The sequence below is a fragment of the Rhinatrema bivittatum genome, chromosome 1, assembly GCF_901001135.1.
Source record: "Rhinatrema bivittatum chromosome 1, aRhiBiv1.1, whole genome shotgun sequence".
Classification (NCBI taxonomy): Eukaryota; Metazoa; Chordata; class Amphibia; order Gymnophiona; family Rhinatrematidae; genus Rhinatrema; species Rhinatrema bivittatum.
Genome location: NC_042615.1, coordinates 778,282,902 through 778,509,709, shown reverse-complemented (window position 1 = coordinate 778,509,709; position 226,808 = coordinate 778,282,902). Strand labels below are relative to the sequence as shown.

At 42.7% G+C, this 226,808-nt stretch overlaps 1 protein-coding gene and 1 long non-coding RNA gene across 5 annotated transcripts; one reads left to right on the top strand and one right to left on the bottom strand.

Annotated features, from left to right (window-relative positions):
* Positions 1-17,580: 17,580 nt before the first annotated feature.
* LOC115077700 lies at positions 17,581-27,059 on the bottom strand. 4 transcript variants are annotated; one of them, XR_003852978.1, is made up of 5 exons: positions 26,662-27,059; positions 25,532-25,569; positions 18,398-18,605; positions 18,193-18,272; positions 17,581-18,108 (listed from the first exon to the last, which is right to left on the bottom strand). It is a non-coding gene; the product is annotated as an uncharacterized LOC115077700 (long non-coding RNA). The 4 variants fall into 4 exon arrangements; XR_003852980.1 differs by having other exon boundaries at positions 26,924-27,059; XR_003852979.1 differs by having other exon boundaries at positions 26,928-27,059.
* Positions 27,060-27,156: 97 nt separating this feature from the next.
* Positions 27,157-208,054, top strand: SMAD4 (SMAD family member 4). Its single transcript, XM_029579983.1, has 12 exons — positions 27,157-27,452; positions 90,967-91,342; positions 96,835-97,009; positions 103,235-103,264; positions 114,461-114,676; positions 122,222-122,341; positions 122,641-122,754; positions 144,657-144,707; positions 148,501-148,684; positions 182,795-182,963; positions 186,604-186,742; positions 203,614-208,054. Exons 2-12 carry the CDS (start codon positions 91,103-91,105, stop codon positions 203,823-203,825), a joined length of 1,650 nt encoding a protein of 549 aa, XP_029435843.1. The 5' UTR covers positions 27,157-27,452; positions 90,967-91,102; the 3' UTR covers positions 203,826-208,054.
* Positions 208,055-226,808: the final 18,754 nt, after the last annotated feature.

The window sequence follows — 226,808 nt, the reverse complement described above, 5'->3', positions numbered from 1 at the left end:
AAACAGTCCTGTGAATCCTGTCCCTTGCCTTCTCTCATTTCAAATCATTAAAAGGGCAAGACATGTTCCCTCTTCCCTGCTCAGCATAGACATGTTTCCCCTCCTCTTCTCCGCCCCCAGCTCAGCAAAGTACAAGCGGGAGCTCCCCCTACCCCACCCAGCTTTCTTGGTGATTTGAAATGTCCTATGAAATCCTTCCCTTAAAAAGCTGGGGATCTCTGGTCTAAAGAGCCATTAGGCTTGATTTTCAGAACCTCCACAGCAAACACTCATGAGAGTTGTTTACATGTATTTGGTGAAAACTGTAATTGCATGTTTTGGCAACACTGAAACTTGATCTGCTGGGGTACTCTGACTGAATTTGACAATCAGTGGCCTAGAATCAAGTGAATTTTTTCCTAGGTCTGTTTTGTATTGCACTTTTCTTGTGCTTAAAACTTCTATTGATATAGGAGCCTCTAAGAAGTGATGGTCCTTGGCAAACCTGATTTATAGCTACTAAGTTTAGGTAGCTGCAGCACAGCATTCAAAATTAATTGCTGCTGTACACATCATTTTTAATCTGTTGTGTTAAAACAGCTACAACTGTTTTCATTGAAAGCCTTCTTAAAAAAAAAAAAAAAAAAAAAACCCCAAAAAACAGAACTAATTGTGAACTGAATATATAATCAACCAAAACTACACAAAAAAACTGTTCAAAACTGCATAGCAAGTTAGCTGATATCAAGTACAGACTTTACACTATAACATTTTAAAATGTTAAACGCCAGGTAAAGAATTTGGCACGATGCTGCCTGCTAGGCAACCTTCCTGCTGGTCGAGGTCCTCACAGAGCCACACTCTCACATGCTCTTGCCACCATCTCGTTGATCCCATGACACACAGCATGGCCAGCCCTATTTAGTGCAGCCTCTCCTAATACTCTGTGCCTCTTCATCGAGACACCTTGACTTGGCCATCTTGCCTTGCCTTGCTTTGTGGTCTTCTCAGCCTATCTGCCCTGTCCTGTTGCCTTCTTGGCCTTCCAGCCCTGCCTTGGGGCCTTCACGCTTGTTAATGTGCTTTGCCCTACGTTGTGGCCTGCTTAGGCCTCCTAGTCTGTGTTCCTTGTTATATGTCTTGGTGGTCCTAGCTCTGCTCTGTGGTTCAGTCCTTGACCTATCCTGTCCACTCCTTATTGCCCAGGCCCTGTCTCCAGTCCACCCTGCCTCCAGCTCCCACCTGGTGCCATGATCCAGTTAAGTCTTACTGGCCACAGGAATCCAAGCTCTCAAGCTGCAGGGGAGGTGGCTGGTATAGGCAGAAGACCCAATCTGGCCTTGCCCCAGAGTCTGGCTGAACTCCTGCTAGGGGAAATCCCAGCCCAGCCTGTCTGACCTGTGACAATCTGAAAGTTTAAAAAACACATTTTAAGATTACTTTAAATAATCACTTTAATTGAAATATTTCTTTGGAATTCTGACTTTAGTTTGGAACTCTTTTTAGGTGCTTATTTTAGGACTCAGTGAGTGACTTTTTGATTAAAAAAAAAAATCTATTTTTATATTGAGGTTTGTTCTGTTGCTGCACAATATTTAGCTGGACTTAAGCAAAATCATTAGTCTTACTTTTGCTTTGCCTAGTGATAGTTATGGTTATGACTGGGTTAGAAATTGGTTGAGTGTGAGATGACAAAGAGTAGTAGTAGTAACGAGTTCACTCCAAGGCGAGGGGCTTTACTAGCAATACTGGTTCTTAGATTGATTCTTTTCAATAATTTTGTGAATGACATTGTGGAATGATTAACAGGAAAGGTTTATCTTTTTGCCAATGATACCAAACTCTGCAACAGAATAAGATAGCCATGAAGGTGTCAAAAATATGAGGTATCTAGCAAAGCTCAAGGAAAGGTCTGACAGCTAAAATGTAATGCTAAAAAAAGGCATAGTTATGCATTTAGGATGCAAATACACAAGAGAGAGGTACAGTATTGGGGATGTTTCACATAACACCTCAGTACTAACTGCTTAGGGTTAACCTGGTAGCCACTTGGAAGTGCCCCTACACTGGCAACCTCTCAACCTCCAACTGGGTTCCCTACCTGCAAGTGTAAATAGGGGTATATTAAAAATATATAATAAAAAATTGACTACCTGAGTCTCCTAGGGACAAAGGTTGATGGAGGAATGGCAGTGAGGAGGTCGGGCCCTGGCAGGGCAGTTGGGCAAAAGCAGTCACAATGGCGCCTGGTGACCAGTTGTGTAGGCCCAAGGAGGATGGACCTCAAGGAGAGCCGTGAAGCATGTTGGGAGCCTGACGTTGCTGCCTGGGGTTCTGGGCTGAAATGGTGCTGCTACCAATGAAAGGGGCTGCTGGCTAGGTGACAGAGCTGGTATAGGCCTAAGGGTGGTGGGGGCGGTTTGGAGCACCAGCTGGAAGAAGGCTGCAGCTGTACACGGGAGGGGAAGAGGCTTTTCACGGCCATGGAGACTATGTTTGCAGCACCAAGGCTGCGGGATGAAGCTCCAGGGGCACTGCAGAAAGCCACAAATCGCTCCTTAGTGGCGGGGCTGGAGTGAACAGCTGAGTGAAGGGCTGCTGTCACAGCTGGCCCACCTGTGGCTAACCGGCCCATGGTAGTGAGTGTGCTGGGTAAGTACTGCTGCAGTTTGGTTTAAAAAATAGTGCAATTAGGGTCTGGGTCCCCCAGGGGAACCCCTGGTTCTGGGAAAAGCTGCAGGTCGTGTTGGTGATATCATCGATGATATCAGCGGCAACAGCAATCCTGGCTCTGGAAGGATTTAAAAGTTAAAAAAAAAAAAAAGAGAAATGAAATAAAACTGAAATAAAATGAGCATAGGGTGCAGATGGGCAAGCCTTAGTGACCTGGGAAATGCCCAATGTTGCCTCAAAAGTGTATTTTTAAAACAAAAATAGCCCCATTTGTTCCCAGGTGATTTTTGGGGGTAAACCCCCTTAAAACTTATTAAATAAATGAATTCTTGTTGAGGACACCAAGGAGGACCTTCATTTGGGAGTCATTGGAATTGAAAATATTGTAGATTTTAAAGGGTAGACGTAAGCGCCAGCAGGTGACTTATGGGTTTTCTGGGTACTGGTGTCTCCAAAAGATGAAGTTGGACATAGTTGGACATGTTTTGGCCACTCAAGTAACATGACTTGAACAATTTTAGAACTTAAAAATAAAGTTAGTCATCAAACAAGATCCATGCCATTGAGTTTTCAGCAGTCCAGTCTGGATTTTCCCCCAAAGAACAAATCCTCTTTTATCAGCACCTCTGCAATTCCAAAACAGTCTCCTAGGAGATAGAGGCTTGGCCTGTAAGCAGCTTAGGGGTGGGGTGAAAGGGAAGACCATGCAAACAGGTGTTACCCCCAGTTTTTCCTGGTTGTCTAGGAATATCTAAAGGGATTTTGAAGCTACCAAAATTACACTGACTAGACACAATGTAGCAAAAAAGAAAACCAAACATTTGAGTGAATGTTGTTAGAATCCCAGCCCATGCTAGGATTATTTCTTCCTATGATGTTAGCAGAGCAGGGATCTGGAAGACCAGAAGATTAGGGGACAGTTGTTTTTTTTTTTTTGAATGTTGCAGCAGAGCAATGCTGGGATTTCTCCTGAGTTAGGAGTGCTTTATCTGGACTCTGCTCAAAGGTCCAGAAAAAAAAAAAGTTTAAAAAAACACTTGGGAAAGGAAGAACAGTGGGACACTCATAGAGAAAAAAAGTGTGTTGTGTGAATGAATTTATTTTAGCTATTGAATTCCAGTCAAGATAAGAAGTGTTCAGGATCGCATAAAGATACAATTGTGCTTTGCTGTGGATATTTACACAGCTTTGCCAGATAACTGTGCAAGCCTGAAAGCACTGACTGGAGACATTGTTGGGGCTTAAGGGGGTCTAATTCTGCTGGGAATAATCTGACACACCCAGAGAGAGAGAGACCACCCCTCATATATTGAAAAGTAAGGTCAATAACTTGTTTGATAACTTTTGCTATGACTTGAGATGGACTCTTGCTCTCCAAAGTGTCGCAAGAACTACAAATAAAAATAATGGCGTTAAAGTGGTTTGCATTAGAGAGGAATCAAAGTTCATGAAATGTTTTCAAACAGCATTAATGGGAAAAGTGGACCTAGATCAAAATCGGTGAAAAAAAAAAAAGACAAAGGGGTAGATTTTTTAAAAATATGCGCACGCTACCCGGCACGCACACCTGGATGCACGATTTTATAACATGTGTGCACGTGTTACAAAATCGAGGGCGGTGCACGCAAGGGAGGGGGTCCATTTTTGCTATATTCGTGGGGTGACGCATCAGGGCCTTCCCCAGTTCCCTCCCAGTCCGCTCCAATTTAGGAGCGGACTGGGAGGGATCTTTCCTACCCCCTACCCTAACCTCCCTTCCCCTCTCCTCCCCACCCTCTAAAAACCCATTTTAAATCTTTTTACCTTTTTTTTTCTTTTCCAGTTACTACAGGGCCTGACCTGAAGTAACTTGCGTGCACCGGCAGCTGACCGGCATGCGAGGCTCCAGGACAGCAAATAATGGCGCTGTCCCAGCCCGCCTCCCGCCCCTTCCAAGAGGCCCAGCACTTGAGTGCGTCCCGGCCTTTACGCGCATGGCCGGGCCTCTTGGAAAATTCTCCCGGCGCACGTAAGGCCCCGCCATGCGCGTAAAGGCCGGGATTTATGCGCGCAGGGCTTTAAAAATCTGCCCTAAAATGTATTGTGTGAGTGTGGTAATGGAGTTTGAGAGTATGAAAAAGAGAATCTTTATGCGTGATTCAGGGGTCACTGCTCTTCTTCCGCCTAGAGTAGGGTTCCCTTGATTGTTCCTTTATTTGTTTAGTTAGAATGACAAGTTTATTTATGTGTACTTTTTTATATACTATATATATATATATATATATATACTATATTTTGGGCTCTTTCCAATAAAGGCTGTTTTGCACCGATCACCTCTTTGTTTCTTCGCTCATCGGCAATTTGGATCGGCTTCCGCTTTGTTTTTTGGGTCCTTTTTTATATACCGACATTATATCAGTGATGTCACATCAGTTTACAGAAGAACAGAACTGAAATAAGAGGGAGGGGGGGGGGTTCTTATTTTTTTACAGAGAACGTTCATCAAGCCATCAAGGACACCTCACCCATGTGTTGCGGTTCAAGAAACGCTAAAGCTTAAGGCCTCTGAACACCCAGCTGAGACTAGAATTTTCTAACACCGGCAAGGCTAGTTCTTTTTCTGAAGGGCTAAATCAGGACACAAAGTATTAACAATAGTTTTCTCTCCATTGGCCTTCTGACTGGTAATGGTTTTCTGGCCAATGGCACTGCAGGATGTTTCAATCTTTCAATTCCTGAGGGATGCTGGGATATGCATGCCGTTCAAGCTTCCTGCTGAATCAAGGCAGCATCTAAATCATCTTCTTGAACTACTGTGCGGAGGTCAAACACTAACTGCAGGCCAGCACAAAGAAAATGAACTCTCTGGGGGAAAGGTGTCAGAGGACAGAACCACAAAGCATGCAAAACCTCTGTTTTGCCACAAGGTAAAATTCTTCTAAACATGTCAGAAGAGTGGGATCTGGGGGAAACTGTATCTAATGATTTTAAGGTGGCCAAACGTGGATAAAGCGACGGCAAATGCCAGAAAGATGTTTGGCTGCATAGGTGAGGAATAGAAAAAAAGAGAGGTAATAGTGCCTTTATATTGGTCCCTAATGAGACTTCATTTTGAATACTATGTACAATCCTGAAGACCATACCTTCAAAGGGATATAAACCAATTGGAGTTGGTCCAGACGGTGGCTACTAAACTGGTCAGTGATCTTCATTCTAAAACATATGGGAACAGACTAAACGATCTAAACAAGTATACCCCAGAGGAAAGGTGAGATATGATAGAGACATTTGAATACCTCTAAGGTTTCCATGCACAGGAGGGGAGTCTCTTTCAACAGAAATGAGGCACTAGAACAAGGGTCATGGGATGAGAGTGAAAAGGGGTGGACGCGGGAGTAATCTTAGCAAATATTTCTTTACTAGTAGGGTAGTGAATGCATGGAACAGCATCCTAGTGGAGGTGGTGGAGAGAAAACTGAATTCAAGGAAGCATGGGATAAACAGGAAATCTCTGAGGGAGTGATGAGAATTGTAAAGCTAAATTAGTTGGGCAGACTAGATAGGACATAGTCTTTTTCTGCTATCCCACTTCTATATTAGTGTAAGCTTTTCTTCAATCAGTTTAACAAAACAGTTTATGATTACTTTATGGGGTACTCTCAGTTAAAACTTCAACCTGTAATCCCTTAGGTTTTAATCCTGCACTTTGGAGTAATTATTTAATAAGTGAGTGTTGTAGAGAGAAATCCTATATGCTTGGACTTATAGCCTGGCCCTTAAATATCTGCATAAAGGGCTGGATTTTTAAAAAGTTACGCGTGCCGGGTCTATTTTAAAAAGGCCCGGAACTTTACTAAAGGGCTGCTGTCGAAGGATTGCGTGCCAGCGCGTGCAACTTGCGCCTGCCCAGAGGCAGGCGCAAAAGGTAAAATAAAACTTTTTCGGGGTGGTTAGAGTAGGGCTAGGGGGAGGAAAGGTTAGGGGAAGGGAACGGGGAAAGGCAGCGCGGCTTGGCGCACTGACCCCTAATTTTATAACTTGCACAAGTTATAAAATCGGGTGTACATGTGCATGTGCCGGGTAGCACGTGCACATGTACGCCCACCCGCACCTTTTTTAAATCTACCCCAAAATGTTTAATGGATGTCTAGCAACATTTTCTCTGAAGACCAGCAACTCGAGTCACGTGTGGGTTGCATGACCCATGACACCAGAAGAACATATTTCTATATTTTTCAGGAGAGAGCAAAAGCCCTTTAATGCCCTGTATGGCAGGTTCTGCTTTGCAATGGTTGAATGTTGCACTTTCATTCATTTTTGTCTGCCTAGAATGGTTGCACTCTTCTGCCTAAATCTCCAAATCAAGAGGCCTTCAACCTCTTTGACTGCTCAATCCACAGAAAGGCCCAGGAGATAGATCTTATTCCCTCTGTTCGAAAAAGAGCTGTCAGTACCCATCTACTGTATGAGCAGAGGCATTGAAGAACATAAGAACATAAGAAATTGCCATGCTGGGTCAGACCAAGGGTCCATCAAGCCCAGTATCCTGTTTCCAACAGAGGCCAAAACCAAGCCACAAGAACCTGGCAATTACCCAAACACCAAGAAGATCCAATGCTACTGATGCAATTAATAGCAGTGGATATTACCTAAGTAAAATTGATTAATAGCCATTAATGGACTTCTCCTCCAAGAACTTATCCAAACCTTTTTTGAACCCAGCTACACTAACTGCACTAACCACATCCTCTGGCAACAAATTCCAGAGCTTTATTGTGCGTTGAGTGAAAAAGAATTTTCTCTGATTAGTCTTAAATGTGCTACTTGCTAACTTCATGGAATGCCCCCTAGTCCTTCTATTATTCGAAAGTGAAAATAACCGAGTCACATGTACTCGTTCAAGACCTCTCATGATCTTAAAGACCTCTATCATATCCCCCCTCAGCCGTCTCGTCTCCAAGCTGAACAGCCCTAATCTCTTCAACCTTTCCTCATAGGGAAGCTGTTCCATCCCCTTTATCATTTTGACCTGCTAAAGAAGCACAACTGATCACTAGTGCCTGCTCTTTAGTGCAGCACATCATTACCAGTCTGCATTGCATGCCCAGGAGAGGTGGATGGAGGCACATTAGGAAAACGGGCACTCACTATGAGCACCTGTTTTCTACCTGCTTTTATTGCATTGGCCCGTGATGTCTGCACAAACCATCAGGACGGGTTTGTGTCTGCTCAGGACATGCTGCCTGCTGTCCAGCTCAGAACCACTTGCAAGCCACCGGGAGGACAAGTCCCCAGGTATGGGAACTTATACAAATGTATGTAAATAGAGGGGCAGTCCAGGAGTGTCTAGTCCTGGTCTCCGGAAAAGTTGGCAATCCTACTCGCATGGCATTTATATCATTCCAAAATCAGGATACCAAAAAAGTAAAAGAAAAAAAAAAAAAGTGTAATCATATTGGACCTCAGGGGATAGAAAATTCAACTTTAAGAAGTTCCTAAAAGACAACAGCAAATTCGCAACAGATCCGAGACCCGTTTAAATGCAACACACAGCAGATTTATTGGGGGTTCACGTGTCCCCTCCTCCTCTAATCTCCTCTAGGCTTAACATGTCTCTCTTTTTGACATGCTCTGACAGCCAGGAACCGGCAGAATGTTCAACATCATACAAAACAACCTCAACTGGAATTGAACACTGCCTCCCAGGTTCAGACAATACTGTGCTGATCTCCAGTTACTTTTGACAAAGATATCCCGAGAACCATGGAGAATGCTCACTCTGTGAGGCTGATCCCTGTGTTTTCATTGGCACTCTTTGAGCCAGAATTATGTAGAAGATTGACTGAATAGGTCACGCAACAGGCTAGATCTGTTGAGCATCTTGACTCACCTGTGTGTGATACATAAGTCTTCTTTTGCTGCCTCCCATTTGGTGTTAATGCAGGTCAAGTAATGCAGTTCAAGTAATGCAGGTCAATTGTAATTTTGCATTTTAATGTTGAGATGTAATTTTTTTCTCATGTTAAATTTCCATGTGTTTATACCTGTTCTCTGTAAACCGATGTGATGTGCAAATGAACGTCGGTATAAAAAAAGCTATAAAATAAATAAATAAGTTCCCTGAGTCTGTCTTGGTGCCATCTGCACTATGGGGTAGATTTTCAAAGGGTTACGTGCGTAACCCCCGAAAACCTACCCCAACCCCCACCCCCGCGCGCATGCCGAGCCTATGTTGCATAGGCTGCTGGTGCGCGCAAAGTCCCTGGACGCGTAAGTCCCGGGGCTTTCCTGGGGGGGGGGGGGCACATCGGGGGTGCTCCGGGGGGCGGGGCTGCGGCCTCCGGACCAGAACATGGCGCGCCGGCAGCCGGGCAGGCGTAACCTTTGCAACAAAGGTAGGGGGGGTTTAAATAGGGCTGGGGAGGGTGGGTTAGGGAGGGGAAGGAAAGTTCCCTCTGAGGCAGGCTGTGCGGCTCGGCGCACGCAGGCTGCCGATTTTGGACAGCCTTGTGTGCGCCGACTCTGGATTTTAACAGATATGCGCGGCTACGTGCGTATCTATTGAAATCCGGTGTACTTTTGTTTGCGCCTGGTTCGCGAACAAAAGTATGCGCGCACATAGTTTTATAAAATCTGCCCCTATATATTTATTAAATTTGTAACTTGCCTGTCAAATATTCCTAGGCAATATACAATAATACAGTAAAGCTGACATTGAATGGATTTGGAATGGGAAGCTTCTCCTGCCTCTAGATCTTGCTCAGTCCCAAAGCCCAAACAGCCCAGTTATTGATTACATGGGTTCTTGGGTTGACGCAATCCCACATATCCATTTGATCAAAGTATTCTGAATAATAGTGCGAGGAGTCCTGAGCCCTGGATAGTAACATAGTAAGTAATGGCAGAAAAAGACGAAAATGGCCCATCCAGTTTGTCAAGCAAGGCATGTAGCATTGCAACTGCCGATCCATGCAAGTTACCCATATTCCTTCTATTTAGAGTTGTAATTGCTGCTATGTGCAGATAACCCCCATGCAGAAAAGTTATCAGAGATTGCCCTGATGCTTCATTTCTGCCTTCTTGCTACTAGGGATCTTCTGTTTAACCCATCTTGCCATTTTTATCTTCACCATCACTTTCTCTGGGAGGGCAATACAGACATTTAAAACCCTTTTTGTGGAAAAAAAAATCTGGGTGGTGTTTGTCCATCCCTCTAGCACTTCATATTATGCTCCCTAGTTCTACAGCTTCCTTTCTATTGGAAAATGTTTCTTGTGCATTTTTAATACCTTTTAGGATTTAAATTCTGTATCGTATCCCACCCAACTCTCCTCTAGGGTATATCTATTTACTATTTCTAATTACTTATATAGCACTACCTGACTTATCAGCACTATATAAAGACATAAGACAGTCCCTGCTCACTAGACTTACAAATCCTCAAGTCTTATCCCATATGGCTTTTGTTACAGACCTCAAACCATTTTGATTGCCTTTCTCTGGATTATTACTGTCCTTTTTAAGATGTGGCATCCAGAACTTAATACAGCACTCCACATGAGGCCTCAACAGTAGCTTGTGCGGGGGCATTATTGCTTTTTCTTGTTGGTTATACCTCTTTGCAGCCCAGCATCCCTCTGGCCCTAGTCACTGCCTTGCTATCTTCAGATCATCAGATGCTATCACCCCAATGTCTACATTCCCTTTCACATTCAGCTTCTTTGGATTTCTACATCCCAAGTGCATGACTGTGCACTTTCCTGGCATTGAATCTTCACTGACAAGCATTCATCCACTCTTTAAGCTTTCTAAGATTGCTGCTCCCTCCTTCAGGTACACATACTCTATTAGAGGTCTTTTTGTTCAGGATACTCTTCTTTCTAACCCTGTCACAATATTGCTCACAAAAATATTAAAGAGACCTGGCCCCAGAACCGATCCCTAAGGCTTTCCACTAATTATTTCCCTCCCATCTGTGACTTCCATTTATCACTATCAGTTATCCAATTTCTAATCCCTTCCTCCACTTTGTGATCCACTTTCAGGCTGCTCATTTTATTCAAGAGCCTCTTATGCGAGACTGTATCAAAAACTTTGCAATAATCCAAGTATACCACAATCAGTACCCACCCTTGACCCACTTCTCTAGTCACCCAGTCAAAAAATTGATCAGGTTCATTTGATACAATCTCCCTCTGGTACAACCATGCTACCTCAGCTCTTAGATATTTCACTATCCTTTCCTTTAGCAGAATCTCCATTAAATTTTCCCACCACTGATGAGACTTTCTGGTCGATAGTTTCCATTCTCACAGGACAAGCAGGATGGTAGTCCTCACAAATGGGTGACATCGAGGATGGAGCCCTGTACGGAAAACTTTTCTGTCAAAGTTTCAACAAGCTTTGACTGACACTGGCACACTGGGTGCACTGAGCATGCCCAGCCTGCAATTATCCCTGTGAGCCACAGGTGTCTCCCTCAGTCTTCTTTTTTCCGCTCTGCAGTCAGCATAGCGGTTGGAGCTCTGTGAGGATTTTTTAACTAATTACCTCATGGAAACACTTAACTTTTCACTTCAAAAAACACTTTTCCCTGCACAGGTCCCCCTCCGCGTACGTTTTTACGACGCTCGGTGAGTACTAATTCTTATTTTTCGGTCGGTTCCTGTCACTATCTTAAGGCTGTTAACTGACTGAAGCCTTCCCTTCCCCCATTTTTCAGTTAGCTTTAAACAGCTTGCGAGTATCTCTGTGACACTCTGCTTGCTTATGCTAGTGGGGTAGGGATTTTTTCCTTAACTTTAGGACTTCTGTAGCTTCAAGTCCTTCGTTCCCTGGTACCCTCACGCAGTCGATACCCTATCGCTACACCGGGACCCTCCTAAACCGCCCTGGGCTTTTATATGTCATCAGCGCCCCTCCCCCCACGGTGCCCTGATGCCTTTATCCATGTTTTTTGCTTTTCAGTGCTACCAGGCTTTTTCCTCCTATGCACTGTTTTTTTCCTTGGGCTTCCTCGGTGCCGTCCCTACCCGGATGCATGCCATTGACGCACATGCTGTTAGTCACTGCCATGCATACTCGGGTCGCCGCCACCGCTGCCCGAGACACTTTTTAACGATCCCAGGGTCACTTCATCGATGCCACCCCCCCTTTTGGGGATGCCATCGATGCCCCATCCTCCCCACCGATGTCCAGCCCTTTTCCATCGGTGGGCATCGGTGCCACATCGATTCGTCGGTGGGCATCGATGCCGGATGGTCCCCATCGGTGCCGGATGGTCCCCATCGATGGACATCGGTGCCGGATGGCTTGTCCGTCGATGGCATTGGTGCCGGATGGCCGTCCGTCGATGGCATCGGTGCCGGGTCCTTTTGCATCGATGGACACCGATGCCCAGGTGTTTCATCCATGGGCATCTGTTAGAATGCATCCATCGAGGGCAGTCGATGCCAGACTGCTCCCATCGGTGAAATTCGATGCCCAGGTGGGTCCCATCGGTGGGTATCCATGCCGGCTCGATTCCGTGGATGGGCGTTGATGCCAATGCCAGCCTTATGGCTGGCATCGATGCCCATGCCGATTCCAGGACTGGCGTTGATGCCGGGATGGAATTCATCAACTGGGAGATCCATGCCATCGATTCCATACGTGTCCATATCGATGCCACCGACACACGTGTCTGGGGCACCGATGCCATGTACACTTGGAAATCTGAGTCTGTCCAAATCGATACCGTCAACGTCTGTGGCCCTATAGTTGATGCCCGTGGCCATGCCACAAACGGCATAAATGCCCGCCTCCATGCATCGATGCCCTCGACACCTCCGTTTTCCTTCGGTGTCCTTGACGCCCTATTGATTCGACTTCGACTCAGTCGATGCCGGTATCTTTTTCAATAACGGCAATGTTTTTCGATTATTCGATTCCACATCGTTTCAAAGATACCTATGCCACTGCTGTCAGTGCCCGTCACTGTCATCATTCTCCTGGCCAGTCATCGACGATTTTTCATACCCATTTTGATGATATCCTCGAAGCCCCTTAGGTTGCCTTCAATATCGTCAATACCGACATAGCACCGCCACATAATACCCTCGCCTCCTCACATTGCTCCACGCTTTGGGTTCTTTTTTAAGCCCCGTATTAGCTTAAGACACTCCATTGTGTCAGGAGCAGAGCAGGCGTGCTGACAGTTCGTCATCGATCGCCTTCCAGGACGACGAGGGCTTCCATCTCGGCGCTGGGGAAAGACCGGGCCGAGCACCGTGGCACCCATCATCGCCGACATCGTGATCGTCCGCCACTGACGCCATCCAGCACATCGGTGCCATCCTTCTCCAGGCTGGACAACGCTCGGGCAGAGCGACATCACCACTGCCATCAGCACTGTTCCTACAGTTTTGGCAGTCCTTGGTGATCCAGAACTTCCGGATCCAGGTCCGACAGCTTCTGCATTGGCGTCACGACACATCGAGCCGCTGTGACGAGGGAAGGGAACATGAGTTCCGTTAGGGCTCCTCTGTTCCTGGCGTGCCCCACCGTCAAGTGGTGTGGGACTATGGCCATCTGTTACACTTAGCAGTCTAAACGCCACTCACGCCTGGCCTGTCTCGCTCTGTACCTGTGCCACCATACCGGGTTTCAGAGCGAGATGGACGTTTACGTCCCCGGCCTTACCCTCGAGGACTCCGGAGACAGTCGGGGTCAACAATCTTCACCGGCTCGTCTTGCGGCGATCCACGTCGGATGGTAAGTACCCGCTTCGGCGGCATTCCCATAGAGTTGTGTTCTCCCATTCGGACCGTGGTTCGAAAAGTTCTGGGTCATGTGCCTTTTAGAACTGTATTAGTGTCACATATCACTATGTTAGCTATGTTAGCCACAATATCAGGAGAACCCCTCTATCTTCTTGGGATTGCAGCAGGGCTTCTTCTCTTGTCAGTAACAAGTCCCTGTGCCGACCAATGCTCTGACTCTTGGTTCCCTCCCAACCAAGGTCCAGCTGCATTGGCTGATCTGCTAAACATGAGATTCAGCAACCATTGCCCCATGTACAAGTCCACCTTGAGGCCTGGCCACAGGTCTCAGTGTCTCCTTGTACAGCATACAGAAATGCGGGTACCACTTACCGCTCACACACCTGCAGGAGCCTACATGATATCCTCCATTGGGACACCTCCTGGTCTCCCATCTGGTCAGATATCAGAGCGGCCACCCCACCTTGTACCAAAGTCCCGGTACACTCCCCCAGGCGCTACGAAGTGCAGAGGGGAGAAGGGAGGGGGGTTGGGGAGTTTTAATTGCACTATTCTTTCTTTTAACAGAAAATAGTTACTCTCCGCACATCCTGGACCTAAGAAAATCCAACTTTCTTTAGACGTCACAGGTACAATGGTATCTTTGGTTACCATCACTCCATACTGCAGTAAGTACATTATTTTAATGTTTCTATGTGCTTTATGGTGAGTCAACATTACAACCCCAAGCTCTGCCGCCAGCACCAGCTTCGGTAAGTGAACTGTCTCTTGCATCACTGTTGGTGAATGCTGTTTTCTCTGCGGAGTGTAACATCATTCACTTTCCTTGCATAGACTACTGCTAACCACTTTCAGTACATGCAAGGAGCTCTCACTTTTTTCAGGACTCACTATACATTTACTAACTGGGATTACTGTCACTGCCATAAATCCCTTCTGTAACACTTCTGGACACCACAGTCTTAAGACCCTCTTGTCCAGCATGCGCACAGACATTCTGATACATTGTTATATGTCCCTGCGCATATTTTCCATAACCTCAACCTTTCAACTTTTCATGGTTGGGCTATGGGGTTTCTTCCCACTATGCATTTTTCTCATAATTCAAAACTGCTATGGGTTATATTCAGTGACATTCTATACTCAATGGACCTAAGTGGTTTCATTGCTTTCGTCCCTGATTCTTATCCCAGTTCGAACTAGGACCTAGTCTCCTTCGACTCATGCTCGCAATTCCTTAGGGTTATAAAGTTTCTCCTGAAAGCTGTCAACCCATTATGCATCTATTGCACTCCAGCATAGTTTCTCATAAACTTCCTGGACGTTGCACCCATGAGTTATGCCCTTATGCCTTCCAATACTGCTTTTGCAACAATTCTTTGTGCATACAGACAGACAGCATAGGGACAATGTGCTTTCCAACTCATAAGCACGCACAACCTCTTAGCTGCTCTGCTAGACAGCTGCGCAGCTCTACCCTTGGCCCTTGTTCACTTCATGCGTCCTTGGGCCACATATCTAAGAGATTTAATGAACGCTCTATCTGACCTTCTCCACGTAGGTTCTATCCTCTCGAATGGTCTCAATTACATGTGTACAGGGCAAATCTTTTAACGCTGAGTTTAACTAAACTTTCCTCTGCGTCTGCATCATTCCATACGATGCACAGGTTCTGCTCCCTACACGTTTCCTATGCGTTCCCTTAGATGCCTTTTCTTCCATCAAAGGCCTCTTCAATATATCTCTTCTGCTGCCTCTCGTAGCCAGCATTCTTCTAATGTTGAACTGGGATGGGGTTCAGTATTCTTTTCCCCACTCCCTGACTGAGATCAGTATGCTTCCCATACTTCTCAATCCATCATATCAGTAACCTTTTATTCCCTCACCAGTCAGTCCCAAATCATAGACTTACTGATGTTCTTAGGTTCTGGTAGCGTCACAAAACCTTCTAAACATAAATCTTGCCGTTTAATATGGCAGGCTTTACCTCCTGACGCTAAAAAAAAAAAAAAAAAAAAAAAAGAGGTATTACCCCTTTTACTTTTCCACCATTTTTTCTTACTCCCTCGGATTCTGTTCTCCAGACATCCTCCACATAGATACACCTTTCTCTTAGGAGGTGTATCGTTTTGGGAGTTGGGTTCCCGTTTTCGGTAATCCTCTCTGAGTCGGCTTACCATGGATTATCCACTGATCAAGCCGCCTCTATTTCTCTAATCACGGAATGAACATATATATTCTCCTTATAAGTCTCATACATTCTACGTTTGAGCCTTTCCATTCCTCTCTTCCACAGTTTGGCAAGGGAACTTCTTTCCCTCTTAATGTCATTCCTGCCAGCAAGGTCCGTGAGTTATGCACTCTTTCCATACTCACCTGACTCCGTTCCTCTGCCACTGAGTAGTTCTACGCATTCAACTTTCTATCCTTTTCAGGTAGATGTTGTATCTCCTTTCCTCAGGAAATACTCTATTAATTTTTCCTAACCTCTCTCTCTCGCCCTAGGGAGAGACTGGGTTTTCCACATTCCTGGACAGTAATGCTGCGCTTACATTCTATCTACATTGCACTGCATTCCATGTGAATTCCACTTGACTCTTTCCTTCATGCAAGGGTCAAGCTGCTACTTCCAGTGGCCACACAGACCTAATCCTTCTGATTAAGTGGTCTATATTTCCTTTCCTACCAACAAGCAGACATTTCACTACAACACTGTGGGTATCCACATACTGTTGTGTCCGTCTTAGCCTTAACAGCTTCCCTTTGGTTACTGCTGCTTGTACTTTATTATCAGGTTGCAGCCTGGAGTCCTCTCCATACCTTCGCAGCCTATTATTGCTTACATTTGACTAGCCGGCATGCTCCATGTTTGGCCAGTCCGCCTACTCTTACTTTTTTCAATTCACTACCCAACATCCTTCCACGAACCCATTATGGTGTTGCGGATGCCCTCCGTTCCCATTTCCACCTCAGTCGTTACGCCTTTGCGCATCTGCGGTGTATCTGGTGCATTCCCGGGCATCCTCAGCTCGGTACTCACCCATTTGTGAGGACTACCATCCTGCTTGTCCTGTGAGAAAGCAAATGTTGCTTACCTGATGTAACAGGTGTTCTCACAGGACAGCAGGATGTTAGTCCTCACGAAACCCGCCCGCCACCCCGCGGAGTTGGGTCTGTATACTTTTATTTTAGTTTCGCTTGTGCTTTTTAGCTATAAGACGAGACTGAGGGAGACACCTCAGGGATAATTGCAGGCTGGGCATGCTCAGTGCACCCAGTGTGCCAGTGTCAGTCAAAGCTTGTTGAAACTTTGACAGAAAAGTTTTCCGTACAGGGCTCCATCCTCGATGTCACCCATTTGTGAGGACTAACATCCTGCTGTCCTGTGAGAACACCTGTTACATCAGGTAAGCAACATTTGCTATCTCCCCTCTACTACCACTTTTATGAAGCAAGCCCACAACCGCCCTTCTCCATTCCTGTGGCCCCCACTTCTGTATGATCTATTAAACAGAACCTCTCTGAGCTCCTTTGTACCCTAGGATCTATATCAGCCAGTCCCATGGCTTTGTCCACTTTGTTTTGCCAGTTCCACATAAACATTCTGCTTCATAAATAGTGTGGTATGTACGCTTGCCAACCAGCAGTGGCCATTCTCCAAAGTAGTCTTCCATGAACATGGAACAGAAGTATGTTTAGCATTTCTGCTTTTCCCTTGTCTCTCTCCACACATTATTCCATGTCACCTTTAAATATTAAATTTCTCCTAGTCTTCCTACTGTCTGATATATTTGAAAAAAAGTTTTCACACCTTGCTTTACCACTTTAGTTAGTTTTAATTTCACTTCCACTTTTGTCAACCTGTTTTTTTTTGGTCTCTTTCAGCTTTACCAGATACATTAGAACATAAGATATGCCATTTTGAGTCAGAACAAGGTTCATCGAGCCCCGCATCCTGTCTCTGATAGTTGCCAGTCTGGGTCACAACTAGACAGCAGACTGCCAGAAGTATATTTACTTGTTACTTACTCCCAAGAACAGCATTAGTTGATTGATTATTACTCTATTTTAAAAAGATGTTAAGGCCCAAAATATCAACTGTCTGCTTAGACCTTCAGTTATAAAATCAATATCGAGAGAATGATTATGCTACAATATACTTCAACTTATCTTTTTTTTAATAAAAAAAGTTAATTAAAATTTTCATAGATTTGCACAGTCTCAAAATAAATATGGATAAATATACACTCTTCAAATGTCATTAAATGTGATCAACATACATAAACATGTTTTTAGTTATGACATAAAAAATAAAAAAAACATACAAACTGTCGTCAATCACTCTCACCAGTCATATTACGATCCCATATATCCTTCTCATTAATATAATAGTACATATGTAAATATATAACAATTCAAGTGATAATTTCATGCAATGTTACTACAGTAATATACTAGTAACAAAGTTCACCAAGATGTCAAAAACAGATAACATTTTAAAGCGTGCTTCGCATATTTGAATTGTATTCCTCTTCATAAATTATACTTTTTGCCAGAAGGTGAAAACATGCCGCTTCTTCAAAAGATTCTCACTTGTAGCTATCTTCTGCCAACTATAGCAAACGTGTGACAATGATCAAGCTTTAAAAATTGTAATTCCTGACAACGCTGTCTTCATTTCACTTTAAAAAAGGCTTCATTGGGGAATAACTAAGAACTATAACATATATAAAATATGGTTATAAAAATATTCCCTCTAAAAAAAAAAGTAATAAATATAATAATTATAAAAATGCAGTACCTTATATTGTCCAAGTTTTTTTTATGTGTATGATCGGTTTATCTCCAATGCGACTGTCTTTGCATATTATCACAAATCACCTCGAACAAAATTAAAAAATATAAACACACACTAAATTTACATCATATAAAAAATTTAATTTGACATATAAATATTAATACAATTTCAAAATGAATATAGTGTACCTGCTAACAACCGTGCCTACCTTTGTATCTTGTTCTCGTCAGAAAGACACTTCAAACATCAACAGTTCAACATGCGTACCATGGCGTGTTATGCCTTTAAATAGTGCGGGAATGTTAAGATGTCAATCTTAATAAACCTTAGTCACCTCAAATACCTAGATTTTGGAAAAGAATTGGTGATAGTGCCATTCCACCCTCTTCCACTTGTGTGGTTGATTATCCTGCTGTCTACAGAAAAAAAAAAAATTCTTTAAGATGTGTGACCTACATTTTTTCTAATTTTATTTTTAGCAGTTTTGAATATTTACAAATTAGGATATGAATACAGTAAATGCAAATTACATCAATAAAACAAAGAATCATTACTGTACAGAGACCACTATTGAAAGAAGAGATGAAAAAAAGAAAAAGATATAAAAAGCAAAGGAGTAACCACTAACTGAGAAGTCAAATAGAAAAAGTAAAACGTCCATTCGTCTTCCACAGATGACAATGAATCCTCCAATTTCATCTCAGATACCTAGTGGTGACCGTCAATAAAAACCTCCAGTTGTTCTGGATCAAGAAACGCATGTCAATTTTAGTTAAAGGTATTTATTTTCTACTTATAGCAATACAGCAGTGCTAAGTTGATTATAAAAATACATAAAACAATACACTTACAAGCTAAAACAAGTCATCAAACAACACAATACATATCCAGAAATCACAAGCAAAGAGCACACAACTGCTTTAACTCAGATTAGAGGCAAATTGGTATTTTTTTTTTTTTTGGGGGGGGGGGGGGAGCATATGTGATATACCAATCACAAATCACTGAAGAAATAACAGGGTGGCTTTAACCACAGAGACGGATAACAGGGCTACAGCCAAATCTTCAGATCCAGGTTCAATATTCAAATTTTTCATCCCAAAGGTTTCCATTATTCCATGCCCTGTCAATTCCCTTTTTATTAGGTAAATAAAATGCTTTAGTAATTGATGGTAGAACTGTTTTCAGAAACCTCAAGAATTTATTATAAATAATTATTAAACATATCTTTAGCAGAAATATTAGATAATGTCCCTTCAAAAGAATTTCATCTTTATACTCTATAAAGGTTCTTGCACTTGTATATGTAGGCAATCATATACCATTTACAAAGACCTGGATGTGTTTTTGGAAGTCTGCGATTGCTGTGACGGGCAGAAGGCACATTAATTTCAATTAATAGAAGCTTTGATGACTGACACTATTGGCACAAGTTTAAAACTTGTCCACCTGGCTAAGATGGTGAGACGGACAGTGAAATGCTAAGAGAAATTAGGGAAGCTAACCATATTGGTAGTGCAGTAATAATATGAGATTTCAATTACCCCAATATTGACTGGGTAAATGTAACATCTGGACATGATAGAGAGATAAAGTTCCTGGATGGAATAAATGACAGTTTCATGGAGCAATTGGTTCAGGAACTGATGAGAGAGGGAGAAAATTTAGATCTAATTCTCAGTGGAGCACAGGATTTGGTGAGAGGTAACAGAGGTGGAGCCGCTTGGCAATAGTGATCATAATATGATCAAATTTGAATTAATGACAGGAAGGGCACAGTAAGTAAATCTATGGCTCTAGTGCTAACTTTCAAAAGGGAAACTTTGATAAAATGAGAAAAATAGAAAAAACTGAAAGGAGCAGCTACAAAGGTAAAACGTCTGCAAGAGGCATGGACATTGTTTAAAAAAACAAACAAAACCATCCTAGAAGCACAGTCCAGATGTATTCCACACATTAATAAAGGTGGAAGGAAGGCAAAATGATTACTGGCATGGTTAAAAGGTGAGGTGAAAGAGGCTATATTAGCCAAAAGATCTTCATTAAAAAATTGGAAGAAGGATCCAACAGAAGAAAATAGGAGAAAGCATAAGCGCTTGCAAGTTAAATGTAAGACATTGATAAGACAGGCTAAGAGAGAATTTGAAAAGAAGTTGGTCGCAGAGGCAAAAACTCACAATAAAAACTTTAAAAAATATATCCGAAGCAAAAAGCCTGCGAGGGAGTCAGTTGAACTGTTAGATGATCGAGGGGTTAAAGGGGCACTTAGAGAAGATAAGGCCATCATTGAAAGATTAAACAATTTCTTTATTTCGGTGTTTAGTGAAGAGGATGTTGGGGAGATATCCATTCCAGAGAAGGTTTTCATGGGTAGTGATTCAGATGAACTGAACCAAATCACAGTGAACCTAGAAGATGTGGTAGGCCTGATTGACAAACTGAAGAGCAGTAAAATCACCTGGACCAGATGGTATACACCTCAGGGTTCTGAAGGAACTAAGAAATTAAATTTCAGGTCTGTTAGTTAAAATTTGAAACCTATCATTAAAATCATCCATTGTACCTGAAGACTGGAGGGTGGCTAATGCAACCCCAATATTTAAAAAGGGTTCCAGGGCAATCCAGGAAACTACAGACCAGTTAGCCTGACTTCAGTGCCAGGAAAAATAGTGGAAAGTGTTCTAAAGATCAAAATCACAGAACATATAGAAAGACATGGTTTAATGGAACAAATTCAGCATGGCTTTACACAAACAAAGTCTTGCCTCACAAATCTGCTTCATTTTTTTGAAGGGGTTAATAAACATATGAACTGGTGGATGTAGTGCATTTGGATTTTCAAAAAGCATTTGACAAAGTTCCTCTTGAATGGCTTCTAAGAAAAGTAAAAAATCATGGGAAGCAAACAGAATGTTAGGAATTATTAGGAAGGGAATGGTGAATAAAACCGATGATGTAATAATGCCTCTGTATTGCTCCATGGTAAGACCTCACCTTGAATACTGTGTACAATTCTGGTCACCGCATCTCAAGAAAGATATAGTTGCAATGGAGAAGGTACAGAAAAGGGTGACCAAAATGATAAAAGGGGATGGAACAGCTCCCTTATGAGGAAGACTAAAGAGGTTAGGGCTGTTCAGCTTGGAGAAGAGACAGATATGATAGAGGTCTTTAAAATCATTAGAGGTCTAGAGCGGGTAAATGTGAATTTACCCGTTCTCCATGAAGTTAGCATGTGGCACATTTAAAACTAAATCGGAGAAAATTCTTTTTCACTCAGCACACAATTAAACTCTGGAATTTGTTGCCAGGGGATGTGGTTAGTGCAGTTACTGTAGCTGGATTTAAAAAAGGTTTGGATAAGTTCTTGGAGGAGAAGTCTATTACCTGCTATTAATCAAATTGACTTAGTAATAGCAGTGGCTGTTTTCTAGCATCAGTAATGTGGTATATACTTAGTTTTTGGGTACTTGCCAGGTACTTGTAGCCTGGATTGGCCACTGTGGAAACAGGATGCTGGGCTTGATGGACCCTTTGTCTGATCCAGTATGGCATCTTCTTATGTTCTTGACATGTATCTGATGCCACAAGTGGATAAACTGATTGAGCGTCTGGGATCAGTCTAGTTCATCTCTACCTGCCGGAAGTGAAGGCAGACAAAGTCACTATTTAACTTGTGCTGTGAACAGAATGCCCTGAAGCAGCAGTTTAAGTTGCAAAACATGGCCATGTCGCCATTGTTTGTCCATCAAGAGCCTTGAAAAGATAATTATTGGTGTCTAAGTGTCATGGGATTGTATAAAACATTTCTATAAGTGTAATGGGATCATTAAATAAAATAAGAACTGTGTGCAATGAACTGGTATTAGAATAAGAATAATTTTGGACCAGAAAAAAAGAAACATTCCTTTGTGCAATGCACTGATAGTAGATGTTGAAGACAAATTTTGAATAAGAGAAAGAAACGTTTTGTGTCAAAGGAGGATAAGCGCAAGCACTTTATGACCGTCTAGGCTTTATGGAACAGTACAATACAAAATTAAGTAGCCTTGTTAAATGTGAAGATGGCTAGAGAATGGATAATTGACACTGAGTGCACAAAAACGGCCACGTACGTGATTAAGTGGGCTGAGTGGGAGCTATACAAATTTTAAATGGCCAGAAACAATAGGCAGCAAAGGACTTTGTTACAACTCCTTGTTAGCGGCAGGAGTCTGGAGAGAGAAAGAATGTCAGCACCCATTTTCAGTGCGCGTCTTATTGCATCTGCCCCTAAGAGTTACACTACTCAGTCAGTAGGAATCTGACAGATATTATAAATGTGTGAGAGCCATCAGAATTGTTGCTAATTACAAGAAACATTTTTAAAAAGCTAAATTAGCTCTCTGTCGCATTTACATGTCTAAATTCACCATCATGTTGAAAGTAATTTATTCGAGCCACAAAATGATGGCAGTTGTACTCCTATTCTCATGTGAGGAGCACGGCTCAGCGTCCCTTCCTGTCAACATGGCCAGATTTTAAATGGGATTTGTATTCTAAAATAAGATAACTGTAGCCCAAAACCAGCTCAAGTAACGTGGGGAAAGGGAAGTCCCTAGCCCCAAAGTATCCCAATCTTCAGGAGGATCAAATAAAGTTATTATAAATGGTATTTTTAATAATTATTTTATTTCTGATGAATTAAAGCACACAACCTTATAGTGTATTTACAATTATGTCAACAGTTGGATATGCAAAACTGCATAAATACAATAAATACTGAAACAAACCCCTCCCTCATCACTTGGTAATGTCAGAATGCCTGTGCATGCTTAGTCCAATTGGGAATGAATAGTTCTGACTTTGAAAGGTTATTTGCCAAACCTGATTCATCTACATCCCCCTTCTGCAATTAAATTGTTTCCCAAAGGTTTTAGAAAGGTGGGTGGGGGGAGAGATAGGGAAGAAGGGTGAAAGAAATCAATAAAAAAGCAACAAGAGACTTACATCTCCAATATAGCTACTTTACCAATATCCCTCCCCAGTCTTCTTTCTTTCTGTACAATGTGCCCAAAAGCCTCTCCATCTCTCCCACCCCCCACCATTTCCAGATCTCAGCACTATTGAGTGTGCATATTGTATAATTACACAGGTTGGCACACCTGAAGTGGGGGCAGCGGTCTGCAGAGTTGGCAATGGCCTGGTACGGGGCCTACATGCCCTGGATGGTACTTTCAGTCGGGCAGGTCCAATCACAGTGATGTCAGCACGGGAACATCAAGAGGGTGTTGGGCTGTGGCACCTGAACTTGATGTCATCTTCTGAAGAGAAGCACCGAGTGACAGGCCCTGAGCATGAAGCCCAACAGACTTAAGCCACTACCACATCAGTGGAGCAAACACGGACCCTGTCGGCATTATTTTTTCCTTGTTCCATGCCGCTGATGATGTGCCACCCCTGCACAGCCAATTGCGAGGTTGAGAGCAGCAGGGGCAGCGATGCTGCATCAGCAAGATGACTTGAGTTCCTCCAGTGGCAAGGTTCAAGGGGGAGCAAGGGGCAGCCGAGGCAAAGTCTGGCTACTTGGTACTACTGGTGTCTCTTTTCTGCTAGTGTATGGCTCCTGTGGTGTCCAGTTGATTACATGTTGTTCTTGCAGGACCTACGTCCAGGACCAGAGGAACCATACATTAGGTGGGTCACACTTCTCACTGCTATGGAAATCTAGAAGCAGAACCAGGAGAGGCAGCACCCAAATAGGAGGCAGTGTACCTATAGTGCATGTGTGAATGTGCATGTGAATGAGAGACAGTGTATGTATGTGTGAGTGAGAGCATATATTTGAATGCAAGAGTGTGTATATGCGATAGAGGGAAAGAGTGTATATGTGCAGGCCTGGATTTAGGTATACGCAACTGCCTCTGGTGCCAAATTTTGATAGGTGCTGGAGCATTGCCACTGCTGCTATGTCTTGATCTGGGCCTGCATCGCAGCTGCCTATTTCAATTGGCACTCTCCTGATCCTGCAAAGCAGCAGCTGCAGCAATCTAAAAGAAATTCAACACAAGGCCTGCAGCCCGCAGCCACACTTTCAAAGCCCTGCCTCGTGCACAGGTTTCCAGAGTAAAAGGAAACCCATATGGGAGGAGGGGGTAGGGTCTTGAGTGTGCGGCTGCAGTTTCCATGCTGAATTTCTTTTGGATTGCTGATGTTGCTGCTTCACAGGATCAGGAGAGCACAGATTTAAATAAGTGGCTGGGAATTGAACCCCCCCCCCCCCCCCCATATCTCAGGAAAGAAGGCGGGTAATCCCCCTGCCCATGGGTGTTGGCAATACAAATCCGGCCCTGTATATGTGAAATAATGGGAGTGTGTATATGAGAGCACATGAATGAGGGAGAGAGAATGAGCAATCTTGTGAGAGTGCATGACTGAGGGAAGGAGAAGGAGAAAACATGTGAGATTTGTTGAGAAGAGTAGTAGACGTACCCTCTCTAATACATACCCTGTTTCCCCGAAAATAAGACATCCCCCGAAAATAAGACCTAGTAGAGGTTTTGCTGAATTGCTAAATATAAGACCTCCCCCGAAAGTAAGACCTAGCAAAGTTTTTATTTGGGAGCATGCCCATCGCACAGAACACCAGAGCATGCAGCTGTGATTTTTTTACCCTGCAGGATTCAGTTAGTTGTCATCACAAACCAGCATAACCAGACAACTATTCAGAATATGATAAATGTTCATTTTTTTGTTCAACAATATATGTGAATTCTTCTTCATGGAAAAATAAGACATCCCCTGAAAATAAGGCCTAGTGCATCTTTGGTAGCAAAAATTAATATAAGACACTGTCTTATTTTCGGGGAAACACGGTACATATTCATTCACTCACTCACATGCTCACAAACACCCTCCCTCTCTCACAGACACACTCCCTTTCTCTCATTCACACACATGCTCTCTCACTCTCTCTAATTTTAATAAAATGTAATATATGAGAGGAGAAAGTTCGTCCTATTTTGCAACAGTTTCTGGGACAGATGTACTGACTTAAGTCAGTTCTCTGACAGAAGAGCCAGAGTGGAATCACCTAGACTATCCACTCTGAGTTGTAACAGCCTCTATTTAGAGAAGAGAAAAAACCTTTATGACCCCACATCCAATGGGGACACAGTTAAAAAGCAACCCTGTTGCAAACTAAAATGTCCTGTAGATGTTCTAGGACATCAGGATATCCATGGCTTTGTAGTATCCAGCCTCAGCATCGTTGAGGAGACCTAAACCTTAAGGGGCAACAAAAAATAAAAGGTGGTGTGTGTCTGGGTAACATACAAAGATTTCATAACATCTGATTCCTCACCTTTTTTCATTTTTTCTCTTTTAGTTCACTAATTTGATCTGTGGAGGAAGAGATTTTGCTTCAATTTAGTTACAGGAGGTTTCCTTTGTTTTTAGTTTGTCAGGAACGTCCTCATTTGAGTATGTAGTACTTTAGGTAGTGCATATGACCTAAACATTACTATGTCTATCCTCTTAACTAGAATTAAGAAACAAACAAACCACTAGATGACAATAAATAGCTAATTTGTTCTAGATTTTTGGGAAAAAAAAAAGGAGTGAACAAGCAGGCACGCTGGATCATATTTATTCTCTTTATTACCATTAAGGAAGAGGTTTGACTCCTTTGATGTTTATGTGGAGGTCACCTCAGGAGGCTAGAAGAAAGTTTGTGCACCTCCCTTTCCTCCAATCATGGGTTGGGGCACTGTCAATTTTTTTTAAATATATTTAAGAATTTTTACAATAGCTTTGCAAATGCAATGAAAGAAAAGTCAGCTTAATTCAAAAATATAAAAAATAAATAGGAATACAAAAAAAAACAAACCAAAACAACCCACAGAAAAATTATTATTCTCATGTAAGGCTCTAAAGGGGGTTTCTAGTTGACATAGCAATACAAGGAAAACAGTACAATATAGACAACTAATATCCAATAAACCCAGGTAGTTTTTAAAGTTTAGATTGCTAGAAGGAGCTGGGCTTATTTTTACGGACCGGGACAGAGATTGAATGAATTCGGGGTGGGGTGGGTGAAGCACAAGAATTGTTCATACAGGGCACAAAAAAACTAACACTGGTCCTACTCCTCTCTCTGCCGCAAATACTCTCTTTTCCTCTACTTCCTTACCAGCTCATTGCCCCTCACCCCATCCCCTCTGCCCCTCACATCCTCACTCCCCTCTTGCCGCCACCTTTCGCTACTTATTCTACCTTTGACAGTGCACCAATATCGCCACGCTCGACCTTCTCTATCTTTGCCCTCTTTTCATGGTGTTCAACATCCTTTCTTTTTCCTCCAACCCCCTTTCTAGCCCTCTCTTCTACTCCATTTGTACTATAGTGCTACTTTCTTCCCCCCAGAGAGCGAATCCTTAAGCAAGCAAACAAACAAACAAAAAAAAGACTTCTTCCCTTGACCTCGCCTCTTACCTCTGTCTCCTGTTCCCAAGCAGCAGCTGGGTTAGGAGGCTTCAAGAGGGTAAAGGGGGGACGTTAGCTGCCTTGGGTTCAGTGGCGAACCCAGCAGCGAAAGCTCGGGTTTCTCAGAAGCTGCAGGGAGCACGGCGAGGTAAAAGCGGAGGCAATATGCTGGAAGTGCGCTCCCTCTCTGCCACTGCTTCTTCCTTTCCTTCCCTCCCCCCTTTTATTATTATTTTTTTTAAATAACAATTGTCTTTCTTCTATAATGCACCTACGCCATGGGCTCCTCTGGGCGCTGCAGGCTGCCGTTTTGGCTCGCCCCAGCTGCCTTCCCCCCTTGGTCTCCTTTTCCTTTTTCTCATGCTCTTTAACACGCTTCAGTTAGCCGTGCCAGGCCTTTGCGTACAGTGAGTCACTTCTGCACCTGCCCCGCCGTTCCTGTCTCCTCTGATTGGCTGCTGCTGCCGATGAGTCATCACTCTGCGACTGCTGGCTGGCCTGCGTCAGACGCAGCAAAAAGGCGCCAGCAACATAGAGTACTGTTGTTAGCGCTCAGCTGGCCAGTCCCAAACTAGCCATACCCGCATACAATTATTTTCCCCGCACCCCGGGAAAAAAAGTTGCCTAGTTGGGAAGGAAGTAGCCCACTCTGGTAACATTGGGTCACGTAGCTTGTCGGTGTGTACTGTACGATTGGCTGCTGACTCTCCCCATCCCTGTGTGTTCTGCTGCCCCAGCTGTGTTTGTTCTTTATGAGTCGGAGTGGAGTGGCGGGGTCCAGACTCAGCAGTGAATCAGTGGTGAGTAGGCGGGTGGGCTTGTGTGGTAACTCCTATTTCAACTTGAGGACGCGAGCAGGGGTGGGGGATGCATGCAGCATGGTGCATGTTTATTAGCCTCTTGGAGCCCCGCACAGAGAAAGGAGACTAGAGATTTAGACTCAATGAAGAAAAGGAGTCCCCACTGTGCTGACAGCACACCAAACGGTGGGGGATAGATGGGGTTAAGGGGTCGACTTCCAGCAGTGGGTGAGGGCTAAGAATTACTTTGCTTTCCTGGTGAAATGCTTGGTTGGGGGAGGGGGCTGCATTGTTTTGCTTTCCTGGTGAAATGCTTGGGGGAGGGGGCTGGATTGTTTTGCTTTCCTGGTGAAATGCTTGGGGGAGGGGGCTGGATTGTTTAGCTTTCCTGGTGAAATGCGTGGAGAGGGGGCTGGATTGTTTTGTTTTCCTTGTGAAATGCTTGGAGAGGGGGCTGGATTGTTTTGTTTTCCTGGTGAAATGCTTGGAGAGGGGGCTGGATTGTTTTGCTTTCCTGGTGAAATGCTTGGGGGGGAGGGGGCTGGATTGTTTTGTTTTCCTGGTGAAATGCTTGGGGGGAGGGGCCTGGATTGTTCTGCTTTCCTGGTGAAATGCTTAGGGGAGGGGGCTGGATTGTTTTGCTTTCCTGGTGAAATGCTTGGGGGGGGGGGGGGGGGCTGGATTGTTTTGCTTTCCTGGTGAAATGCTTGGGGGGGAGGGGGCTGGATTGTTTTGCTTTCCTGGTGAAATGCTTGGGGGGGGGGGGGGGGGCTGGATTGTTTTGCTTTCCTGGTGAAATGCTTGGGGGGGAGAGGGGGCTGGATTGTTTTGCTTTCCTGGTGAAATTCTTGGGGGGGAGGGGGCTGGATTGTTTTGCTTTCCTGGTGGAGTGCTTTACGATGGGGAGGGGGCTGGATTGCTTTGCTTTCCTGTTAAAATGTTTGTGAGGAGGAAGGGTTACTGAATTGCTTTGTTTCCTGGTGATGGGGGCTGAACTGCTTTGTTTCTTGGTGAAGGATGGAGTTTGTATTACTGTTGGTATCCACCTCTTTTGAGAGATGGCATTAGGTGTGATCAAGATGATATCACTTCTAGTGTCAAATAACCAGGTAGACTGTATTTTCTAAGATAACACTTTTGAAAGATAGCACTCCTAACAGACTGGGACTAAAACTATTGTCCATCATACATAGGGACCTTCAGTTTTGGTTTTTAAATTATTTTATTTTGGCTAGGAATTTATCAGGGTTTATTTTGACAAGAATGAAAATGGGAGAGAATCAATGGAAAAGAAAATTACTTACTACTTTTCCTGGTGAATATCAGAGTTTTTAGTATGGTGGATAGAAATGAGGACAGGAATACAAATTAAACAGATTATTTTAAAAAAACAGAATTTACCGTTTGCCTGCTGTAGAAATAAAAGCCACCTCCAAATAGTTATGTCACCATGGATTAATAAATCCTCAAAAGATAACCTTTTTTGTTGAATCAACAGTTTACTTTTGAATACAATCCTGAGCATATAAACATTTGCATTGAATGAATAGGTCAAATAATTGTACTGGGCCACCACAGGCATGGCCTGGCAATATCTATGTCCTGAAGATGCAGATATATTTACACAGGTGTGCAGTGGATACAGTTTTCTTTACATCTCAATCTCTTTTAGCAAGGATACGGTGGAACCTTTCCAATAAGAAGAGCTTTCCACCTGCAGTTGTAATTCCTGTTGACAGGATGGATGCAGCTTCACTTCCACTTAACTTTTACTTTGAATGATTTTTTTTTTTATTAGGCATGTGCAAATGTTCAAAATCAGAAGATGGGTGTTCGAGAAACCTGTATATGGAACCGTGCTTGTATCATCCTTAGTGCAAGGCAGCCTTTTGCATTCAATGAATGCATATTCTTATAATCATTTACCAGATGTGTAGGCAAATCTTTTTCATATTTTAAATTTTTTTTTCTTTATGCAATTAAAATAATATAATGGCAGCTCACATGCTTTTTCAATAGGTCCCAAACTGTCTTTCAATCTTCAACTCTTAAAATTATCATGTCCCCATGCATAAAGGGTAGTACTGTTGATAAAGAGACTAAAACTTTGAGTACTTAGCTTTTAGCATTACTTTACTTTCCTGCCCAACTCGATTGTGTGGGAGCTCTTTAAAGAAGATCATGGGGAGTCCAGCCTGACACCGTTTAGTGTTTCGACATCCTTCGTGTCTGCTTTAGGGACCAATCTTGTAAAAGTTGGAGGTAATTTGCAGTTTTAGGACAGTGCAATATGACTACCATGGAACCTCTTGGTATTTGTAGATAATACTAAGTATGTGCAAATGACTGCAAGTACATTTAGCCTCTGTAAACTCTGACTTGAAGTCGAAGGAGACTTCCCTAAAAAAAACTGTTCACTGAGATATCACAGTCCACCATAGTGTGACTTCGAGAACTACAAATACTGTCTACAAATGTAAATATAATTCCAACCAAAGCGATATCCTAAATTAGTGCTGCTGAACAGAACTTATTTGTTGTGAAAGCTTTGACTATAAGCTGTAAGTGTAAAGCTTGCTTGTAGTAATATGTTTTTACACTTAGTAAAAACATTTAAAAAAAAAGTTCATTGACTGTTCAGAACAATAATACCACTTTGGCTGGGACTATATTAACATGCATCTAATGCATAAATCTTCATCTTTTGGTTCAGTTTGATTTTTGTTAGATAAGGAAGTGTTGCTCCTTTTTTTGGAGTTTATCTATGTGTCCTTGCAGACATTTGGGGGACATCAGTGAAATTTCCAAAAGTCCTGTGAAGCATAGGCTCGCAGCAATGTTTTTTTAAAGTGTCTTTTCCGAGGTTTGTTCTTCTGCAGTCTTGGATGTAGCCAGATTTAGAGAACACAGTCTCCAAATCAGCTGAGCCAGGTGGGACACAGAGGATGCATGAAGCAGCACGGCTCAATGTTGGAAAGTCGGTGCGGTGGATTTTCCAGAATTCAAGAGGAGTTGATGGTTTTGCTGTCCAGAACAGGCATTGCCATGTGTACATGGAATTCATTTACCCATTTATCACATCTATCATTTGAAGCATAGCATGAAAATAGTCTTGAAATGTATCCGTTGAGGCCACACTTTTGTGATGAGGGACAAACTGCACAATTATTTTCCAGAGTGATGCATCGCTGGGAAAAGCTTCAGGGGACAGTAGCTTCCCACTTCTTTGATAACTGTTCATGAAAACTTTGAAAACAATTGGTGAGTGTGTCCTGCTCATCAACTGGTATCATGGACATGAAAAGATTTTTTTTCCCTGGAATCGCTCCATATGTGCTTTTGTGAGAAAGTTCTGCAGTGATATTGTTAGCCACAATGTCATACACTTCTGTATTAGAAGAGAAAGCAGGTTGCTCAGAACAGGATTCCAGTTTCTTCTGCGTTTCATACAGTGGTTGAAGTGTTTCAATCAGAAATTCAAGCCTTGTATGAAGGTTTTGCCTAGCTTCTTGTGTAGTTGCTTACATTTTCGTTTTTTTTGGTTTTTCCACTGTTGAACTCTTTTTTTATGGTCTGAAAGACGCATTAAGACCTGTCATGCTTTTTGAGCACACTGTGCGGCCAAAAACAAACTGAACCAGGAATAGTAACGCTGCATTCAAACATTATCTCTTTACAGATATCAAAAGAGGATTTTTGTTGTATTGGAATGCTTGAGAACTACAGCAAATCAATTATGAACCTCTTTAAATCGCCCCTTTTTGGAGTAGACATTGCATGAGAGACAGCAACATGTAGTAGTAGGTGGGCAGAGCAAGACAAACAAAGCAATTCAGATTTTTCATTTGGCTTTACATCTTATTTATTTATTGAAATGTTTTATATACCATCATTCCATGTGAGAATCATTAGATCATAACGGTTTATGGGTAAAACATTCATAATTACAGTGAGTGTTACAAGGTGGACAAACATTCGTAATAAGCGGAAGTATTATAATGGTAGACATATATCCTGAAAACATAACTAGGTTATAGGGGTTTGCTGGGGGTGGGGATTTATTGTATGAACTTTGAGCAGTTGGATGCTGAGTTGCAATTCACTGCTGCCACTTTCTTCCAGGAAAGATCATATGAATTAAGTTTTACTGACACAAGATGCTACTGTTTGGCTGTTTGCTGACATTACATATTGCAGATTTGCTTCTCCATAAGAAAAAAATTAAAAAATGAAAACAAGATCACTATGGTGGTGAACATCTAGTGCTTCATCAAAAATCAAAGAATTAATCACATTTCCAGTCAACTTCCTTTTAATTTAGTTGGTAAGGGCAAGATCATTCTCTTCCAAATACTTCTTGATCAGGTTGATTGAATTTCATAAGCATTTTGCAGCTGGACAGAAGTTTTAAAAACATTTCTCCAAAGGACCCATCAGCAAGGCCTAGAGCTGCCCTGAAAACACATAACACACATTACATTACGCTGATCTCTCTCTTTCTGCCATGAATGAAATTCCAGTTTTTATTTTCCCCATCTAATTTTAAATGTCGTTTGCTCTTAAATGTTTTTTCATTCGGACACGCCAGGTAGAAATGTTGATGCCATACCATTTGCAGCATAAACATTCCATTTCCCTTCCTCCTCCTATTTTGGGTTTCTTTAAAACTTTCAAAACCCTCATTCTGTTCCGAGATATATCGTGCTACAGGTACTCATTTTCTTCCCATTTTAGTGTGGATCTTCAGCGCTGCCCCAGCAAATCCATGCAGGCCTATGCAGTGCGGACGCGCTAAAACTGTGCATCCAAACTGGGTGCCCGCCTTCCTAACACGGGCCCATCGACATCTCCTGGGCCTGCGATGCAAAGGGCAAATGAGCTGCTGCGTTAAAAAGGAGGCGCTAAGGGAAATTGTGCATCCCTAGCGCCTCACTGGCATCGAGTGTCCAAGAGAAGTGGCTGTGCGCGGGTTAGGGAAATGAGCGCCCGTTTTCCTAACCTGACCGCCGGCAAGACTTTAAAAAAAAAAAAAAATTATATTTACCTGACTCCCTTTCTTTGGTTCCTCCATCCTAATATTGCCACGATATTAAGTCAGAGGAACTCCTGCTCCGGGCAGGTGTTCATTTTGAGAGTAAAAATTTGCGTGTTGGGCGTACATTTATTTTTTACATAAGTGGGTTACAGCTAATATTAGCCTCAGCAACATGAATTTTCATATGATGAGCATTATTAGCAACATGACACTGTTAATCTCTTAGTAACATGACTCTTTGTCCCTTTTAATCTCCCGCTCTCTGGAAGAGCCTATTATTATTTGTTCTGTTGATCCCAGTTCTTGTATCCCTTGTTTGATATAGTGCATTCTTACATGCTTGTTCTCATTTTACTGTAAACCGAAGTGATATGCAATTTTTTACATGAATATCGGCATATAAAAGTGCTAAATAAATAAATATTAGCTGCACGCTGGTTTGGATGCAAGTTTTGGATGCACTAATCCCCTTAAGGCTGGATTTTAAATACTCCCCGTGTGTAAAAAAACGGGGGTTACTGGTGTGGCCGGGCCTTGCATGCGCTGCACGCATTTTAGAAGAGGCCCAGCCGTGTGCATAACCCCTGTTATGCGCACAAGAGCCAGGTCTCTGTGAAGGGGCGGACTGGGGAGCGGAGCGGAGCTGGGTGGCCGGCTGTCGGCGTGCGCAAGTTACTTCACGTCGGGCCTAGAAATAACTTGCAAAATAAAAGGTAAATAAATTTAAAAATGGGTTTTAGAGGGTGGGAAGGGAGGTTAGGGTAGGGGGTAGGAAAATTCCCTCCCAGTCCGCTCCTAAATTGGAGCGGACTGGGAGGAAACCGGGGAAGGCCCAGATGCGTTGCCGTGCGAATGTTGCCAAAATCGACCCCCACTTGCATGCGCCACCCCCAATTTTATAATATGCGCACATGGATGCGCGTGTGTATTTTAAAAAAAATCTAGCCCTTATTGCATAAGGGGTTATGGACGCACATCCCAAATGCGTTGCCAAACACTCGTTAACCTGTGTGCTAGGCTCGGCACTTGATATTGCTTCGGCCTGAAAGAGTAGTAGGCTGGAAAAATGAAGGATAGACTTGGTTGGATGGTGGACATGAGATTCATCAACTGTTCCCTGTCAACATCATACCTTCTCTCCCTATTGCCATTCTCTTGCTTACCTCACTCTGATCCTAGGTTCTTCATCTAATCTATCCTACTAAAATCCTATAGAAACACAGAAACATGATGGCAGAAGAAGACTGTATGGTTCTTCTGGTCTGCCTGTCTGCCCAAGTAATTTAGTTTTATAAAATCCCATCCTTCCCTTAGAAATCCCCTGTATTTTTCTCATGCTTTCTTGAATTCTGATACTGTTTTTGTCTCCACCACCTCCACTGGGATTCTCTTCCATGCATCCACTACCCTTTCTGAAAATAAATATTTCCTAAGATTACTTCTGAGTCTACTCCCTTTTACCCTTATCCCATGATCCCTCCATTCTAGAGCTTCCTTTCCTGTGCATGGAGAACTTTGAGATATTTAAATGTCTCTATCATTTCCCTTTCTCACCTTTATTCTAGTGTGTACGTGTTTAGATATTTACATGTGTCCTCGTATGCTTTAGAACAAAGACCACTGACCATTTTAGTAGCCATCCTCTGGACCAACTCCATCCTGTTTTATATGGTTTTGATGGTGCGGTCTACAGAACTGTGCACAGTATTTCAAATCTGGACTCACCAGTGACCTATACAGGGGCAATATCACCTCCCTTTTTCTGCTGACCATTCCTCTCCCTATGCAGCCAAGCATCTTTCTGGCTTTTGCGGTTGCTTTAGTCACCTGATTGACCACCTTAAGAATATTAGATACAACCCCCTTCCCCCAGATCTCACTCTTTTGTGCTTAGAAGAATTTCACCTCCAATGCTGTCCCTCTCCCTTGGGTTTTTGCATTCTAAATGCATTACTCTGCATTTTTTTGTAGCATTAAATCTTAGTTGCCAGAACCTAGGCCATTCCTTGAGCTTCCCTAATTTCCCTCCTTATGTTTTCCACACCTTCCTGACTGACCACCTTGTTTCAGGCATTGATATCATCAGCAAAATGACAAACCGTTTCCGACAATCCTTCTGCTATGTGGCTCACTAAAATTTGAAAAGAACCGGTCCAAGGACCAATCCCTGAGACACACCCAGCTCCTAAGAGAAAACAATTTATTTACCTTTTGTTGCCTGACACTCGGCCGGTTTCTAACCCAGTCAGTCGCTCTAGGTCCCATACCAAGGGTGTTCAATTTATTTATAAGTCTCCAGTGTCAAAGGCCTTATTGATATCCAAGTACAAACATCTAAAGCTCTCCCTTCTTCCGATTCTCTGGTCACCCAATGAAAGAACTTGATCAGATTCGTCTGACAAGATTTACCTCTGGTAAAACCAAGCTGCCTTTAATCTTCCAATCCATTGGATTCCAAAAACTGCACTTTCCTCTGTTTTAGCAGCGATTCCATTAATTTGCTCACCACAGAAGTCAGACTAACTGGCCTATAATTCCCAGTCTCTTCCTTACTTCCACTTTTATGAATAGGAACCACATCTGCACACCTTCAGTCCAGGACATTTCAAAGTTCCTTTAGAGCTTTCAGGGGTATCTCAGCTGGCCCCATGCCTTACCTACTTTGTTGAGTTAGCTCCTCACAAACACACTGTTCTGAAAATCGACTGAGATTTACCTCATTTCCAGTCTTATTTATGTTCATTTTATGTGGGCCTGCTCCAGGCTCTTCCACAGTGAACACTGACCAGAAATATTTAGAAATGTTTTTCCCCTCAGCCTCTACATATTCCTCCTTTTCACCTTGGAGTCTCACAATGCCATTATCTAAAAAAAAAAAAAAAAGTCTTGTCCTTCCGTTTTACCGTAGTTTCTATATTTTTAAGCTCTTGGAGCTATTAATCAAGTTTACTGATTAATTGCATCAGTAGCATGGGATCTTCTTAGTGTTTGGGTAATTGCCAGGTACCTGTAACCTGGATTGGCCACTGTTGGAAACAGGACGCTGGGCTTGACGGACCCTTGGTCTGACCCAGTATGGCAATTTCTTATATTCTTATATTCTTCTATTTGAATTTTTGCATTCCTGACCTCTTTCTCAGCTTCTCTTAACTTTTCCAAATATTATCACTGCCTTTCCCTTTCTGGAATCTCTTATGAATGTAACCTTTCCTCCCTTACTTTTTCAGCTCCTTCTTTAGTGGCCTCTATCTCTTTCCTTTATTTACTTTCCTAGAAAAAAGATTAGTTACTCTTATAATATCTTCTTTTAATTTTGCCCACTGCTCTTCTGCTTCCCCTAGATTTTCCCATCCAGCTAACAATTCCTTCAGGTACTCCCGCATTTTAAGAAAGTTCATTTTCCTGAAGTCTAGAAATGTTTTACTTACCTTAGGATTTTGTTCACCCATCCCTGATGATAAAGCCCTCCTCAAATTTACTTTTGCTTCTCTTTTCCCTGGACCTACAATCTCCACTCCACCACTGTGAAATCTTTTTATCGCTATTGATGCAAATCTTTTCCAAGCCCAGCATCGCAGTCATCCTCATGAGGATTGTGACTCTGCAACGTGATTGCCTCACCCCACTGCTAGCAGGAAGAAAGTGGCACTTGTCTGCCGCTTCCATGCTACTGGGGCTGTAGCCGGAGCCAGCCCTTCCATCCCTCCTGCGCTTTGGCAAAACAAAAGTGAGATCTGGCAGGGGTAGGTTTGGGATCCCGAAGATCCAGTAGTATAGTGGTCAGAGCAATGGACTGAGAACCAGGGAAGCCAGGATTCAAATCCTATTCATGCTGATTGTGACCTTGGGAAAGTCACTTTACCCTCCATTGCCTCACTTCACGTACAAACCTAGATGGCAAGCTCTTCAGGGACATTAAAAATACCTACTGTACCTGGATGTATCTTGCTTTGAGCTACCTGTAAGGAATTGTAAGAGTAGCCTGTGGGTTACAGCCCCCTCTCTCTCTCTCTGAGAAGTGACAGTGCTACTGAAGATTACCATTTATGTACCTTTTATATGCGATCCAAGAAGCCCAGGAAAGGATGTCTGTTTATATCAGAACTGGACCTTTTAATTCTCAGACATTTCAGATTTGCTACTTATGCTGGGTAAGAAACTTATTACAATCCTTAACTCAACATATACTTATAATTATAAAAGCTTAGTATATTGTAGGTGAACTCAGAGCCATACATATCAGAATAACCTTGACTTGCTTAGGAAGTTATTAATAAGCTAACTGTCCCCATAACTTTAGAAGAGTGGAGGAGTAGCCTAGTGGTTAGCGCAGCAGGCTACGACCCCGGGAAACCAGGGTTTATATCCTGCTGACACTCCTTGTGACTTTGGGCAAGTCACTTTAACTTCCAATGTAGATTTTTTACAATCTACAAAATTAGATTGTAAGCCCTGTAGGGATAAGGAAATACCTATAGTACCTGAATGTAATCCGCTTTGACGAACACTTTGAAGTGCTGAAAAGCGGAAATCTAAATAAATACCATCAGTTTCTCCACTGGAGATGTCTGTGTTGCTAGTCTTGAGAGAGCTGGAGTTCATGGAGGCTGTCTTTTTGATGGAAGCACACGTCAGTGGCTCTGTTGCTAGGAGGACTTATTTGAAAAGACATGTTCAACTTGAGCTGCTAGGCAGCAGGCAGGAGACTCTTTTACATACAGTGACCCCAGTATGCTGAAGCTTGTTTGCTGGGCTGTAGGGAGGGCCAGAGAGCGATGGCTCAGGTGTCGTCTTCTGGTGGTGTTAATGGACCATCTTTATCACCACCCACTCAAGCCCTCTCTCATGCTGTTTTTAAAAGCGGGAGCGTGCACTTCAGGTAGTAAGACATTACTCCCCTGGCTGGTGCACTTCAGGTAGTAAGACATTACTCCCCTGGCTGGTGCACTTCAGGTAGTAAGACATTACTCCCCTGGCTGGTGGAAAACGTCAAGAGCAAACATTTGTAGTTTTGACACAGTGTTTGTTTCTTAAAATTCTTACAGCAACCTATGATTATTCAAGCCCAGAGTTGCAAGGGCTTGACACTATAAGCCATTATACTACTGAGGCTATGTATGACGGTTGCAAAGTAAGTTTACATTGAGTTCTTTACATAGCTGGATCCTTTTGTATTTTGACAGTTTCTGATTTTTAGCTATCCTGAGTTGTTTAAAAATACTATTGTTTTTAAAAGCCAGCATACGCATATTCAAGAGCTCGTATATAGTCAAACAGGAACACGAAATGGGGTCTCTTCACATCGAACTGCTGAACTGTCCCCCAGCTGAGACCCCTTTTCTTGGAGGGGTCATCTATCCAGTGCGTGATAGCTCCTGGCTAGGCCGCATGACATAGTTGACCAGTGCTACCGACCTAGTTGATGAGGTCTCATTTCTGGATTGGATGATCCAGTTTCTAGGCTGAGCTCTGCTGAAGGTTATATCTACTCTCTCTTACACACACACACCTGGCTTGTATTGTCTTGGGTCAATTCTGTTTCTGGAGAGTTCTTATTCTTTCAGAGAGGCCTAGTTAAATAGTGCATGCTAGCAGATCAGATAACTCAGTCACTTATTGCTATTTCTGCTGAAATACAGGTGAAGCATCCATTTTGTGAAGTCAGAATTCATATTTTGCTGCATGCAATAGAATAAAAACTTTAGATATTCCTCTTATATACCCAGCAATAAAAATGTGAGGTTTTTACAGAAACATAATACAAAATCCAAATATCTAGTTAAATAAATAAAATCCTAACACAAAAAAACTTATACTACAAAGCTTAAATTGTTTAGAAGAGGAGCAAACATAGAAGGAAAAACTCAGTAGAAAACAGTTTTTTCATGTAGGATTGTCCCTCTTCTAAACAATTTAAGTTTTAAAAATTGTAATGCTAGTTTTTTATTTTTGTTTTTTTATGATTCAGATTTTTAGAGAAAACCAGGGCTAGATCCAAATTTCAATGACAGGATTGACTGTGCATGATCAAGCACAGCTGCTTTGGAGGAGCAAATCTAAAAAAGCAGCTAATTATTTGTAGGGAGGTTATAGCGAGTTCTCCCACTTTCCCATTCCTGCCCAACCCGCCTATGTGATCTCTCCATAAATGATTCTACAGATGATCCATATCCCTTTCCCCCTCTCTCCAGCATTTCCCCTCTTTCTCTACATATCCTTCTGTTCTTTCACTATCTGCCTTTGTTCCAAAAATCTCCTTCCCACGGTTTCCTCCAAGAATCCCCCAAAACTCCTCTCCCTCAATAATTTCCCCCAGAAATACCTTGTCCCTGCAAGAATCCCCTATCCCCTTCAAAGAATCACCCATATCACTTTGCTTGTTTGGGCCTTCTTGTTTGGTTACACTTGTTAATCCCCTAAGTTCCATGTAAACTGGCCTGATGTGAATTCCATTCGTGAAGTCCGGTATAGAAATATATATTAAATAAATAAATAAATAAATATATCTCTCCCCAACTCTTTCCTTCCCGACCCCCCAGAAACCCCTCTCTTCCAAGAGTATTTGTCCTTCCCAGCTTTGGTAGCTCCAGGCTACTCTTCTGTCTTTTTTCGGCAGCATGCTAATGTTCCCGTGCTCTGCAGTGTGCAGCCCTGCGCTGCATGTCAGAGTTTGCGCTGAGCCGGAGAGGCACGAATCCTGCTAGGTAGTGCTTCTGATGGTGGTGGGTGACTATGAAGCCATGGTCTGGCCAATGTGATGATGCTTTTGTGCCAGCCCTCCCCCAGAGCTGAACCAGTGGCCTGACCCTTCTCCTGATGGTGGCCAAGTTCTTCTACAGGAGTCATGCAGGCTGCGTGTGCATGACCTCATCTCCATGTGCCAGCTGGGCTTTCACCTAAGCAATGGCTTCCTGGCTGTGAGAGATGAGGTCATCAGAATTGAGCCTGCAAGGCACCTCCTGGCTCCTGTAGGAGAGTGTGGCTTGCGTTGGGAGAAGGTCTGAGGCACATTTCCACCATTTGGGGGAGAGTGGGGCTTGAAATACAGCAGGCTCTTCTGCCGGCACTGGCTTCGGGGAGCTTCAGAAATGCTGCCTCCACAGGTGTCTTAGATAGATAAACTTCGGGTGAAAATTGGTTTAATCAAATTTCACCTTTAGAAAAGACTTGAAATTTACAGGTGAAAACAATGGTCCTTAAACATACAGCATACTTAATTTAGGTTTTACAGAAATGGCTTGACCTCTGCATCATTTGTGCCTCTTCACAAGCTGCTGAAATTTGACAGCAACATGACTGATGGCTAAAAGCACCTGCTGCATTTTGCATCTATATATTCAAAGTTTATTTTATTTATTTATTTATTTACTTAAAGGCTTTTATATACCGATGTTCATGTACTAGTACATACCGCGTCGGTTTACATAGAACCAAAGTTGGAAATTACATCAAACAAGTGGGTACAAATAACAGGGCTAACTTCGTAAGAACTTAGAACTTATAGATAAAGCAGAGAACAAGAATTAAATTATTATAAATCATTATAAATAAATACCCATAATTGCAAATAATTACAAATAACAGTCAACAAAAAGTTAGGTTTACATCAGACTTAATAAGCATGAGTACAGCATAACGTACATCTAACAGGTGGAATCATGAGGCAAAGTTATAAGATGAAATAGTTACGGCATCAGACATCTAGTGTAAGGGATTATGAAATGCGAGAATAAGTCTAGCCCTGAGTCATGGCTCGGGGAGAGATCTTTAAGTGAAGACTTTTGTGAAAAGCCAAGTTTTGAGCTTCTTTTTGAACGTTCGACTACAAGTTTCAAGACGAAGGTCAGTGGGGAGGGCATTCCAGTGAAAGGGGCTGGCAGTCGAGAATGCACGTTTCTTGAGCAATGACTTGGCTGGAGGTGCATATAAGGTGGCTAAGTAGCTGGTTCTGATTGGTCTTGATGATACGTGAGGACGAAGTGGGCAGCTTAGATCTAGCGAAGTTTGGGAATGAATGGTCTTGTGGGTTATGGTTAGTACTTTGAATATGATTCTGGATTTGATAGGGAGCCAGTGTAGGTTTTTTAGTATAGGTGTGATGTGTTCTCCTCTACTAGTGTTGGTTAGAATCCTGGCAGCCGAGTTCTGCAACATTTGTAGTGGTTTGGTGGTAATAGTTGGAAAACCAATTAGCAGAGAGCTGCAGTAATCAATTTTTGAAAATAGAATTGTTTGGAGGACTGTTCTAAAGTCCTGAAAATGGAGGAGAGGTTTCAACTTTTTCAATATGTGCAGTTTGTGAAAGCATTCTTTCGTTGTGTTCTTGACAAATTTTTTGAGATTCAGCCTATTGTCGATAGTAATGCCAAGGTCTCTTGCGTGTGTGGGGTGATCATTAGCGGTGGGATTAGGTTGTTGTTAGCCTGAAAGTTGTCATCCAGAGTGATCAGCATAAGTTCCGTTTTTGACGTATTGAGTACTAAGTTAAGGCTAGTGAGGAGGGAGTTTATGGACTGTAGACAATTGTTCCCGAAGTTAATGGTGTTTGAGATGGAGTCGGTGATTAGCAGCAAAATCTGGACATCGTCGGCGTATATGAAGTGTGTGACCTTAAGACTTGAGAGCAGATGACATAGGGGGAGAAGATAGATGTTAAAAAGGGTAGGGGAAGAGGGAGGATCCTTGAGGGACTCCGAGAGTGGACTTGACCGGGTGAGAATCCTTGTTGCTTATTCTGACCTTGTATGTCCTATTGTTAAGGAATGATCTGAACCATTCAAGGGCTGATCCTGAGATGCCTATGTCTGAGAGCCGGTTGATTAGGATAGTATGTTTTACGGTGTCAAATGCTGCAGATATGTCGAAGTGCCAGGAGGTAGGGAGTCTTTTTCTCCAGCCCAGTGAGGACGCTATCTGTCAGTGAGATTAAGAGGGATTCGGTACTGAGGGATTTGCGGATTCCGAATTGGGCTGTTGTCTTCTAGGTATTCCGACAACTGTTTAACTATTCTCTCCATAAGTTTGGCGACAAACGGTAGGTTAGCAATGGGGCGAAAATTGGCCGGGTCTGCAGGGTTCAGGTTGGGTTTCTTGAGGAGAGGTTTGAGGGTGGCTAGTTTCAGCATGTCTGGTACTAATCCTTGGGTTAGCGAGCGATTGATGATCTCTGCTAAGGGCTTCGCAATGATGTTTGGGATAGTGAGTAGTAATTTAGATGGAATGGAATCTATTGGATGAGTGGAGGGTTTCATCTTATTGAGAATCGATTCAATTTCGAGTGCGGAAGTGGGTTCAAATGATTCTAGGTTTGCTTTCTGGCTGAAGGGGGGAGCGTAGAGAGAAGGAGGTTCTATATTATACGTTGCCAGAGGAGCTATTAGATTAAGGATTTTGTTTTTGAAAAATTGTGCGACCTCTGTGCATCTGGATTGTGCTTGATCATCAGGGATAACTGGTGAGGTGGGTTTTGTGAGCTCTGAGACATATGAGAACAGCGCTTTGGCATTGAAGGAAAAATTGTGAATTTTGTGGCATAAAAATCTCTCTTTGTGCGAAGGATGTTGTTTCTGTAACTGTGCATGAGGGTTTTGTACTCAGTTAGTGTAACGTTAGATGGTCTCTTTCGCCATGCGTGTTCTTTTTTTCTCAATTCTAGTTTGATGTTTTTTAGTTCTTGTGTGAACCATGGTTTTTTGTTTTTACAGGATGGGTCTAGCTCTTTAGTTTTTAGGGGGCATAGTTTTTCTGCCACCTTGTTTGTGATGCTATGCCATGTCGAGATGGCTGCTACAGCGTCGGAAAGGTCGAGGTTAGTGAGTTCCGAAGACAGATGTGAGGTAAGGTCTTCCATGGAGCAGGAGTTCCTGTAGTGAATTGTGGTTGGTGACACAGGGTTGTCCTTGATACAGAGATCCGTTGTGATCATTAGATGGTCTGACCATGGGATAAGGGAGCATTGAGGCGGGGAAGATTGCATAAGGCCTGAATTTATGAATATTAGGTCCAGTGTGTGCCCCGCTTTGTGCATGGGGCTTTTAACAATTTGTGAGAAGCCCATAGCCTTGAAGGAGGATAATAGCATTTCGCAGTTGGCGGATAGTGGGATCACATCAGTGTGAAGGATAAAGTCTCCCAAGATGACTGCTGGGGTGTAATTTTTGATGTGTTTGGGTCTAGGTATTGAATAGATGTCGTAGAGGTGAAGGGGTAGTTGATTGATTAGAGCTAGGTCTGTGGGTTTCAACCAGGTTTCTGTGATTGCACATATATCCGGTTGTGAGTCCAGGAGATAGTCGTTTATTAAATGTGTTTTTTTCGAAATTGATTGAGCGTTAAAGAGTGTTGGTGAGAATAAGGAAAGCCCAAGGAATTGAGTGAGAGGGGTTGTCATTATTGGTATCAGACGCTTATGTTGGAGGACTGTAGGGTCAGCGCGTTTTTTTCGGTTATTGTAGAGGTTTTTGATGATAGGGATAGGGAACAAGAGCATGATTGAAGCCCCAAATAATATTGAAGATGAAGGTTAGATAAGACTTGTCGCTGTGGAAAAGTGTTAGCTGAGTGGGATGGAGCCCTTAGGGGCTGCACGAAGGGGCGCACAGTGGTCGTCGCGTGGGCGGGAGGTCCGCGGTCCGCCAGTCGGATGAAAGCAGGATAAGTGCGGGACATAGATGTATGAAAGCTGGATGAGTGCTGGACGTGGATGGAAGAAGGCTGTGAACACCTCAAGCATTTTGACTGTTTCTTCTCTCACTTTTATGTCTTCGGTATTTTTACTTCCTTTATCAGTTATCTGTTTATTTCTTATATTTTAAAGTAATTTTGGAATAAGAGGCAAAACCTATATCCTGGCCGAGCCCTTTTTTTTTTTTTTTTTTTTTAAATCTCCTTTCCAGAGTCAGCAGTTCATGGTCTCTGAGAGTCTGAGCCGTGCAAGTCTCATAAGAGGTTTAGGCATCGCATGGCTCAAACTCAAGGAGAAGTCATGTGGTGTCGGACTGAGTGCCGTGGAAATCTGGCACCCATCAAGATCTGATTTACAGTATGGCAACATAACCGGATAAACAGGTAGAGATATACAACTTAATCAAGCAAAAATGAAAAAAACCAACAACTTTGTAATCCAAAAAGATACAGCCAAGTTGATGTTTTCAAATGCTATTTTAAGCAGTTGTACAAGTAGAAACACTTAGTAGCAAAGACTTCGAAGAGTTTAGTATTCAAAGGAACACATGTGTCAAATAATTATACTATAGAATTCAAGCAATAAGATTACATCCAATTAGCTGAGAGAGAAGGAATGTGCTTTCCTTTTCAACAACACAAAAATGCTTTTCTTAGCAGCATTACTAGCCCGATTCCCTGTAAGATCATTTTGGGTTTGTTTTTTTTGCGCAGTAATACTTTTTGTGTGGCTTTTTTAAAAAAAAAAACCATTTCGCCCAAATAATAATGATCCCTGTGAGCCTTTTCAGAGCAAAATATAGAGAAAATCACATATATTTCTGCAGGTGGTTAGTTTTTTTTTTTATCTTGCAGAAACATAAAATATTTTATTTTTGCTAACACTACATGGTATGTGCTGAAATATACAAGTACAGCTCAGAAACAAATTTTGTTTCCTTATCCACCTGCTAGACCAGCTAGTACTTTAGGGATATCCCCTCTGCACAGCCAATGAAGACATAGGACACTCCTCTCTTTCTTTCTTCATGACGTAATGTCCACCTATAAAAGAGTTGTGGTTCTAGGCAATTGCCAGTAGTCTCTGTCTCCAGCAGGGGTGCAGACTAACAAGGACGAGTCATAGTTAAAATGACAATTGAAGCGATTCCTTGTCCACCCCAGTCAAGGTCTTGCTCACACCTTCTAATTTATTGTTAACATGCTTAGCTTTAGTTGAACTGAACAAGTTATTTCCATATTTATCTGCCAACACTGTAATCTCCTGTTAACATGTTTTGCTTATCTACAGTTATCGCCATCTTTATCTGTAAATTGAGGAAACAGTAACGTTTCCAGCACCGTTCCATTTATGTTACTTGCAGTACATTACTTGTTATTTGCATTATATTTCTCTTTGCTCTGTCTCCGGCTACTTCTCGGCCTCCTTCGGTTCTTTGCCCCTCCCCAGCACCTGTTTTATGTACTTTCCATCTTTTAGTTCGGATGTATACCGGTATGATGTTTCCCCACTAATGTCTGTATATAAAAGCTTTAAATCAATAAATAAATGTAAACCGATGTGATATGTCTAATCGAATGTCGGTATATAAAAATAAATAAATAAGATAGCTAGCTCCCAAGGCCCTGGTTAGATCTAGGCTTGGTTGAGACCCTCGGCTTCTGGGGCAACTGTCTTTTTGGGCTACATCTGCCAGTAGCAGCCTTGCTTATGAGGGAAAAGGCTTGTGGTGTCTTTAGGCTTCTTCTTGGCTGAGCTGCCTCAGGCTTGCTCCCAGTTCTGTGTGGGGCCTGGTGGAGCTGCCCTAAGGGGATCTGGGAACTGGGAAACCTGTCTAGGGTAAGGTGATCCTCCCTTCCCTTGGCGCCACCCCCCCCCCCCCTTCCTCTTTTCCTTTCCTTTCCCGTCTCTCCCTGCCGGTGCCAATAAAGTTAAAAAAAAAAAAAAAAAGAGAGAAAAGGAGGGAGTAATGAAGGAGCGAGGACAGTGGCATATAGCCTACCGGGCTAAGAAGCACGGAGCAACAGCTGCTTGCAGGGGTGAGTCCTTTCCAAGGGTTTGGGAATTAGGAAGAGGGGGAGAAAGATGCATTCTAAACCTGAACAGCAGTAGCAGACAGAAGCTAGTGGGGGTTTGGTGTCATTTGTTCAGTAGTCCCAGAAGCAGCTAGAGAGTAGCTGCACACAAGGGGCATCTAATGTGTTTGTTGGAAGCCGGGTGAGGAACAGTCCATGTCCTCTCCTCCTCCTTGCAGCCTAAAAACGACCCATGAGGCTGAGAGATGATGAACAGGAGCTGTAGGTGCCCAGTGTGTGAGACAAAGGGGCTCCCTTTGCCCCAAATGTGATAGGGACATGGAGCAACAGGACCAAGGGGGGCAAAAAATATGCCCCCACCCTAGGAGGAGCAAGGTGATATCATGGCTCCCCTGCAGGTAGAGATGGTAAGAACATAAGAACCTGCCATACTGGGTCAGACCAAGGGTCCATCAAACCCAGCATCCTGTTTCCAACAGTGGCCAATCCAGGCCATAAGAACCTGGCAAGTACCCCAAAACTAAGTCAACTTAATTAATAGCAGGTAATGGACTTCTCCAAGAACTTATCCAATCCTTTTTTAAACACCGCTATACTAACTGCACTAACCACATTTTCTGGCAACAAATTCTAGAGTTTAATTGTGCGTTGCTTGAAAAAGAACTTTCTCCGATTAGTTTTAAATGTGCCACACGCTAACTTCATGGAGTGACCCCTAGTCCTTTTATTAACCGAAAGAGTAAAAAAACGATTCACATCTACCCGTTCTAGACCTCTCATGTTTTTAAACACCTCTATCATATCCCCCCTCAGCCGTCTCTTCTCCAAGCTGAAAAGTCCTAACCTCTTTAGTCTTTCCTCATAGGGGAGCTGTTCCATTCCCCTTATCATTTTGGTAGCCCTTCTCTGCCTTCTCCATCACAATTATATCTTTTTTGAGATGCGGTGACCAGAATTGTACACATTATTCAAGGTGCGGTCTCACCATGGAACGATACAGAGGCATTATGACATTTTCCGTTTTATTCACCATTCCCTTTCTAATAATTCCCAACATACTGTTTGCTTTTTTTGACTGCCGCAGCACACTGAATCGACTATTTCAATGTGTTATCCACTGTGAAGCCTAGATCTCTTTCTTGGGTTGTAGCACTTAATATGGAACCTAACATTGTGTAACTATAGCATGGGTTATTTTTCCCTATATGCATCACCTTGCACTTGTCCACATTAAATTTCATCTGCCATTTTGATGCCCAATTTTCCAGCCTCACAAGGTCTTCCTGCAATTTATCACAATCTGCTTGTGATTTAACTACTCTGAACAATTTTGTGTCATCTGCAAATTTGATTTCCTCACTTGTCGTATTTCTTTCCAGATCATTTATAAATATATTGAAAAGTAAGGGTCCCAATACAGATTCCTGAGGCACTCCACTGCCCACTCCCTTCCACTGAGAAAATTGTCCATTTAATCCTACTCTCTGTTTCCTGTCTTTTAGCCAGTTTGTAATCCACGAAAGGACATCGCCACCTAACCCATGACTTTTTATTTTTCCTAGAAGCCTCTCATGAGGAACTTTGTCAAATGCCTTCTGAAAATCCAAGTACACTACATCTATCGGTTCACTTTTATCCACATGCTTATTAACTCCTTCAAAAAGTGAAGCAGATTTGTGAGGCAAGACTTGCCTTGGGTAAAGCCATGCTGACTTTGTTCCATTAAACCTGGTCTTTCTATATGTTCTGTGATTTTGATGTTTAAACACTTTCCACTATTTTTACTGGCACTGAAGTCAGGCTAACCGGTCTGTAGTTTCCCGGATTGCCTCTGGAGCCCTTTTTAAATACGGGGGTTACATTAGCTATCCTCCAGTCTTCAGGTACAATGGATGATTTTAATGATAAGTTACAAATTTTTACTAATAGGTCTGAAATTTCATTTTTTAGTTCCTTCAGAACTCTGGGGTGTATACCATCCGGTCCAGGTGATTTACTACTCTTTAGTTTGTCAGTCAGGTCTACCACATCGTCTAGGTTCACCGTGATTTGGTTCAGTCCATCTGAATCATTACCCATGAAAACCTTCTCCAGTACGGTTACCTCCCCACCCATGGCCCAATCAGTCAGTCCTAGCACCAGAGTGATCTTACTAGAGGCTTCTAATGCTCAGGCCCATCCTCCAAACCTTGTCAGAAGGAAAGCAGAGGAATGTCAAGGCAGGTGAAGCATCATTCCTCCAGGCCTTTACTACAGGGTCCCTTCAGGATCAATCTGGGGCTTCTTGACTGAGTTTGTCCTCCTTATGCACCAAGCATTTTCTGCCATGCAGAGACCAGGGGTGGCACCTATTCCAGCCCAGCTCGGCTTCTCACATCACCTTGGGAATAGGGAGCCCCCATATAAGAGGCCCAGGACAACCCCAGGAGATTCAGGGTCCTCAATAGGACCCTTACCCAGGGCTCTAGGGGAGATTCCCCATCAGCATGGAGTTGAATCCTTCCACCCATACAGACTCTCAGGAAGGAGGCGAATGCTCCCCGGAGGAGGAATCCGGAGAGTTCTGTCTGTTCTGCAGGAAGGAACTGCCTGCTCTAATTGTGAACATACTGGCAGCGCTCAAGATTTCATACCCTCTGGAAGAGGTCAGACTGGAAGGGTTTACTATTCTCCAAGGGATCCGTAAGCCATAAGGTCTTCCCCCCTACACTTGACCCTAAAGGACATGATGATGTCAGAGTAGGATGCTCCCAGGGGGAATTTGAAGGGGAGTAGGCTCATGGGGAAGCTATAATCCCTATCTATTGAAGGAAAATAATTTGATGTTTAGGGTCCCCAAGGTGAGCACTCTGTTTTTGGTGGTTACCCACAAAATAAGAGGACTCCAGGATAGGAAAATCAAGGCCATCTTGAAAAAGACCTTTCCAACTAATGTGGCTGCTCTTCAGACATCCATCTGTGTCAGGGCTATGTACCACGGGATGTGGTGCTGATATGGGAAGTACATCTTATTCCTGGTACCCCTTAGGGGCAAGGACTTGAGAAAGTTGAAGACAGGACAGAAAATTATTGGGGGAGGGGAAAATGACAGCTCCTGGCAATATGAATTGAACTGCAGGGCAGGAAGTAAGTGACTGGAAAGGAACTCAGGTTCTGACCTGATTAAGGAGGAGGAGGAACCACAGGGGGAAAGAAAGCTTTGAAACCAGAAAGAAAGAGGACATGAGAAGAGAGGGTGTTTGAACAGACACAACCCAGATATCCAGGATATCCTTATGGCCGTTGGGAATAAGGTTTGTCGAGGGAGGTGCAGGGTCAGCTTGCCACAAACCAGAGGAATTTGTGGGAAGCTGACAACTTGTGTATCCTGCTAGAGGGTGGTGGCAGTCTGCCCCCAGCTACATAGCAGTACTGGGTGGGTGGGGGAACTTCAGGATGCCCAGGACTGAGTTTAAACCCTGAATTAAAAAAAGCATTGATTGGGCTGCCTTTGGAAAAACAGTTGTGCTGGGAGAAGCCAAATGGTACTGAGCTCTGTTTTAGAGTATTGGCTGTTACTCACTGCTCTGTGGGACCAGGTACAGCCTGATTGAACTGCCTTTGGAGAAGCAGTTGTGCTGGGAAAAGCAGAGCTTGACTGAACTGTATTTTAGAGCCTTATCCTTTCACGTGCTAGCTTGGGATAAGCCGCAGCTGAAGGACTGAGGGTGAGGCCTCATAGCAGAGAATTACCCATGACCTCTGGGTCTATTGAACTCTGTGTTGGGTTGGCGTGCTGGCATCATTGTACTTCTTCCAAGGGTCTTGCAGAGGGAATTGGGCTTGAGAGTCTCTAACAATGGAGTGGAGCAAAGTGGACAGCGTTGGGAAATGCTTAATGGCTGACCGGCGGAGACTGTGAAATGGAATGCCTTACAGATGTGTTGGGGACAGTAGTTACCAAACACTGAAGACATGGCTAGGATAGATCTGGGGTGACCTTCCGGTACCCTATATGATCTTATTAGGATAGCCTCCTAGGCTATAGCCTTAGGAGTGGCGGCAAAGAGGCTATGGTTGCTCTGAAATTGGGCGGTGTATGGTGCCTCCAAAGCCTGCTTATGTAAATTGCCTTTAAAAGGGGTGGGGGGCTTTTATTTGGTGAGGAATTAGAGAAACTTCTCAAGGAATTAGGGGAGGCCAAACCTCAGACTGCCAGAAGATAGGCCACAATCAAGCTCACGGGGTGCAAGACACCAACGTGTCAGGGAATAATGCAAATTCAAAACTGGCAGATATATACCACAGTAGTCTAGAAGTACGAAGCCCTGCCCTTTCAAGGTACTAGAAAATCTAGAGGCGAGTCCACAGGGCTGTAGGCCCTACCCACCCACCACAGTGATACGCAGCGGGCCCCTTTGGTGGTGACGCCAGTAGGCAGGGGCTGGCACATCTGTTAGACGAACTTAGGCCTATGGCACCGACCAGTAGGGGGCAGCAACCTGCTCGTGGCCCTGAGAAGCACACAGTTGATGGCACGAGACCAGGGGGAGCAGTACAAGGCAGAAGGATCACCTAGGGTGCCTAAATAACCATGCACCAGTCCTGCCAGTAGGTGGACACCTATGACAGTTTTTGCATAGTGAGCCCTCATCACAATGGATCAATGGGTACTGGATGTCATACTCAGGGAGTATGCCCCCAGAAAGGGTCGCCCCCATCTTACAGTCCTTTATAATCTTCCCATACTCCTCTCCAAGCAAAAGGAAAGTGATAGAGGCCACATTGAACAAATTACAGAACCTACAGTCCATCGTTCCAAGTCCTACACAGGAACAGGCCAAGGGGGGCATACTCCATTTACTCTGTGGTCCCCGAGAAGGACAAGTTCTTCCGTCCAGAGTTAGATCTCAGGAGACTCAACAAATACCTGAGAGTCCTGTATTTCCATATGGAATCTTTAGTTCGTAATCGCATCAGGTAAGAAAGGAAAGGGGAGTTTCTGACCCCCCCCCCTCTTGACCTGGCGGAGGCATATTTTTACATCCCCATATGGAAAGCTTACCAGAAACCTGTACACTTCTGCATGCTAGGCAAGCACTTCCAGTTTCAATCACTTCCCTTTGGCATCGCCACTGCCTCAAGAACCTTCACCAAGATAATGGTGGTAGTGGTGATGGCATTGTCCTCCCATATCTAGATTTGGCTTATGAGAGCCATATCTTTTCAGGAGAGTGAACAGGCCTCAGCAACACTAGTCCAGTTGATGGAACAACTGGGTTGTGTAGTAAATTGCACAAAGAGCAATCTCAAGCCAACCCTGTCTTTGGATTTCCTCGGGGCGCTGTTTTGTACAGCGCCTGGCCTGGTGTATCTCACACCGAAAAGGATAGGAAAGCTCATATTCCAGGTACAAGCCTTCCAGAGACAGCTTACAAAGATTGGGACTACCTGCACCTGCTAGGGCTGATGACATCTCCCCTAGATTTGGTCCCATGGGCCAGAGGTCAAGGAACTACAATCTCTGGTTACCCTTACAATATTTGGTGGACTCAGCCCACCAAAATCATGAAGGAATGGACTTAAACCCACCTTCGTAGATTACAGTAACCACAGATGCCAGCAACTTTGGCTGGGGTGCCCACAGCTGAAGGACAGTGGGGAGAGAATGAAAGAACCTGGTCAGCAAACAGGTTGGAGTTAAGAGCCATTGGGCAGGCCCTAGTAGCCTTCCTTCCCCAATACAGGGAAAATCAGTCAGAGTTCTATCAGAAAATGTCATGGCAGTAGCATACGTGAACAGACAGGGAGGCACTTGCAGTTGACCACTAATGAGCCAAGCTGTTTTGATCTGTGAATAGGCAGAGCAAAATCTCTATCTGTTTTCCTACATTGCAGGGGTATACAATACCCAAGCAGATTTACTAAGTGGGAACAGGCTAGAACCCAGAGAGTGGGAACTCAGCAAAGAGGCATTCCTCATGATCACGAGCAAGTGGGGGCAACCATCGATAGACCTGATGGTATCCGAAGCCAATGTTAAGATGAACAGATTTTTTAGTCATTTGGAGGGCACAGGATCCAGTGGGACAGATAAGTTGATATGGGCCTTGGCTGGTCGAGGGCCTCCTGTACATCTTTCCACTCTGACCACTAATAGGCAGGGCACTGAAGAGGCTAGAGAATCACCCTTCACAGACAATCTTGGTAGCGCCGGACTAGCCAAGGTGGCCATGGTTCGCAGAATTGATGAGGCTGCTGGTAGGGCCCTGCTACACCTCCTGAGAGAACAGGGACTGTTATTACAAGGCCCCATCCTGTTGGAAGACCACATCCATTTTGTTTTATGGCTTGGCCTTTGAGAGGGCACAGGTGTGAAAGAAGGTGTACTTCCCCTTATTTATCACAACCATGTTTTAGGCAAGCAAGCCATATACCTCACTGGCCTATGTCCGAGTTGGCGCCTATTTGAAAACTTCTAACATACGTACAAAGTATGCCCAAGGAAGGCAGATATAGCATGCATATTAGAATTTATGCAACAAGGGCTGGATAAAGGGCTGTATTGCTCTATGGTGAAGCTGTACCTAAAGTACTTTGTGCAGTTCTGGTCACCGCATCTCAAAAAAGATATAATTGCATTGGTAAAGCTACACAGAAAGGTGACCAAAATGGTAAAGGGGATGGAAAGGCTAAAGAGTTAGGGCTGTTCAGCTTGGGGAAGATGGTTGAGAGAGGATATAATAGAGGTCTATAAAATCACGAGTGGAATAGAACAGGTACATGGAAATTGGTTATTTACTCTGTCAAAAAATACAGACTAGGGTTTACTCCTTGAAGTTAGCAAATAGCACATTTAAAACTGGCGAAAATTATTTTTCACTGAATGCGCAATTAAGCTCTGGAATTCATTGTTGGAGATGTGGTTAAGGAGGTTAGTGTAGATGGGTTAAAAAAAAATAAATGACAGGTTTCTGGACGAGAAGTCAAACTGTTATTAAGTAGACTTAAGAAATAGCCACTATTTATCACTGCGTGATAGAAGCATGGGATCTGTTTACTGTTTGAGATCATACCGGGTACTTGTGACCTGGATTGGCCACTGTTAGAAACAGGATACAAGGCTTGAAGGACCCTCGGTCTGACCCAGCATGGCAAATTCTTATATTCTTAGGGCTAGCTCTAAGCTCCTTGAGAGTGCTGATAGCTGAAATTTCATGTTACCGGGGCCTAGTCAGGGTTCAGCTAGTGATGCTTTCTTAAAGGGGTGAAGTGCATTAAATTGCCCTTTTGTCCCCTGGTTCCCCAGTGTGGTCTCAACCTAGTCCCAAGGGCCATGACAAACCCCCTCTTCAAACCATTAAATCGGGCATCCCTGAAAGACCTTTCTCTGAAGAAGGCCTTCCAAGTAACCATCTGTTTGGCCAGAAGAATTTCAGAGCTAGAAGCCCTGTCCGGTAGTGATCCAAATCTGACATTTTCCGGGGACACGTTCGTCCTCCGTCCAATCCCTTCTTTCTTGTCTAAGATAATTTTATTCTTCCTTATTCAATTAGAGATTCACATATTCATGCTGTCTACATACAGTCTACATACATATACTCATGCGGACTTACATATCTCCATGTTATTTATTGATTTATTAACCGCATGTTTATTAACGGTTTAATAGTATTTACTATTTGCTTACTTCTATTAATTTGTTTCAAAGTAAAAACTTGTTTACTTCGTTTGTTTCAATGTTAAAACTTGTTTACGTCTTTTGCTCAATGTAAAACTTCGTTGTTTAATCCTGTTCTATGTAAACCGCTAAATGTAGCAATTGTTACTGTTCTATGTAAACCGGGGTGATATGTATATTATACAGGAACCTCCGGTATATAAATTATTTAAATTTAAATAATGTCTCCATTCCATGTAAATCAGGCAATCACCTTACCAGACTTTAGGAACAACAAGACATATATTTTAGTGTAAAGCCTGTTGCTTTTGTTAGTTCTCTCACGTGTTTCTTGTAAAGCCCGTTGCTGCATTATGTTCTATTGTAAACCGAGGTGATGTTCGAAACATGCCTCGGTATATAAAAACTCCTAAATAAATAAATATAAGGAATATTCAGGGTTTCGCTGCCTTGATATCGGATGCGTTCTATAGAAGAATCTCAAGGTCACAAATTCTTTCAGGAAAGTGGACAGACTGTTCATGTTGCACAATGGCCCTCAGAAAGGGGAAGCAGCCTGCAAACCAACACTAGCCCAGTGGATTAAAGAAGCTCTCAGCTCAGCATATATCCTTGGCAGGGAAGAAGTGCTGCCTAGCCTGTGAGCACATTGCACCAGGGCCCAGGCGGCATACTGGGAAAAGTTTTCTAGGGTTTGGTACTTCCTTAAAGTATTGACTGGCCTAGCAGGAGGACAAGGAAGGTGATCTTACCTGATAGTTTTCTTTCCTGGACTCTTGTAGACCAGTCCAGTTCCCGCCCAGGAAGCTCTTTCTGCCAGTAATGTGTCCGCCCCCAATCTACTGGGGGATGGGCAGAGCCTCGGATCCCTTCCCTTGTGTTCTGGGGTGGTGGGGGCTATGGCATTCAGAAAAATAAAACGAATAAATAAAATAACAAGGGGAGCACGGCTTTCATGTAAAGTAAGAGATTAATTGTACGTTTAAGGCAATAAAGAGAGAAAGGTTAGAGACAACATACAGGAAAAACGTACATTTCTTTTTTTTTTTTTTAAATGGGCATGGTCAGGAGAGAGAATCAGGATTTCAATCATTTGCACAATAATTTATTTTTTGTTAGTAATTTCATTTATATAGCGGTAGTCCGGCCTTTTCCACCTTGGGCAGAAGGCTACTGGCAATTACTTAGAGCCACACCTCCTTTTATAGAAGGTCGTGATGTCACGAGGAAAAAAAAGGGAGGCACGCCCTATGTTTCCATTGGCTGTGCAGAGGGGAAATCCCTAAAGTACTGACTGCTATAGCTGGAGTCTAGCAAAGAAAATTAGCAGGTAAGAGATAATTTCACCTTTTTCTTTTTTTGCCTGGTTCAGGGATTTAAACCATTGGAAGTTCTTCTTGATTAAAGGACTTTTTGCGTCCAGCGATTATAATCCTGTAGTCTTAAAACAGAGCAATATTATAGATGAAACCTGAGAAAAGAACTGTGCATTTGGAAATGTGGCTGCTGGTTTGATTTTCCAGTGCTTTTTAAAATTGCTTTTTAAACATGATGACAGAAAAAGACCGTATGGCCCATCCAGTCTGCCCATTCATCCAGTTAATTTAGCATTATAATTCCCATGCTTTCTTGAATTCAGATACTGTTTTTGTTTCCACCACCTCCACTGGGAAGGCTGTACTACACATCCACTACCCTCTGTAAAGAAATATTTCCTCAGATTACTCCTGAGACTATTCCCTTTCAACCTCATTGCAAGACCCCCTAATTCTACAGCCTCCGTTCCATTGAAAGAGGCTCATTTCCTGTGCATGAAAACCTTTGGGATATTTGAATGTCTCTATCATATCTCTCCTATCTCGCCTTTCCTCCAGGGTGTACATGTTTAGATCTTTGTCTATCCCCAGAAGCTTTAGAGCGAAAACCACTGACCATTTTAGTAGCCACCCTCTGGATCGACTCCATCCTGTTTATATCTTTTTTGAAGTGCGATCTCCAGAATTGTGCACAGTATTCCAAGTGAGGTCTCACCAGGGACATATACAGGGGCAATATCACCTCCCTTTTTCTGCTGGCTATTCCTCTCCTATGCAGTCAAGCATCTTTCTGGCTTTTATCGTCTCTTTGTCCACCTGTTTGACCACCTTAAGATCATCAGATACAATCACCCCCAGATCCCACTCTTCCTTTGTGCTTAGAAGAATTTCACCTCTAATATTGTACTTTTCCCCTTGGGTTTTGCATCTTAAATGAATTACGCTGTACTTTTTAGCATTAAATCTTAGTTGTCAGACTTTAGACCATTCCTCGAGCTTCACTAGATCCCTCCTCATGTTTTCCACACTTTCCTGGCTATCCACACTGTTACAGATTTTGGTATCAGTGGCAAAATGACAAACCTTTCCCAACAATCCTTCTGTTATATAGTTTATAAAAACGTTGAAAAAAACTGGTCCAAGGTTAATCCCTGAGGCACACTGCTAGTAACCCCCCCTCCTCCTCAGAGAGAGCTCAATTTACCACTACCCTTTGTTGCCTCACAGTCAGCCAGTTTCTAATCTATTCCAAGGGCACACAATTTATTTATGTCATCTGTGCAGAACCGTGTCAAAGGCCTTACTGAAATCCAAGTACACTACGTCTACGTCTTCTTTGATCCAACTCCCTGGTCATCCAATCAAGAAGTTGATCAGATTCGTCTGACAAGATTTACCTCTGGTAAAACCATGCTGCCTCAGATCTTGCAAGCCATTGGATTCCAAAAATTGCACTATCTTCTGTTTTAGCAGCGATTTCATTAGTTTGCTCACCACAGAGGTCAGATCAACCGGTCTGTAATTCCCAGTTTCCTCCTTACTTTCATTTTTTTGAATAGGAACCACATCCACGCTTATGAAAGCCCTTAGTAATTAAACGGGCACAGAAATAGAAGAAATTGATGCACTAGGGCAGGGGTCGGGAACCCATGGCTCGCGAGCCAGATATGGCTCTTTTGAGGGCTGCATCTGGCTCGCAGACAAGTGTCGCCATACTTCGCGGTTCCCCGCTGACCCAGCTGCTCCCCGGTCCTCCGCCGCCCGGGCTTAAAATGCTGTCAGCCCGGGCGGAACGCGGCAGGACAGCTGGAGTCAGCGGCACCGGCGTGCTCTCTTCTCCCCCCCCCCCCGCGGCCCGGAAGAGGAAGTGGAGAGCATCGGGTGCCTGCGCGGGAAGAAGAGACCACACTAGCGTGGTCTCTTCTTCCGCGCAGGCACCCGATGCTCACCACTTCCTCTTCCGGGCCGCGGGGGGGAGGAGAAGAGAGCATGCCGACTGGAGTCATCCGGGGTGCCTGCGCGGAAGTCATCGGGTGTCAGCCGGGTGCCAGCGCTGGAGTCATCGGGTGCCTGCGCGGGTCTTCCCGCGCAGGCACCCGATGCTCTCCACTTCCTCTTCCGGGCCGCGGGAAGAAGAGAGCACGCCGGTGCTCTCTTCTTCCCGCGGCCCGGAAGAGGAAGTGGAGAGCATCGGGTGCCTGCGCGGGAAGACCCGCGCAGGCACGCTAGTGTCCGACGGGAAGAAGACTGCAGCGCGGCTCGGAGGAAAATGAAAATCTTCAACCGCGGCCGATGGGACTCCGCCTTCGCCTCCGCGAGGGCTGAAAATGAAGGAGGTTAGCGTTGGGAGGTGGCTGCTGCTGCCGCGAGTTCCCGGGGGGGGGGGGGGAAGGGGGAGAGAGAGAGTGAATGAATGAGCGAGCAAGCATGTGTGTTTGAGATCCTGTGTGTGTGAGTGAGGGATTGCATGTATGTGAATGATTGGGAGCCTGTATATGTGAAAGAGAGTATGTCTGTGATTGAGATCCTGCCTGTGAGAGAGAGAGCATGAATGTAAGTTTACCATTGGGAACCTGTATGTGTAAGTTTGTAATTGAAAACCTGTTTGTTTGAAAGAGTATGTGTGTATGATTGAGATCCTTTGTGTGTGAGAGAGATCATGTGTATGTATGATTAAGAGCCTGTGTGTATAAGTAAGAGAGAGATCATGTGTGTCTGTGTCTGATTGACAGCTGGTTTAGGTGATGGAGCATGTGAGTATATGATTGAGAGCCTGTGTTTAAATGAGAGAGAGAGACTATGTGTGTCTGTGTGATTGAGAGCTGATTTAGGTGAGGGAGCATGTGAGTATGTGATTGAGAGCCTGTGTTTAAATGAGAGAGAGAGCCCATGTGTGTATGTGTGTGATTGAGAGCTGATTTAGGTGAGGGAGCATGTGAGTATGTGATTGAGAGCCTGTGTGTAAATGAGAGAAAGAGAGGACATGTTTGTAAGCATGTGAATGAGAGTCTGTGTGTGAGAGAAAAAGACAGCATGTATTTATGTGATTGAAAGCCTGTGTGTGTGTAAGCGTGAAAAGATAGACAGCATGTGTGTAAATGTGTAATTAAGAGCCTATATAAGTGAGAGAGAAAAAACATTTGTATATGTGAGTGACTGAGAGCATGTGTGTATAGGTGTGTCATTGAGAGCCAGTGTGAGAGAGAGCGCTGGTATGTGACTGAGAGAGGAGAAAGTTCCAAGCAAACCACCCCACCTCCTGCTAATTCAGAACAATCTCAGGACACCTGGATATCAAACGTTCCCAGGTATGCAGAGCAAAAAATTTTTGTATCCTTATTATTTTTCATTACTGGATCTTTGTGTCTGCTATTTTGAAATATTTTGTTGGTATCTGGAAATGTTTTATATGAGTTTTTAATTATTGGATATTCCACTCATCAGCTGTTTCGAAATATGTTCTTTTTGTTAGTACAGTTTTACTGCTGATGATTTTATATTTCTTGATTTGTTTTATAAGGATGTGTGATGTTTCTTTTTTCCTTTGTTACACTGCATACAGAGACTCTGGCTTGTTGCAGTTTCCAATTCAGTTTTTGTCTGCATGCTTCTTGTTATGCGTTTTGGTCTCTTTATTCTATGTTAGGTGAGGGACAGCACGTGATTCAGGTGAGGTTTTCTGCTGGCGTGTAGTTTCTGTGTAGGACTCTATAGCAGCCTGACTTGGTCCGTTTTCCTAATAGGAGATGTATTGGTGTCTTAAGGCCTGGTGTAATATTTTCAGAGACTTATTGTACTTTAAAAGTGTGATCTTACATAAAATGCACACATTTACTTGTATTTAGTTTTAAACATATTGTATGGCTCTCATGGAATTACATTTTAAAATATGTGGCGTTTATGGCTCTCTCATCCAAAAAGGTTCCTGACCCCTGCACTAGGGGATACAAGACTACCTACCATTGCAAAAAAAAAAAAAAAAAATCAGCAGAACCAGGGGTTACAATTTAAAATTCCTGGGAGGAAGACTCAGAACCAATGTTAGGAAGTATTTCTTCATGGAGAGGGTAGTGGATGCCTGGAACGCCCTTCCGGAGGAAGTGGTGAAGACCAAAACTGTGAAGGAGTTCAAAGAGGTGTGGGATAAACACTGTGGATCCATAAAGTCTAGAGGATGTAAATGAAGAGAGGGTGGCTTGCGGGAATGACGGCTACTACCTGGAGATTAATATCCTAATTCAATAAACATACACAAGGTTAATGTGACTCTAACATTACTCTATGCTTCAACGGCAAGAGGAAATGTGAAAAAAAGGATTTGCATCTACAAAAAAGCAGGGAAGTAGCTTGCTTGATACGGCGGTTACTACCCCAAACCAAATAAGCCTGATACTTCACTTTCAATGATATCCAGCATAGCTCTCTGCTTCAACAGCAGGGGAAATGATGAAAAGATCTCTGCATCAACTGCAAGGGGAATGATGAAAAGATGATTTATATTCGGACAACAACCAACAAGGACCAAGTTGCACAGGCTGGATAAACATTCGTGGGAGTAGCTTGCTATGACGGCGGTTACTTCCCCTAAATAATTAGCTAGATACTTCACTTAGATGCACCTCCTGCACTGATACCCCTAACCAATTAGCTAGATACTTCACTTAGATGCAGCTCCAGCACTGCTAACTACATTGATGGCGGGGGTGGAAGGGAAATAGATCGATGGCGGGGGTGGAAGGGAAATAGATCGATGGCGGGGGTGGAAGGAAAATAGAACAAAAATGTCACTTACAAGGGACAAGAGTAACAGATAAGTATGAGGGGGAAAAAAAGTGAAAGCTTGCTGGGCAGACTGGATGGATCGTTTGGCTGTCTTCTGCCGTCATTTCTATGTTTCTACCATTTGTAATATTTTTGTAGTACAGCATTTTATATTGGATCTATCAAAACTGGAATTTATGTAACAGCATTGAAAGCTGATATTCGCCAATCTGTTATCTACCTCATGAAGTGTCTTATGTAAAACAAATAGAAACACGATGGCACATCGTGTTTCTATTTGTTTTACATAAGACACATAGCCCATCTAGTCTAACCATCCACACATGGAAGGCAATTTTCAAAGGCATTTCTGTGAGTGAAACACTGTTTTATCTGCAGAAATGACATTTTACAAAATTGCCTGCCTGATATTCAGGTCAACTTACCGTATATGCATAAGTTTACCCAGAAAGACTACAAGGGTTCCTGAGCTGGAATTGGGGAAGGGGCTTGGACTTGCATGCACACTTGTGCATATTTTGTGCACACAATAGATGTAATAGCACCTTAGGCGGGTGGATTTGGTGAGATAATTGTCAGTGGAATTATGTGCATATTAAGTCCACTGTAAAAATGAGTGTAACTTAGCATGTTTTTGTCATCTAATTTAGGTAGACTATTATACAGTTCCCCAAAGGGGAGATTTGAGGGTGGTTGGGGCTTCTCATTCCATATATAAAATGCATGAGATCCACACTCCGTTAGACTTAAATTTAAAATGCAGATGAACCATAACTTTTCCCTTGCTCTTGTCCAGATTTTAGTGAATGACCGAGTTCACTAGCGTGATCCTTTGGTTTCCCACTTTTACTCCAGAAACTATTGTGATAGGAAGTATGTTTCTCCTATGGACATCTCCTGAATTAATCTGGTTACAGGAGGACAGGCAGGGCAGGCATTGGAGAGCTAAATCTTTTTTACATAAACAAGATAAAATTCAGGTGTGCAAAAATATTTAGAAAACCAGGCACAGTCCAAAATTTTTTAGGGGCCAGAGAAATTTTATTTTCTTTTTATTTTCTTTTTAAATTTTCTTTTTTTCTTATTTTGCACTTTCTTAGCATTTTTGTTTTGTCTAATTTCTCTCCCCTTTCATCTCCTTCTTCTCTAAGCAGTAATCCCAACCCTTCCAGCTTCTTCTCCTGCCCTTGCAGCCCTTCCCCCCACGCTACCTCCCTCCCTTCTAGTTTCTTGGCATTGTTCTGTCCTCCCTCCCTTCCAACAACTTCTCATCCTTCCAGTCTCTCTCCAGTGTGGTCCAGTATCAGGGGGCAGCCCTGGGCTCTGCTGCTGCTGGCAACCTCTGTGACTCTGCCTAGGCTCTGGCAGCAGCCACCACCAGCACATCTCTTCCCAGACTGGTGCCAGGGGCTGAATTCTAGGCACCTTGGCATCCCACATGTTTCCAGCCTTTAGGTTACTTTTGCCAAAGGAAGAAACATCTGAAGCATTTGAAAGTTCTTCCTTATTAGCCATGCCCACCATTATGAATTATATTTCTTGGAGTTCTGCTATGCTTGATCCTCATCAGGACCTCTTGGAGGCATCGCATTGACAGATGTGCATTATGGATTCAGAATAAACAGCTGATAAGATTTGAACTGAATGAGAGGTTTTGTTTTTTTTAAATGGGTTGTGTGCATAATAAAAGATGGATACCTTTTTTTTTTTGTGGAAATATGTTTATTAACCGTGTAACCATGACAACATTACAATGTAAATGAACATTACTTGGGTAGCAGAATGAGGATGATTATAAGCCTGGAACATATGATAATCGGAGCAGGTGGCACATCTTTTGCAAACACTGGGTACACTGTATAGCCTATCCGGGAACAGAAGCATTTAATTATACCAGTTAGTATTTTATATTTTACGCATCAAAATCACCCCCCCCCCCCCTATTCATCTTGTCCGGGAACGAAACAAAGGACGACAGGATACTTGACACATTCACATAACTCACATTATGCATAATATACATGAGTCACTGAAGGTGCTAGAGTTGCAAGAGTTTCAGAGAGTCCCCAAAAAGGAGGATTCTAGTTGAGAATTGTTGTGGGTTGGATGGAGTGGCGTAATGAAGGTAATTTAAGTCAGCTTGTGCCCCTTCAATCAAGGACATATTGTTTACTTATTGAGGACATCGGCTAATCCAGAATCGCAAGGTAGTCTAGTGACTCTTTAGGAAGCAGCTGCACATAGTCCGCCCATATGCGTATAGTCTGTTGTCTATATTTGATGGATCTTTGCCTTGCCATCTGATATTCCATGTAAAGTAGTTTCTGAAACTTTTGCTTCCATATGGGTCTATATTGTGGGTTTGGTATCGTCCATTGGGCTAAGATGGAGTCCTTCGCCACCAACGACATTTTTGGAGAAGTTGCACTTGATACCGATCAAGTGTGTAACTAGTATCATTTACCAGTCCGAAAAGCTAGAGCCTGGGATCCAGGGATATAGAGAGACCCCACATGGACAGCACTAGCGCCTGCAGGTGACTCCAGAGACCCATCACGCCGGGGCACAACCAAAACCCATGGTAAGAGTCTGGGTTAGCATCTGAGCACCTTTTACAATATTTATTCTGTACCACTCCCATGTGAAAAGCTATTCTCTGGGAATAGTATGCCTGGTAGTAAAATTGGAACATTTTGTCCCGCAAAACTACATTTTCTACAATGCTGGGAATAGTCTGGAGGCACTTGAGAAATTCTCGCTGCATGATTTTCATGGGAGCCATCTGTTCCACTTTTGCACCACAGTTGCGAATTCTGTCGGATGGATTATAGTTAGAAGTGCTGAGTAATATTGGGAACATTAGAGTGTTTACCATCCTGCCCCTGCAGCAGATTCGGAAGTTTCTGTGAAAGGGGGAATATCGGGTTTACAAGCAGCTTGTCTAAGATAAAATGTCTCAATTGTAAATAGCAGTAGAAATCTGCTTGCGGTAGGTAGTACTTCTCCTGTAGCTCCTGGAAACTGAGAATTATCATCAGCTTTGTGGTCATGTGGAGTATTTGAGAAATGTAAACTAATCCTTGCCATGCCCATCTCTTGAAAGGTGGTTGTTGCATGCCTGGGATAAATAAAGGGCATCCCTGTATAGGTAAACATACCGTAGACTCCGGATCCACGGAAAGCAACTGACTCATTCGTTTCCATACCATTCGGAAAGGACGTACAGTCACACTGGAAGTAATGGATGGAGGCAGGAATGCAGTCTGCATCTGCAGCACTGCACTAGGAGTAAGGGGCAATAACCAATTGTCATAATGCGCTATAGGGGAACAATATCCCGTGTTGTAAATCCAATTTCGAATATGCCTCATCAAACTTGCTTAATTATATGCTAGTAAATCTGGGCATCCTAATCCACCTTCAATTTTAGATCTCATAAGGACTGGTAAAGGGATCCGTGCCCGTTTACCTCACCATAAATACTTATTCAGTGCAGTGTGGATATCGACTACATCCCGTTTCTTCAACCATACTGGGAGCGTAGCAAATAGGTATAGCCATTTGGAGATTTCCATCATTTTCACTAGGAGGATCTTTCCAGATAGAGAGAGCGGTAAGTTCCTCCAGGCCTGCAATTTGGTGAGTAATTTTTGTTTTAAAGGTGTAACATTTAAGGAGTACAACTTCTCTAGATCCGCAGGAATAGAGATTCCCAAGTATTTAAGTGAATTTGTAACCCATTTTAAGGGGAAAATCCCCGGCCATGTTGTGTTAAGGGTGCCTAGGATGTCTAAGGCCTCAGATTTTTCTACATTTATTTTTAGTCCTGCAAATTTACCAAACTCCCGTTGTATACGGAGGACATGAGGTAATGCCTAAACCGGGTTTCTCAGAATCACCAACATGTCTTCCGCAAATGCTGCGACCCTGAACTCTTCCCCTTTGAACGCCACCCCCTGTAATTCTGGAGAAGAGATTAGTTTTCTCAAGAGGGGATCTAAAGAAATGATGTATAAAATGGGAGATAAAGGGCAACCTTGACGTTGCTCTTTATCAAGTTCATATCCAACCTCATTGGATATGAACTTCGCCTGAAATAGTATCATTCGCTGAGATATGAGAGACAGGATTTTTGTATAGGATAGCAATTGCCTTGATGATTTGACTCAGGATGCCAAAATGTGACATAGCTGAGAACATATATTCCCATGATACCCTGTCAAAGGCTTTCTCCGAGTCAAAGCCCACTGCCATTACCTGCATTTGTTGACGATGAGATGTCTCAATGGCTGTAAGTAATCTAAGATCATGGGCTCCAGCATTTCGTCCCCCTACAAAGCCCACTTGAGAGGGTGATATTATAGAGGGTAAGACTGCGCCTAGTCTGAGAGCTAGAATCCATGCATAGAGCTTTAAATCATAATTTAAAAAGGAGATATGTCTTTATGACGTGGCTTGGAGTAGATCCTTGTCCGCCTTGGATAGAACAGTGATATACGCTTTGTTAAAGGCCGGTGGGAAGCCCCCTTCCTGCCAGGTGTGATTAAAGAAAGCTATCAGCGGTTGGACAATCTGGGACTGAAGTATCTTATAACACTTGGCCGGAAAGCCATCTGGGCCCGGTGATTTGTGGCTTTTGCTGGTTTTTATTATCTCTATCAATTCCTTTTCTGTAATAGATTTTATTAACGACTCTTTTTGGGTAACGGATAATTGGGGTAATTGAATATCTTGGAAGAACAAATCTTCCTCTAGCGTGCCTCCATCTCTATCTTCTCTATAAAGTCCTTTGTAAAATTTTCGGAGCGTTTCTCTCGAAGATCTTCGAAGATTTTGTAATATGTTGGCTTGACTCAGTTTTTAAGTCACTGATATGTTTTTTTTTGTTTGATTGCAACTAATCTCACTAGGAGCTTGCTAGATTTATTGCCATACCTAAAAAAATGATGGTCTGAGGCTTGGATGGATTTTTGGGCCTGTAGATGGAGATTCGCATTAAGGCAGGCCCTGTACGTCGCTTGATGCTTAGGAGAAGGGCTAGCCGCCAAGTCATTTTTTGCTGTCTGGGGTTGAGATTCTAAGGTCAGAATAGTTGAATTAAGTTGTTTATTTTTTTGTATCGTATAAGCTATTATTTCACCTCGTAATACTACTTTATTGGCCTCCCAGTATAACAAAGGATTGTCCGAGTGCCTGTTATGCTCAGCATAGTCTTCCCATTTTGCTTTAAGAAATTGGTAGAAATCTGTCCTTATATAGGTGCCCTGGTAGCCTCCATGTTTTCTGATTGTTTCGCTCAGTAGTAAACCATACATCCACCCATATAGGAGCGTGGTCTGCTATAGCAATGGTCCCTATGTCTGCCGTCGCCACTTTAGCAAACATACGATCCGCCAGTAGAATGTAATCGATTCTGGATAAAGTATTATACGCCCTAGAGACATGGGTATAGTCTCGTACTTCCGAATGCAAGATACGCCAGGGATCTAGTAGCCTCAACCGTTTACATAATTGCCCTACTCCCGAGCCCTGTTTCATATGGAATCCCTTTGGTATCTGGGATTTGTCTAATTGGGCATCCAGGACGCTATTCATGTCTCCAGCTAACAGTAAATCTCCCTGGGTATTTGGTAATAGTACATTAATTAAATTGCTAAAGAAGGACGGGTCCGGAGCATTGGGCGCATAAACGTTACAAAGGGTGAATATCTTGCCTGCAATAGACCCACTATAAAATGTACCTCCCTTCGCAGTCACGTAATTCTTTGGTAACTGTGAGTGGCGTGTTTTTGTTAACTAAGATTTCCACGCCCCCTTTTTTGCCATTAGCCGGAGAAAAGTAGCTATCTGAGACCCATTCCCTGTGCAGTTTGGCACTCTCGGTATCTGTTAAATGCGTTTCCTGTAAGCAAGCGATACTGACTTTTAAACGGCACACGTGTTGGAGGATTTTCTTCCGTTTAATTGGTAACCCCAGTCCATCAATTTTCCATGAGATTAATCTGTACTTAGGTTAGGCTGGGAACCTGCCTCCACCTCACGTTATCTATATTTCACCTTTTACTTTATTGCAGATTTGAAGGGATATGGGGGCTAAGCCAAAGGAAAGAAAGAGCTAGGGAGGACTGAACCAGAGGGAGAATGAGAGGGGAAATTCTGCTTCTTCCACTTCTACCTTTTTCTATGAATTAATTATTACTTAAAGGCAGCGATTATATTGCCCTAATACAAATGGAATCCTCTTTGCTTTCCCTGAAGATCTTTTAATCAAGAGGCGTGCTCGGGTTCTTGTTCTTTGGGCTGGGAGAGATGAGGAAATGCCAGCACATAAGAGCAGTTATTAGAAACCCCGGAGAGGAAGCACCAGGCTCTGTCAGGAGGACATCCTCACCTACCAGTCCCGGGTGATCACTAATACACGATTCCTTCATTAGGCAAATCTCTACGATCAAGGACACTAAACAAGTGAGAGGAGAGGCCCTGGATTGTGCATTAAATAGCCAAGCTAGAGTCACCGAGAGTGAGGTGAGACGAGAGATCTGTAACCAGTTAACCAATTCCAAACTTCAGATTCTATTTAAGGCTATTCATAAGTATTCTATTTAAGGCTATTCATAACCCCAACTTTAACAAAGAAAGAGGAAGAATTTTCAATTCAAAACATGCAAATATTCGGCAAGGTCATTTGGGTTCCTATACGACGCACTACCAAGATAGGACAGGAAACTACTTTTGCATTGTGCTGATTACACTTGAAAATACCATTTGGCATTAGGCTAAACAAACTGCAAGAATATTTTGAAAAAGTATGCAAGGTTTTTATTTTATCTACAATAAAACACATCCTGTCCCAGTCAAACAATAAACTTAACCAATAATCAAAGTATTTGTAAGAGCTCTCATGCTGAATAGTTATAGCAGCACTAGCCAAAATACTTTTATTTTAGAAAAAAAACAGCATTAAAAAAAAACACCTCACTATGGTTAATTTTCTTTCAGATTCATATTTTTTGTCTAAAAATAAATGTTAAGGTCTTTGAAAATCGCCCACACCTTCCAGATTTAGGTGAATTGGAGCACTGCTGATAAGTTTTTAAGGGAACATGCCCTGTCCAGTAATGACTGAAAACGGGACACTCCGAAGCCACAGTCAGAGGCAGTAAGGCAAGAAAATGCATGGCTTATTGCCTAGCAGCAAAATCCCAGTGCAGTGCTAACTTTAGCTTCAAAGAAAGAGCTTCAGTCCACTCTGTCATCTAAGACCAGATCTCATAACAGCAGCTGCCCAGAGCCAGGGAATGCAGATGTAGTCACTCTCGCTTTTACAAAGGGATGGAAAAGAGGATGAGTAAAATGATTAGCATAGTTCCAAGTTCTCTAAAGCATTAGTACCTTCCATCACACTGCTGAAAAGTTCAACTTGTCTGGTTTTTAACTCTATTGTTTTTTACTTCAGTCTTCATCTCAGATTTCCTCCTCTATTTTGAATTTAAAAAGGTATCCATCTGAGGTCTATCTGTGATGTGGATAGACTGAGCAGGACGTGTTTAGCTCGGCTCTGGTCCCCACGCTTCCTAAATCGGTCATATAATACAGCTTAAACCCGCAGATTCGACTGAGTGAATTATATGCACAAAACTCCTCCATCAAAGCCGATTCGGGGGAGTCGGAAGGAGAGAGAAAAAAAACAGGCAGTGGATGACAAGATGGCGATCGAGACCCTTACGAATAAAGAAATATAGCCACAGGAGCAGTTGCAAAATGAACAGCTTATCGGCAAAATAAAGGGTATTATTCATGCGGCTCTTGACGAAATGTTAGCAGGCGTAGGCTCCCAGCTTGAGGAGATGAAAATGGCAATCATAGACCTGGCTCCACGAGTAGACCAAGCAGAGGGGCGCATATCAATGCTGGAAGACAATGTTAACAGACAAACTGCCCAACTACAAGCTTTAGAAAAAACTGTTATGGAGCAAGCAATTAAGATCGACGATCTTGAGAACCGCACCCGCCGCTCGAACTTACATTTTATTGGGTTCCCCAAAACGATAGAAGAAGCTCAGCTTGGAAGCATGCTGGAAAAATGGCTGCCGGAGGCCTTGCTCCTTCCAGATCTCAAAGGCACCATATCTATTGAACGGGCACACCACTTGGGCCCGAAACGGCTAACAGATGAGATGCCAAGGATCGTCATAGCTAAACTTCGCTCATAAGGCAAAAATTACCTAGGCGGCAAGAAAACACCCAGAGCTGCTTTATCAAACACATAAAATTTGAATTCTACAGGATTATTCCATCAAGGTAGCGGCACTACAGAAAGCTTTTTCCTCAACCTGCTCCACTTTCTATCAGAAAATGATAAAGTTTGCGTTGGGATTTCCAGCGAAACTCCGAATATGGCATGAAGGGCAGATTAAAATGTTTGAGGAGCCCAAAGCTGCACAGGACTTTATTGAGGCACATTATGGCCGCTGACAACCTCATAGTCAGGCTGCAACGATAATTCTTTTGGTTCTGACGGACTCTCTCTACCACATGATCAACCCTTAACCATACCGCCGTCCAGAGGTGAGTGGGTCCCTTCAAATGGCTAGTTACCCGCTGGAGCGACTGAATGCAGTTATTCTGCCCGCGTTTTGCTGCGGCCACGTTGGGAAACTAGGCATGGCAAGGGTTAGGTTGTACTGTGTGACCTGCTTTCTGAGCCTTGGGCTGACGCACTTTCAAAGCAGAGGCACAGTGTCCCTATTCTTCGGTAAACAACGTTAAACTAGTACTAGCAGTGAAAAGAGAAGAAAACATTTTTTTTCTACTTATGGATGTTACTGAGACGTTATACAATTTCATCACTCTCTATAATCCAGTCACATACCAGTGGTCAGGCAGCCGCCCTAGAATAGCGCACAGACATGAAATCAGCTACCCTTCATTGACTATGTCTCTGTTCACCCAATTGTGCAGTTTCTATGGTTAACTTTTACACTTTATGTGCTTTGGTTGGGCCTGGCATCTTGGGGGGACCTCCGACTACAGCAGGTGGTTTGGTTGCAGGGGGAGAGAGTACAAGTGATCTCTTTTCATGTTTTTACTCCTATTTTTGTTTTTGCTTTGGCAGCTATTCTTACTTATATATTTGCTCGCAGTAGGTTTACATTCAAGTTTCAGGCAGGTGGCGTGGCATCCACCCATATAATACACGTGACCCGAATTCCCCAAGTGGGAATCATACTCAGTGGGAACCAGAGGTAAGGGCTTATGGGTGGGAGATTACAAGGGGGTGGGGGGGGGGAAGGGAGGGAGGGTAAAAATATGACACATTTAGACTTTCAGGGACTGGAACGGGGATTGGGCGAAATGTCACAAGGACCATACGGCTATTCACGACAGGGGTTTTGACGTGGTTTTGGCAATGCATATGGGTTTAGGTGGTGTGAAGGGAACCACAGGGGATTTCATGTGGGATATACAGATACGGGGATTAGGTTAGGTTAGGCTGGGAGCCTGCCCCCACCTCACGTTATCTATATTTCACCTTTCACTTTATTGCAGATTTGAAGGGATATGGGGGGTAAGTGGAAGTGGAAGAAGCAGAATTTCCCCTCTCATTCTCACTCTGGCTCAGTCCTCCCTAGCTCTTTCTTTCCTTTGGCTTACCCCCCATATCCCTTCAAATCTGCAATAAAGTGAAAGGTGAAATATAGATAACGTGAGGTGGGGGCAGGCTCCCAGCCCTAACCTAAGTACAGATTAATCTCTTGGAACATTGATGGATTGGGGTTACCAAGTAAACGGAAGAAAATCCTCCAACTCGTATGCCGTTTAAAAGTCAGTATCGCTCTCCCCCAGCTTGATCTCTTCCACTCACCTGCCTCCTCGCCAGGCTCAACTCTTCCCAGCTCTCTTCCTCTTTTGGTTTTGAAGCCCTTCTCAAATTTTATCTGCCTCTGATCCACCTCCTGAGCTCTTTCTCTGCTCCCTCGGATCTTTCTCTCTCCTGCCCCTGAGCTCCTCTCTAGTTCTTTCTCAAGCTCTGCTCCCACTATTCCCTTTTCTGTGTCGGCCGTGCTGGCATTCCCCCCCACTGCTGCCACTTTTTCTCTTTGGGTCTGTGAAGGCCAGCAGCTGCAGCTCCACCTCTCCTGGCCTGTGTGTGCTCATGCAGATGCCTTCTCCTTCCGGTCCGCGCCACTGGCTCCTGGTCCCCGCACCGAATCCTGCGAGGCAAATACAATGTTGTGCAGAATTCCCCCCAAGCAAGGGTGACCCTCTGAGAAATGGGAAAATGAGCAACATTTGGAAACCTGTGTATACTAGTGCTCAATAATATGGGAAATAAAGTCCCAGAGCAAGAAGCATTCGTGGAGGAGACGAACGTGGATATAGTGGTAGAGACAGTGATACACAGAGGCTGATGAGTGGGGTGTAGTTATACTGGGCTGTAATCTAATCAGAAAGGGTAGGGTAGGAAGAAAGGGTGCTATCTAAATATGCTGTCTACCCTTCTGCAGATTAGGAAGCAGTCACAAAAAAATCAAATCTTTCCCAATTACTCCTTCCACACAATATTGCTTAGAAAAATTGGTGAAAAGAGGGGAAGACCCAAGATGGCTGCCACACCGTGAGCACGGAAGCGACTGAGCTCCGAGTCTCTTTCTGCTGAAACTTGCCTAAATTTCCCTCTGGAAGTTTTTTCCTCTCTATTTTTTCATGCTGCACACCAAATGAAAGGCAAGGATCCGGGAGGTTTCGACCTCAATGCCTGAAATGCCTTATCTCCAAACGCGGATCGAGGAAGCGTTTCATGGTGTGCAGATTGTGCCGGAGAGTGTGGCCGCTGGCGCAGATGGCGGAGAGCGGATGCCACACGCCTTGGCCGATGAAATATCTTTAAGTCCCGGTGAGCTGACAACTCCCTCCTTCCCCTACAAACCCTCGATGGAAGGCGGGGACTGAACAGCAGCTAGAGGAATCGCTGAGCCAGCTTCCAGGAAAATCGGTGGACCCCCAGAGAAGAGGTATGGAATCTGTGCCTACTTCGGAGAGCCTTGAAAACTCAGGCTCCAGGGGAGGAGAGGCTGGAACACGGCTAGATGAGCGAGGTAAGGAAGGCCTTCCAGATAAAGGAGGTGAGAAAAAAGGAATACACGTAGTATTGAATTACCCATTAAGAGTACCTGAGAAAATAATGTCTGAAGAGATTTGGAAGGCACTGACCACAATGAACATGACTATAATTGATTTAACAAATGTAGTGAAGCAGAATATGGAAAAATCTAATTCCTTGGAGATTAAAGTCCAAACGATTGAAAAATCTTTAGAAACGGTGGACAAAGAAATTAAAAATATAAAAGAGGTACAAGTTAATCTCATAAAATCAGAATCCTATGCTACTGGGAAGATTGATTTTCTGGAAAATCAGCTATGGAAAAATAACTTAAGAATTTTGAACTTTCCAAAAACAAATGGATGTCATTAAAAGACTTAATCAAAAGTTATTTCATAAATATTTTGACCTACACAGAAATAACAATACCAATAATGTCGAGATTTTATTATATACCTGAAAGACCAAGAAAAGAGAAAGTGCAGCAAGAAGAGTTGTTGGATAAAAATACCTCCACAGATAATTTAACAGATTTCTTAGAGAAATCGTTTGAAGCAAAAATTGAAGAAAGGGCAACAGTCCTAGTGACTTTTCTGCAAATATCTGACAGGGATGAAGTCTTAAAGAGATCGTTTAAAAAGCAGTCTGATCTATTCTATGGCTTTCAAATTAGAGTCTTTCCGGACTTTACTAAGAGAATTCAAGAGAAAAGAAAAGCCTTCCTGTCTATGAGAAATGAAATTGTGGCCAGAGGAGCCAAATTTTATTTGAGATACCCTTGCCGTTGTATTCTGGTTTACCATGATGATAAATATGTATTTACAGAAATAGAGCAACTATGTCTATACCTGGACTCTCACTCCAGATAGGATCTGGAAGTGAAGGCTAATTTAAATGTTAATCTGCATAACACGGTGTGCCAGTTTTTTTTTGTTCTTTGAGAATTATGATTTTTCTTAATTGTACCATTTATACTTTAGGGTCTCCCCATCTTTACTTATAATATGGAAGAAATGTTACATTATTTTGACTATTTTCCTGGAAAACAATGTAAAAAATTGTGCTTCTTATTCTTCTTCCTGTTTTCTGTGAAATTGTGGTTTCAATGTATTTGAAATTATGAAAATTCAATAAATATAAAATTAAAAAAAAATAAATTGGTGAAAAAAACAGGACCAAGTTCCTCTCCCTGTGAGTCGCTGCTAGTAATGCCCTTCCCCAGTGAACACCTAACGGAATTATTTGGTAAGCAATTCCTCTTTTCCCTTGTCAGCCTCTACATATCCCTTCACCTTTGTGTCTTACAATACAACTTTTGCACTCTGTCCTGTCGCTAATATATCTTTAAAAAAAAAAAAAAAAAAGTTTTGTTAGGTGAGCTCAGTCTGCCAGGTAGTGACTGTGGGACATCCTGGCTACCGTGTCTTCTGGAAGCAGGGAGCTCCTGGACCCGGTGCTTGCCAGTTGTAGTGGATGATCAGCTGGGATCCACCGATCACTGGATGGCATGGCGCAGTAGCAGAGTGCAGTTGGCAATGGTTCATATTTTAAGGCGAAGGGTCCTAGCCTACAGGAGAGCTAACTTAAGGGCCGATACAGTAAAGTCCGCGGGAGAGCGGGCACACAGGCCACTCTCCTGTGCGCGCGATTCAGTATGCAAATTAGGCCCGGCGGTAAAAACAGGTAAAAGGAGGCACTAGGAACACTAGCGTGTCCCTAGCACCTCCTTTTGGACCGGAGCGACGGCTGTCAGCGGGTTTGACAGCCGACGCTCAATTTTGCCAGCATCGGTTCTCGAGCCCGCTGACAGCCACGGGTTCGGAAACCGGACGCCGGCAAAATTGAGCGTCCGGTTTTCAAGCGGCGGGCCAACTTCAATTATTTATTTATTTACTTTTGGTAACTTTTGGGACCTTCGACTTAATATCGCCATGATATTAAGTTGGAGGGTGCACAGAAAAGCTTTTCTGTGCACGATGAAATTAGCGCCTACCTTTGGGTAGGCGCTAATTTCTGAAAAGTAAAATGTGTGGCTTGGCTGCACATTTTGCTTTCTGAATCGCGCGGGAATACCTAAAAGGGCCATCAACATGCATTTGCATGTTGCGGGCGCTATTAGGTTCGGGGGGGTTGGACCGCATTTTCAGCCCCTTACTGAATAAGGGGGTAACGCTAGCGCGTCGAAAACACGCGTCCAATCGAGGGTTAACAGTGCACTCTGTTGGAGCGCACTGTACTGTATCGGCCCGTTTGTTATTATGGGGGGGGGGGGGGGGGGCGTATGTACATCAAGGAGTCGTCAGCTGGATGAGAAAATGTAAAATGAAGTGGAAGAGAAACGGGCAGAATCAAAAGGAGATATTCTAAAGGTAGCAAGGGTTTTTCTTAGGAAAGTAAGAAAGGTAAGAGGAAAAAGAAGCCACTATGGTTTTCTAAAGAAATCGCAGAAAAAGGTAATGAAAAAATGGTTAGCTTTCCTAGCATGTAGCAGATGGACTCAGGACCAATGGGTATATTGTGTACTCCTGATAGCAGTTGGAGACGGATCAGATTTCAATCTGACGTCTGCCCTAGTACATATACCCCTGCAGGAAGTGCAGCTCTTCAGTATTTTCCGTCTCCATAGCAGTTAGGGACTATCTGCACGCTCTCACAGCATTAGAGCAAAATCAACGGAGAAAAAATCCTAAAATCGGAAGAAAACGTACCTCTACAGACAAGCCCCGCTCTCCTGCGGTGATATCCTCGGGTCCCTCCCCCAGTTGAGAATTCCCAAGGTGATTTCCGTGGTCCCTCGGAGGTAAGCCTCGGTCTGGCGGCCGACCCTCGGTGGGGACCTAGCCCCCGACTTCGGGCGCGGCTGAGAAGCAGCGGGTGCATCCTCGAGTGCGGCGGTGAAGGTATTTGCCCTCTCCCCCCGCAGCCGGAGACCACCCGGAACGAAACCAGGAAGCACCGAAGACAAGGTAAGGTAGAAATCTTCTTCTAAGACTCCGGTCTCAGAGGTTCAAGGAGTCGCACATGTTGCCGGCCGGGACCAGTGCCGCCGGGTTGATCCTCCCTAGCAGGGCTAGGCCCCGGTTAGATTCAAGGGTCCCCCTCACGTGGAGACCCTCCGAAGTGGTCGCCATATTGCCCGCGTGGTCACCATCGCCATTTTGGCCCTATTCGCCTCTCGGCCCGCTGCTTCGACCCGGGTGCACAAGGCTCGCTAGGCGCACAAAAATTACATGTGCGCATAAGATACACGCACAAGAGCTGTGCGCATAAAGTTACACACACAAGTGCCATGTGCATAAGATACGCACGCAGCACATGCTTACTGGGCCTGGTGCATAACTGCGGCTTAGGCGCACACCTGCGCGCACACAACCCGCACGCACATCTTCGACGCACTAGGGGGCGGATTTTAAGAGCCCTGCTCGCGTAAATCTGCCCGGATTTACGCGAGCAGGGCCCTGCGCGCCGGTGCGCCTATTTTACATAGGCCTACCGGCGCGCGCAGAGCCCCGGGACTCGCGAAAGTCCCGGGGTTCTCCGAGGGGGGCGTGTCGGGGGCGGTCCCGGTCGTCGCGGCGTTCTCGGGGCGTGTCGGCAGCGTTTTGGGGGCGGGTATGGGGGCGTGGCTACGGCCTGGGGCGGTCCGGGGGCGTGGCCGCACCCTTCGTACCCGCCCCCAGGCCCGGCGTGCAAGAGGCCCGCTGGCGCGCAGGGATTTACGCCTCCCAGAGGGAGGCGTAAATCCCCCGACAAAGGTAAGGTGGGGGCTTAGACAGGGCCGGGTGGGTGGGTTAGGTAGGGGAAGGGAGGGGAAGGTGAGGGGAGGGCAAAAGGAAGTTCCCTCCGAGGCTGCTCCGATTTCGGAGCGGCCTCGGAGGGAATGGGGGTAGGCTGCGCAGCTCGGCGCGCGCCGGCTATACAAAATCGATAGCCTTGCGCGCGCCGATCCAGGTTTTTAGCAGATACGCGCGGAGCCGCGCGTATCTACTAAAATCCAGCGTACTTTTGTTTGCGCCTGGAGCGCAAACAAAAGTAGGCCTATTCGCGGAGTATGAAAATCCGCCCCTAAGCGCATAACGATTTACGTGCCTATACCCATTGCACCACCGGAAACGGAGATCAAGGCTCAAGGCCTCTGCCCAGCAGGCCATATCAGAGCCGCACAAAATGAAGAGGCCAACGCCCTGTGCGTCCAGTGCGAGGAGGCCCTGGAAGATCCAGCCCAGGGCCAGTCCCACCCAGGGCCAATATTAGCTCTTCAATGAGTACCCCGGACCTAGCAAATTCCAGCGGGACTCCCCCCTACAAAAGATCACTGAAAAGGGAAGACAGACAACAGTATCTGGTGACGCTAAGATTAGCTGGGAAAGTCAGCAGGAGAGTGAAAATGCAAAAGGAAGTGATAGGAATTATAATGCTAAATTAATTGGACGGATGGGCAGACTTTATGGACCATACAGTCTTTTTCTGCTGTCATGTTTCTAAATAAAAATAAATACAATAAAATGGAAAGGGGGAGAAACGACTTTTTTTTTAAGATATGTTATTGATAGCAGCAATGCAATTTTTGCATTCTGAAACTCAGAGGTGGAAGTGGAGGAATATCTAAAGGCTGATGAGGAAAAAGTGGAATTGCTTAACACGTATTACTGCTCGGTGTTAACTGAAGAAAAGCCAGGTGTAGGACTGCAAAAAATGAACACGCTCAAGGCTGGGAGTGTTGTAAACTTAAACCAATTTTCAGAAGACCGTGTTCATGAAGCACTGACTAAACTAGAAGTAGATAAAGTGATAGGGCTGGCTGGGATCTGTTGAAGGGAATTCGGAGAAGTTCTTGCAGCTCTGCTGGGTGACCTTCCTTAGAGTCAGAAGTAGTTCCAAAGAACTGGAGGCAGGCAGATGTGTTTCCTCTTCACAAAAGTGGAAGAAAGGAAGAATCTTAGAATTAGAAGCCAGTTAGTTTGACCTCAGTGGTGAGTAAATTAGTGGAATCACTGCAAAAAGAAAACAAAACCAAAACCCTGCCACGGTACCAGAAGGCTGGAAGGTGGTCAATGTTATAGCCAATTTTTGAAAAGGACTCCAGGGGTGATCTGGGAAACTATAGACCGGTGAGCCCAACTTCTGTGCCAGGCAAAATGGTAGAAGATATTCTTGAAAACAAAATAACTGACCACATAAATAGATATAGTTTAATGGAGGAGAGTCAACATGGTTTTTGCAAAGGGAAATTGTAAATAAACATGCGGGTAAAGGTGAGCCGGTTGATATAGTGTATTTGGATTTTCAGAAGACATTTGACAAAGTCCCTCATGAGGGACTCCTCAGGAAATTTGGAGATCATGGCATCAGAGGCAGTGTCCTATTGTGCATTGGTAACTGAATAAAAGAAGAGAAACTGTTTTTTGAATGAAGAAAAGTCAATAGTGGAGTGCCCCAGGGGTCTGTATTGGGACCTGTGCTAATTAGCATATTCATGAATGATCTGCAGAAAGGAACAATGAGTGGAGTGACCAAATTTCCAGGTGACACAATTGTTTCTTCACAAGAACTGCAGAGGGACCTTGTGAGATTAGAAGGCTGGGCTTCTAATTGGCAGATGCAGTTTAATGTGCAAACGTGCAAAGAGATGCACGTAGGGAAAATTAATCCCTGCTTACAAAGGATCACTTCAAGTACCTCCAGCCAAGACTACCAGACACATCACGCTTAGAGATCGTGCATTCTCCACAGCCGGTCCAACATTATGGAACTCCATTCCCCCGGATCTTAGAATGGAACCCAACATCTCAACATTCAAGAAAAGACTCAAAACGTGGCTGTTCACGCAGGCCTTTCCTAACTCCAACTCCATCTAACTCCCTTCATTCAACACGCTCCACTAGTATTAGCGTTAATAGCCACCTCTTACAATGTTATTTATACATATATATAACTATCTGATCTTCATTTCCCTTCTCTTTCCAAGTTATTGTTTTCCTTGTTATATGTAACTGCTTTTCTGCACTATTGTTTAAATGGTAAAGTTTATTATAATTGCACCCCTGTTTCTTGTGAACCAGCATGATGGGACCACCGTCTTGAATGTTGGTATATAAAAAAGTTAAATAAATAAATAAATAAAATGATGCTGGGTTCAGTGTTTGGAGTCACCATGCAGGAAAACGTTCCTTGCAATCCCTTGAAATCATCGTCTCAGTGTGCAGTAGCAGTAGCAGTTAGAAATTATTTGGAAAAGAATAGAGAAAACTGAGAATATCATTATACCTTTTGTATAGATCCATGGTGAGACTGCCCTTTTGTGTTCAGTTCTGCTTGCCCCTCCTTAAAGATATAGTGGACAAAGAAAAGATACAGTGAAGAGTGACAAAATTGATGAAGGGGATAGAAAAGCTCTCTTATGGAGAAAGGATAAACAGATTAGGTCTATTTAGTTTGGGGAAAAAAATGACTGAGAGGGTATATGATTGAAATTTATAAAATCATGAGTGGAGTGGAATGGGTAAATAGGGAACGGTTATTTACACTTTCTCCTAAGGGACACTGCATGAAACTAGCAACTGGCAGATTTAAAACAAATTGTAGGAAGTATTTTTTTCATTCTGTGCACAGTCAAGCTATGGAATCTGTTGCTGGAGGACATGATCAAGACAACTAATACAGTAGGGTTCAAAAGAGGGTTGGACAAATTAGTGAAGGAAAAATCCCTAAACAGTTATTAGCCAGACACACTTGGGAAAATCTGTGCTTTTCCCTGGAAGTGAGATATAAGAAATAGATAAACTATTGGGGACCTGTCGGATACTTGTGACCCAAACTGGCCCCTGTCAGAGACAGAATGCTGTGTTTGATGCACCTTGATCTGGCCCAGTATGAGACGTCTTATGTTAAAACAGAAGGTAGTGCAGTTTCTAACATTTAATGAATTGCAGGATGCGAGACAGCATGGTTTCACCGGAGGTAGGTCTTGTCAAATGAATCTGATCAATTTCTTTCACTATGTGACCGGAGAGTTTGATTAGGGGAAAGCAGTAAATAAAATATGCTTTGATTTCAGTGAGGCTTTTGACATGGTTCTGCATAGGTGACTTATAAACAAAGGGGTAGATTTTCAAAGGGGTTACGCGCGTAAACCCCGAAAACCTACCCCTGCATGCGCCAAGCCTATTTTGCATAGGCTTGGCAGCGCGTGCAAGCCCCGGGACGTGCGTATGTCCCGGGGCTTTCAAAAATGGGCAGTCCGGGGGCGGGGCAGCGGCCAGGGGGCGGACCCGGGGCGGTCCCGAGTCCTCCGACACAGTGGCTTGTGCCGGGAGATGGCATGCCGGCAGCTGGCCGGCACGCACGAGTTACGCCTGCCTTGGACAGGCACAAGTTCGGCAACAAAGGTGGGGGAGGATTTAGTTAGGGCTGGGGGGTGGGTTAGATAGGGGAAGGGAGGAGAAGGTGGGGGGGGGGAGCGGTAGAAAAGTTCCCTCTGAGGCCGCTCCGATTTCGGAACGGCCTTGCAGGGAATGGGGAAAGCCATCTGAGCTCCCCTTGGGCTCGGCGCGCGCAAGGTGCACAAGTGTGCACCTCCTAGCGCGCTCTGACCCTGGATTTTATAACGTGCACGGCAGCGCACGCATGTTATAAAATTGGGTGTACATTTGTGCGCGCTGGGTAGCACACACAAATGTACCCCGCGCACTCCTTTAAAAATCTGGTCCAAACTGAACACCCTAGGAATGGGCCCTAAAGTGATTGACTGATTGGAAACTGGTTGACTGGGAGACGACAAAGGGTAGTGGTAAATGTAGTTTGCTCAGAGGAAAGGGGGAGGCGTTGCTTACCAGTGATATGCCAACAGGGTTCACTTCTCTGTTCAGTCCCATTCAACATGTATGTTAGTGATATTATGGAAGGGCTATCGGGGAAACATTTGCTTTTTGCAGAGGATACTAAATTCTGCAACAGGGTAGAACCCTGGAAAGTGTGGGAAAACATAAGGAAAGATCTAGAGACTGGAAGCTAAGATTTAATGCTAAAAAAATTCAGGGTCATGCATTTAGATTGCAAAAATCCAAGGATGTAGTACAGTATAGGGGATGAAGTTTTTCTGTCCACAAAACAAGAGGGGAATCTGGGTTTGATCATTTGTAATGATCTTATGCTAGTCAAACACATAAGGCAATGGCAAAAGACAGAAGGCTCCTTGGGTCATAGGAAGAAAAATAGCCTGGAGCAAAAGGTGATATTGCTGCTATGTAGTTGTCTGGTGAAACCTCCTTTGGAATACTATGTACAGTTCGAGACCCCACCTTCAAAAGGATATAAACCAAATAGTCAAACCAGAATGCAGCTACTAAAATGGTCAACAGTCTTCATGATAAAGGATATAGGGACAGACTTAAATATCTAAACATGTATACCCTGGAGGAAAGGAGGGGAAGGTTAGGTATGATAGGTGTAAATTCCTCCAAGGAATAAATCCACAAGAGGCAGGCCTCTTTCAGTGGAAAGGAGGCTCTGGTCTTGGGATAAGGGTGAAAGGGGGTAGACTCAGGTGTAATCTAAGGAAATATTGCTTTACAGAAAAGGTGGTGAATGCATGGAACAGCCTCCCTGTGCAGGTGGTTGAACAAGGAGAGTATCAAGATTCAAGAGTATGTATTTATTTAAAATATTTATAGCCCGCTTATAGTAACCAAGTTATTCTAGATGGATTATAACTTTCAACATAAACATAATATAAAATATTAAAATTACAAACTTCACATACAAACATACTTTTTAATGTATGAATCATATCATCACCTATATAAAAAATGTAAGCGGAAGCAATAGGGAATGCTTCCTGGAATAAAAAAAACCTTTAAGTTCTTTAGAAATAATTGAAAATCTGTCAAGATTTTGAGCTCTTCTGAAAAATGCTTCCACAAAACAGGACCAATTATAGATAGAGCACGATTTTGATCTCTTGCAGGCGAGCAGCCTTCACACTTGGGACTTCTAGAAAATGTTGATCAGCTTGAACATAATGAGCGGGGAGGAATATATGCTCTAACTGGTAACTAATGAAGACATTGCAATTGTGGAGTAACATGTTCCTGTGAGGGAGTTCTCATAAGCAATTGGGCAGCTGAATTGTGTAAGAGTTGTACATTCATAGATGGGCTTCTGGGAGTCTAATTACAGTAGTTATTAGAATAAAGGCTTGCCAATTGTGCAAAAATCGGACTGACTCAACAACTGCCTTAAATGACAAAGCTGCTTCAATTTAAAATAGCCAGTTGACTAAATAGATCTTAATTGGTAATTATAGTTCAAACAAAGTTCAAATTGGAACCCTGAATTACGAAGATATTCCACAAAAGCAATATTCGCCCAAAAAGCGCCTCAATTTTAGCACATTTAAAACTGCTAGTAAACAAATTGATATTAGTTGTATTACAGCCAAAATAGTTGATACAGGAAAATACAGCTGGATGTCATCTGCATAACATTTAAAATACATTTTAAATGAATCCAAGATACACATAAAAGTTGTAAATAATATGTTAAAAATCCCAGAAGATAAAACAGATCCCTGAGGGATTCCTACTCCTGTGGAAAACCAATTAGAGCATGAAGCACCAATGCTAACTTATTGCTAATGAGTGGCTAAGTAGGAATTAAACCATTGAAATAACTTTCCATCAATTTCCAGTTCTGTATCTAGTGAATAAAACTGAATGATTAACGGAGTCAAAAGCAAATGTTACATCCGGGTATATAGCGATTGTGGCTGCTACATGACAGTGCCAGCTGCCTTCCCACCTTGCTTGTGAGCCTAAGTCAGGAAAAGACAACGTATACTCTCCTCAGAAATATAGTTTTTTGGGCAGGGGCACTGTATGAAGTAAACCACATTCTTAGATAAACACTTTTTTTATTATTGGCATCTATAGCTATAGTACATGCTGATATAGCTATAGATGCCAATAATAAAAAAAAGTGTTCAGGGAAATCACAGCAAATGTGATAAATGTGATATGTGTAAATTAACTATAGAGGGATCGGAATGGGAAGACCCGGTAACTGGATATAGGATCAAAAGAAGAGGAGAGACAAACTGTTTATCTAAGAATGTGGTTTACATCATACAGTGCCCATGTCCAAAAAACTATATAGGTTGGACAGCAAGGACAGTGAGAACAAGGTTGATCGAACATAGGTCACTTTAAATACAAAGATGACGGAAGCCCCGATAGTCGAGCACTGTATAGAGAAAAAACATAGTTTTGAGGATCTCCGATGGACAGTGATGGACCGCGTCGAAGAAAGTAATCATGGAGGGGATGTGAAAAAAGTCTTGAACTTTCATAAACAAAGTTGGATTTTTAAGTTAAAGACCACTTTCAAAGGGGGTCTAAATGAAAACATAGAGTGGGCTTCATTACTTTGAAATTCTTCGCACCTGTTTCTCAGTAGTAACACAAAGAGGTATCAAGAGCTGAGCCAAGTCATTGGACATACACGGATTTATGTAAGATACGTGGCTCTCCATTGGTAAAATTTGGATCAGATGATCGGTTCAAAAGGATAAAAAGTGACAAAGAGGTAAACCAGCAAAAGACGCCGTCTGTGTGGAGAAGAGGGACCCGACAGTGAGGAGAAGGAACAGAGAATCCCCTGTTAAAGAAAATTAGTTTTGTCGAAACATGGCCATGTCGGGAGGAAGGATTAAGTTAAGTTGATCGGGAACTCATTATAAAATCAGAGTTATACATTGAGATATAAAAGAGGTGTTTGGAGTGCCTGCAGCGGCGGTTGAAAAAAAACACGGATAGCGTTGAATTTTAAATGTAGTAATGAAAGTTGAGCTGTACAGCCGTTTTTAAATAAGCACAAGACACAAACATTTTTTTTCTTTTCACAAAATGTTTATCTCACATAAAATGCTTAAAAAAAAAAAAAAAATCAAAGGTAGGAAGGAGGTTGGTTCATGATTACAATCCATAACATTCTGTGTACAAGGCCGTGGAGGCATGTTGCAGAAGATGTATGAAACCTTCTTCATCCTATAGTATTTATTTTATATATAAGTGGTGTATAGGGAGATGTTTTGGTATATATAATTGACCTCACTAACAGCGGGGATTGATTGTATATTGTCACTCTACGCATTTGAGCAGGCACCTCATCTCTCCTGTCTCCGGGCCATACACAGTCTTCTCCCTTCTCGATAGCAGGGAGTGCTTGTCTGTTTCTGACCCCGCCCTTTCGCTTTCAAGGATGCTCTCCGGATTCTCTCCCTCTGGTTCTGCTTTAAGGGTTTGTGCTCCTTCCTCTTTGGTTTCAGGGTCACCCTCTCCAGGGGGTACATTGCTCCCTCTCCTTTCTTTGCCCCTCTGTCTTATTCTTCCCAGCTGATGAATAATCTCATGCATAACCACGTGGTAGGTGGAGGGTCTTTTGCCACATTGCAGAGCTTCTTCCTCCCATCCCATTACTTCGGGGGGGGGGGGGGGGGGCGCGCGAGATCCTGCTACTTTGCAGGTCTTCTTCCCCCTCCCCATTTCTTCGGGGGGAGAACTGCCATGTCTGTATGCCAAACTGTCTGCCAGTGTCAGCATTTTTCTCCGTCTCAGACTGCCGGGGGTGGGGGTGGGGGGGGTCTTTCTGACCTATGGCCTCATCTTAGCTCATCCCTGACACTTTCTTAGGAGCTTAAGTGGTTATCTGCTTTGCTCCTGTTGTTACAGATGCATGCAAACAGGCAGATCTGATAAGGTATCCTTCAGTGTAACAAGACAAAAGTTCTTCATTATCCACTGAGGCAGTGCAGTTTTAAAGTTCACCCAGGTAAAAATCTTTTTCTTGCTTTGACAGTGCTTGGGGCCTGTCAGTTTCTTGGCTATTATGATTTATATTTGATGATTCAGTGGTAAACATGAGATATCTCCCTTACATTTCCCCCTTCTTAAGCGGGATGAGCCAGCATTGAAGCGTATCTCGCTTAAGCCTAACTACCGGCTAGTATGCAGGCCTCGACTGTATGACATGTATTACCACCAATGACCACAGTAGTAGGTAGTATAGCGCTGGTTATGTTCATGGAACCTTGTCTTACAGAGCTCAAATCGAAGAAACTTAACAAAGAATTAATTTTAACATATTCATTGTTTATTCACAGTTGCTTGAAGAGAACAGATTTTTGGTCCCTGCAGGGGTCATGAATTTGCCTTTTTTGGAAGCACTCGTTAGCGGCCCCAGTACTTTGTATTTAATCTGGAAAACAATTATCTTCAGGAGACGCTTCTGCACTCCCTATTAACTGTTATAAGCTCATCTGATTCCTCTGCAGGGTTCTTCTACATGTTCATCACTCCTACATAACTGGCCTTGCCGCTTATCCTTTGGGCTCCTGTCCCTCCCGACACAGTCCATGTGGCGAAACACGGTCCGTGTCGAGGGACTAAAAATCTGTTCTCTTCAAGCAACTGTGAATAAATAATTAATATGTTAAAATTAATTCTTTAAGTTTCTTCGATTGAACTCTGTAAGACAAGGTTCCATGAACATAACCAGCGCTATACTACCTACTACTGTGATCTGTACCTATTACTGTATAACGCTCATCGTCTCCACTAATTAGCTTTTACCACCAACGATGACACCAACATGAGTTGGGAATAATGCAACAATAAGGAATCATAATAGTAATAATAAATTGGGAGTTATGTAATAGGGTAATAGTGAATAAAATCACATTATAATAAGCAAAGGCAAAAAGTATACTGAAGAAAAATAAATGGAGAATAGTAACAGGAATATATATATATATATATGTGATAAGAGTCTTTATAGACTAAACGATATACCAGGTTTTCATCAAAGTTGATCTCATGGCCCTGAAACATGTTCTAACACATCTAACATTTCTCCCTCTGTGGGAACCGGGTCTGGTTCTAGGTAGTATAAGGACATACCCTCTACAATAATTGAATTCTTAGGTACTGTGACAAAAGGAACGTTTCTGGTTAAGGGAACCTTCCTGGTAACACCATGCTTGTTAGAAATACAGTGGACCCTCGAGTTACAACCGGCTTGACTTACAAACAACTTGGGTCACAACCAAAATTTTAGTTTTGAGTTACAACCTGAATGCTGGCCAAGGCCATGTGTATTCGCTCGTGTGTGCGGTTGCTTCTAATTGGGCAGTTTTTCCTGTCAATCGCGTTTTTTGGGCTTGGTGTGTGGGACTTCTGCTCTGCTGTTGCAGTGATTGGCTGCTGCTGCTGCTGATGAGGCCTGTCCATCTCAGGCGCACCCAGAGCTGCAAATGTTCACAGGAGCACATAGACAGACCCGGCACGGCATTGCAGCAAGCAACAGCATCACTGGTGACCAAGGAAGCTTCTGTGCAGCAGCAGAAAGGGAGTGTAGCACTCAGCTGGCCACAGCAAGGTATCAGGAGGGGAGGAATGAGTATGCTGGGAGGGGGAAATGAGTGTTTGGGGGCCAGAGATGTGCTCTGAGGGGGTGGAGAGGGGGGCATCCTCCCCTTCCTCCCTTCCTGCAAGCCAAAGTTGTCAACTTGAATGGTGAGTACAGTATGAAATTGTTTCTGGTAGGCAAGGCACATTTTATAACTTTTTGGTGAGTAGACTAGGAAAATTATAGGTGTTTATGATAATTACGTACATTATACAACCCTTTTTTATTATGAAAATGTTAGGTAAGAGGTGCTTTGGGAGGTTCGGAACACATTATGGGTATTTCCATTATCTTGACTTACAACCAACTTGAGTTACAACCAGCCCTCTGGAACAAATTGAGTTCGTAAGTCAAAGGTCCACTGTAGCAAGTTCTTTCAGAGTGGTGCTAACTAGCCAAACCATATTTACAACAGCAACCTTGGTTTTGGAGAATTCAACATACTTTGTCATGGTAATCTTACATTTTTCTCGGACATTGTCCAAGGACAAACCACACAGAGCTTCTGTAGTATCCTTAAGGAAAGGCTTACTGGGTCACAACCAAAGTTTCTTTAGTTTGTTAGCATAGACCTAAATTAGGAGCTAAATACTGCTGTGGGTTGTCGCGCTGATAGGCTAGAAGGGTAGGGATGTGTACCGCAGGTATATATTGTTTGTCCAAGTACCTATATTAATTATTTGTTTCAATTAGTAAACATTCTCAGGTAAAATGAAAGGCAAATTTAAAACATACGCAACCTCCATATTCTCAATGTCCACATACAAAGGTATAGCATTACCCATATGATATGCAATCTGGACCTGGACAGGCTCAATGTTACTTCGAGTAATTTTGGCGAAGGCATCTGTAATGACATCTGGAAAGACTAAATAGGTTGGAATTTGTCCTTTCATTAAGTTACTCATGCGGTTGTCCAGTTCTCTAAACAAGACATCGGTGAGTGCTTTAATGGGCTGGATAAAATTATGGTCTTGGCTCAGCATGGTTTTAATGGTGGTGATATCCTCTTGGTTATGTTTAATTGCTTGAGAATGTAGGTTAACGAAGGTGACAGTATTACTTAGTGTTTTACCTTGAGAAGTTAACTGTTCTTGTTGGTGTTGTATCTGTTTAGAGATACTTTTCATATCGCCCTGCAGTTCTTTAACAGTGTTCTGCAAATTTTTCACAGAAATGGCATTGGCAATGAACTTGGATGCACCAAAGAGGGAACCCAGGGCAGAAAAGATAATGGATCCAGCAATTAGTTCAATAAACCTTTTGGGTCAGTCTAAGTCTTTTCTAACAGGCTGGATCATAATTTTGTCCAATTGGCTAAGAATGTTCTGGACATTCTGGTAGCATATTTCAGGTGATCCTTGAACCAAGCTTTGGTTGCATGCATGTTAGTGAGGCTAAAATGTTTCTGGATTACATGTTGGGAGTCCAGTGACCCACAGACTTTCTGGGTGACAATCTAGGACTGTGTAATGAGAAAGCCAGGGGTGTCTTGTATCACAATGAAGGAGGAAAGACCAGGCTTGACCAGCTTGGTAGCTTCTGCTTCTATCACCAGCAGCACTAAGATGATTGCCCTCAGGGATTGGCTCTTCATCTGACAAACAGTAGAGAACTACTCTTCTACTTTATTGTTAATGTCCGTGTCACTGGGCACAGCATTTTGATCCACAAATTTGAGAGTGAGAAGGTCTGAGCTGGTTAATGTGGACCCATTTAAGGACATCTTCACCATCAGGATTTGTCTTAATTCGATTGATATGCGATCGGTGAGACTTTATCCACAATTTCAAAATGTCCTTTCCAGCTGTTTTCACCACGTTGAATAATTTCATGTCATCTGCTCACTCATTTTTTCCCTTTTCCAGATCATTTAGGTGTATGTTAAACAGCACAGGTGCCAGTACGGAGTCCTGGGGTACACCACTAATAACCTTTCTCCAACTGGAAAATTGACCATTTAATCCTACCCTCTGCTTCCTCTCTCTTAACCAGTTACCATTCCACATTAGTAAACTACCTCTTATCTCAAGAATTTTCAGTTCCCTGAGGGATCTCTCATGAGGATACTTTTATCACATGCCTTCTGGAAATCCAAATATATCAACCAGCCCATTTATTTATTTAATTAACACATTTATATTCCGCTGATCTACAATTCTCAGCAGATTACTTCTATCTACATGTTTTGTTTATGCCTTCAAAATATCTAATAGATTTGTAAGGCAAGACTTCCCTTTGCTAAAACCATGTTGACTCTTCCTCATTAAACTATGACTGTCTGTATGGCTAGGAACTTTGATTTTAAGAACAGCTTTTACAGTTTTGATGGGCAGTAACACGAGGTTCATTGGTTTATTATATTTTCTCAGATCACCCTTGAAGCTCTTTTTAAAAAATCTGCCCTACATCAGCCGTCCTCCAGTCTTCAGGTATTGTGGTTATTTAAAATGATAATTTGCTGATTACTAGTACATGGTTTACTTTCAGGACTCTGGGGTGAATACTTTCTGGTCCTGGTGATTTGTTATTCTTTCGTTTGTTAGATCCCCGTTATTACAGAGATTTGATTTTTTTTGCTCGGCATAATTGCTATCAAAGAATGTTTCTTGTGTGGTTATGTTCCCAATTCCTCTTTAGTAAAGACTAAGGAAATTAACTGAATTCAGTCTTTCTACTATTTCCTTCTCCTCCCTGAGCACTCCTTTTATCCCTTAGTCATCTAGTGGCACAAATGACTGCCTCAAAGGCTTTTTGCTTAGAATGTATTTGAAAAAGATTTTATTAATTCTTGCCTCTATGGCAAACCTTTTCTCAAATTCTCTTTTGGCCTGTCTTGCTGATTTTTTTTTTCTCTCTCTTGCCAGTACTTATGCTCTTGCCTATTTTCTTGATTTGTATTTGCTTTCCATTTTTTTCCATTTGGCTTTAATTGCCTCTTTCACCTTGTTTATGGTTTAATTGGTTTTTATAAACCGTCACATCAGTAATAAAACCATCACAACGGTGTACAATTGGTAAGAAATAGAAATACAATAGCATAATAAAATACAAATAGTAATACCTCTATTTTAGTAGATATTGACTATCTTAAATGGGCCTAAAATAGCTCTAAAACAATAATAAAGATACAAATATTAAATAAATAAGATAAAATGAAATTAAAATAATATAATAAAACCAAAGTCAGAGAAAGTTTAGAATTAAAATTCAGAGTTTAGAACTTGCTGAATTGGTTAGCATGACTCCGCCTAGGCGCACATAAATAGCCATGTCTTGAGATTGCTTTTGAACTTCTTTATGTCTGTTTGCAATCGTAAATGAGTTGGCAAGGTATTTCAAAGCTTGGGGCCTGCGATGGAGCTTGCCCTCTCACGGACCTCACTAAGTCTTGCTGATTTAATTGTTGGAATTGAAAGGAGACCCTTATTACTAGAGCGAAGATTTCTTTGTGGTATATGTAGCCGTATGGCATAATTTAGCCATTCTGTTTTATTTCCATGTATTATTTTGTGGAGGATACACGCTACTTTGTATTGCACCCAAAAAATTATGGGCAGCCAGTGTAATGAAATTTAAAATGGGAGTGATATGATCACATTTTTTTTGTCCCAGATAATACTCTTGCTGCCGCATTCTGTAAAACTTGCAATGGTCTTATGGTGGTGAGGGGAACACCAAGCAATAATGCGTTGCAGTAGTCTGTTAGAAAAAATCAAGGCTTGGAGAACTGTTCTGAACTCTTTTACATCCAGAAGGGGTTTCAGTTTCTCAGAGTGAGAAGCTTAAAATAGCCATCTCTTATTTTTTGTGCAACGTGTTTTTTTTTAACCCTAGTTCCGTGTCCAGCGTAATACCTAAATCCCTAACGGCTAGGCATGGCTTTATCTTAGTAATAATTCTAAGACAAAGTGGTGGAATGTCATGATCCATACATGTGCGTTCCAGTAGTATCCCGTATACTCTTTAAAACCCTTACTATTACACACAAAGCCATATTCACACACAACTCAGACTGGCTTGACGAGCCACTCTGTCTCACATGCCCTAATTGGCCTGCCAGAACCTCCAACAAAGGGACCCTCCATGTGCCCTCCCTAAAGAAGGCACACCTATCATTCACGAGAGATCGGGCCTTCTCCATTGCCGGGCCTACGCACTGGAATGCACTCCCGACCAACCTCAGGCTAGAGTCATGCCCCTTGAAATTTAGATCCCAACTAAAGACTTGGTTATTCAAACAAGCCTACCCTCAGAACCATTAAGAGTCCCCCCTCCTAATCGCTCCCCTATTCCTCCAGACATTACCCAATCCTTGTACATAGTTATGTTATAATTGCAATGCATTTGTTTCCAAGTTGCTTTTTGCGTTTGTTTTGCTCTTTCCATGCTACTCCTATCAGTTCTTTGTACCCCCTCCCCTTTTCCCTGTTCATTGTATTTTCCATCCTTTAGTTCCACTGTAAACCGATATGATGTTTCGACTAATACCGGTATAAAAAATTCTTAAATAAATAAAATCTCCATTTTATTTGTATTAAGGATGAGCTTCCGTGGTATAAGTAGTTGATTGATTGCATTTAAATACATAGCTGTAGTTTTAAGAGATTGTTCAATAGATACATCAATGTGGACAAGGAATTGTATCTGCATAAATATAAAAATTAAGACCGAGCCCTGAGAAAAAGTGACAAATAGGTAAAAGATAAACATTAAAAAGTGTTGCGGAGAGTGTGGAGTCCTGGGGTACTCCAGTTTCTAAAGGTAAGTTATTGGAGTATGTATTTCTTATCTTTACGTGGAAAAGCCAATTGTTTAAAAATGACCTGAACCAATTTAAAACAGTATTTTGAATTCCAATCTCTTTAAGACGGGATAGTAAGATACAATGGTCCACCGTATCGAAGGCTGCAGAAAGATCCAATAAAATTAAAAAATAACTGGCCGTAATCAAAACCTCTGAGAATTGTGTCAGATAAAGAGATTAAAAGGGATTCAGTGTTAAAATTCTTTCTAAAACCGAATTGATTCGGAAATAAAATATTGTTGGATTCTAGGTATGTATGTAATTGTCGTTCTACAACTTTTTCCAGTAATTTTGCGATAAAAGAAAGATTAGATATCAGTCTGTAATTAATCACTTGTATTGCGTCCAGTTTAGGATTTTTCAGAATAGGTTTAATTAGGGCATTTTTTTATATATCGGGATAAGTACCTTCTGTTAGTGTTAAATTAATAATCGTAGCGATTGGTGTAGCAATGTTATTAGCAACTGTTTTTAAGGTAGAAATTGGAATTGAGTCTAGGGGGTGTTTGGCAGTGTTTAATGTATTAATCAGGACTTCAATTTCCAGGGTTGAGGTTGTATCAAAAGTATCCCAAGTCATATCTAATTTCGGTGTCATCTTGACCTCTTGTTTGGATGTAGAGGGGAAGGGTTTTGATCTATAAGTCTATTTTATTTTTGAAAAACTGAGCTATCTCATTTGTTGTATTCTCAGCTAGGGGTTCAGTGATTTGAGTATTATCTTTAGTTAAGTTTTTAACTATTGAAAAGAGTATCCTGGGGTTTGGTAGAATTGTTCAATCTTACTTTTGTAGTATTCTTTTTTTGCTATGTCTCTGTTTTTTTTTTTATAGTGGCTAAGGGCTATTCTGAAATTACCTAATGTCAAAGAATTTTTGTAACGTCTCCATATAGAGATCGGTATAAATTTAAGTTTAAATTAATCTTTATTAATTTTTAACAAGTATATCAAGATAATTCTCTTGACAATAAATCAAATGCATGCATTTGTAACTTATCACAAATAAAAATAAAAAGAAATTTCAGCAACTTATGTAAGCATTTCAAGTCTACAATGTGGGATCCAAGTGGTCATCTTAAATCATAATCATATATTAAATTTTTAAACTTGGCAACGGCAGGAGCTTATCTAAATAATATGAGGTGGGACTAACTCAGACATTATCAAGGCATTGAAGCTAAGTCATGAGGGTTCAAACACCCCATGTTTCAGCTAATTAATCCAGCTAACTTAAGAAACCCATGGTTTTCTAATTTCAATTTATTAGTACACCATAGGTTTCTTAAATTAGCTAGATTATTTTTTTGGTTCTTATGGGGCATAATTTATCAGCAATAATTGATGTGTTGTTCAGCCATGTAGTTGTGGCTTCAGTGCAGTTTTGATTTTTCAACTTATTGTTTATACTATCCAATTCCTTTGTTAACTCTTCAGGTTTTGGTTGTGATTGGTAAGATATATGGACAGGTTCATTGGCCGTTTGTGAAATAGGTTGCATATACTCAGTTTTTACATGTAAAAGAGAATGATCTGACCAAGGTACCTGTGTTATAGAGATATTTGTTCTGTGATCGAAGTATGTGTTGGTGAATATCAGATCCAATGCATGTCCTGCTTTATGAGTAGGTTTATTGGATCGGAAATGATATCCTAAAGCTTCTAAAGATTCAAGCAGAATAGTGCATGCGTTATCTAAAGGAGTAATGTCTATATGTAAGTTAAAGTTACCTAAGACTATGGATGGTTTGTTGGGATTTAAGGAAAATGGTAAGTAATTCAATAAGTGGAGAGATATTGTGATCAAGTAATTTTGGAGGACAATATTCCACACAAATTTGTAAAAATTCAGATTCTAATAACATTACTTCATATGGTTGACATATAGAGATTGGTATAAATTTAAGTTTAAATTGTTTCTTGGCTATTAACATTACACCTCCTCTACGGTATTGTAGTCGTGGGGCTGAGAAAACATCATAATTTACATCTGCTATTTGATTGATTAACACATCTGTAGATTTCAACCATGTTTCTGTTATGGCAAAAAAGTCTGTTTTTTTGTCATGGATCAGGTCCGATATTAAAGCTGCTTTTTAGAAATGGCTTGAATATTAATGAGAAAGAAGGTCAGGAAGAGACAATTGGATATTAAAGGTTTATAATTATACTTAATATTAATTAAATTCCTATGCAATATTATTCGATTTCTCTTTGTCTTCATGTTGTCTTGATATTTCACCAAGCGTTGTTTCTTGTTAATCCCATTGTATATACAGATTGGGATGGTTTGTGATGCCATGTCTGACTGAAATAACAATAATTGGATTACATTCCAATTTGGGTACTTGCCAGGTTCTTATGTCCTGGATTGGCCACTGTTGGAAACAGGATGCTGGGCTTGATGGACCCTTGGTCTGACCCAGTATGGCATTTTCTTATGTTCTTATGTTCAGTTAAGTAGTACATTCATGGTAGTTTTTATTTATTTTATTTTTTTAGTAGTTACAGTTATTAAGATTGTAAGATTGAAGTTCAATTTTCACAGTATTCTCTAAAAACTATAACTTTGTAGTAATTACAGGGTATCATTTCTGATTTATAACTAACTTTTTTGTTCACTTTTTTCAGATATTGCTGCAGTTTGCCACACTGTGGCAGGACAATTTGAGCAGAATTTCGCAACAACACCTGTGGCTCGTGCGTCAGAACTGAAGAGCAGCACAGAGATTTTATCTTCAAGAAAAAGCTGGATCCAGCTGACAGTATGTCTATTACCAACACACCGACAAGTAATGATGCTTGTCTGAGCATTGTGCACAGTCTGATGTGTCACCGACAAGGTGGAGAGAGTGAAACCTTTGCGAAACGAGCAATTGAAAGCTTAGTAAAGAAACTGAAGGAAAAGAAAGATGAACTGGATTCTCTGATTACAGCTATAACCACTAACGGAGCTCATCCTAGCAAGTGTGTGACCATCCAGAGAACCCTGGATGGAAGGCTTCAGGTCAGTATAAACACAGTGAAATTACCTTATAGATAATAATCAGTGTTGATAAGAGGTTTGCATAGAAGTCATCATGGACAAATCAGTACTAATACTGTATATGTTTTAATGTTTTGTTTTATTACGTATGTCTTAATCTGTTATGTGAATGTGTGTTTGAATAGAAAATGTGAATGTGAATGTGTGTCTGAATAGAAAATAGAACATATGTATGTCTCTCTCTGAATAGAAAATAGAACAAGGAAGAACACTAATGCAAAGATCTTCAGTATTGACAAAAACATTACAATTTTTATTTACTTAAATCAGCCTAAAACAAGGTTGAATATTGCACAAGCACTTTCATACAAAAACCCCCCAAAACCTATTATTTTCTAGTCTATAATAAAACCATCTGGTGTACAAGCAATCTTAGCAGCTAATGCCAGCTTAATTTCCTAGACATGTTGTAAGTCTTAACAGAGATACTAGATTGTTGAAGCAAAATGATGCCAAATGAGTTGTAGGAAAGTCTCACTACTTCAATGTCTTGAAAGCAATATTTAGACAATCGGACACTCAAGCCAAGTAAGATGCAAAAATAAATGCCTCATTCCCCAATAAAAGGCCCATGGTTTCACCAATGATAGCTTCTTCAGCGGGAGATCACAAGCAAATCGAGGACTCAAAATGCTACAAATGAAAAATAATATGTAATTGCCTGTACTGATTAAAATCACATTTGCTAGCAGGGATGACAATGTAAAAAATACAGATAACTTACAAACATTCACAAATGTATTTTTTGTCTGGCAACAACTGTTTACTGCTTTGTAGCTTTCTTAGGGAAATACAGTCTTCAAACATGAAACATTTTATAATTGTATTTACTATCTATGCCTTTAATGAAATTAAGCTCTTGACATTGCATCTGGCACATCTTCTAGTTCAAAATACATTGAAAACATTTTATCTTTTATTGTTGAGATCGTGTAAACCTCTTGTGATGGATAAGAAAAAGAATTGAAAAGTTAATAATATATTTTTTTCTCAGCATATTGTGATACTTTTTATTTTTATTTATTTATGTTTAACAAGTATATCAAGATAATTTTCTTGACAATAAATCAAATGCATACATTTGTAACTTATCACAAAGGAAAATAAAAAGAAATTTCAACAACTTATGTAAGCATTTCAAATCCACAATGGTCATCTTAAATCATAATCATATATTACATTTTTAAACTTAGCAACGGCAGGAGCTTATCTAAATAATATGAGGTGGGACTAACTCAGACATTAATAAGGCATTGAGGCTAAGTCATGAGTGCTCAAAAACCCCGTGTTTCAGAATTATCACACAAAAACTGTGTTAATTGGGATGGCAAGAAAAAGAAGAATGATTTATCTTTAAACTTAATTAAGCATCTGCAAGGAAATCTTAACGTGAAAGTTGCTCCCATCTGTAAAACCTGGGGCCTTAATATCAAAAACTGCTTCCTCCTTTTCTGCTTGGATTTAGACACGTCTGGAAATATCCTGACTTGCATCCCCATACATTTTTCGGAGCGATGTTTAAAAAATAACTTCAAAATCCATTCCTTGTCCATTTCCAAAGCAAAATTAACTATCAAGGTAGCTGGTTCGGCATGGGTTTGATCTGATGATTTCAAAAAGTCCGTAAGGTTCAAACCTACAGCTCCATTCTTTTCTTTACCTGGTTCCTTCGTAGGTCCAGGAGTCTCACCAGACGCCTTTCCTAAATCATTTCTCACATGACTCTCATGACTATTGATGATTTTCACCGTATTTTCTAAAGATTTAATTCGAGCTTCATGGTCATCAATTTTAAATTTAAGTGGCTCAATCTGTTTTATCATCAGGTTCCCAAGCTCAACCATAGTTTCCCATAGTGATTCTAGAGTTATTTGTCCCGGTCTTTGTGGACAATAAGAAGAAATTTTTAAATTTAACTGCTGAAGCATGGATGTGCTCCTCGGTTGACTCAGCTCCAATTCGCCTCTGTCTGGACTTCCATGGTTAGCTTCATGCCCTCCTGGCTGTTCTTCCACGCTGCTTTCTCCCGACGGCAAACTCCCTGGCCAGCTCTTCCCGCTAACGCTTTCAGCCTGCAGGGCTTCCGGGTCCCCATCCGGGTCTTGCAGCGTCGCTGGGTTCCTTGGCACCTCCCTCAACATCGGGGATAGTGTGATCTCTGAGTTTGGCAGGGAACTCAACTCCTCTCCTTCTGTTCCCTGCTCCCGCGTCTCCACTCCCGATGGTACTGCTCCTCGGAGAACGTGGGCGTCCATCGGGCCCGTACTTAGTGTCTCAGAGGTAGCCCCAGGGAAGGTTTTCTCCCGAGCTCACCTTTTCCTGGCCGAATGGGGCATTACAAAAGGAAATTTTATCAAGAAATTCACAAGGTAAAAGCACCACACTCACGATGCTAGTGCTCCGTCGCCATCTTGGGATACCTTTTATTTTTTTTATTTTTTTTTTTTCACTGGTTTATATTTAGGGACCTTTGTTTTAAGCAGGCTGAATTAGCCATGACATAGGGTGATGTCATCCAGCATCACTGAACCAAATTTTCTCTTCTAACTTGTAAGTATGTGCAGGAATTTCCGCGTGAGTGTCCTCAGTCATTTTTTGTTCGAGCACAGCACAAACATGTACTTTGAAGATATTTGAAAAAATTATCTAAGTTTTCATTCTTTCTCTTTAGTTCTTAGTTGTTTTCAGTTGCCTCACTGCCCCCTGCAGCACCCACAGCAGCACTTTTCAGTGCTACAAAAGAAAAAGTACTTTTTATTCAGTTTTGCCTCCTCAAGATCTTCATCAAGTTGAAAAATATAGTGAGCGATTTTAAGCGGTAAGGTTATGTCCCTCTCTGATGGGTGTGAATTGTTCTACTGCTGCTTTGGTCCAGACCACAGCCAAGCAAAGTGCTGTGCCTGTGGATGGACGTCCCCTCGCACTCAACGTTCAAGTGCTTATAAAATGAAGGAGCTGTGGTAAGGCCCTCAGAGGCTGCAATTGTTTCTCTACCCACGGTGCAGCATAGTTTGCCTCACTGGGAATAGTTGAGCAGGAGTTCCTCAAAAACTTCTCCATTGGCACACCATTCTGAAGCCTTTGGGTCGAGAAAGAAGCAGCATCATTCTGCAGAGTAAACTACACTGAAGAAACATAAGTGTATGCATGGTGCATTGGTGCCGATTAAACATACCTCGATAAATGGTACACCAGCTGCTTTGATGCACAGTGCATTGATACGGTCACCTCTTGACACATTGACACATGGTGCAGAACCCCCATCAGCACCCAGTGCATCAGCACTGACAATGCATGACCTATCAATGCATAGCAAACAGACATTATTTATTTCTTTATTTATTTATAACTTTTTTATACCGAAGTTCAATTAACAGAGTTAATTATCAATCTGGTTTACATTACAACCAAAACATTGACAGTAACAGAGATTGTCTTACATAGACTTACATATACATATCTTATATGTATATGTATATATATATACATATGTATATGTAAGACATATACATATGTCTTACATATACATATGGCTGTAGTGTCTCTTTAATACAACTGGACCTGTGGCTGTTGACGCAATCTCATTTGGTACTGACTTAATTGATGTGTTTGATGCAAAGCCACTTGGTGCATTCAAAACACTAGCCTTTATAGAAGGCATTGTGATTACTACCCTCAACCGATAGCCTTGATGCTTTTAATGTAACTGCAAATTCACTCTCTGCTTCAACGGCGGGGGAGGGGAGAAGGGGGAATTGGATACAGACAACAACGAACATGAGCCCTGACTTGGGCCGGTTTGGGGTATTGACACAGACATAAGGGAAAAAGCACAGGACAGCTTCTACGGCCAAGACGCAAAGCAAAAACCACAAGCAGCATTGTCTGAATTATCAAGAAGGCTCCTATCCCAGTAAAAATGTTGCTAGCAGTAATTTGTTATGGGTTTAAAAGTTGCTTGGTTTTGATTGTAAATATTACTACCCTTATCATAAGGCTTGGGGGTTATTGCACGGAGTTAATACCCTTAAAAAGAACCATGGGGGTATCCTGCAAGGAGCGGCAGATACTACCATAATAAGCTTGATGGGCAGACTAGATGAACCATCTGTTCCTTTTCTGCCGTCATTGCTATGTTGTTATGTATGTTACTTCAAGTCCTTGATATACTTGCTGCAGTTGAAACGTAAGTCTCCTGCACCAACTACATCAACACCGCATTGAGCCCCGGATCATGGGCAACTTGATGGCATACTCACACAACTATATGCTGAGTGACCAAGACCATGTGCAGAAGGGGATTTTACTTCTGCCCAGCAAATTCATGTTAGCTCAGGACTCTTTCCTGCTCAGCTGGAACATTGATCTCATATATGCTTTTCCACTGATACCAGTGATCACCAAAACTGCGCAGAAAGGGGCAGATTTTTAAAAAGTACGTGAGCGCGTACTTTTGTTCGCGCACCCGGCACAAACAAGAGTACACAGGATTTTAATAGATACGCGCGTATCTTTTAAAATCCGGGGTCGGCGCGCGCAAGGCTACGCAAAATCGGCAGCCTGCGCGTGCCGAGCCACGCAGCCTGCCTCCTTTCCCTCCACCTCCCCTCACCTTCCCCTCCCTTTCCCTACCTAACCCACCCCCCAGCCCTATCTAAACCCCCCTACCTTTATTATTAAAGTTACGCCTGCTGGCCCGGGAGCAGTTTCGGAGGCCTCGGCCACGTCCCCGAAATGCCCTCGGGCCGGAACCACGCCCATGGCACCGCCCCCGGAATGCCCCCCGATGATGTGCTGCAGCGACAAGCCCCCCGATACACCCCCCCCAGGAAAGCCCTGGGACTTACGCGCGTCCCGGGGCTTGTGCGCGCCGCCGAGCCTATGCAACATAGGCTCGGCACGTGCAGGGGGTGGAATGGGCAGCTTTTCGGGGGTTATGCGCGTACCCCTTTGAAAATCTGCCCCAAAGTGCTTCAGGACTGAGCGTGGCTTATCATAGTTCCAGTGTGGCCCAGACAAATGTGGTTTCCTTTTGTGCTTCAGCCTTCACCTCTTTAATCTGGAGAGTGAAAAGATGGAACAAGCTGATGTCTTTGCTCATCAGCTTTAGCAGAGCAAAATGGAAGTGCAGACAGATGTTTGGTGTGCAGGTTTCAAAGTAAATTAATACTGAAAAATTTCAAATTCAGCACCCTATCACATCCACTTGACAGCATGAATATTGTTGTTGAAGTATTTTTGCTTACTTTATCATTCTGGTGTCTAGACTGCAATTTGTTCTTTCATTTACAGGGGAAACAGTAGGAACAATACTGTGCTACACCAGAATTATTCTTTGCTGTGGTGCTGGAGATTGGTGTTCAGAATTTTCTGGTTTAAACTTAGCTAAATTGGTTAATTGATTTTGTTTTTTCCTCACCATTCTTACCTGTTCCCCTTTCTATTTGTTGCAGGTGGCTGGGCGGAAAGGTTTTCCACATGTGATCTATGCTCGACTCTGGAGGTGGCCTGATCTTCACAAAAATGAGCTGAAGCATGTTAAATATTGTCAGTTTGCTTTTGATCTAAAGTGTGACAGCGTGTGTGTAAATCCATATCACTATGAGCGTGTGGTATCTCCTGGCATTGGTAAGCATGTGGGCCACCAACAGAGAACTAGAAATCATTAAAATGTAATTTAAAATGTATGTAAGGGTAACTCATTTACATTTCTGTGTTTGTCATCAGTTTCTAATATTATTTTCTCTAGGTGTAGCACTTTACTTGCATGTCTGTGGATAGATTTTTTAAATAGTCTCTTCCCCATTTTTCGTCGATAAGTAGGCTGAATTAGCCGTTACATGTGGGTGACGTCACCTGGCAGTTCTTAATGGACTCATCTCTCTTAGCCGGTAGAGCTTTGAGCTCTACTGAGTATGTGCAGGAGCTCCCTGCTGAGCCTCATTGGCCATTTTTTGTCAGATGACAAGCAGGGACTTCTACTCAGTCTGTCCTCATAATTTTTCTGTAAAGTCTTGAATGTAATAATTCTACTTCAGTACTTTCATTTTCTAATTGCCTCGCTGCCTCTGCAGCACCTACAACAGCACTTTACAGTGCTATTATTTTTTTTTTATTTTTATTTTCATATTTGCTCAAGCTCTAAGTGACATACACTCATAAAAGATGCATAAAAGCAAGACAGAAAAAAAGGAAAAAAAAATAGAAAATATATTTTTATCCAGAGGCCTTTCCATCTCAACATGTTAAGCTAGAAGAAAAAGTCTACAGTGAGTGGATTCTAAACTTGCATCTGAGGCAAGTTCATTTCCAAACATAAGAAACCCTGGTACAATGATGAACTAAGAAGCATGGAATAGAACCTTAGGAAACTAGAGTAACAATGGTGGAAATGTTGTTCGACTGAATCCCTAGAAAAATATAAATCTTGCCTCACAAAATACCAAACACTAACCAATAAAACAAAAAAAGATTATTATGCCAAACAGATTCACGGGGCTATTTTTAATTCTAAACTTCTCTTTGAGACAGTTAAACATCTAATTAAAGACCCAACATCTTATATATCAAGAAGCTACAATTTCACAAAGGCCTCTTGCAATGAGTATGCCACCGTACTTTTAGACAAAATCAACAAGTTGAAAAAACAATTCACTATCTGTTCCCCAACAAAAGCAACTGAAGGCTCAAAGGACACAGTGAAATGGTTCACATTTGACAGAGTATCGAAGTTGAAAATTTGTCGAATCATTAATAAAATAAAACCAACTACTCATCCACGTGACTCAATACCGACTAGTTCATTAAAAAAGTGCACCAAGTTATCACTCCTACGATCACATCCCTGATTAACCATTCACTATCAGAAGGAATCATACCTCAAGGTTTAAAACAAGCAGTGATAAAACCAATCCTAAAAAATAAGTCTGGTCAAACAGACTGGGACAACTATCGCCCAATATCTAACCTGACGTTTCTTGCCAAAGTATTTGAGAAAGCAGTGTTATCCCAACTTGAATATCATTTGGAAGATCATAATATTCTATACCCAAATCAATTTGGATTTAGGAAACATCACTCAACAGAGACATTACTCTTCTCATTAATGGACTCATTCATCCGAGGACTCGACACAGATGAATCTTATTGCTTAGTGCTAATAGACTTAACAGCAGTCTTTGACACTGTCGATCATAATCTATTATGCCATCAGCTGAGAAACATTGGGATCAACGGTACAGTTAGCAAATGGTTCTCATCATTTCTCTCTAACAGAACATTTCAAGTCAAACTGGGCAACCAGATATGACACCTTCTTGTGTGATATAGGTGTCCCTCAAGGCTCAGCCTTCTCAGCAACACTATTCAATATTTACATGCTCCCACTATGTAAACTATTGACAAATCTGGAAATAAACTTCTTGTATGCAGACGACCTACAGTTCTACATACCACTCTCCAGATCATTTGAAAATACAGCAGCAATAATATCTACATACATGAAAGCAATGCAACAAGAACTTTCGCAAATTAAACCCTAAAAAGACTGAAATAATCTGGCTGAGTTAGAAGCTCATTGATAGTTAAACCACCTGCCTTAGACCTAGGCAGCTTTCAAATTAATCCCTCAGATCAAGTATGGGATTTAGGTGTACAGCTAGATGAGAACCTCACAATGAAAATGCACATCAAGAAATTGATTGACAGGCTACGCTAAGCTACGTATACTACAAAGACTGAAAACACTTAACTTTTGTGGTCTTTTGTACGGTATAACAAACTCTAATACTCTAAAACCTTGACCACTGTAACTCCTTACTTCTAGGACTACCAGCAAGTCACTTAAAACCACTACAACTACTACAAAACGTTGCAGCAAGACTATTAATAGGATTTATTTTTATTTTATTTTTAAAAGTTTTTATATACCGCGAAATGGTCAGGATTTGGTCGTCTAGGCGGTTTACAGTAAAACATACATAATTTAAAAAATTAAAACAAATGGTATACATTCTATATAAAATGATAAAATTAATAAAATTTTAACAACTATTAAAATTGTAACAAGAATATAGTATAAGACAAATTTAACATCAGTATTGTAATAGAATATTTACGATCAGAAATATTTAACATATGGTTATCGATAAAAACAAAAGCGGTATTGACAATTAATATAAGATATTAATTGGGGTTATGTAAACAGAGTTAATTCATTTAGCTGGGGTTGTAAGCACACTTAAATAGATATGTTTTTAATTGTTTTCTAAATTCTCCTGTATTTTGAATTAATCTAATATTTTCTGGTATAGAGTTCCAGAGACGAGGGCCTGCAACTGAAAAGGCCCTTTCTCGAGTCATGTCCAGTCTTGCATTTTTTTACCAAGGGTACTTCTAAAATGCACTTATCCATGGATCTAAGAAATATCACATTACACCCTCACTGATGGCACTGCATTGATTACCTGTACAATCCAAATCTACTATAAAGTAATAACAATAATATTCAACATCAGTCATTCCAATAACATCAGACTGTTAGGAGTGACACTACAGCCATATAACCCTCAACTAACACTAAGATCTCAAAATAAAGTACTACTGAATATTCCCACAATACGGAGCATACACCTGACACAAATAAAAGATAGAGTATTCTCCATAGCGGGTCCAAAGCTCTGGAATTCTCTACCGGAGTCATTACATATCTTACCAGATAGAAATTAAAAGAGAATTAAAACATGGCTATTCATAAACACATATAACTTAACTTAAAAACTCAGAATATACGAACCACAAACACAAGAAGGACAAAAGATAATTGTATCATGAAGAATAAATCAACTGAAAGAATGCAAGATTCTCAAAATACCCAAAGACTAAGTTGTGAAAATGACCTTTTTTTTTTCTGAAATTACCCATACACCGTGCCTTTTGTACTAATTTAATGCCTAATGTCCCAGAAACCGCCTTTATATAGATAGAAATCAATACCTACAGATGATTAATATCATTGTAACTGGTCTTTTTGTTTCTGATTGTTTGCTGAATTTATAACTGTGACTGTCACCTGTAAACCATTGTGATCTATACATGGAACGACGGTATATTTATTTTATTTTATTTATTTAAAGTTTTTCTATACTGGCATTCGCGATAAATATCGCATCATGTCGGTTTACAATTAACAAGTAGATAGGGAACAAAAGGCAATAAATAACATTGATCTAAGTAATAATAATAATAAAATAATAGTAATAGTAGTAAAAAACGTTAAACAAGAGAAGGCTAAGGAATGCAGTTACAATAAAACAAGGGAGTAATATAACTTGGATCAGAGAAAAGAAGCAGGGGTTTAAATATATATAACATATATGCCAGTCAATGTGCTTATAGCGTTGAAGAATTGCCCTTATGAGGTAGGGATATTAATTACTATGATTAAGGCAAAGTCTGAGCGAATAGGTAATAATGGAATAGGTTTAGTTTAGTTCAGGAAAGGCTTTCGTGAATAGCCACGTTTTAAGTCTATAAAAAAGGTATATAAAATTTCTAAATAAAATAAATAAATAAATAAATAAATAAAAGGTTTGTAGCATGTCAAGCCCTCCATTACATAAACTACCGTTCCATGGGTCTTAAATGAAGTCCTGAGAAAACCTGTGTTTTGAGCTGGAGTTACCTCCACTTTAATTCTTGACATGGAAAGTAGTATTCCGTGTTGCAGTCACCTCTGCTAGAAGAGTCAGCGAACTCCAAGCTCCAGTACACTATGTACTCCATGTATGCAATTCTTTCACAACAGGGTAGTCCTCCGTACTGTCTGAAATTTCTAGTGAAGGTTGTCTTAGCATGCCATATCAATAAATCTGCTTACCTTCTTTCTGAGACCTCATGTGCATGAAGGAGAGAAAAACCTTCATAGCTTGGACTACAAAAGAGCCTTAGTCTATTACAAGAAACAAACGCAGCCACATCGCCAAACTTCTCAATAGTTTGTGTCATATGTCCCTAACAGGCTAGATATGGCAGATACCAAAAGGACATTTGTCTAACTGGATCGCTGAATGCATTCAACACTGTTACACTGCTACACTTTAGCAGGATTGCAAGTCACACTCTATACAAGCTCATCAAGTGAGAGCTATGGCTTCTTCTATTATTCATTTTCAAGAAGTGCCTATTGAAGACATCTGAAAAGCTGCAACTTGGTCATCAGTTCACACTTTTATGTTACATTACTATCTGAACAGCCTCTCAAGGACTGACAGTAAATTCAGACAAGCAGTTTTGCGAAACCTGTTCTCACAGTAGTCTACACTCCATGGTGGGGTCCAGGTGCTTACTCAGTAAACGCTATGCTGAAATCCTCAGCTTGGGACTGACCACATATAATGGCTAATTCAGCCTGCTTATTGACAGAAAAAGCAAGTTTGCTTAACGTTAATGGTGTTCCATAGATATCAGGATGAATTAGCCATGGAATACCTGCCTACCTCTTTGGAGAGTCGACTACATTTTATTTATTTATTTATTTATTTAAATACTTTTACTATACCGATACTCAAGACGAAGGTCTTATCGTACCGGTTTACAATGGAACAGGGGGGAAACCAAATCAACAATTTAAGAAGAAGGTAAAGTTACATTAAACAGGGAGCGAAAACCTGGAAGATGGAAGACAGGAAAGATTTCAAAAGATAACAACTGGAGGGTGATAAAATAATCAACGAGGAACAGTAGAGTAGTGAGATAGCAACATAGATAGTAGTGAGATAGCAACATAGATAGAACATAGATAGTAGTGAGATAGCAACATAGATATACACTGAGGAGGCTCGCAAGGCAACAGTCTATTAGCTAAGAAAGTATTAGCTACCTACAAAAAACATCATTTATGGTAAGCAAACTTGCTTTACTTTTTTCACACATGCTTCACTGAAATGATAGTTCAGGGAACTTTTCTAAAGGTTTATTTGGCTGGAATCAGGAGTTATCCAAATTTAACTTATTAAACCACTGTTGAACATATTCTCTTTTAGTGGCTAAATTTAATCCCCTAAATACCAAGGTGCATAAACTTGTTTGGTCAAAAAAACAGGGAATGGTTAGGTTGCGAGAAAAGTTAGCTGGTTAGTGTGGATTTTCTGTGCTAACTAGCTAACATATATTTATTTATTTATTTATTTATTTATTTATTTATAACTTTTATATACCGACATTCTTGCATTAAATGCAAATCATGCCGGTATATAACAACTAGGCAAATGAATTGCGGGCTTAAATCTATTTGGCCAAATTTTCATGCACAAACTTTGATGGTTAGGTTTGGAAGAAAATATACCTAAAGATAAAAGTTAACTGGTTATCCTTGCCACTCAGCAGCTCTATTAATGTTGACCCCTAAGTGATTAAGAATTGAGTGCCAGATAATTGTTTGAAATTATATTTGCTGCTTTTTGTATGAAAGGCACACCACTGGTAGGTTCTGAAGAGTGTAGACTTAACTCTGCTCGAATATCTGGTGGAGCTGAGGAAGAGATATAATAATAGTCTGACACCTTGCTTTCATGTTGGAGGATTCTCCTGAAATTTTAGACATCGCGCTTGCTGAATCTGAAGGAAATGTATGTGGTTAAGTTTGCCTTTTAAAGAGTTCATCATGAAATCATTGAGCAATACTGCTTTACTGATTGCTTGGTTTACTTAATTTGCCATTATTCTGATAAATAAGTGTAAATCAGTCAATGATTTTGGATTGATTCTAATACATTAGATTACTACGGATCTATCTTGTAAATAATTAACTGGACACCGTTGTGTTGTGAAAATAACTATTTCTTGTTTCTTTAGATCTTTCTGGATTGACGCTGCAGAGTTCTGGTAGGTTCTTTCTGTTTACATTAAGGGTGTTGATTTGTCAATGTAATGTAAAGTGGTCTGTAAAAGGGAAGGAAGATCAAGAGGAATAGCATTGTAAATAAAATGTACATACTGACTCTTCACTGTTGCAAATTTAGAGGAAGAACATGTGTTTGTGGAAGGATGAAATAGTAGCTGCCTCATTCTGTTCAACATGTTTTGGAAGATGCTTGAATTTCCACATTCCAAGCTCTGCTAAATCTGTGGCTTCCTACCATTTTCTATTGGTTCACCCCTCACACCCCACAAAACTCTGAGAAATCTCATGTAACTTTCCCACAGCTTGTAATAACATCGCAACACACATCAGATATTCAAATAACATACCTCAGCTTTATTTATTTTTAAACCCTATTGTTTTGGGAATTTAAAACGAAAACTTGTGTACCATTCCTCGCCAGCTTCCTTAGCACCATTGGCTTTCTGGTTGCCCAAGTAGAATTTCATGAGCTAGTTGATCATGCTTGCCCTTTAAGAGAGTAATTTTGAAATGTTTTTACACATTTTCAAATTTAGAAATCATCAGTAGCCTGAGCAGGACTGTCCTGTGTTGTATTCTTCATTTTCCTAATAAGGTTAAATCAAATATAGCAAACAGATGTTGGGATTACAAAGTCAACAAATAACTTAAATTATATAATATTAACTTTTTCTTTTTATTATTTTATTTTCTGTTTTGGTTTGTATATTTAATCCTATTTTTAAAGGGAGATATGGTATCAGAGGAAAAGGTGCATAGATTTTAATCCACTGTCTCTTGCCCCAATGGGCTTCAGGCTGTATCCTATTAAGGCACCAAAAGCTCAAATCATGTACCATAGCTCTCCATATCACTGTATCGGAAAACCCTTTAATTTGTTATCAAAATAGTTTTATAAAACCAAAACCCAAAATTCCATTAATCTAAAAAAATTGAAAAAATCTCAAAACCTATCAATACATTTTATGTCTCTCACAGATGGCTGCCAAAAATATTTGTACCTTTTTCTCTGATACCATATCTCCCTTTAAATGTAGGGTTAAATATAAAAACCAAAACAGAAAATTATATAACATTAACCTCCTTTCTTTTTATTATTTTATTTGTTGACTTTGTAGTCCCTACATCTTTTTGTTTGCTGTATTTGACTTAAGCTTTGGGAGGTGTTGCTCTTTTGTATTGTCGTGTTGAGACCCACTTAAAAAAACCAACCCACCTGTATTTGCTTTTGGGTCTTAACTATAGACAAAGAAGAACTACACTAGAGAGAGCACCATGCCTAAAGTACTGGACACTGATTGTGATTTCAAGGAATTCAGAGCCATGGAGCACAGTTTTCCACATTGTTGATGGCTTAGCCCTGCATTAGGAGTAAACCCATCATATTTAAATCTTTGTTATAGACAAAAATATACCATAAATGTACTTTAGTTGTGCTTTTGTTCCATATTTCACTGGTCCCTTAAATTTGGGGGAAGCATACTTAAAAAAAAAAGTTTTCAAACAAAAGGCTTAGGGGTAAATTTTAAAAGGGGCACATGGGCGTCCTTGTGCGCACAGTTCCCGGCGTGCGCACATGGACAGGCTGGTTTTATAACATGCATGCGTCACTGCGCCCATGTTATAAAATCTGATATCCGCGCGCAGATGTGCATCCAATTTTATATCTGTGCACGCATGTGCGGGTGAGTGCTGATTCGTGTGTGCAAGGGGGGGGGGGGGGATTTTAGAAGCGCACGGCGATGCGATCGGGCCTTCCCCATTTCCCTCCCAGTCTGCTCCAATAAAGGAGTAGACTGGGAGGGAACTTCCTTAACCCCCTAGCTAACCTTCCTCCCTTTTCCCTTCTCCGCCCTGAGCCCTAAACCACTCCCTAAATAACCCAAGGAGACGGTTTGGATTTATGAGCCTTCCACCCAGGGGGGTTTTTGGGACCTAGTGGGTCCCTTCCCTGTCTGGGGGTTGGTGACCCTTTTGTACACTTGCTCCTTTCTTCCGTGGGGTGTAAATCTGGTGATCCAGATCCCTCCCCTTCACGAGGCTGCTGAGGCAGCTACAGGCTCAGGGCGGCTATTTTCTTTTAGTCGGTCCCTTTTTTATTTTGGCTAATTTTTTTTTCTGCCAGCAGCTCTGTGTTCCATTCTAGGAAGTAGGTATTGTGAAGTTTGGTAAATTTTTCAAGAAAAAAAGTCTGTTTTATTTTCTGATCTGTCATGTGGCCTGTACTCCTGTAACCTGAATCTCTGCACCAAAGGAAAGTATTGGTTTCTATGTATCTTGATTTGTTCTCAGAGAGTTAAAAAAAAAAAAAAAAGAGAACAAGGAACTAGATAGAGGAATCTGTGCTCGGGGAGCTCAGTGATGGGGTTTTTCAGCAGCTGCTCTGCCTGCGGAGGAGACTGAGTGTTGGCTCCGTGGCACTGAGGGGACTGTTCCTTCTTGCCGGTGAGGTGCTGGTGGTGGCGCGGTTGCGGGAAGAAACAGCATGTGCATACAGCAAAAGCATTTAGGGGTTTGTCAAGCATGGCCGCACTGGTAGAACAAGCCTCACGGATGATGGGGATCTACACTGAGGCTTTCCCCATCAGCGTGGAAACGGAGGCCATTTTCGATATCCAAGCAGCATTGGCGGGGGAGGCAGGGGAATCCCCTCCTCAACTATCGCCGGCAGGTCCCTGTCCCGCAGAGGTACAGAGAGGCACTTGCACTGAAGAGGAGTAGAGGTCTTCTGCTGGCTTTAATTTGCTTATTGCCAAGGCGTTTTTAGCGAGAACCTGGCTCTTGGCCCTAGTCTCCATGGATTCTCGACCAGTCAAGAGGCCTGAGCTGTTGAGAAGCTCTTCAGGCTGATGGTTTTCAGTGATGGATGTTAAATGGATCCAGGCCTAAATGCGCTGAAGGTGTAGGTAGGCTTTACTTAGCCGTGTGGAAGGCTACTGCAGCGGTTCTTTTCTCGCGTGCATAAGCGTGTAAATTCATTCTTACCGTGTGGCAGTTGCATGTACTAGGACCTGTATTTGCGCTGGTACTTGTGCGCATAAGACTGCAACCTAAACTTGAGCGTGTATTTGCATGCATCCTGGAGGAGTATGCGTGTATGCCCAGGAGGCATTGATGTGCGCACAAGAGGCCGCCTAGAGCTGAAGTTCAGGAGAGCTAGGCACCAGGGACGACCAGGTCCAAGTGCCTTGCTATCTGTGAGGTTTGCTGTCTGATAGCAATTCAGTCCTCACTCTTTCTCCGTTTGTGTCAGTGCTGTTTAGATGCTCAAAGTGATTTGTCTACTACAACTTTTGCCTATGTTGGGACATCCCCTTGGCCTATGGAGTCTTTGGAGGGAGAGTGGAGTGGGAGGCAAAGCAATGGTCAGTTCTCCCTTGTTCCCGAGGGCAGAACCTTTCCCGAGAGAGGATGGAGAGAGCAAGGTTGGACCTATGGACTCTGGTATAGATCCATCCTCCTCCTCCTGGGTGAAATGTTCCAGGGCATGCAGACCTTTCTGCAGGGGTGCCCAGCGAAGGCGAAGCAACCTACTATGTAGGGATCATGTACTTGGGCCTCCCATTTGTCAGTCACGGCTGGCAAATCCACAGGGAGGCTGTCCCTGGTAACGTTCAAGGAGGTCTGGATCATGAGACATCGGAGGATTCCTATGGGAAATGGCTTTTTCACCTAGAAAAGGGAGACATTGCATATGATTGAGAGCCTCTTTGGACTCTGCTCAGATTTTTCTTTTTTTCACAGAGATGTCTTGCTGAGTTTGTTGGCTCAGACCCTGAACACACTCAGCATGGCCCGAGTCTATTGGATCAGGCCCTGAACATGCTTAGTATGGCCAGAAGTCAATTTTAAGTTATGCATCCTGTTTCTTCCCCCCCCCCCCCCGTATCCAGTTCAAGAGATATTGGATTTAAAGAATGTAAATGCAGCTCTCAAGGTTTCTCGGTTCCACATGGAAACTCTGCGATCCGTCATAGAAGTAGTACACAAGGGAGAGTTCTGGCATCTCTCGCCTTGATAGAGGCATATCTGCACATAGCCATCAGGCCTGAGCACCAGAGATTCCTGAAGTTCATGGTTCTAAGGGAACATTTTCAGTTTCGAGCCCTTCCCTTCAGCTGGTGACATCTCCACATACCTTCACCAAGGTGATGATAGTGGAGGCAGCCACATTACAAAAGGAGGGTGTGTTGGTGAATCTGGATGACTGGCTTATTCATGCAAAATCAAATGACCTCTGTCGTCAATTAGTACAAAAGGTACCGATGCGCTTGAAATCTCTAGGATGGGTGGTGAACCTAGCAATGAGCCATTTAGTCCTCTTACAAACTCTGGAGTATCTGGGAGCTCAGTTCAACACACTAGAGGAGAGCGTGTTTCTCATGGAGAGAGATTGCTGAAATTGCAGAGTCAGTTTAGGCTTCTGCGAGAGCTTTTAATGCCCAGATTCTGGGACTATTTACAGTTCTGGGTTCTATGGCATCGACATTGGAGTTAATGCTTTGGGCGTTCGCACATATGCGGCCTGTGCAGGGGGCTTTTCTCCTGCTGGAATCAGTTATTGGAAGAATTTCATCTTCCTCTTCCATTAGAGGGGGAAGCTGGGGCAGTCTTTCGTGGTGCTTACTTGTATCAATCTCGAGCGTAGTGCAGAATTGGAGATTCTGAATTGGATAATAGTCATCACCGATGCAAGCCTCTCTGGATGGGGGAGGGTATGTGGTAAGATCAGTCGGCGCAGGGCCAGTGGTTGAAACAGGAGGCCTCATGGCCTAATAATTGGTTAGAGATGAGAATGGTGCTTTTTGTGTTGTTTGCCTGGCTACCAAAGTTATGCGGCCTTCTGGTACGGATCCTATCAGATAATTCGACCATGGTGGATTACATCAACCGTCAAGGTGGAACCAAGAATCAGGCAGCAAACTCGAGAGGCTCGGGAGTTGATTCTCTGGGCAGAACAGCACTTGGATTGGCTGGCAGTGTCTCACATCACTGGATTTTATCAGTTGGAGAAAGTTAGACCCCAGGGGATGGGTGCTGTCGGAGGCAGCTATGTCTCATTTATGGAAAATGGGGATATCCCAACCAAAGAGAACACCAAGGCATCACAGTTTTAAGCCGCTGAACAGAACATGGTACAAAAGAATTGGAGTGCTGGTGCTACCGTGGTTGCCCTCCCATGGTCTCTGTTTGACAAGGGATTGTGGTGGATAAAACATCCAGGCAACGTGACCCTGGTAGCTCCAAAATGGCCACATCGACCAATGTTCCCAGATCTGATCAACATGGCCATAGATGGGCCTCTGAGGGTCAGACATTGGTCGACTGTTTTCCACCAGGGCCCAATATTTTTGGGTTAGGCAGCTCACTTCTGTCTCACGGCTTCGCTTCTGAGAGGAGACAACTGAGATGGAGGGGATATTCCAAAGTGGTTATTTCTACCTTCTACATCCTTGATGTATGTGCGAATTTGGAGGATCTTTGAGTTCTGCTCTGCTGTTAATGGAGTGTAGCCTTAGTCTATTTAGGTTATGGTGTTGCATATTTTGACTTTTCTACAGAAAGGTTCTGGTCAAGGCACTGGCCTTTAACTCTTTGAGTGTCCAGGTAGCGACACTGGGTTGTCTCCAGGGTAAGGTGCAAAGGTATCCTCTATCTGCTGCACATCCGGATGTTCTGTGGTTCCTTCAGGAAGCTAAGAACTTATGTCCTCAGGTACAGAACATTTGTTCATCTTGGAATCTGAATCTAGTCATTAGAGGATTGTGTGAGGCTCTGTTTGAACCACTAAAGAGAGCTATGGTTAAAGACTTGACTCTTAAAATGGTTTTCTTGGTTGCTATTTGTTCAGCCAGGAGAATTTCAGAGCTGCAGGTGCTGTCATGTTGAGAACCCTTTCTACAGATGTCTGACTCAGGGGTATCTTTATAGCTGGTGCCTTCTTTTCTGCCTGAGGTAGTCTCTGCATTCTATCTTAGACAGTAGAGCTTCCAGCTTTTATGGATTTGGATTCCTCTACGCCTCATGCGGCGGAGCTTAGGCTCTTAGATTGGAGGCATGCATTATTGAGGTATCTAAAGGTCACTTATGATTTCCATAGATCGCATCTCCTCTCTGTAGATTGTTTCACCTCTTTGTACTGTGGAGTGGTCCAGAGAAGGGAAATAAGTTGTCTAAGCCTACAATTGTGTGGTGGCTGAAGGAAGCGATCGCGTCAACTTACATTTCTAAAGGGTGCCCTCTGCTGATGGGTTTAGAGGTGAACGTGACACTTTTTCAGGTGACTTCCTGTGCTGAGTCATATCAGGTGTCTCCGCGTGAAATTTGCCCACTTTTGCTAGGCATTATCACTTGGATGTTGGGGTTCCGACTTCCATGTGCTTTAGTGAGAGTGTTCTACGAGTGGAACTCTCCATGTCCTACCCAAGTTAAGGGGAGGTTAGGTATATCCCAGGAGTCTGGACTGATCTGGGTACGTACAGCAAAAAGAAAATTGGTTCTTACCTGCTAATTTTCGTTCCTGTAGTACCACAGATCAGTCCAAAGACCCACCCATTTACTGGGGGGGGGGGGGGGGGGGGGGGGAGAGAAGAGTCTGCTGCTTGTACTGTTGCATTGTATATAGTGCGGAGTTGTTGGAGGTTTTCAATGCTGATCGCTTATGTTAAATTTGGGAAACGAGTTTTCCGTTGTCATTTTGGGCAACTTCACCTTCTTCCGGCTTGTTGGAGGGGAGCGAGTTTACTTAGAAGCTTACTTAGAAATTTATGGTTGTTGCTGTCATCTTGGCTTGGGTACAGGTCAGTACTGAGGGACTGCAGGTGGCACACTGGGTTATATACAGTGCCTGCAAAACTTTGTCTACATCTGCTGGAAGGGAGGCAAAATCCAGGAGTCTGGACTGATCTGAGGTACTACAGGAACGAAAATTAGCAGGTAAGAACCAATTTTCTTAGCAGCAGCAGCAGATTTTATTGAAGAAAGCTAGGTTTCAGATCAAGTAAAACACTAGTTTATTTGTGAGAAAAAGATTCAGCATCATTATAGATTACTTGGAAACAGAATGATAGTTCTAAAGAGTAGCAAGGAATGAGGGTACAAGAAGTGACTTAACTGAGACACAGGAGGGAATGAGAGTAGAAAGTTTACATGTCTGACATGAGTGGTCTTGGAAAGTGAGAAGAAGAAATAAAGGTAGGTATAGAGAAAGAACCAGGGTCAGCGAGAAGACGTGATGCCGGTTCAATACAGTGGATTTAAAGGAAGACAAATGAACAAAGAAGATGTTGAGAAAAAGATCAGAGCAGAAAAATAAATGGAGGAATGAGGAGATGACATATCAAAGTATTCCAGATCCATGATGTCTGGAATACTTACCAACAAAGGTGTGGTAGAAATCACTATTATGACAGAATTCAAACTTGGTTGGGACAGAGGACGGTGGTAGAAACAGGGTTGGGAGATTACAGTATTGCAAACAACCCTTCCTTATTGAGAGAGAGAGAGAGCAGAGATAAGAGGAGGTGGTAAGGAGAAAACAATGTACATAAAGGAAGCATGACATACAATAGGCTATGAGGTACCAGGCTATGAGGTAACTAGGTTGGAACTAGCAGGCTACTGCAATCTCCCGGAAACCAACTGGGTTGATGGTTGCCAGGTACTGTCTAAAACATCCTGAGGCGAGGGATGAGATGGGGCTCTTCCTCACCCCACAAGGCACAGCACAGGTTAAGTCAGCAAGAGGGGCAATGGGTAGTGTCTCTTTTTAATCTGGTCCTTTTGGTAATTTCAACTGCTGTGGAAGGGGGTCAGAGTTCTCAGAGGAATGGCAGGGTGTCAGTGATAATATTTCTAGAAAGCCGGCAACCCTGCCACACTCACGAACCCTAAGGCCTGCCTCCCATCTTCTCCAAACATTTTCCCCTGGAGAAGTAGGAGATAGGTGATTGGTGGAGGTCTTTGTGTGGCACACACTCTCCGGGCCAATGTAAGGGCATTAGGCACCATAAGTGAACTTTTACAGCCTTGTGCCGTGCCCATGCCTGCCCCTGCCCTCACCACACACACAATTAAAAATTCTGCATTTATAATAACCAGTTTTACATGAAAAAGGATGTTGAAAGTATAGTCTTATCAAGTAAAAAGATCACAACCCTGCAATAAATACAGTTGGAATGCATATGGTATTAGGCCTATTGTAATGCATATTGCATGTGGGCTTTGCCCTCAGAAAGCCCAGAATAAAATGAACTACAATTACAATTTAGTAACCTCCCATGCTAAAAGAGAACTAAGTGCCAGCACTCAAATGGTAAAAATCTTAACTATGAAAAGGCAATGCTGCAAATATTACACAGGCCCTGAATACCAATATACAGTACTTCCTATTAGGAAATCAGAACAAGTTAGGCTACTGTAGATCCCTACACTGAAACTACATGTTAGCAGAATATCTCACCTCGCAAATACAGAACACAAACAGATCATCACCTAATGCAGAATATAGAGACCATAAATTATAAACAGAAACATATAGACAAAAACTGAACTGGAAACCATTACAAGCCAGACTGTATGTGGTGCAAAAATGGAAACATAGAAATACCATTCCTCAAAACAATAAAATAAGGAATATAAAACATTAATAATAATAATAATAGTAAAAACCTATTAATAAAAAGAATAAATATTTCAAAACAGCTGATAAATAGAATAACAGCAATAATTAAAAACACACAAAAATTATAAAACATTTCCCAAATATCAATAAAATATTTAAAAATAGCAAACATCAAATAACACCTAAATAACATCAAATAACACCCAATGTCACCAACACCTTGCCACTTAATTTTCATACCGTACTTGCTTATTCGCAATTCTAACAGTCATTATTCACCTTTATATAACCGTCTACTGCAGACCATATTCGCTACTAAAGTTCTTTGTAAAAAAGGTTAAATCTGTTAAATGCTATTGTTACATCCTATGTTACTTGTAATAATGTTCAATGGTTTATTGTTATTGTTCCATGTTCTATGTAAAAAACCCAGGTCTAACTTCCCAGACCAGGGCAACCTCTTTCGTTACTTGTAAACCGGACTGATTTGTATTGCATACAGGAATTCCGGTATATAAAAATTTAAAATAAATAAATAAATAAATCAAAACATAAAGATTTTTAAAAATCCCTTCTTTCCATACTTAGGAACATTTGATTATCAGTCACCCTGAGATTGCCGTGGATTAGTGTGGGGTGGGCAGAGAAGGGGGATCTTTCTCCTCTTATATATACAAACACACAATTGTTCATTTTCATTCTCTCTCTCTCTCTCTCTTGCACACACGTACTCTCACACACAGATGTTCACACATGCTCTTTTTCGGACATACATAGTCACGTGCTCTTTCAGAAACATACATGTATGCTCTCATATATCTATACTCTCACACACATGAATGCTCTCACATAACGCTTTTTCACTTACACTTCCACACACATGCTTTTACCCGCACATACTCTTTTATACACATGCACATGCTCTCTCATTCGTACATACATACATATACATATGCTCTCTTTCAAACACACACACACACACACACACACACACACACACACACTCTCTCTCTCTCTCTCTCTCACTCACTTTGACTGTGGGCATGATAATCTCAACAGGCTACCAGCGGCCCTATTTTCGTCTGCTGCCGGCAGCCGCTGGGCGTCCTTCATTCTTCAGCTGCTGCTAGGTTGGGCTCTGCCGGTAGCCTGCTGGGCCTCCTCACTTCGGCTGTCAGCAGAGCCTTTTCTGGTTTATATTCTTGTAGGTACATCATTTTCCTGTGTGGCTGCAAGTCTCTTCTTCTGGCCCTAGGGGGTGGGAACCCCGTGGGCACATTCTCTTTATGTGCCACCGCACGGCTCCTGTCCAGCCCCTGATATTAATCAGTCTGATGACAGGGTGAGGCGGCTGCCGGAGGAGTGACTTGAGGGGGGCACCTTTTGCTGCCCCAAACGTTTACTGCCTGAGTCAGCTGCCTCATCCCATCTGATTGAGGTGATAAGAGGAAAACAAGGGGCAGATAAAGGAAGCATGTTGTAGTGATACCACTAGCTATGGGGTAGCTGGGCTGGTATGAGTAGGATAAAACTCCCAGAAACCAACTGGTTTGATGCCAACAGATTTGGTGGTGGCTGGGTACTGTCCAACTTGGCCAGAGGGGGCTGAGGGTTTGTCAACACTCTTACTAGTTTTGGAGGCTGTTCAGATTATTACAAAGCTTTGAATGGCAGAGTGGGGACAAGAGGGGGAGTGAACTGGTTGGGAGCTTGTTTGTTAAGTCAGCCAGTATAATAATAATTTGGAATTTGAGTCGGCCTTTCCAAATAATGCACAAGGTAGCTCGCCTTTTGTGCTGTATTATGGAAAAGTGGGATATAAGCACAATAAACAACAATTAACAAGTCAGTTGTAAGAAGCCTCGTCTCCAAAGAGCTTAAGTGGGTACCTGAGACAATGAGTGATAGTGACTTGACTCCAAGTCACAAGGAATGGCAGTAGAGGAAGTAGGATTTGACCCCTGGTTTCCCCTGGTTCTCAGGCCAGTGTCCTAATCATGAGGCTACCTCTCCTTTAGTAGATACCCAAAGAGGAGGGTGGCACAAACTGATGTGGGAAAGGAGCAATATCTTTGAGAACTGTCTTCTATGGCTGGTAGCTGAGAGTATATCCTAATAACTGGGCACACTGGATTGGCAAATTGGTCTTTTTCTCCTGTCCTCTACTATATTACTGTTATTATGTAACTAATATGTAGCTGGTCCTGTGATAACTTTTATTTAAGTAAAAGCATCTGCTGGGATCACATAGCATTCATTTTGTCCTAAAGATCTGTTTTTAGTAAAATAAATAAATAAATAAATAAAACACATTAATATAATCGGGGATATACTAAAAAAAAAAGTGGTTCTTGCTGGTTGGCTTTTTAAAAACTAGATATGAAAGTGCATTTCTGAAATGCTGAATAACCATCTTAACTTGGATACCTATTCATTTTCCCACTTGTGTATAGTAGATACATTCGAGTCCTTTTTTAGTGAAGAAAATCACTGTTACATCAGTATTCATAATTTCCTTTTTAATATTTAAACTTTTTATTTTTCTTTCACTTAGCTCCATCGAACATGTTGGTGAAGGATGAATATGTCCATGACTATGTGGAAGGACAGCAGTCATTATCTACTGCTGATGGACATTCAATTCAGACAGTTCCGCACCCTCCGAGTAACAGGACATCTGAGACCTACAGTAACCAAGCCTTGTTAGCTCCAGCCGAGCCAAGTACTCCCAGCACCACTAATTTTCCCAACATTCCTGTGGCTTCCACAAGTAAGCAACCGGATGCGGAGAATGGAGGTGTAAGGAGCAGAAAGATTGGTGGATGGGAAAGGGGTTGATCACTGACTTTTGCAGAAGGGTTGGGGGTCTTTATTTTTTTCTTGTTTTTATTAGTTAGTTGGGTTTTGGGGTTTTTTTCCCATTGGTTTTCATTCCATTCAAAACCTGCCACTAATGAGGCAGAGATGGATGATTTAAACCTCAAGTGTTACGGACCTGCTTTAGTGTTGATTGACTTTTTTTTTCTTTGCTTTTAATGCCATTGCAATAGCAGCCCTCTAATTGAGGAGCATGGACTATGGTTCTCCCTAGAACCTATTACATGTATATCCTTAAACTGGCCACTAGGTGTTACTGTTGAGCAATTGTTGGGCTATGAATTGGAATTACAGATGCACTGAGGAGCAGGAACCAGCATTGGAAGTCTAGCCTGGGTTTCACACACTGAAGCATGAAATGCTGCTTTTGAGCCATTCGGTTGTCCCGACTGCAGGTTTTCAAAAGAGAATTATGTTGGACTGTGTCTGGCCTCCACCCTGTGTGAGGCCTCCTTAGTCCTTTGTCCATAGGTCTGATTGAGCCTGTTTTTCCCATTCTTTTTTTTGTGGGAAGTCTAAGTTTGTGTTTTTCATGTATGCTGCACCTTGCAGGTTTTTTCCCTTACCCTGGTGGCCTATTCAACAACCTCTGTCAGCATTTTTCTCGGCCTCATGCTGACAAAGGTAAATAAGCCTTGAAATAATTTGGATTTCAAGAGGGGCATTGCCTTCTACTTGAAATGGACCAGGGCCCTTAAAAAGTCCAGCCAACTTTTTTTTAATTTAACTCAAGCAGGCCTGAATGTGCCAAAACACTATGCACCATTTCTAATTATATAGCAGATTGCATCTCCTTTTGTTATTCACAAGCAGGTCTAATTGTGGTGGATGGACATATGAGGGATGTCAGAGCCATGGGATGTGTAGGTGGCATATGAGGGATGTCAGAGCCATGGGATGTGTGGGTGGCATATGAGGAATGTTAGAGCCATGGGATGTGTAGGTGGCATATGAGGGATGTCAGAGCCATGGGATGTGTAGGTGGCATATGAGGGATGTCAGAGCCATGGGATGTGTGGGTGGCATATGAGGAATGTTAGAGCCATGGGATGTGTAGGTGGCATATGAGGGATGTCAGAGCCATGGGATGTGTGGGTGGCATACATATGAGGGATGTTAGAGCCACGGGATGTGTGGGTGGCATACATATGAGGGATGTTAGAGCCACGGGATGTGTGGGTGGCATATGAGGGATGTTAGCGCCACGGGATGTGTGGGTGGCATATGAGGGATGCTAGAGCCACGGGATGTGTGGGTGGCATATGAGGGATGTTAGAGCCACGGGTTGTGTGGGTGGCATATGAGGGATGTCAGAGCCACGGGTTGTGTGGGTGGCATATGAGGGATGTTAGAGCCACGGGATGTGTGGGTGGCATATGAGGGATGTTAGAGCCACGGGATGTGTGGGTGGCATATGAGGGATGTTAGAGCCACGGGATGTGTGGGTGGCATACATATGAGGGATGTTAGAGCCACGGGATGTGTGGGTGGCATATGAGGGATATTAGAGCCACGGGATGTGTGGGTGGCATATGAGGGATGTTAGAGCCACGGGATGTGTGGGTGGCATACATATGAGGGATGTTAGAGCCACGGGATGTGTGGGTGGCATATGAGGGATGTTAGAGCCACGGGATGTGTGGGTGGCATATGAGGGATGTTAGAGCCACGGGATGTGTGGGTGGCATATGAGGGATGCTAGAGCCACGGGTTGTGTGGGTGGCATATGAGGGATGTTAGAGCCACGGGATGTGTGGGTGGCATATGAGGGATATTAGAGCCACGGGATGTGTGGGTGGCATATGAAGGATGTTAGAGCCATGGGATGTGTGGGTGGCATACATATGAGGGATGTTAGAGCCACGGGATGTGTGGGTGGCATATGAGGGATGTTAGAGCCACGGGATGTGTGGGTGGCATATGAGGGATGTTAGAGCCACGGATTGTGTGGGTGGCATATGAGGGATGTCAGAGCCACGGATTGTGTGGGTGGCATATGAGGGATGTCAGAGCCACGGGATGTGTGGGTGGCATATGAGGGATGTCAGAGCCACGGGATGTGTGGGTGGCATATGAGGGATGTCAGAGCCTCGGGATGTGTGGGTGGCATATGAGGGATGTTAGAGCCATGGAATGTGTGGGTGGCATATGAGGGATGTCAGAGCCACGGGATGTGTGGGTGGCATATGAGGGATGTCAGAGCCACGGGATGTGTGGGTGGCATATGAGGGATGTCAGAGCCTCGGGATGTGTGGGTGGCATATGAGGGATGTTAGAGCCATGGAATGTGTGGGTGGCATATGAGGGATGTTAGAGCCATGGTTGCATTGGTTTCCCTTCTAAGGTCAGCTTCTGTTGAAGAGATTTGCAAAGCTGCAACATGTCTTTCCCATTATTGTTTAGGCTCTGACTCCAGCAGTAAGTTTAGTCAGTCTCTTTGAGGGGCAGAATCATACTATGTCCCACTTATGGCCCATTTTTATTGTTTTTGTCACGTAACACCTTAGTGTGTTACCTCTAACGCCCACTCAGGTTTAACCTTGTGGACACTCGGAAGGTCCTACCAAGCACTTCCCAGACCTCCCTGTACCTGCGCATGTACCCCTACACTGGTAATCTCTCACGCACAAAGTGGGTTCCCTTGTGCCTCTGGGCAGGTAGGTCCTTGTCCACAATCTGTCCCCTGGTGGTTTCTAGGGACACTGAAATCCCACACAGCCTAGAGGAGGCACAGTTTAGCAAAATGCACCCACAGACCAAATACAGAAAATGCTGGGGTCTTGAATCGTTCCAGGACAGAGCTAACAAACTGAAGAGCTTATTAACCAAAAGGTGGAACAGTGAATGGAAAAAAAGATTCAGTTTGCAAAGAATAACATAAACTATCAGGGACTTAAACTGCCAAAACTGTCTATAGAATCTTAAATTGGGAAGTCCAAGCCCAGCATTTTCTTTAGTATTAGTCAACATCTCAAAACGTATTGGAACTCGCTTTCCTCTCCAAATAACCTGGATAAACAGGGAACGGAGACAAGGAAGATCATTTTTATGTCAGCCAACAGGGCAGCATATGCAGCGCTTACAAAATCTTGGGAAGTACCATAATTTTTAAAAGGACACATCAACCCATACAGGAAACAGGCAACTCCTGCCATATATGCAGTTGTATTTGTCCCCCACAATAATCTCTAGATAATTTGCCTGGTATAGTAAAGAAAGGTCTCTGGGGATTCAGACACCCAGGTACTTCAATTTATCGGTAACCCATTTGAATGGGAAGGGACCCCCTCCAATTTACCTGCAAGTCTTCGCACAAAGATAGTGCCTCTGACTTCTTAAAATTAATATTCAATCCAGCAAATGACTGGAATTACAAAAATATGTTTTGAATAATTGGTATACCCGCATCTGCATCCCCCCAGAAAAGAAGAATATTGTCTGCAAGAAAGGAATTTTTTAGTATTTCAGTCCCTACAGCAATGCATTGTAGATCTAAGCTTCTCCTCACGTTAATCACTAAAATTGTACAGCCAGCACAAACAGAAGCAGTGAGAGCGGGCACTCTTGTCGGACACCCTGCGTAGCCGAAAAATATCAGAAAAGCCCCATTAATAAGGAGTCTAGCACTAGGGTTCTTGTGTAAGATTTTCAGCCATTGTAAAATGTCCCCATTAAACCCAAAACACTCCAGTGCCCAAAACATATAGTCCCATAAAATGGAGTCAAAGACTTTTTCCACATCCAGACTTAAAATGAAAGCTTTTTTAGTGGGATTCTCAAGATCCTTACCTCATGTCTCCCTTGACAAAACCTGTTTGATCAGAAGCTATCAGTGCCAGAAGGGCAGAGTTTAGCCAGTTGGCTAAAACAGTTGCTAGTATTTTTAAATCTACGTTTGTTAGAGAAATTGTCTAATATGATCGTAATTCATAAGAATCTTTATTCTTTTTTGGGAGAACTGCTATGAGATTGATTACGTTGCCATATAATAAAATATCATTGTATAATCTCATCAGGGCGGGCAAGATCTGAAATTTTAGTATCTTATAAAATTTGGATCCTAAACAGTCTAATCCAGCTGCTTTACCCAGCTTTCATTTCTGTATGACACTATAAATTTCCGAATCCCTAATAGGGAGATTAAGCCTCACAAGATGCTTATCAGAAAGAGTGGAATACCTAACATATGTAAAAACAAAAAAATATATATTCTTAACCTCATCATTCTTGGCTCTCTTATCATATAAAGTCTGATAGTATGAAAAAAAACAGCTTTCAGTCTATTTTGCTGTATTATGAATATCACCCTTATCCCTCACCCCAGCTCAGTTCATGTTGTCATATTTATAGAGGACATAAAAGCTTTAGCCTCTTATTTTATCGCGGGAAAAATCGCACAGTTCCATTGTACTGGATCCACAGTTTGGTTAAAGCAAAGCAAAGGGCATCCCTTTTTCATGCAGATCCACACAGATCAGCACCATGTGCTTTCTGAGGGGCGGCCACATGCACCGAATAATCTTGGAATAAAAGTAGTTTATGGCCAGTGATTTTTAGTATTTTTATCTCGTGGGACCAATTTAAAATTCTGGCCACTCTAGGTCTTGGCCTACTGTTCCTCTCCCTCACTGCGCTAACTAGATGTGCCCACTCACGGCACTTTTTATCCTTGTCCACATTGATGCCTAATTCCTCCGGAAGCCATTTCTCCACAATCTGGCACAGTTTTGCCTCTTTCACAGACTGTGGCAGCCCAAGAATGCACAGACTGTTCCTGAAGTTCCTGTTCTCTTGGTCATCAAGACGTTTAATAAACGAGCATTGCTCATTTGCAAGGCTGCAGTTTGGGCCTCTGACCTCTGCAGCCTATCTTCCAGGCTTTCTTTGATTTCTTCCATGGAGGTATGTTGTTTTATGAGTCTCTCATCTAGCACAAGGGACATACTAGCAGTATCTGCTTTATAATATATATTCTGATCCAAGCAATACTGTGGTGTCCCGGCACCTCCGCAGCCGCTATGTTAGACTCACCAACCTTCACTCTGTCGCTTATGCTGTGAGGGGTTTTTTTGCTCATAGAAAATGTTCGAAAGGTGCCCCACGTATATTTCAGCTCCAGGTAAGATCATCTTGTAGTATAATTTAGTGATAATGTGCCTCGAGATCTTTTAAAATAGGTGCCCTATGGGAGATGATGCTGGAGCCTCTACTCCCCTGCTTCCGATCAGCAGCATAACCAGAAATCTGAGAATAAGAAAAATTGTAATTAATATCCCCTTTTCTCCTACTGGTTTCAGAGTAATACAGTAGATGGGAAGCAATAGAGTAGGTCATTTGGTTCTTAACCCAGTCCTTGCGACACCCCTATCCAGGTTTCTAGGATAAGCACAATGAATATGTATGAGAGAGCTTTGCATATAGTGGAGGCAGTGCATGCTACAAATCTTTTCCAAGGATTGGGTTGAGAACCCCTGGTTTAGTGGACCTTAAGAGTGATTTGATACTCGGAAATTTTCTCTATAGAGTGATCACGTTCTCTAAATCGTAATTGAAAATCATCATTGGCCATTTTTAACAACCAGCCAAATTTGCAAGATATTTATATTAGTTTAGTTTTGACATTCAAAAAAAATGGAAGACAAGTGCTTATAAAGGCCATTTTACTTTTTACCGAGAATATTTCATAATATGACATCCATTTTTTTATTTATCCATTCGTTGATATATTTCAGAGCTATTTGGGTTATACACATGAAATTGTTTAACAAGGTTAGCAAATCATTTCTCAGTTTTCAATAGGTTTTAGTTTGATACCTTTTAGTATCAGTTAGACCAGGCCTATGAAACATTTAATATCAGGAGTGTCCTCCTTCAGTTCTGCCAGAATACCTGTGTATCACATATGCATAGTTAGATACCATTTAGTATCAGTCAGACCAGGCCTATGAAACATTTAATATCAGGAGTGTCCTCCTTCAGTTCTGCCAGAATACCTGTGTATCACATATGCATAGTTAAATACCGTTTAGTGTCCGTTAGACCAGGCCTATGAAACATTTAATATCAGGAGTGTCCTCCTTCAGTTCTGCCAGAATACCTGTATATCACATATGCATAGTCATCTAGCTTTGAAATGCACATCAGAAAATGTTTGTTAATCAACACATGTGGCTAGGTATTGGAAGATTATCAGTAGCTATATGGTAAATAGCTACCACAAAATACAGTAAGCTTCTGAGAGATTTCAACCACCAATTCAGCGGCCAGCGATAACCAGAAAATTGGAGTCTGCCATTAGCTTTTATTATCTGCATGAAGCGGCAGTTACAACCTTAAACACCTTACTGGATGGACCATTTTGGCCCTGATCTGCCCTCATTTACTATGTTATTACATGAGTAGGTGATCAGGGGCTAGGGTGACCAACTGCCCAGTTTTATTGATTGATTGATTTATTTATTTATTTATTTATTTATTATTTTATTATACCGAGTTTCATGATATGAATCACATCAACCCGGTTTACAATTAACAATGTGAATAACTGCAGAGAGTAACATGGTAGAAACATTTCCCAATTCGACATCAAATATAATAAGAAACTTAACAAATAAAAACATTGTAACAATATTTAGGATGTGAGGAAGTTACAAAAAACAAGGAAAAATAACTAGGATCTGAAAGGGGGGGAAATTAAAGAAAGAATATTAACATTTTAGCCAACTGTATCAATTAATAAATATGTATAAAATTATAAAATATAGATGGGGGTAGGAAAGATTGACCAAATATGAATTGTAGTGAAGTATAATAATATGTTGTTGTCACTGCGTGTGAAGTTAGTGGGTTTTTGTTACAGTTCACTAACTTTTGTGTTTATGCTGATGGGTGGAGAATTTAATCCAGATCTGGGAATGCTTTTTTAAAAAGCCAAGTTTTTGGACCGGACAGCCTGGCTTTCCAGCCTGTTGTACAATGTCCGGTTACAAGGGTAACTGGACACTAGTGAAACCTGGTCAGGCAAGGCCAGGACCAATCAGTGGTGGCAGCCTGGCAGCGCTGCAATCGCCTGCCTGTTTTCAGGGCTCAGTTTGACTCTCCTCCTCCTCCTCTGCCTCTCCCACAGCTGTGCCGCCCTTGTGGCTGCTTCATGCTGTCCTCCTGGGAGGTCGCAGAGGAAGAGGAGAGTTGACCCCAAGCTCCAAAGACAGACGGGCAGAATCTGCCTAGGGAAACATCAATGCTCTATTTGAAAGGTAAAAAGGGGGGGGGGGGGGGGGCAGCTGTGGGCGGAGCCCCCCCCCAAGTGTCTGGTCCTGCTCCATGGAAAAGTTGGCAACCCTATCACGTACCCATTGAGTGGTTAGTGCATATTCTTCGTACAAAAGTTGTTTGCTGTCCTATCTGGCATCTTTAATATCATTGGCTTCTTTGTTAGGTCAGCCCACCAATATATTGGCAGGAAGCCACAATGATGGACTTCTTCAGATTGCACCAGGGCCCCAGCAAGCAGCACAGCAGAATGGGTTCACAGCTCAGCTAGCGACCTATCATCACAGTAAGTGTGCATGGCACAACAGATGTGAAACTTTTACAATCTGACAATTTAATTCTTTTTGTTTCGATTACTAATGTTTTTGTTCAATTTTTTGACTTTGTCATTTTATGTTTAATTTTATGTCACTGTTATTTGTTGATTATTATGCACGTTTTTATGTAAATTGCTTAGAGCTTTTGCTAAGACTGAAGCAAATAAAACTTTGCTTCAGTCTTAGCAAAGCGAGAATGCTAGAACTAGAGTGGAAAGTTAATATCTGAGCAGATTAGTGCAATGACATTATTCTGTTGCTCTTCTAGACAGTACTCCACCCTGGACTGGAAGTAGAACAGCGGCATTTACATCTAATCTATCCCACCACCAGAATGGACATCTTCAGCATCACCCCCCCATGCCTCATACCGGACATTACTGTAAGTTCTGGCTCTTTTCTTTATTGTTTTGGACAAAGATCAGATTGCCGAGTTGTCATTCTATTTTGTATTTATTTTATTTCTTTGTGGCATCCATCATACACCAGCATTACATTGGGGTGACAGCTGTATGAAAGTATTTGTAGCAACATTCCCTTGAATTTTATTCTAAGAATCAGCAGGATCTGCGTATATATCCTCCCCACCTATCGAGCTTTTGGTTTAAAAATTGCCTGCATGTAAGCCAAGCAAAAGTTTGATTTGGTCTTATATTAGTTAGGTCTCCAGAATTTATTATTTCATTTATTCTAAGCCTTTTCCAGAACAGTTTACCAAATTGTGGCCAACACTAAGATCCCTTGAAATCTGAAGAAGCCCAAAGCATTTTTTTTTTAAAAGAATATGCATCGTCGTCACTTAAGAAGCTCTCATAGATGTTATCAAGTTTGCATAAGAACATAAGAAATTGCCATGCTGGATCAGACCAAGGCTCCATCAAGCCCAGCATCCTGTTCCCAACAGAGGCCAAACCAGGCATTGCTAATTATTTTGTACGGTCTAGCAATTAATTTCCGTTAGAAATCATTTTTATGTACATCATTTTTAGCAACTGGGTGACAAAAATATTATCTCATTTACCATCTAGAGTTGAGAATTTTATAGCAAGTCAACTAGTGCAGTGTTTCTCAGCTCGTGTGCTGGGGCATACAAGTGTACCATGGGGAATCTCCTTCTGCTCCTAGGAGCCAACGCTTGAAAAGAATTGGGCAGGCTGAACTCAACACAAATTACAGCGTCCCCAGAAAAAAAAGAACCCAGTGGGTCAGGAGTGTGACTGACCAGTCTGCATTTAAATGTCCAGAGGAGCAAGTAATTGGGAAGACTCATGTGGCCAAAGCAAACACTAGGAAAGTCTCATGTCCCATCAGTCCTTCTTCTCCCCAGTCCAGCTCACCCTCACCAATCTCCTTCTCTCCTGCTCCATTCCTCTCCAACAGCCCATCCACCTCCCCCATCCTCACTTGTCACCACCTCTCTCTCAACCCCCCTTTTTCTCTCATTCTCTGCCTCCTCTTCTCGCCATCTTTTCCTCCTCCCCTCCTTACTCCCTCTGAAGTCTTACTTTGCCCCCCCTCCCCTTCATGGGCGTATTTTGAATTTTATGTTTGGAGAGGGGGGGTGGGGGTTTAATATCCTCTTCCAGCTGCATTCCCTACATCCCCTTAGCCTGCTCTGCACCCCATTTCCCATTCACCTGCCCTTCTCTGTTCCCTCCCAGTTCCTCCTCCCATCCCTTCGCTCTCAGCACGTCCCTCCTAACTCCTCCTTTGCAGCCTTGGTTCGACCGTCCCTTCACTGATTCCCACGCCTCACCAGCCTTCAGTGGCAGGCTCCGCTCACTGTTCAGTTTGTGATTTCCTGCCGCGCCTTGAGCCCAGCTACACTTTTATTTTTTTTCTGGAATTGTTCCTGCCTCCCCACCTCCTGCAGCCAGTCCCATGCCGGCAGAGTCCAAATAAGCCCTTCCACCATCTGCACGTCATGAGCCCTAGCAGCTCAGCAGTCAGTATCTCCCCAGCTCCAGGGCCACAGCCGCATGTGGTGGTTCTTGCTCTCAGCTTGGAAATCCCGGAGGTATCTGCTTTCTCCTGTGGGATATAATATGGAAATGTTTTATTTTTTATGAGTAAAAGGAACAATGTTCACCTCGTTTCCCCTGCAATTCAAGCCCTGACCGCAGCCCCTCTCAATACTGGAGCTCTCAATTTTTGAGAGATTTTGAGCCTATGATGTCACATGCCACCACAACTTCCTCCCCCACCCTTCCAGTAGAATATCTTATTTACCCTGGTGATTGTAGGGTTGGAAGAAACAGGCAAATACCACCTGCCCACCTCTTCCCAACCTTGACCCTGCCCAGCAAGCCCAGAAAATTTCACCAAACTTTGAATAAACAATTTTCCAGCCTTGGTGTCTGTAGTTTGAAACCATCCTCTGTCTTTGCTTGCCCTTGGGTTTTTCTGTTTCCTCTCTGCCTCCTCAATCCTTTTTCTTTGAAAGCTTATTTGTTGGCCTTCCTCTCATTTCTTTATCATTTGTTATTTGTCCTCCATGTGCTTATCTTTTTCTATCCACTGCTGTCTCTTGATAGCTCATTATCTTATTTCACCTCCTCCTAGTCTCACTCCTCCTGGGAACTTGCCAGGTTCTTATGGCCTGGATTGGCCACTGTTGGGCTTGATGGACCCTTGGTCTGACCCAATATGGCAATTTCTTATGTTCTTACTTCCATCTCTCTCCTCACCTCTTTTTGCCTCTTTCTTCCACCATGATTACCTCTCTTCTCACAGCCCTTCTATTGGGTTACCTCCCTATCATCCCCCCTTCACACAAGTCCTTTCCCAGTCCTCTTTACCTTTCTCTTCCTCTTAAGTTCCTTTCACCTAATCCCTCACCCCAGCTTCTCCTCTTATTACAGGCCGTGTCCTCTTTCCCAGCTTGTAAACCTCACAGCCTGTATCTACTCCTCTCCCTCTCCCAGGCTCATCTCCCACTCACTGTTCCTCACTTCTTCTTCTCCCAGCCAGAATTCTTTATTTCAAACCCTCCCAGCAGTATTTATTCTCTCTCTGCCGGCCAGTATTATTTATTTATTTATTTATTTAAGTTTTTTATATACCAACATTCAAGACAATAGTCCCATCATGCTGGTTCACATGAAACAGGTGTGCAAAATAAACTTAAACTTGAACAATAGTACGGAAAAAGCAGCAGTTACATGTAACAAGGAAAAATAGAACTTGGAGTAATAAGGAAAAAAGGAAAAGAAGAACCAGCTAATTACATATAATTACATTTTAAGAGGTGGCTAATAGTGATATTCAATGTGAGGTGTGTTGATTGTTGGGAGGTAATTAATATTGGAGTTAGGAAAGGCCTGCATGAACAGCCAGGTCTTGAGTCTTTTCTTGAAGGTTGAGAGGCTGGGTTCCATTCTAAGATCAGGGGGGATGGAGTTCCATAAGGTAGGACCGGCTGTGGAGAAGGCCCGATCTCTTAGCGTAATGTGTCTGGTAGTTTTGGCTGGGGGTACTTGAAGTGATCCTTTGTAAGCATCTCTTGTCGGTCTTGTTGAGGTGTGTAATCGGAAGGGGAAATGAAGGTCAATTGGGGCTAGTTGATGGATGTTTTTGTATATGGTGAGAATGGCCTTGTAGATTATTCTGAAGTGGATGGGTAGCCAGTGGAGGTCCATTAGGATAGGGGTTATGTGGTCTCTTCTCCTGGTGTTAGTGAGTATACGGGCAGAGGCATTTTGAACCATTTGTAGTGGTTTGGTGTGAGAAGAGGGGAGACCAAGCAAGATGGTGTTACAATAGTCCAGCTTTGCGAAGATGATTGATTGTAGAATCGTTCTAAAGTCATGAGTGTGGAACAGAGGTCTTATTCTTTTCAGCACTTGGAGTTTATAAAAGCAGTCTTTGGTGGTTTTGTTGATTGTAGCTTTCATTTTCAAGCGATTGTCAATTAGAACTCCTAGGTCTCTCACTTGTGTAGTTTTTGGTATGTCTGGCTGAGTGGGGGTGAAGGAGCTGTTCTCTGGTGTGATGAGTAGTAGTTCCGTTTTGGATGAATTTAGTACCAAGTTGAGGCTTGTGAGAAGCTGTTTGATATTTTGGAGGCATGTTTCCCAATGAGACAGTGTTTTCGCGAGGGACTCTTTGATGGGGATCAGGACCTGGATATCATCAGAGTAGAGAAAATGTTTGAGATTGAGGTCAGTGAGAAGTTGGCATAAGGGTAACAGGTATATGTTAAATAAGGTAGGAGATAGGGAAGAGCCCTGAGGGACTCCTACTGACGCGGGGTACAGTGAGGATTCTTTGTTATGAATCTTAACCTTGTATCCTCTATTGCTGAGGAAGGTTCTAAACCACAAGAGGGCAGTGCCTGAGATACCTATAGCTATTAGTTGGTTGATGAGAAGGGAGTGATTAACAGTGTCAAATGCTGACGAAAGGTCCAGTAGGATCAGTAGGAAGGCTTGTCCTTTGTCGAGGCCTAGGATGATGTGGTCAGTCATGGAGATGAGGAGGACTTCCGTACTTAAGGTTTTGCGGAATCCGTATTGTGATGGGAATAGGAGGTTGTTGTCTTCAATGTAGTTTGAGAGTCGTGAGTTTACCAATTTTTCCATAATCTTGGCTATGAAGGGGAGGTTAGCGATCGGTCGATAGTTGTTGGGATCGTTGGGGTCGAGATTTGGTTTTTTGAGGAGGGGTTTGAGTGAGGCCAGTTTGAGGTAGTCTGGGTAGAATCCTTGAGTGATGGAGCAGTTTATGATGTCTGCCAGGATTTTGGAGATAGAATCTGGAATTGATAATAGAAGTTTAGCTGGGATGTGATCCGAAGGGTGCGAGGAAGGTTTCATTTTCCTTAGAATTCCTAGGATCTCAATGGATGAAGTTGTGTCAAGTTCTTCTTAACGAGTATTGTTGGTTGGGGATTGAGGAGTGGTTAATGGTGGAGTGGCGTTAGTAGGGAGCTGAGATAAAAGACTGCTGATTTTGTTGCTGAAGAATAGTGCTAATTCTTTGGCTTTCGATTGAGCTAGCTTGGTCATGTGCAATCTCTGTCTGGTTTAATTGAGTGAGGTTGGCTACATTCCCTTTTGCAACCAAGCTTCCCATCATCCAGCCTGCATTGCCTCTTCTCCTCACTCCCATCTCCCAGCAGGTTCTCTTGGCCCCTCTTTCCCTTTCCCTGTCCCTCTGACAGCAGCCATTTCCATCTCCTGTGCACCTCGGGTAGCCGGTCTGGCCTACACTGCTGCTGCTCTCTCCCATTGGTCAGACATTCTACAGCCAGCCAATAGGCTGCCCCCCAGGGAGGGGGGGGAGGGGTAAGGCTGGAGCAGACACCGCAGAGCAAAAAAAAGAGCCCCTGCTCTCCTGCTCCAGCTTCTTTCTCTTAATTTAATTTAATTGCGTATTTATATCCTGCCTCTTACTAGTAAAAAGCAGAATATAAAAATAGCCAACATTTTACCCCATGATAAAAGGGCAGCATAAGGGGGCACGGGAAAAGAGAGCGAGGGGATCTCTTCTTTGACCTGCTGTATCAGTTCCAGCCCTTCCTCTGCTTTCCATTTAGGGACAAGAGGAGGCAGGAGGACTGGAGCAGAAACAGCTTCAGGCTGCATTTGTGATTGGTGGGAAGGGAGAGGATAGGATTGGTGAAAGTGGAATGAGAAGGTGGGGGGTGAATGCCTTGGGGTACTTGGCGAGAGGGACAAAGGTTGGGGGAGGGGTGCAGAGGAAGTGAATGCTTGGGGGGGGGGGGGACATTATTGGGGTGAATGCTGGAGAGAGATGAAGAGGGGGGTTGAATGGCTCCCTGAAGCCAGCAATGCTGCTTGACAACTTTCTCCACCCCAAGGTCCATGCTGCCATGGGTTTTGCAGCAGGGTTGAGAAGTCTAAGCTAGGTGAGGGTAGGAAATAGAAGTGGTGAATAAAAACCATGTGGTGGGTGGGAGGGGAGAGGGATTTGTGTATGAAAAAGTATTGCAGGGATGTGCAAAGGGTCAAGAGTTGGAGAGGAGATGTGTGAGAGCTGTAGAAGCATTGCAAGATAACCAGGGAGTGTGAGAGAACTGGAGAATATGGTGTGGGTCAAAGAAAGCCAGAGGTTGTGATGAGACCATGGGGGGGTGATGGGCAGGGATGTGAAAGAGAACGAAAGGTGGTGTAAGGTAGACGTGGTGATGGAGGGAGTTATGTGAGAGCCAGAGGTGGTGGAGGGCGGAAAGGATTGAGAGAGAGAGACACACACACAGTGGGGGATGGGTGTGTGAGATCCAGAAGGGGTAAGGTGGGAGCCAGAGAAGGATATTTGGAGAGAAGGGGAAAGGGGTATTATTCAAGGGAATGACTGGAGATCATAGAGAATCAGAGAGAGAGAGATTGGAGGACCATGAGAGGGGTGAGTGAAATTGAATGGTTGGGGGATAGTATGTCAGTGTGAGGGCAATGGGGAGTGGTGAGAGCACCAGAGATAGGGTCACTATTGGGGAAAAGGGAGCCAGATTGTAAGAGATGGAGAGCAATCCAATGAGAGGGAAAAAGAGGTCTGAAAGGGGCAGGTGTTGGAACAGGGAGAACTCCTCCACCCTCCTCTTCCCTCCTTCCTTCTAGCAGGAGAAGAGCAGTGCTTAACACCTGATGTCTGAATGTGTGGGGCTCTGTAGTTGTGCAGGACTTGGTGGCCGTGCACGTTCAGACATCAGAATGAGGTGCACAGAAGTAAAAAGTGCTACTCTCCTCCTGCTGGTGGAAGCAGCTTTAGGGTGCGTGACCAGTGCCACTGCTTCAGGGGAACTGCTGACCCCAGCATCCTCAGTGAACTTCAAAGGGATACCATCACCTGCAGTACTCCAGGGGGACAAAGTGTGCTGCCTGCTACCTCACTCTGGGAATGAGGCCCCCACCCCCAACAGCACTAAAGCTGGTCCTGCCTGGCGGTGGGAGGGAGGGAGAGGGGTGAGGATCACGCAAAACTTGTTTCAGAGTGTCACGAGGATTGAAGAAATTCACATGTGCCACAAAATAAAATACAATGAAAATAAAGCTGAGAAGCTCTGATCTAGACAGCAATTTTCAAAGCCATTTGTGCAGATAAAAGTGCTTTACTCACAGAAATAGGGTCTCTGGAAATCCAGCCTATGTGTGGGTAAAAAGTGAAGTGCACTACACGCATAATTGTACCTGAGGTGAAAGGAGAGCATTCCTATGGGCAGGGGCTTGCAAGTATTCAAATAAGTTTACCATTTTCAAAGGTTTGTATGCAATGAGAGGGCAGTTTGAAAATTGCCTTTGTATTGAAATTGTTTATTTATTGTTGCGTCTTTGGTGTATGCGCTACATGATAATTCATGTGGGACACATTCCTCCTTCCCCCAAAGAGTCCGCAGTCTGACATTGAGCACAGGGAGGTTATGATAATTTGTGTGTGTATTTTGGTGGCCTTGCAGAATCAGTTTTGTGCTTTTCAAAGCACTGCATTATAACGTCCATATATTATAATCAACAGAGGTAAACAGAGTTTGGTGAGCTCAGCTGACTCCTTGAAGTGCAAATACATCATGTGCTTTGGAATTAATTAGGTTCATTTATCCTAAAGTTGAGAAATTTAAAAGGGTAACTGTTGGATGAAGTCTGCACCACTGATCATGGAGCATTTCAAAGGAAGAAACATACTTCACATCCCATTTTATTAAAAACAAAATAAAAAAACTCTTGCTCATGACTTGCTCTTCTGTCATCAGATTTGTTTAGTCCCCTGGTGTTCTGGGTTCAGACCGTGCATACTGGCCTTCTGCCCAGAGGCTCTGACCTGGGGGGGAGGGACTGGGGGGCTAATCGCACTGAGGTCTACACCGGAGGTTACCTGAGGAGCTTATTGCCTGCATGCACATAGGACTAGCTCAGGGACTTACCCAATATAAACACACACAATTACTGGGATTATACCTAGGGGCTTGAACCCAGGAGCTTATTCCCTACACAAACTTTGATTACATAACGGTTCCAGGTACTTAGGGAAGTAAGTTTATTTGAGTAATAGGAGGATAGAACAAATAAAATCAGATCATACAGAACATAAGAACATAAGAAATTGCCATGCTGGGTCAGACCAAGAGTCCATCAAGCCCAGCATCCTGTTTCCAACAGAGGCCAAAACCAGGCCACAAGAACCTGGCAATTACTCAAACACTAAGAAGAAGTATAAAAAGCTTATATGCTTACAGCCTGTGCTATCACGTCTGGAGCGTGCTCTTCCTCTCTCTCTTGCTATTATTACTCCTTACACTAAATGCTTGGGAAAGCAGCGATGTTCCCTCCCTCTGAGTTCTTATCAATTTCAGGCGCAGCTGTGTTTCCTTCATTCTCTCTCAGGCTTTAGTATAAGTTAATTGCTTGCTTTTCTCATTATAGACCTACTGGAATAACTAAATAAACAGGCTCTTGCCTGTTCATAAACATTTCACAGTGCAAAACAGTAATTAGGAGTTCACTCAGAGGTTGGCCTGTGGCCTTCAAACTAGTCTTTGTCTGGGTGAGAACTCTGAATCCATACGGCCTACTCTCTATATACTTTCTCAGCAAAAGTAACAAAAAATGATTCCAACATAATCCACCTCTGGATTCAGAGAATTCACACTGACACCTGCTGGATGAAAAGTTTCCTAATCTATAATTATATTCAGAACAATGACTATTGCTTGTTGGATATATACATGCATTAAACACTGGTCCCCTTAGGACTAGCAAATATAAAAGACCAGGGCTACTATCATATTTGCAAGAAAAGCTAAATCCATTAACTTATTGCTCCCTCTGTGCAGTTGGTCAGAATACCTTTACCAAGAATACCTAAGCCCCATCTAAGCTTCATGGCCCTTGGAGTTTAACTGACCCAGAGGTCTGCCCAATTTGATGCATTAGCAAGGATACCTCTGGTCTGCCAGGAGTGTCCACAGCAATCGGTCTCAGTATCTTCTGTTATCCATTGCGATCTCCATGCTGGCTGTTGTGTATGGTTGGCTTCTCTGACTTCTGGGGGGACACCCAGCTCATCAGGATATACAGGCCACCTTTCATTGATTTTCCAGTATCAGGCCTACTGAGCTCAGTGTAGCCCGCGTACACATGTGCAGTTTCTTGGGTCCCTCTTCATCCTTTCTTCGATGAAGTATTGTCTCAGATCTTTGCTCAATGGCCTCTCCCACTGGCAGCGTACAGCCTGCTAATCTCCTTATCTTTTAGGTATCTGGAACAGTTAAACTCAGGTGTAGCACATACTCCCCCACCCACCAGTGGTTCAAAAAAACAAAAACAACAATTCCAGTTTTAAAAATCTATTTTAGTTCTTTTTACAAAAAAAAAATTACCATCTGGGTGTCAGATTGACATTTATTTATTTATTTATTTATTTATTTATTTATTTATTTATTTAGGGTTTTTATATACCGATTTTCTTGATACAGATCAAATCAACTCGGTTTACATAGAACGATAGTACATTAACAATAACAAGTCAAACCTCAAAAGAGGAGACAGATTGGTAGCAGAAGGTAAAAAGTTACATTATAACAAGGGTGAATAACTTGGAATTGGAAATGAAGAGAAGGATAACCAAAGTAGAGAGATATAACAGAGAGAAGGGGCTTGGAGCCAACCTCAGGAGAATAACTCTAGCATTATAACATGATTATATGACACTCTGCTAGTTAATGAAGTAATATGAGATGATTGAAGCACAGCTGATTGGATAATATCTTAGGAGAATATAGTCGGAGACCGGAAAGGCTCGACCGAACAGCCAAGTCTTAAGTTTCTTTTTAAAATTTATGAGGCAGGTTTCCTGTCGGAGGTCTGGGGGTAGCAAATTCTACTGAACCATTAACACAGAGAACAGCAACTATAGAGCAATAAAAATGCATCAATTCAGACCATATCATTAATGTGAGAATCAAAATAGTAGCATCTGCAAGTAATAATATGACTAGGTATTAGCTAAGTGTATCATAAAATATTTCATCATGATAATCATTTATTACATTTCAAAGAGATATAGATATACATATTGCTTAAAAACTGTGTCTAAGTGAGTCCACCCCCATGGAATAAGGAACTTCTGAGCACTTCAGTCCATAAAATGAAGGATTCAAGATGTCTTCTGTGGCAAAGGGTGGGATGATTTCAAGTTATGAGGTCAATGACCAAATGATGTGTACAAATCTCGCAGCACAGGAATCTGGAAGCTGTCCTGGAAGTACAGCCTCTGCGCTCTCATCACTAATTCAGATGTTTGTGTTTATGGATCAATACCTGATGTGAGATGAATAAAAACTGAAATTAAGTAAATAAGAAACTCTTGAATAAACATCAATAATGTCTTGTATGTAATAATTCCTATATACACTATTCATATAGATATCCAATATTGTTTTGTCATAGTTCAAAGAAGCAGCTATTTAATGTCCAATCCCTTCTTTGTTTCCCTGCTTTTCTATAAGATAACACACACTATTCAGACAAAAGCAACTTAGGTGCTTATTCATTCATTCAAACTGTACATATAAAATCATGACATAATGTAAACCCCAAAAAGTGGAAAGAGGAAAAGGGGAAAAAAATTCACAAGTACTTTAAAAAACAAAACAAAACCCAGTTGCAAAAAAATAAAAAACAACCCCCACAATACATCCTTGCCTACAGGTTCATGGATTGTGACTGAATTTAAACAAAAATTAACAGGGAGAAAGAAAAAAAATCAGTTATGATCCCTTAGCCTATTAAACTCTAGAACATATTGTTTAAAACATTTTGCCCAAAAAAACTTCAGCACAGTGTCTGTTTCACTTAAATGATTTCAGAAGCTATTGTTCTATACGCAGTAAACTCGGTCTTCATCTATATACAATGTAACATGTGGAATACACAAACAGAACACTTAATGACAGTGAACCAAAAACAGTAAACAATTATTGAACATTAGAGCTCAATAAGTAGGCTTTTTAAAAGCAAAAAAAAAAAAAAATTCTTTGGATCCAGAATTAAGCAAAAAAGTAGAAATTTTAAAACAGATCTGTTCAAACAAAAAAAACCCAAACAAAACAAAATCTAGGAAAGAGAAAAAAACTCAGGTTTTACACTTTATCCAGCAGAGCAGACGTCATTTTTGTCAATGTGTAAAAAGAAAATCTCACATCTGAAGTGAGGTTAATTTAATCTTTTATTTATTTATTTTTTTTGTAATATATTTTTATTGATGCTCACAGTTAAACAGTACAATAAGTGTGACTGAGTAAACATACAGATGCAACCTCATGTGAGATAACTACCCACCACACGTCAAATGCAATAACAAGTGGAACACAGAATGTGCATTATTAACAATAAAAGGTATATGAAATCACACTGAACAAAAAAGCTGGGTCCAAGCAGAGCAAATTCTTTTAGTCAATTCCCTACTTCCCCCCTCCCCCCCTATCCCGCCCTGTTATGCAAAAGCCCCAGAAACGATAAATAATAATAAACGAACTTCCCCCCCCCCTCCCATCTTGTGTCATTATGTTGATGCAACAATTTCAGGTTTTAGATAGTTGAGCATAGGATACCAAGTCTTCTCCATCTCTATCTGACGTTTGGAGGACCCTCCCTGTCTACACCGGAATTCCAACGTGAACATGTGAACGAGACTCCTAAACCAGTGTTCACCATTAGGGATGACATCAGAGACCCAATGAGACAGTATGACCTTTTTTCCTGCGAGACTGGCTTTTTGTAGAAACCTTAGAGTGTGCGCCGAAATCCCCTCATGGGAGTCAGGAACCACCCCAAAGAGCCATAGCATAGGCTCAGCTGGAATAGAGCTCCCTAGCAGTGCTTCACACTTCTCCTTGATGTCCACCCAAAAAGTGTTAATCGTATGGCATTCCCAAAAGTAATGTTCGAACGTGCCCACAGCACTCCCACATTTCAGGCATGTAGAGGAATCGCTAATTCCCATCTGGTTCGCCCTATCCCGCGCTATATAAAAACGTCTCAGGAACTTGTATTGTAGTTCTCTAAATGTCACAGATTCCGACCAATGAGAGATTTGGGTAAAGCAATTAGAATATTCTTGTTTCGTAAGTGAGAAGGCCGCCCAGGACTCCCACTTTTGAAAGGTCGGGGTTATGACATCACATGTGAAGCACGCTTGTAGCGTTTTGCGATACTGCGCTAGCCTAGGGCGTTGAGTTGATGCCGGAAATACCAAGTCCTGGAGTTTCCAGAAATTAAGGGAAACCTCTATCTCACCCCTCCGGGCGGATAAAAAACTACTGAGTTGTAAGTATGCATAGGCATCCAACGGTGTGAGTATGAATTCTGACTGGACGGTCGAGAAGGACTTCAGACCTCCAGTGTCCCTATGGTAGCATTGGTATACCCACAGCAATCCCTTCTGTCGCCACCTATGAAACACCGAGGCGACAGTGGCCGGGAGAAACAACCCATTATCACAGATAGGCAGGAAAGCTGTTAACCTAGATGGTAGACCCCCTCTAACACACAACCAAGCCCAAGCTTTCCTGCATGCTTGAAGTATAATCTGAGAGTGTGCGGCTAGTGGAGTTTTAGCCCATGCTACTTGGAGAAGGGGATTTAATGAGGGAACCCCCTACCAGGACACAAGAGAGCCGTATGGTATATAGTGAGAGGAACCAGCCAGAAAGTCCCTCACAAACCGTAACAGACTAGCGAGATTGTATAAGCGGATATTAGGGCACCCAAGACCCCCCTTATCCGTTGGTTGTAGCAAGGCAGAGAAAGCAACACGTGCTCTCTTGCCCCGCCATATAAATTTACTAAACAGTTGGTTCACTTTCTTACAGTCTTTAGCCGTAAGCCATAAGGGCGCCATCTGTAGGACATAGAGCCATTTGGGCAAAATCATCATTTTTATGAGCTGTATCCTACCAGACAAGGAGAGTGGTAGACCCTGCCATTTGGCCAGCAAAAGTGAAGTAGTTTGTAATAATGGGTCAATATTGGCTTTGTAAAAGTCAGATAAGTCTGGGGGTATCTTAATGCCCAAGTAAGTCATAACCTTATCTACCCATTTTAATGGGAAAAGTCCCCGCCACTGGGGTTGCAGTCTGCTCCCAACGTCTAAAGCCTCTGATTTGTCACGGTTGATCCGTAAGCCAGCAAAGCGGCCATATTGAGATTGAATTTCAAGCAAGGTGTCTAATGAGTCCTGTGGGTTCGTGAGGAAGATTAGAATATCATCCGCAAAAGCGGCGATTTTAAACGAGCACGATTCCCCTCCGAAACCTGCAATTGTGGGTGTAGAGGCTATTTTCCGTAACAATGGGTCAATAGCGAGTATGTACAGGAGAGGCGACAGGGGACAACCCTGCCGAACCCCCCTCCTGATTGGAACAGCCTCGGACTTAGTCCCATTGGCCACAATATAAGAAATGGGGTTATCATACAGTAAAGAGAGGTAAGTTAAAAAATTACCGTGCAACCCATATCTCTGTAAAACTGAAAATAGATAGGGCCAAGCTACCCTGTCAAAGGCCTTTTCAGAATCAAAGCCTATGGCCAGGGCTTGCAAGTTCAAAGTTATCGAAGAGGACATAGCCGACAGTAGTCGGACGATATGTCCGCAGGCTGGTCTATTTTTAACGAAGCCCACCTGATGTTCAGAAATTAACTGGGGAAGTAAGTGGCTAAGCCTTTCTGCCAAAATCTTAGCCAACAGCTTCAAATCACAATTTAGTAAAGATATTGGTCTGTAGGAGCCTGGTAATAAAGGATCCTTTCCCGGCTTTGGCAAAACCGTAATGTGTGCTGTGTTAAAATGATTGGGTAGCTTATTTGCAATAACCACTTCATTAAAAAAAGTAGTTAATGGGTTAACTAGGCGATATTGCAGCATTTTGTAAAAATCAAATGAGAAGCCATCGGGCCCTGGAGCCTTCCCCGCCTTACTAGTAGATATGGCACCCAAAACTTCTATGGCCAAGAGGGGACGGTTTAAGAACTCCAATTGTGCAGCTGAAAGCGAGGGGAGCTGAAGACCTTGGAAAAAGGACTCTTCCTCTCTGGCCCCACCCGTTGTGTCATCTGTATATAAAGTTTCATAGAATCGCTGGAAAACTGCACAAATATCCTTCCTTGATGTTACTAGTTGCCCAGTAGCAGTTTTCATGGCTGGAATAAAAGTTTTCCCCCTATGTGTGCGAACTAAGTTCGCCAAATGTTTGCCTGCCTTATTGCCATAGCGAAAAAAATATCTCTCCGCTACCTGAAAAGCCGTCTGCGCCCTCTGGTGTAATAAACTGTTGAGTTCACTTAAAGTTCTAAAATATGTTTTCCTCATTTCTAGTGTTGGTCTTGGCAACAGAGCTCTCTTAAGAGCAGTCAATTTAGTTTCTAAGTGTAAGATCCTAGAATTCAATTTTTTCCGTCTGGATGCTACGTACGATATAACTTCCCCCCTCAAAACTGCCTTGGCAGTTTCCCAGTACAAGCAGGGGTCCTCCAAATGCTGGCTATTAAAAGCGTGGAAGTCATCTCATTTTTGAAAGAAAAATTGTTTAAATGCCCCATCCGCTCCTAAAAAACCTGGGAATCGCCAAAATTTCTCACTGGGCTCCCTTGGACTTAACTGCAGATCTATCCATATAAGGGCATGATCAGACAGTGCCTGAGGGCCGATAACTGCCGCTGTAAGAGCATGAAAGCCATCCCTAGGCACTAATATATAATCAATGCGGGAGAGCGTCAGATGCGCTCTGGATATATGGGTATAATCGCGTTCCGTTGGGTGTAACGTTCGCCAGGAATCCAACAGCGCAAATTCAGAGCATAAAAAAGGAACTCCCCTGCTGTCCTGATTCCGGGAAGGTATGCCCTCAGGTGTGGGATCAGCTGTGTAGTTAAAATCCCCCGCTACTATGACAAAACCCTTGGCATGCTCCACTAATTGGGACAATACAAAAGTATAAAAGGTATGAGAGTAGGCATTTGGAGCGTATAGACAACAGATGGTAACATCCGTACCTTGCAAATTACCCGTAAGCAGCACCATCCTGCCGTCTGGATCCGAGACCAAATTATAGAACTTAAAATCCACATTTTTATGGAGTAAGATAGCTACCCCTCCCTTCTTCTGTTGCGCAGGAGTATAATAGCAGGAGCCCACCCAATTTCGCTGCAGCTTCTGACTCTCTAAGTCTGATAAATGGGTTTCTTGTAGGCAAGCGATGGTGGGGCTGGTTTTTTTTAGCTGCTGTAGGATTTTATATCTCTTAATGGGGCTACCAAGGCCGTTAACATTCCACGAAATTATTCTGGTTTTATCCCCCATTGTAAGTTAGTAAGGCAGAGAGTACATCGGGCCAGAGACACTGAAATTGAAAGGGCATGTTCCCACAGTAATCAAAGGCCCTCCGAGCCCAAAAAGGTCCAAGGAAACGTGCCAGCGGAGAACATGATTCCCCTAAGACACCATAAATCCAAAACCACAGGTCTTTCTTGCATCTTAAGCACTGTAATGCCACAACTCCCCCTAGCTCCCCCCTCCCCCATCCCCCCAATCCTCCCCCCCCTTCCACCCTTTCCCCCCCTCCCTTACAACTAAACCAGAACATACTCATTACCCCAAACCAAACACACAAAACCATTAAACCATTAACAAGCAATCCCACTAAAAGTGGTAAGAGATCACGTTCTATGTGGTCGGGTGCCACAATCACTTTGGTCAATAAGAGCCGATTCAGAATCTGTGTGAATTAGGATATTCGTCACCACAGTCCCACATGCTGGGTATGAACGACCCCCAGGAGTCCGTGCAGTTAAGTATACGACCTGGTGGGCTAGACACCCGAAATATCTTCGCCAGATCAGAAAGTATGCCACTGCTACTCCAATCAGGACTCATAGCCTCTGGGGCAAAAAGGCAAACGCTGCACTTAAGAGAGGCGTCCCGTGTGTATAGAAGGTAGTTCCCTCCATAGTCCAGATGGCCTTCAGTCCGCCGTCCAGTATTGCCTGGTAGAGTGGCCGTTCGATTGGATTGCCGCTCATTGAAACGTCCATCGTTGAACGCCGTCAGGCTCGTTATGGGGCACGCTGATCTGGTTAAACACCGGGAAGGAGTCTGTTCACCAGCAAAAAGTTGCGTAGTTCTTCAAAAAGAATAGCCAGGTGTCGACAGTCTTGGTAGTCCTTGACAGAGCCAACAACATAACGTCCCCGTTAGGGAGTAATTGAGTAGTTGACATGCCTGGAACTCACAGTCCCAGAAAAGAAAAGTTCCTCAGGCGCCAGAACAGAAACCATATGCTATAGCAACCGCTGCACAAAATGGCCGCCCCTCCTCGTTTGTGTTACTTCAGGTGCGTAGTGAAAAAGGACTGTGCTTCTTCCGGCGTTTCATAAAAAATGGTTTGGTTATTGTGCCAGATTTTCAATCTTGCAGGATATTGTAATGCAAATTTCACTTGTTTGTCGTATAGCTTAGAGCATATGGGTGAGAAACCTCTCCGTTGGCCCGACACCTGCGCCGAATAGTCTTGAAATATTCGAATCTTCCGGGAGTCATAGCAGAGATCCGGGGTCTTCCGAAAAGCCTGTAGTATTATTTGCTTATGAGCGAAATTTAGAATTTTCGCAATTACAAGTCTCGGTCTGCTATCTCCCTCTTTTCTCTGCCCTAATCTGTGCGCTCGTTCTATGCGGAAAGAGGGGGGCAAGCTCTGGAACATGGAGCGCCTCCGGTAGCCAGGATTCCAAAAAAGAGCCCAGATTCCCTTCTATCAATGTTTCAGGAAGGCCCAAGAGTCTAATATTGGATCTACGGGCTCTATTTTCAAGATCATCCAGCTTGGACGATTGGGCTGCCACTTGTTTTTCGAGGGCCATAATTTTCGTTGTCAGGGCCAGATTGTCGTCCTCCAGTAGGCTTACCCGTCCCTCCACACGTTCGAACCGTGGATTAATTTCCGCCAGGTCAGCATGCACCTCCGAAATTTGGGTGGAGATCCCCGCCAGTTTTAAGTCTAGCGCTTCCATAAGCATGGATTTGAGTTGTTCCGACGCCGCAGGAGAGAAATCGGAGTGGCCAGCAGACCCCGGTGTCAGCGCCATTTTTGGTTCCGCCGGTTTTGGCTTGTCTCTCTTCCCGGCTCTAACGGGCATTCCCGGAGAGGCTCTCTGCATGTACATAGTTATGGACATTAACCTGAGGATCCACTACTGTGCTGAGGAAAGTATCAAAGCTCAGATTTTTGTCGCGGTTTTCTTTTCCCAGATTGTAGCACCCGGAGCCCTCCTGCACACGTCCTCCTCCGCTCACCACATCACGTGATCTCCAATTTAATCTTTTAAATAACATTACAAGTTAAAAAAAAATAGCTATAGGCAACTGAGTTACACAATTAAAGTAAAAAAACCACTACTTTGATTAACTTATACAATAAAAAAAAAAAAAACAAACAAGAAATCTCACTTTTTTTTTCTAACTATGATTTTGATTGATTAAGCACAAGAACCTGAACAGTTTACATTCCTTTCATGCGAGAAGGAAGGAAGGAGAGAAAAAAAAAAGCTTGCGAGACAGATTACTACCCATCTCGCCTCTTCCTGCTTTATGAAACTTTTTGCAAAAACAATAGCTGCACAATTAAAATAATGCAAACTTTAAATTAGGTATTAGCACATACAAAAAGCATACACATCTGCTTTGCTAGCAACCTAAACCAGAAAAAGATGAAGCTAATTTCCTGGAAAGGAAAAAATATGCACGAAGAGAAACAGAAACTTTTAAAATATTTCATTTTGGTCTAGCCCTGTATCCTGCTGGTTTCACAAAAATCAAGGAAGAGTTTAGGTTATCAGCTGAGGCCAGTCACCCCACTGTTTAAGTAAGTATCGGGTGTGCCACATAGAGAGTAGAAGGAATGGGGTCAGCCAACCCCAACTTAATCCACAGGCCTGCTGGGAGAAGGAGGTACATACTGAATGTGAAATCCAGGGTTTGTAACAATTTTTAGCTGTATGTCCTTTTCTCCTACATCAAAACCAAATACCACGAAACTTCACTCACTGAGAAGCTAGTTCATGCCTCTGATTAAGTGCAGGACTACAGGTTAAAGTCCTGTCACGGAGGGGGCATACAGCGATTACATCCTCTCTCTCTCTCTTCTGGATCATTTGCTCCTCTCTCCCCAGAGGTCTTTATATCATCATCTTTTTCCTTCTCATAATTAGAGGGAGATTCGAGTTGACAATGTTCCCAAAGAATTTCTAATTCTTCATCTTTATCAAGTAACTGTGGTGGGGCCGCTTGGCAGTAGTGATCATAATATGATCAGATTTGAATTAATGACTGGAAGGGGGACAGTAAGAAATCCACGGCTCTCGTGCTAAACTTTCAAAAGGGAAACTTTGATAAAATGAGAAAAATTGTTAGAAAAAAACTGAAAGGAGCAGCTACAAAGGTAAAAAGTGTGCAAGAGGCGTGGTCATTGTTAAAAAAATACCATTCTAGAAGCACAGTCCAGATGTATTCCACACATTAAAAAAGGTGGAAAGAAGGCAAAACAATTACCTGCATGGTTAAAAGGGGAGGTGAAAGAGGCTATTTAGCCAAAAGATCTTCATTCAAAAATTGGAAGAAGGATCTAACAGAAGAAAATAGGATAATGCATAAGCGTTGGCAAGTTAAATATAAGACATTGATAAGACAGGCTAAGAGAAAATTTGAAAAGAAGTTGGCCGTAGAGGCAAAAACTCACAGTAAAAACTTTAAAAAAATATATCCGAAGCAGTAAGCCTGTGAGGGAGTCAGTTGGACCGTTAGATGATCGAGGGGTTAAAGGGGCACTCAGATAAGATAAGGCCATCGCGGAAAGATTAAATTATTTCTTTGCTTCGGTGTTTACTAAAGAGAATGTTGGGGAGATACCCGTTCCGGAGAAGGTTTTCATGGGTAATGATTCAGATGGACTGAACCAAATCATGGTGAACCTAAAAGATGTGTAGGCCTGATTGATAAACTGAAGAGTATTAAATCACCTGGACCGGATGGTATACACGTCAGGGTTTTGAAGGAACTAAGAAATTAAATTTCAGACCTATTAGTAAAAATTTGTAACCTATCATTAAAATCATCCATTATACCTAAAGACTGGAGGATAGCTAATGTAAGCCCAATATTTAAAAAGGGCTCCAGGGCGATCCGGGAAACTACAGACTGGTTAGCCTGACTTCAGTGCCAGGAAAAATAGTGGAAAGTGTTCTAAGCATCAAAATCACAGAACATATAGAAAGACAGGGTTTAATGGAACAAAGTTAGAATGGCTTTACCCAAGGCAAGTCTTGCCTCACAAATCTGCTTCAGTTTTTGAAGGAGTTAATAAACATGTGGATAAAGGTGAACCAGTAGATGTAGTGTACTTGGATTTTCAGAAGGCGTTTCATAAAGTTCCTCATGAGAGGCTTCTAGGAAAAGTAAAAAGTCATGGGATAGGTGGCGATGTCCTTTCATGGATTACAAACTGGCTAAAAGACAGGAAACAGAGAGTAGGATTAAATGGACAATTTTCTCAGTGGAAGGGAGTGGGCAGTGGAGTGCCTCAGGGATCTGAATTGGGACCCTTACTTTTCAATATATTTATAAATGATCTGGAAAGAAATACGACGAGTGAGGTAATCAAATTTGCAGATGATACAAAATTGTTCAGAGTAGTTAAATCACAAGGAGATTGTGATAAATTGCAGGAAGACCTTCTGAGACTGGAAATTTGGGCATCGAAATGGCAGATAAAATTTAATGCGGATAAGTGCAAGGTGATGCATATAGGGAAAAATAACCCATGCTATAGTTACACAATGTTAGGTTCTATATTAGGTGCTACCACCCAAGAAAGAGATCTAGGCGTCATAGTGGATAACACATTTAAATCGTCGGTTCAGTGTGCTGCGGCAGTCAAAAAAGCAAACAGAATGTTGGGAATTATTAGAAAGGGAATGGTGAATAAAACGGAAAATGTCATAATGCCTCTGTATCGCTCCATGGTGAGACCACACCTTGAATACTGTGTATAATTCTGGTCGCCACATCTCAAAAAAGATAAAATTGCGATCGAGAAGGTACAGAGAAGGGCGACCAAAATGATAAGGGGAATGGAACAGCTCCCCTATGAGGAAAGACTAAAGAGGTTAGGACTTTTCAGCTTGGAGAAGAGATGGCTGAGGGGGGATATGATAGAGGTGTTTAAAATCATGAGAGGTCTAGAACGGGTAGATGTGAATCGGTTATTTATTCTTTCAGATAATAGACTAGGGGGCACTCCATGAAGTTAGCATGTGGTACATTTAAAACTAATCAGATAATGTTCCTCTTCACTCAACGCACAATTAAACTCTGGAATTTGTTGCCAGAGGATGTGGTTAGTGCAGTTAGTATAGCTGTGTTTAAAAAAGGATTGGATAAGTTCTTGGAGGAGAAGTCCATTACCTGCTATTAATTAAGTTGACTTAGAAAATAGCCACTGCTATTACTAGCAACGGTAACATGAAATAGACTTAGGTTTTGGGTACTTGCCAGGTTCTTATGGCCTGGATTGACCACTGTTGGAAACAGGATGCTGGGCTTAATGGACCCTTTGTCTGATCCAGTATGGCATGTTCTTATGTTCGTTCTCAATTTCAGACTTTAAAGCTTCATTCTGGGTACTAGCAATTTTTAGCTTTTTAATTAAATCAGCCTCACTTTGCTCATAGTGTTATCTGTCTTCTGCCAATTGGGCAAAACATAACTTCTCCCTCATTAATTTATTACAGTTTTCTTGTTTCAATTTATCTGTAATATCTAACAGTAGCCATATTAAGGCTGTGCCCTGTTTATTCTTATTTTTGGGCATTGTGGCAGTGATATACTCAGAAATCTTATTTTCTACATAATCAAAAGAATTTGTCTGCTGCGATATTAGGACCCCATGGGTTCATTCTTCATGCTGCTGCAATCTCCAAAAGGTACTTTCTCTTCATTTCTGCTTTTAAATCTACCTTACTGTCCTTTTGATTATTAACAAATGAAACCTTTTGTCATCACATGATGCTAAAATTAAATACACACAATATTCTGTACTCACTAGGTTTTCTTATGCTCTATCCTGCTTTCTGCAAATTACAAGAAAAGTTCTTAACACAAACTAGATGGTCCCAAAATAAACAAATCTGCCCTTCACACTAAAAGACCAAGAAGTACACAGGCACATAAATTAAAGATTCATATAAACCTTTCACCTGAAATCCAACATCCTCATCACCAATTTTGTTCTTGGTTTGTTTATGTACTGATGAAGAGATGTCACAGTCTCTTCATCAGTATATAAACTTCTATTGATCTGTGACCAGCAATGAAGTTCAAAAGAGAGAATCGAGAAAAAAACCTCAAACATAAATGACTTAAGAAAACTGTTGCTGTTAAAAATATCCCAGGATGCCTTTCCCCCTTTATTTTAGAGGAAAGGTAAATGCCTTCATGGGAAGAGATGCTTTGAACTACACATTGAGCAGAGTTCTGTGTGCTCAGGACTGTGATTTGGGAAAGGTGCTGAGCTGGATAGAGAAGTCTCTTCTATGCAAACTTGTAAAATACCCCCCTCTCCTTCTCCTCACATACTCTCTCAGCTGGTAGAATGTGACCAGAGATTTTATTTTCCAGTTCTCTCTCAGCAGAGTTTCTTAAGGCTAACTAGTTTGCTTTCTGGCTGGAACTCCATGCCAAGCTCCCACATTTGTTTTGAGTTTGAGCATCTCTTGGTTGAATTCCTGACTCTTGAACTACCTGTGTTTCTTTAACTTTGTTATTCACATTTTGAATATTGGTGCAGTTCTTGGGGGCTAAATTGTTAACATGGAAGTTGATTTTTCAAAGCCGTTTATGCAGGTACATTTGCTATCTGAAAATTCCCCTCCTGCACGGCTGAGAGAATGTGCATATGTTTAGCTTCATTTGGGGAAGGCAGTTTGGGGCAGAATCAGAAAATAATGTGCATAGATGATGATTTCAAGTTTGTGTGTTATTTTCAGTAGAAAATCCACCTATACAAAAAGCCAGTGCAAACCCATGGCACTTTTCAAAGCTAAAATATGCGAATATTTTATCCTTGAAACTGGTGCAAAATCTGGGGTTAAAATATACCCACAGACTTTGTTCCAATGTGGACAGTTGGAAAATTACCCCATAGGGTAAAACCAAAATAAAACTCCTCAGAATTCTGCTTATTGCTGTTTGGTCATTTGCATTTTTTTTTTTTTTAAATTATAGGGCCAGGTCATAATGAACTTGCATTCCAGCCTCCTATCTCCAATCATCCTGGTAAGTAGATCTTTTTTGGGTTAGCCAAATTCTTTGTGCATAGTCACTTTTCTTGTAAGTATCTGGTCATCTAGCTTTTTGATAACAAGCCCTTATGATGTTTAACTTGTGTATATCTAGTAGGGGTGTGCATTTGTTTTTGAAGTATTGGCAATCCGCAACGTATATGTCCCTATTCATTGTATTCGTGGGGTCACAAAACATATGGCGAACCCCTACGAATACAACGTATCTAACGAATAAACCCCCCACCCTCCTGACCCCCTCCAAGACTTACCAAAATCCCTGGTGGTCCAGCAGGGGTCCTGGCGCGATCTCCTGCACTCGGGCTGTATTCAAAATGGCACCGATAGCCTTTGCCCTCACTATGTCACAGGGGCTACCAGTGCCATTGATCGGCCCCTGTCACATGGTAGGAGCAATGGACAGCCCTTGATCCATCAAGATAATCAACTAGCTTCTTGTCCATTTGGCTTATAAGCTTATGAGACAGTAAACTCTCTCATGGCTGCAGACATGTAATCTTCTTAAAGACATTTATTCATTTTAGATTTTTATATTCCGCTTTTCATGGAATACATTCAGATACTGTAGGTATTTCCCTATCCCCAGAGGGCTTACAATCTAAGTTTGTACCTGAGGCAATGGAAGGTAAAATGACTTGCCCAAGGAGTGACAGTGGGACTTGAACCTGGTGTCCTGGTTCATAGCCCACTGCTGTAACCACTAGGTTACTCCTCCACTCCACTGGAAAGTCTAGTTGACATGCCTTGTCAAAAATAAAGCCAAAGAGGCTGTGGAATTTCTCAAAGATCACCATTGTCTTGGATTTTTCATCCAGCAGTTTCCTTCTGTTTCTTTGTGCCTCCATCTCATTGGTACCACTGCTGGAGAAGCTCAATGTGCTCATCGGTGCATTACCAACCCAGCTGGCATTGGTTCCCAGGACAGCATCGGTGCCGGTGGGGCACCAAAGCCTCCCACTACTAATACGGTGGTCGTTGCCAATTCTTCTGAGAAGGAAGCTCCACCTAGGCCGGCAGAGATGCCTGGGCCTGTAGTCCCCTGTCCAGTTTTACCAGTGCCTGCAACTCTGGATGAAGACCGAATAACTAGGGGTCCCATCCCCTGAAGCTTACATGAGGATGAGGGCTCCTATGATCCTCGGAGTTCTCCTCTAAGGGCTCTGAAGGTCTCCTATCAAACCTTTCTCCTCCAGAGGAGTGAAGGAAGTTTCTGCATGAGGATTTAACCTTCGCAGGGTTTGTGAGGGTGATGGCAGAAGCCATCCACTTTGGTTATTAATGGAGGAGAATGTCAGGCATAAAATACTTGAGATCCTCTGTTACCAAGAGTACTGTTGTTGTTGTGTCTGTTGGCATCTTGTTAGGTGTCTGTTGGTCTCCTTTTCTGTTGGGGAGCAGCCTGTAGCTAGGGATTTACCCATATGTGAGGACTACCATCCTGCTTTTCCTCAGAGAAAGCAGAGTTGCTTACCTGTAACAGGTGTTCTCTGCGGACAGCAGGATGTTAGTCCTCACGAAACCCACCTGCCACCCCGCAGAGCTGGGTTTTTCCTATTTTTTTGGTTTATGTATAATTCAATGTTTCAAGACTGGAGACGTGGTATAGGGCATGCTCAGTTGCCTAGTCAAAGTTCTAGAAACTTTGACATAAGTTTTCTGCATTAGGACGCCGTGACGTCACGCACGCCTGTTCATGTGCTTTCGCTGGCTTGAGCGCCCGTGCGTGCGTCCATCTTCGCCGGCGGGGGCCGCTGGAAGCCGCTTTCGCCGCCGGCTGCCCCCGGGAGGCAGGGGAGCTGCAGTGCGTGCCTCCGGAATAGGGCAGAGAGGGCTGGAAGAAAGAAAAAGTAAGTTTACTTTGGTTACACTTATTCACAATACTTTACATGTCGAGTCGCTTTTCGCCCTGCGCCTTGCTTCGGGAGGAGGGGATTTTAGGTTTTTAGGTTTTCTTTGGGTTAAAGTTGCTTCGGGAGGAGGGGAGAGAGGACTGGGGCTGCCCCGGAGACCGGCACCCATGGATGCGGCCAGGGCAGGTGAGCGGGAGCTGGGGGAAAGTTTGCCGCCTACCTTACCCCTGCCTCTAACGCAGGGGTAAGGGTAGGCGGTAAATTAGCAGGTTAAACGCGCGGCAAAACTGCAGGTTTAAAAAGCGATAATCGGGGCGCGCGTTACTGTATGGGAGGGAATAGCTAATCCGATCGTTTACATCTCATATACATGCCGCGGGCGGAAAGGGTTACCCGGTGATTTAAGAAGCGGTAAGGATGGGTTAAAAGGGATAGTGAATCGCAGGTTGGACTAACGCGGCCAAATTGTGAGTAGAAAGTGGGTTAGAAGCAGGGTAACCGCGGCCGCACTTTACTGTATTGGACTGTTACTAATTTCCCTGCCCCCTCCCCCCGACACATAATGGGAGAAAAGACTTAGTAAATCTGGCCCTTAGTTTTACTAATTTTTGTTTCAGATTAGGTGGTTGCTGGAAGACTATTACTGGAAATATTTCTTTCAGTGAAGGCAACAGTGATAAGACAGGGCGGGTGAGACTGAGCAGTGAGATGGCACAGGAGTAAGCCTAATGAGATCCTCATATCAGCCAGCAGTAAGGAGTGGGAGAAGTTAATAAGACTAGAAGAGGAGAGCACTTCTGGTGGTGCTGAACCGTACTATAAAATCACCCGGGATGATAAGAGGGGCTTAGAATATCAGTGCTCAGGAAAGAGAGAGCAGGGCCTGGAAGGTGGTAAATCATAGTCGCTAGTAAAGAGGAATGAATAAAAAGGTAGAATGTGTGACTTGTTTGAGCTTTTATTTCTGGTAGGAAGGGAAGCATGTAATAATGATTCTCAAAGAATATGAGGAAAAAAAACAAAAAACGTGGGAGAAGAGGGAGAGCTAGAGACTAGAAAAACATTTAGACAAAGTTGGACCCCAAATGTCCCGCATTTACTGTTACTCGTTTTACTGACTTTTAAATTCTGATTTGTGGAACAGAAAACTGAAAAAATCAGCCATGGACAGAGAGAAATTAGGATGTTTAAACAGTGTTAATTTTTGTAACGGTGTGTTTCTATTTGTTAATACAGAACGTTCTAATTAAATGACAGTTTTTTAAATTGTCCTGCCTAGTACTGCTTGAGCATTCGTAATGAATCATTCTGTCCTGCCTCTCGTAGCCAAGATGTTAGTAAAAGGTCAGATGACCTGGAAGGGTCTTATAATTCTCATAACCCACACAGATCTAATGGGGTATCCATTACCGATGAGGCTAAGGTTTGTTTATATGATTGTTTTAGTCTTTTTTTTTTTAATGTATCTATTCTATTGTAAGCCACCTAGAATTGTGCTATAGGTGGCATATAAATATTTTAAATAAATAAATGCATGCATCGGGTTAAGACTCTCTCTACAAGCCAGGTGATTCAGAACTAAGGTGTTTTCTTCTGTCCCAAGATTCAGTCCTTCTCCCTCATGGCCTGGGTGCTGAATGATCAGTAGATGGAAAGCTTTATAGATATTCTGACAATACTTGTGTGACCCATGTGTGTGACTTCACTGAGCTCCTGTTACCAGAACAAACATAAGCAAGCATTGTCACTTTACTACTATTTTCCTGTGACAGAGCCACAGCACATGCAGTGTGGGAGTGCTGATACAAATCAGTGAAGCTGACGGAGTTTCAGCTGGCAGTCCGTATGACATGCTGTGTGTCTGCTAGTCAGCCTTTGGCATGTATTTTTATTTGTTCCACATGTTCCCTCCTGTAGCTCCTGAGTACTGGTGTTCAATCGCTTACTTTGAAATGGATGTGCAGGTGGGAGAGACCTTTAAAGTGCCTTCGACTTGCCCCATTGTTACTGTTGATGGCTACGTGGACCCTTCTGGAGGAGACCGCTTTTGCCTTGGCCAGCTCTCCAATGTTCACAGAACGGAAGCCATTGAACGAGCAAGGTACTTAACGGGTTTGTTTCATTGGTAACTGATGATTTTAGTGGCATATGCTTGTGTAGGTGCATGAGACGTTCAGAAGCTGTAAGACTGCATGCATTAATAAGGTTTGCACTATATCATCGTTCTGTGGCAGGATTGCACTTTACAGCTGGCTTTCCATTTTGGGCTCTCAGTATTTCCATTACTCTGCATTAGAAATTACTAGTACATAAAGTGAAACTGTAGACATGGCCACAGTGTGTTAAGATATTCTGCTGTACCGTTCCTTTCGAACCCTGGCCTCATTAATGTCTTACCTGCAGTGAATATGCAAAAATCAAAATGTGTATTTGTTACTTACAGAATTCTCCATTTACCCTGAGTCATCTTGGAATTTAATAACGTATTAGATCAGATGAATACTGTCTGTGTGATTTTTTTCTTAGATGCAGGACCATCCTTGGAGAGAGAGGGTGGGTGGGGTGAATCAGAGTGACTGTCTGCTCAGGGCTCTGCCACCTGCTACGTGTCGCAGAACCTATGAAAAGGTAGCACTGCAAATATTATACTGGTCCTTAAAACACTTCATACTGGAAAAACAAATAAGGTGGACTGCTAAGGATCGATACATAGAAACTCCATGCCAGCAGAATACCTCACCTCACCTCACTCATACATGCAGAACCAACACAGATGTCATTAAACACAGAATAAGTGACCACAAATTAGAAGTAGAAATATGCAAACAAAATATGAACTGGAAACCCAAGAAGCCAGACTCTGCATGCTATGCAACACTGAAGAAATAGAAACAGAAATGCATTTCCTCCTGTGCTGTGCAACATACAAAGATATTAGAGACGCACGTTCTCATTCCAAAAGCTGGCATATTAGATTACTAAACTATAAATAAAATAGTTTTTTTGTACTTTTGTTGTCTGGACATTCTGATCTTGTAACAGAGCACCCTCCCATTCACAAGAACTCTAGGATTTGATGATCCCAAAGTAACACCTCCCCCCTCATGAACAGTGAGAGCTTGGTGGCCTCATCATAATCACACTTCCTGTTTCTCTACTTTCTGCTCAGCACCAGTATCTCCCCCTCTCCGACCTCCTCTCTCTTTCCTCCAAGTCCAGCAATTCCCTCTCTTATCTTCTCCCTTCTCTGTCCATGCTGCTGCAGCATCCTACTCTCTCTCCCCTCTCCTCCCAGCAGGCGGCCACGGGCTGATCCTCATCTCTTTATCCCCAAGACTTGGCATTCCTTCTCTTCTCTCCCCCTTTCCATACCCTGCCCAGGCAACAGCAGCATCCCCCCCCCCTCTGTGTATCTCCTCACCACTTTCTCTTAAGTGCCACCTCCTCCCACAGCCCAGTGACTCCAGTTCAGGTTGCTTGATCCACCCACGGGTGGGAGAACCCTGCAGCAGCGGTGGCAGTGGAGACCACTTGCAGACAGAGCTCCGCCTCCTGAAGCGCAGGCCCCCTTTGTTCTGCTGGGGCCGGCGTGGATTGGTGGCGCCGCAGCTCGCATCTCCCGTGTGCCCTCCAAGGAGCAGGTGTGCAATTGCCTGCAGCTGTAGCCCAGATGTGATGAGACATGGGGGGAGAAGGACAATCACGCCTGCAAGTTAACGTTTGGCTCCCAAGCAAAACTTTCAGAGAAGACCTATCCCAGCGCGGAAAACGCCGGAGGTGGAGAAGGTTTCTACGCTTCCCAGGCCCTGCTCCACTACGGCCCTTTCAGAGTTTTCCTCTAGCCCTCCCCTCATCTGGCCGGTCGCACGTGAGAGAACAAAGAGGGCCTGACCGGTCCTCTGCCCCTTAGTCGTGCACCAGGACCGGTTGCACCACGGTCATCTTTTTACCAGCAGTCATAAAAGGAAACGGACAGTGTGTGGGCCTGTGAACCTGCGCGCGCTTTCAGAGGCTGGTCACAGCCCCACCCTATCCTCCTGCATGGGCTTCCTGTTTCCTTGGAAACCGTGCGGGGGGGGGGAGGGGGGGCAGGCCTTGCACTGGAATTTTCTATCTTAACTACCATTGAAAGGTGATTGCGGGGTGCCGCTCTTGACTGGCAGCTCTGGAGCAGAGAGGACCATTGGGGCCCCTCTTCGCGACTGGGCAAAGTTTACAGTAGTGGTGTGCGGGCCAGGGATGGTAGGCAATGTGATTAGGTAGCTGCAGAAAGGTGCCAGATTAAAGTAACAGGGTGTATCATTAGAAAAAAAAAACAAGTTCTGAATATACTTCATGTTAAATCATTTTGACATCACATTGATTTGAAGATGATAGTATAGGAAATAGCTGAGGGCTTTGATTAAAGGGCAACAATGAAAGATGCAATTCTGCAATTTAAAGAAGCACTTTGGGTTAAAGTACCCCTTTCAAGGCACACATTGATTGGAAAGCTTTTACCAAGTTATTACTATGTGTTTGAGTGCTGCCTGGTGCAACAACTTTCAGACTCTGCTGAAAGTTTTGCTTTTTTTTTTTTTTTTTTTACTTGAAAGGCATGATGAGCATGGCTTCAGCTAAGATGACTCTCTCTTACCATGGTTGGATCCCTTTGTAAGAGTCGTATTCCTGTACCCTTTCTTTCTAGTGCCAATAAGGCAGCACAGAGGAAAGGAAGACATAGGTTCAAGGTGTTTAATGCCAAGGACCAGACATGGCTCTAATTGACATCTAGCTGTTGTGCAAAACACTTGTCAGAAATTTACCGAAATGGTGACACTGGTGCACCCATTACATAATAGTAATTGAGAAATGTGCTAAGTTGATTGATTGGGAGTACTTCTACATAAAAATAGTTACACTTAAATTTAGCTTTTCACTTCCGATTCTCAGCTAGTAGAATGACAAATAAGACTTGCAGATACAGATTAATTTATTTGAAACAGATTTGAACAGTATATATATATAGGGTAATACAGTATTTCCATCTCCAAGTTTTGATGATATTTTATACCATTCTAATTTCATTTTCCTCCAGAGCCTTTTCTTGTAAGTACCTCAACTGTTATTCTCCAGTTACTATATGCTGCATGCTATAAAACATCTGCTATGCCATGCAGTTATTGAGATATTGGTTATTACGCATCAACATTTGACTTTTTGAGTTTAGAATATGGAGGCGTGCTTTTCTCTTTAAACTACGGGTGGATGGCTCATGTCTTATGTATTAGATGTCTTCACAGTCCCCGGGAATCTTGTCCAGCACTAGTGGTCATGTTGTGCAAGGAATAACACTTTGAAGTAACTTGTAATGGAGGCATATCCTAATCTTAGCCAGGGAAGTTCCTGGCATAAGTATGAGATGAGAACTAAGAGAAATGCTAAAGGCTCTGTTCTGAAAAGGATAAACTGAAAGAAAAATAGGGCAACCTCATTTGTGATTGATTCAGAGGACTAGCAGAGTCTTTGTAGGTTGTGATAGCTTTTAAAGGACCAACAAGAAAGATTGTAGTACTTGATCTTTTGAGACCTCACAGGCTACTTCTTGATATAATTATAGAACTGGAGAAGGAAGTTCTTATATGTAGAGAATGTTGTGGAGTGGGAACGCCCACAATGGGGATCATAGGGAGGTATCTATGGAAAAGTGGCTTAGTCTATATAGGGGTTAGAATTTTTATGACCAGAGCGTTGAGGTAATATATCAAGACTAAGAGCATCTCACAAACCCATAGAAGTCCATGGATCATTCATCTGCAAATCAAGCAGTGTAGTTCACCTCATCCAGTGCAAGGGTTGTCCCAACTAACAATATCTGGGAGATACCAGGCCCTTCGAACCAGGATGAGCCATAATCGCTTAACTAGATCTGACCCTAACACCAGCACAACTGTGGGACAGTGCTTCTTTCAACCAGGATACTCAAGCTCTGCTTATCTGTTGTAGTCCTTAATGACATTTTTAAAATCCTGCAGGAAATAGGGATATGGGAACTGAAATAAATTCATTATAAGAATAAAAAAAAGGAGAGGGCTGAATCAAGGCCTATTGGATTCATTAGTTCCTGTGGAAGAAAAATGTCACTGGTGTTCAAACCTAATGAGGTATCCCTTCAACATTGTCCACAAAAATTCTAACTCCTACAGTAACCTATATTCTCTGAAGATAAACAGCTCAGCATAATCACATTGTAATGGTGTCAAATGAAATGTGATTTTCAGAGCTGCTTGGGAATTTTTGGACTACTTGTGAGTATGCACAGTAGTTTCCAGCATCCGCAATCATACAGCATGCCTCAGTTCTTCATTTTCTGCAGTGAACATCTGATGTGTTTTTTCATTGCCAGCCTAAGTTAGCTGAGTTTTTTCCTCACTTGAAAGTGATTTTTCTCTCTTTCTGCATTTATTTTTCTTCTAATATGCCTTAGTACATTTTGTCCTGTCCCCTAAGAAGCGGTTATGGTTTTACATAAAAACTAATCACGTTAAAACAACAGAGTCCAAAAAATTAGAATGCAACTACAACACACACAATTCAAAAGAGCACTTTAACAAACATTATCACTTTTATGCAGCATGAATATGAAAACTGAGGACCTTATACCACCTTATAGTTGCAGGCAATTAGCTTTTCAGTCATTTCAGCCTTATATTGCTGCTAGATGAGGCTTGTATAATCATGGGTCCCAGTTACATTGCCTATTTAAATATTTTTTTTAAAATGCATAGGATTACTTCCCTTTTATGTTCCAAAAAACAGCTGCCCAATGTGTATCACATTTAATGGAACAATCACTGCTTCAGGGGCTCAAATTCTCTGCTCCAAAGACGCAATATTTCAAACATTGCCATCCATATAACTCTGGGCTTGTGCCTCCATCTTGTTCAGCAGCACTGCGACAATAAATACAATTCATGGCATTGTACACATCATTTTCTGTGCGATATTTATTTATTTATTTATTTATAAACTTTTATATACCGACATTCGTGGGAACATCACGCCAGTTTACAAGCAACTATAAAGAAAGGAAAATTACAATGAACGGGGGGGGGGGGGGGCAGGGGAGCAGGCAAAAGAGAGAGGGTCACAGAGGCAGTGAGAAAATAAAGAAATAGAGAACTAGATGGGAATCGTGCTATGTCTCAAAAACATCAAAGGCTATGTACAAGAAAATCGGGTGGTAAAAACCCTAGTAAAACATTTACAATCTTACAAAGATACAATGCTGTACAATTTTGATGGAAGGATAGCGGGGCAGAAGGCTGTACAGGGGGGGGGGGGGGGGGGGTATGGGAACAGGGAAGAAAGGGGACTAGGGGACAGCAAAGGAGCAAAAAATTGGACAACTGGCTAGGTTTGGTTGGTATCAGGGTAAGCCTGTTTGAAAAGCCCATGTCTTGATTCCTTTTTTGAAGTTGCGTAAGGATGGCTCTAGACTGAGTTCAGTAGGTAAGGAGTTCCAGAGGGCTGGGCCAGCGATGGAGAAGGCTCTTTCTCTGGTAAGAGCGTGGTGTGCGGTTTTAAGGGAAGGAGTGTGGAGGGTGCCTGCAGGGGAAGATCTGGTGGGATGGTTGGAAAAACGGAAACGTGGCATCTCCTCGAGCCAGGAGTGGTTATGTTTGTACAGCGTGTCGTGCAGGATGGTAAGTGTTTTGTATTGAATGCGGAAAGGAATGGGCAACCAGTGTAGGTCCTTTAGAATGGGGGTGATGTGGTCCCCTTTTCGGGTATTGGTTATGATCCTGGCCATGGCATTTTGCAAGATTTGCAGGGGTTTAATAGTTGAGGATGGGAGGCCCAGGAGCAGATGTCGAGTTTTGATAAGAATAGTCGTCTGTAGTACTATACGGAAATCCTGAGCGTGGAGGAGGGGTTTGAGTTTTTTTAAGGATGTGGAGTTTGAAGAAACCCCGCTTTAGTAGAGTGTTAATGTGGGGTTTGAAATTTAAATGTTGATCTAGTGCGACACCTAAGTCTCTTACGGAGTGCAGTGGAGCGGATGCTAAGGTAGGGTTATGAGGGATGGATTGGGATATACGGTCAGGTTGATTGGAGATCAAGAGGATTTCTGTTTTCGATGCATTTAGGGCAAGGTGGAGGTTGGCTAGTAGGGAGTTGATAGAAGTAAGACATGAATCCCAGAGTTGCAGGGATTTGGTGAGGGATTCTTGAATAGGGATGAGGATTTGCACATCATCTGTTAAGTCCTTTAGGGTGCACTGTTTGCAAACAGAAAATTCACTCCTGTTCACGCTGATGCACTACTTATCTCTTGCCCTCTCGCCAATGCAATTGAATCTGCTCCAATAAGTCCATCTAATATTAGATTTCCATTTTCTTTCCATTAAAATGCAACTTTTAGGTTCTGTGAGCTTTGTTTAACTGTCCACTTAGTTTTCCTTGTATAATATATGTGGAGATGACTTAGTCACCTTACAGGTGTAAAATAGTAATCAAATATCATACACTTCCATGTTTGTTATATGTTTGATTATATATATATATCCCTGTAAATTATATAGGGAAAACCAAGCGGACAGTTAAAACAAAGTTCACAGAACATAAAAGTTGCGTTTCAATGAAAAAAATGGGAAGTTTCATTAGTGGAAGATTTTATTCACTATAGTCATGATTTTTCTGATATTAGATGGACTGCATGGGAGCAGAGTCAGTTGCATTGAAAGAAGCTCTTTTGGCTATAATAGCCTCATTCACCCCACCTTTTAACCATGCTGGCAATCATTTGGCTTTCCTTTCCCCGCCCAGTTTTACACTCTCCCTGTTGAAATGTATTTTCCAAGCTTTTCAGTTAATATGTGAACCGGTATGATGTCCCCACTAATACCGGTATATAAAAGTTTCTAAATAAATAAATAAATTTTGAAATGTCTGCATGCAAATGCGAAAAGTCTAAAAGGGGATGCGGAAAACTCCAAAGAGAGTTAGCCTCCTGCTGATTTTTCAGCCCTGCTGTCTTTGAGGAGGAGTTTTGGAGGCAAATGGCAGAGGCAATAACTCATTACATGAAGAGTGCCAAATGGACAGCATTAACCAGCTCAGCTTCACTTGTCGTCATGATCTGCTTACTGCTGCCTTCCTTAATGACTTGGCACCATCGCTGAGCCTCAAACATTGGCATTGGCTTTGTGTGTGTCTAGTCTGAACCAAACAGCTTTAAAGAAAGAAGCTCCTCTAGTTTTAGAATTATATCTGAAGGCCCAAAAGTTGACCTTTAGCACTAAAAGGTGGTCAGTTCAAGGATAGGTGCAGTTTTGGATGTCACTCCCTCTTTATATAGAGTGTGACTCTAAATGCTCTTGGAAGTCCACATATAGATAAGAGGAGCTTGATTCCAATGATGAATATCCTCCTGGTCCCCTCTTGGTCTCTTCTCCTCCACAGACAAGGAGCAGTTCCCCCACCGGAGGACCTCTACATTTCAGAGATTGTTTAAATAATGCCCAGGGCCATTTCAATAGAATTGCAAGTCATAGGAGAGCCCAGGGTTCCTCTATTTGGCCTTCTCAAGCTCTTAGATGTGGCAAAAGAGTTAATGGCTATGCCCATCTACTCTCTTTACCAGGACATACCTAAGCAGATGTGCGAAAATTCATGTGCTGTACTCCCTGTTGACAAGATGGCAGAAATGAAGTATTGTGTCCTGGTGGCTGCGGATTCAACCAGTCCCAATAGCTACACCAATTTTTGGTGGTCAAAATTACCCTGAAATAAACCAAAAAGTTTCAAGTGCATGCCTGGGTATGCCCAATGAGTGGCAAGACCTTGACCTGTTTTGAGAGAAGGCAATACCAGAATGCTGCATAGCATCTTACCAGACTTGCATGGTTCAATACTTGCATACCATTTTGGAAAAGGTGCAGTGCTTTGCTGAACCCTCTCTCAAGGGCTACAGATTCAGTTTATTGGCTTTATCTCTAAATTGCTCACCACACAGAGTTTTTGACTTTGAGATTAGAAATTGTCTTCCTCTTGGAGGCCAGAGCAGGTGATATTGTTCCACCAAAAGGAGAGGGTGGGGATTATTTTTCATGGTACTTCTGGTCCCCAAGAAGACTAAAGGATCCTGCCCCATCATATGTTATGTAATATAATAGTTTACTTACGCCTTTTTGTAGGCAAAGCCCACACTCAAAATATTTCACAGTGGACCTAATAATCAATATAGCAATACACATCAAAATACGTCATAAAAATACAGAAGTTGAAAGCCTCCCCTCCAACCTCACCAAGGAGCTGAGAAGACTACCCTACAATTAGAACAGTAAGTCAAAGGTATACATTCCATCCATAGTTTACACATAACCAAGATCAAAATAATAAAATATAAATCCCTACTACAATCTGACCTTTCCCTACCTTCACTAAGAGGCTGGAACAACCTGCATTGCATACTTAAACAACATTATCAAAATTATACTCCCACTTACACATCATAAACTAAACATGTTCCCTTCCTAGAATCCACCACAGCTAACATCAGTTTTTGTGTAGAAAATTTTTTATTGGCAAACAAGGCTACAAAACAGTAGAAAAACAGAACACAATTGGTGAACAGGCATCAAAGCCCGATTAATAATGAAATCACAGTTTTCCACGCACATGTAAACAAAACCCAAGTTACCAGTTTTATACAATGTATAAGTATATCCCAATCCCAATACCCACCCCCCACCCTCCCACACACACAGTGGAACACAGGGTTATAAATTGGTAAAAGAGCGAAAAGAGAAGTAGAAGGGGTAGTGAAGATCAAGGGAATTAGTACAGCGGGTAGAGGACAGGGCCCCCAGCAGATCCAGTATGGAGTAGCCCATACTAAATGAGCACAAAGTTGCAAAATGACAGACACGGAAATGCAAGAGGCCAGGAAACACCACTAAACACCATGATGCCACAATGACGTTCAAGGGCGAGGAGCAGGGGAAGATGGAGATGCCTGAGAGTCGAGCCACTGAACATAATGGACCCAAATTTTTTCAAAAATACCCATGCGATCTCGGAGCACAGCAGTAAGTCTACTGAGTTGGTAATACGTGTATAACCTATGTTGTATTTGAGCTAAGCTCGGTATGGTGGTACCCTTCCAATGGAGTGCTAGTTCAGATCGAGCTGCAATAAAAACATGTGTCAAAAACCTCTGAATGTGTTTATTGTGTCCAGGGACTGGAAGGCCTAAAAGCACATGCCAGGGCTCAGCCTCTATCGACTCCGGGATAAACGTGGATAACCAAGCAAACACTTCTCGCCAGAGGATAACAACCTCCTGGCATTCCCACCAAAGATGATAATAGGTACCTGTGCTCCCACACCCCCTCCATCAACGGTCCGATAGGGCTGGACGATATTTATGTAACTGGACCGGAGTATAATGCCACCTATAAATAAGTTTGTAGCAGTTTTCCTGTAAACCCACCGACACTGAGCATTTATGAGCAAGTGTATAGATAGCGTCCCAGTCCTGGTCATCCAACTGACACTGAAAGTCCCGATCCCACAGACCACAATGTCGGGGGGGATCCTTTGCCACCCCATTAAGAATGCTATACACCTTAGAGATAACGCCCCGTATGGTGGACGCATTCTTGCAATATGTTTCAAAGAGGGTACCTTTTAATTTTAAGTCATTCCCACGAAGACCCCTTTGAACAAAATAGTACAGCTTAGCATAATGTAAAAAATCTATCGCAGGCAAAGTATATGTAGAGCAAAGCTGACTGCGGGTCATAAGCAACCCTTGTTGTTGGACATGTCCCAAACGAACAATGCCCGCAGAGGTCCACTGGGTCACCGTCGGGGAGTGATCCTGAACAGAGTATACCGTGTTAGAACACATGTGAGTCATGATAGTGAATTTCTCAGGACCCACAAGCGTAGGCTTCCAAGAGTGCCAAACACGAAGGGTTGTGCGGAGAGCAAACGGAAGATACAAGAGTGGTCCCCACGTTACTTTAGGTTGCCAGGGCAGCGCAGAAATGGGAAAATCCCCTAGAAGCGACTGTTCTAAGTGCACCCACTGCGGTATATCGGTAGTGCGATGGAAAGCAACCAAAGCTCGTAATTGTGCAGCTGAGTAATACCAAAATAAATTCGGTAGGTTAACTCCCCCCCGGATTTTTGGCCTAAATAACGTGGTCCTCGCCACCCTTGGAGGACGTCTGCGCCAAATATAGCTACATAAAATTCGTTGCCACTGTTTGAGTACACTGTTGGGTAAATAGATGGGAAGGGTCGTAAAAAAATATAAAAATCTGGGGAGAATGTTCATCTTAAGGACAGCCAGGCGGCCCAACCAGGAATGCATTTGGTTCTGCCAGCCATGTAAATCTTTTAGAATGGTTTTTACGAGAGGATCATAATTCAGGGAGAATAACTGACTGGTAGAGGAACCCAAACGAACCCCCAAGTATTTCAACGCAGTCGTAGTTCACCTTCATGCCGGAGACAGCTGTGAACCGACCCAACTCTGCCATAACACCCCGAAGTGAGTTCACCGGGTCAGTAAGGGTGAACATCACATCATCTGCAAAAAGGGAGATTTTGAAATGGTGAGCACCCCTCTGCACTCCCACAATGTCCTCGGATTCCCGAACTGTTGTAGTAAAAGGCTCCAAGAATAGAGCAAATAAGAGAGGGGACAGTGGGCACCCCTGTCTAGTTCCCCGTTGAATGGAAAAAGAGTCCCCATATCCCCCGTTGGCCTTAACCCGAGCAAAAGGATGATCGTACAGTTTCGCCAGCCAAGACATAAAGGAGGAGCCAAATGCCATGCGCTGCAATGTTTTAAATAAGAATGGCCAGTGAACCAAATCAAAAGCCTTCTCGGCATCGAGGGAAAGGAGGACCGCCGGCTGTCGATGAGTGTGCACCAAGTCAATGATGTCCACAATCCTCCTAACATTATCCGCCGCCAGGCGGCCTGGCACGAATCCTACTTGGTCGTTATGCACCAAGCCAGGCAAGACCCCATTAAGTCGTACTGCCAGAACTCTGGCCAATAATTTGAGATCTATGTTAATTAGCGAAATAGGTCTGTAAGAGCTGCATTTTGTGGGATCGCGGCCCGGCTTGGGAAGCACGGTTATACCCGCCGTATTGGAGTCACTACCAAGGGTGGCACCTTGCAGGAGAGAGTTAAAGGCGTCCGTTAAGGGACCAACCAATATATGCGCAAATTTGCGATAATAAATACCCGTGAATCCGTCGAGGCCTGGAGCCTTGCCTGGCTTTAAATGTTTAATAGCTTGAAGGACCTCATCCTGGTCAATGGGCTTGTCTAAATATTCCCTCTGGGAGTTCGTGAGAGTGGGTAAACTGACCGAAAGTAGGTAGCTATCAATATCAGCATCTGTCACCGTACCATCAGGGGCATACAACTGAGCATAAAAGTTAGTAAAAGCCTGCCTAATACCCTCCGAGGTTGTAGTGGGCGGCTCAGTCCCTAAATCTATTTTCTCAATGGTCGTCTGGGCCCGAACTGCGCGCAGTCTATGGGCAAGGTAGCGCCCCGCCTTGTTACCCCCTTCAAAAAACTGTTGCTTTAATAAAAGGAGACTATGACTGATAGCCTCGTCATCCAAAGAGCAAATTTGACTCTTAATTTGCAAAATGCGGTGGTAAAATTTTTGAGAGGAGGTGGCAATGTGTTGTTTTGTCAAGGCTTCCAGGTCAGCCATTAAAGTGAGCCTAGTAAGTGCCCTAGTTTTATTACAATAGGCCGCCTGGGACAAAAAGTGGCCCCTCATAACAGCCTTAGAACACTCCCAGAGAAGCAGTGGACTAGTACCCCCAGTAGCATTCTCCTGAAAGTAATGTTTCAGAAGGGATTCCAGTTTAGCAAGAAACCCCTGGTCCTTAAGAAGACTCTCGTTAAGTCGCCAGGGTCTGTACCCAGGGTCTAAATCTTGAAGGGCTACCTCAATCCATATGGGAGCATGATCAGACCAGGTGATGGGGTCTATCCCCGTCTGGTACACTCGAGCCTGAGCTTGCACAGAGACAAATAAATAGTCAATTCTCGTATAGCTGCCATGGGGGTGAGAATAAAAGGTGTAGGACCGGGAATGAGGATAGCGCTGCCTCCAAAGATCAACAACGCACCACTTACTCAAAAAGCGGCACCACCTAGTTCGAAATCTAGTGGCTGGCCCCACCCCAGTACTATGGTCCAACTTAGGAAATAATGTAGCGTTAAAGTCGCCTCCCAGGACAAGGTCCCCATCCAAGTGTTGCTGTAATAGACGATCAAGTTTGCTTAAAAACGCTACTTGACCAGTGCTAGGAAAGTAAACGTTAAGGAGAGAAATAACACTGGTACCCACTCTAATCCTTAGAAAAACATACCGGCCCTGAGGATCAATAACAGTAAGCAGGACTTCATGCACACATGTACTAGAAATCAGTATCCCCACACCCACATACTTGTGGTCCTTAGAGCTCGCCGCCCAGCAGGCAGTGGAGAAGCCAGGAAACCTCAGCAGCCTTTCATGATGCTTGCGCACATGAGTCTCCTGCAGGAAGGCTATGCCAACCTTCTGGCGCTTAAGCTCCCTAGTAAGTAAAGAGCGCTTTCGAGGAGTGTTGAGCCCTTTCACATTAAGGGAAAGAATCTTAGTAGCCATCAATCAGAGAGAAACAGTGAACCAGTGAAAATACTGAGACCTCCCCAACCCGCTGCACACACCAAAGAAAAAGATGACACCCCTACCCATTCCATCACCACCCAGAATAGAAGAGAAAGACCAAGTGCCCCTGTGTGTGACCCCGTAGTTATACCGTATCCCGTCATCCACCCCAGGGATACACAGGAAATGGGAGCCATGGCCACCCGATATACAGCAGTCACCAACCCCCAGACCCCCCCTCCCCCCCAACCCGCCTCCTAATGCTAGCAAAATACAGAAACCTAAACAGCAAACCCGCACGCATACCAAAAATATAGTACGCTAACTGATACCACACTCTCAACGCAGCATGGCAAAAAAGTCTACAGAGGAAAGGCAGTCCATGAACAGAACCAAGTCCACACATCTATGGAAATGCAGCAACCTGAAAATTAGTCCTGCAAGCGGAGAAGAAACTGGTCCAAAGGAGAGATCACCCTTGATCCTTCTGTGGAGAGCGACGAACATCCGACTGCCTCCTCAGCCTTTTGCCCCCCTTATCCGCACGTTGCCAGCGCGGGGTGGCCCCCAGCTTACTTAGAGGCGCCGCCATCTTGGGGACCTGGAATGATGCTGGGATTTGCGCTTTCTGAAAGGCCTCCGCCGCATCTGCCAGAGTTTTAACTTTATAAGTCACTCCTTGAGCTTGAAAAAGTAGCCCAAAAGGGAATGTCCAGCGATACTTTATATCCTTGGACCGCAATGCGGCTGTGACCTCCCGCAAGGCATACCTCTTCTGAAGCGTGAGGGGCGCAAGATCTTGAAAGACGGATATGGGCATATTTTTCCACTGAATTTCCTTATGAGAGCGCGACGCAGCATACACCCTCTCCTTGATCAAAAAGCTATGGAAGCAGATGACTAAGTCTCGGGGTTTCTGATCCCTGCGCTGGCCTAACGCACGATGTGCACGCTCCAAGCGCACCTCTGGTGGTGCGGCCTGTGAAGTAGTCGTGTCATCCAGACCTCCCAGAAGCAAATGCTGGCAAATTTGCGTAGCTACAAGCGTTGCATCAGAAAATTCAGGAGATTCAGGCACACCCCGGATACGAAGATTAGCCCTCCTGTTTCTATTCTCGAGGTCTTTAATTTTCTCCTGCAGCTCCAAAATATCAGATTGACAGTGCGTACCCTGGCTTTGAAGGGAGGTGAGGGCCTCACTATGAAAATCAACCCGGTTCTCCACGTCATCTACCCGGGTCCCCAGGGCCGCCAAATCCTCTTTTAGATCCGCTACTGAGGTCATTATGTCATTTTTATGTTGCCTCATATCTCTTCTGAGGTCCATAAACCATTGCCGTACCTCTGTGCGCGTTAGAAAATCATCCTTCGGTGCAGAGGCCCCGCCAGGCGTCGTCGCGCGCTTTTCCTCAGCCCCCTCACTCTCCCCCGCGCTGAAATCGCCGTCAGAGGCGCCATCTTGCTCCGGATCCGGCGGCAGCTTAGAATATGAAAATTGCCGAAGATCAGCCGGTTTTCGTTTGGACGCCATAAAAAATATATTGAAAAGGAGGACAAAGCTCCCGGGTAGCTGTATCAAGAAAAAAATATCCGTTTCGCTGCGTTTTTAGCGGGCGGCGGCTCGTGGGGGAGCGGAGCTCAAGAGCTATGCGGCTGCTTCCATCGGCTGCGTTAGCCACGCCCCAGCTAACATCAGTTTTAATCAGCCACAGTGGCATTCATGAAAAAGTAGCCAGTACTAAAAAAAAACAAAAACCAAAACAAACAAACCCCTGAACCAAAACAATTGCAGTATGGTTAGAGCAACTTGTCTCCTGCTGAGAAGGATGGCACAGAGCTCCAGTCCCTCTGAAAGAGGCAGAGATCCCCTTTGGTTTCTACCCTTTGGGGGCAAACTGACCCTAGACTTAAGGGCCTTGAAAGGACCAGCTCAGTGGCTCAGGTGGCAAGTGATGTGGACGGCCATGCAGAAGGTCCCCAAGTTGGATCTTCCACTCCCCAGGTCGGCTGGGGTTGCTGCGGAAGCAGTGTTCACAGCACCCAGAAGGAACAGTCATGGTCATTGTTAAGGGTGACACCTAGTGATCAAATTCAGGTCCTTTGATTGCAAAGTTCTGGAAGGATCCCTAGTGTACAGCCCCTGGCCCAGGACAGTCACTGTAATGACCAGACTAGATATGGTGGGGGCAGAAGGATATCATTTATTGGGAAAATCTGCAGTTAGTAGAAAATGAAGGCTCATAGCTCAAGATCCTAGCCCTGGTTCTGATTGAGCCAGAAGTGCAAAGGAAGAGGAGGAAACTGCTGGGTAAAAAAATAGGGGGGTGAGTAGGTTCTTATTCAAAATTTTTTGTTTGGGATTTAGCAGGCTAAACCAGGGGATTAAATATTTCCTCCTTCTTGCCAGCTAAGTTTTAGCTGGATAAGTCATTATCCGGCTAAAACATACCTAGATAAAAAAAGAGGTACCACGGACACGTTCCAGGGTGGTAATAAATGCCTTCTCTCAAAACAGGTCAAGGTCTTGCCACTCATTGGGCATACCCAGGCATGCACTTGAAACCTTTTGGTTTATTTCAGGGTAATTTTGACCACCAAAAATGATCATAAATGTTAGTGTTGAGAAGGAGACAAGCTGCTGAATTTTGTAATAGTTGGAGTGAACGGATGGTTGTTTGGGGAAGACTTAGGAACAAAGAGTTGCAAAAGTCTATGCCAGAGAGAATTAACGATTGGATTAAGGTATGAAAGTGAGCCAGATCTAGTAAAGGTTTGATGTGTTTTAATAATCTGATTTTAAAAAAAGAATTTTCCATAAGGGTTTTTAATGTGGGATTTTAAATCTAATTTTGGATCTAGTACGACTCCTAGGTTACGAACATGTTTTACTATATTGAAGATGGAGCTGTCATATTGAATTGTGATGGGGATGTTGTCAAAACGAGGATTTCTTAATATGAGTATTTGTTTTTAATAAATGTTAAGCTTGCTCCATAGATAGAGAGTGCCTATCTACAAGGCCCTCATAGTAGTTAAGTATTTATATCTCTATAGGAGGGCCACCTGATAGGTCAAGGTGAGGTGTTAGTGGTGGTTTAGGGGCCAGTTTCACATGTAGAGTGAGACATACGAACAGCATAGTACAATTTGGTGAAGATTTGACATCATTTGGAGTGAGGAGAGTCTCACAAAGATGAAATTTCAATCAGGCTCTTATCTAAATCATACTATTGCACCAGCCCTTATTCAAAGTTTAATCATCCCCTTGTAGGACACTAGCTGATTAATTAGTAAATTCATCTGTAAATTTAAAGTACTCTAATTCCAGCTCCCTTAGTATCTGTTGTGTTTGAGGCATTGTGGACCCTTGGTCGCAATGGAGATGACTCCTCCCGTGGGGAGGAGCCCCGTGGGGAACCACTGCGATTGGCTGTCATAGATAGCAGATACAGATGGATAGAATTTTTATTGTACTGCTGTAAATAGATGGTGAAGTAGGAAGGTAAGGCACAGATCCACGAGGTGCCAATACGCTCAACAGGCTCAGAAGTATAGTCTCACCCAGATGTTCATGATAGGCAGGAGCCAGCAGTGCGGGTAAGGCCTCGGCTGCTGGGTGGAGTTGGAGCACCGGATCGTAGAGGTACTCACAGAGTGAAGGCGTCTTCCTGATGGTAGAATGGTGGGACCGAAGGTCCGAAATGCAGGATATGAAGTAGATAGGCCCTCGAGGAGCGAGTACCCAGTGGTCCAATATCCTGGAAATGAATAGAGAGAAAAGACCCCCCGAGCAACGTTTGTCTTGGTTAGTGAGGACTCCGAAGAGAGTTGGAAGCGAGAGACCCCTGAGGAGCGGGTGTCTAGAGCTTCTGCTGGAGTGAGGCCCTTAGCGTGAAAGTGGCGTCTAAGGGTACAGCTTAGAGCAGGCAGAGTAGCAAAGTGAAGTCTTTGCTAACTCAAATTGGTAGCGGAAGCGGAGGCTAGATATACCCAGAGGTACTGACGTCATGTGGTGGGGCCGCCCCCGAGTTTCCCGCCAGGACATGTATTTGAGCGTTTGAGATGTGCGCGCTTGCGCCCTAGGAGGCTTGGCGGATGGGGATGCCCATGCTGGACTGGAAACGCCGAGGCCCTCGGCACTGGAGATAGCCATCCTGCCCAAAGAGAGAGAAAGGGGAGAAAAAGAGGTAAGGCAACAGTATCCTAAGCTTAATTAGCAGATTAATTAGTAAATACACCTGTAAATTTAAAGTACTATAATTCCAACCCCATTAGTATCTTAAACTTAACTAGGAACTAAAACAAATTAAGATGAAGGCAGCAGTCCAGCAGCAAGAGGGGGGCTTTCAGTTTTTTGCATTGAGTGTCTCATGTATGAAATTTACCCGCCGGTGAAAGATTGTATGTGTGCATTCGGTGCAAAGAGCTCCTGGCTCTCAGGGAATGAATCCAATCTCTGGAGGCTAGAGTGGCAGACTTGGAGGAGCTGAGGCAGACAGAGAGGTACATTGATGAGACCTTCAGGGACATAGTAGCGAAGTTCCAAATCCAGTCTGGCAGCCCCAGTGCTGCCTTGGCTCAGAAAGGTCTCCCAGTTGGAGAACATCACCCTGGTGTAGCAGGAAGGGATCCTGTAGCAAGGACTTGCTCTCCAGGTGATATATTGTCCTCTCCCAGGGCTACTGTCCAGGAGGGAAGGGTTAGGTCGACCATCATAGTTGGTGGTTCAATTATTACACATGTAGATAGCAGGGTAGCTGGTAGATTTATTTATTTATTTATTTGTTTGAAACTTTTATATACCGACATTAGTATGCAACATCATGCCGGTTTATATTAGCAACTGATAGATGGAAAATACATTGAACAGGGGTGGGGGAAACAGGAGTGATAATGCAAACGACAGAAAGGGTGTAAGAGAAAATAGCTCAACTTTGCAAAAAATTTAGGCAAAATACCAAGGGGGCTTGGTGGTAACGTATATACAAGGGGAGTACAGGGTAAAGGGATGAGTATTAACATATGCGCTGTGGGAAAAATTCCAAGGGGTAGAAAGAAGGAGGTGTAAGGGTATGCAAGTAGAGAAAAATTGTCAGGCAGATGATGAAATGCTAAGAAAAATCAGGTAGAGGTGAAGACTGCCTGGTAACTTGCCTGCCTGGTGCGAAGGTGGCAGACCTCTCGCATCACCTAGATAGGATTATAGACAGTGCTGGGGAGGAGCCGGCTGTTGTGGTTCATGTGGGCACCAACGACAGGAAAATGTGGGAGAGAGGTTCTGGAAACCAAATTTAGGATTTTAGGTAGAAATTTGAAATCCAGAAACTCCAGGCTGGCTTTCTCTGAAATGCTTCCTGTTCCACGTGCAGGTCCCCAGAGGCAGGCAGAGCTCCGGAGTTTCAATGCATGGATGAGATGATGGTGCAAGGAAGAGGGATTCAGTTTTGTAAGGAACTGGGGAAACTTTTGGGGAAGGGGGAGACTTTTTTCTGAAAGGATGGGTACCATCTTAACTAGAGTGGAACCAAGCTGCTGGCACTAACTTTCAAAAAGGAGATAGAGCAGCTTTTAAACTAGAACAAGGGGGAAAGCCGACAGTCACTCAGCAGTGCATGGTTCGGAGGAATGTATCCTTGAAGAATACTAATGAAACAGGAGAGTTAGGGCATCCCAACAGAAAGGTTCCAATAAAAGCAAATGTAGTCCTTGTGCCTATATGTAAAAAAATCACCTGAGCTAAAGATTTCCAAATTATCCATATTAACTAAAAAGCAGGATGTTAATAAAAACAAAAAACACACTTTGAAATGTCTGTATGCCAATGCCAGATATCTAAGAAGTAAGATGAGAGAGTTAGAGTGTATAGCAGCAAATGATGAGATTGACATAATTGGCATCACAGAGACTTGGTGGAAGGAGGATAATCAATGGGACAGTGCTATATCGGGGTACAAATTATATCACAATGATAGGAAGGACCAACTTGGTGGGGGTGTGGCACTTTATGTCCGGGAGGGTATAGAGTCCAAAAGGATAAAGATCATACAAGAGACTAAATGCTCAATAGAATCTATATGGGTAGAAATCCCATGTATGTTGGGTAAGAGTATAGTCAGGGGCAGATTAGCCTATCGGGGGATCGAGCATCCCCCGGTGGGCCGGTTGCGCTAGTCACGTGGTCTGCCGTCAGCAGCCGTGACAGAGCCATGCTCGGCAGACCACATTGTATCTCCTGGGCGGCGAATCCCCGGGCCGGTCAACATCGGGAATCCGCTGCTGAGTATAGTGGTAGGAGTATACTACCGTCCACCTGGACAAAATTGTCAGGTAGATGATGAAATGCTAAGAGAAATCAGGGACGTTAACAAATTTGGCAGTGCAGTAATAATGGGAGATTTCAGTTACCCCAATATTGACTGGGTAAATGTGACATCAGGACATGCTAGAGACATAAAGTTCCTGGATGTAATAAATGAATGCTTCATGGAGCAATTGTTTCAGGAACCAACGAGAGAAGGAGCTATTTTAGATTTAATTCTTAGTGGAACGCAGGATTTTGTGAGAGAGGTAACGGTAGTGAGGACTCTTGGCAATAGTGATCATAACATTATCAAATTTAAACTAATAACTGGAAGGGGGACAATAAGTAAATCTACAGCTCTAACACTAAATTTTCAAATGGGAAACTTTGATAAAATGAGGAAAATATTTAGAAAAAAACTGAAAGGTGCAGCTGCAAAGGTTAAAAGTGTTCAACAGGCATGGACATTGTTTAAAAATACAATCTTAGACACACAATCCAAAAATATTCCACACATTAAGAAAGGTGGAAGGAAGGCAAAACGATTACTGGCATGGTTAAAAGGTGAGTTGAAAGAGGCTATTTTAGCCAAAAAAAAATCCTTCAAAAATTGGAAGAAGGATCCCTTTGAAGAAAATAGGAAAAAGCATAAGCATTTTCAAGTTAAGTGTAAAACATTGATAAGGCAGGCGAAGAGAGAATTTGAAATGAAGTTGGCCGTAGAGGCAAAAACTCATAATAAAAACTTTTTAAAATATATCCGAAGCAAGAAACCTGTGAGGGAGTCAGTTGGACCGTTAGATGACCAAGGGGTTAAAGGGGCTCTTAGGTAAGGTAAGGCCATTGCAGAAAGACTAAATGAATTCTTTGCTTCCGTGTTTACTAATGATGATGTTGGGGAGATACCAATTCCGGGAATGGTTTTCAAGGGTGATGAGTTAGATGAACTGAACCAAATCACTGTGAACCTGGACGATGTAGTAGGCCAGATTGACAAACTAAAGAGTAGCAAATCATCTGGACTGGGTTCTGAAGGAACTCAAAAATGAAATTTTAGATCTATTAGTTAAAATTTGTAATCTATCATTAAAATCATCCATTGTACCCGAAGACTGGAGGGTAGCCAATATAACCCCAATATTTCAAAAGGGCTCCAGGGGCAATCCGGGAAACTATAGACCAGTGAGCCTGACTTCAGTGCCGGGAAAAATAGTGGAAACTATTCTAAAGATGAAAATCACGGCGCATATAGAAAGACATGGTTTAATGGAACACAGTCAACATGGATTTACCCAAGGGAAGTTTTGCCTCACAAATTTGCTTCATTTTTTTGAAGGGATTAATAAACAAGTGGATAAAGGTGAACTGGTAGATGAAGTATATTTGGATTTTCAGAAGGCGTTTGACAAAGTCCCTCATGAGAGGCTTCTAAGAAAACTAAAAAGTAGTGGGATAAGAGGTGATGTCCTTTCGTGGATTACAAACTGGTTAAAAGACAGGAAACAGAGAGTAGGATTAAATGGTCAATTTTCTCAGTGGAAAAGGGTAAACAGTGGAGTGCCTCAGGGATCTGTATTTGCACCGGTGCTTTTCAATATATTTGTGAATGATCTGAAAAGGAATAAGATGAGTGAGGTTATCAAATTTGAAGATGATACAAAATTATTCAGAGTATTTAAATCATAAGCGGATTGTGATACATTACAGGAGGACCATGCGAGACTGGAAGATGAAATTTAATGTGGACAAGTGCAAGGTGTTGCATATAGGGAAAAATAACCCTTGCTGTAGTTACACAATGCTAGGTTCTATACCTAGCTACCACCCAGGAAAAAGATCTAGGCATCATACTTTGAAATCGTCGGCTCAGTGTGCTGCAGCAGTCAAAAAAGCAAACAGAATGTTAGGAATTATTAGGAAGGGAATGGTTAATAAAGCAGAAAATGTATAATGCCTCTGTATTGCTCTTTGGTGAGACCACACCTTGAGTACTGTGTACAATTCCGGTTGCCGCATCTCAAATAAGAGATAGTAGCAATGGAGAAGGTACAGAGAAGGGCGACCAAAATGATAAAGGGGATGGAACTGCTCCCCTATGAAGAAAGGCTGAAGAGATTAGGGCTGTTCAGCTTGGAGAAGAGACAGCTGAGGGGGGGATATGATAGAGGTGTTTAAAATCATGAGAGGTCTTGAACAGGTAGATATGAGTCGGTTATTTACACTTTTAGATAATAGAACGGCTAGGGGGCACTCAATGAAGTTAGCAAGTAGCACATTTAAGGCTAATCGGAGAAAATTCTTTTTCGCTCAATGCACAATTAAGCTCTGGAATTTGTTGCCAGAGAATGTGGTTAGTGCAGTTAGTGTAGCTGGGTTTAAAAAAAGTTTGGATAAGTTCTTGGAGGAGAAGTCCATTAACTGCTATTAAGAAAGTTGACTTAGGGAATGGCCTCTGCTATTACTGGCATCAGTAGCATGGGATGATCTTAGTGTTTGGGTAATTGCCAGGTTCTTGTGGCCTAGATTTCCTCTGTTGGAAACAGGATGCTGGGCTTGAAGGACCCTTGGTCTGACCCAGCATGGCAATTTCTTATGTTCTTTCACCCTAACTTGATGGACTCTATAATTAGGTTACCATGAAGCTAGGGTGAAAGAACATAGTACAAATTTCATCTTTGTGAGACTTTCTTCACTCCAAATGATGTCAAATCTTCACCGTGCTATTTGTACGTCTCACTCTACATGTTTAACTGGCCCCTAAACCACCACTAACACCTCACGTCGACCTCGACCTTCCTGTAGAGATATAAATAGGTGCACACAGTGAGGCTTTCCCAAGAGGCGCTCGCTCTCTCTCCCTCCTCCACTCCACTCTCCCTCTCCCTCCCCTTCCCAAGCCCAGAAATGGCCAAAATGCAATTCCAAAAATTTATCGCGAATTGTGTTATTGCCATTTCGGACATATCGAACAGCTTAACGCCAGGTGAAAAGCTGTAGTTATTTCCAGCGTTAAAACCGTGTGATAGCATGCATTATGCTGTCGCACGGTGCTATATGGCCCCTAATTTAACTAAAACCCGCCCAAACTCCTCCCCCGATCCCACCCATCTCAAAAATTAGCATTCGCGCCATGCGCTACTATACTTTTCGCATGCATTAATGCGAAAAGTATAGCATTAGTTAACAGATCACTGACAGTTGGACTCCACACGAAATTTTCCTATGCTTTTATTTATTGAGTTCCTTTCTATTTTATTCTTTTGGTACTATGTTTAACTTAATTAATTATTCTTATTGTTTTATTAATTTTATTGTATTTCATGTTTCTTACTTGTTTTTAGCCATATTGTAAACCGTAAAGATAGAATCATGTGTTCTGACTCACGGTATATAATAAATGCATAAAATAAATAAATAAATAAATAAATAATGTGTGTGATAATATGTTAACACACTGTTAACGCCATAACGCATTTTGAGAAATAATCCTTTGAGCTTATTGTAAGTTAACCAATTTTTGATAGATGGGAGGCATAATTCTAGGAATTTGAGTTTCTGACCAGGTATGTTAAGTGGGGAAGAAAAATTGTATATCATCTGTGTATATTCTGTACTAGAGACCAAGTGTGGAAAGTAATTGACGGATTGGGGTTAGATATATGTTAAAGCAGCTGAGAGGGCAGATCTTGCCGCCCCCTCCCCCCAAGATATTAATATTAAAGTTCAAAATCCTGGCTGCATGACCCCTCTTGGACACCACCCTCTTCAAATGCTGGCAATTCCTAACCTCATCCTCCCAACCCCTCAAACCCCAGACATGTGTTGGGAGCCCAGTACAGCCTCACCGTTCTCTTGAAATGCCAGGAGAGAGTTTGGCTTCAGACACAAAATACTTTGAATAAATGTTTATAAAATGCCAGTATTAAATTGTATCATGGAGAATTGATGTGAACTAAAATAGATTTCTTCATAAACACTTTAATACAGCTGAAAATAGACTTTCTCAGTTATTTAGTTTGAGTGCAATTTTCAGACAAGATTAATAAATATGGCAGAAAAATGCTGATTTTCTGCTTATTTATTTGCTCAGGCATTTGAATAAAAAATTAGGAAGATACAGGAAGATTAACTATAGATGGGGGACTTAGAGCATGAGGAAGGGGCAGAGGTTGTCAGTACTTTTCCCGCTTTTATCAAGCAACACTTCTAAATTTAAAAAAATTATTACAGTAGGTGTATCAAAAGTTTTGGATTTTATGAACCTTGCTTCATTGTTATTGGATCTTATGCCATCAAAATTAATTAAAATGTAGAATTGGGCTTAATTACATATTTGTCTGATTTTTGTAAATACTGGGTTGCATGAGCATCATCATGTTCCCAAAGTCTTGAAGAAAGCAGTAGTTGTTTAAAGAAAAAAAAAATATATATATATGTTCTTTAGATATCAGAATTATCAATCATTTCAGAACAGTGTCAGATTTAGCATTTATGTCTAAAATATTGGAGAAAGTAGCAGTTATTCAATAGTTCAGCTTTTTAGACAGCACTTTGACATTTCATTCCAGACAGTCTGGATTTTGTTGCAGTTAACAGTACTGAGTCTGGGAAGAGATGCACTCGTAATCTTTTTGGATAGGAGTACTGCATTTGACACCATTAATCATAAGCTTTTACCTCATGGATTGATTGATCTTATTTTCAGCACTAAGGTCCTTGAAAGGTTTTCATCATTCCTAAATGATTAGCTTTTCAAGTTACTGTAGTCGTGTGGTGAACTTTCACAAGCTTATGAGCAGAAATGGTGTGTACCGCAAGGGTCAGTGTCATCCCCTTTTTTATTTAATTTTTATCTTTGGCCCTTTGGTGATATTGATTCAAGGCCACGGTATTAGCTTATATGCAGATCACGTTCAGCTCATTGTATATGTGGATTCTGAGAGCTAAAAGGAGTTACTGAAATTTTAACAAATGTCTTGATAAAATAGCAGTTTGGCTGCTTTCTCATAGACTTAAAAGTAAGCCCATTCTCCCACAAATGGTTGGAACTCAAATTTCTTTGAAAGATGTGGTCACTCTTCTTGGATTCGTGGTCCACTCTAAAAACTTTCCTTTTCAAATAAAATCTCTACCTTGGAAAATAAATCTATCTTTTATTTGGGATATGGTTGTCGTCTTCGGTCATATTTGAGTCAGACTTATAGGGGGTTTCATCATTCCGAGATGTTTACGGCAGAATGATGGGCAGCGGGGGCGACAGTGTGCACCCGGCCGCATAGCAGCAGCGTGGCATACACACTGTCGCTCCAATAGCGCCACCGTAAAAGGTGGTGTGATTTCCGGCGTTACTGCCGGTGATAATGTCTAAAACGTTATCGCCCGCAGCAGTACCGGAAAAAACATTTCCTTAACCCCGCCCTAACCCCTCCCCTTTCCCTCATTTAAATTTTACTGCCGCAATGCGGTAGTTATCACATACAGTAGGGCGTTATCCCGTGCAATAATGCTCTAATGCACGTGATAACCACACATTGCGTTTTGATAAATGACCCTATTAGGTTGTAAGCTATCTGGGGATAGGGAACATGCCCCACAGTACCTGAGTGTAATCTGCTTTGAAGTCCCAAAAAGCAGAATATAAATTCATTAAATAAATGAAAACATGATCTCTAGACTCTGATTCATGCTCTTGTTTTGAGCCATCTAGACTATTGTAATGCGGTCTTTCAAGGTCTACCTTTGTATTTATTTAAATGACTACTTTTACAGCGGTATTATGTAATCTATGAGAAAAAAAAATCAATTTGGTTAGTAGGGGCGTGCATTCGTTTGCAACGTATTGGCAATCCGCAACGTATATGCCATATTTGTTGTATTAGTAGGGGTCACGAAACGTATGGCGAACCCCCACGAAAACAACGTATCACTAACGAATAAACCCCCACCCTCCTGACCCTCCCAAGACTTGCCAAAAGTCCCTGGTGGTCCAGCGGGGTTCCTGGAGCGATCTCCTTCACTCGGGCTGTCGGCTGCCGGTATTCAAAATGGTGCCAATAGCCTTTGCCCTTACTATGTCACAGGGGGCTATCGGCGCCATTTTGAATACCGGCAGCCGACGACCCGAGTGCAGGAGACCGCTGGACCATCAGGGACTTTTGGTAAGTCTTGGGGGGGGGGGGGGAGGTTGTAGTAAATTAAATTTAAAGGGTTGGGATGGGGTTTTATTTGGGAAACGAATACATATGTAACTAATGAACAGATCGGGGTCCCCAGAGAATGGATGCAATGGATTTGGGTCCTGACAAATACGAATACCGAATGGGACGAATCCGTCCCTGCTGCACATCCCTATTGTTTAGTCCTTTTTTATGGGATTTACATTGGTTACCTATTTTGTATCAGATGAAATTAAAATTTTATGACTTGCTTTTAAAGCAATGCACTCAAGTTATCTGTCATATTTAGCTAACTAATTGATTCTATAGCACCTTTGCCGTTTATTGCGTTCTTCACAACCTGAATTGTTAAGATTACGTTCTCTGGTGGAAATTAGATTGGAATTGACACCACCGACTTGCTTATCAGGCCTTACCATTTGACATATGTCATGAAGTAGGTTATCAGAAATTTTGGAAGGCACTAAAAACTTTTCCATTAGGCAATTGATTTTATGAATCTGTTTATACCTAATTATCTTGTTGCTTGAAATTTTAAGGGATAAAGTGCCGATAGATTTGGTTGGAGTTCTCTGCTTGATTTTATTTACTTTAATTTTAGATAATTTAATGTTTTGTTTTTTTATGTATTTTATGTTATGTGTGTTTTTATGTTGTTAACCACTTTGATTTATTATAGGAAGGGCAGTTAATCAAAAGAAATCTAAACTAAACTTGGGGTTTGGGTGTTTCCAATTGGTTTGGGAGGGTGGAGGTAGGAAATGCCATTATATGGGAAGGGTGAGGTGGTGGCCAGCACAAGACCTGGAGCCAGGATTTTATTTTAGTATCTTTGGGGGAGGGGAGTGGGATCAGGTGTGATACCACCACATTTTACAGTTATTTTAGGGGATGGGGCGTCGGGCTGCTGCTGGCCTCGGAGGTGATATATTTTTTCGATTTAACCAGCTATATTCCACATACAGTATAGCCAGTTAAATTTGAAGTTATTCGGATGAAGTTATCTAGGTAATGTTAGCTGAGTATATTCAGTGGGAGGCTTGTCCCACTGCATATTTATGACAAGTTATAGTTGTGATCATAAGTTTGCATACCCCTGGCAGAATTTGTAAGATGTGTAGCAATGTAAGAAAACATGAGTGATCAATCAAAATACATCTGTTACTTTTAATGTGTTTCAAATTAAACTATTATGCATCACAGAATAGCACAATCATTAAACAAAGCAACTTACACATATAGAATTGAATTTTATGGGTGAAAGTTGTATTTATTAGTATTAAATCAAATTTTTGTACATAAACTGCCAAATATAAATTGAACTAATGCACATCCCAAGTCAACATCGTATAATCAAATTTAAAAAAAAAAGTAAGAAAATAAGAGGCATTCATGCTTATAACTTACTGAAACAAATGGGACTTTGCAAAAGACAAGCAAAATGAAAATGACTATATCTTGGGCTGTATACCCCTAATATTTAACTTTTTATGGCTGTGCCTAATAATCTACATGAACAAGAAGGGAGGTGCAAAGAATATACACAGTCCAAACTTATTATAAAAGAATAAAGTAATAGCTCTCTTTAATTTTTCAATACTTCAAAACGGCTCATCCGAAGCTCATTGTAATGTAATACAGTCCTCAATAAGGTCTCCCGACACGGACCCGTGTTTTGCATGAAGCTGCGTCGGGAGGGACTAATACAGTGTGTATGTCTAACCACTTTGTTGATAGTCCATATATGAAACCAGGGAGAGCCTGATAATGTGCCTAATAATCTACCATTTTGAGCCTTCCATCTGGGTGGTTCAGGGAACAGTGAGCATAGAAGTACCTAGATTTGTTGAAGTCAATGATTGTGAGAATAGCTAAGTAGGAGGAGTTTCCTAAAACTTCAAGTGCTTATAAAAATTGGAAATAAAGGGCTGGTCCCCAGTGGCGGAAGATCTGGTTCTGCTCTGTGGGCTAGTGTTCACAGACCCCTGGAATAGTGCTGCTCAACCAGTTTGCCTTTGGAAAGGTTTTCCTGTGCCATAGTGCTGGCAGCTGTTAAAAGTGGTAACCTCTGACTAATTAACTCAATGAATAACAGCTTCAAATAGTTTAAAAGGTTTATTAATGGAGGAAAGCGTTAGTTCCTCCATGGAGAAGCAACACAAAACAAGTGGAAAATATTTCTAAGTTTGCTCAAAGATCTGACGTGCGTGCTCAGCCTTATAAGGGTTTGGGTCCGCCAAAACCAGATATCTGCATAATCCACGCCCATCACCTTTAATAGCCAATCAATAAATTTTAGCATGTGTGTGCATGCTCTTTCTATGGGCAGGAACCTCTTGTTATCAGTTGTAGAGAATAAGAACAAGTTAGTTTCGTTTTCTCAGGAATGATGTCATCTGGCTGGCTAATTCTCTGGTAAGTTTAGTTATCATAGTGTTTCATAGTGCTATCAATCCACTAGGTGTAATTCAGCGCTGGGTATTCTTACACAGCCCAGCATTAATCTCCATCCTGGGTTCATGCTCTGACTCTGAGACAGTGCCCCCAAATATTCTGCTTGCTGCCCTAGCTCCTCCCTCCTGACTCTGTGGCAGCTGGATAGCCCTGCGGAAGACTGGAATGAAGGCGAAGAAGCAGGGAGCCCGCACAACAGCAGTGTGAGAAAAGCCTCTGCTCCTTAGTCCAGCCCATGTCCTCCTGTCCACTCTCCACCCCCACCTACTGCCTGGAGTACAGGGCTCTTCTCTGTACTGTGTTTGCTTGGAGAGTCATGGCCTTAAGCCTTATATGTCTTTGCTGCAGGGACTTGGTACTCATCTGATGGCTGAGAAGAAGAGGGAGTCACCTGGAGCTCCAGTCAGATGACAGGGGTGGGTTGTGTGTGAATGATGAAAGGGGATAAGGGGAGGATATGAGTGCTTGCTTGGGGGGGGTGGGGGTAGGAAGGCAGTGCAAAAGGTGATGAATGTTGGGGAAGAGGGCACAGGACAGTGACATGCTATTATGCGTCACTTCTATCGGCCAGGAGTGGGGTGAGGATCAGGATAAGTCGGGTTATACCGGGGCAGGCAGAAGAGGGAGCAGCATAAATGCTAGAGCCTACGAGGGATGTGGGAAAAGAAGACCAAACCTAGGACAAGAGCAAGGAAGGAGAGAGAGAGAGAGGATCAGATATGAGGGAGAAGTGATGGTGGAAGGGGGGAAACTGAGAGGACCAGGGCATGAGGAAGAAAGGAACCTGGATAAAAGGGACAGGATGATGAAGGAACTAGGACCCAGAATAGAGAGAGAGGACAATGTATGGGGAAGTTTGAGAGGGAGAAATGACTCGGGAATAGGGAAAGAGAAGGCAGCACTGGAGCCTGGGAGAGAGGACCAGGAATTGGGAGGATAGAGGGAGAAAGGACCTGTGTTGAGGATGAAAAAAAGAGGACTAGAAAAGGAGAGAGCTGGTGATGGGTGTAGCGGAATCCTGGGAGATAATGAAGGGGAGAGAGAGGAGGAGGAGGAATGAGAGAAGAGAACAGAAAGATTGAAGGAAGAGAAAGTATTAAATATCCATTGTGAAGGAAAGAAGACAGCAGAGTAAAAGGAAAAGAGGGAAGACTAGAAAATGAGAGAGAGATACATGCTGAACCAGAAAAGCAAGACACAGATGCCAGAAGTTGAAAAACTTGTATGTCCAGGCCTTATATAATATTACTAACTCATCAACATAAAGTATCCTGGAACCCAAAGGTCTCTGACCTGGACATGTTTGCCACATAGAATTTACATGTTGGGAATAGTTGAGTTTGTTTTTTTTGACTAATTTTGTCTTTTTCTGGCATATAATTCTCTTTATGCAGGGCATACACACCAGACCAGAGGCTTTTGTATTTTGTAGTAACAAAATGTAAATAATGTGCTTTTAGGTATATTTTTAGAGTAGATTACAATTTTCCATGGGGACTGTCCCTAGACTCCCCATGCTAAAATGAACTGCTCACCCACTGCAGCCGCTACAGAGACCCAAGTCTAGCAGATTCCCCTACCATAACTCTGGTACTCTCTCCCTCCTTCCCACTGGCAAGAGAGCAGTGCTTGTTACCTTGGGTGCGCCTCCTCTGCCAGCTTCAATCTGATATTTGAATGTATGGGGCCCAGTAATCTCGCAAGATCCACTGGCCCCGCACATTCAGATGTCAGACTGAAACCTGAAGAATGAGGCGTGCACAGGTAATAAAAAGGTGCTTCTCCTGCAGAGCTGGGATAGGGTTTGAGAATCATGCAAAATTTGCTTTGGTATGCGAGGACTGAGCAAACTTGAAAGTCTGTCACAAAATTTAAAAAAAAAAGTTGAGAAGCACCTCCCTAGAGGTTAGGATACCTAATACCCTTCCCTATCAGTGGGTTCTGGGCTGGGGGTGGGCGTGTCAGTTTTTAAACTATAGATTGCACGATGGAGCTGGGCCCAGGACAGACACTGAATGAATCGGGGGGGGGGGGGGGGGGGGGGGGGGCAGCAGCACAGCAATTTTTCACACAGGACAGCAAAAAAGCTAGCACCAGCCCTGCCACTAAAAGTTAATATAAAGGTTTACTATGGTTAGATGCAAGTGTTATATACACATAATACTGCAGAAAGTTCTGAATGAAAAATAATTGCAAAATCCTCTGTTAGAGAACTTGTGAATATGTATTCAGTATGCATGAGCTGAATACTTATTTTTGGTTTTTATTATCTCTATTTTTTATGATGAAGCTATTTATTTTATTATTTGAATTTGTCTGTTAATTTTTTGTTGATTATCATGATTACCGTATGTATGTTTTGTTGTTCATCGCCTAGGCCTTTTGTGTTAGGCGATTCATAAATTTTAATAAATGTAAATGTAAAATCTTTTCTGCATGACTAACAGTATATTTGTAACAGCATCCATAACTCTGTGCTAACATCACAAGGATGCCAGACCTTCACTTTTGCGATTCTTTCACATAAGGTTTGTCCTGGAATTTACAAGATGGTCACTGGTTCACATTTTAATATCTTAATGTGGCCGGGCTTTAGTAGATGGCTCAAGGTCAAACAGGACAAACCTGGTTTTGTCCTGCTGGCTGTTCAGCTTGGAGAAGAGATGGCTGAGGGGGGATATGATAGAGGTCTTTAAGATAATGAGAGGTCTTGAACGAGTAGATGTGACTCGGTTATTTTCACTTTCGAATAATAGAAGGACTAGGAGGCATTCCGTGAAGTTAGCAAGTAGCACATTTAAGACTAATCGGAGAAAATTCTTTTTAACTCAATGCACAATAAAGCTCTGGAATTTGTTGCCAGAGGATGTGGTTAGTGCAGTTAGTGTAGCTGGGTTCAAAAAAGATTTGGATAAGTGCTTTGAGGAGAAGTCCATTAACGGCTATTAATCAAGTTTACTTAGGGGTAGATTTTCAGACGAGCGCGAATAGCCTACTTTTGTTTGCGCTCCAGGCGCAAACAAAAGTACGCTGGATTTTAGTAGATACGCGCGTAGTCGCGCGTATCGGCTAAAATCCTGGATCGGCGCGCGCAAGGCTATCGATTTCGTATAGCCTGCGCGCGCCGAGCCGCGCAGCCTACCCCCGTTCCCTCCTAGGCCGCTCCGAAATCGGAGCGGCCTCGGAGGGAACTTTCCTTTGCCCTCCCCTCACCTTCCCCTCCCTTCCCCTACCTAACCCACCCGCCCGGCCCTGTCTAAACCCCCCCCTTACCTTTGTCGGGGGATTTACGCCTCCCGGAGGGAGGCGTAAATCCCCGCGCGCAAGCGGGCCTCCTGCGCGCCGGGCCGCGACCTGGGGGTGGGTACGGAGGGCGCGGCCACGCCCCCGGGCCGTAGCCACGCCCCCGTACCCGTCCCCAAAACGCTGCCGACACGCCCCCGAAACGCCGCGACGACCGGGCCCGCCCCCGACACGCCCCCCTCCGAGAACCCCGGGACTTACGCGAGTCCCGGGGCTCTGCGCGCGCCGGGAGGCCTATGTAAAATAGGCTTCCCGGCGCGCAGGGCCCTGCTCGCGTAAATCCGCCCGGTTTTGGGCGGATTTATGCGAGCAGGGCTCTGAAAATCCGCCCCTTAGGGAATAGCCACTGCTATTAATTGCATCCATAGCATGGGATCTTTTTAGTGTTTGAGTAATTGCCAGGTTCTTGTGGCCTGGGTTTGGCCTCTGTTGGAAACAGGATGCTGGGCTTGATGGACCCTTGGTCTGACCCAACATGGCAATTTATTATGTTCTTATGTTCTTGCTTTCTGGAATGTAGGAACATTAAAAAGTTTTGATTTTCTTAAGACTAGCAGGCGTGGCAGTTAATAGGTAAGGGATGCAAATTGGCTCAGCCTTTACTATATTCTTGGAGTCCCCTGATAGCTTTGCCCTGTGTCTTTTACAGGGCATGCTCAGAAAGGGAATGAAATATAAAGGATTGTTCAAAATCCTCATGTGACTTTACTGGGTGGGGAGCTTTGGTGGAGGTGAGGTGGGTGCTAGGGTAAATTGCTCTTAATTTTATTTATTTACTAAAAATTTAGGGGCAGATTTTAAAATCTGTGCACAGGCGCAGATTTGTGCGTGCAACCTGGCGCGAACAAATCTATGCCCGATTTTATAACATGCACGCGCAGCCACGCGCATGTTATAAAATCCAGGGTTGGCGTGCACAAGGGGGTGCACGGTTGTGCAACTTGCACGCGCCGAGCCGCGCAGCCTGCCTCCGTTCCCTCCGCCCCTCTGCACCTTCCCCTCCCTTCCCCTACATAACCCGCCCCCCAGCCCTACCTAGAACCCCCCTTACTTTTGTTGAAGAAGTTACGCCTGCCTTCTGTCAGGCGTAACTTACGCGCGCTGGCCGACGATCCCGGGCACAGCGGCAAATGGGTGCTGTCCCTGGAGGCTCAGACCCCGCCCCCGGACTGCCCCACCCCACCCACGCCCCACCCCTTTTTGCAAGCCCCGGGACATACGCATGTCCTGGGGCTTGCGTGCGCCGCCGAGCCTATGCAAGATAGGCTCGGCGCGCGCAGGGGGAAGCAGGGGTAGGTTTTCGGGGGTTGCGCACGTATGTTACACGCACAACCTTTTGAAAATCTACCCCTTATTGTCCGCCTTTCCAAGGGTCATGGCAATTTACAATAAAACATTCATAACATAATCTGCATGCTAAAATTATAAGATAAATGAAAATAAAAAAAATTAAAACTACAAAATTTAATATGACATAAAACCAAAACAGTCAAAAAATAAAATACAATATACAATAAAAGCTAGTGATAAGACAGGCTAAGAGAGAGTTTGAAAAGAAGTTGGCCAGAGAGGCATAAACTCATAATAAAATTTTTTTAAAATATATATGAAGCAAGAAGCCTGCAAGGGAGTCGGTTGGACTATTAGATGATGGAGGGGTTAAAGGGGCACTTAGGGAAGATAAGGCCATCATGGAAAGACTAAATTAATTCTTTGCTTCAGTGTTTACTGATGAGGATTTTGGGGTGATATCTGTTCCAGAGACAGTTTTCAAGTTTTCAGATGAACTGAACCAATTCACGGTGAACCTGGAAGATGTAGTAGGCCACATTGATAAACTGAAGAGTAGTAAATCACCTGGACCATATGGTATTCACTCCAGGGTTCTGAAAGAACTAAAACATGGAACTTCAGGCCTATTGCAAGTAATTTGTAACCTGTCATTAAAATCATCTGTTGTAGGTGGCCAATGTAACCCCGATATTTAAAAAGGGATCCAGAGGTGATCCGGGAAACTATAGACCAGTGAATCTGACTTCAGTGCTGGGAAAAATCATGGAAACTATTATAAAGAATAAAATCACAGAAAATATAGATATGGTTTAATGGGACACAACCAGCATGGATTTACCCAAGGGAAGTCTTGTCTCACAATCTGCTACATTTTTTGGAAGGGGTGAATAAACATGAGCATAAAGGTGAACCAGTACATGTGTTTTATTTGGATATTCAGAAGGCATTTGACAAAAGTCCCTCATAAAAGGCTTCTAAGAAAACTAATGACCTTTTGTGGATTGCAAACTGGTTAAAAGACAGGAAACAGAATAGGATTAAATTGAAATGAAATGGCAAATAACATGATGGATGTTATAATGCCTCTGTATCACTCCCTGGTGAGACCGCACCTTGAATAAGATGTGCATTTCTGGTCGCCACATCTCAAAAAATATATAGCTGCACTGGAGAAAGGGTCTGTGAGGAAAGGCTAAAGAAGTTAGGGTTCTTCAGCTTGGAGAAGAGGTGGCTGAGGGAGGGATATGATAGAAGTCTACAAAATCATGAAGGGACTTAAACGAGTAAATGTGAATCAGTTATTTACTCTTTAGGATAATACAAGAACTAGGGGGCACTCCATTAAATTAACAAATTGGAGAACATTCTTTTTCACTCAATGCATAATTAAGCTCTGGACCTCATTGCCAGAGGATGTGGTTAAGGCAATTAGTATAGCTGGGTTTAAAAAAGGCTTAGATAAATTCATGGAGAGGTCCATAAAATGCTATTAATCAATAGGGAATAGACACTGCTTGTTGCCGGTATTACTAGCATAGGATGTATTTAATGTTTGGGTACTTGCCAAGTACTTGTGACTTGGATTGGCCATTGTTGAAACAGAATATTGGGCTTGATGAAACCCTTGGTCTGAGCCAGTATGGCATATCTTAATTTCTTATATAAGCTATCTCGTCATCCTGGAAAAGTCTTTGTCTGTTTAATGCTATCCCAACGTCTTATAATAATCAGTTTTTAATTGTGCTATTTTCCCCAATCTAGTCTCTTTAAGCATCATAATGACAAAGCAACAGCAAATATCTGGTGACAGTAGTGGATAATTCTGACATCATAAATGGTCTATTTCAAAACAAACAGCTTTTTAACAATGAACCATATGTCCTCATTTTGTTTTCCCATCATCTCTTTAATTTCAAATCTACATGAAGACAGAATGTGAAATATGAAAGAGTGGCTGGAAAAATATTCATGCTGAATTTTGCTGTTTCTGCACTTTTCAGGTTGCACATAGGTAAAGGGGTGCAGCTGGAATGTAAAGGGGAAGGAGACGTGTGGGTGAGATGCCTCAGCGACCATGCCGTCTTTGTTCAGAGTTACTATCTAGACAGGGAAGCCGGGCGAGCTCCGGGAGATGCAGTTCACAAGATTTACCCAAGCGCATACATAAAGGTTGGTTTAATCACAATAAGAGTTCTCATTTCTGGGTTTATAATGTTTTGGGGTGTTTTTTTTTTAACTTTAGAAACTGAAAATGTGTTGATCTGTGGAATCAGCTTACATCGTACATAGACAGCCATCCAGATGTCAAAGAGCTTTAAAAAATTCTTATAGGCTAAATTAAAAGGAGGAATTACAAAGGCAACAAATCTGTATGGTAGAAAAGTAAACAAAAGTACAAGATAAAATAAATCAATTTGGTTCTCACAGGAGATGGCTTCAAAAATAAAGGTGAAAAGATTAGCATTCAGATCCTAGGTATAAAAGATCCCTGCTGAAACTGAGGGAGACTAAGAAAGAAATCAGAAAAGCAAAAGGTCAAGCGAAAGAGAGGATTGCCAAAGAGATAGAGAGAGGTGACAAAACATTTTTCAGATATATAAATGAAAGAAGGAAAGCCCGAAGTGGTATTATGAAATTGAAAGATGACAAGGAGCAATGTGTTGAGAAATATAAGGAAATGGTGAAAATATTAAACAAATACTTCAGTTCGGTGTTCACTAAAGAAGACCCTGGAGAAAAACCATTGCTGGTCGACAAGACAGTAGGAGGGAATGGGCTAGACATAACTTTTACAGAAGAGTATGTTTGGGAAGAGCTAGAAAACTGAAAGTGGATAAGTCCATGGGGCCGGATGAAGTATATCCCAGGACACTATGAGACATCTGGGCAGGTCTGCTAAATGACCTGTTTAGTAGATCCCTAGAAACAGGAGTGGTGCTGCGAGATTGGGGAAGAGCAGTTGTGGTCACGCTTCATAAGAGTGGTAGTAGAGAGGAGGCTGGAAACTACAGGCCGGTTAGCCTTATCTCAATGATAGAAAAATTCATGGAGACGCTGCTGAAAGAAAGGATAGTAAACTATCTACAATCTGATAAGCTGCTGGACCTGAGGCAGAGTAGGTTCCATTTACCATTACACACTGTCTCTTTTCAGTCAACCAGTTAGTAATTCATGCCACCACCTTGATGCTCACTCCCACAATTCTCATTTTGTTCACAAGCCTCCTATGCAGGACCGTATCAAAAGCTTTGCTGAAATCCAAGTAGATGACATTGAGTGCTCTTCCTTGATCCAATTCTCTAGTCACTCCATGAAAAAATCAATCAGATTTGTCTGAAGAGAAAGCCATGTTAAATGGCGTGCCACAGGGATTGGGACCGGTTCTGTTCAATATCTTTGTGAGCGACATTGCGGAAGGGGTAGAAGGTAAAGTTTGTCTATTTGCAGATGATACCAAGATCTGCAACAGAGTGGACACGCCTGAAGGAGTAGAGGGAATGGGAAGTGATTTACAAAAGCTTGAAGAGTGGTTGAAGATTTGGCAGCTGGGATTCAATTCCAAGAAGTGCACCCTAGATGCATTAATCCAAAAGATCTGAATGTGATGGGTGGTGAAAGACTACTGTGAATGGACCAAGAGCGGGATCTAGGGGTGATTGTGTCTGGCGATCTAAAGATGGTGAAGTAATGTGACAAAGCAATAGCTAAAGCCAGAAGAATGCTGGGCTGCATAGAGAAAGGAATAAACAGTAAGAAAAAGGAGGTGGTGATGTCCTTGTACAGGTCTTTGGTGAGGCCTCACCTCGAAATGCTTTGTTCAATTCTGGAGCCCTTATTCTCAAAGGGATAGAGACAGGATGGTGGCAGTCCGGAGAAGGGCGACCAAAATGGTGTGGGGTCAGTATCGGAAAACCTATGAGGAGAGGCTGAAGGATCTGAACATGTATACCCTAGAAGAGAGGAGGTGCAGGGGAGATATGATGCAGACCTTCAGATACCTGAAAGGTTTTAATGATATACAAATGTCAAACCTTTTCCATTGGAAAGAAATCAGTAGAACGAGGGGTCGCAAAATGAAACTCCAGGGAGGATGATTCAGAACCAATATCAGAAAATATTTCTTCATAGAGAGTGTAGAGGATGCCTGGAATGCCCTTCCGGAGGAGGTGGTGAAGACCAAAACAGTGAAAGAATTCAAAGGGGCATGGGATAAATACTGTCTATCGCTAAAGGATAGAGGATGGAAATGAAGAAAAGAGTTTCATGGGGGTATTTTGCTGGTGCAGTGGTTACTACCCTTAACCAATAAGCCTTGATGCTGTTGATGCAACTTCATCATTGCTCTCTGCCTCGACGGCAAGGGGAAAAGGGGAATTTGAATTCAGATAGCAACCAACAAGGGCCTTGACTTTTACGGTCTGGGGAACTGATAAGCATGGGGTAACTTGCTGATGTGGCGATTACTACCCTTAACCAATAAGCCTGATACTTTTTATGCAAATTTATCATTGCTCTCTGCTTCAGTGGCAGGGGGAAAAGGGGAATTGGATTCGGACAGCAACCAATTAGGGCCACGGCTTTTACCATCTGGAAGTGATGTGCAGTCATAAGGGAAAATAACACAGGACTGCTTCTACAGCCAAGTCCATAAGCAAAGCACGTGAAGCAGTACTTTCTGAATTTTCAAAAAGGCTCTTCACCCAATAATATTGCTAGCAGTAAATTTTTATGGGTTATCATAAGGCTTGGGGATAACTGCTCAGAGCAGCAGTTGCTACCTTTAAGAGAAACATGGGGTAACCTGCATACTGCAGCAGATACTACCATAGGAAGCTTGCTGGGCAGACTGGATGGATCATTTTGGTCCTTTTCTGCCGTCATTTTTATAGCTCTATGAAAAATGAGCATTTAACCTTAAAACTGCTCTCTGGCATAGTAAATACGCCTAAACCAGCATTTTACCTCGTACTTGGAGTATACAAACCAGCGATCTAAATTCTATTTCTTGTATTTTGATTTTGGCAAAACCACTTGTCCTGAAGCGGAAGTCTCCTCTCTACTTGAGAGATGCACTGGCACTTGGGATGTCAGTCCTGCCCAGCGTGTTTCCTCTGATTTGTCCTTCCTTAATTCTGGTCAGTGTCAGACTGTTCTTGTGGCTGATGAAGCAAATTGAAAAATTGTTCCCAACTGATGGCTCTGTGTTGTCCCTTTGCCTGATTATTTTTATATTCCTTATTCATATCAAGCCATAGGGTTCAGCTCTCCTTGCAACCAGCAGTACCATTAATGTTTCCTTGATAGCTTAGGCAAGAAATATGCTCCATGGCTTTTATTTGTCCATTCGTATTTTTTGGGGTCGGAAGCTGTTTTGGTTAGCATATCAACCCTGTTCTTTGGTGCTGGTATAAATACCCAGATCTTGATTTTATTTCGCTGTTTTCCTTTTGAGTTGCCTCTAGTTTTGTACCATAAAGGTCATGCTGTTAAAACTGCACACGTTTATTGTAAGTGGCTTTAAAATATTGAAGTGTTACAAGTGCATGAACTATTTCAGTAGAAAAGCAATTCTATTTTTAGTAAATTTGTGCAAGCTTAGTTTCAGAAAATGAAAAATAAGTAGTTGAGGAAACTTTAGAGTTCAGGGAATTTAAAGTGTTTGTACATAACAAGACCAACTGTAACTGTTTCCGAAATGGAAATACTCTGGTTTTCTGAAGTTTATTGGTATTTTGTATGTAAGAACTTGTTACTGTGACACAGAATGCTTGCAGTTTTGTGTTTTCAATTTATCGCTTTGTTTTTAAAGGTATTTGATTTACGTCAGTGTCATCGGCAAATGCAACAACAGGCTGCGACTGCACAAGCAGCAGCCGCTGCGCAAGCTGCAGCAGTGGCAGGAAACATCCCTGGACCAGGATCAGTAGGTGGCATAGCCCCAGCTATAAGTAAGTACATGCTACCTCTTTTAAGTCATGTTATGATAAGATCTGGGGGAATTCCCCACAGAATTTTCACTTCTCTCACAAATCTTGGGCAGCCTGCATGGGAGGACAGAGGGGAGAGAGCAGCACAAAAGTAGCCACTGGGGTCCTCAGCATACACATCCCATCCCCACCTCATCCACGCCGGTCCCTGTCATTTTATGAATCCTCCCTTGCCTGCTGCCAGGTGCTGCCCTGGGATAGCTGTTGGCATCTGGTACCATAAAGCTCTCAGTATGCTTGAGCCATGCGGTGCCCAAATTTTGATGCATTTTTTGGGAAATGCAAGATTATGGGAGCAGCAAGGATTTTGGAAGCTGCATGGCTCAAACTCACTGGTAGCTGCACAGTGTTGGAAAGCACCAGCTGTGCAAGGGGTGGTGCTGGCAGTTGTGCATAAGGAGAAGGGGGCGGGGAAGGGTGCAGTGACAGGCTGGTGGAGGCTGGCTGGCTAGGAGGAGAAGAGAGAGACTGAGAGGATATTGTATCATACAGGTCCATATTCAGTAAGCCAGTAAGCAGACACGTTTTCTGGCTAAAGTTAGCCAGGTTACTTGTCACAGACATTCAGTGGGACAAGTCTCCTGCTGAAAATAGTAGGCTAAATGTATATAATTGAATGTTATGTTAGGTTTAAAGGTAGCTGGATAAGTTTATAGCCGGATAACTTAAATCTCAACCAGCTAAATTCAAAGTATAGCTGGTTAAGTACCCCTCTACAATAGTAAAAAAAACAAAAAACCAAAAAACCCCAAAAACCCTTCCAAGCCAATAGGAACAATCTCCCCTGAGATCTGTAAACTTGGCCTTCCCACCCCTAAGCAAAGTAAAATATGGTGCAGGCCACAGCTCCCCCATCCCTGTCCCTCCCTCCCGTATTTTGAAAATAACAGGGCTCCCGACTAACCCTTGCCTTCCCCGACCTACTTGCAACTCCCATGCAAAGCCTCCTGCCCTGCCTGGAACCCTCCAGAATTCCCCAGACTACCCGGAGCATGATACATTCGTGCCACTTTGGCGTCCAGCGTTGCTTTGACAGTAGTGATGTCAGATGCCACGCTGGCAGCCTACGCTACGAATATTGCTGTCAAAGCAACAGCGAACCCTCCCAAGAGCCGTTCAAAGGTACCGTGCTGCTGGTGACTTGGGGGATTCTCGGGTAAGATGCTGCCATTTATTTTCTCAGTTGGTGGGGCGTGTGGGCCTTCTAACCCAGTAGTTTGTTTGTTTGTTTTTATTTGTTTGGTGGGCGGGAGCGGTACTTAAGTGGCTATATTTTGAATGTAGCTGTTTAAGATTTAAGTTATCTGCATACACCTACCGGATAACTTTAGGACTCCTCTGAGGCTACACCCTGGACTACCCCCGATTTAGCCAGCTAAAAACCGCACAGTCTCTGGCCTCTTAACCAGTCTGGCTGGCTCAGTGGCTCGTGGAAAGAGTTACAAATCACAGGCCCCAGTTTCCTGTGGCAGATTTTTCAAACTTCTGTGGCAAATATGTAGCAAATTTGCATATGCAAAAAAGCCAGTTTATTATTGAAATCTCTCACATTGTTTTTAAACAATTTTTAAAATCAATACAAATGCAAAATTTACCAAGGAATAAAATCAACTGTTTATCAAGTAAAGACATACAAGTTACAAGCTTTTAACTGTGAGCTGTCACTTTTGTTTTGGATTTAAATACAGTGCGACCATCCTTTTTTTTTTTTTTTTTTTTATATTTCTTCAGAAAATGCATATCCTTTTTATGCTTATGTGGACTCAGCATCAATGGTGTTTTATCATGAAATGAATGCTTTCTCTGCCACTTGTTGGGCAGGAACAGCCACAGACTTCCAAAATACATCCAGATCTTTGTCGGCTGCTATATACCGTATTTTTCGCTCCATAAGACGCACCTGACCATAAGACGCACCTAGGATTCAGAGGGGGAAAATTAAAAAAAAAAAAATTGTGCTAAACCGGCTCTGCGTCTGGGCGTCTTATGGAGCAAATTAGGGGAGAGCATAGCTTTTTTTTTTCTCCCCATTTTTTTTTCGGGTCTGGGGAGGGCCATTTCGGTCCCCTCCCCAGATCAGAAAACTTTTCTTTCTCTGGGAACCCCCAAACACCCCCCCCCCCCATCCCAACCCTTTAAATTAACAACCTCCACCCCCCTGACCCCCCAAGTCCTGCCGAATTAATTTCCTGCAACCCCCCACCCTCCTGACCCCCCCAAGACCTGCCGAATTAATTTCCTGCAACCCCCCACCCTCCTGACCCCCCCAAGACCTGCCAAACGTCCCTGGTGGTCCAGCAGGGGTCCAGGAGCGGTCCGGGAACGATCTCCTGAGCGTGAGCCGTTGGCTGCCAGTAAACAAAATGGCGCCGACGGCCCTATGCCCTCACTATGTCACTGAGACCGACCGCTGCTATTGGTCGGTCTCAGTGACATAGTGAGGGCATAGGGCCGTCGGCGCCATTTTGTTTACTGGCAGCCGACGGCCCTATGCCCTCACTATGTCACTGAGACCGACCAATAGCAGCGGTCGGTCTCAGTGACATAGTGTGGGCATAGAGCCGTCGGCTGCCAGTAAACAAAATGGCGCCGACGGCCCTATGCCCTCACTATGTCACTGAGACCGACCAATAGCAGCGGTCGGTCTCAGTGACATAGTGAGGGCATAGGGCCGTCGGCGCCATTTTGTTTACTGGCAGCCAACGGCCCACACCCAGGAGATCATTCCCGGACCCCCGCTGGACCACCAGGGACGTTTGGCAGGTCTTGGGGGGGTCAGGAGGGTGGGGGGTTGCAGGAAATTAATTTGTCAGGAGGGTGGGGGGTTGTAGGAAATTAAGTCGGCAGGTCTTGGGGGAGTCGGGGGGGGGGGGGGTTTGTTAGATTTTTGTTTGGTTTTTTTTTTATATTCGCTCCATAAGACGCACATACATTTTCCCCCCACCTTTGGGGGAAAAAAAGTGCGTCTTATGGAGCGAAAAATACGGTAATTGGTCGCATATGCAGGTGTGAAAGCCTTTGTATAAAGATGAAATTGTTCAAAAGGGACATCGCTTGGTCCAGGAATTGTATTGAAATATCTTGGGATTGCCTTAATAAAGAGGGCTGAGAAACCTTCTGTTTGCTCTGTCCACTCCAACCTCCTGTTTATTTGGGGGCAGAAGGGGAGAGACTGGATTAAGAAGCAGAAAGTGTCTTGGATCAGGTCTGTTCCAGCCCCAGCCTGTTCCCTGCAGCCCTCTGAGCAGGGGGAGGCTGCCTGTTGATTCAGCCCTGCAGTTAGGCTGTTTTACTTCAGATGATTGAATTGGCATGTGGGGTGATTGTGAGGCAGGTAACAGGCTACTTTTGCAGTTTCACTTGTCTCAGGACTCCCAGATTATTCCTTGCATTATTAACCCGGCTGTTTCATCATTCCCTCCACTGTTGCTTTTCTTTATAGGAGAAAGCCATTTTATTTTTAGGTTTATTTGGAATAAAATCTTGAGTGGAGGAGTGGCCTAGTGGTTAGAGCAGCGGGCTACGACGACCCAGGGAAACCAGGGTTTATATCCTGCTGTCACTCCTTGTGACCTTGGGCAAGTCACTTAACCCTCCGTTGCCTCATCTATAAAATTAGATTGTAAGGCCTGAGGCGATAGGGAAATGTCTATAGTACCTGCATGTAATCTGCTTTGATGTGCCAAAAAGAATATAAAAATCTAGTTGATTAATAAATAAATACATTTGTACTCTTCATATATGACCATAGCGGTTTGTATCTATCTCGTGTCTCAAAGTTACCTGTCAGGCTGGCCCAAATCACAAATTGCGGAAGAAAATCAACACCACGGCATCCTGCTCTACCTCAGCTTGCAAAGGTGGAGGTAGTTTAAGGAGGAGCTTTAACAAATTCCCTTAATTTTTGAGTAGAAATGTTAACATGTAAGAACTTGGTCCTAACTGCAGACTAACTTTTAAAACAAAAAATTGAGTTAGTACTGTTTTATTGTTGGTTAGCATTCCATTTATATTGCCTCCTGATTTACTCCCAGCCTTCACGGTGTGCTTAGCATCACTGCTGCTAATAAGATTTGCTACAGGTTTTCCTACCACATATGCAGTTTCTCAGAGTTAGAAGGCAATATGGCGCCTCCTGCCAAGCAAACCAGTATGAACCCCAGATTAACACCTAATAGAAAAAAAAACAGAATGTTGAATAAATGAAGACCATCTGTCATCTTAAAATGTAAGTTCCCACCCACTCCCCAGGCTTTGTGACTGGTATTTTCCAGAAAAATGCTCCAGTAGATTCTGTGCTGCCATGGTCTATAGAAGGTTGTTACATTTTTAATCCATTTAATGATTTCAGAATTGTGAATTTAACATAAAAATTCTTGGAATTAAACATATTGGACTGTAAATTCTTTACATTACATTTAGATATAGACAGTGTTTTATGTGTAAAAACATATTTTGTATTTCAAAGTATTGGGCATATAGGATTTACAAATTTTGAAAAGATATTTTTAGGTCATAGTGACTTAGACTCCAGTTACTGTGAAATGGGCTTTTAAGAACATCCTTAAAAACTTTTCCTGGACAAACAAATCTGGGCTGCTTTGAACAGTTTTTAAATCGGTCATCGGTTACAGTAGTCCCTCAATATATGAAAGAGAGACATTCCTCTAACTTTTTCCATATATCAAAATCCATTGTACCATGCCGATTATAAATCTGGAGATGTGATCCCATGTACATCCAGGGAGGCATTTTTGTAATACTTCTATATAATAAAAAGTACCTCCCTTGTGCTAAAACATATGTATGTATGTGTTTATTTAAAAATTTGGATTCCCCCGATCCACAACTCTTGGTGCATTACATAATTACACTCCTAGCTAAAAGGCTGGTTACAGCACTTACAACATAAAACAACATATCAATGCCAATACATTGAAATTGTCGGCTAAAATAAATGGAAAGTGGTCTCCATTTCTTTATATCAGACACTTTTGACTCTTGGCTGCTTTTCATGCTCTTTGTTACTTTTTTCTTCTAATACAGTTCTGTTATGGTGAGCCTCCATGCTGTAAATCAGAGTTAGGTCCCTTAAAGCAAAGTGAAATTCTGTTGAACTGATTGTCTGTATGAGATTGCTGTAGATCAGTGAGAGTGTTTTGAAAAAAAACAGATAGCAGTTTAGAAAGAGCAACCATTTATAACCAATTTTCATCCTGCAATTAAAGACAGCTGCAAAGAGCTCCATCTTTCCAATCACCTTTTTCTTCAGCTCATGCCAGGTATACGTTATGTTTGCAAAACTTGTCAACTTCCTTATCAATCCAGATTCCTAGATACTTAAACCTAGTTATAGTACTATCAAGATTAAAGTGTCACTGTCCCTCACTCCAATATGGTATACTAAAGATTTAGTCCAACTTTAAGCCAGACATTTTACCAAAAGCTTGCACAAGGTTCTAGGCATAAATCACAGTATCATTTGCATGCAGAGACAGTATCACCTGGGTATTCCCCTGTTTTAATCCCATTTCTAATCAAATTATCTAACTATTCAATCATAACTGTAATCTTTGTTCCTGTGGAAACCTTTCTGATAGCTTCATAGGTTGGACACTGGTTAATGGTTTATCCTATCCACTTACATACCATAGGCCAAAATTTCATTTCTTTAGTACTCCAAAAAATGAAACCCCGTTCCACTGAATCAAACATTTTACATCATCTATATAGTAGTAATTTCAGTTGACCTGGGATCCTCCTCTACTTTCTCTAGCTCAGTGTTTCCCAACCTGTGGTCCTGCCGACCATAGCAGGGGGTCTGTGAAAACCAGTGCCAAGAAGAGGCCCCATAAACCCCATTCCATGACAGCCGCAAAAGAGAAGTCCCAACAGGCCACCGGCGAACCTCATCCCTCTGACGGCTGAAGAGTGAAGGAGGACTGCCAGTGCCACCCATCTCGCCGGCGGCTGAAGACCTCAGGAGGCTGCCGGCTCACCCGATCCTGTTGATGACCAAGGAATGAAGGAGGCAGTGGGGCTGCTGGCTCACTCGAGCCTGCCGGTGGCCAAGGAATGAAGGCCATGTAGTTGCCGGCACACCCCATCTCACTGGTGGTCGAAGACTGCAGGAAGCCACAGGACCACCAGCTCATCTGATCTCACTGGCAGCCAAAGAATGCATGAGGCAGCAGGACCCCTGCCTGCATGAGAAGGAGGCCGCTGGATCCCTCTTCCCATGAGGATTCCAGGACAAAGAGAGTGAGTGGCCTGGGTGAGTGAGAGGGTGTGTGAGCATGTTTGCCTGTGTGAATTAGAGAAAGGGAGCTTATATGTATGAGAGAGGGAGCCTGTTTGTGAGAGAGCATGAGTGTTTGAGAGAGGGAGCGTATGTTTGTGTGTGTATGTGTATGAGAGAGCATGTATATATGAGGGAGTGTGTGTGACAAGAGGGAGTGTATGTGTGAGTGTGAAAGAGAGAGAGCCCTTGTTAATGAGATATGGAGTGTGTGTGTGTGTGTGTGTGTGTGAGAGACACCATGTATGTATGAAAGAGAGGAAGCATGAATGAGTGTATGCTTATGAGAAAGAGAGAGAATGTTTGGGAGTGTGTGTGAGAGAGAGAGAGGGAGCATGTGTGTTTAAGTGAGAATGAACTTGTGCATATGTGCGTGTATGAGAGGAGAAATTTTGTGCCACCCTCTCCCCAGCCCTACTAATTCACAGTGATTTCAGGGTGACTGGAGATCAAAAGGTCCCAGGTATGGAGAGTGGGGAATTTTTAAATCCTTTTTAGTTTTATTGTTTGCTGTTATTTGTATGGTTTTACTATTATTGATATTTTATATTTCTTGATTGTATTATTTGATGTTTTATGAGGAATGGTGTTGTTTCTGTTTTTCCATTGTTGCGATGTATAATAAGTCTGGCTTCTTGCAGTTTCCAGTTCAGTTTTTGTCTGCATGTATTTATTCTCTGTATTCTATATTTGGAGAGTGTCTGTCTGTGTTCTGCATGTATGGCTTAGGTGAGGTATTCTGCTAGTATGTAGTTTCTAAATAGGAATCTGTAGTAGCCTAACTTGTTTTGTTTTCCTAATAGGAGGTGTATTGGTGTTTTAGGGCCTGGCGTAATATTTGCAGATTTTTCTTTTCATAGGTGGGGTTCTTACTGATTGAGTCTGGCAGTGAGTGTGTTATGGGATGGCAGGTTTTCTGTTGGCTCTAAGTACATTTTTTTGCAGGATTTTGTATTATACAATGTTCCTGGTAATGGAGGGAGTTTGTGTTACTGAGGTGACATCAGAATTTGAATATTATGTTTTTGTGGTGAGTGGTAAGGGGAAATGTCCTTGTACTGCTCTGCATCCTTTGTTGGGGGAGTTTCTATGAATGCAGGGTATTGTAGAATGTGAGGTGCAGGATTTATATTGGGATTTGTCCCACTCCTGTCTAGAAGAATTTTTGATTTATGCTCTTGAATAATTGTAATGGTAGTGTTTCTAGATGGCTGAAACTGGCCAGGATTGGTTTTTGTTACTTAGAAGGTTCTTCCGGCTGACATACATGCCCAGCGTCTTGCAACAAAGGTGCAAAATGTTTGAAGCAGTGCCTCTTGCTTTATGAGGGGGGGGGGGGTGTCGTGACTCTGCATGCACGGAGTTTGGTAACAGGCAGCTGTGGAGAGCGCCATTTGACCCCACCAAGATCAGACTAACAGGGTGGTTTCCCTGTCACAGGTTTGCTTTAAAAATCATCATAATTTTAAAAAAATCAAAACACAAACAATCCTTTCTGGAGAGCGATTTGGGAGGGAAATGTGTGCACCAAACCTTTTTCCACATCTCCCTTTGAGTGATGTGGGCCTGTCTCAAACATCCCTCCTCCCTCCCCCCTTTCCCACCAGTCTCTCAACTCTCTCTCTTTGTTCCACTGTCCATCCCAACCAATCCACCAGTCACTCTGTCGTCCTCCACAAGTTCATCCCTATTTGTCTCTCCCTCCATCAGTGCATTCTCACCAGTTGCTCTCTCTCCACCAGTCCATCCTTGCCAGTCTGTCTCCCTCCACCACTCCATCTCCACCAGTCTTTCTCTCGCGCTTTCCTCACCAATCTCCCACCAGTCTCTCTCTCTCTGTTACCTCCACCAGACGTTCTCCAGCAGACCTTTCCTACCAGTTTTTTCTTTATCTCTCCACCAGTCCATTTCCACCAGGCTCTCTCTCTCTCTCCTCTAGTCTCTCTCTCCACTAGTCCAGTTTTTCACTGTCCCTCCATCAGTCCCTTTCTTGCCAATCAGTCTCTCTCTCCCACCCTGCCAGTCTCTCTCTCTCTACCTCTCTCTCTTTCCACCCGTCCATTCCCCTCAGTCGATCCAGATTGAGACAGATTCAGCTGTGACTGCCTGTAGTTACACCACAAGTTATTGAATTACCTTCTTGCACATTTACTGCTGTGTTTTGCAATTATATGTATTCCGTTTATATCAATAAGCATTATTTAATAGGTTTTATGTATTATGAATGAGCCTGGTGTTGCATATAATTATTTCTTTGTTATCACATTAATCTCTTTTCTATATATGGCACATAACGTCAGCTATAAATGAAAGAGAAGCATGCAGGGTCCATGAAAATTTTGGAGGTTGAAAAGGGGTTCATGCTCCCAAAAAAAAAAAAAAGGTTGGGAGCCCCTGCTCTAGCATGTTCCATTTCAAACATGAATGCTAGCATTGCTTCTGTAGGATAAAACCATTCTGATCAACAAAAATTACCTGGCATATTACTTTAGTTAAGTGATCTGCTAAGACTCTCACAAGAATTTTTATAACCACACTTAAGAGATAGTGGCTGATAATTTAATATTGATATTGATTGTTGGTTTTAATATAAAAGAAGATACCAATTCTGGTAGATTACCTTTTCCAGAAGCAAAACTGTATACCTCTCAGGCTTTTTTGAGGAAAAAGTCCTTTTATGTTTTGTAAAACTCAGCGGGCTTTCCATCTGTCCCTGGAGACTTTACAGTCTACAGCAGGTGTCCATCTTCCTTGATCTCTTTAACAGACACCAGACTGGGGACACTCCTCGAAAATAGCAAACAGCAGATTTAACTCACAATGAAACTGTGGAATCTGTTGCCAGAGGATGTGGTCAAGGTGACCAGCATAGTGGAGTTTAAAAAAGGTTGGAAAAGTCCATAAAATGTTGTTAGGTAGACTAGAGAAAGCTATTGCCCTCCCTGGGTGTGAGTAGCAAGAAATCGATCTACTTTTTGGGATATGCTGGGTACTTGTGACCCGTACTGGCCACTGTCAGAGACGGAATACTGAGCTTAGTGGACCTTGGTCTGACCCAGCATGGCTTTTCTTATCCTTAGGACTTTCCAGCAGCTCCTTATCCAAAACTTGTGTAAGCCATGGTCACTAGCTACAATGGCACTCTAGTTGCCCCTTGTGGAAGTTTTAATTTTTTGCTGCTATATATGAGCATGCGCCAGTGTTAGCTGACCATAACTCCAAGCCAGTGTTAGCTGACCATAACTCCAAGCAGATGTTGCTTGTTCCAGGATTTGGAACAAGCAACATCTGCTCTTTTCAGCATGCTGCCTTAGAAGATCCCAGCTCCCTGTAGCGCATTTGAAGGCTCCAGGGAGGGTAATGCCAGCTAATCTTCTTGACATTCTTCCAGCTGAGGCATGCAAGGGGTAAACACCTGTGCTTGAGTACCTTGGGGTTACATCAGTTCCACTAAATGTGGATTCTCAAAACTGAGCAGCAGTGTCAGATATGAAAGCATTACATTTCATGAGACAGTGTTAACATCTACTGTTGTGCTGGTAGTTGGAACTCTTTTGAAAAAAATGCAACCTGCTACCTCTAAACTAGAACCTGCACTTTTGTGTTATTCATGTGAGAGTCAATAAACAAGATAGTTGAACTTGAACTGAGTGAATCCCATAGTTTTATTTTGGGGTCGCATGGAAGGTGGAGGGACTGGGACAGATAGAGTATTCCCAAAGCCTACCCCCCTTGGATAAAATCCTGCTGATTTGGACAGAAGGAGAGGTATCAGGTTACACTTGCAAAGAATCTGTACCAGAAAAGAGTTAATATTGGTAGCATCCACCCTGAAGTTCCAGCATTATAAAATGTTATAGAATTCTCTGAATCTGTCATTGAGCTTTGTAGGAAATGTTATGCTTTCACCATTTCATTAATAAATCTACTTTTTCTTTTCTACTCTTTAATTCTGCAAAACGCTTGCCATGTTGTTACCATGTCCATAACCTCTTACTCTTTATCACAAATAGTGTCTCTGCATCATTTAATATTAAGTATCTCATACTTGAGTTCTTCTTTAAAAATATCATTGTCCTTATTATTGAGGAACTCCCCCACTACCATTAGTCATGTCACTTTTTTTTTTAATACATTTAATTTGCACTGAGGAAATCAGCAGATGTACCTGAGTGACTCATGGGAGACCCTTGAATTCAATCCATTGCGGGAGCCCTAGGTTCTTCTGTACCAGTGTCTGATGTCATCAGATGCACGACGGAGAGAGCTGCATAAAAGAAGGCACTCCGATTTGTTCTTTGGAAGCACCGAGGGAGTCAACGAAGATTCCCGAGTGACTCAAGAGAGTCCCTTGAATTAGATCCATTGGTTGAGCCTTGGGTCCTCTATATACCAGTGTCTGATATCATCAGAGGCGCATAAAAGAAAATGCTCTACAGTGTGCAGCCCTCGGAAGAAAAACTTGATTTCTGTAAGTGTTTCTTTAGTTGTTTTTTTACTCTTCTGTATTGGCCATTCTAATGGAAAAGAAGAGTAAGGAAACTGTCAAGACTACGTTGTCAGGTTCTGGACTGGTTTGCCTGACTTCTCAGCCACCTATAGAAGGTTTTCTTCAGCCTGATCTACCTGCTCATACAGTACGTAAGGAGCTTGGTGATTTCTTCGCCATTCATGGGGAGGCTTCAATCTCATTGAGTCTTGTATCCTGTTTACCTCCAGCACTTAGAATGGAGTAGTCAGTAGTTTCTCTTTAAGTGGCTCAGCAAACCGAAAGTATCTATGCCAATACATCAACTTATGGTGGGAAAACTGCAATTATGAATTCACCTATTGACTTAAGAACTACTGGGAACCTCCCCTTGTTGGCAATTCTAGAGCAGTTACTTGCTTTACTTTTAAACCATCTGCTGTTACTCTAGAGACTTTATTGACTGCTATTGGGGTAGGGCTGGTGCAAGGGTATTAAGGCACCCTAGGAGAAACTTACATCCTGTTGCCCCCTGCCTTCCCGGGTCATACCCTTCCCAGACACGATTAAAAAAAATTAATCAATTATCATAATTTTACATGAAAAAGAACATTCAATGTACAGTCTTCTGAGGCAAAAATATCACTTACAACATGTATATTATATTTACATGCACTGATGTGGTGCCAACCAGAAACCCTGCAGAAAAAAGTAAAAAGGATATTTGGAATTGGTATTAAGCCTATTGTAATATTTGTTGGGTTGGACGGCCCTCAGAAAGCCATGAATAAACTGTAGTACAAATTCAACATAGTAGACCTACCATACAAAAACAGCACTAATTGAGTTTTTTTTTCACAGTTAGGGTTGTCAGTAGTTTGAGTAATGGCACTAATTGCCAGGCTCTAAATATTACACCAGGCTCTAAAATACCAATATGCCTCCTATTAGGAAAACAGAACAAGCCATGCTGCAATAAATCCCTACATAGAAACTACAGGCTAGCAGAATACCTCACCTTGATCACACAGCCAGACCCTCATCAAATACAGAATAAAGACTATAAATAGAATCATGTAGACAAAAACTGAACTGGAAACCATAAGAAGTCAGACGCTGTATGCAGTGCAACAACTGAAAACACACATAAAACAAACAATAAACTCAAGAAATATACATGATCAATACAGTAAAACCATATAATAAAAGGAATAATATTTCAAAACAGCTGATAAATAGAATAACATCCAGCAATTGTCATACAAATTTTCCAAATACCAATAAACTATTTTAAAACAGCAGACATATCATACAGCGCCCAATATTTAAAATTAATAAGGATAAAATCCCCTGCTGTCCATACCTGGGATCTTTTGATTTCCAGATGCCCTGAGATTGTTGTGGATTAGCAGGGGGAGAAGAAAGGAGTTGTTGCTCACAAACATTATGCATTCTCTCGTATATACTCACACACACATGCCCTCTCTCTCATATATACTCACACACAGACATACTCTCTCTGTCATACCTACACATACACAGACATGCTCTCTTACACATACATATGCACACAGAGATGCCCTCTCTCTTACATACAGACATTCCTCTCTCTCTCTCATACATGTATACCCACAGACATGCATATATGTGAATAGGTGTAGTTTATATATTGTGCACGCAGTTGCATGGACAATATAAAATGTATTTCATATGGGTGTGCACCTACATATGTGCATATATGGGCATGTGTGCGTGTACTCATTTTAAAGTTACCGTCCCTGTCTTCAAGAAATGTCAGGTTGCAGGGGCAAGAGGAGTCTGATGCAGGTATTTTTTTTCCGGACCTGCATAATTCATGCCCTTGGGTTCCATTGGTTCTGTGTGGAACTTCTAGTCAAAGGGAGCGTGATTACAGATTTTTATGTGCTTTTAAATTTATTTGACACCCTGTCAGATATTATGGATGGAGCCAAAGCAATGATTAGGTGAACTTAGGTGATCACAGTTTTGTGGACAGCGTAAGGGGCAATTTGATGGCCCCAGTGCTCAAATCTCAGGCAGCTGAAGAGGAGATGGAGAGAATATGAAAGAGGGATAGGTATTGGAAGGAAGGAGAGAGCATGTAAGGGAAGTGAATGGGAGAGGATGATAGGGGGAGGGAGAATATGAGAGAGGATAATTGGGGTGAGGGAGTCAGACTGGAGGGGATAAACACATGAGATGGGCTTAGTGAAATGAAATGGTTGGGACAGGGTGAGAGTAACTGGGATGGTTAGGGGAGAAAGTCCTGGTGTAGATGATGAGTTATGGTGAGATCAGCACAGAGTGGGTTACTGTTAGGAGTCAAATGGAATCAGAGAACAGGAGAGATTGATGGGGAGAGCAACTCGGTAAGGGGAAGATGAAGTATTGGGAGATGGAGAGCTGTAGGTGGAAGATGATGAGAAGGAGGGGGTGAAATTTAGCTATGAGTGGATAGAGAGGTAGAGAAGACAGAAATGAGAACAATCAGTGATAAGTGATACATGTAGGGAAGGGAATGAAAAAAGGATGAAAGAGATGAAACAGAAAATGGGAAGGAGAGCCTGAAAAATGAGTTTCAAGACAGACATGAGAAAAAAAAAAGAATGGGACCAAAGCAATCAGAAAAAGGAAATGTCTGAAAAAGGAAGGAAAAAAATAATTTTCTTTTTAGTGATTGTCAGCTTTCAGAATGTGCATCTGTCTTTGTATATTGCTCAGCAAAACATTTCTCTCTCAGTCAGGCTTCTTGGGGTTTCCAGTTCATATTTCTGTTCATGATTTGTGGTCCCTTATTCTGTCTTCTGCATGTGTAACTGAGGTGAGGTCTTCTTTCTGTTTAGGAATCTGCAGCAGTCCTGCTTGTTCTGTTTTCCTAATAGGTGGTGTGTTTGTATTCTAGGGTCCAGAATAATATATACATTGTTGCCTTTTCATAGGAAGGGTTGCTGAATTTTTGAATTCTGAGAGTTAGTGCTGCTTTGGGTGGTGGGGGTTTTTTTTTTGAAGGGTTATGTGTAACTTTACAAAGTGCCTGGTTAAGGAGAGAGTTTGTGACAAGAGAATTTAATTACATTTTGTATGGTGAGTAGTCAGGGGAAACTGCTATTTCAGAGATCATCTTCAGCCAGTGTGGTATGGATTTCTTTTCATTTATACGTTTATATATTTCTTGATAATTTTTTTGACTACCCCACCCCCCAAAATCACAGATGACGCATTCATCAAGCACTGTGCCATGATTCAAGTGTGATGTTCAATTCTGTGTTTTTGACAGGATTGTTCTAGGAGGAGTGGTGGTGGGGTGGATTTGGATTTTAGATATAATTACCGTACTTGCTGTTCCAAACCTGAATGCAAGGCAAGTTACAATCGGGTACGGGAGGCCTTTTCCCAGTCCCGGAAAGCTTGTAATCTAAGGGGTCTATTTACTAAAGGTTTTCTCCCATTTTTTGTGTCTCTGGGGGAAAAAGCTTACTAAATAGGACCCCAGGTTCGGTCCTGAGGCAATGGAGGGTAACGAGATTTTTCCCAAGGTCACAAAGAGCAGTTGTAGGCAAAGCAGGAGTTGAATCCTGATTTCCCTGGTTCTCAGCCTGCTGCTAACTACTGGGCTGCTCCTCCATTCATGACTGAGTTAATTACCAAAATCTCACAGGGGGAGGCAGGTGCCTATGGGCCTCAACGTTAAGAGGAGAATGTTACTTGGAGGGGAAGGAAAGCTAAAGGTTTGCCTAGGGTGCCTAATACCCTTGCACTGCGCTGATTATTGCACGACTTGCAAGGATTCTATTTATATACTTTTTATTTTTTTATTTATTTTGACTTAGTAGAGTCAGTGATTTTGTTTTCTCTTATCCTGCTATATATATAAATTCACAATATATGGTAGAGAGGGCAGTATTTCTAGACATTCTTTCTATACTTGTGTGGCCTGTTTTATTTTTAAATAGAATTATAGATTTAAACCGGGCTGGATACATAGGGCCTACACTCTGTAGACATAGAGCCTACAGGTAGGGAATGAATGCCAGTTGTATACACGATGGGATTAGTTGGCTATTGGAGAGCCAAATGTGGAAGAACAGGAGAATCAGAATACAGCAACAGAAAGGAAAGATGATCAGATTAGATAGACCGAAGGTTGCCAACTGGCTGCAGAGTTTCAGGACAGTTTGATCCAGTCCTGGTTTTATTCCATTGCATGTAGTGGCTTGCAGTTCTGATTTCCCTATTGCGTGCCCCAAGAAAAACAAGACCACAAGTCCCCTGCATGCAGTGGGGTAAAACCAGAAGTGGATCAACCTGTTCTGAAAATCTGGAGCCATTTGCAATACTATATAGGCCATATGGTCTTTTTCTGCCATCATGTTTCTTCTGTTAGAATCTGTGCACGCAAAAGATTTGATAATCTGCGAAAAGGTTTACTTAATTTATCTTTCTTGCAGATTTATTTTTTCTCATTTAAAATAATAGTTGCATGACACTAAGCACAGAAACCAATTTCATTCTTTTTTCATAGCAGCAGTACTACATTTTTATTACTTAGCCATGTCAATATCAAACTAAGGGCCTCATTCACTAAGCCGCGTTAGGCAATTTACTGCATGAAGAATACTATTTTTCACGCGGTAAATGGCCTAATGCTGGAATAATGCGAGATATTTGAAATACCTCGCATTATTCCAGCCCTGGTACCACACATGCTAATGAGTTCACCCTTAGCAAATTAGCCTTGACACTGTTAATGCAGCTCCCTCATTGCTCTCTGCTTCAACGGCAATGAGAAACGGGGAATTGGATTCAGACTGCAACCAACAAGGGCCTCGACTTTTATGGTTTGGGGAACAAATAAACAAAGGGGTAACTTGCTGCTGCGGCTTTTACTACCCTTAATCACTAAGCCTGATACTTTTGATGCAGCTCCAACATTGCTCTCTGCTTTCACAGCAACGGTTAAGGGAAATTGGATTCAAACAGCATCCGAGGACAATGACTTCTACGGTCTGGTAAACTGATAAGCATGGGGCTAACCTGCACAGTGCAGCAGATACTGGCATAAGCATAAGCTTGCTGGGCAGACCGATTGGTCCTTTTCTGCCATCATTTCTATGTTTCTATGAGCTCATTAATACTGTAAACTATGTAAATCAAATATGGCTTGCCTAAAAATTTGCAAGCTTCTCTGTTTACCTTGAAATTAGCTACAGCTGAGTTGTAGCTAATTTTTTGCGGGTAGATTGGGACGTTATCACACATTCCAATGCACTCAGGGCCTAGCCTTAAAGGGGCTGTTTGGGCCCCAAGAACACCCCAAACTGTGGATCTGCATAGACCCCTGTCTTAACCCTCACCACCACCACCCTTGCAGTCCACCCATTGTGAAAATTTTTAAAAATTAACTTTTTTAAATCACCACAAGCCCCACCCCTTCACTCTAACCCCTCCACTTCAGCCAAAAAATCTGGCCTCCCGTTGGCCAAGATCCTCATTCCTCATCCTGCTTCCCCCTGACCCCGCCTCATACTATAAATAATCTCTGGTGATCCATTCGGACCCCTGGATCCCCCATTCTGCATACAGCCATCTGTAGTAGCTGAGTGGACGCCTACACCCTAGCCCCTCTTCTGAACACCCCTTGTAAAATTGCCATTGGTAGTTCAATGGGGGCTTAGAGTGTGCCTTAGGCTTCGGGCCTGATGGTGGCCGTCTTGAAAAATGGTCATTGGCCAGCCTTTGCCCCATCAGTTCCAGGGCTGCCATTGTGAGTTAGTTGAGGTCTTTCTCTGCTGCGATATTTTTGCCCTTGGGGAAAAATACTGCTGGAACACAAAGTCCGCAGGGTCATTCCCTGAGGGAAAGATACCATGGTATAGTGAATGATCCCTAAGTTCTATCTTCCTTTACTTGTAAATATGTATGTTCAGAATATATTTGATTCTGTGAAGAATAAAAAGATGAATATGAAGCACCTTGGGAACCCAAAATCTACCTTTACAGGTCTATACCTGCAAGTTATATTCATCCTGGCTCTCTTTCATTTAGGTCTGTCGGCAGCCGCTGGCATTGGTGTGGATGATCTTCGCCGGCTGTGTATATTACGGATGAGCTTTGTGAAAGGGTGGGGGCCCGATTACCCACGGCAGAGCATCAAGGAAACCCCTTGCTGGATTGAAATCCATTTACACCGAGCTCTGCAGCTTCTCGATGAAGTACTTCACACCATGCCTATTGCAGACCCCCAACCTCTGGACTGAGACACTTCTGTGCCCATTACCTTTTCGGGACAGTGAACTGTAAAATTCTGTTTGTAATTTGAACATGTATTTTACTTTTGTTCCATGTAATCCCTCTGAAATCCAGTGCAAAATTGTTTGCCTTCTTGCTTTTAACTGGGCGAATCTGTGAACTTGAAGAAACAAAATTTTTAATTGGGACTGTTTTCTTCTTCAGACTGTCATGCTGTATTAGTAATTTATTTATTGGTGTACAGTAAGCCCTGCGCAGAATCTGAAACAAAAAATGTTACTGTGAAATGCTCCTCGTAATCTCTCGACATCTAGAAACCTAATCCCGTGCTTCATGTGGCCTGCTGAGACCGGGTTTTTCAGAATTTGTTTTGTCCATTTTTCTTGGGACATATAAAGAAAAGATCATGTTTGAAAATGTCTTATTAATCACTCTAAACTTTACAAAGGTACATCTGTACTGGGACCTATTGCATTTTAAACATGGATTGAATGGGTTGGTGCTATCATCTTGGTCAAGTTTTCTTTGGTGACAATTCATTTATCACCCTCTCATTTACAGTGTAATTAGATGGATTTGTCCACATGTATTTTCCCTTCGTGTGATGCCAGCAGACTAGGGGCTGGACGTTCCTTTAGGGGGTAATTTTCAGTCTTATGCATAACTCAACACATGCATGAGTGGATGCCCCTAAAGTTCTGCCTGTATTTTATAAACTATGTAGTGGGAGGTGTACAGTTTATAAAGTACTGTGAATCACCACTCTGAAAGTACATATGGATGTTTCAGTGCGCGCAGATTTTTTTTAAATGTTAAAATGTGCAAAGTTTATACACCTATTTTATAAAAGTTTGGGTATATATTTTACGCGTTAGATAATTGTAATGTGTGCGTAATAACCCTCTGTTTATGTGCAGGGACAGGTTTTTTATAGCGTTGACTGATGTATCTTGCTTATGAATATACTTGTGCACATACTTCCAAGCACCATTTTGTTGAGATCTACACCAGTTGACTTTTGATGGTTCACCCACATCCCCTCCACCTCTTGCTCCAGATCCCCTCCCCCCACCCAAATACTGCAGACAAAAGAGAAGCCAGATTTAATGTCCATGCATTGATTTGCAAGGGTAAAAGCATGCACATGTTTTATGTGTGCGACTAATCCATTTATAAAAGACGTAAATGTGTGCACATTTTAAAAACCCATCATCAAAATGCGTTCTTTGTATGCACATTTTCCCGTCCTTCTGAAAATTCACTTACTGCACACAGTGGCTACTTTCACATCTGTATCCAGAATTTACACACACAACCCCTGTGTAAGCCTTTGAATATTCACCCCTTTATGACAAGATGAAGACTGGACAGATAGGATTTCAAAGTCCTAGCCCAAATGCACATGCATCTTAGCAGTGTCTTCTGTATAAGAAGGCATGAAGCAGTGCAGACACACTTAGGAAGAAGTTTTAGCAGTATATTGATCAGTTAGGTGACATTAATTGGCAGATGGGGTTTCTTGTATGTTTTTATTCTGTTGATGAAGATAGTTTGCAGTGTTCTTGCTCTGAAGACTGATATGTGCTAAATGCCAAACATTAGGTGTCGTTCATGTTGCTCAGAAAATACATAGCATATAAAATGCAAGATGGAGAGGGTTATAATGCTAGGGCTCTTAATTGTAAGATGAATTTTAATAAATTAACATCCTATTGACATTCTAATTCTTCTAGCTTAAAAGTAAAGCTAAAGTAATGTTTAGAAAAAAGCATATTTTTAGGTACTGAATTAGAGTAGTTTCAGTGGCGATTTTGCATTTGAATGAACCATGGAATATCGGATATTCATAAAATTGATGCTGCTTGCACATCTGATATGTACGTTTCATGGTTTTAGATAGCTGTTTAAGGTAACTGCACACTGCTATTTGATAAAAATTGTGGTTAGCTATGGACAAGCTTATAAGAAAGCAAAGGGGCTGTCCCAGGAAAACCCATGACTTCTCATGCAAGGTTAGCAGCAGGTATTCTTAGCAAAATCTTTGGAAATCAATTTTTCAAAACTAGCACAAAGTTTAAAACTGGATTTTGTATGGATTGGTCACAATTAGGAGATTCAGAAAAGCAGGCCCAAATATCAGCTCTAATTAATCGTGAAAGTGGAATAGATTGCAACTTTCAAAGCTGACACCTAGATTCATCAAAATGCTAAAATAACGCATGCGGTAAAAAATGGGGCGTGTTTAACATAGTGCTTCACATATGTAGTATCACGTGGTGCAGTAACGTTTTCGCACCCCGCGAAGTGCTGAGAGAGAGAAGACTGACTATAAGGCCTTCATTGAGTGCCAGTGGTGCCATCTCACAAAGTTGAGATTTCTACTATATTTTTTCGCCCTAGCTTGATGGACTCTATAACTATCATCAAGCTAGGGTGAGAGAACATAGTTGAAATCTCAACTTTGTGAGACTTTCCTTACTTCAAATGACATCAAATCTTCACCGATGTGTACTATACTGTTCATACGTCTCTGCATGTAAAACTGGCCCCTAAACCACCACCAACACCTCACCTCGAGCTATTAGCTGGCCCTCCTATAGTGATATAAATAGTTGAATACTGTGAAGGCCTCTCCAGAGGCTCTCTCACCTCTCCCTCTCCCTTCCCAAGCCCAGAAATGGCCAAAATACAGTTTGCAAAATGTATCGCAAATTGCGTTACGGCCGTTTTGGACATATCGCACAGCTCAACGCCAGGAAAAAAGGTGTAGTTATTTCTGCCATAAAACCATGCGATAGCATGCGTTATGCTAACACACGGTGCGATATTGCCCCCTCATTTTAATTAATCCCACCCAAACACCTGCTCCTTCTAAAATTTTGCATTTACACCGTGCGGTAACACAATGCATTTTGATGAATGACCCTGTGAGTTTGTAGTATAATTTGGATGATATGACTTTGCGAAGGGACCTTTATTTTGTCATACAGGAGTGGCACAAAACTAATGCGATATGATACGCGAGTTCCAGCTTAACTCATTGCATTACTTTGCATTAAGCCTGTCAGGTTGTCAATAAATATTGTATTTGCGAGGAATTATATAGTCTGGAAAAGTATTTATCAAATGTGTACTGTTGCAGTCTTTTTAGCAATGAATTACCACATTAACAGCTTCACAAGATGTTTTTACAACAAATTTGTGTGGATGTTCCTGATTGGAGAAAGTTGGGTGAACTACTCAACTAGCAGTCTTCCCAGCAGTCATGACAAAAGTGGTTTGAGAACCATAATTTGCATATGCATAAGGATCAACGAAATCGGTATTTAGTGAGTTATAACCATGAAATCCCAGGAAATTCTTTTAGAGGAGATGAAAAGTGTAATTGTGTGGAAATACTGCTAATTGTTAAGAATATAATATAGTGTTTGAACTCCTAGTGTGTTCTGGTAGATGTTATTTGGGTTGACAAAATTATTGAAAAAATTATTATATGCTTATGATAGCCTTACATGTCATTTCATGAATAATGTGTTCTCACATATGTTTACAATTTAAAAAAAATTAGAAATACACTTCGGTTTCTGCAATGTTATTGTTGATAGAAGCTGGTTTTGTGGATCCATGCACATGCAATGCAGACCCTGCAATTCAGAGAATCAATCATCAATTTTTAAGGGCTTCAGTCTGTAAAAGTTCACCAGTTTCAGGCACAGCAAGAAGGCAAGCATGCTTTTCATATCTGATGGTGATCTTAAACTCTCTGCCATCAATGACTATCAAATGGCGATAACCTTGTATAGAGAATTTAGAGTTGCAAATGTATCAGTTATGTTACAGATATAACATGTAAGCTTTTTAACTAGCTGATAGCATAAATAAAATACTGAAAATTCCTTATCTATGTAATTGTATTATGTGTTTAAATATTTTTTATACTGCAAGACTTCAATGTCTGTATCTATATCTGGTGAAAAAAATGATAAAGTGGTTGAACAAAAAATGCTTTGTGTGACATAGTGGCCCAAAGCTCATGCCAGGTTTTTCAGTTTGGTCACTAACTTATTCAGTCATCTGTGTTTTTAATAAGTGGTAGAACTGAATTCCTCAGTAGTTCAGTTTTAGATTACAGTATGCTTAATTCGACTCACCAGTTGGTGGCAGTTGGTTATGTTCAATTAATTTTCCTAAGAATTCTGTAGCACAAAATCTTTTAATTAAAAGCATAAAAGTTGTAGATCAATTATTTTCAGTAATTTATTCAGTGTGTTTGTATTAGACTTGTTTCTAGTAGAGTTTTATGTACAGATAGCTCACTGTTTTAGGTTAATATTATGTATAATTAATGAGTAATCAAGCAGCATGGATGCCATCAAGCATCTTGGACACTATCGAGCGCCATGGATGCCAGTCAGTGCCCTGTGTCGAGGGCCATGGACACTATGCAGTCAAGTGTAATGGAGGCCATTGTTTGCCATGGGCAACACTGATGCCATTGATACTGCTGAGCGGCATGGGTGCTGTTGAGCATGTAGCGCCATGGTGGCCATTGAGTATTAGAGGTGCCACTGTGCGCCATGGGTGCCATCAATACCAGCTTGCACTACAGGCATCATCACACACCATGGACACCATTGACGCCATCAATGCTGCTGAGCACTGTGGCATGGTGGCCATTGAGCACCATGGGCACAATCAATCTCATTGAGTGCCAGTGGTGCCATCATGCACTGTGAATGCCATCAATGCAAGCGAGCACCATGGGCACCATCAAGCATTATGATTGCAGTCGATGCCCTTGAGCGGAATGGGTGCCGGGGGTGCCATTGTCATCTTTGGTGCCAAAGGGCACCATGGACACCATTGAGCACCTTGCGCCATTGAGCCCAGTGGACGCCAGCAAGCATCATGGAGGCTGTCGATGACGAGGGCCCTGTCCGCCTTCGGGCACCAGGGTTGCCCTCGAAGCCATCAGGTGCCAGTCACCTCGACATCAATTGCAATGGACACCATCAGGTGCCATGGATGCCATCAAGCACCATGGGCATTTTGGATGCTATCAGACACTGTAGGCCATTGGCAGCATTGTCTGCCTATTATGCACTATGGTAGTTGTTGAGTTCCTGGGTTCCCAACAAGCGCCATGGTTGCCATCGGGCACCTGGGTTGCTATCATGCTCTATGGTTGCCATCACACTCCATGGACATCAAGCGCCATGGATGCCATCATGTGCCATGCATGTCGACAGGTGCAGGGGTCACCTTCCACATTGTTGAGCACCGTGAGTGGCTTTGCCATTGAACATGTAGGCATTGTGGGATACTGTCAGTGCCATGGAGGTGCTGCCATTGAAGGGCGCCTCCAAGTGACATAAGGCAATTCATTTGGTGCCGTTGCTCTTGCTTGAGTGCGGTGAGCACTACTGCTGCCATAGAGCATCATCAGGAAAGTGGAGCACTGAAGGCAGAGTTGCCACTTGCAGGAGTCATCTGTGCCTCAGATTGCCATGCACACTGCAAGGGCACTACCATCACTGTCAGCACCGTGGAGTGCCTGGGTACCAGGGACAGCAGTGTTACCATTGGGTCCGCAGGCACTGTTGACACCATTCCTGTTGTGGAGGGCACCTGAGTGCTGTAGAGTCCCCTGGGTGCCATTCCTTCCATCACATTATGATAGGTGCCATACAGGGTGTCTCCGGTATTGCTCACTGTCTCCATGTGTACCAAGATATACCTTCCATGCTGTGGATGTGCCTGTGCCTGTGCCAGGTGCATCTTTGCAGTGGCTCTTGATCGCTATCAGGAGCTGTTGGCAGGTGGCGCCATGGGTACCGTCTAGTGCTTTCATGTGTCTGGCACCCGGGGGTGATATATGACACCAGTGGTGATACCTCACATGCTATTCACTGTTCACTGCTGCGGTTTTTCTCTTGTGCAGGCCATGGCATGTACTGCTAGGCCTGCGAGCACTGCATCTTTCTGTGCATGCGCGGCACTGTTGGCTCAATGGAGTACAGCAGTGCGGGTGCACAGTACTACTATTACAGGGCACAGATTTGCTGAAAGGGCACCTCAATTGACAAGTGCCCACTCACGTGTGTGTTTGCGTTCCTGTGCTGGAAGACATCACAAACTTGTGTGGCACAGTCGCTGGTGCACTGGGATGTCTTGGCTGAGAATGCATTCCTATTCCCTCCATTTTTGGGGTGGATATCAGGGATACCTCCCCTATCAGGAAGGCATGGTTCCTTATGGGCCTCCTCTCTTATTGGCTTATGCTCTGGACCCCTTTTAGGGGGAGTCTCCAGAGCTCATTCCCTCTCCAGTGCATGGCTCCAACCGGGGCGATGATACAGAGCTTGAATCGCATGGATCGGTGCAGCAATGTGACTGACTGGATCACTTTTGCTGTACTTTCCTGTGCCAAGTTGCCATGTTGGTCATAGTGTCTGACTAAATGGCCATCAGTGACTGTCCTTGTCGTCAGTAGAATCTCATAAGTTGGCAAATGTGCCCTATTCTCGTTTGGGGAGTGGGAGGGTCTCCGGAATCAAACCAGTCTGATTGAGAGGTGCACTCTCCCCACCTTGGGTTTGAGAGGTCTGACTTGGCTTTCGAAGTCTGCCCTCAGTAGGTTTCCTCTCGGTGCCTTGTTTTCTGCTTGGAGAAGGGATTGTTTGTCACATCCCATTCTCTGGGCTGGCTTAGCCTTTGTGTGGCAGCCGCCCTCAGTTTTTACACAGGATCCAAAGGCGATCCATCAGGAGCTCTTGCTCCACTGTTGCACTATTGCGCAGTGGAGATGCCTTGTGGTGAGCAATGAGCTACCCGGATGGGAACTCTTCATAGAGCAAACTATTTCCCAGAAACAGATATGGATTCCTTTCATGTGAGCAGAATGCCTCTTCCGATACCTGCTGAGTGCAATGTGCATACTTTCACTTGGTGCCACTCCTACTCATTGGTGTCAAGTTTGGGTAGTACTCTATCTCTGGGGGAGGTTTTACCTCCATTTCTTGACTGTCCTGTCGGCCTTCCAACAGCTTGCCATATCTGTGGCAGCTTGGGTCAGGGCTGGAGGATTTCACAAAAACAACTCCCCACTCATGTTGCAGTCACTTAAAGGTTTTATTTCCTCTTTCAGAGTTGACCCTGTCAGTAGATGCATTTGTTGGCTGACAAGACAGTCCCTATCCATGCGGAGCTTTCTGCTTGTGTGCAAAATGTTTTCGCAAGCCTTAGGTTTGATACCTCTGCTTGGCTAATGGGCTGTCTGCTCTGCTGACCAGACTGCTTCTCCTCTGGTACACTGTAGGTTCCCAGATCAGTGAGGAAGTCCTCTTCCACAGAGGCTGTCTCTTGCAGCATTTCTGTTTTTGCTATCAGCAGAGAGGTTTACGGACCTCTTTTTCAGGTTGTTCTCACCCTGTTGGAGTTGAGGACTCAGTATACGCTGCCTGTTTACTGAGGGTAGATGGACCTGGTGGGCTGTATTTGCCTCAGAAGCAACTCCCTGCTGGGTTTGGCAGAGAGTTTTATATGGTTGGGAAGTCTCCCAACTGTATTTTCAACAACCTGGAGGTTGTTTCCTTTGTCCTGCAGTCCAGGTGTCTGCCTCTTTGTGTTCACTTCTTTTGACTTTCAGTCCAACGTCCAGGAGGAAGCCAGGGGCACATGAGAATGGTCATTACATATACCTTTATGGAAGGGTGTGCAATCCTTTCCCTGCTTGAGCCAGATTCTGGCCAAGGTGCTTCCCTTTCGCCTGGCTTCCACTGACGGTGAAGTACATTGTTTAGCTGAGCTTCAGTCGCTCAATGCCCTGCTCAGCATCTTAAAAACATTTTTCATTTTTTTCTTTTTTTCTTTTTCTATTATATATTTTTTTTGTATTGGATTATTTTTAAAGAGAATATAACATACTGTGGGAAGTACTTATCTTAAATATCACTTATTGTTTTATAGGAAGTACTTATCTTGAATGACGTTTACAGCTGAATATCTTAAACTTTAAACCGGAACGCCGGAGTAATAGAAACAACTACGCCCGACGCGGCTCGCGTTTCTTTTTTTGCTTCTTCAGGGGCTCTGTTAAGTTGTATTGAATATATGACTTATATCTCCCGACTTCCACAGCCTACAAATCAGCTGATCCTGATTTGTAGGCTGTGGAAGTCGGGAGATATAAGTCATATATTCAATACAACTTAACAGAGCCCCTGAAGAAGCAAAAAAAGAAACGCGAGCCGCGTCGGGCGTAGTTGTTTCTATTACTCCGGCGTTCCGGTTTAAAGTTTAAGATATTCAGCTGTAAACGTCATTCAAGATAAGTACTTCCTATAAAACAATAAGTGATATTTAAGATAAGTACTTCCCACAGTATGTTATATTCTCTTTAAAAATAATCCAATACAAAAAAAATACATAATAGAAAAAGAAAAAAATGAAAAATGAAGAATGCAATGCAATTGAGCTTCACAACCAATGACCAATGATTAAAACCACAACGCACATAAGCTTTCCAAGATATGTGGTATCCACCCAGAGCATTTTGTTTTAAAGCTCTGGTTAAAGTGTATGAGGTCTGGTTGAAAGCTATACATTAATTCATTTGCCGGATCCTTCCAGCATATTACCAGTGTTATGTGTGATTTTGAATGAGTGATACACATGGTTTAAGCAGTTTTTTGAATATCCACTGCTCAGCATCTTGGCATGGGGCTCCGAGTGGAGGAGAAGCCCTTTATGTCTTGGCACTCTGGTTTTTATCCCATCTGTCCTTGGAGGTCAAATCTTGTACTTGTAGTAGTTCAGTGGATGGGGTCTGCTGCAGACAGTGATGCTTCTTGCTGCTTCTTCTCCAGGTGGACGTTTGGTTTCCATGCCTGCTGTTACTTTTGAATTGAATGCATATACTCTCACTGGTAATAAATACCTATTAACTGCATGAGTATCTTCATATGTAGTTACTTAACTTTTATAATCATTGGTCTTGATTACACTTTTTTTGGAATATATATATAGTTTTGTTAACACTTATCCTTTTAAGATGAGCGATTAAAACGCTGAAGGAGCACTCATGTTTTTGCCAGCCTGCCCGACAAGGCTCATGTTTCTTAAATGCTTCGTCAGGGGCGATATATTTTTTTGCTTCTGCAGAAAAAGAATAACAAAATGTTTAAATGTGCTGGTTAATGAACACAACCTTTACCCATTAACAAGCATACATATGCTCCAAAATTTTATACTGTCACTCATTCCATTCTTTCAGCGTTTCCAAAACGATCCTCCATGTTATTTCTCTGAGGCTGTTTTTAAACCAGCCTTCGGATGTGACTGCAGCCACTGATTGATCTCCCAAAGCTATATGGCCAATAATAAACCGTTCTGTGTTTGTGATGTCATATCAGAGTTGCCCAATCCACTGCTTCATTCATACCTGAAGGTCTTTGTGTGGATAATTTGAAAATCCTTTTTTGCTCGTAATAATTCAGTTTTGTTTGAATATCACTTTCCCAGTCAGAGTGTCCCACTTGATCTAACACCGTCCATTGTAAATGATGGAACTTATGAGCGTTTTGAACACAATGTTTTACCATCGGAGCTTCCATATTAACCGTGTTTATCCTGCTCCGATGCTCTCTTAGACGGATCTTAACTTGTCTGCTTGTTCGTCCTATATAAATAGAAGGACAAGGGCACTGAATTAAATACACTATATTAGTCGATTTACAGTTGGTTGTGGTTCTTTTTTTATACTGTATTCCTGTGCTAGGATGTTGCCAAAATGTTCCAGTAAAAGATTGAATGCACATATCACATTTTCCGCAAATGTCATGAAATCCTTCCAATGTTTCAGTGTTCCTTCTACGAGTTGCTGTATGGACCACATAATCCTTTATATTTTTACCTCGTGTATAGGAAAATAATGGTAAATCTGTGAACACTGTAGAATGTAACTGTAAAATATGCCAATGGCGTTTTATGCTATTTACTACTAAATGGGATTTGTCTGAATGCTGAAGAACACAAACTTCTGGAGCAATATTTTTTCTAGATTGATATTCCAACAAAGTCGATCGATCTGAATATCTAGCGCGCTTATATGCTTTCTGAACAGTACTATATGGATATCCTCTCTCAAAAAATCTCCGTGCCATGTCTCTTGCTTGTTTTTTAAATTCTTGATGATTTGAACATATTCTCCGGAGCCTGAAAAACTGGCTTACAGGTAGTCCCTTCTTAAATGCTGTCGGGTGAAAACTGTGAAATCTCAAGTTATTACGCTCCATAGGTTTATGGTATATCGTTGTATGAAGTTGGTTATCCTTTATACTAATCAAAATATCAAGAAAATTTAATCTGGTGACTACTATACTCAAATGTAAATTTCAAATGTGAATCTATTGTATTACCCAATTCAAAAAATCATCCAAGGATTTTTCATCCGACGACCAAAAAAATAAAAGGTCATCTATATATCGTATTCAGAATGAAATATGCTTGAATGCTGGTGATGGATCAATTAGAACGATATCACATTTATACATCACCAAATTGGCTATGGATGGGGCAGCCGAAGAACCCATGGCAATGCCATGGATCTGTAAATAATAATAATAATAATTATTTCAAATTTGAAGGAAATGTTTATGTTGCAAAACTAATGATTTAATTAAATTTTGCAAAATGCATTACAATCTTACTGTCGCTCACTACTATAATGCATCTTCATATTTGTAAATGAAAAACTCATGAAAATCTTAAACATGTTTGTAATAAAGATGTAAAGTCATCAGACATTGACTGTATCCAACTTCCTCCCTTCCTTCCCACACCCACACCCATTCCCTTTCCCTAGATAGCACCACCTGGTACATTATAACGTACTTAGAGAGAGATGTGTGCCATTATTTATCTCAACACCAGCTTTACACACGGGAGTTCTAAACATTGGTCTTTAAATTATATTGACTTCAGTCAATTATCTTTGTAAAATCTGGCTTTGACACGGTAAGGCATGGAAGCCAGAATTGGGTTTCAGATACTCCAAAAAGATTGTATCTTCTTAAAACAAGCTTCTTTTGCTGTCAACCACTCCATTATTGTCATTCTATGGACCAGGTTCCTATATAAAGTCAAATCCAGTGGTTGAGGTTGTCCATTGCAACATTATACACTTTTTCAGTTGAATTTTCAAAACATTACCTGCGTATAAATTAGCAAATATAAGTAGCCTGTGTTCGCATACATGCTATTTTATAAACCTCAGACATATACACATAAATAAGGGTTTGCTTGTAAATATAGGTGTGTAAAAAAGGGGTGTTCTGGAGCAGGGCCACTGTTTACACTTGCAAGTTACTATTGTCTACGAGACTTACATGTGTAGATTTGGCCAACTTACTTGCGTATATTTACACCTGCTCATTATCTGGCATAAGTGATAGTAGACGTCCTTATTGTGTGTACTGACTGGGTGGGAGGTCTTAAAGACCTGGCTAAAGACTGGGCAAATTGGTAGACTAATTGGTAAAACTGTTAATTTCACTTGTGTATGTATGTTAGAAGATTTGCAGATTTACATGCATAAAAAGCGACTCACCTGCGGTAAGTGCTACTTAAATTTTGCATGTAAAAATCTCCACATTGTATATTTTTTAAATATAAAGTAAAAAGCGCATGTACAGCAGCTCAGCGTCACTTTGCCACATAAATTCTGACTTGTTAGGCTAAGTGACAGCTTTTTAAAAGTGCTATTTAGACTTAGCCAAATAAGTCTTAAAAAGCACTATCTTTCTTAACCAGATAAGTAGTGTTTTTTTTAAGAGATATCTATCTTGCATAGCTGGATAAGCACTTTTTAAGACTTATCCGGCTAACTTGAATATCTATTCAAGCATATTTTTAAAATAAGAGCAAATGTTGTAGGGAACAATTATGCATATTTTATAAACTGCACATTCCTGTTATGTGTGGGTTATAACGGGGTAGATGTGCGTGCGGCCATATACATGCATATATGGGCACATGAGCAGGTCTTCTAAAGTTATCCCCCTTGGCTACTAGTTGTCCTTTTTATATGATTAACGATTAACGGCACGATTCCACCAGGCGCTGTTATAGAGGGGCAGCCCACTACCATCGGGCACTTAAAGAAAACTACATCTTGTGAGAAAAAGACACAAAAAAAATAGTAAAAATGAACTGAGATGTTAAAAGAGAAAATCAGCGATGTGAAGACCCCCCCCCCCCCCGACGTCATGACGACCAGCCAGCGGTGACCCGATTAACGGCGCAATTACACCAGACGTCGCGCAACGAAGGGGTTTTCCCCTTTGTGCTCCCCTTCGTGCTAACCTTTGTGCTCCTTCTAATATAATTATGTTTATGTTAATAATTTAACTTTTATTAATGTTATTTAGCTTTTTGCTTTGTTTAAAATTATTTCATTATTGACGTTTAAATGTATTAGACTAAGGAATTTTACTTCCTGCTTATTCTATTTCATTGTAAACCGGTTTGATATGCATTTTATGCAGGAAAATCGGTATAAAAAAAACTAAAAATAAATAAATAAAATATGAAGAGCTCATCTGAACCAAGCGCTATAGAGCAGTGGTTCTCAATCTGCTCCTAATGGACCACCTGGCCAGTCTAGTTTTCAGGATATCCCTAATGAATATACAGTAACAGTACATGTGAGAGCTTTGTGTACACTGGAGGCAATGTGTGCAGATATATCTCATGCATATTCATTAGGATTATCCTGAAAACCAGACTGGTCAGGTGGTCTTTGAGAACAACTGCTATAGAGGTATCAACATCAGTGGCATCAAATAAACATATCAATGTATCTATGGCTACACAGACCTGTAATATTATATATATGTATACTCTCCTGCAATTGAAGATCTCTGGGCAGGACCTGACATGGTGATATAAGGTGAAAACCAAAGAAATAAAGGAGAGACAGTGGGAGTGTTACTTACAAATCGAACACCCCACAATGTTCACATATACCTGGAACAACAGGAGTAAAAAGACTTCAGATGCCTATTTTAAGATAGGATTGGATTATCCTACCTGGCTTACAATAAATCATTAGTAAAAAAATTTCATTTTTTTGAGTTTAAGTATAATTTTCTGAATTCCACAAGCCATTTGTGAAAAGTGCATATTCCAATTTCACCTTGAAAAATGTTTTCAAAAAGACCTAATGATCCAAGTTATCTTCGTATATCAATTTCATAATTATAAGTCCAAGGTCTGTCATCAATGTTTCACCAAAAATGGTTGTGTCAGGAACCAACCTGCCCCGGTGGGTTCCGTTGACATTTTGTCTAAGCAGAGCCCCTTAAAAAGCATCCACGATTTCCCTATTCCTTACAGATTCTGCAGCAGGGATACTCCAATCCACATCTGGCAGATTAAAATCTCCAACGAGCGCCATTTCGCCCTTCTTTTCCCACCTTTTCGATGTCTTCAGCCAGTTCTCTGTCCAGTTCTCCTGTCTGATTCGGAGGCTTGTAGACTGCACCAGTGTAAATGGAAGCACCATCATTCCCCCTCCCAGACAGCCCACAGCACTTTCTCCTTACCCCACGCCCCCTGCATTTTAGTTGCTAAGATATTGTTTTTGGTATAAAGAGCTCCTCCCCCTTTTATGCCCTCTCTATCTTTCCTCAACAGGTTATAGCCCAGGATGGCCATATCCCATTCATGAGACTCACTGAACCATGTCTTCATAATAGCAGCAATTTCCAAGTCCGCCTCTATTATCAGGGCTCAGACTGCGAGCGTTTGTGAACATAGCTTTTAGGTCTTTTTCCCTCGGCTTGTTGCTCTTCCCAGAAATCTTTTCTGCACTTTTGTCTGGAAGTGGACTACTTTTGTTCTTTTCTCCAGCCACTTGTCATTTTGCAAGAGTTGAGCTAATGCCTTATTGCAGGGGTCGGGAACCCATGGCTCGCGAGCCAGATATGGCTCTTTTGAGGGCTGCATCTGGCTCTCAGACACGTGTCGCCATACTTCGCGGTTCCCCGCTGACCCAGCTGCTCCCCGGTCCTCCGCCGCCCGGGCTTAAAATGCTGTCAGCCCGGGCGGAACGCGGCAGGACAGCTGGAGTCAGCGGCACCGGCGTGCTCTCTTCTCCTCCCCCCCCCCGCGGCCCGGAAGAGGAAGTGGAGAGCATCGGGTGCCTGCGCGGGAAGAAGAGACCACACTAGCGTGGTCTCTTCTTCCGCGCAGGCACCCGATGCTCACCACTTCCTCTTCCGGGCCGCGGGGGGGAGGAGAAGAGAGCACGCCGACTGGAGTCATCCGGGTGCCTGCGCGGGAGTCATCGGGTGCCAGCGCTGGAGTCATCGGGTGCCTGCGCGGGTCTTCCCGCACAGGCACCCGATGCTCTCCACTTCCTCTTCCGGGCCGCGGGAAGAAGAGAGCACGCCGGTGCTCTCTTCTTCCCGCGGCCCGGAAGAGGAAGTGGAGAGCATCGGGTGCCTGCGCGGGAAGAAGACTGCAGCGCGGCTCGGAGGAAAATGAAAATCTTCAACCGCGGCCGATGGGACTCCGCCTTCGCCTCCGCCTCCGCGAGGGCTGAAATTGAAGGAGGTTAGCGTTGGGAGGTGGCTGCTGCTGCCGCGAGTTCCCGGGGGGGGGGAGAGAGAGAGTGAATGAGTGAGCAAGCATGTGTGTTTGAGATCCTGTGTGTGTGAGTGAGAGATTGCATGTATGTGAATGATTGAGAGCCTGTATATGTGAAAGAGAGTATGTCTGTGATTGAGATCCTGCCTGTGAGAGAGAGAGAGAGCATGAATGTAAGTTTACCATTGGGAACCTGTATGTGTAAGTTTGTAATTGAAAACCTGTTTGTTTGAAAGAGTATGTGTGTTTGATTGAGATCCTTTGTGTGTGAGAGAGATCATGTGTATGTATGATTAAGAGCCTGTGTGTATAAGTAAGAGAGAGATCATGTGTGTCTGTGTCTGATTGACAGCTGGTTTAGGTGATGGATCATGTGAGTATGTGATTGAGAGCCTGTGTTTAAATGAGAGAGAGAGACCATGTGTGTCTGTGTGATTGAGAGCTGATTTAGGTGAGGGAGCATGTGAGTATGTGATTGAGAGCCTGTGTTTAAATGAGAGAGAGAGACCATGTGTGTATGTGTGTGATTGAGAGCTGATTTAGGTGAGGGAGCATGTGAGTATGTGATTGAGAGCCTGTGTTTAAATGAGAGAGAGAGACCATGTGTGTCTGTGTGTGATTGAGAGCTGATTTAGGTGAGGGAGCATGTGAGTATGTGATTGAGAGCCTGTGTGTAAATGAGAGAAAGAGAGGACATGTTTGTAAGCATGTGAATGAGAGTCTGTGTGTGAGAGAAAAAGACAGCATGTATTTATGTGATTGAAAGCCTGTGTGTGTGTAAGCGTGAAAAGATAGACAGCATGTGTGTAAATGTGTAATTAAGAGCCTATATAAGTGAGAGAGAAAAAACATTTGTATATGTGAGTGACTGAGAGCATGTGTGTATAGGTGTGTCATTGAGAGCCAGTGTGAGAGAGAGCGCTGGTATGTGACTGAGAGAGGAGAAAGTTCCAAGCAAACCACCCCACCTCCTGCTAATTCAGAACAATCTCAGGACACCTGGATATCAAACGTTCCCAGGTATGCAGAGCAAAAAAATTTTTGTATCCTTATTATTTTTCATTACTGGATCTTTGTGTCTGCTATTTTGAAATATTTTGTTGGTATCTGGAAATGTTTTATATGAGTTTTTAATTATTGGATATTCCACTCATCAGCTGTTTCAAAATATGTTCTTTTTGTTAGTACAGTTTTACTGCTGATGATTTTATATTTCTTGATTTGTTTTATAAGGATGTGTGATGTTTCTTTTTTCCTTTGTTACACTGCATACAGAGACTCTGGCTTGTTGCAGTTTCCAATTCAGTTTTTGTCTGCATGCTTCTTGTTATGCGTTTTGGTCTCTTTATTCTATGTTAGGTGAGGGACAGCACGTGATTCAGGTGAGGTTTTCTGCTGGCGTGTAGTTTCTGTGTAGGACTCTATAGCAGCCTGACTTGGTCCGTTTTCCTAATAGGAGATGTATTGGTGTCTTAAGGCCTGGTGTAATATTTTCAGAGACTTATTGTACTTTAAAAGTGTGATCTTACATAAAATGCACACATTTACTTGTATTTAGTTTTAAACATATTGTATGGCTCTCATGGAATTACATTTTAAAATATGTGGCGTTTATGGCTCTCTCAGCCAAAAAGGTTCCTGACCCCTGCCTTATTGGGTGTATTTTTTTTTTTTTTAAATTAAAAATGTCTATCTTTCAGAGATAGAAATAGGATATGTTAAACACTTATATTTTCTTCTAGTAGAGTGAACTACAGTAAGGGTTTTTTTTAAATTTTAAATTAAATTAAATTTTTTTTTTTTAAATTAAAAATGTCTATCTTTCAGAGATAGAAATAGGATATGTTAGACACTTATATTTTCTTCTAGTAGAGTGAACTGCAGTAAGGGTATTGTCTCCAGGCTACTGCCTGGAGACAATACCCTTATTCAATAAACATACACATGGTTACTGTGACTCCAACATCACTCTAAGCTTCAACAGCAAGAGGAAATGTGGAAAAAAGGATTTGCACTCACAAAGACGGGAGTAGCTGGCTTGTTACGGCGGTTACTACCCCAAACCAAATATCCAAATTACTACCTCCACCTTCCTCTATTCCTGATGCCTTTCAACTAGCTTGATCACTCCATTCTTATACTTCACTTTCAATGCATATCCAGCATAGTTCTCTGCTTCAACAGCAGGGGAGAAGAAAAACTGTTACTTCACACATCCAGCAGAGCTCTCTGCTTAAACGGCAGGGGAGAAGAAAAAAGGGTTCGCACTCACAAAGCGGGGAGTAGCTGGCTTGTTACGGCGGTTACTACCCCAAACCAAATGTACCTGATACTTCACTCTCGACGCATATCCAGCATGGCTCTCTGCTTCAACGGCATGGGAGAAAGAATGATACATCACGAATTTCCAGCATAGCTCTCTGCTTCAACGGCAGGGGAAAAGAAAAACTGATACTTCACGCATATCCAGCATAACTTCAATGGCAGGGGAGAAGAAAAAAGGATTCACACTCACAAAGCGGGGAGTAGCTGGCTTGTTACGGCGGTTACTACCCCAAACCAAATGTGCCTGATACTTCACTTTCGATGCATATCCAGCATAGCTCTCTGCTTCAACGGCAGGGGAGAAGAAAAAAACTGATACCTCACGCATATCCAGCATAGCTCCCTGCTTCAACGGCAGGGGAGAAGATAAACAACCAATAAGGGCTGTATAACATAATCTGGGTAAAAACAAATAAGCATGGGTGTAGCTTGCTTATTGCGGCGGTTACTACCCCTACTACCTCTAACTAATCAAGCTAGATATTTCACTTGGATGCAGCTCCATCACCGCTCTCTACATTAATGGCGGGGGTGGAAGGGAATTAGAACCAAGAGCTAAGAGAAACAGATAAGTATGAGAGAAAAAATGAGGGAAGCTTGCTGGGCAGACTGGATGGGCCATTTGGTCTTCTTCTGCCGTCATTTCTATGTTTCTATATGTTTCTATGTTTTCTGAGAAACACTTCAACACGAGGAGGATAACTTTCAAACAACTGCATGGTGACATCTGTGCACAGATTTACCACAGTATTTTAGAATCCGTGTGAATCAAATATGCACATATTATAAAATACACATTTCAATACATTGAACATGCATGCTTTTCCTATCTATTTTTAAAATATACACATGAAACTAAAGTAGGACTTACATAAAACCCCATTTACCTACATATGTATGTATATTTTAAAATATATGCGCATAATTGAAATTACCAGTTTTAACAATTACTCCAGTTTGCCCAGTCCTCCAGGTCATCAGACCCTCCTAGTTCTTCAGTGTAAACACCCCCCCAGTTTATCTCCCATCCAGCCAATAGTATACTATAAACATATTTACATAGTAACGATGGCAGAAAAAAAGATCAAATGGCCTGCCCAGTAAGTTTCTTATGCTAGTAACAGCCGCTATGTGCAGGTTTCCCCCTTGTTTCTCTTAAGGGTAGTAACTGTCTCTTTGTGCAGGTTACATCCAAGTCTTATGTTAAGGGTAGTATTAACAATTAGAACCAAGCACTGTGAAGCCCATACTAAAATTATTGTTGCTAACGTTTTTACAGGGTGAGCGGCCTTCTTGATAATTCAGACAACGCTGCTTGAAAGTGCTTTGCTTTTGGATTTGGGAGTAGACGTCCTGTGCTTTTCCCCTAATGTTCATGTATCAGTACCCCGGACTGTCGTCTGAATCTTATTTCCTTCCCCGCTGTCAAAGTTGAGAGCAATGTTGCATCAAAATCATAAAAGCTAATTGGTTGAGGGTAATAATTCCCCTGCCTTCTGTTAGGGGCAGTAGCTGCTACTCCATGCAGATTACTCCCATGCACTCTTTTCTTTCATTTCCACCTCTGGTCTTTAGAGATCCACAGGGGTAGATTTTAAAAGAAGCGCACAGGCATACATGCGCGCACGCTACCCAGCGCGCGCACATGGACGCCCGATGTTATAACATGTGTGCGCAGGTGCATGCATGTTATAAAATCGGGGGTTGGCGTGCGCAAGGGGATAGACGCTAGTGCATCTCGCGCACGCCGACACCCGCAGCCTTCCCCTGTTCCCTCCCTGGCCGCTCCAAGGAACTACCCTTCCCCCTACTCTATCCTTCCTACCCCTAACCTTCCCACCCCCTAGCCCTATTCTAAGCCCCCCTCCGACCTTTATCCTACCTCTTGCGCCAGCAACCTGCTGGCACGCGATCCTCCAACACAGCGGCAAATGGCCGCTGTGCTGGAGGCCTCTGATCCCACCCCACCCCTTGGACCGCCCCACCCCTCCCCACCCCTTTTTCGAAGCCCCAGGACTTAGACGTGCCCTGGGACTATACGCACGTTGCCGGGCCTTTATCAAATAGGCCCAGTGCACGTAACCCCCCCCCAACGCGCGTAAATCCTATGAAAATCTGGCCCACAGTGTTTATCCCATGCCTTTTTGGTTCTGAGTCATCCCCCCTGGAGTTTATTTCATGACTCCTATTTCTACTGTTTGCTTTCCAATGGAAAAGGTTTGAGAATCGTGCATCATTAACCTTTTAGATCCTGCTCATTGAAAGAATTATTTCCTGATGCCACTTTTTACATATCTTAGTTAACTAGACCCAAATATGATATAAATATGGTATAAAAAAATGTCAGGTAATTAAAAGTATATGAAAAAATGTTCCACTTGTGGACCGTTGGTACCAAAAAGGTTAAAACCTTTTAGATATCTGAAGGTCTGTCTCATATCTCCCCTGCACCTCCTCTCTTCCAGGGGATACATATTTAGATCCTTCAGCCTCTCCTCATAAGTCTTCCGATACAGACCCCACATAATTTTGGTCACCCTTCTCTGGATTGTCTCCATCCTGTCTCCATCCTCTTTGAGATACAGTCTCCAAAGCTGAACACAGTACTCCAGGTGAGGCCTCACCATGGACCTACACGAGTGGATTACTGGTTATTTCTCTATCTATGCAGTCCAGTATTCTTCTGCCTTTAACATTGTCACATTGTTTCGCCATTGTCAGATTGCCAGACACTATCACTCCAAGTTCTCTCTCCCAGTCCATGCACATCAGTCTTTCACCCCCCATCACATACAGCTCTTTTGGATTACTATACCCCAGATGCATGACTCTGCCCTTCTTGGCACTGAATCCCAGCTGCCAAACCTTCGACCACTCTTCAAGCTTTCTTAAATCACTTTTCATTCTCTCTACTCCTTCATTTCTTCACTCTGTTGCAGATTTTAGTATCATCTGCAAATAGACAAATTTTACCTTCTATCCCTTCCGCAATGTTGCCCACAAAGGTATTGAACAGAACCGGTGTCAAAACCAATCCTAAAAGCACTCCACTTAACACCATTCTCTCTTCAGAGCAGCTTCCATTCACCTACACACTGTCTCCTGTCAGTCCACCAATTTTTAATCCACGCCACCACCTTGGGGCCGAGTCCCAAGTTTCTCATTTTATTCACAAGCCTCCGATGCGGGACTGTATCAAAAGCTTTGCTGAAATCCAAGTCTATGACATTGAGTGCTCTTCCTTGATCCAACTCTCTAGTCACCCAATCAAAAAAATGAATCAGATTTGTCTGCCAGGACCTTCCCCTTGTGAATCCATGCTACTCTAATTAGAGTAAGTGTAGGGGTTGGGGAGGACAGGGGAAAAGGGAGGAAGGGTAAATATGGGTAAAGGAAAGTTCCCTCTTAATTAGAGTGGACTGGGAGGGAACTGGGCAAAGGCCCGATCGCGTTGCCGTGTGTAGATTACAAAATTTCCTTCCCCTCTGCGCGCGAGTCATGGCCCGCCTGCACGTGTGTGTGGATGTTAAAATCCGGCGTGCATGTGCGCGTGGATATCATATTTTATAGCATGCACGCACCGACGCACGCGTGTCATAAAATAGCCATGTGCATGTGCCTGCGCGGGTCTTAAAATCGACTCCTAAGAGCTTGATACATCCATATTTCAAGACCGGGAAGGAGGTCACGGCAAATAACATAAGAAGCTACCATACTGGGTCAGACCAAGGATCCATGAAGCCCTAAGAATAGGATATTGCCTCCTATCCCAGGACTTTTTCATTTTCTACATCCACCAGCTCACCATTACCCACACATTAAGAGGGCCAGCAAATTAAAATGTTACATTCACAGATGGAGCAAGGGCTGTTTGGGTGGCAAATGGAGGCAAATTTGCCGTAAATGAGTGTTTAATGAAAGATTTTGGTTCTGCCCCACTGTGAGCTGTAACATGCATTTCCTGCTTCTTTTCATTGTGCCTATGCCCTGATATCCTTTTTTTTAATATGGAACATTACTTGCCTGATATCAGCAACATCTGGTTTGGATAGAGAAATCACATGGAACATGTGTGTGCTGTGATGTTAGCATGAAGAAAGGGTAAGAAGCCAAAAATATCTGCCCATACTTCAATCCCCCATATCACACATATCCTGAAACATGTATTCCTATATATTTCATAGGAAGCAACAAAGAAAACACCAGCACTCAGATGGGGGGGGGAAACCATTATTACAGCCACCAAAAAAAAAAAAAAATACAATGCAAGTGGCAGGGCAGGATAAAGTGCTAGCAGAAAAGGCCAATATATGTATAAAAGTAAAAAAAAAAAAGATTTGTTCTCATCTACAGAAATTATTTTCCTTCCTTCTCTCCTCTGATTGAAAACCCAATATAAGCTGGATACAAGCCCCACCCCTTTCCCTTACACACCATGCCATCCTCCACTCCCGTGATGCTGCATGCATGCCCTCCATAGAGTCAATCTGAATCTCAACTTGAACTCATATCTGGACCAAAGCTTTATTTTTTTCTGAAATTGAATACAACCCAAACATTTATTTGAAAGTCTTTGGCGAACCTGAGCTGGAGAAAGACCAACCAAATGGTTCCGATTATCGGTTCAGAATAATGCACGTCTCATCTCAGGCAGATGAGCACACAAGATCCCTCTTATTTAGTTCACACCAAGTATTGCTCGCTTCCCACGTCTATCCAGAAACTTTCGTAATTATCTAAATAACTATCCACACAAGATGAAGGAGTACTTAGGGTGGCAGGATTGGAAGATCCCGGGGAAGTAGAAAGAACAATGGGCTAAACGAAAACAGAGCCTTTGTAGGAGTAACAAATCTTTGTCAGAAAAGTAAATAAAAGACCAGTAAGGTTTTCAAAAAAAGCAATTGAAAGGTAAGGACTAAAAGACTAGCAATCGATAGGTACAAAGGATGTCAGGAAGACAGGGCAGAATATCTGGAAAAACTGAGGGAAACACAGAAGGCGGTCAGGACAGCAAGGGCACGAGATGAGGAAAACATTACCAAGTAAAGCAAGCTGGCAAGACTTAATTCTGATCCGCTAGTGAAAGAAGGAAGTTCAGAGGCGGGATTGTAAAACTGAGGCAAAAGGAAGGACTGTTTGATTAACCAGAGAGACATGCCTCATCAGGAGCTACATTTATTTATTTAGAATTCTTATATACCAACATTCTTGTATAATTAACAAATCATATCGGTTTACAATACAACAGAACAATCACGGCTAAGACGTTACATTGAAACATATCGTCTAATCAACCTAATAATTGAAGGTTGACCGACGTGCCGCAAATGCGCAGTAGAGACCAGCTCTACCGCGCATGTGCGGGCGAGCACGTCGGTCTCTGCCAGAAAAAAAAAACATGGCGGCGTCGAGTGGCAGCGGCGTTGGCGGTGGCGTCGGGTGGTGGCGGTGGCAGCGAGCGGCGGCAGCGGCGGCCAGTAGCGAGAGAGGGAGGAGAGAGAGAGAGGGAGGGACGGACTGAGTGAGAGGGAGGGACTGAGTGAGAGGGAGGGAGGGATTGAGTGAGAGGGAGGACTGAGTGGGAGGGAGGGACTGAGGGAGAGGGAGGGGGAGGGAGGGACTGAGTGAGAGTGAGGGAGGGGGAGGGACTGAGTGAGAGGGAGGGAGGAGTGGGTGAGTGTGTGGGAGGGAGGCAGGGAGTGAGGGGAGAGGGAGAATGAGGGAGAGGTGAGAGACAGGGATGTGAGTATGTGGAAAGGTAAGAAGTTGTGGAGCAGAGAAAAAGGGAGTGGAGGAGGGCTGAGGGGGAGGGGATGGGATTGAGAGAGGGTGGGGAGTGACTGAGGGAAGGGGAGAGAGGTGGGAGTGACTGAGGGAAGGGGAGGGAGGTGAGAGTGAGGGGAAGGAGGCAGTGGGAGACAGAGGGTGAGTAAGACTGAGTGGAGGAAAGGGGAGGCGTGAACGAGGGGAAGGGGGAGAGAGGGAGAAAAAGTGTAGAAGGGTGCTGTGTTAGA

Excerpts from the sequence above, each read along its gene's own strand:
- SMAD4 (XM_029579983.1), top strand. The coding sequence starts at position 91,103 with ATGTCTATTACCAACACACCGACAAGTAATGATGCTTGTCTGAGCATT. Across the intron at positions 144,708-148,500 it reads TCCTATCTCCAATCATCCTG|CTCCTGAGTACTGGTGTTCA; the intron begins GTAAGTAGATCT and ends TCCCTCCTGTAG. Across the intron at positions 182,964-186,603 it reads ACCCAAGCGCATACATAAAG|GTATTTGATTTACGTCAGTG; the intron begins GTTGGTTTAATC and ends TTGTTTTTAAAG.